The 258,009-nt window shown below is 49.4% G+C and overlaps 3 protein-coding genes, 1 long non-coding RNA gene and 1 other non-coding gene across 16 annotated transcripts; 3 read left to right on the plus strand and 2 right to left on the minus strand.

Moving 5' to 3' along the window:
- Positions 1-652: 652 nt before the first annotated feature.
- Positions 653-145,226, plus strand: Pepd (peptidase D). The gene is made up of 15 exons (NM_001009641.2): positions 653-681; positions 9,402-9,585; positions 11,978-12,105; positions 28,581-28,644; positions 36,929-36,976; positions 39,841-39,902; positions 50,242-50,286; positions 64,226-64,301; positions 66,256-66,302; positions 122,049-122,117; positions 123,291-123,368; positions 132,731-132,879; positions 141,367-141,551; positions 144,218-144,409; positions 144,773-145,226. Exons 1-15 carry the CDS (start codon positions 665-667, stop codon positions 144,905-144,907), a joined length of 1,479 nt encoding a protein of 492 aa, NP_001009641.1. The 5' UTR covers positions 653-664; the 3' UTR covers positions 144,908-145,226.
- On the minus strand, positions 38,261-38,392 carry LOC120100411 (small nucleolar RNA SNORA17). Its single transcript, XR_005500170.1, has one exon. It is a non-coding gene; the product is annotated as a small nucleolar RNA SNORA17 (small nucleolar RNA).
- A 2,783-nt stretch (positions 145,227-148,009) lies between the features above and the next one.
- Cebpg (CCAAT/enhancer binding protein gamma) lies at positions 148,010-156,765 on the minus strand. Of its 2 annotated transcripts, none has more exons than XM_039101538.2 (2): positions 155,874-156,573; positions 148,010-151,283 (listed from the first exon to the last, which is right to left on the minus strand). In XM_039101538.2, the coding sequence occupies exon 2, from the start codon at positions 151,185-151,187 to the stop codon at positions 150,735-150,737; it is 453 nt and encodes a 150-aa protein (XP_038957466.1). In that variant the 5' UTR covers positions 151,188-151,283; positions 155,874-156,573; the 3' UTR covers positions 148,010-150,734. The 2 variants fall into 2 exon arrangements, with proteins under 2 accessions (XP_038957466.1, NP_036963.1); NM_012831.1 differs by lacking the exon at positions 155,874-156,573 and adding an exon at positions 156,607-156,765 and having other exon boundaries at positions 150,013-151,283.
- Positions 156,766-163,853: 7,088 nt separating this feature from the next.
- LOC102555648 (uncharacterized) lies at positions 163,854-199,824 on the plus strand. Of its 8 annotated transcripts, XR_005498996.2 has the most exons (7): positions 163,870-164,392; positions 189,403-189,481; positions 190,177-190,389; positions 190,714-191,065; positions 194,963-195,786; positions 196,084-196,231; positions 196,668-197,611. It is a non-coding gene; the product is annotated as an uncharacterized LOC102555648 (long non-coding RNA). The 8 variants fall into 8 exon arrangements; XR_010062984.1 differs by adding an exon at positions 197,895-199,824 and having other exon boundaries at positions 163,857-164,392; positions 190,177-195,786; positions 196,668-197,794; XR_010062985.1 differs by having other exon boundaries at positions 163,854-164,392; positions 189,577-195,786.
- Positions 199,825-223,612: 23,788 nt separating this feature from the next.
- On the plus strand, positions 223,613-226,285 carry Cebpa (CCAAT/enhancer binding protein alpha). Of its 4 annotated transcripts, none has more exons than NM_001287577.1 (1): positions 223,613-226,285. In NM_001287577.1, the coding sequence occupies exon 1, from the start codon at positions 223,623-223,625 to the stop codon at positions 224,808-224,810; it is 1,188 nt and encodes a 395-aa protein (NP_001274506.1). In that variant the 5' UTR covers positions 223,613-223,622; the 3' UTR covers positions 224,811-226,285. All 4 variants share the same exon structure in this region, with proteins under 4 accessions (NP_001274506.1, NP_036656.1, NP_001274507.1 ...).
- Positions 226,286-258,009: the final 31,724 nt, after the last annotated feature.

The raw sequence follows: 258,009 nt of genomic DNA on the forward strand, positions 1-258,009 counted from the left end.
ATGCTCCTTTCTCTGTAGGACTTTCCCCTATCACCAGGGTTCAGCTCTGCTATTTCCCACCTCATCCTCCCCTTTCCCCTCCGCCTCCACCCCAGCCTTTCTTTCTTCAGTCCTTCCATTCTGCACCTGAGGAGGCTTGGACTAGATTCTATTAGATTTAACTCCCCAGCTTACATACAAAGCCCTAAAGGTCTTGCTTATCTCTCAGCCAGAGACTTTCTCCCCAGATTCCCTTTCCTGAATGCTGGAGGCTTCTATTACTCCAGTTGTCCTAGCTCTCTGTCATCCTTGGCAATCCTCCTCATGGTTTCTTTATTCCTGTATGTTTTTCCGTGGGTGGGCTACTACATACACATAAGGTCAGGGGCTAACCTAGAATCAATTGATCACCTATCTCAGGACACTTCTTCCCGAGAAGTAAAGCCTTCTGGGTTGCTGCTCAGGTTCCTCCTAGCTCCTTGCGGAAACCTGAAATGCCAGCGCAGATCCTAATCTGCTCCAAGGCTACTCCACTTATGGGTGTGTAATCCGGAGCCGGAGTGGGAGGGACCGAAGCCGCTCCGCCCATTTAAAATCCCGCCCCTGGACCGCCCCGTCCGCCTCAGAGGAACCCTGGCAGGTTCAGCTGACGCCGCACTCCACGTGACGCTAGGGCCGAGTGAACATGGCGTCTACCGTGCGGTGAGTCTGAGCTTGTCCCTTGTGCTGCCCGCGCCCCGCGTAGAGGTTGCTTGCTTTGGTGTTCCTGGTTAAATAGTGTGTGACAGCCCCCGAGCTCTGACTGGAGTTGCTGTGTGGCCGCGGGCCGCGCGCTTCTTGTCCGGGGCACCGGAACCGAGAGCCAGGTCGGGCGAGTGGTACTTGCAGAGACCCTGCACGCTCGCGGATGCCCACTGGCCCTGGGGCGACTTCTCAGGAGCCGAGGGTGGGGGGGCCTCACTGTGTGTGAGCCCGGTGGGAGCCTGACAAACCTGTTCACTGCCACGCCCCTCCGGTGAGTTGGCCAGCCTGACCTGGACGCCAGATTTCCAGGCACTTCCCCAAAAGTGAGGGAAAGTATGGGCAGTATTTAGAGTGGCCGTGGAATACCCGTTAATCAAGCCAGTACTTTCTTGATTCTTTCCTGGCCCAAGTGTCAGATCCTTCAAGACACCTTCCCTTAACTATCTGATCAACTCTAATACTGCCTGATTTTCTGTGTGTCAGTTGTCTCCTCTCTAGCTCCAGTGCAGGCTTCATGCAGGGCTTCAGTAGTAGCTCAGTGCATTGCTCAGTTTAGGCTTGTCATAATTCTGTATAATTAAAGGGTCGGTGGTCCTGTTGGGAGGAAGTTTAGATAGATGGACTCTGTTCAGTGTTGCAGAAGGACAGTTGATCAAAGGTTAAGAGATAAAAGACTGAGAGAGTAGGGTATCCCTGAGCTAGTAGGTATGGCGCTCAGTGACCTCTCTAGACTTTGTCCTGGAGGAGCAAGAAGGATTGTTACCTGGAATCTGCTTTTTAGGAATTTTTAGACAGGGTCTCACTATGTAGCACAGACCAGCCTGAACCCTTTTGCTTTGCCCTTCAGAGTGCGGACATTACAGGCATAATAGCACTACACCCTGCTTGGGAATTTGTGCCGCCCCCGGGCCTCCGGACAGGGTTTCTCTATAGCCCTGACTGTCCTGGAACTCACTCTGTAGTCCAGACTGGCCTTAAATTTGGAGATCCACCTACCTCTGCCTACCGAGTGCTGGGATTAAAGGTGTGTGTCACTACTGCTTGGCTTCTTAAGGAGCCCGATAGCATGAGCTCAGTGGGAGAAGGTGTTAGGAAGAATAGGGGTGATGAGAGCAGTTCTCCACATCCTGAGTTAGGAGCTGAGAAAAGTGCGTTGAAATTAATGGAGCAAATGCATCTCTCTATAAAATGAAGGCCGTGGAATCATAGTGCCATCGTAGTTGGCTTCCAAGGTTGGGAGAGTTTTGAGCACAGCAATCCTTTACTGGCTGCCTGCAGTTTTCTAGGAACAACACTTGGCCCTTAAGGCTGATGGACAGGTGGGATTCTGTCATCTAACTCTGTGCCATCTAATTCTGTCATCTTCTAACTCAGATCTTGGTCTGTGCCAACAAGAGGCGTGTGCTCTAGGATCATGGGATGGTCTTTGTCCTGGGAGACCTTTGTGCTTGGGGTGAACTTTAAACATTGAGACACACTTAGGGTGGAGAACTGTGCAGGCAAAGCCTTGGTAGGTCTCCAGGAGGCCAAGACCAGCCTTTGACCCTCTGTTAAGAAGCACAGTAAGCAGTAAGTGTGGGCAGGTATCTGTCTGTAGGGTATCATCTGTCCATCTGGGCTGGCCAGGTGGTCACAGATAGTTCCAGCAGCTGTGTTTGGATTTGAGACTCCAGACTGGCTCAAGGCTTGCTTCTTTCTGGAAGATTTCCAGTCTGGGATAGGAACTAGTCAGATCCTCAAAGGAAGCCTCTTGTAGCCAAACTGATTCTCTGGGGTCAATCACACAAGATAATTGAAAAGTAACACAAATCTTGGGGAGGCATATTTATTAAGAAAGCTGAGTGGAGTCCTCTAAGGCCTTAAGGGGACAAGAGATTGGAGGAAGTTTCATAGAAAGCTTGGCTCCCTGCTGCTGCCTTCATGTGACAGATCAGCATGTCAATTGTCTTCTATATGGGGGAAGTGCTTAGGTTACCAGGACTTGCTTGTGACAAGCCAAGTGTTCTCCCACTGAACTGTATTCCCAGATTTCTTTTTAATCCAGTCTTTTCAGATAAGGATTTGCCCTATGTGGGTCTTGAACTCATGATCCTTCTGCATAAGCCTCCAGGGTAATGGGATTACAGGCCTACACCACCGTGTCCAACTAAGAGTGTCTGGTATAATGAGCCTCAACTCATAGCCATGGGCTTCCAAGGAATCTGAGTTGTTTTCTTACAGAGTCCTAGTAAAACCTGGGAACAGGAGGCTCGTGAGAATCTCAGATGTACCCCATAAGGAATTGGGGAGCAGTAGGAACCCTAAGTAGCATCTCAGACTCACAGTGAGAGACTCCTCTAATTCTGTGTACTGGTGGAAGGTAGTCCCTGCTTTTTCCTTGAGTTTTCTATGTACAGGGGCTGAAGGCTCTTGGCTATAGCTGGACCCGTCTGCCTTTGATGCCCTTTGTTATCCTTGTCCCAGAGCTAGCTCAGCTGATGGCCCTGGGATGCTCTTGTCCTCTAACGTGATTAAAAGATTGTTCACAGATTTGCAGGTCCAGCCCAGATGGCTCCTCCTCCCATAAACAGGCCCCCCATTGAAGGGCTTCTGCTCAAACCCCTAGAGAACCCCAATTAGCGTTAGTAGCACACGTCTTCACCGCTCCCCACCGTGAACAGCTGAGGGCTCGGTTTCTCTCATCCCTTTCCTGGCATCTCTGGAGCCCGGGGAGCTATTTGGTTTGTATCCATGAGGCCACCGACCTGATGTGAAATGGTACCATTCAAATGACGGAGACATTAACCATATGAATTATTCCAGAATCCTGGGCTGCATTCTTGGGAGACAGCAGTGGCCAAAGGAGAGGGGGTTGTGGATGGGAAGGGGCACAGAATTCCAAAGAGTAGGATGAAGGACCGTTCCTCATTCTTCATCTGAGCCACTGCCCACCACCGAGGAGCACCACGCAAGCTGCCCTGGGCGTGCGTCTGACCAGCCACCTGCCGTTGCTGGAATAAGCATTCCGAACACAAAATGCTGTCAGGGTCAAAAGCTGTCACACCCTTATGTGAACCTTGTGCTTCTGGGCCAAGTCCTCATGTTCACCCAGGAAAATGGGTGAGTCTGTGGAAGCCAGGCTGGCCCAGGTGTCCTTAGGGCACTCTGGTTCTTCCCTAGGCTTGGTCCTCTCTCTACTTAGTCTTTGTCCCTAGGTGTGTCCTTGTTCTCCAGTCCTCAGGAGGGAGGGAAGTGGCTATGTGGCACTTTCCCCCTGCCCAAAGCCCCTCCAGTCAGGGATATCTTCCTGTAGTTCAGCTAGTGGCTACTGAACGTCTCAATGCCTGGTCCTTCTTGGCTGGCCTCTTTCTCTGGGAGCTTATCTGTGTGTCTTCCCATGGTAGAGCAGGGATCTCCTGGGCCTTGCAGCTTGTGAGCATTGGTGAAGTCTATATCTTGTCTTAATCTGTTCCCTGATGCTGTACCTGAATACCCAAGGCTGGTACCTTATAAAGGAACTAGTTTTATTTTGTCTCACAGTTCCGGAAGCTACGTTAGCTGACAGCATCTGGTAAGAACCTCACTTGATGTTAGAACTTGGTGGATGACATTGCATGGAAGGAATACATATGAAAGGGACTTGGTCATAAAAGAGAGGTCCCGTGGCAAGATAGCCACCTTGTGACAAATCTCTGCTTCAGTAACTGTAACAAGTCCCATGAGACCTAACTTGTTCCCTTGAGACATTATTAATTCCTAATCATCTCCCAGAAAGCCCCAGACCCTTTAAAGGTCCACCACTAAAGTTACGCTGTAGACTAAGCCTCTTCATGAACCTTAACAACAGACCAAAGCAACATCCTCCTTTAATGCCATTTATTTGTTAGCTTAGTATATGCAAAGGATTGCAATTGTGTAGCCCAGACTGGCCTTTGAATTTTAATCCTCCTGCCTCAACCTCCCCTAGTGCTAGGATGTCGCCACCATGCTGCTGGGTGTAATGGTTTTTAAAACCATTAAATAAATAAGGGATCACAAGGAAAACAAATTGTATGGAAACGAAGCCGGCAAGATGTTAAGTGAATCTGCGACGTGGTCACGCACGCTCTTATTGACACCTTAATTAGATAAGAGGAGCCCGGAGCAGGTCTAACAGGCACCTTGATTTTGAAGTCTTGACAGATAGGAAAGTGTTCCAGCAATGCTGTGAAGTAAAAACACTGGTGAGCGCTGTGGGAGGCAGAGTCCTGGGCGTGGCCGATACTTAGCCTAGTTGTTTGCACCAATAGTGAATCGAATATAAATTTGAATTATAACTTAGAGAAAACAAATTATTTCTCATCAAGAAGATGAGGCGTTAATATTCCATGCACGGCTTTTCATCTGCCTGTAGCCTTCGATCAGAGACCTACAGGTGGCCATTGAGGGTAAAGGAGAGGGTGGTTATGCTGGCTAGTTTTAGGTCAATTTGACAGGAGCTAGAGTCATTTTGGAAGAGGGTGCCTCATTAGAGAAAATGACCGCACCAGATTTGTCTGTAGGCCAGCCTGTGGTGCATTTTCTTGATTGATAATTGATGCGGGAGGGCCCAACTCTCTTTGGATGGTTCCACCCTGGGCTGGTGGTCTTGGGTGGTATAAGAAAGCAGGCTGAGTGATCCATGGAGAACAAGCCAGTAAACGGCACGCCCCCATGGCCTCTGCATCAGCTCCTGCCTCCAGGTTCCTGCCCTGCTTACATTCCTGTCCTGGGTGTTGAACAATGATATGGAAGTGTAAGCCAAATAAACCCTTTCCTCTCCAACTTGCCTTTTGGTCATGGTCTTTATCACAGTAATAGAGACCCTGAGACAATGGCTCAGGGAGTTTGGGGTAGGGGTGGGCTGCAGGAGCTGTGGCATCCATCGCACACTCCCTGGGGTCTGGCTCTGTTATTAGTTTGCTATTGGCCCCGGGCTGCCTTCTGGGTGTTGGTCGTTGGCCTGGGAGGGTCTGTCCTGTGCATGCCTTTAGCCCTGAGCTGGTCTACTGGCCACTTTGTTCTTCTGAAACACATCTATGCCCTGGCTGCGTGCAGTGGATTGTACTTTGTTCCGGGACTCAAGAATGACATGCTTGTGGATTTGGAATTCCAAGGGTCAGTTAACAGCCAACCAACCAAGGAACAAACAAACCCCTTCACCAGAAGTTAGTTGGACAGCCAGGCCTAGAGGAAGCCTCAGGAGTCTGAGCAGGAGGATTGCAAGTTCAAGAACTTCCTGGCTGACAGAGCAAGTTCAAGACCAGTCTGTCTCAAAATAAAATGTTAAAAAGGGGGATGCCTGGGGCTATAGCTCAGGGGTGGGGTGCTTGTCTAGGATGTGCCAGACACTGGGTTCAATTCCCAGAATCACAAAAGAAGTGAGCCAAGGACGTTTCATTGGAACTACATTAGACGGATTTACAGAGAGAAGTCACTTTTTGCTTTGGCCCTGACTATCCCTCGGAGGATTTGGTATCTCTGTAATCTTTGATCCTGAGAGTGTCCTGGAGTACTTAGGGTCTGGGGCCCATGGCCTTGCCTGCTGGCTCAGGCTGAACTGGCTTTCTTTAACCCAGATAAGGCGGGTGGTGATGTGATCGAGCCCAGGGGAGGGGTAAGCAAGTATTTCAGGGGCTTGTCCAAGGAGCCCCCTCAAATACCAACATGCTCAGATGCTCAAGTCTCTTATATGAAATAGGCAGTAGGCCCCAAGTCTGGGTGTCCAAAGGAACTATGTGACAGTTTTGGATAAGAGGCGGAGAACCTTCTAGATGGGATGATCACATGCCAGGGACAGTGTCACTTGTTAGGCTTAAAGAGGTGGGTCACATAGAGGGGAGCTGTAGGAGGCAAGGAAGCTCAGTGGAGCATTTCAGCCAGTGGTACTGTGGGTGGGGGGACTTGGTCCGAGCCCACCCATCACAGGAGTCCTTATGCATTTGCTCACGAGTCCCCCTCCTGTGCTGTGCTCACCCCCTTCCATGGGTGTAACGGAGTGGGTAGGAAGGGGTTGGGAGTTCCCTGAGTGTGGGTTGCTGGAGGGTGCACTTTCGGTTCCTGTCAGCCAGGCCAGCTGGGAGCCACACTTAGAAGCTGTTACTAGGCTACTCCTGCCCTTTCATCCTCACAGCTGAGAACGGCAGATATCAACCGCAGCTTTGTGGAGGCCCTGGCTACTTGTGCCCACCAAACCTCCCACTCAGTCTCCTGGGAGGAAGGAAGGGCGGGTGCTGGGGGGTAGGAGTGGGCACTTAGACCGCCAGTATGTAGAGGGGCTCATTCCTCCACTCTTCCTGCCTCCCAGCTGATGGATGGAGCTGATGTGGCACCTTCCAATCTGCACAGTTGGCGTGTGGCCCCAAAAGCACTTTCGGTGTGTCAGACATTGTGCTAGTCACAGGGCACAGTGACTCAGACAGATCTAGGTCTGTCTCCTGGAGGGCCGGCCAGTTAGGGCCCTGGTTGGTACCAGGAGTTTGCTGCAACAGTGGTTTTACAGAACCACAGGAATGGAAAAAGAACCTGAAGGAGAGGAAGTTTCGGCTCTGCTTTGAGAGACTGACACAGGCCATTTAGTTTAGTGGCTTGCCATGGAAGGGGTAGAGGGAGCTCTATGCTCATGTTTTACTCCTTCCCCTCCCCCACCTCTCACACCTCTCGTAGGCTCAGCCTACCTGGAATCGGAGCCTGGGGGCAGGCCAACAGACCTACGAAACTCACAGTCTTAGGTCCAATGTACTGTGGGTGGGCTGGATCTGGAGGGCAAGTGGGGAGACTGGCTTAGTGCTATGTGGGGTGAATGGTGGTGGTGGTGGTGGTGGTGGTGGTGGTGGTGGTGGTGGTGGTGGTGGTGGTGGTGGTGAAGAAATGAGTCTAGGAATGCTTACTAGGTGGCACTGGGACCGAGGTATATAGGAGGTATGTGTAGGGTGTGAGAGTCACTTCTTCATGGCTCCCCTGCAGTGTGAAGGGAGGCTTATCATGGCCCTCGTTCGGAGCCTATGCTGTTGGGGTAGCTCTGGCTTAAGCCTGCTCCTCTTGAACTCTTGCTACTTCCCCTGACTGGAGACGTCAGGGGCTCCCTGTTGCAAACCCACCCTTGTCTGACTTCTAGCTGCTTTGCTTGGTCTGCCTGCCTTCTAGACATTGGTCCAGTTCTGTCTTTGTCTTGCCACGTCTCATGTTGCCTACAACAAATTAAGTCTGTGCTTTGCACAGAGGAGGAGGCTGCTAAAGGGTGGGGAGTTAAGACCAAGAAAGCGGTGGAGAGTTTCTTAAAGTTGTTGAGATGGAGGTGGATCTGGGTCACTTGGGCTAGTCCCCTGATAGGTATGCGAGGGTGATGGAGCAGAGGTGGAATGAGAAGGCAGGGATGGCTTGAGCGCCATCAGAGTACAGCTCCCTCTAGTGGTAGGAGGAGGCAAGGCTCAGGTCTTTGTCATGCTAAGTCAGAGGGCCAAGGGCCTCTGCATGTAGAGGGACATCATTGGCCTGTAGCAATAGCTGGTACTTAACGCTGAAGCATTGAATCCACTCAGCTGTGCCCAGTGGAAGGAAGAGTATGGACCTAATCCTGGGGTTCCAGTACAAGGCTGGCTTGGAAATGATGGGGAAACAGGATGGAGGAACCATATCAGGTGGAGTTCAGCAGTATTGTGTACCAGTGTCATGGCTACAGAAAGGCCTGGTGAGGACTAGATCAGGACCCAGTGTGCATTTAGGAGCATAGGATCATTGTGGTCAGATGTACTGTGTTTGCTTAGGCGAGCGATGTGTAGGCCTTGGGCTAAACTGCGAGCATGTATTGTCAGGAGTGCCAGAGCCTTGGTTTCTCTTTAGAGTATTAACCGCACAGTGGAGGAAGAAATGGATTGCTGAGAGGACTGAAAGTAGTTTTCCCTTTTTTAGGGTCAGGTTATTATATGTCTGGATATTGAAGGTGCTCCAGCAGGGGAGAAACTTGTTGCAGAAGCAATCTGTGAATGGCCATGGGGTGGGGAGGCTGTGCACAATCTGGCACGGGACTTGGGCTTAAGCTATCTAAGAAACCTAGGGAGGCACATCTCCCAGTGAAGCCAGACCTGGCCCTTCCCAGCTCCAGTAGACTTTCCAGAACACCAGCCTTGCCATCCTTGAAGTCCGTCCGCCCTGTACAGTTGCTGGTCACAGGGGCATGGTGCCGTGGGGCTGCACTGTTGGTGTATACTAAGGGGTTGAGCATTGTTGAGCACGGGAACTACTAATTCAGGCTGTAAGGCTGGGAATGGATGTGAAAGGGGGCGGAATGGCGAGTGCATGGTAGTGCTGGCCAGTGCTGTCGGGTCAGATCTCGCCTTTCCCACCTGTCCTTGAAAATGCAAAGCAGATACAGACCCTGAAGGGTGGCACATGAGGGCTGTCTCCCCTGCAGAGGCTGTCCCACATAAGCCTTGCCTGCCTGCCTGCCAGCCAAGTAGGTACAGTAAGCCACCTAAGCCAGGCACTCAGGATGAGTAGAGAGTATGGTGGACAAGGCTCTATAGCCTTGGTTGGCTCAGTGGAGGACTGTCTCGGGGTCCTAACAGGTTAAGCGTAGGCTGGCTTACTACAAGTTGACCAGAGTCCCTCTGCAGGCCCAGACCACAGGTAACGGACACATGCGGGTAGGTGCTAACCGGCCTGTGCCCATGTCTCTGCAGCCCTTCCTTCTCCCTGGGGAATGAGACCCTGAAGGTGCCGCTGGCACTGTTCGCCCTGAACAGGCAGCGCCTGTGTGAGAGGCTGAGGAAGAATGGAGCTGTGCAGGCCGGCTCAGCTGTCGTGTTGCAGGGCGGGGAAGAGATGCAACGATACTGCACCGATACCTCCATCATCTTCCGCCAGGTGAGCAGCCGCACCTCGCCTTCACAGCCTGCCAGGCGTGGGGCGCAGGGCTGGGCAGGGCTTGGTTCCAAAGGCCCCAGAGGCAGCATGGAGGCAGGGATCCACATCTGGGGTAAGAACCTCCAGCCTCACCTGTTGGGCAGAGAAGTCAGGATACAGAAAGGTATCCTTGTAGGCTCAAGCAGGCTGGGCTTCTTGGAGGAGTTGGTGTTCGGAGTGAGCCTGGGTGAATTTGGACAAGCAAGAAGGCAGTTTGCAGAGGAGAGGGTAGGGTGGTCTGGGCCACTGGCTACAGTTTAGGGGGACAGCAGAAAGTGAAGCTACAGACGAGGGGTTGAGTTCCTGGGAGCAGATGCTGGCAGGGAGGAGAACTGCAAGGGTTGTGTGACCTGCCTGTCCAGAAGTCTCAGCCTTCATTTGGTTTGGCCAGTGCTCACCCTTGGCGCCCTAACTGGGCCTTGGTCATGTCCTCTTCTCCCAGCCCCGTATACATATTAGAAGCTCATTGAGGTTCTAGAGCTCCAGTGTACAGCCTAGACCCTGTACTTAGCTGAGAATTACTGCAACACAAAGTCCTCAGGAGGAACAACACTTGCCCAGGATGCTACAGTGACCCAGAGTTGGGCTTATGCTCATTGATGCATCATACCCACTTTACAGAGGAGGAAACTGAGGCCTGGGGGAACCAGATTGTCAGGAGATAGACCTGGAGTTAGAACCCTGTCTTCTAGCTGGACCTGGTGAAGACCTGTAATCCCAGTACTTGAGAGAGGCTTAATTAGATCACTAGTTCAAAGCCAGCCTGGGAAACTTAAGGAGACCCTACCTTGGAAAGAAAGAAAGAAAGAAAGAAAGAAGGAAGGAAAGAAAGAAAGAAAGAAAGAAAGAAAGAAAGAAAGAAAGAAAGAAAGGAAGGAAGGAAGAAAGAAAGGAAAAGAAAAGAAAAAAAGAACTGAGAATGTTCTGTTCAGTGTTAGAGACCCTGCCTCAAAGCTATCAGTGAGCAGTGGGGGCATGGCTCAATGGTAGAGCCCCTGCCTAGAATCCTCTAGTGAGGGACTGGGGACATAGCTCAGTGGTAGAGCACCTGCCTAGCACATAGTAGGCTCTAGCTTCAATCTCTAGTACAACTATCACAGGTGCACACACACACACGCACACACACATGCACACGCACACATACACATGTACACATACACACACATACACACATATGCACATGCACACACACATACACATGCACACATACACACATGCACACACACGTACACATTCACACATGCACATGCACACATACTCACACATACATATACATACACAAACTCATACACATGCACACACATATATGCACATACACATGCACACACGCACACACGCACACGCACACGAACATGTGCACACCTATGCACTCACACACTCCCAGCTATTTTTCTTTGGGTTGTTTTCTCTCTCCGCCCCCAGACCTAGAACTGTGGCCAGAACCTTTCTTAGAGTGGAAGGTGGGGCACAGAGGAATGTGAAGGGGCAGGTTGTATGGAAAGGAAGAGGCAAGGTCTGGCTGCCAGACCCCAGCCACTGCAGCAGAACACAATTTTCTATGATCCTCTTGCTCATGGCCCCATTGTCCTTAGAGCCTCAGGCTTGCCGTCCCCAGCTGCTAAGTTTCGTGGAGGTCTTCTTTTGCCTCATCTTGAAGCTTCTAGAACTTTATATATTTGTAGCTTAAAAATCACTTTCCTAAATTCAGCTGTGGGCTCCCCGATTGATGTCATTCTGGGGTCGTCTGAGAAGAGCCCCTCCCCCACTTCATACCGTGGTGACACCAGCCCAGTGCTTACTGCTGAGCGTGGGGGTAGGAGGGGGAGAGTCCCCACTTGGGTAAAGGTATTCTGTGTGGGTTTCTGCATTGAGCTTGTGCTCGGTGCTGTTGGCTGCTGGCTGCCATGGTTCTAGGAGGTGACCTGCAGGTGATGAGGCAGGGACATGCAGGAAACCTGAATCGTTAAAAATAGAAGGCACGAGTTAGGCCAGGAAAATAGCTCAACGGCTAAAAGTACTCGCTGTGAGGCTGGACAACCTGAATTCTCCCCGGGAGCCATAAGGTAGAAGGGTTAACCTCTTACATCCATGAGTGCTGTGACACACAGAGACATAGACGGTAATTAGATCAGTGTAATAGAGAGGGGTAGGAGGCAGGGTCGGAGGGGCCCCTGCCTGCTCTGGACAAACAGCAGCATGACAGGATGGACGACTGGCAGCTGGACTGGGAATCAGGCTGTGGCCATTTCCTAAGAGGACGCCTGAGTCTAGGAGGGAGGCCTCAGTCTCTGCCTCCAGAACCTCATGCTTCTGGCTGGTCATTGGGTAATGATGTCCCTTGCTCCCTCCACAGGAGTCCTTCTTTCACTGGGCCTTCGGTGTCATCGAGTCAGGCTGCTATGGTGTCATTGACGTGGACACTGGAAAGTCAACCCTGTTTGTGCCCAGGCTTCCTGCCAGCTATGCCACCTGGATGGGAAAGTAAGGAGTGGTCCCTGCCTTGGTGCCAAGCCTGCTGAGGGAGAGGATGGGCTGGGGACAGGAGGAAGGGCCTTTGCTGGCAAGCTCTGAGTCACGTCCCTGAACCTCAGTTGAGAGGAGGGGTCAGAGCAAACCTATAGGTTGGAGGCATGGTGTATCGGAAAGCCCAGATTCCCTGAATATTAAAAATACCTGTGGGTTGGGGATTTAGCTCAGTGGTAGAGCGCTTGCCTAGGAAGCACAAGGCCCTGGGTTCGGTCCCCAGCTCCGAAAAAAAAGAACCAAAAAAAAAAAAAAAAAAAAAAAAGAAAAAGAAAAGAAAAAAAAAAGAAAAATACCTGTGGCCTTTAGACTTCTGCGTGGGCTTGCTGGAGGAGTGTGTGCTGTCTGGGCCCCCTTTCTGAGGCTTGTTACTTACATTTAGAGGTATTACTAATGCCTACCCCTGGCCACAGATGGTCTGTCCATCCCTGACCTCTCTGTGAGGATTGGGGCTGTCCATGTGAGGAGTTTGGGACCAGAGGCGGGCTGTAAGCTCCCTGGGAGAGACTGGCCCACTTCTGTTCTCCAAGATACCTGGCAGCGCTCCTACCTCCTCACAGCACCGAGGCGTACACTGTATAACCAGGGATGCTTTGAAGTGAAGAGAGAATCTTGTCTTCCAGTCTGTCATTTCTGCCTGGAGAGTGATTATTCCAGACTAATGTGTAAATTACAGCCCTTGCTACTTGGTGCCCCATCGCGCTCATTACCAGGAGGGCTGCTGAGTCTGTGGCTGTTTTGAGTGACGTGGCACCTGGCTGGCACAGGGACTCTGAGCTCTTTGTAGAGGGCCAGGGCCCCTAAAGGGTTGTCCTCCATACTCCCTCTGCTTCATGTGCTGTCCCTCCTGCTCCAACCAGACAGCACAGCATCCGTCGCTGGTCCTGGCATCTCACTCTCCGCTGCCTCGGGAGGTGGAGGTCAGCTCCACAAATTGGCATCAGTTCTGCTTCTGGGTCACTTGCAGCATCCCAGGCTGGCCTTGGGCCATCAGCTGTGCTGTGGAAATGCAGCCCAGGCAGAGTTGGCAGCAGGAGAGACGCAAGCTCTGGTCACCCTGTGAAGTTTTCTTGGCTTGACCCTTGGGAGGGACCAAGGCAGGGTGGGGGAGTTGACATGTCTTGCTTAGCTGCCTTTGGAGTAGAGAGCTGGGCTGCTGGGGAGAGGCCATGCTGGATCCCCCCTCCCTACCTCATATTCCATATGCAGCCAGATCCTTGCCACTCCCCTGCTTTAAAGAGGAAACAGGTTCAGCGTGCTAGGGAGATTACCTGTCCAGCACTCCAGTCTATTCTGTAGGAGCTCTGATTAGAAGTAAGGCTTGTCTGCAGTCTGTCATGGCCTCTACATGATGGCATGGAGCACCAGTGAGGAGTCTAGCCACTGCTCTAATTCCTTCCAGGATCCACAGTGCCATTGCAGTGGTGTGTTGGTGGGTTGGTTACATCGGAGAGGCCAGCATGAGGTGATGATGTTGCTAGGCGTGCTTATATTGTCCCTGAATGGCTGATCTGGAAGTCACTGTGCTGTCCCAGGTTGGCAGTGAGCTTGTAATCTTCTATCTGGCTAGAGTGGTGGAATCTTCTTCAGTCCTGCTTGACCCTGGTCAGTACCACAATACGGGATGTTGATGCGGTTCTCTCTCGTGGGATGCTCTACCCAGGAACACAGCTGCCCTACCATGAGGGAGACACACCCACCTGTGTGGAGAGCCTCTGCTGGTGCAGCACCAGCCATAAGCCCGAATGAGCTTCAGATGACTCAAGGCTTCTGCTGAGGTCGCAGAGTCACGGAGTGGAGGTCAGCAGTGCTGCCTGCCTAAGCTCTGTCTCACTTCCTGACCTTGAGAGTTCACACACTAGTGACCCTTCTCATTTCAACAAAATTCCTGACAGAAGCACCCTAAGGGAGGAAGGACGCATGTTGGCTTAGTGTCTCAGAAGGCATGGCTCATCACGGTAGGGAAGGCATGACGTGACAACAGGCAGGAGTGTGACGTCATGTCATGGCAGCAGTCAGGAAGCAGAGATCGGGACCAAACATGTGGTCAGGCTTTAACTCTCACAGCTTGCCCCCAGTGTACAGTTAATAAAAGTTCTGCCACTTTCCAGAATAGTCCTTAGTTGGGGACTGGTTGGTCAATCACGTGGACCTCTGGGGGACAACTCAGATTCAAACCACAGCAAGGATAAATAGTTTTTAGCTTTTGTTCCACTCAGTTTTAGGGTTGAGTACTACTCAACTGTAGTATATAAGTCATGTTTTCACTGCTATGACAAAGTACCTGAGAGAAACGAGTTAAAAAGAAGAACGGTTTATTTTGGCTCATGATTTTAGACGTTTCACTCTGTGGTTTGCAGGCTTCATCACTGTGGATCTGACAGGAGACAGCATACTCTAGTAGTGGGAGCATGGTGTATAGCTACCCTCATAGTAGCTAGAAAAGAAGGGGTGGGGGAAGACAGATGGACAGATGGATGGATGGATGAACAAGGGCTCTAAAATACTGTTTTAAGGATATATCTCCTAGCGCCTTACTTATCCAGTTAGGCTTGGGCTCCTAAAAGCCCACTGACCTATTAGTCTGTCAATAGTTAATCTGTTGATGAAGCCAATACTATAATAAGTCTGAGCATTGCCTCACAGGGGAGTAAGCCTTCAACATACATGTCTTTGTGGGACCCTTCTTATCAAAACCATAACACCTAGAAACTGAACCAGCCTTGAGGAAGTGTTATATCTCATCTCCATAAGATGCTCCCAGAATGCCTCCTGCACCCCAAGCTGTCCTCGTGAACAGAACTGTGGCCGTTTGAATGAAAATGGCCCTCATAGGCTCCAGGGAGTAGCACTATGGCCTTGTTGGAGTAGCTGTGACCTTATTGGAGGAAGTGTGTCTCTGGGGGGGTGGGCTCAAGCCAGGTCCAGTGTCTCACTCTTTTCCTGCTGTCTGCTGATCTAGCACCACGTCTGCCTGCATGCCGCCATGCTTCCTGCCGCGATGATAACGGGCCAAACCTCTAAAGTTTAAGTCGGCCCCAACTAAATGTTTTTCTTGATAAAAGTTGCTGTGGTCATGATGTTTCTTCACAGTGATGGAAACCCTAACTAAGACAGAGGTTGGTACCAGAGACTCAGTGGGGTATTGTTGTGATAGGCCTGGCCATGCTTCTTCCTGGAGGAATATAGAACACTTTGGGACTTTGGACTAGAAGTGTGATTGGACACTTTAACCAGGGCTTAATGGGCCATCCTAGTAGAAGAGTGAAAGACAGTGATATTGAGGGTGATTTGAACTGTGGGGGCCTGGCTCAAGAGGCTTCAGAGGAGAATATTATTAATACGTGGCCTGGAGATCAAGTCTTGTGATATTTTGGTGAAGAATGTGGCTGTTTTCTTGTCCCTCCGAGTGATGGGCAGAGGAGATTTCAAAAAGCCTAGTGTTGACGAGTGGCCAGTCTCATGGAGATCTATAATGAAAAGGCACAGATTGAGCAAGGAAAAATTCAGAATGTATAGTTGGTGGAGAAAAGGGACACCAGGAGGTGTAAACAGATTAAAGGAAAACCTGCTGCCAACTGGAGTAAAGGGAGAGGTGACCTCAGAGCAAGACCCTACCCAGCAAGACTCGCAGCCTGTGAGAAGGAATTAAAGAAAAACTTAATAGCAAATGCCTTTAATCCCAGCACTCTGGAGGCAGAGGCAGGCGGATCTCTGAGTGTGAGGCCAGTCTGTTCTACAGAGCGAGTTGCAGGACAGCCAGAATTAGGTGGTCAAGGAAACCACGAAAACCAGAAAGCCGGCGAAAGTATTTGAATGAGGGTGCCCTGTTCCAGCCCTAGGGAGCTGAAGAACTTGGCAGCTTCGGCCACATAGTTCTGGCTTTAGAGTCGAGAATAGAAAAGGGGGTTTATGAAATCTCCCTCTGTGACTAAGGAGGGTCTCTGAGGTCAGACCTGTGGCAGGGGTGTCCCTGAAGGGAGGCCCAGAGAGGTCATTGGATGAAGCTGTGAAGGTGAAGCCTGGATTGCTTTGGAGACCCCAAGATGTTAAGAGTTGCCAGAGTCGTGGGATACCTGCCGAGGAGAGCTCAGACGGGTGCGGAACCAGCCCAAAAGAGAGAGAAGTGTGTGTGTTGCAGTCAACAAAGCTGAAAGATGTTGGAGATCCGAAGGGTGTTTAGATATTAGACTTAGGGATGTAGAGCTTGGAGTTTGCCCAGCTGATTTTCAGTCTTGCGTTGGTCCAGTATTTCCCCACCACGTCCCCTTTCCTCCCTTTTGGAATGGTAATGTGTATCCTGCACCATTGCATGTTAGAAGTATGGGATCTGCTTTTTCATTTGATTTTTACATGGGTTACAGTCAGGAGATTGCCCTGAGTCTCAGAAGAGTCTTGAAGTCTAGACTGTATTAGTGTGGAGACAGTGATGGACTATGGATGCAGACTTTCGAAGTTGGACTGAATGCATTTTGCATTATGATATGGCTATATTATGATGTGACCTATGGGGATCCAGGAGTGGAAGGTGGTAGTTTGAATAAAAATGGCCTCCATAGGCCCACAGGGAGTGGCATTGTTAGGAGGTGTGGCTGTGTTGAAGGAAGGGTGACACTGGGGATGGCAGATTCAAATGTTCAAGCCATACCCACTGTTTCACTCTCTTCTTGCTGCCTGCAAATCCAGCACGGTGTTGGCCTGGACACTGCCATGCTTCCTGCCCTGATGATAATGGACTAAACCTCTGAAACTCTAAGCCAGCCCCAATGAAATGCTTTCCTTTATTAAGAGTTGCTGTGGTCCAACAGAAACCAAGACTACATGGCATCATTGGAGCCCAATTCTCCCACCAAAGCAAACACGGAATATCCAAACACACCAGAAAAGCAAGATCTAGTTTCAAAATCATATTTGATCATGATGCTGGAGGACTTCAAGAAAGACGTGAAGAACTCCCTTAGAGAACAAGTAGAAGCCTACAGAGAGGAATCGCAAAAATCCCTGAAAGAATTCCAGGAAAACACAATCAAACAGTTGAAGGAATTAAAAATGGAAATAGAAGCAATCAAGAAAGAACACATGGAAACAACCCTGGATATAGAAAACCAAAAGAAGAGACAAGGAGCTGTAGATACGAGCTTCACCAACAGAATACAAGAGATGGAAGAGAGAATCTCAGGAGCAGAAGATTCCATAGAAATCATTGACTCAACTGTCAAAAGATAATGTAAAGCGGAAAAAGCTACTGGTCCAAAACATACAGGAAATCCAGGACTCAATGAGAAGATCAAACCTAAGGATAATAGGTATAGAAGAGAGTGAAGACTCCCAGCTCAAAGACCAGTAAATATCTTCAACAAAATCATAGAAGAAAACTTCCCTAACCTAAAAAAAGAGATACCCATAGGCATACAAGAAGCCTACAGAACTCCAAATAGATTGGACCAGAAAAGAAACACCTCCTGTCACATAATAGTCAAAACACCAAACACACAAAATAAAGAAAGAATATTAAAAGCAGTAAGGGAAAAAGGTCAAGTAACATATAAAGGCAGACCTATCAGAATCACACCAGACTTTTCGCCAGAAACTATGAAGGCCAGAAGATCCTGGACAGATGTCATACAGACCCTAAGAGAACACAAATGCCAGCCCAGGTTACTGTATCCTGCAAAACTCTCAATTAACATAGATGGAGAAACCAAGATATTCCATGACAAAACCAAATTTACACAATATCTTTCTACAAATCCAGCACTACAAAGGATAATAAATGGTAAAGCCCAACATAAGGAGGCAAGCTATACCCTAGAAGAAGCAAGAAACTAATCGTCTTGGCAACAAAACAAAGAGAAGAAAAGCACACAAACATAACCTCATATCCAAATATGAATATAACAGGAAGCAATAATCACTATTCCTTAATATCTCTCAACATCAATGGCCTCAACTCCCCAATAAAAAGACATAGATTAACAAACTGGATACGCAACGAGGACCCTGCATTCTGCTGCCTACAGGAAACACACCTCAGAGACAAAGACAGACACTACCTCAGAGTGAAAGGCTGGAAAACAACTTTCCAAGCAAATGGTCAGAAGAAGCAAGCTGGAGTAGCCATTCTAATATCAAATAAAATCAATTTTCAACTAAAATTCATCAAAAAAGATAAGGAAGGATACTTCATATTCATCAAAGGAAAAATCCACCAAGATGAACTCTCAATCCTAAATATCTATGCCCCAAATACAAGGGCACCTACATACATAAAAGAAACCTTACTAAAGCTCAAAACACACATTGCACCTCACACAATAATAGTAGGAGATTTCAACACCCCACTCTCATCAATGGACAGATCATGGAAACAGAAATTAAACAAAGACGTAGACAGACTAAGAGAAGTCATGAGCCAAATGGACTTAACAGATATTTATAGAACATTCTATCCTAAAGCAAAAGGATATACCTTCTTCTCAGCTCCTCATGGTACTTTCTCCAAAATTGACCATATAATTGGTCAAACAACGGGCCTCAACAGGTACAGAAAGATAGAAATAATCCCATGCGTGCTATCAGACCACCACGGCCTAAAACTGGTCTTCAATAATAATAAGGGAAGAATGCCCACATATACGTGGAAATTGAACAATGCTCTACTCAATGATAACCTGGTCAAGGAAGAAATAAAGAAAGAAATTAAAGACTTTTTAGAATTTAATGAAAATGAAGGTACAACATACCCAAACTTATGGGACACAATGAAAGCTGTGCTAAGAGGAAAACTCATAGCGCTGAGTGCCTGCAGAAAGAAACAGGAAAGAGCATATGTCAGCAGCTTGACAGCACACCTAAAAGCTCTAGAACAAAAAGAAGCAAATACACCCAGGAGGAGTAGAAGGCAGGAAATAATCAAACTCAGAGCTGAAATCAACCAAGTAGAAACAAAAAGGACCATAGAAAGAATCAACAGAACCAAAAGTTGGTTCTTTGAGAAAATCAACAAGATAGATAAACCCTTAGCCAGACTAACGAGAGGACACAGAGAGTGTGTCCAAACAAAATCAGAAATGAAAAGGGAGACATAACTACAGATTCAGAGGAAATTCAAAAGATCATCAGATCTTACTATAAAAGCCTATATTCAACAAAACTTGAAAATCTTCAGGAAATGGACAATTTCCTAGACAGATACCAGGTACCGAAGTTAAATCAGGAACAGATAAACCAGTTAAACAACCCCATAACTCCTAAGGAAATAGAAGCAGTCATTAAAGGTCTCCCAACCAAAAAGAGCCCAGGTCCAGACGGGTTTAGTGCAGAATTCTATCACACCTTCATAGAAGACCTCATACCAATATTATCCAAACTATTCCACAAAATTGAAACAGATGGAGCACTACCGAATTCCTTCTATGAAGCCACAATTACTCTTATACCTAAACCACACAAAGACCCAACAAAGAAAGAGAACTTCAGACCAATTTCCCTTATGAATATCGACGCAAAAATACTCAATAAAATTCTGGCAAACCGAATCCAAGAGCACATCAAAACAATCATCCACCATGATCAAGTAGGCTTCATCCCAGGCATGCAGGGATGGTTTAATATACGGAAAACCATCAACGTGATCCATTATATAAACAAACTGAAAGAACAAAACCACATGATCATTTCATTAGATGCTGAGAAAGCATTTGACAAAATTCAACACCCCTTCATGATAAAAGTCCTGGAAAGAATAGGAATTCAAGGCCAATACCTAAACATAGTAAAAGCATATACAGCAAACCAGTTGCTAACATTAAACTAAATGGAGAGAAACTTGAAGCAATCCCACTAAAATCAGGGACTAGACAAGGCTGCCCACTCTCTTCCTTCTTATTCAATATAGTGCTTGAAGTTCTAGCCAGAGCAATCAGACAACAAAAGGAGGTCAAGGGGATACAGATCGGAAAAGAAGAGGTCAAAATATCACTATTTGCAGATGATATGATAGTATATTTAAGTGATCCCAAAAGTTCCACCAGAGAACTACTAAAGCTAATAAACAACTTCAGCAAAGTGGCTGGGTATAAAATTAACTCAAATAAATCAGTAGCCTTCCTCTACACAAAAGAGAAACAAGCCGAGAAAGAAATTAGGGAAACGACACCCTTCATAATAGACCCAAATAATATAAAGTACCTCGGTGTGACTTTAACCAAGCAAGTAAAAGATCTGTACAATAAGAATTTCAAGACTCTGAAGAAAGAAATTGAAGACGACCTCAGAAGATGGAAAGATCTCCCATGCTCATGGATTGGCAGGATTAATATAGTAAAAATGGCCATTTTACCAAAAGCGTTCTACAGATTCAATGCAATCCCCATCAAAATACCAATCCAATTCTTCAAAGAGTTAGACAGAACAATTTGCAAATTCATCTGGAATAACAAAAACCCAGGATAGCTAAAACTATCCTCAACAATAAAAGGACTTCAGGGGGAATCACTATCCCTGAACTCAAGCAGTATTACAGAGCAATAGTTATAAAAACTGCATGGTATTGGTACAGAGACAGACAGATAGACCAATGGAACAGAATTGAAGACCCAGAAATGAACCCACACACCTATGGGCACTTGATTTTTGCCAAAGGAGCCAAAACCATCAAATGGAAAAAAGACAGCATTTTCAGCAAATGGTGCTGGTTCAACTGGAGGTCAACATGTAGAAGAATGCAGATCGATCCATGCTTATCACCCTGTACAATGCTTAAGTCCAAGTGAATCAAAGACCTCCACATGAAACCAGATACACTCAAACTAATAGAAGAAAAACTAGGGAAGCATCTGGAACACATGGGCACTGGAAAAAATTTCCTGAACAAAACACCAATGGCTTATGCTCTAAGATCAAGAATCGACAAATGGGATCTCATAAAACTGCAAAGCTTCTGTAAGGCAAAGGACATTGTGGTTAGGACAAAACAGCAACCAACAGATTGGGAAAAGATCTTTACCAATCCTACAACAGATAGAGGCCTTATATCCAAAATATACAAAGAACTCAAGAAGTTAGACCGCAGGGAGACAAATAACCCTATTAAAAAATGGGGTTCAGAGCTAAACAAAGAATTCACAGCTGAGGAATGCCAAATGGCTGAGATACACCTAAAGAAATGTTCAGGGTTGGGGATTTAGCACAGTGGTAGAGCGTTTGCCTAGCAAGCGCGAGGCCCTGGGTTCGGTCCCCAGCTCCGAAAAAAAGAACAAAAAAAAAAAAAAAAAAGAAATGTTCAACATCTTTAGTCATAAGGGAAATGCAAATCAAAATAACCCTGAGATTTCACCTCACACCAGTGAGAATGGCTAAGATCAAAAACTCAAATGACAGCAAATGCTGGCGAGGATGTGGAGAAAGAGGAACACTCCTCCATTGTTGGTGGGATTGCATACTGGTACAACCATTCCGGAAATCAGTCTGGAGGTTCCTCAGAAAATTGGACATTCAACTGCCCGAGGATCCAGCTATACCTCTCTTGGGCATATACCCAAAAGTTGCCCCAACATACAACAAAGAGACATGCTCCACCTTGTTCATAGCAGCCTTATTTATAATAGCCAGAAGCTGGACAGAACCCATATGCCCTTCAACAGAGGAATGGATACAGAAAATGTGGTACATCTACACAATGGAATCTTACTCAGCTATCAAAAACAATGACTTTATGAAATTTGTAGGCAAATGGTTGGAACTGGAAAATATCATCCTGAGTGAGGTAACCCAATCACAGAGAAACACACATGGTATGCATTCATTGATAAGTGGCTATTAGCCCAAATGCTTGAATTACCCTAGATGCCTAGAACAAATGAAACTCAAGACGGATGATCAAAATGTGAATGCTTCACTCTTTCTTTAAAAGGGGAACAAGAGGGGGCTGGAGAGATGGCTCAGTGGTTAAGAGCACCAACTGCTCTTCCTGAGGTCCTGAGTTCAAATCCTAGCAACCACATGGTGGCTCACAACCATCTGTAATGAGATCTGATGCCCTCTTCTGGTGTGTCTGAAGGCAGCTACAGTGTACTCATATACATAAAATAAAATCTTAAAAAAATAAATTTATAAAAGGGGAACAAGAATACCCTTGGCAGGGAATAGAGAGGCAAAGATTAAAACAGACACAGAAGCAACACCCATTCAGAGCCTGCCCCACATGTGGCCCATAGATATACAGCCACCCAATTAGACAAGATGGATGAAGCAAAGAAGTGCAGGCCGACAGGAGCCGGATGTAGATCGCTCCTGAGAGACACAGCCAGAATACAGCAAATACAGAGGCGAATGCCAGCAGCAAACCACTGGACTGAGAATAGGACCCCCGTTGAAGGAATCAGAGAAAGAACTGGAAGAGCTTGAAGGGGCTCGAGACCCCATATGTACAACAATCTCAAGCAACCAGAGCTTCCAGGGACTAAGCCACTACCTAAAGACTATACATGGACTGACCCTGGACTCTGACCTCATAGGTAGCATTGAATATCCTAGTAAGAGCACCAGTGGAAGGGGAAGCCCTGGGTCCTGCTAAGACTGAACCCCCAGTGAACTAGATTGTTGGGGGGAGGGCGGCAATGGGGGGAGGATGGGGAGGGGAACACACATAAAGAAGGGGAGGGGGAGGGACTAGGGGGATGTTTGCCCGGAAACCGGAAAGGGAATAACACTCGAAATGTAAATAAGAAATACTCAAGTTAATAAAAAAAAAAAAAAAAAAGAGTTGCTGTGGTCTTGGTGTCTTTTCACAGCAATAGAAATACGACCTAAGACACTGTTCTTTCAACATCCCCTTGTCCCTGCCTCCTCACTCAGACCGAACTTGCTGAGATGAGAGACAGCTCAGAAGCTGGCAGATGCTTTCAACTGTGAGCTGTAGGGATGGACAGTGGAGGTCCAGGTCCGGGTCAGCTGGCTCCAGCTTGTGCTCACTTCTTCCCTCCTCCCTCTCCCTCTCCCTTTCCCTCTCCCTGTCCCTGTCCCTGTCCCTCTCCTCCTCCCTCTTGAGATAAAATGTCACTATGTAGCCTAGGCTGGCCTCAGACTCATATCTACCTGTCTCCTCCCCAAGTGCTGGGATTGCAGGTGGCCATTACCGTGCCCCGCCAACAGAATTATTTGGGTAATTGTATGTATGCAGAGAGGGGTGTGTGTGTGTGTGTGTGTGTGTGTGTGTGTGTGTATTTTGCTGGGGTTGCATAACCTAGGCAAGCACTCTACCACTGATCTGTTCACCTAGATATTTCCTTATAAAGAACTGGCTCTGGCAAGAAAGGACTGATGCTGTCTGGGAGCTGACAGCAGACATCTGCAGCTGGTCCACTGGAGGACTGTGCTTGGCTAAGGGACTCTACCCCAGTTGCTGAACCCTCAAAAACTCCCCGTGTCTTCTACAGTTACATCCTGGGGATTAATTGCCCTTGACTGAAGGGCTTAGAGCCCAGGACCTTGATTGGTCAGGTATCAGCTGTTAGCAGTCTGCTTTTCTCATGCACTTATAGTCTTCAAGAATACAGGAACTCCACAGCTGGCCTGAGACTATTAAAGCACTCTTTTAGTCTGGCCCTGCTTTGCTGAGGCAGCTCATTGTCTGGTGCAGAAGAGAGCCTCGAGTAACCTTGAGGGTAGATTCGTGTCTGCAGGGTTGGTCCCCCTGGTGTTCGAGGCTGTGTGTGCTGTGCAGGTCAGGCCCAGCAGCTGTGGTCTCAAGGGAGACTGACATCACAGCCGAGACAGTTTCCCCAGCAGACCTTTCCTTTCTGTGCTCTGGGCTGACTCACTGTCTCTCTGCAGCTGAGTGTTTGGGAGGGAAGGCCTGGTTGGAACGGGCAGGTGACAAAGGGGCCAGTTGTCTGGGCTTGAGCTGGGAAGCAGCCAGATCTGATGTGCACGGCTGCTTCCAGACGCTGCGGTAATCAATAGGGCACCGGGAGCAAGGCTGATGGGATTACCTGGCCTTTGCAATCAAAACCCACCAGACTGAACATTTGACCTTAAGCTCCTCAGCTTCCTTTGGAGTCTCTATCTGATGGCTTTTGAAAATCCATCTGGCAGGTTCTACAATCCAAAGTCACTCAGGGAACCTGAGGTCTGTTGTAGGATCCACAGCTGTGGGCACAGACTTGCCGTCAGGGTCACAGATTCTGGGGGAGGAGATGGGAAGCTCAGGGCAGGCCTGTGCCTCACCCTACACTCTTACCGAAGCAGGAGGGTGGGAGCATCTGATGTGTTTGGAGTCTCTCCAGAAGAAAATTAGCTGACCGTGGCCCTGGCCTGGGCATCTGGAAGTTTCTTCTGTGACATACCGTACCAAGTAGCTTCAGGGACATGGAAAGTAGGCAGCTTGGGGTATGGATAGGGGATCCTTTACATTCCTTTCTGTCCCTGACCAAACCGAAAGGACGGATAGTGTGCCTGGCCTAGGTTTGCAGGGAGGTGGTGATTGGCCTCTCTAGGACCTGTCTGGCCCCAGACTACCCAGGAATGTCTGTCTGGTGGAAGAGTGCACATGGGGTGATTTGCGATGTTTGAGACAGGCTCTTGCAATGTAGCTTGCGATGACCGTGTATCCGAGATCCTTCTCTCTCAGCTTCCTGAATACTGGAGTCATGGCGTGTGCCATTGCACTTGGTTTTATGTGGGCTGTTTGTGACATGAGATATGGTATGGGGGAGGTGGTCTCTTGCATGGCACTGCCCCATCCCCCCCTTGAGTCACAAGGAGGGAGGGCTTCCTGAGCGTCTGGGGCAGGACTGTGACTCCTGCTGTCATCAGGAGGAAGGATGGGCTCTTTGAGGGAAGCGGTCTGGAGGAGGAGCTAATGGGTTCTTTATGGCTCCTCCTAAGCGCCTGCACCTGACTCCCAGCTCTAGGGATTAGCCAGAGCCCCTAGCTTTCATGGGTGCATGGGCAGGTTTGTCTCAATCACTGAACCTCGCAGTGTGGCTGTCCTCTGCCTGGCTTTCCTGTGTGGAGATCATCTCAGAGGCTGCACTGTAGCGGCCCCAGCTCACACATAGGAGCGGTCTGCGGGCTCAGACACTACTCTGATTTGCAGAGGGCTACCTCCCTCTTTGACAACTTAATGACATCTTGACATGGTTGCTGACTTGGGCTCTGCACGCACTGTGTTGTGCCAGTAGCAGAATAAAAGGCAGCCACATTGTTTGGAGCTGAAGGCAGGCGCCCGGCGCTGGAAACGGATGGCGGTTGCTGTCATTTGGCCTTTTTTACTTATTCATTAGCCACACACAGGTGGTCAGCTAGCCACTAAGACCTGCCCTTTAAAATTCCATTTTCTGGAGGGTTCCATCATGTCTGCATCATGTGGCATTAATTTAATGGCTCCTTCTCACCCAAGGGCTTACACAGGGCTTTGGGGCCCATGGTACTGTGACCAAGCATCACTCACTCTGACTCTGGGCTTGTGCTTGGGCCCAGCTGCTGGCAGAGCACAAATCCCGGGTACAGGGTGGGTATCCTGTCAAGGGAGACAACCTCTGTCTTCTGCCGGAACCGCACCGTGCACTGGAACGAGGAGTATCCAAGTGAGCTCAGCTCCTCTCCCGATTTGTCCCTTTAGTCTGGTTCTTTCCATCTGGATCTCCCATGTGATGGGGCCAGGCATGAGCTGTGCCTGCTCCTCACCACATGCCAGCAGGATGTAGATCCTCTAAGAAGCCACTGTGTACCCTATCAGCACCCCCGCCACCCCAGTGCATCCAGAGATTCCCAGTGACCCTCCCCGCCAGGAGACATGTTACTCCTTTTCCCATCAGCTCCACTAAGTTGTGGCTGCCAAGAGTTCCATGGCTGGTTTGATCTTGCCGCCTGGCATATACGTCCCTCCAGGTAACGTCTAAATGATTTTACTGTAATTAACTCACAAACACAAAAAAAAAAAAGCAAGTAATGTTCAAACTTAATTATCTCTGCCCTTTCTAAGAATGTAATGTGCAGAGTACCCGACAAAATGCCCACAGCTCTTCGTATTTTATACCTTGGCGGTTATTTCTGGCAAGACGACGCATGGGAGGTGCATTAAGACCCAGTTTGCACTCAGTCTAGACTGTGGCATCTGCCTCTGTGAGGAGAGCAAGTGCTGGGCAAAGGCCTCCCTTTGCTCCACCTTGCCATCCAGAGACAGTTTGAATGTCGGTTGTCCTCCGTAAGGTCATGTATTGAATGCTTGGTTTTCCTACCTGATGGTGCTGTTAGGAAGGAAGACTTCAGAGGAAATGGATCACTGGATGTGTCCTCCGGGGTGCCATCTCGTCTCAGGCCCCTCATCTCCGCTGTCAGCTGCCCATCCACTGCAAATGGAACAGCCTTTGCTGTACATGGCCTCCACCATAGCGCCCTGCCTCCCCCATTCACTCAGGCTTAGTGGAGCCAAGCAACCCTACACTGAGCCTCTGAAACCAAGAACCCCGAGAAGTGAATAGTTCCTTTCTTACGTTGCCCGGCAAGGCATGTCTTCGTACTGATGTAAACGTGAGTTGGATAAGCACCATGTGGGAGTTTGGAGGTGAGCATGCAGGAGGGACACCCAGTGTTCGCAGCTCACTGCTATCACCTCCTTTTTGCTGCCACTTCCCTTGGCTTCATAGGATCAAGCCTGGGGATCACTGCTTCCAGATTTCACCTGTCTTCTCTGGCCTGGCAAGTCTCTGATAAATCCTAACTTGTAAGACTCCAGAAGAGGACAGGCAGATGTTTCCTAGCGGCTTCTTCTAAAGGACACTTTTTTTGGAAAGAGGCTTCAGGTACCCTATGGCAGTGGATATGAAAAGGTTAGGGCCCCCACTTTAGTGGCTGGCCTGACCCCTGTGCAGAGCCCTGGAGGCTGAATCAGATCTTTGTGCTTCTGAATCTGTAGGGAGTTTGCTTTTCATGCCTGTCACAACCCGTGTTGACAAAGTGACTGGGGCTGGAGGTAGGGCGGGGCTGTGCTGGCACAGCTGGAGAGCAAGTGACAGCTAGCAGCTGTCTTGATGGTCTCCCTGCCCCTCGCTTTCCCAGTCTGCACCTGGGACTCCCAGGATCCAGTTGAAGTGACACTTCCTGCCTCAGCTCTTGAGGCCTTTTGCTAAGAGGTGTCAGATCTTGGCCGGTTAACTTTTGAGCCCTGTCTCATGGCGGAAGCTAATGTGACTGAATTGTGCAAATTTAATTTAATGGCAAGACCTTGATGCCCAGTGAGTTTTTCAGAGGTCAAAGGGAGGTGGGTCGGGGGGCAGAGAGCATTCCATGAAACCACAGTGAGATCAGCGTTTCTCAGACTAAAGTGGGGTTTCTACCTGGACTGTGACTCTCTCTCTCTCTCTCTCTCTCTCTCTCTCTCTCTCTCTCTCTCTGCTGGTTCCATTACCCTCCACTATCCCCTGGTTCTCTAGTCTGAACCTCTGATAACAAGCTTTACCTGTTTGGGGAGAAAGAGATTGATACTGGGCCAGAGAGCTGTGGACTGCAGTTCCCAAGCAGTGCTGTGCTATGACACATGGGCCTTGGAGCTCTGAGGACCTCCTGGTTCCATCCCCAGATGAATTCCCACACATCCCTCATGGCCCTGGTAGATATAAAGACCACCTGTTGTCCGGTACTGAGACCTGTGGGATGGTGCACCTGCCGTGAGACAACAGTAGGACGGGAAGGGGTGGGTCTGTCCCCTTACTTTCCAGGTGTGCGGTAAGTAGTGCCCATGGCATGCATATATATATATATATATATATATATATATATGTCACTGGATGTGGCACTTGACAGTGACCTCACCCCCCCCCATGTGGTGACTGTTCTTCCATATGGGAGCCCACTGCCCCCACCAGCGTTGACTCATCTGGGGTGGCACTGCAGCCTGCTGAATCCAGGGAAAGCATCCACAGTCAGGCGAGGGCTGTCTCACCTCATCTACTCCATGCTTTCTCCTTGGCTAATTGTTTTAGAGTTGATGACTAAGCTTAAATTCTTCTCCTCACATTGAGAAATACTGATATTGACTTCTTTAAAGCGTTCACGTATTAACCTTCCTTTAAAGAGGTACAGCTGGGAAGTCACTTACTCCGTGCCCCTAAAGGCGAGGCACACAGGCTGACTGCCTAGAGGGTCAGTGCGGGGGAGGGAACGAATGGAAGCAGGGACCGTATTCTCCCACTGTTTGCTGCCCGCAACCAGGGGCGTAGTGGACTGAATCAGAGGTCCCAGGGTGGCAGGCGTAGTTCAGCGGCTTTGACACCCTTTCATCAACTGCTGGGTGTATATGCTTGGTGCTGGGTCATCACACTGTATCAGGGATGGACCAGAGCTTCATGGCTTGGATTTGGTAGGCAGAAGGTGACCAGGCTGGGGCATTGCCAGGCCCTGACCATGGTTTCGTTGTGCTTTCTTTTCAGGATCCATTCCAAGGAGCATTTCAAGGAGAAGTACGCAGTGGACGATGTCCAGTACGCGGATGAGGTGCGTAGCTGAAGTGGCACTGAGGCATAAGCAACCTGGGTTATGCTGACCCATGAGGTTCCTCCGAAAGGATGTCTCTGAGAAGCGACCTGCCTGCAAATGGTACCCCGCTCCAGTCAAAAGTGCGGTGGGTCCGGCCTGGGCCTTTGTGTGTTGAGGGGTCTATTTGTAAGGAGAGCCCCAGGTTGTGAATGGCTAGTGCGTGTACGTACAGGAATTGGGGAGTGCCCTGACTTAAATCAGCCTTCCAGCCTGGTCACCCAGCCAGTGTTGGGTAGTGTGGGTGGATGTGTCTGTGTCCTCCCGAGGCTGTGAATCCGACCCTTGTCCACGCTGATGAGAGGGGCTCTTTCAACCTCCACTGCCGACAGTGGCTAAGCAGAGTTGGGCGCACATCTCAGAGCTACACGGTCCGAGTGAGCAAAGTCCTCCAATACCGTGGCTACTGCCTGGCACACAAGAGGCCACTCTGTTCCATCCCTGGATGCTGTCACGGCTCCAGGTTCTAATCCCACCCCACTCTTTATCATCCCCATCCATCAAGGCCTTGCCATGCTCTCCAAGTCAGAGCTGGATGGAAGTCAGCATCTGCCACTGGCAATCCAACCTGGGCCTGGCTGGAGCAGCTGGACAGGGCTCCACGACCGCATTGCCCTAGACAGAGCTCGAAAGCGCACACATGCTAAGAGCTGGGGCTGCCAGGCTTTGGAAGCAGCTTAGATGCCTGTCGATGGATGAATGGAGAGAAGAAATGTGCTGTATGTCCGCAGCAGACTGTCAGTCATTCATGAAGTCATTTGCAGGAGAATGGATGGCACTGGGGATCTTCATGTGACTGGAAAGCAGCCAGGTGCCCCGAGTTTGCCCTCATGTGGAGTCTAGATAAACCTGCCCATCTGCCTGTCTGCCTGTGTGCAGGGTGAAAGCAGAGGCACTGTTGGGAAAGTGGGAGGGGAGGAGGAAGGGGAGGAGGGAGAATAAGATCAGAGGCCTTCGAGGTCATACGTGAATACCTCATATGGAAGCACAACCTTGAGCTATGCTTGTACGATACTAATTTCTTTGGAGAGACCTTGAAGCAGAAGACGTAGTGACAGGAGAGGAGAAGAGCCTTGAGGCCCAGGACTGGGATTGCAGGGTAGAGGTGGTTATAAGATCCGTCCAGTGGAGATCAAGCAAAAATCTGTTCCTCTGGACAGGACATAGCTATGCTGGGGTAACAGCACCAGGTGAAGAAGCAGGTTTTGAGGGACTCTGGTCAATTACATTGCACGGTGAGGAGCCTGCCTGTCTCTGCTCAGTGTTCCGTGCCTGGCCTACTGGCTCTGGGATAGACAGTTCTCCTTGACCTTGGGCAGACCAGCTTTGGCCTCATCCTGTACAGGGGCAGAATGGTCCTGCCTTGAGTTCTGTAGCCTGGAGTGCTAAGACCCCTCCTCCCCCACTCTTTATCAACCATGGAGGCCTTGCACTGGTCCACACTGGTGCTCTCCGGATAGCGTGTGAACATCAGCTGGCCTCCGCTCTGCACCCGACGTTGTCCCGTCGCCATCTTGAGAACCTGATTGTTTGCCTTGCCACGTCTCTCCTGCATTCTCCGTTCTAGTCCCAGAGATGTGCAGGATATCAGAGGTGTTCAGATCCACAGCTCCACCTAGCAGCACAGGGTGTGGGCCAGCACAGGAAGTGAATTCATGGGCGAAGTCAGTGAAGCAAAGTAGAACCCTGTCAGGTTCCCAGGAAAACCTCAGTGAAGGCAAATGCTCGCAAACCTGTACCTGAGTCTATGTCTTCTGTATCTTCTGTCCTGTTGGGCCAGGGGGAGGTAGGTAATGTGTTAATTTTTTTCTGAAAGGTTTAAAATAATTATTAGCGTATGTGTTTAAAAGGTATAATTTATAAGTATATGTAGATGTCTGTGTGTATGGGCATGTGCATGCAGTACCTATGGAGGCCAGAAGAGGGCATCGGATTTCCTGGGGTTATGAGTTACAGGGGGTTGTGACTGCCCAATGCGGATACTGGGGACTGTACCCTGGTCCTCTGAAAGAACAGCAAGTGTAATTAACCACAGAACCGTCTCTCCAGCCCCGTAGTGTATGTACATTATAGAGAAGAATAAGCTTCCTTCTTATGTTTTTATGTGCGCACTGTGCACTATGATGGTAAAACCATGTTTGTCCTGCCCAACACTGACCTTCTTCTCCTCATGTAGTTCCCCTTCTACTTCCTACTCTTTATTTTTTTTTCAACTGTAGATTCTGCAGATGAGAGGAAACACACCATGTTTGCCTTTCTGAGTCTGGCTTAGCCAGATGATCTCTGCTGGAGAGGACACACTCTTCATTCCTTGTGTGGCTAGATAACACCCAATTGTGTGTACGTACCACACCTCCATTCTCCATTTGTCTGTTGATGAGCACCAGACTGATTGCACGTCACTGGTGTGAATTGTACCACAGTAAGTGTGGGTCTGAAGCGCGTCTCTGCCCTAAGCTGATTTAGCTGCTTTGGGCCGTATACCTAAGACTGGTGTAGCAGGCTCATACATAATTTTGTGGAGACCTTCATACTGATTTCCATGATGGATGCACACATTTAAAGTCCTACTTGTAGTGTATAGGGTTCCTTTTCTCATACATTGAGAAGCCGCTTTTGATGGATCCTCTTGTCATGTGGCTTCCAGTTTTAAGAGAGACTGAATGTTTACGTGCCCCTAATGAGGCCATTCGCTTGCTACATTGTATCTTTAAGCATTAGAGGAGATCTGTTCATCCTTCTCCCTGACTTTGGTGCTGATGCTGTCCTTTGGCCAATGTATCTCCATTACCCTTGCACACTATATCATGCATCTCAGTGTCATTGCTCTATTGGGCCTTGACCTCGGCACCTCCCATCCTCAAACCGGGAGAGAGAGCTAGCATAGTCTCTGTTTCAGGGTTTTGAGAGTCCTGCATTTGGCTGGGCTTTACCTGCTGCTGAGTATGATCCCTTTCTGGGCTGTAGCCTCAAGAATTGTCATTACTGGAGGGAGGGGAGAATTCAGCTCCCATTTACCCTATGATTTCTTGGGGAAGAAAGCAGCCCTCCAGATGTGGGACATTAGAGGACATATTGGGGCAGGAAGTCCTTAGTGAAGGGTTAGACAGACCAGCTTGCTCTTAACCTTTGAAGGCAGAATGTTAAATGAAGGCATCACTAGAGGTCAAAGGGCAGAGCCCCTTTAGGGTTCTGGAGTCCTCTGTCGGAGCAAGATACTCATTACCATCGTTGATCAGATCTGTTGATCACAGGGCCTTGGACGTGCCAGGCAGTACCACTGAACCACACCCTAGCTTTACTGCTGTCCTAGGTAAAGTAGGTGCTTCACTCTGGGGCTAGTCGCTGTAGGAGGCTACCCTGTCCTCCAGTGAACCACAGGTCCAACCCTATTTATAGACCAGGAGGTCAAGTCTGAGAGGCAGAAGACCTCATCCATGGCCCCACAGCCAGGGCGTGGCAATATTGTGACTCGAAGACTTCCAGGTTCCAGAGGCTGCCTCCGTCTCTACACTTGCCTACCAGTAGCAGAAGGCTGGCTTGTGGGAGGCTTGCGTGTGCAGAGGTGACCCAGGCTTTCGAGTCCCTGTGATCTCCTGAAGCTGGGAATGAATCCCACCAAAAGGAGCAAACTGCTGCTTCAAGCCCCATGGGCTGGAAGCATTTTCTGATGTGGGCAGCACCATGCACAGTCCATCATGGAAAGTGACAGGGAGCTCCTTAGGCAGGTAATCCCAGGCCAGTTCTACAGTGCTCAGCCCTGCCCAGCCTTGGCCATCCTTGCCCATCTTCATGAACTAGACAGCTAGCTGCAGGTGCGAGCTTGCGCTGAAGGAGAGTGGGAGTGGCCTGGGGCACAGCTGATCCCTTGATGTCTTATATGCATTTATATGTAAAATGCGTGTGTGTGTGTGTGTGTGTGTGTGTGTGTGTGTGTGTGTGTGTGTAAAATGCATGTATCAGAGGACGGCATGCAGGAAACCCCGAGTTCAATGCCCAGAACCAAATTAATGAAGCACGCCTGTAATCCTAGCCTGTAGAGGGGGGAGGCAGGAGGCTCGGAAGATCGAGATCATCCTCAGTTATTTAATGCTTTCAAAGGCCTGGGCTACATGAGACCTTGTCTAAAAACCTGCAGATGTCTGAGATGACAGGCCTGGTTTCCCTCCTACTCCTAACAGGAGAGCCAGAGCTTAATTACTGAAAAGGGGTCACTCAGGGGACCCCTGGGAGGGGGCTCCACAACACTGCTGTGTATACGTGGTGTAGAAGCTAGTGTCTAACTAACTGGGAGCTGGCAGGGCAGAGGATGACTTTTGTATTTGCTTTATGGCAGATGTTTCAAGGTTCCAGGGTCAGTTAGCCAGGCAGAATGTAAGAGCTGTCCTGTGTGTGTGTGTGTGTGTGTGTGTGTGTGTGTGTGTGTGTGTGTGTGGCTTCAGGAAGAGGGGTCTTTGATAGGACCTTGCCCTGAAGGGGCTGTGTACTCTGATTGCTCAAGAATAGTCAGACAGCCATATTGTTGGTGCTATTTTGATTTTAAAAGCAGATTCAGGGGTTGGGGATTTAGCTCAGTGGTAGAGCGCTTGCCTAGGAAGCGCAAGGCCCTGGGTTCGGTCCCCAGCTCCGAAAAAAAGAACCAAAAAAAAAAAAAAAAAAAAAAAAAAAAAAAAAAAAAAAGCAGATTCAAAAACTTAAGGGCATTTCAGGCCACTGGTGTGTATGCACCGGTGTCTTGGGAAACTGTCATGGATAATGGCTTGTTTTCTAGAGTTTCAATGCTGGTCGGGCAGAGCCCTGCACACTGGGGCCACATGGGCTTTCCTCAGCAACAGAGTTGAAGCGTGTCTAATTCCTTTGTTAAGAGTGACTCACTGGCTTGGTCAGAGTTCTGGTTAGGAGCCTCTGTAAAGTTCCCTTGGGCAACTCCTGGATTGTCCCCTGGGCAGGATCTGGGCCCACAGGGCTCTGATAATTCTTCTGGCCTGTCCACCTAGTCAAGGCTGCCTGGGAGATGGATGCTGGCTATGGCCTGCAGCAAGACAGGAACATTTAACAGCCCCACTAGGGAGAGCAGATGGGTCCCCTGTGGCTGTGCTCCTGGAAAGTAGGCCCGGGGTTGTTAAAGCTGTGCTGTCTAGTCCTGGGGCTACATTCAGAGCCAGCGACACAAAACCGAATCTTGTTCCCTTAATTTTTGAGGCACAGCCTCCAATCGGTGTGCTGATGAGTGTAGCACTAATGGGTCTCCACGGGGAAGGCAGATGGAGCCGCTGGGCTGGGAGAGGTTCTGCAGCCATAGAGGTAACCAGGGCCCACTCAAGCAGCTGTGATCAATAAAAGATGTTACTCTGCCAGGACTCACGACGCCTGGCCGGCTCTATCGGGCCTCCATGCATCTGAGCGGCAGGCTTACAGCGAGGGGGGTGGGGGGCTTCCCCTCCATTATTCCTAACCAGCATGTCCAGAGAGTCATTGTGGAGAGAAAAACCATCAGCCCACACATTTGTTATCCAGCTCCTCTCTCCTAAGGACAATAGCAGATACAATCCCCAAGTGCCTCCTCGCTCTCTGATTCTGCCGCTGTAATTGACGGCATCGGTGTGTGCTGATGAATGTAGACCCTTCATGTCAACGAAACAACACACCCAGGGCCTGACACACTCTGCTCTGTTGGTTTTAATGAGCCTCTCTCCCCTCCAGGAGGGGCAGGCTGGGCAGGCAGGAGGAGGGGACGATGCATGCCTTCATTTGTGAAACACAGAGGGGCTCAGTCATTCTCCAGTTACTGAGCAGGGAAGGAGAGAGGCTGCTCCTGGAGAGCCAGTGCCTCAGCCCTCTTGGCTAGACCATGGTGTGGAATACTGGCCTTTGACTCCGTATTCAACTAGGTCACTTCATTCATAATTTTTTTCTTTTTATTATTACCCCTTCCCCCTTTGTTCTTTCCTTCCTTTTAAGGACGGGTCCTGGGGACTCTGTGCTGGCCCTGATCCTCCCACTTACGCCTTCCAAGTTCTGGGGAAATAGGCACATACTATGCCCCTGCTCATTTAATTTTCTTTTAAAGTAAACTCCCCCCCCACCTTAGGAAATAGGGTTTCATTGTGTATTCCAGACTAACCTTTCCATTCTTTTTTTTTTCTTTTTTTTTTCTTTTTTTCAGAGCTGAGGACTGAACCCAGGGCCTTGAGCTTACCAGGCAAGCGGTCTACCACTGAGCTAAATCCCCAACCCCCCAAACTAACCTTAAACTCACAATTCTCCTAGCTGAACTTCCCAAATGCTGGAATTATAGGTGTGAGGCACCACACTGTACCAGGAAACAAATCCTTAATATATAAATATATAAAAAACTATGTAACTATGCAGGATGCTCACACAGCATTATTTGTAATAATTCATCATTAGAAATGATTTACATGTCCAGAAAAGGGAAGGATCAAGTAAATGACATGTAGTCCATTAAGACTTTTCTATAACCACGTGTTAAAACTGGGCTTTGCTACTTCTTTTTAAAGGTAGGTGTCTGTGTGTGTGTGTGTGTGTGTGTGTGTGTGTGTGTGTGTGTGTATGCTCATGGAGGCCATGAGAGGGTGTTGAATTATAGGTGGTTGTAAGGCAACAGATATGGGTTTTAGAGACCAACTTGGACCTCCCAGAAGAGCAGTCAGAGCTCTTACGCCTTGTGCTGTCTGCCTCTTCTGTCCTGGCTTTGCTATTCCTTAGCTGTGCTTTTAGGCAGGTTCTGCAACCCTCACGCAAGCTGTTTTATCTGTGAGTTCCGGATGTCTGTGCCTTTATGGGTGGTTAAATGAGGTGATGTGTGTAAGATGACTGACGCAGGCCATAATCAAAGACTTATTGAACGTTTACCCTCCCCAGCAGTAGTGACTGCTAAAAATTACGTGTTTGAAGAATATTTAATGACAGGAAATAAGCGAAGCATGTAATTTCATATGATCCAAATGTCATTACAGTTCTGTTTCTGTCTCTGGGGATGGGATGGCAGGTGTATTTTCTCTTTCATGGCTTCCAGTGTGTTCCAGCTTTTCTCCAGAAACGTTTTAGTATTGAAGAGTGTGTATATGCTACGTCAAAACCTATCAAAATATCCACCTTAAATGCGTACGGCGTGGAGTGTCTCAGCAGTAGCTCAGCCAGCCCGTTGGCACAGCCCACCCTCCTCTCCTGTGTTGAGGGTATCAGAGAGCTTAGGGCGGGGATGGGGAGCATGACAGACAGTCAGCCCAAGGACCAAATTGCTCCTAGCAATGGTCAGCACTCTGGAGTGCAGGTTTCCTAGCTGGTGTATGATGTCAGGGGATGGATGGCAGCCGGCTGGGGGTGGGGGGAGAGAAGGGAGTGACTGAATCTGCTTGCAGGCTGGGGTTCAGACCCAGGTAGGATGTGATAGACTAGTCAAGATGGTGGGAAGATGATCCAGCCGTAGGTGAGAGTGAGCAGAGGTGTGGGCAGGCGAGCCTAAGTCTGCTCACACAAGGTACTGGGGAGGAAGCATTCAGCATGTAGGGACAGGAGACGTAGCCGGCCAGGGTGGAAGCCAGTGAGTGAAGTTGAGTAAAGCTCACTCCTTTCGGTTTAGCCAAGGAGATCGGTGTCAGTAGGGAGAGAGGCATCTGCTCTGAGGATGGGCAGCACTGGGGCTTGTGCCTGACAGAACCAGACCTTTCAGGAAGAGCAGGAAACCACACACACAGATGCTGGCCTTGGAGAGTGGGCAGGTCTGGCTCTTGGGAGCCAGGGATCTTTGAGGCGCCTGGAGGCAGGCCACATGGTGAGGAGGGTGCTGGTTTATGCCCTCTACTGTAGGGCTTCCTGGAGTCCTTCCACCTCCCGGAGCCTGTTTCCTCATCTTAAGGGCAGGGTGGCAGTGGTATCTCCTGTCTTGAGAACCTGCTCCCTCCTGTACCCATGAGGTTGTGATTGTGTATCATCTCCATTCCACTCCTCTGCTGGGTTAGTCACTGGATGAGAAAGGAAACGCTTCAGTCCACAGTGGGTGCAGTTCGAGATGGCAGGAGCTTGTGGTGGAGCAAAAGGGCACCCATCACAGCAGACCAGGATCAAGGCAGAGATCAGGGACTGCCAGGCCCTACCTCCTAAAGGATGTGCAGCCTTCAAAATAGCCACAAACTGGCCACGTCATACCTCAGTCTGTCTGAGACATTTCAAATTCAAACCGTAACTCTGCTCTAAACTGGGTTTCCCTTTTGATTTTCAGATTGCCAGTGTCCTGACTTCACGGAACCCCTCTGTCCTCCTCACTTTGGTAAGTGACCGGTCTCGGGAGCCACGCAGTACTTGGCACCCTGCAGCACAAGAGGGTTGATTAAAAAAGAGGCTGAAAAGAAGTTAGGCATAGAGGAATGCAGACTTGGGATGCTGAGGCAGGAAAATGGCAGTTAGAGGCTAGCCTGAGCTACATAAGTGAATGAAAAAGAGAAACTGAGAACCGGTCACCTGTGGTGAGTAGGGACACCTGTTTTGTGTGCTAATGACTAACCGTGGAATGTGCTGTGTCTGGTCTTGTGGCCACAGTGGGTAAGGTACTACCAGCAGTCTGGGCTTAAAACCAGACTTGGACATAGAACTGTGTCCACCTTAAGCTCGTGGCATTTCACTCTTTATTAGCTCTTTAGATTGTCACTCTCTATTCTCATCTGAATGCCCTATGATAATACAATTTGGAAATCAGACTCTCCAAATCAGACCTTAAGGGGGTGCACAGCCTGGGGTGAGGCAGGGGTGTAGGGACTGGGCTATTGTACTCTTCTGCCTTGCCCACTCTCTCTGTCTCTGTCTCTGTCTCTCACATACACACAGACACACACACACGCACACACACACAGACACACAAACACAGACACACACACAGAGACACACAAACACACACACACACACACACACACACACACACACACACACACACACACCCCACACGGAGCCCTTCATCCTTCCAGAATGTCCCTTCTCTCCTTTGTTACTGACTTACATGGGAATAGCTCTCTTCTCACTGGCCCAGGTTTTTGTTTTGTTTTTTACCTTTTATTGGTTCTTTGTGAATTTCACTTCACGCACCCTAATCCCACTCATCTTCACCTCCCCTCATGCCTGCCCTCCACCCTTGGGGGACAGCCCAGATCAGGGATGTCCACCTTTGGTGGTAACAGACTCCCATTGCTGCAAGGCCACAGACCCACATGTGGCCCCAGTGGCAGCACAGGCCAGGACCCCACCATGGCCCCAGGTGGCATCCCCGGCTACTCACATCAGGCTGTTCCTCACTGCCCTACCGCTCGTCATTGTGCCCACACCCTCTGTTTCTCTTCCCCTTCTATCTTTCCACCACTTCCTTGCTCCTCTTAGTAGCACCAGGGGTCACTCAGTGTCTAGGGTTGTCTCAGACGTGACCTCAGGAGTGGTGCATTATGCCTCAGGGCAGGGGTCATCTCCGACCTGTGCTGCACTAGACTGGTGGTCACCTCAGGCTAGCCCCCTGTCCCGGCCCCCTGGTGCTGGACTGGTGGTCACCTCATGCTCACCTTTTTCAGGGAACGTTAGGCTATTAATCATTCAGATGTCCACAGGTCAGAACACTGAGCATAGCCATAGCCTCTCTCCTCTCTGCCACCTACTGACGCACGTGTGTCACAGCAGCCACCCCTGCCGTGCCTCTAGGGACAGGATGGCCCAGTGTGTCTTAGCTAGGATTAAAGTAGGGATCAGCCTGAGATTCTTGAGGAAGCTGTGGCTGCTGAGAGTGCCTTCCCTCTCTGAGGTGGCTCTCTTTTCTCTGAACCCCTAGTTTAATGTATGACTGAGTTTCCCGTTGGAGAAGGATGGAGACAGATGGAGGCTGAATCTATAGTTGTCCCTGGGTATCCATGGAGGGTTGGTTTCCAGACCCCTGGGGATCCCAAAAGTACAGATTCAGGAGTCCCTTTTATTACATCAACCCATGCACACCTTCCCATACCCAGCAAATCACCTGCAGGTTACCTGTAGCACTACAGTGCTAAGTGCCTGTGCTTAGGGTTTCTGTTGCTGCGATAAACACCATGACCTAAAGTTATGTGGGTAAGAAAGGGTTTATTTTGTCTTATCCCTTGTGGTCCATCATCCAGGGAAGTCAGAGCAGGAACTCAAGCAAGAACAGGGAGCTGATGCAGAGGCTGCGAAGGGGTGCTGTTTGCTAGCTTGCTCCCCAGCTTCCTTATGCCATACAGAAACCCTGCCCTGGGATGGCTCCACCCACAATGGGCTGGACCTTTCCCCCTCAGTCTCATAATCAAGAAGATGCCCTACATCTTTACCTACAAGTTAGTCTGGTGGGAGCATTTTCTCAACCATGGTCCCCTCCTCTCAGACGACTCTAACTTGTGTCAAGTTGACGTGATACTACTTCTCTGTGTGTAATAACACACTGTCTTCGTTAGGAGATGATGATAAGAAAAAAAAAATCTGCAGCTGTAATTGTCTCTTGGTTCAGGGATTTTGTTGTTTTCTTTTTTCAAATGTTTTTGATCCGTGATGGCTGGTTCTGTGGTTACAGAATGGTAGTGTGAAGGGCAGGCTACATTCCTCTGGACCTCACACTAGTGGCAGTGTGTGTGTGTATGTGTAAGATAAAAGATAAGGAGCCTGGAGAGGGCAGGTGGGGGCGGGCAGAGAGTACATCATGTATGTGTGGGTGGAGAAGATATCTCAGGTCCTTGATTTTCTTGCCCAGCCCCTGCCTGGACCTGAGTGTTTGAGCAGTGTGAGCTCTGGTCCATTCATATCCGCCCTTTGCTGTGTACCCAGGATGCTGCAGCAGACCTGCCCCTTGCTGTGTCCCTTGCTCTGACCCAACCAGGCTATTCTTGAACTGGTGATTTCCGCTTCCTCAGTCTTCCCAGTGCTAGAATCACCAGCATGTGCCACTGTAGCTAGATCTCTCTGCTTTTCACATTGCACTAGGGGGGAAAAAAACCTTCTGGGGCCCAGCTTAGAGCCACCTGAGGAAAGGGCATACTGGGCTGTGGCTCCATTGGAGTCCTATCTGGAAGAGGCAGATCCTCCTAGGTAGGCTCTGGGGATGCTTGTGGCCCTTGTGTGACACACCTCTTCTCACACCTCCTCTTCTCTCCACAGCGCGGTGTCAACACAGACAGTGGCAATGTCTGCAGGGAGGCTTCCTTCGAGGGCATTAGCAAGTGAGTCTGCCCTCAACCCACTTCTACCTTTCCCAACTGATCTTTCCCAGGCCGGCCGTACAAGACATGAAATATGGGAGTGTGCTGTGGATAGGTTGAATCAACTGTGTAGTGAAATAATTTGTCGAAAATCACTTCCCCTTTTACTTTAAGGAAGACACCCTTCCGTGTTGGGCTCCCTCTCAGAAGAGCCCTGGGGCCCTGGCCACTGTGGGGCAAGAGTAGCTGTTTTCTTTGTTTGTATTTTGTTGTCTTTTGCATTGGCTGATTGATTTTGTGTGTGTATGTGGAGGGGGGGGTGAGTGTACATGCCATGGTGTGTGTGGAGGTCAGAGGACAACCTTTGGGGGCTGTTCTGTTCTCTCCTTCCACTGGGTAGATCCTGGGAATCGAACTGAGGTTGGCGGGCTTGGTGCAGAGCAAGTTTACATTCTTCACATTGTTCACATAACTAGCCTTGTTTTTCATTTCCGATTTAGCCCAGGCTGTCCTAGGAATGGCCTTTGCATTGACTAGTTTTTCTGAGACCAGTTTTGTTTTTTAAGTCAACACCAACCCCTCCTCCCCGACCCTTCAGACCCCACTAGTCCTGGCCCAGCCCAGTTCTCATGATCTCTCTGTGTCTCCATTAGCCTAGTCTTTTGCTCACTACCTAGTTAAGCTCTGGGTTTGAGTCCCTTAATCCCTACTCAGGAAATTAGTCCCCTCTCTGGGCAGGACGGTAATAGGTCTGTCTCCTTGTCATCCATGCCCCCAGAGAACACTGCCTGCTAGCTGTGGCCAGGCCAGGCTGTGTCCTGGGAGGTCTGCTGGAGTGATTGGACAGCCCTCAACCATGCTCCTGCACCTGGGGCACAGTGACAGATTCCCCACCACAGATTCTCTGTGGGCACTTTGTCCTCTGTTGTCTTTTTGTAGGCCAAGGTGGTACCACTGGAAGAGACTCCTTATAATTATGTATGAGTCGGGCCCCAGGAGGGAGGGAACCCGTGTTTGTGCGGCAGAAGGGTGATTAGAAAGGATTATGAGCTCATGAATATGTATCATTTCCCCAGTGATAAGAGCTGTGGGGCAGGGAGATGGGGTATCTATATCTAGTTTGGTTCTTTCATGGCACAAACTGCTGTATCCTTTTGGAATTTCTCCCTAAGCAGCCTGGTGATGACCAACCCAGCTTGCTGAAATGTCGCCTGCTAAGTTTGTTTTCTTCTCCCAGTTCCCCAGCACTGCCAGGTGCCTGTTCCCCAACACCCTCTTCACCTTTCTCAACCCATACCATCTGCAGCCTCCGCGTGGGTTTCAGCCACGTTGAAGTGGGTGTCTTGGAGGGCACCTCACTGACTGACTCTGTGATGACTTTGGTCACCACCACTAATGTGCAGCACTGCTTGGGTGGTGGGGACCAAAGGAGACGGTCTGTGGCCAGAGCCTGCACAGTAGCTGGCTGCCTGCTACAGATCCTGCTCAAATCTGTTACCCGTGAGCCTTGGTCTCCCCATCTGTGCTGTAGCCAAGTGAAGCCAGCATGGTCAGTGGCCAGATTCATGCATAGGTATAAGCTGTGGCATCTGTTTCTGCCACAGAGGATGCTGAGTTTCTCCTAGAATGGGATCCTGTGGATTATGTGACTGGTGAGGTCCTGGAGTGAAGCTGCTGAGGCCAATCTCTGCTACACTGGGAAAGTTTACTGGGAAAGGCCATCAGTGGCCACTGGGAACCAGAAGTGGAAGCCTTATCCTGCCTCACTAAGAGGACTCTGGGCTGTAAACTCCAACCTTGCTCTCCTCTGAGCAGATCCCAGCCTCTGCCCCTGCTCCTCCCCTGAGTCTTCTCAGGCCTTCTCAGGACCCCAGTGAGCTTGTACCCTGCGGTTCTCCACCGAGTTGACATCTTGGGACTCATCTTTCTGGTTTTGTTTTTAAGACAAGATCTTGCTCTATAGCCTAGGCAGGCCTGGAACTCACAGGTCTCCCATTACAGGTGTGTACCAACATGTCCAGCATGGAACCCTTTTCTTGAGACCGAGGAACTGTCTTCCACAGTTTGTCTCACTCATGGGATGTATATATACGGTAGGGGACTACTATGGTGCTCCCCAGGCCTATGGCAGCTGAGCTGGGCTGGGACCAGCTCTCCATGCTGGGTGTGGGCTGGCTTTGTTTCTGCACGTATGTGATAGCTAGAGTCTGACTCCTCACCTCTGCTTTGGAATATCTGACCTATATGTGGGACCCCTCGTTGGTCCAAGGTCGGTTTGTCCCTCACTCTCCTCCTCTCTGGGCCTCATCTCTCATTCTGTCATCCTTTGTGTAATTTCCTGGTGTTCTATGCTAGGACAAGAGCCATCATCAGGTGTCCTACCATACTATCAGTGAACACTCACTTGGGGTCCCGGCCATCGGCTCAAATGTCCCTAGTTCCTCCCTGTTAAAGCCATGTCTGTGTTCTTGGGCTCTAGGCTGCAAACACCTCAGGACTTGGTGCCAAGCTGGGGAGAAACCTTGTCCTCAAGGGCCACCATGACACAGGACTGCACTTACCTGCCTGCCGAGAGACTCCTGCTGGTTGCTGGTTAATAATAGCCTTTTTCCTAAGCAAGATGAATCTTTCTGTTGTCCTAGTTTCCAGTGTGTAACTGATCTGTCCCCGGTCACCTTTCACTGCCCAGATGAAGCTCCACATTCCTGGGACGTTTGCTTTTGGCCCCTTTAAATGTCTCAGAAATGCCTCAATTTTGGATCTCTGTTCTACCTAGATTGATACATAGATTTAGCCCTGTCTGTCTGTACTGAGGACCTCCCAGGCTGCCTTCTCCCCTTGGCCCACATGAAGAGGGGCTGGCAATGGCCTCAGTAGCCTACCCATTCCAGACCCTCTGAACTGTGGTCCAGCCAGGTCGTTAGTTGGTTTGTGGCTTCATAGAATTACCACTCTGGTGTACTGTCCCATATGTGTGGGGCCTTAGCCTCAGACCAGAGCCACAGCAAGGTGTGCACCAGGTCAGAGAGTGGTGGGGGCAGTAGAGGAGCAGAGAAGAGAGAGGTGGAGGCAAGGGAGCTGATAGACAGATGCCAGAGAGATCTTGCTGGAGCCATAGGCCACTGGGTTTCCGAGAGACTAAGTCTTCTGATTACATTGTGATGTTGTGTTGAGCGAGAGATCTTGCCCAGCCTAAGGTGCCACATTAGGCCTGTTGCATCAGACACACATTCTAAGAACATTTAGAAGAAGGCCTCTCCATAGACTCTGGTAGGCCTATGGTGGATGGGAGCAGGGGTCAGGTTCCCATGGCCAGGCTCTGCTGTGGGTACAAGGGCTGCTCTGTAGGCTGGAGCTGGGAGAAGCAGAGATAGGGAGGGTAGACCTGCAGCAAAGAGGACTTGAAACCTGCCTTCTGGACACCGGTGCCCAGAGCCCCTCTAAGCAAACTTGTCTCCAGTACATGACCAAGCCAGGAGCCATGCATCTTCGTTAGTGCCTGAGGAAGTAGATCTTAGGGCAGAGTGTCCTGAAGTAGGGAAGCTGACCACGAAGGCTCTATGAAATGGGCCTGTGGCCTAAGCTGAGAGCCACCCATCCATCAGAATTGAAAGAGAGGTAGTGGGGATGTGTCCCTGTACCAGACCAGTCCCTTCCAGTCGGGCAGGACCTGTGTGTATGAATTCTGGGTGGAGACAGCCAATTACAGAGTCCACCGTTTCACGCCATCATCTGAGAGAGAAATATGGTCCTTATTCCACATCAGCTGGCTATTGAGAACAAGCATATTTCTTATCTTTTGGCATTTAGTTAAATTGCCTTGCATATTTGAAGACAATTGGTTACAAATTAATTCCATTTAAATAAGCAGTTAAATATGAAATGCTGAATTTGGGACTTGCTAATGCAAGGATATTAATATTCAACGATGTGAATTTTAAAACCTAGGAAGTTAGAGGGACATTATTAAAACTTGACGATTTACAGCAAAATGCCAATTTGTGGTTTGGGGACCATGACTTTTGGGTAACGGTTAACTCGCACATCAAGTTAATATTTAGGATTGAGCTTCAAATTATGGCCCATGGAAATCTCCATGAAGGGACAACCTTCCCCAACGCCCTGTTAGGAAGTGTGTGTGTGTGTGTGTGTGTGTGTGTGTGTGTGTGTGTGTGTGTGTGTGTGCGCACATGCATGTCCTTTAGTGGATTAGAAACTCCAGACCCATGGTGTAGGGTGAGAGAGGCCTGCCTCAGAGGCTAGCCTGCCCTGTTCACTCTTCCAGTTTCTACCTTCCACTCCTAGGGTATCCTCTCACCCCCACAGACATGGTAGCGTTTTGTTGTCTTTGCATAATGAATAGATTCTTATCCTCGAAAGAGCTACTAGTACCCAGGCCACAGTGTGGAGTAGCAGAATGTCATTACTTAAGAGTTGAGCCCATCCAAAGTCCTTCGAACTCTTCTGTGAGTGTCTGAGTTTCTCTGTTTGGAATTCTGTGTGTCTCTGGGCCTATGCCTTGGTCTATGTGTGTCATTTGTGTCTGTGTGTCCTTATTTGTGTCCTGTGGGTCTTTGTGTGTGTGTGTGTGTGTGTGTGTGTGTGTGTGTGTGTGTGTGTGTGTGTGTGCTGGCTGTCTGGATATGTGTACATGTATGGATGACCTTGTACCTTGTAAGCGCATGTGCTACAAATGTCTTTCGGTATCTGGGCAAGTAGAATAATCCCTCCTTTGCAGTTTTGACTTTTACCATCTCACTCACAGTCAACCACAATCTGAAAGCATTACCTGGAAAATTCTAGAAATGTGTAACTCATAAGGAACCCAAGTCAGTACTTAATAGCATTCAAGATAGAACCCCCTTTGAAGGCTCCTGTCCCAGCAGAGGAGCCCCTGAAAACTGTACAGTGAGGCAAGAGAGTGGGAGGTGAGGCCCAGGCAAAGGAGGCTCAGGGGTATAGACACGGGAAGGGATGGGAATGTTAGGCACAGGCCAGGCACTCCAAAGCACATGTCCCACCACTGAACTCTGTTCCCAGCCCTCACTCACACCCTGCAGTTTTGAGATAGGGTCTCACTTTGTAGTCCAGGCTTGCTTGTCCTCTTACTCCAGCCCCCTGCATGGCTGAAGTTGCATGCATTACCATGCATGTCCAGTTCATGAGTTCACGCTGTTCTTCAAAGCATCATCCCAACTTGTATCATTTACTTGAGTCACAAATTATCCGTGGCACACTCACCTATTAGTTTCTCAGTAGCCATCTCTCTTATCAAATCAGCCATGTGGTATCCCAGTACTTGTGTTTAGATAGCCTTTCTTTTACTTAATAATTAATTTTTTTCAAAGCATGAGTCTAGTGATGCAATTTTACTATAGCATGTTGTAATTGTTCTATTTTATTATTACTTATTACTAGCTTCCTACTGTGCCTAATTTATAAATTAAATTTTACCATACTATTCATGCTTGGTGAGAGAACCATGGTATCCCCAATGTTCAGTACTGTGTCCTCAGGCACCCATTGTGGGGGTCTAGGAACGTGTCCTTCCTAGAACATAGGTGACATCTCTGTCCATTTGTGTGTGTCTCTGGTGTCTCTTATGCGCACGTCTGTATGTTTTCTGTCCAGTCTGCTGTCTTTGTATGTGTGTGTTTCTACAGCTGTGTCTGTATGCCATCATATTAACCCCGTTTCTCCTTCTGCATGTGTGTGTGTGTTGCGTATTATGTGAAATGAGATGCAGCCAGCTGTTGAGTAGCTAGGCCAGTGCTTTCTCCAAGGTCATAGTGACAGCTGGCAAGATGGGAGAGTCTTGCTTTATGTGAACTGCTGCTCTGGTCTTTGTTCTGGGCCACATCGGCTGTCTCTAATCTCTTTGATACATCACAGGTAGGACTTTGACTCTTTCGTTCGTAGATTTGTTTATTTTTATTTTATGTCTGTGACTGTTTGTTTGCATGTATGTCTGTGTACCACATGCAAGCAGTGCCCTCGGAGGCCAGAAGAGAGCCCTGGATCCCAAACACAAATGATTGTGTGTTTATAGGTGCTGGGAACTGAACCCAGGCCCTCCGTAAGAGCAGCGAGTGACACTGAGCCATCGCTCCAGCCCCATTCTGACTCTAAAGTATTTAAGTTGATTTAGAACCAAGAAGCTTGTTTGTGTACTTCAGAATCTTCAATGCTTCAGAGATGAAGCCTCTAAGAAAGCTGGTACCTTTTTGTAAAAGTATCTTTTATTTGCCTGATTTAATTTTCTCCTTCAAGGCTCACTGCCTCCATCTGCTGAGCTAGGCCTAGTCCTGGAAGCTTCTAGACTCTGTACAACCTAATCTAGGCCTTCAATGTTTTCAGCCTCTGAGACTCACTGCTGAATAAGCTCACCTTTCCGAGCTCTTTCTGAACTCTGGCTCCCCCCACCCCCCTCTCTGAGTGAATTGTTCTGCTTGGCCTCAAACTTACTCTAGCAACCTGTTCAAATCTTCTGGCTCCTTCTTCTCTGGCCCGTTCTGTCTTCACCTGTGTCTGGCTTGTTTTCTCTTCAACCTGTCTCTGTAAAACTCTCCCAGTCAAACTGACTGAACAGAACTGACTAGCAGTCAGAGATCTGCATGCCCGTCTCCTGAGTGCTGGGATTAAAGGTGTATACGCCCACGCCTGGACCTAAGCTTCTTTTTTTAACCTGAAACTTGCTCTATACCAGGCTGGCTTTGAACTCAGAGATTTGCTTGCCTCTGTTTCCTGGGATTAAAGGCATGTCTGGATTCCAGCCAGATCACATAGACCTAGAAGGTCTTTGGATGTAATCTCTTGCCAGAGCAGCCACGTTCCGAATTAAAATTACTCTACCCCTTTTCCTGACCACCCCGTTCCTTGATTAAAGTAAGTGGCCCTACAACCATGACATTGGATCAGTTCAAACTCCAGGAGATGTGTGACATCAGGAGCTCATAGCTCTACCTGAGTCTCCATGGAGAGATCATAGGATCCAGAGGGTCAAGGGCTTACCCAAGGCTTCTGTTGGTTCTCGTAAACAGGGTTGTTGGTATGCTCACTGAGTTGTATAACCACCCGTCATTATCAGTTTGGGAACATTTTTATCACCGAAAAGAAGGCAGTGCTGTTTCTCTAGGCCCCTCACCCTACACAGTCCCTAACCGCCTCTGTCTTTCTGTTCACCTGATACTTGATGTCAGGTCATTTGTGGGCATTTGCATCTGGCTTCTTTCTCTTGTCAGTGTGTGTGTGTGTGTGTGTGTGTGTGTGTGTGTGTGTGTACACAAGTATGTGTGCATGCACATTCACGTGTGTATGTGTGCATATGTCTGTTGGTAATTTTTCAGGACTTATAAGCAAAAGCTATATTTCCACTGTCTCCATATTTGACCATATGGTCATCTTTACTAGTGCCCACCCCTCTCAAGATTTATTTTTCTTCATATTGATATGTATGTCTGTGTGAGCGTATACATGTGTGTTCAGTGCCTGCAGAGGCCAGAAGAGAGCATTAGATTCCCTGGAACTGGAATTACAGGAAGCTATGAGTCACCCAAAATGGGTACTGGGAATTAAATTCCTTTCTTCTGGAAGAGCAATACACAATCTTAACCCCTAGGCATTTCTGTAGCACCAAACACTGCCTTTGAAAAAACAAACAAACAAACAAACAAACAAACAAAAAACCCTCACTTTTTTACATTTGTGTGTGTGTGTGTGTGTGTGTGTGTGTGTGTGTGTGTGCACACACATTCATGGTGTACATGTTGAGGTCTGAGGACAACTTGCAAGAGTTGGTTCTCTTCCACAATGTGGGTCCCAGGAATCAAGCTTGAGCAGGTCTCAGGTAATCACTCGTACAGCAAATGCCTTTACCCCTGAGCCATCTCCCTAGCCCATCGGTGCCTGTTTCTTCATTTGGCTCACATTTGGAACTGTAGTGCCAGTTCAGTCTGAAGAAATTCTTTGTGGGGTAAGTTTGCTAGCAATGATTCCCTCATATTTTGTTTGTCTGTGGAATTTTAATTTTCCTTCATGTTCTTAGCAATACAAGGAGACTGTCTGTTTTGGAAGGATTTTGCCATATCCATAGTGAGCACACTCCAAGCAGCTGTCTGTTCTTTTTCTGCATCCCTGTCTTTGTAGGAATTGATGCCTACTTCTTTGTGATTTTTCTCTAGGACAACCATATCCTCTGGCCTCAGAGAACTTACCTCTTCCGTGTCCTTACCCTGATACCAATGCATAAAAGTCCCCTTAGCATACATCAAGTCAAACTTGTGGTCCATACAGGCCCAGCCCTCAACAACAGCAGCCATGTTGCTCAGAATACTCATGGCACATTACATGCTGTACCTTGGCCAGATGCCTAAGCACCACACTGGGAGGCAAGTAATTGATAACAACCTGAGGCCCATGGGCTAGACACCAGTCCACAAAGGCTGTTCTTGGTCTTGATGGCAGTGATGGCAGCATTCACATCCCTGTGTGGCACATTTCCACAATACATGGGACAGCAGGACATACACTTGGCTATGCTGGGGATCACACTTTCCATCTAATTGGAAGGCTCAATTGGAGCAGCTTGGTTAATCCCTACCATCAACAGTCCTTATGGCAGGCCTTCTCTGCAGAGATGACTGGGGCATAGGTGGCCAAGGGGAGGGAGACAAAAGGGCAGGCCAGAAAGTTGGTCTAGAACGCTGTCAGGTTCATGCCTGAGGCCCTTTGGAAGAGCAGAATAGCTGTGTTAGAGGAGGCGGTTTGAGGGATGGGGCGACTGAGACTGGTTTCGGTTGAGCGTCGGAGGTCATCTATGGCCTCATTGTCCTCCATGAAGAAGGCACAGTCTGAGTGCTCCAGAGTGGGGCGGGTGATCCACAGCTGTAAGCACTTGGGGCACTGCATAGGTCAAGGACCGCAGTCAGACATCTTGCCACACTCAATAGAGACTGCTCCATCAGCAATGATGTGGAGCCAGAGTCCTCTCCAAAGCTGTGGAAACCCAGGAAGCCCCGAGTCCAAGCTGGCTAGGTGACCTTCTTGGCAGTGACGGAGTTACCACTGACACAGTTGTCAGTGGCACCCTTTGGGTCGGAGAGCTGGCAGTTTGGGTCATTTCAGATCTCACCGATTACTGTGGCTCCAGATCCACAGAGGCTTCCTGTGACTCTGATTTCTGGCACCAGTTTCTATCAGGCTAAATCCTGTGTCTGACAGTCAGACTCACAGCAGTCTTACCCATCCGGACATCTGAACTGAGAGACATTCACACCTGATGAACCCTGGTGGTGCCTTTCCCATCGTCGGGGTCATAGGTCACAGTGGGACCCTTTCCCTTCATTTTTGAAGCTTTGTTGGAACTTTGGGTTCTCAAATTTTTTGTTTGTTTGTTTGTTTCAATCCGGTGTACATTATCCCATCGCCCTCTGGTTGGCGTAGTTTCTGATGCAGAATTGGCCCCTGATGAGAGCTTACCAGGAGCACACCCCGTGTGGGTGCTGAATTGAGTGCTTCTCGATGCTTGCAAGATGTAGAAGCTCCTTCATTGATCGATGTGCTATATCTCAGTCAGCCTTTTGTAAGGTTAGAAAGTGAAGGTTGAACCTCTCAGGTGTGGATCCCCTCATCACACCACAGTCAGAAGACTGAAAAGACCCAAACCCCCCATTGTGAGTTCAGGACCACTGGCCCATGCACTGCTGTCTGGCGGTTTGGCTGTGGCAAGTCTTCAGATTTGTGCTACTTAGAGACTATGGAGCTTTAAGGGGCTGGAGAGATGGCTCAGTGGTTAAGGTCACTGGCTGCTCTTCCAGAGGATCTAGGTTCGACTCCCAGCATCCACATGGTGGCTCACAGCTGTCTGTGATGTAGAGGATCCAGCACTGTCTTCTGACCTCTGCAGACCACTAGGCACGCACGTGGGGCAAAGATAATACATGCAGGCAAAATACCCATGCACATAAGATGGATTTGTTCTCTAAAAAGGATGTGTAGAGTTTTGGTTTTCATCAAATTAGTGAAACATTCACTAGCTTCCTCCAAATATTTTTCTTTCTCCCCGATTTCTGGTACTCCTGTTGTGTGTTAATGCACTAGATAAAGAGTCTGCCTCTTGGGGAAGAAGGAGTGAGCGTTTTACAGTCAGCGTGCTTGCCCTCCAACTGAGGTTAGAGGTGGCATCCCAGGCCTCCAGGCCTGAACGAGGGAGGACACAGTAGCTTTTCCTGGGCCAGGGAGCCAGGAATTTCAAAGGTGGGGGACACTCTTCGTCATGGCATGTTTGTGTTGAACGAGATGCTTCTAGCTGGGACGTGATAGGCCATGCATCTAACGCCATTGGTGTGCCTTCTCTTTCCAGGTTCACTGTCAACAACACGATTCTTCACCCAGAGATCGTGGAATGGTGAGTGCATGGCTTGCGCCTACCTCTTGCTAATTGCACTCAGCTCGTGGAGGAGGAGACAGTTCCTTCCACAGTCCGTGCTCTGAGTGCCTGCAACTCTTCCCTAGACAGCTCTTAAATACAGCACAGCTGCTTTGTCGGTGGCTTTGAGGTGAAACTTCTCAGCCTGGGGTAGGCTTCTGTGTGCCATCACTTTTCTTCCCAGGCCACAGAGCTGCTCTTTGATGGTGGCAGAACAGTTTTTCTTTGTTGAGTGGCTTCACTTACTGTGGAGGTAGGAGAGAGCCTCGGCAGAGCCTATGCTGGCTCAGACTCCATGGGGAGGCAGGCAGAAGGCTTCTCACTTCTGGGCCTGAGTCTGTGTGCAGACACTTTCCAGCCTAGTTGAAAACCATGGGACTACTGTGTCCTAAATACAACAGAGGTGGGGCTGGGCCAAGATGAGGTGGGGTCAAGGAACAAGGGCTAAGGAATCCCTGTTCAAGGACATCAGGGAAAAGGGCGGTGGCCTTGGGTGGCTCTTTGAAGCCAGGGAAGTGGATCCTGGGTGACCTGAGGGGCATCTTTGCTTGTCAGCTTTTTCAGCTTTCTCCTCAGAGGGAAAAAAAAGAAAGACCCAGGAAACTTTTGAAGGACTTAGGAGAGTACAGATCACATTTGTATTCCCAAAACCTATTTTAACCTCTAACTAGAGTCTCAGCTAGAGGCAGGAGTGGGAACCAATGCCGCTCCAAGAGCTTGGTGACCATGGAAACAGCAGGGTGACAGCCAGGGGGCCATGGAGACTGACCAAACCAAGAGCAACAGATCTGAGATTTATCCATGTACTGAGTCAGAGGCAGGCGCCTGTGGGAGACAGGTAGAGATCCAAGAGCTGCTGACAGGCGTTGGTAGTACCACTGCCAGGTACAGCCGCACTCTGGGGATGGAGACTGTGTCCTTCAGGTTCATGGCACCTCTTCTTGTTTGTGTCAAGGAACCAAGGGCCGCCTCTGTAGTTCACTCAGCAGGACAAGCCCCGAGTACTGGGAATTGGCCCGTGTTCACCATCTCCTGCACCGTGACTTTCCCCTGGGGTCATTACAGTGGGGACTGTGTTGGAGACCACAGCTGGCTTGTGAGCTCCAGCATCTCCCTGAGGGACGAGCCATTAGTTCGTCACTTTCGAGCAGGCTCACTTTAATTCCAGTGACATTTGCAAGGCTCCGAGGTGGAGTCTGCGTTCATAAGCATACCTCTCAGCTTTATTAAAGTGAGCAGCAAAAAGGACTTATTTGGCATTTGATGGCAGTAGAACAATTTCAGAAATGTCACATTGTCCTTGCCGCCTCAGGGGTGTGTTTTAATAGCACAGGGCCCAGTCTCTGCAGTGATACAGTTGATCTTGGCAGATCCATCATAGCCACAATTATTGCCCTCCTTGCCGGAGCCCAAGGAGGGGCTCTGGGTGCGACAGCGGCGGACCCTTCATCTCCCAAAGCAGTGGACTTCCTGTGATATTAAATTACCACTTGGTGGTACATCTCTGAGAGTTCCTGGGTTTTGCTTACATGTTTGGTGGCGGTGGCGATTGGTCTCGGTTGGTCTTGGTTGGTCTCAAGCTTGAACTGCTCCTACCTTTTCATCCCAGATGCTGGGGTTGTAGGCACATCGCGCAACTCTCAGCTCCCCCCAGGTCTCGAATGCCCTGGCTGCCAGTTCTCTCCCTCTCCACCCCGTGGAGGGTATCTGCCCAGGGGAGACTGTCCCCTCAGGCATAGACTAGCCCCAGTCTCTGTCTCTTCCAAGACCTCTGACCTTCTGTCACTGTTGCTGTCTGTGAGGCAGCTGTGTTCAGACCCAACGTACGGTGAGAACGGTGAGAACGGAGGGATTTGCCAAGCATGTGACTGGTACAGTGACGGAAGTCAGTTGCTGGATGTCTTAGTAACGCTGGCCCTACCAGGACTCTGCCTGTGAGGCCCGCGCTAATGAGCACTCGCCTGCCTCTCTGCTTAAAGAGCTTGCTGTTGTCATGTATAAGGCAGCTTCTCTAGTTATCCCCATGCTACAGATAAGGAAACTGAGGCACAGAGTTAGCCACTCACCCAAGGAAAAGCCAGGAGGAGTCCAAGCTGTTGGCTCCACAGTCTTCCATAGCCTCTTGTAGCTCAGCAGAGCACTCTGGAGTCAGGAACCTGTCCCTGTGCCAGCCTCCTCAGCTCACTCCTAGCCCTTCTGCAATGCCGGCTGACTGCAGTCCTCGGAGTAGGTCTCGGGTCAGGTACCACAGGGCTCAGAGCAGGGGCTGTGTAAGGTGTCCCCTGGCATCCACACAATACCCCAGGCCCAGATTAGCATCCTGGGGCATGTGGGGCCCTTTTAGGACCAGTCTGATTGGGAGGCAGAGGGCAGCCTCTTTCCACATGGGGAGCTGGCGCTCTCAGGTTTTTTTTTTCTTGGGGTTTGGTTTTGGGTAGCATTCATTTTCTTTGTGTGACTGTTTTATTGTTTTGCACCCTCTCAGGCAGCGCCTTTTGTGATTTCCTGTAAATTCCTCCGTAATTGTACTTTCCCACAAACACAAGATCATAAACTGCACATTTCTGTGCTTGTGCTTCAGTATTGGCGGCTGGAACGCGCAGGTCAGAAGTTGAAACTTACTAAGAGCAGGCAAGTCACTGCCATAATTCAGCCTGGGCCCCGGCTCTGCTGTTTTGTAGAGGATGAAATTGATCTGGAGGTAGGGTAGGAAATAAAAGAAGATGCCTTCATCCCGCCCCACAGCTCCACGCCGGGGCACAGCATCGTGGAAGAGTGAGTGCGTCCGCGGCTGCTGTGCTTCTCCCCGGGTTCTAAGTGAGACTGTTCGCTCCTCTGAGTCAGAGGCCAGTTTTAGAACTGTTAATTACGCGGAGTGAAAGTGGCCTGCATGCATTAAAACGCAGGCTGTGGGTAATGTAGCTACTTCTACTCCCCTGCCAGCAGCCAGCACAGGAGGTAAGGTGCAGAGAGAGGGCTTCAGGACAGAGGTGCACCCGACCCAACATTTTGGGTACCAAATCCCAAATTTAAAAATGTGTCCAGAATTAAAAAAACACAATGACCTAGATTGTTGGCCTACGGGAAGTGCTGCCGCCTGTCGTGCGCTGAGCAGTCCTGGCACGCTTCACGTAGTGACGGGGGATTCCCAAGGCAGAGAGAGAACTTGGTTCCTACACACCAGAAGGCAGGAGACGGGATGGGGGAGTTGTCACTGTTCCCAGAGTCCCGTGCCAGGCACCTGACCCAACGAATGAGGTCTGGTCACCGACCTCAGAAACCAAGTGGAAAGGGGTATAGTCACCATGGCTGTCTGTATTGGGAAGGTGGAGAGCAAGAGGCCAGCCATTGGTGGGCGTTGGCATGAGTTTTAGGGAGGGCAGGGCAGGACAGAGAAATCTACACAGTTGAACAGTCTGGGTCAGCTTGTGGTCTGGCTGGCCCTGTCTCAGCTTGTGGTTCTGGCCGGTGACTCCAGAAAGTCTTACTGTCTGCGCCTCATGAGATGTCTGTTCCTGTTTTGGGGGAGGGGAGACACTTCCTTTCTAAGTTTTGTCAGTCTTTGAGGTACTTTCCCCCATTCTCCAGTCTGAGAGGCTGCTGTTCCCGGAATGCGAAGTGACTGCAGGTTCAGAACAGTAATTGGAGATACTAAATGTCTTTGGAGGGTGTCTTTTTTTTTTGGTTCTTTTTTTCGGAGCTGGGGACCAAACCCAGGGCCTTGCGCTTCCTAGGCAAGCGCTCTACCACTGAGCTAAATCCCCAACCCCTGGAGGGTGTCTTAATTAGGTTTTTACTGCTTTGATAAAACCCCATGACCAAGGTAACCTGGGGAGGCAAGAGTGGACTTGGCCATACTTCCACAGCACAGCCCATCACTGAGGGAAGCCAGGGCAGGAACTGAAGCAGATCATGGAAGAAAGCTGCTTACATGGCTTGCTCCCGTGACTTGCTCCATTTGCTTTGTTATGTAACCCAGGACCACCTGCTTAGGGACTGCATCACCCACAGTGGGCTGGTCCCTTCCTGGGCAGTCATCAGTGAAAGCAATACCCCAAGACTTGTTTACAAACCAACCTTATGGAGACAGTTTCTCCGTTAAAATTTCCTTTACCCAGGTATGTGTAGGTTTATGTCAAGTTGGCAGAAAACAACCAGCACGGGGGGGGGGGGGGGGGGGGGGCGGGGTCAGAGTAGGATGTTGTAAAGCTCACAGGACCTTACCTTAGTTACCTTTAGTTTTGTTTTTGAGACCAAGTGTCACTATGTAGCCCACATTGGAAACTTGAGCTTCCTGCTCCCTTGAATCTAAATATCTTAGTTACTCTTTATGCTCTCAGCCTTGAGGAGTGAATGAAATAGGTCAGGTTTCATTCTAGACAATCAGATTTTAGACGAACATTCCTGCAGTCACTAACAGTGTGTGGCCTTGAATAGGAGTCTGACCCAGAACAAGAGCAGAGACGCCAAGCTTCCTCCTGCTCCAAGTTTGCAGAGACGCCCAAATGAGGAGTCTGCAAAACCCTGAGTACCTGCTCTGTCTGCACCGTGGCATGCACAATCAGGCCCTGTTTCGGTTATAGAGTGGACTTCCCCTGACACCCGCCTGTCCCCATAACCTCTCTAGGGGCCGAGCTTGGCTCTGGTTTATTTATGGACTTCTGGTAGAGCCTCCAAGGATATGTAACTCCATGCAGCCCTTTCTTGCCCCTCCATTACTGTGTGGTTTTCTTCCTACACTCAGTCTCCAGTGTGGAGGGGATGTTGGGGGCAGGGCCTAGGGAGTTCTTTGGTTTTGAACTCTTGCCCACCTGGCTACCGCAGAGACATTGCCTGTGCTCTGGGAGAGCTTTGGGAGAGATGGAGTTCCTGGCCCTTTAAATGGATTTTATTCAACAAGCTGGCACCTTGATGCTTAGAGACTGATCTGGGAAATACTTCATCCTGTCTTGCTACTATTTTAATCAGTGCTGCATTCAGACCTCAGTTAATTGATGTCTTAATCCTGGGTTTAATACCTAGAGGCAGTTTTGTGACCTGTGAATATTTAAGGGGAAGAAAAAGATTGTTGCACAAAGAACTCTCTGCCTAGTGTAGTTTCTGTCATTTCAGGCCTATGGCGGAGACTCTGGTTTCTGGCTCCAGAGTGAGGCCTGCGATCCTCATCTTCTCACACACGTTAGTGCCTCTGTCTGTATGGGAGAAGGGGCACATGTATGTGTGTGCACAGCTACTCTAACTACCAAGCTTCATATCCAGCCATTGGGTTTTTGCTATGCCCAGGCTGGCTTCAGACTCATGATCCTCCTGCCTCTACCTCCTGAGTGCTCAGGTTCCAGCCCTGGTCTGCTCCTGCCTGTCATTGGAGCGGCCCCCTGAGTATAATGATGCTCACGGCCATCACCAAAGGCCAAACAGCACCCACGTCTCCCAGCACACATCACCTGTACCCTGTTGCCCATCTGAGAACTAGAGCTGCCTACCGCCCTTCCCCGGCTTCATAAGGAGCTCATGTTGTTCTACCCTGAGCCCTGCTCCTTGGTTTCTGCCCATAGGAGGTGGCTTTGACCTCCCGTGGTGATACCAAACTGGTGGGTGGATTATATATTTTCAGTAGCCATCTCATGCTTCCTTGGACAGATCAGAATCCTTCCCTTTGGTTCAGTAACCTACAAAGTACAGAGAACCCCCTTTCCTTGCTGAGACATAGTAGAAGTGACCTCATCACCTACAGAGAAGCCGTGCAACCTGCTGAACAGACCAAGTGTTGTCTGTAGTATCTGGGCTTGTGGTTTGGAATTAACAAACCAGGTAGGATAGGCCCTGTCTCCCTGGCATCTAGGAAAACCCACAGACCAAGAGCACCCAGGGGCTACATAATTGGTTACATTGGTCTATGCAGATATCTGCTTTAGCTTAGATTAAGTCGGAGGGGACCAACTAGGCCTCTGAGTACTGCCTTTCAAGGATAATTTGCCTATGTTCTGCTTTTCTTTGTTTGGTTTTGGTTTTGTCTATTTGTTTTTCAAAACTCCAGGTAGCTCAGTCTGCCCTCAGATTCCACTTCCCTGCCCCAGACTCCTGAATGCTGGGGTTATAGGATGGTTCACTACTCCAGCTAGAGATCCAATGGCAGGGCTGAGTCTCCAGCCCCACTGGCTACACATGAGCATAGTTTCTGCCTAGGAGAGCATTCTGTGGGTCTGTTCTTCTTTCTCTCGCCATGGGAATGGTAGGCCACTGTAGGGAGAGCCCAGGGATGAGTGTGGGGAGGGAGTGATGTAGGGAGAGCCCAGGAATGAGTGTGGGGAGGGAGTGAAGGTGACAAGGGCTCTAACCTGGGTCTCCTCCAGGGATGAATAAGGGCTCCAGTGGGGAGTAAGTGCTCTGGGGTTCGGGGTGGTTTCTAGCCTGGGCCTCTTCTCTATGGCCCAGCAGCAGTTCCCAGGAGGCTGTGCTGCTGGACTCCTCCTGTTCTTATTGGGACTGAAGAGGTGCCTGGCTAGAACTAGGAAGGCAGTGACTCTGCCCCACTCCCCCTCCAACCCCTGTGCAGCCCAGGCTAGCTCCAAATTCATGCTCCTCCTGCCCAAGCCTCTTAGATCCTGGGAGTACAGCTGCATGTTTATGCCTGCCACCTCTCTTTTTCCTGAGAGTGAGCTGTCCAGCCCGTGTGCTGCCTGCCTGTCTGTCTGTCTTCTCCAGTGGTCGTGAGCAGCACACTCCTCGGCTCTGCTCCCAGCCACAGATGTCTGTCCCGTGGCTCCCTGCTCTTTCTGATCCATTCAGCCTTTTGAAAGACACTTAGATTTTCAGTGCATTCATTTAGGGACTAAAGGGGGGGGCTCTCCAACCTTGAAAACGCTGTTTTCTGGTATCTGGGGGCCAGTGAGCCAGATGAAAGGGCAGAGAGAGGAGGGAGGAGGCTGTGGGGGAAGCTGCATGCGGGTTGTGGGTGGGAAGCAGAATCATGTATTTTCCCTCATCTAGAGGATACCTAAGGTTACTGGAAGCCAGAAGTCAGAGTGTTGCCCTGCCTTACCATGACCCCAGGTGCTACGAGAAGCAGGCAGAGCTGGAGATAGACAAAGGGAGAGTCTGGGGAAGTTCTGCCTGTGAGGGGCAGCCTGGAGCCATGGGTTGAATGTGGGCTACCAGTGGACCAGAGGGAGAGGTGCCAGGTATTTGCCTTGATCAGCAGGAGGGTTGTAGAGACCAGAACACGGTGGGAATTTTTGCATGCTAGGTCCTAGGTACTGGGGACCTTCAACAGGAGATCAAGTCCAGAGGCCTATGCCAGAGACTGGGGGCGGGTAGAGAGGGCAAAGTGAGGGCCAGGAGGGCAAAAACGGATGGGCCGTGCGCGCATCCACTAGTGAGCCCTAGGTTCCAGGAGCAGGTGAGAGGAAGGTTGGCAGAAGGGTGAGGGTACAGGATAGCCAGAAGGCAGAGGGAGGAGAGGAGGGGAGGTTTGGAGCGAATGAAGAAGCTGCTTTTGAGGAGCTTAGCTGCAAGAGAGTGGAGTGAGTACAGGACGTTTTGCTGCAAGGGAGTCCAGTTACAGTGGCCCTAGAGCTGCAGTGAGAGGCATGTGGGCAGCTGGTGTGGTGCGTGCCCATAGCCCCAAACTCCTGCCAAGTCAGTAAGATCTAGAGTCCAAAGCTAGCCTGGGCTACATGGTAAATTTAAGGTCACCTTGAACTGTAGAGTAAGATCTTGCATCATAAAAAAACAAAAACGAAGAGGATAAAGGAGTTGGCAGGTGGGGTTGGGGATTTAGCTCAGTGGTAGAGCGCTTGCCTAGGAAGTGCAAGGCCCTGGGTTCGGTCCCCAGCTCCGAAAAAAAAGAACCAAAAAAAAAAAAGAAAGAAAGAAAAGAAAAGAAAGGACTTGGCAGGTAGAGAAGTAAGCCATCAACAGGAGAAAGGGGAATACGTGTCTGGAAGCACAAAACTTGGCAACATCGGAAGGAGAGGCAGAGTGGCCCGCCCCCTAGCTTGGTGTTTTGTTGTTCATCTGCTGAAAGGAGCCTGTGCAGAGAGGTAGAGTAGGGAGGAAGAAACTCAGAGTCTACCTCTTCTGAATGCTTCCCCAGAGATGAGGACCAGATAGTAAGCAGGTGAGGCAGGTGGCTGCAGCTTCCCTGCCAACTGCCCCTCCTGGTCCTGTGCTCTGCCCTGAACTCAGCAGCAAACAAGGTGGGGCCCTGTGGATGGGTGGACACAGCCTGAGGGAGTGTGACATACAAGCAGGAACAATGGTGACAGTCTCAGCCCAGTAGAAGGGCCACAAGCCAGAGACACCTATGTCCGATTTAGTTGTGGCTTCACTCATCACTGCATCCAAGAGATGCCTGCAGTCTGTGAAGGGGGGCAGTAAGGAGTGAGATGCAGCAGTCACAAGGTTATCCTGCTTGTAATTGTGGACCTCCAGTTACCTGGGGCTGCTTCTCTGAGTCCCACCTTTTTTCCGGACCTGCTCCTCAGAGGTGGGGGTAGGAGAAATTCCAGCAAGCATTCTGGTCCCTGCTGTGGAATCAGAGGTCCCTCCGACAGGCAGACAGACCCGACAGTGCAGCTGGACTTCAGGAAAGGAAGGGTGTCTATCTGGGAGCAGTCTCCCAAGCTGGGATTGTTCTGCCCACCTCACTCTGAAGGAAGGCTGTAAAGCCTGTGGAAGGCAGTAGCATGCTGCAGGGCCTTCCTCATTTCATGGTAACGAGTGGCTTGCTGACCCAGATGTAGAGGGCATCATGGAGACACAGCTGCTTCAGTGCTGTCCTGAGGGCTGGCTGTCTCTGATGAGTCTGAGAAATGACTGAGTTCACAGCAGCCAGAGTCCTCCTGTTCCTCCCCCTGGCTCTCTCTTGTGGGTAGCAGAGGACAGGTGGGTGACTCATAGGTCTCCCTGGGCAGAGACACAGGCGCTGACTGGAGGGTGCTGACTGGCCTCTCCAACTGGCTGATCTTGAAGGTGCCTGATTGTTGCTTGTTTAGAGGGAACAGTGAGGTGCCCAGCCTTCTGCAAAGGAGCTGAACTGGCCATTAAACAATGTGCAAAGGACCCTCAGCCTGTTCTCCAGTCTCCTCTGCCCAGTCTGCAGGTCTTGCTGTGGGAGGACTCCCCCTGGGTGCATTGGGAGGAGTCTGGATCCTTTCTGTCATCTCCTCCTGCAGAACCCAGACCTTCCCATGATACTATGTTATAATTGCCTTTTCTCTCTCCTGAGTCTCCAGGTTTTGAGAGAGGGACATTTTTAACTTCCTAACTGGGAATGTCAGGTCGGCACATCCTTACTAGCAAGGTGAATGCACATTTACCATGGGCGCCCCCATTAAAGGTTTAAAAGTGTTGTCCGAGCAGTATGTGTACCTTGTCAGAAAACTCGGCTGGCTTTTTTGATAGATAGCCATTCTGGTGGAGTGAGGTGGAATCCTACTGCATTTCCCTGATGGCAGAGGTTGCTGAAGGGTTTTCTCACGTGCTTATGACCATTTTGTGTTACATCCTTTCAGAACATGCATTTGCCCATTTATTGATTGAGCCATTTGTCCTTTCAGTCTTGATTTTATTTATTTATTTTTTTTAAAGAATATTCTGGGTAGTAATCCTTTGCCAGGTGGTTTTTCTGCCCCTCTATAGGCCATCTCCATTGGTGGGAATGTAAACTTGTAAAGCTCCTATGGGAGTCAGTATGGAGGTTCCTCAAAAACTCAAATAGAACTACCATATAATCTAGCTGTACCACCCCCAGTAAATTCTCCCCAAAGAGAATGCTACAGTCGGAATACTACAGACACACTTGTGCACCCGTGTTTATTGCTGTACCTTTCACAACAGCCGTGACATAGAATTAGCCCACCAACAGCTGAGAAAAGAAACCTGGTGTATGCACACTTAGGAGTTTGGGTCACTGCAGTGAAACATTGTCATTTGCAGTAAAATTGATGGAACTAGAGACCATCATGTTACGTGACGTTACGTGCAGTAGGCAAGGCTCAGAAAGGGAAATAACACACCACACGTTCCCCCTCATGTGTAGATTTTAGATTAAAACTCTGTGTGTGTGTGTGTGTGTGTGTGTGTGTGTGTGTGTGTGTGTGTGTGTGTGTGTGTAAGGGAGACTATTTAGGAAGATGAGGTGGTTCAGCATGAGGGCAGGAAAGGAATGTGGAAAAGTCAGCATGTCAAAGCACATTACACACATGCATAAATAAAACGAGGTATGATGAACATGCTTTTGATCTGGTCACCTAGGAGTCTAAGTCAATCAGAGATTCATGAGTTCAAGGCTGGCCTGCACTACTATTAAAAAAAAGTACAAAAAGGTCAAAATGAAACCCATTATTTTGTATAATTAATGTATGCTAATAAATCATATTAAAAAAAGAGAGAGGTTCCCATAATGCAAAATAGTGTAGGGACTGTGATCAAATCCTGCCCCCATCCCTCACAGGACGCTTTAGTGCTGTGGTTCCTTTGCTCTTCCCTGGGTTTCCTTTGCCAGTTGCCACACAAGGGATTGCTGATGGCCTGTTCTGCGCACTTTCTGCACCGTCTTCCTCCCGCTAGCAGGCTGAGGCTGCAGGACCCCACATCACCTCCCACACCGCACACTGCTGTCCCCGCCGCTGTCCTCACTGCCAACTTGCATCACAGTTTTTTGGGTTTTGGGGGTCAGGATTCTTACCATTTCATCTGCTCTTTATTGAGCAGTAAATCTTCCATGTTTTGGGAGTGAGGAGGTAACTGTAAAAGGTAAAAATAAAAATGAAAAAGCTATAAAATTGGGTTTGCATCGACATTGCTATGGTTGTGGTCCATGCCCACGTCAGGAATGTTCCCCGGAGACAGCGCCTTCCTGTCCTAACATCACCATCCAGCCTTCCCCAGGGCAGGCCTCTAGTAGCAAAGCAAAAAGATTTTTTTCCCCTTACATAACCGCCAGCTGCAGACCTCCAGCTTGCATGCGGCTCTGCAGTAGACGCCTAACCCACAGGAGGCCCTTGGGCCCATTCCCAGGACCACAAAGAATTACTCCATATTTTATACCCCTTTGGTATATCTTTTTTGGAAAATAAAAACCCTTTTTTAGGGTAAAAGTAGCATTTGTATACTTTTAAAAGTTAAAAAATATAACCAGAGTGTGGAAGGAATGTGTGGAAAGATGGAGAGAGTGGCTAAGAGGCACAGGGGTGCAGTTGAGTAGATGTGATTGCTACCAATTAGTTGAATAGTTGGAACTAGCTACTGGGGAGGAGTTTTGAATGTTTTTAATATAAAGGAATGATATATAGCTACACATGCTAGTACATACCTGTGACCATAGCACTTTAGGACCAGAGTCAAGGAGATTGCAAGTTCAAAGCTAGCCTGGGATACATAAAGAATTGAAGGCCAGCAGAGTCTACATAGTAAGACTCTGTCTCAAAAGAAAAGAGGAAAAAATTATGCCTGAGGTGATAATACTGTTAGGATCATTAAAAAATGGAAATGCACTGGGCAGTGGTGGCGGCGCATGCCATTAATCCCAGCACTTGGGACGAAGAGGTAGAGGCAGGCATATTTCTATGAGATCAAGGCTAGCCTGATGCACAGACCGAGTTCCAGGACAGCCAGGGCTGAGAGAGAAACCTCCCGTGTGTGTGTGTGTGTGTGTGTGTGTGTGTGTGTGTGTGTGTGTGTGTTCACGTGCACGCACACGCATGTATTTTGCTATACCCATAAAGTCTACATGTCCATGTAAATGATACATTTACACTAATAGGGAGGGGCTGGAGAGATGGCTCAGCCGTAAAGAGCACTTGCTGCTACTCGTGCTGGCTAATTTTATGTCATCTTGACACTAGCCAGAGTCATTTTAGAAGAGGGAAATTCAATTGAGAAAGAAAATCTCTGGCCCTGTGATCAAGCATGTGGTACATTTTTAAAATTGGCGATTCATGTGGGATAGCCCAGGTCACTGTGGGTGGTGCCATCCCTGGGCTGGTGGTCCTGGGTGTTATAAGAAAGCAGGCTGAGCAACCCATGGGGAGCAAGTCAGTAAGCAGCTCACCTTTATGGCCTGTGCATCAACTCCTGCCTCCAGGTTCCTACCTTGAGTTCTCTGGATGCTGGAGTTAAAGCGGTAAGGTGAAATAAACCCTTCCCTCCCCACATTGCTTCTGGTCCCAGTGTTCTATCTCAGCAATACAAACCCCCAAACCTTGTTCTTACCGAAAACCTGGGCTCAGTTCCTAGCACCCATGTCAGGTGTAAGCGCCTGTAACTCCAGATCCAGGAGGTCCAACACCATAGCCAGGGTTCCACAGGCACGTGCACACATGTGAGACACAGACATATGCTCAGGCACATATACACACACACACATAAATACGTCTGTAAAACATGTTAATGAGGAAGTCTATTTTTTTAAGTTAGAAAACAATTATAAACAGGAATCCCCCAGTTGTCCTCAGCACATTCAGTGTGTTCCCTGGATACGGTGACAGTTTCTTACCAATGATCAATGCCCCTGTAACAAAATCCCTGAGACATCCAGCATAGCTGAGGGAAGGCCCCTCTACAGGGACAGCTAAGGTCTGGATGGCAGCCCTGACCTCTGAGAAGGGTGGTAGAGCATTCTAGCTTCTGGATTTGTGTTGGAGCATTTCGTGGGCCCCTTCACATCCATGTCTCCCGCTGACTGTGTGCAGCATATGAGCCATCACAGGTGGCACACGTTGCTTACTGCACTCCATTAGGATGCAAACAGTTCTGATTTGTCCTCCCCTGCTCATGATGCTAAATCCACCATGAGACTCCAGCTCCCCCTTGCACAGGAAGGAGATGTGTGCCCTGGCCTCAATGCCTGGCAAGTCACTGCAGCTCCTATTTAGTCCTGAGATTCATTCGCCTTTTTCCTCTCTTATGGATAGGAGGACTTCACGCCTCATCTACCACATCATTGAGCATTCTTAAGTATCCCGAGTGTCTGTGTGGAAATGAACCCATCCGATTCTTGTGGATGTTCTCAAAGCCACATACTTTGAACACCGGTTTTTACAGTTTATTTCCTTGACTTGCTGGCTGCTTCACCTTCTGCTGCTTTTAATTACTTCCAGACCAATGCCACCTCCTAAAAATATCCCAGGGGAGATGTGGAGAGATGGCTCAGTGGTCAAGGATGTGTCCTATTCTTGCAGAGGACCTGAGTTCCCGGCAGCCACGTGGTGGTTCGCATCTACCCGTGACTCCAACCAGGTGGATCCAGCATCCGTTACTGGTCTCCGTCTGCAGTGACACATGCACAAACTCACACACGGACATTCTGAGGATTTAAAAATAATAAAAATAAATCTTAAAGCTATCCCATTATACCCGTTCATTACCTTTTTTTGGCTGGCCTATGCCTGGAACTATTTCTTTCATCCCTGAGCTTTTGAATGGTTGACTGTGACCCTCTGCTATTGGATTTGATCAGTAGTTTGGGTGTAGAGTTCTGGTTTTGTGTGGAGTGTTAAGGACAGGGGAGCGGTTGAAGCACAGTGGGCCATGCAGCCTGCCTTTGATATTGTTTTGGCTAAGACTCAGTTTGCCTGACTGCAAAATGGGAATGAAGATGCCTTTACAGGCTGTGTTCCCTGAGAAGCAGGCCTAGCTGGGCTGCAGACACACTGTACAGGAGTTGGTCCCACCAGTAACATCCTAATGACGTACGGAGTCAGCCAGACGCCTGGAGAGAACTGGCTGGCTACCAATTGTCTCAGATCTTGAGAAATGAGCGCCTTGGTACCTGAGGAGGTGAGTTAAGGCAAAGCAGCCAATATCTGTTGGGCTTCTCTGGCCTAGTCCCCAGGGGCGGTGATCAGTCTCCCTGGGGAAGTCTTCTCAGCCCTGCCAGATCACTGAGTTGGCCCTGTCTTTCTCTTCTCTGCAGCCGAGTGTTCAAGACAGACATGGAGCTGGAGGTTTTGCGCTACACAAATCGGATCTCCAGTGAGGCCCACCGTGAGGTGAGTTGGGCAGTAGTACATTAGTGACTTTGCAAATTGCTGTGATCTAGCGCCTGACAGGAAGTGACCTCAGAGAGGAGGGATTTGTTTTGGCTTACACTCTGTCATGGCGGAGTGACGGGCGGCTCTTTGGAGGCAGGAGCATGCAGAGATTACTCATACCTCAGCCCACCAAGAAGCAAAGAGACTGGGGTGGAAGTGTGGCTGGCTGGGCTGCAGCCCTCAGTGCCAGCTCCCCAGCACCCGGCTTCCCCCAGCTAGGCCTCCCCTCCTAAAGGTGCTACAGCCTCCACCAAGCAGCACCCCCCACTGGAGCCCAACTGTTCAAACACACTAGTCTGTGGGGACATGGCTTTAGGCAGGGTGAGAGAACTGTAAGGAAGATAAATGCACATGGAAAATGAAGGTGTGAATCCTCTCTCTCTCTCTCTCTCTCTCTCTCTCTCTCTCTGTCTCTCTCTCTCTCTCTCTCTGTACCTGTGGATGCAGGGCACAGATGGAAACTCTCTGCTCCCTCTTTTCATCCTAAGGTACCCACCTTCCCACCTTCATGAGGGCCATGATCCCAGTCCTCTCGAACTGTCCAACTAAATGGCCCCACTTCCAAGAGAGCAGGACTTCCCTGACATCCTGGACTTCCCAGCGCCTGTTAAAGCATCTTCCATCTGTAACTGTAATTCCAGCTCCTGCTGCTGCCTGTCTTGGTGCTCTATAGCTGTGAAGGGACACCATGACCACAGCAACTCTTACAAAAGAAAGCATTTAGTTGGGGCTGGCTTACAGTTTCAGAGGCTCAGTCCGTTGTCTTCATGGCAGGAGCATGACGGCACGCAGGCGGATGTGATTGATGTTGGAGAAGTTGAGAGTTCTGCATCCATATCTGTAGACAGCAGGAAGAGTGAGACCGGGCTTGGCTTGGGCTTCTGTAACCTCAGAGCCTACCCCAGCGGCACAGTTCCTCTGACAAGGCCATATCTCCTAATCCTTTCAAATTGCCACTTCCTGGGGACCAAACATTCAAATCTATGATTATATGAAGCCATTCTGTTTCAAAGCACACCAACCGTCATTTTTCTTTTAATTGAAATTATTGTTTATTTGTGTCTGTGTGCATTTGCATGTGTGTCTGTCTATGTATATGTGAGTACACTACCCCTGGAGGCCAGAAGAGGGCATTGAATCCTTTGGAGCTGGAGTTCCAGACAGTTGTGAGCCCAGTATGAGTGCTGGGACCCAAACTCCAGTCCTCATGAATGAGCCGCAGGCATTCTTTAATCATTCAGCCATTTTTTTCTTTTCTTTCTTTTTGTTCTTAAAGACAACATCTTGCTATATATCCCAGGATGGTCTTGAGCTCATTATAGCCCAGGCTATCTCAAAGCTATGATCCTACCACCTCTACCCCGCAAGTTCCAGCATTGCAGGTGTGCTTTACCAAGTCTGCCCATCCCCCCCCTTCCTAAGACAGCTCCACATGCGAGTAAAGGAGCCAGTATTTTAAAGGCCACTCAAGGTGCCTGCTCAGGGACCGTCACAGTTTAGTGTTACAGATGACACCCATAGTCAAAAGGCCATGTAATCTCTTGTTCCGGCTAATTTCTCTGTTTATATGAAAATTAGGTAAAAGTAAGTAAATAAATAAGACCCTCTCTTAATATTCAGGATCCGCCAAACGTCTCGGTCAGACCTTTTATCTTTAGGTTTCTGGCCACCAGCACGCCATGGTAGCATGGTGTATCAGCCTCTGGACAAGGCAATGGGCCACGGAACCTCTGTGGGTCTCGGAGCTGTCACAGAGGTCTGATCCGTCACTTTCCTGTGCCACTGTGCGCAGATCACCCCCCTCCCTTTTCCCTTTAAAGAGGAGCTTTTGAAAAAGTGTCATACATTATTTATAAGGCCGTGTTACTTATCTGCTTAATACAAATGTCTTTGCTTAATGCCCGTCCTCTAGGTGATGAAGGCTGTAAAAGTGGGGATGAAGGAATACGAGATGGAAAGGTAAGCTGTGCGCCTCGGGGTAAAAATTAAGATGTAAAAAAAGACCCAGCAATTTATGTTCCCCAAGCAAGTAACAGATGAGGGGCTGGTGCAGCACATGCGATCAGGTGGGGATTATACGCGGCCTTGGGATCCCAGGCAGAGATTATGGTCCCTCTGGTGGCCGCCACCTCCCTGGCTCCTGGCAGAGTGTTTGATGGTAATGGGCCTTGATAACTTTCCAGGCTGCTTTAGTGGCCCATCATTCCACTCCCAGACTTTGTTTCTGCAATTTGTGGGGGAAACTTTACCCAACGGCCACTATTGTGCCTCCAGAAGCCACCAGTAAAACAGCTTGCTATTTTTATGTGTAAACATCACCATTATGTCTGCTGTGCTCGGGCGACTGGGTCGAGGGATGGTTAAGTGGCTCCTAACGCTCCCCGGAGAGCCCCATCCGCCTCCAGCTCCAATTAGGCTTGCCGCTGGCTCGCAGGTCCACAGGTCGGCATGCCCAGGTGCTTCCTAAGGAAGCCTAGCTCTGCTCTAGGACCCAGACCAGATACCCCACCCCATCCGGGGTCTCCCATCAGTGACCACACGGTGACCCACAGCACTTGTCGCCATTCCCATCCCAAGTTCCTTTTCCTACCTGGATGTGTATGTGCTTGACAACTGTTACCCCATCTCCCATGCTGACAGCCCCCAGCCCCTCTTGGTGGCCGTCAGACCTGCCCTGTGCCAGGGGAAGCCGATTCTTTTCCGCTGTGTCTTCCAAGGGCTCCTGTCCCTGAAAGGACATTGAAGCTGGCTCCACAATGTGGTGATGTGACTAGAGTTGGGCCTTTGAGATGGGGCTCTATCGAGAGGCCCTCGTGTCACTGGGAGTCCTGTACTCAGAAGTAGTTCTTGTGAAAGGATTGCTGTAAGAAGGGCCAACCCAGCCACACCCAGATCTCTGACTTCTTAAGTGGCCAAACAAGCGAGCCTCATCTTGAACTTTTAGCTTCCAAAATTATAAGCTATACAAAACTCTTTTCTCATAAAATAGCCCATCTTGGATATTTTATTACAATAGCAGAGAAAGGACTATTATGCTGTCCCAACCCTCATGGCCTACATCAGTGTAGATGCACACTGAGGCACACAGGCGGGGCCAGCAGCAGCCAGCATGACACGTGTGTTCACGGTGGAAACAGAGGCCTTTTTCAGAGTTTAACCCTGAACGGCGAGCTGAGTGTCTAGAGTCCTCTTCTTACCCTGAAGGACACAGAATTGTTAAAATGGCTTTCCTCAGCTCCTATGATATCCCAGGAGGGGGCATGTAACCAACTGTCTATCAAAGCCAAGGGAGCCTCTGTCTCACCAAGGACACTGGGGAAGGGCGTGCACAGCCTCTTTGATTACAGTTTGCACAACATCCCCCCCTCCCCCCTAAGGATCTGAGATGAGAGCTATCAGGCTAGCCCAGGGTGGAAGGCGGAGCAGCGAGCCCCTCAGACTGGCACTGGCCCAGAAACCTGTTCCCAATTGAGTTGACTCATAGTGACCCATAACAGATGCCTCAAACAAAAATAACCAAGAAATCAGAGCAAGAATAGCACATCGCAGCATGGGGCCCCCATCACCTCTGCCTGTCAGTCAGCTGTGCCCTGTGTTGTAGGAGGTTGTCCCTTGAAGGGACCCTAAGATACTCTTTCCTCAGCCCTGACCCTAACCCTGCTGCCACTCATAGGCAGAGCTACATGGGCTTTGGGTCTGGAGCAAGGAATGCCTTGGTAGAATGGAGGGGTTTTATTTTTCAGAAATAAAAAGGTGTTCTTATAGCATAATGAACCCCGAGGTCCTCATCCATGGTTGTTTAGTGTTGTGTTTGTGTTTTGGTTTGCTGGCGTATGTGAACAGCCCAGACATCATGCCATTTCTCATGTAAATATTTCAGGAGATGTCTCAGGCAGTGAGACGTTTCCCTTTCTATAACTACCCTGCCATTATCCCATCTAACCATATAAATAAACAATACAGGCAGATTTCTGTACGTGAGCATCCTGCATCACGGATTCAGCCAACCATGGCACTGACTTTTATTTAACTTGAGTCAGTAACTGAACACTCATGAGCCGTTCCTTGTCCTTCTCCTGCAGGCCGCACAGTGCAGCCCCTGTGGACATCGTGTTGGGCCTTATAAGTAACCTCCAGTTGGTTTGAAATGTTAGGGGACGAGGTGTGGGTACGAGCGGCTTGGGTGTCTGGGAAGGCTTCTTGGTATCCACAGGGTCCTTAGAGTCAGTCCCTTCTTCTGCGAGGACTGACTGGGACTTCTCGAAGTTAGTTAGTGTAGTACGTGTGTGTGGGCACACACATACCTAAGCATGCCTATGGAGGTCAGAAGATTATCTCTTCTTGCTCTTGAGTCCCAAGGATCAAACTCAGGTTGTCGGGTTTGGAGGCAAATCATGTTGTCAGCTCTCTCTTATGGATGTTTGTGTGTGTGCATGCGTGTGTGTGTGTGTGTGTGTGTGCGCGCGCGCGCGCGCGCACATGTTAGCTTATGTGTACCATGTGTATGCAGGTGCCTGAGGAGGGCAGTGGATCACTGAAACAGGAGTGACAAGCAGTAACTCCACCTGATGTAGGTGCTGGGAACCAAATCTGGGTCCTCTGGAAGATCACTAAATGCTTTTGACCCCCAAGCCCTCCCTCCAGTGACCCGACTATAATTTCTTAGCATTATCCTTTGTCTACACTGATGTAAGTGTCTTTCCTTTTTGGATTCCTTGGTTTCCTTAAACCAAGATTCAAACAGAGGCCATGTATTACACTGGGCTGCTAGGTATCCTGGGGAGAGCTCGGTGACTGGATCTCTGAGTTATGGGCACAACAGTCTGAAACTTCGCCAGCACGCTAGACATCGTGTTGGGCCTTGGCAGTACAGAGAGTGCCAAGTGCAAAGATCTGGAATGATGACCAGCTAGTTTTCTCATGTATACCATGTATGCCACATCTGCCTATGGCCCATAATAGAAGTTAGATGGCTAGATTCTAGAGCAGTGATTCTCAACCTGTGGGTCTCATCCCCTCTGGGGTTGCATATCAGATGTCCTACATATCAGATACTTATATTACAGTTCATTATAGTAGCACGATTACAGTTATGAATTAGCATCAAGATACCTTTATGATTTGGGGGTCACTACAACATGGGGATCTGTTTTAAGAAGGTTAAGAATCACTGCTGTAGGGGTTAGGGATTTAGCTCAGTGGTAGAGCACTTAAGCCCTGGGTTTGGTCCTCAGCTCGGGGGGTAGGGGGAGAATCACTGCTGTAGAGGATATTGCATCTGGCTATGGGCCTCAGCCAGTGGGAGCACCCGATCACTGGGTCCCTGAGAACTTAGCATAAAGGGGCTGGCGAGAGTGGGCATACAGGGGAGAGTGGAAGAGGTGCTAACAGGAATGGGATGCAAAGTCTGCTCCTGGACGTAGTGGAAAGACAGTGGTCCGTGGATGTCATCACATCTGAAGATGTCTCCACCCAGGTTTCAAGCAGGCACTCCCCTGCCCCTTAGACATCTGTGGCCATGAACTGGGTCGACTCTTAGTCCCAAGCTCTCTTTCCACAGGCAGGCCTGTCTGTCACTGCCTGGGCCACTTTCTGGCACCACTGCAGTCTATGTCCATGAGAACCTGGAGGTGTCGCAGGAATTGTGTCTCATCTTTATTCAGTCACTGGTATGAGGAAAAATATCTGGGTTGGATGGATGGGTAGATGGATGGACAGATGTGTGGAAGAGAGAAAAAAGGGATTTGAGCTATTTTCCTAACATCCTGCATGCCACTGGAGACTTGAGGATTATTCTCAAGTTGAAATCAGAGCCTAGAAGCAGGTGTTGTTGGCGACCCAAGGCATGTGGCCCTTTTAGCACAGACTGGACCGCTGGGTAGACATATCGGTCAAGGTAGCCCTAGTGTGATGTGGGCTGTGGACTCGTGGGGGCAAAAGGAAGCAAGCTTCCTTTTCCAGTGTGCTGATAGTGCTCTGCACTGATGGCAGGCATCCTTCAAACCTGCAGGACAGGGATGGGGCAGGAAGACTCCCAGCCAGGACTGGAAGCTGGGGTGGAAGCCGGGCAGCACCAGACAAACAGCTTTACCCTCTCAGGGATACCAGCTAGGGACCTCAGTCTAAGCCCTGCCTCCCTCCCCCTTTTTTAATTATCAGAGATTTATTATACAATCTTGAGGGCATGTTAAAAAAGCGTAAGCTAGCTGATGTCGTTTATGAAGACACTGCCTTCTCCTCTGTGCTACGCCTGCCAGCAAGGAAATGAAAATCATTTTCCAAAATCGAGGTGTAGTAAATTGTGTTAAACCAATAAGACGTTAATGTTTGAACAAATCGGGCTCGCCCAGCATCTGACTCCGGGCCCAATCAGGCGGTCCGTTTTACCACCTCATATTATTTAATGTTAGTGGCGTAACTGGCTTGTAGCTGGCTGGCATGGGGCTGGCAGCTGAATCAATTACCTGCAAACACTAATTTAGAGCATGCTCAATTGGCTGTGTAAGCAGGTCCCGGTTCACATTTACTACAAGGAGATTAATAACTTGAGGACATTGACAGCCTGGGACCTTAATTGGGATTGCTGTCTCCCTCACTCCCATCTGTGAAGGGGCGATTTGGGTCCCTCATGGCAGCTTGTGAGGGTGGGTACTATGTGGAACTTAAAAGACAGGTTCTGTGGGTGTAACCATGTCCCATGGCCTTACCCCCCACCCCATTCTCCCCAGTGAAGAAATCTGTCTTGACAGTCTTCAACCCTCCTGGAACCGCCCCACTAGGGCTGGGTTTTTCTGGGTTCCTGTCACAGGCAATTGCCCACAGTGGTAGCCTCCTGTTTTCTTTTAGTGTTTCCAGTGTTAATGAAGAACTTGCCCAGCTGCGCGTTTTTAAAATGAAAGGTCTTATTGCTTTTTCCTGCACTTTGGACAAATGGAATGAGTCATGTGTCTGTTGTCTTCAGGGTGCCTGTTATGTCCAGATTGGGGAGGTGGGGGAGGGACACAGCCTGAGGGACTTCCTCTCTGTATTACATGGATGTCACACCTTTACACACTATGCACTGATGCCTGCCACACACATCCCTACACCCCCATGCTCCTGTATACACCGCACACACACGTCTTCTGTGCGCCCACCATGTTGCACACTGTGCACACATCACACTTCACACTCACTAGCACGCTCACACCACACATCTCAGAGATACACATAAACCTCTAGTAACCCCCCTGAACTCACCCCAACCTGGATACTCCATCCGAGTCTCTAGGTGCTGGGACCTCCAGTGTACCAAGCTCTCAGGTTGCAAAACCCTAGCCATGTTTACTTTAAGCAGGCCAGGTTCTTTTTGTCTTTAAGGGATTAAAAACTTTAGCTCCAGTAAGGATGGAGGGAGGCTAAGGAGGTCAGAGCTGCAGGGAAGCAGGCAGTCTGCAGAACATGGGCTCTGTGGGCCCTTGGCTGCACCCCTCACTCTGGGTAGGCGAGCACTGGCTGCTCTGGCAATCTGCTGGAGCTGATTCCAGATCTCTGGAGTCATGATCCTCAGGCTTCCCTTCTCCCTCCTCATCTTCCTCCTTCTCTCCCTTCTTTCCTCTTCCTCCTCCTTTTCCTCCTCTTTTCCCCTTCTCTTCCTTCTCCTCTCCCTCCTCCCTTTCCTTCTTTCCCTCCTCTTCTTCCCCATCTTTTCCCTCTCCTTCTTCTTCCTCATCCTTCCTTCCTTACCTTCCTCCTGTCCTTTTCTCATGGAGATGAAACAGGACTGAGCACACAGACAAAACACTGACATGGCCCTCAAAGTCTGACATGAAATTCAAGAGCTTTGCTTTGTTTGTCTGGTTTTAGACGAGATCCTCCCTTCCTTGTTCACCTGTCCCTCTAGGCACCCTGTCATCTCTGAAGAATGACCTCTGTGCCCACACTGCCCTCCTCTTGTTCTGTGGCTTTCCCAGATGCCTTGTTTACTGGCCATGAGGTCAGACCCAGCCTTGTATGTCCATAGCCAGGGTCGGAACTCCTCCTGAGTCATTCAACAAGATTGGTGGTAGTGTGGTGGTGGTGGTGGTGATGGCCGTCACTCAGGGGTCTGTTTTCTTCCTAAAAGACTCTGGAGATGCCCAGTTTCCAGCTAAGGGACATTCTGACCTGATCTGGCTCCAGCCTGGGCATAGCTGGACATCAGTGAGGCTGTTCCTAGTTTACTTGACTGCCCCTTGTAAAGGATACTTGGGTTTTGTAGAGAAGGAGGTATTGGGGACAGATTTGGAGTGCAGACTGTCTCAGACCTGGTCACCGGGTAAGAGTTGACTAATGTCCCTTCTCTGTGAGCCTGGTTATATTGCCCACAGGTGGTTCCAGTACTTTCCATATCAGACATAGCTGCTGCATTCAGCCAGAGGTGAGGGGTGAGAGCTGTGTGTAGTACAGCTCATTCAAAAGGGATGGTAGTCCACCGGGAGCCCACATCTGGGTTCGGAAAACCCTTTATGGCCTTGGTGGCCTGATGTTGGTTCCTTGCCAGCACTTCCTTGGTAATCCACCAAGACAAAGGTCAGAAACACCCCCACCCTACCTTCACCCCAAGTGCACTCATGAGTGTGCAAGCATGTGCTCTCTGTAAAGGTATAGTCAGGTAATGAACTGGTCCACGCTGTAGAGACGACACCATATAAAGCAGGCATTCTCTCCAATGCCAGAGGTGTCAGAACCACAGGAGGGACCCTGTGGGTGCTTTTGTGGATCTGTGCTGTTTCAACACTAAGGGGGTTCTGTTTATTTCAGATAATAGATAATGTTTATCATAAGTTTAAGGAAGCCGTCTTCCTGGCTTGCTTGGAGATTGTATCAGGAAAGGATGCAGAATGCTATCAGCTGCCTTTTAAGCTTCTTCCTTGGCTGAGGAGGGAGGGAGGGGGTAGGGAGGGAGGGAGGGAGGGAAGGAGAGAGAGAGAGAGAGACAGAGACAGAGACACAGAGACAGACAGAGACAGAGAGACAGAAACAGAGACCAAGACAGAGAGATTGAGAGATTCAGAAAGTTTTCATTTTTTTAAATGTCTTTAACATTTTTTTATAAATTTATTTTTTAAGATTTTATTTTATTGTATAAGTACACTGTCGCTGCCTTCAGACACACCAGAAGAGGGCATCAGATCTCATTACACATGGTTGTGAGCCACCATGTGGTTGCTGGGATTTGAACTCAGGACCTCAGGAAGAGCAGTCGGTGCTCTTAACCGCTGAGCCATCTCTCCAGCCCCCTGTCTTTAACATTTTTATCTTCTCTATTTATGAGTGACTATGTGTGAGTGCATGCCAAGTCTGGAGTGTCCCCTGGAGCTGCACTTAGAGATGGTTGTGAATCACCTGAATCGGGGCCTGGGAACCAAACTTAGGTCTTCTGCAGGAGCAGGAAGGGCTTTCAAGTGTGGGTAGAGAGAGCTGGGAGCATAGGAGAGCGTTGTTGGCACACTGCATCAGCTTCACCTTTGCTGAGATTGCTGTGGAAGGTTTGGTCCCTCAGGAGCAACACTGATAGCTGGTTGCTGTTATCCGATCTGCTCTGGTTTCTCAGCTTTCACCCAGTGTCTTCTCCTGGCTGAGGAGACCCTACGGAATCTAGTTGTTCTGTGTCCCAGTGCTCCCCTGAGCTGCGGCAGTCCCTCGGCCTGCCCCTGTTTGTGATGACCTTGACAGTTGTAATGAGCCAGGCTCAGGTGATGGAAGGGCATCTATCTCCCCATTTCAGCTCCTCAGGCTTACTCTGGGCTTATGTGATACTTGGAGGAAGTACCATTGTCATCAGAAAATAGCGAGGCCGTACGTAGCTGTCGCTTGATGTATGCCTGTCGGTGTGGACCTGGTCACCTGCCAAGGTTTGCTTTGGCTTGTTTGGTTTCTGCTGTGAGGTGACTCCCACCCTTCCCTTCCCATTAGTTCGCTCTGCTAGAGGGCACCGTGCACAGGCTGCACATAGGCATGGGGCGGGGGTAGGGGTCAGTTCCACCTCCTTGAGGGGGACCTGAATGCCTTACTTATGAAGTCTAGGCGCACGGTGCTCTCTTCTCTCCTGGTTATTTACTCAATGTTTTATACTCATTTCTATTTAGACTCTCGGATGCTTAGTTTAGATTTTGGATTGCGATCTGGGCTGAGGCCATTCATCTCAATGCTCCAGTCGTTCTAACTCGGGGAGCCGAAGTCTCTTTCATTTGGCTCTTGTGTCTCTTTGATAAACACCTGTCATTTTGCCTTGCAAGCACTCCCCTGGCTTTCTCTCTGATTGCAAGCTGCTCCAGGCTCATTGTGTATGTTCTTTGTTCAAGCCCCCGAGGGAGACATTTCTCTAAGGCATGCCAGTTGCTGTTACTGGAGAATCATGTCAGAAACCAGGACTGGGGGCTAGAGAGGTGGATCAGCCAGTAAGAACAGCCGCTACCCTTGCAGAGGACCTGGGTTTGGTTCCCAGCACCCACGTGGTGGCTCACAACTGTAATTCCAGTTCTAGGGGATTCAATACCGTCTTCTGGTATCTGTGGGCCCCTGCACACCTGAGGTATACATATGATTACATATAAGTAATGTCTATGTTTTTTTAAGAAAAGAACCAAGGTTTAGAAGTAAGCATGCCTCAGGTGATTGACAGTAAACTTTTGCCACAGAGCCAGAATAGCATCCCAGTACACATTCTGTTCTGCTGGGTACATTGCTGTGTTTAATAAGCTGAAAATGTGTGTGGGGTGTGAGTGCGTGCACATGCGTATGTGCGCGCGCGCGCGTGTGTGTGTGTGTGTGTGTGTGTGTGTGTGTGTGTCTGAGTGTGTGTGTATGTGTGTGTGGTTGTGTGTGTGGGGATGGGGTGGGTTGTGTGTGTGTATATGTGTATGTGAAGTGTGTGTGTGTGTGTCTGAGTGTGTCTGTGGGGGAGTAGGAGGGTTGTCTTGTAGTGTTGTGGTTAGAATTCCTAGAGATGAGTGTTCTGGATTTGGGTCCCAGCTCTGCCACTTAACCAGCTGTGTAACCAGGCAGGCTGATAACATTGTACCTCCGATTCCTCATCTGAGATCTTTGTTACCAACCCTTCATGGCCTGGTTGAGCGGATTCAGTGAGTGTAGACATCGGTACTGTGACTACCACCATTCTGATCCACCATTATGGGGTTGGCTTATTAGCATTCTCCATTCACATTTTATATAGTCTTAGAACTCCAACCCTTAGCCACATTTAAGGTCATAGTATAGTTAGGGCAAGCCCACCTCCACCCCCAATTTTCTCTTCTGGAGAACAATACAGAAAGCATAAAAGGCTGGCATCCTGTGATACTGTCGGACTCTGTGTTGCAGATGGGCTTCCTACAGAGCTGAGCCTCTCACTCTGAGGGACAGCTTAGGATGGCTTCTTGGAAAGGTTTTACTTTCACCAAGGACTTTAAATTACCCGTTTTATGCTCCCCTGTTTTTAAAGTCTCTCCTTCATATCCTCAGGTATATTTCTTTTCACTTTCCTGCTATGAATCCATGTTATTCCTCTATAGATCAGTTTGTAACAGTTGGGTCTGCTTTATTGATCTCTGCGTACAGTCAATCCGTTCCTAAATTTCTTTTCTGGGTCCGTTGTTTGTTTGACTCATAGATTTCCAATTTCATCCTTAACTCCTTTCTTTTCTTTTCTCGATGCTTCCTTTGAATATCCATGTTTAAGCCTGTTTGAATGAATTTTAACTCTCTTCTCAGATAATAAATTGATTTGGGCTAATTTGCTATTGAGCACCCTCAGTCATATTTTAGTAAGTTTTGATTGATTTGGTTTTTGACCAAAATGAACTAATTCGTTCCAGATTGATGTGTTTGGATTTTTCTTGGTTAACTTTTTGTTATTAGTCACTGCGTTAGTCACCATTTGTGTTAAAAGAAAGAAAGAAAGAAAGAAAGAAAGAAAGAAAGAAAGAAAGGAAGAAAGAAATGAAAAGAAAAATCACTTTGAGATTTTTCTTTGTGGCTTATTTTATAGTATTTTTGTCAGTGTTTTGTAGAGTACTAAACTTGTTTAGTTTTTTTTTTTTCTTTTTTCTTTTTTTCGGAGCTGGGGACCGAACCCAGGGCCTTGCGCTCGCTAGGCAAGCGCTCTACTGCTGAGCTAAATCCCCAACCCCTAGTTTTTAATTTAGAGTAAATATTTCAGTGCACACCCATCGGGTTCTGGCCCCATCTCTTCTCCTTCCTCTTCTCTCCTTGCGTTTGCTCTCAGACAGGGAGATGTACTTATGGGCGCCCCTCATGAGTGGCGGGGTTTGTTACATCCGTTCCTGGCTAGTGGTTTGAGGGGTGCAGGCTGCTGGCTGGTAAGTGTTTACCATGGTTGACCTTTTCACATGCTACAAGAAATCTCTGTTAACTATTTGATCAGAGTCCTGAATTTTATTTGTATCTGATTTTGTTAGTGGTATTATGCTTCCCTTGTGTTCTGTTTCCTGCCGTCTTTGTTTCTGTTTGTTTGTTGTTCGTTTTTTGGTTTTTTGCTTTCTCGACTTTTTGAGACAAGATCTTGTTATGTAGCCCTAGTTGGCTCTCCTGCCTCTGTTTTCTGAGGGCTGGGATAGAAGGCAGGCGTCACCACATCTGGGTTGGTTTTTCAGATTTGTTTGTCTGTTTGTTTTTATGTGTGTGCAAGTTTGGCCTGCTTGGAAGTGTACCACATGCATACAGTGCTTGTGGACACCAGACGAAGGCGTTGGCTCTTCTGGAACTAGTTTAGCTAGTTGTGAGCTGCCCTTTTGGTGCTGGAAACTGAACCCAGATCCTCCTCTGTGAGGGCAGCGAGTGATTTATTTTATTTATTTATTTATTTATTTATTTATTTATTTATTTATTTATTATATTTATATGAGTGCACTGTAGCTGTCTTCAGACACACCAGAAGAGGGCATCAGATCCCATCCCAGATGGATGTGAGCCACCATGTGTTTGCTGGGATTTGAACTCAGGACCTCTGGAAGAGCAGTGCTCTTAACCACTGAGCCATACCTCCAGCAGTGAGTGTTTTTAACTGCTAAGCAATCACTCCAGCCCCATGTTTCCTTGCTTGCTTATTAGTTGTCATTTATTTTGTGGTGCTGGGGATAGATCCCAAGAACCTTGTACTACTGAGCCACACCCCTGCCAGACCTTTTTTATTTTATTTTTGAATGATCTTCTCATTGTCCTGCAACTCACTGTAAATGCTAGTTGGCCAGCAAGCCCTGGGTCCACTTGGCTCCTCCTCCCCAGCTCTAGTCGTATAGAAAATGCCACGCCTGGGTGCTTTTGTTTGTTTGTTTAATATAGATGGGTTCTGGGAATTGAACTCAGGCCCTCATGCTTGTAAGGCAAGCACTTACTTCTAAATCAGAGTTTATCCGAAATAGAAGGGTCTTATTGTGTAGCAAAGCCATTCACATTACCGTAATGGGCTGGGGTGTAGGTCTGTGGTAGAAAAGCTTCCCTGTGAGTCAGAAGAATGTGGGGTCAGATACAGAGGTCAAGGCACCAGGCCGTTAGTGATAACCCAGGGTCCTTTTGGCCCTAGGCTTGCTCCATAGTAACTGTGCTTTGCTCTGTCAAGGTCAAACAGGCTGCCAGATCTTTAACACAAATGGGCCTCTTCAGAGACTTTCAGTTTGTGTAAAACCCCGTTCCTACACCGGTGGAGAGTTCCAGGTTCACTTCCTATAACCTTCTTCCCCCTGGTCTACGGCTCCTGAATTGCCGACAGTTTGTAACCGAACCCCTCCCAGTTCGAGCCCCACTGTGACTGTGCTCCCACATGCTAACTGCCCACCTCACACTCACCACCAGTGTGGCACAGAGAAACAGGAGAGTAGAGGCAAGTAACCTGCTAAGGCAAGTTCCCTTCACAAAAGAGACTCATTAGGATCCGAACCTGCGGAGCAAGTACAGGAGGTGTGGAGTTCACTTCCTTTTCCTCCAGCGCAGCCGGGACTCTCAGCCCCACTGGTGGGAGCTGGACCTCAGAGTCTGGCGCAACTGGCTGATTCGTAACAGGCATGAGGGGCAAGGTATGATAGCACATCAGGTCTCAGGAGTGTTCAGGGTCACCACAGAGTTTTACAAGATGGAGGAGGTTACGGGAATATTTGTCCTCAGCAGTCTCTATCTTTGATAGGAAAAAAAATTTCTCACATGCTGAAGGCTGTCTAAACTTCCTCCCACTTCGACTAAAACCCTGAGGACGGCTACACTAGAAACAACTGATCTGGGCTTACAGTTTGGGAGATTTCAGTCTGCGATCCACTGAGCCTTGCTTCCGGGCCATGGTGGAAGTTTGTGGAGGAACACGGCTATCCACGTATGGAAGCCAGGAAGGGGAGCCCAGGGGAAACAAGGGCAGGCTCTCTGCACAGACTTCCTTCCTCCAGCTAGCTCCCACCTCCTCCTCATTGCCCAGCCATGAGCTCACCAGTGACAACGTTAATGTCCTATATCAGCAGGGCCTGCTGGGAGCAGAGCCCACAACACTTGAGTTTTGGGGGAGACGTTTCTTATTTTACCACAACAGACATTGTGGCTCTGGCTCCATCCACTCAGCTGACCGAGAACTGTCAGATGGGCTCAGGATGCCTTCTGGAAGTGCTCAGGTACAGAAGGGGGGTAGGGGTGTGGAAATTTAAGATTGTGGGGAGTGACCCCAAAGAGCTAAGAAGTGGGGTGTGAGCTGCCCGCATACCTCCTCTCCTCAGACATCTTCACCAGCTGGGGTTGGCTTTGCCTGCCTTTTCTTTAGGGCAGCTGTAAAGGTAGTTTGGCTCCTGTGGGCCAACCTCTGAGGGAGGGTGGTTACCTAGGGGTCTTCACACCTTGTTGGTACCCTCCTGCTAAGCCACACCCCTGCTCCTCCTGCTAAGCCACACCCCTGCTCCTCCTGCTAAGCCACACCCCTGCTCCTCTGTTTACTTTTTTGTTTGTTTTCCGGGACAAGATTTCTCTATGTAGCCCTGGCTGTCCTAGAGCTCTCTGTAGACCAGGCCTCTGCCTCCTAGGGTCTCACTAAGCTGTCCAGACCGTTCTCTCTCTTATTCCTTAGCTCAGGTAGGCCTTGAATGTGCTACCCTCCTGCTTCTTCCTCCTCAGTAACTGAAGTGAGTGATAGGCCTTTACCACCACGACAACCCCACGAGGGATCTTTTATCACAGCAAAGGCCAGAGTTTATATTTTGGTAGCCTCTGGGTTCTCCTTAGTAGACATCCTCAGTTTGGTCCATACAATGTCTTTTTTTTAAATAGTAATTTTTAGGGTTTTTTTGAAATTGTAATTATGTCACTTCAGCCGGTCATGGTGGCGAACACCTTTACTCTCAGCACTCAGCAGTGGTGACAGGACATGGCCTTCCCCTACTCTTCCCTCTACCAACCCCCAATCTTTTCCTCCCCAAGTCCCTTCCCACCTTTCTTCCCCCAACCCCTCCACCCCCCACCCCTGGACTTTCTGTCACACTAAGAATGTTGATTCTCTCCTAGGTTAAAAAAAAAAAATTTCATTCCAATGTCTCTATTAAGAAGAACCAAAAAAAAAAAAAAAAAAAAAAAAAGAAGGGGTTGGGGGGGACTAAAGGAGCACACATTTTAAAAAAGAAAAGGGCAGTGCTATGGGCGAAAAATAAAAAGGCTTTGTGTTTTATGCCTAAATGCCTGGTGGGCTCTGCTCCTGCCAGGGCCCTCTGGGCCTCTGAGTGAGCCTGCTCCCACCCCAGGAGCCCACCCTTCCTAACACACTCCCAAAGAAGTCCCCTGGTAGGTCAGAGGGGTGCGGAGATCCCAAGCCCTTCTCAGAGTGGTCCTCCCTCGGTGGTGTCAGGAGCCATTGTGGGACCGTGGGGGGTCTGAGGAGGACTGTCCCAGAGGAGAGGTGATGTCAGCTTGGCTCCTGGCGCAGGCAGACAGTTACGATTAGCCGCCAGTTTCCTTGACGATTTTAGAGAATTCTCATCCAGACCTTGTACACGCCAGTGTAAAACGACGTTCCCTGTGGGAGCAATTATTCTGGGCTGGGAGTTTTTTCCCTCCCAGCTCTGAATTCTGTGGATGTCATGATGGGTTTAACCCTGGAACTTTGAAAGGCGTTTCCATATCCACCAGTAGACACATCTGCTCCTGAAACCTGGAATCGGTTTTTGTGGCACACAGGGCAGGGCGGGAAAAGGATTCCTCCAGCCCACAGTAGCCACTGCCCTGCCCACGGGTCAGGGTGTGTTTGGCTTGGCTCGGTAAAGGGGCATAGGCGGTGAATGTTGGGGGCCCTCTGGGTTCTTACAGCATCTGTCCAAGAGCATGTCATAGTGTGGGACCCAGACTCCCATGGCTACCCTAGAGCAAGTAGATGAAGAATGCCTGTGGCAGCCAGTCAGCATGTCAGACCACCTCCCTTGTTTAGACACAGCTGCTGTGCCTGCAGCTGCCACACAGTGACTCCCCACTCACTGACTCTGACACCCGAGGGAGCCAGCTGCTGATGGTGGTGGATGGTACCCAGTGATGTTCAGACGCCTCCAGCCAGGGACTGCACTATCAGGATCCTGTCCTGCCTGCAGGATAATGTGTTTGTCAGGTATCCTAGGTTGTAGCAACATCAGGAGCCTGGTAGGGGGTTGGGTAGAGAACAGGGCCTGTAGCAGTTACCTGCTGCTTGCAGACCTAGCCAGCTACCTTCACACGAATTCTACAGTCTTTGACAATCTGGTTCTGTGGAGAAAGTCATGACCTCACCTCTGCATCCCTACCTGGTCCTGCATACACACACACACACACACACACACACACACACACACACACACACACACACACTCTCTCTCATTCATACACTCACACTCATTCATATAGACTCACACATACTCATGCACACTTATATACACACTCACTCATACACTTATACACACTCCCACACAATCACACACCCATATACATTTATACACACACTACCTCACACACTCTCATGCATACCTCTTAGCACTCATTCTGTAGACATGGAGTCTCTATAACAGCACTCTAATAGCATTCTGTCTGTCTTTTCGATTTATGAGGGGCAAGGCCTGGCCTTCTGTGTCTGCCCTGGGTTGGAGCGGTTCCTAGGTCACTGTGGCTGTTCAGGGCCTTCTCTGGGCCATCCTATCTAGGAACAGGAGTGTGTGCCCTCCCAGTATGAAGTTCCTGGAGCTGCTTGGGAGAAGGCTCTTCATTTCCTCCCTGCCCCCAGGCATGGCAGGGGCCTGGGTGGCAGAACCTGGCTGTTATTCTCTACCGGTTCATCAGGCAAGAGAAGCAGATTCAGTTCCTTCCTAGACAGCTGATGGCAGTGGAGAAAACTGTGTGGCCTCTAATAGGTGAGGAAGCCCAAGTAGGACTGTGAAGGAAGGAGGCAGAAGTCTGTCTGCAGAGTCTCAACCCCTGGACAGGACGAGCAGCTGAACATGCCCTGTGGTGGGCCGAGGGCTTGCTCTCTAGGCAACTGGGTGCTAGCAGCAGGACTGGAGAGAAGGTTCCTTTTGGATACAGTCTGCAAACGGGTGCCTCCTCCCTCCCTCCCTCTAACCACAGTCAGTTGGCACATGCCCTGAGATTGTCGGTGGCACTGTGCAGGAGGCACAGGGGCTTGGCCACGCAAGGTGCACAGGCCTCATCAGTCTACACCTGAGAACACTGCAGAGAGCGTGTAGCTTCGGCCAGAGCGGCAGTGGCAGGCAGTGTGCTAGCCAGCGCTGGTCTCCCTTATGCTGGCTTATGCAGAAGCAGCCTTTACAGTCTATATATTTCTAGCAACAGCCAGAGTCTTTGAATCATTTATCTCAGCAGCTCGTCTTAAAGCCAGAGAAAGGTGGAAATTCATCTGGGTTCAGAGAAAAGCACCTGGAAGAAAAAAGTGTCTGGTGGCTGCCGTGATGGGTGGCACGCCTGGAGATAGCGCTGGTGGCTGGGAGATCAAACAGCTGAGGAATGGTTTTGTTGGAAGAACCTGGGGAATTCTAAGTAGATAATGAGGAGTGACTCTCTCTTGATTCATGGCGAGGCTTGGCAATCAATCTCAAATGCTTTGAAGAGGAAAGGAGCAAATCCAACAGGCTCAAAACCTGGCTGGGACCAGTAGTCTTTGCAGGGTGGAGTGGTCAGAACCCCCGCTGGGGATGAACAGGTCCTCTCCTCTCTCCTAAAGATCCAGGTCTCCCCTCCACACTATGTCAGGGACTGACCTGGACCAGAGGGCTCCTCTGCCTTTTTTTCCGACTCCTGTTAAATAAGATGTTAACTTTGACCCAGGTATATTTTAAGTTTAGAATTCAAGTGAGGGTGATTCAGGCCCCTGTGGTTTGTGGCCACAGCCTACCTGATGTATCTGGGGACCCTTCTGTCACCCCTCTGGCTTATAGGTACAGACAGGCATTTTTCAGCTCAGAGTTCAATAATAAAATACCATAGACTGGGAGATTTAACAACAAAAATTTATTTCTCATGACTCTGGAAGCTGGCAGTCTAGAATCAAGGTGTCAAGCCATGTCCAGTTTTTTATTGTGGTCCTGAAATCTGAACTCAGGGCCTCATGTTTACAAAAGCAAGTACTCTTACCCACTGATCTATCTCTCTAGCCCCATGTCTGTGCTTCTTCAAATACAGTCATATTCTGGGATCTGGGACTCCCCATGTGTGAATCCAGGAGGATCTCTATTCATTATTCGACAGTGTCTCTGCCACCTGCAGAAACCTGCATGGGAGCATGGTCACTGCTCCACACTGCTGGCTCAGCACCCTCTACCTTCTAAGAGATTTACTTTACAAAAAATCATGTGTATGCATGTATGCATGTGGAGTTAAACTCAGGTCCTCAGCAAGAACAGTAGGCATTCTTAACCACTGAGCCATCTCTCCAGCCCTCAGTATCATCTGCTTTCTTCAAGGCTGGCCTTTGAGGCTGGGCACACAGATGACATCCAGAAGGATGACATAGGGAGAATGTCTTAGTCACTTTTCTCTTGCTGTGAAGAGACACCACAACCAAGGCAACTCTTATTAAAGAAAGCATTTAAATGGGGGCTTGCTTATAGTTTCAGAGGGTTAGTTCGTTATAATCGTCCCAGGGAACGTGGCTCTGGAACAGTAGCTGAGAGCTGTGTCTTGATCTGTAGGGGAAGGGAAGCTTTTGGAACCTCAACCCCCCTCCCCTGCTCCAGTGATACACTTCCTCCAACAAGGCCACACCTCTTGATCCTTCTCAAACAGTGCTATTCTCTAGTGGCTATGCATTCAAATGTATGAGCCCGTGGGGTTCATTCTCTTTCCAACCATCACAGAAGGAGAATGTGCAGAGTGAAAAACATCTCTGTCTGAGGAATCGAGGAGCCGGCTCTGTAGTGCCACAGGATGGGAAGGTGAGCAGCTAAAGGAGTGAGTGAGGCCTTATGGGGAAGGGAGGCAAGGGCAGCAGAGCCAGTTCTCAGTTCCTCCCACAGCGAAGAGGACTGCAATCCCATCAGCTGGGGTTGGGCTCTTGGGTTGCCGGCAAATGGAAGGATGGTGATGAGGGGGCTGGTGAGTGTGTCTGTGCAAGCTGAGCATTCCCCTCAGACATGGCTTGGGTGCTGGGGTGAGAAAAAAGGAAGAATGGTAGTGAGTCCCACTGCCAGGTAGTAACAGTCCAGCTGTCAGGTGGTGGCCTTGCTGGTGAGCATGACCTGTCCCTTACCAGAAAAGGTGACCCAGGAAGTCCTGGGCACCTGCCCTTGTTTGACTTGATCCCCTGCCTCCTATGAAAATCAGAGGCTCTGCCTTCCCACTTTACCTTTATGAGCCTCACGCATGTGGACACACACAGGCGCGCGCGCACACACACACACACACACACACACACACACACACACACGGTGGTGGTGCATATCTATGACAATGCTCATGAAACATACTCTGTGTCTGCCCTACTCTCAAGTCAAACCATGCTGCTTCCAGCCCCACTTATTAGCCTTGCAAACATTTATTGATCACTCCGATGTATGGGATACTGTTCCAAAGTCCAGGGATATGGTCCTGGAGAAAGGGTCTTGCCCAGTAGAGCACGGTTACACCGGTTGCTTTTTCCATCTATATGACAGGTAGAAACCACTTCAAGGAGGAAAGGTTTATTTTGGCACACAGTTTAGATGTGACAAAGATCTGTGGCTGCTTCATATTATGATAAATCAGGAAGCAAAGAGCTTGGGCAGGAAGCAGAGATAGATACCTTTCAAGGACCACCCCCAGTGAGCTAGATACCTTGTTCCAAAGGTCCCAAAACATCCCCCAAACAGTGCCAATGGCTAGGGACTTGGTGTTCAAATACTTGAGCCTAATGGGGGAACATTCCAGACTCCATAGCAGCAGTTCTTGGGACTTCCAGTGGACATTGCCGAAGACCTGCTTACAGGCCAGCTCTGGTCTGGACCCCATATGTGTCTCATTAAATGAGGGTGTGATCCATCAAATCCTCAATCGGCCCTGAGAGCACGGTGGCCGTTTTAAGCTGCTTTAATGGGTGAGGAACAAAGAAGCTGAGTAATTTGTCCACGTTCATGCCAGGGGCAAAGTGGGGAACCAGGATTAGGAGATTGGCTTGTCAGCCCCAGGGCCTACCGCAGGGCCTCTGGTGAGGCCTGCCACCCAGTGGGTAGCCTGTAAGCACTCCTATGAAGAGAAGGAGTGAGGCTGCATGGGGAGTGAGACCCACAGCTCCCCACCAGACACCAGGGCAGGGGCAGGGGTGGCTACTCAGGGGACATCAGATCTGGATCATGATCATCACCTGGGTCTCTGTGCCCTCCAGCAGCCATGCTTCCTGGGGATGTGGTTGTCACAGCCCAGTGGTTATCGAGGAATCAGGTCCACAGTGCTGGGATGGCAGATAAAGGGCATGTTGTTGGTGTTGCAATGAGGTATGTGTGCCAGTTGGTCCCTCTGGGTTAGACAGAGGCCGCAGCCTCACCAGAAAGATGTTAAATGCCTGCATGTGCTTCTGCAGACACTGTCTCAGGAAGTCTCCAGGCTAATGTCTCTGGGCTTCCCAGAAACAAAAGAAGCCACGGGGTTCATTTTTTCTTCAAGAGCAGTGGGGAGAGTCTGTCTGTCTGAGACTGGGTCATGCTCTGTAGTCAGATAGTCCAGGCTAACCTCAGACTCCCAAGCTTCCTGCCTGTGAGTCCTGAGTACTGGGTTTATAAGCGACTACCATACCTGCCCACACTAGGAGTGTTCAGGATTGTTTCCACCGACCCTAGGTGACCCCAAAATTGGCCAGGAATTACATCCAAGGCTGTCTGTTTCAGAAAGCAGCCCGTCTGGTTCCTACTGCCTGTGCTGGTTTGTTAGATCACAGACACTTACTGTGTAATGACAAGTGTCAGGCCCTCTTCTGGGAGCTGGGGGGACAGAAGCAAGGAAACTCTATCTGAAGATAAATCAAGTAAACAAGTCAAATATGGCATGTATTTGGTGTCAAATTAATTCAGTGCCAAAAACTGAAGTTGGGGAAGGCAATGAGGGGAATATTGGGAGACGTTTGCCATTAGTTTTAAGAGGGTGGTTGCCTTAGCGTGCTGTCCCTGGAACAGTCCCGAGGTGACCAGCCTGGAAGGAAGAAGGTTGTTTTGGTTCACGGATAGACTGTTCTAGTCCACAGTCTAGTGGTTACATTGCTTTGGGCCTGTGACAAGGCAACATTATGGTAGGAGCTTGGGGCAGAACAAACATGTCCACCCTGTGGCTAGGAAGCCACAAAGAAAAGAGACAGGTGTCTCACTGTCCCCACTAAGTCCATATGCCCAGCAACCTGAAGGTCTCCAGCCAGGCCTACCTCCAAAAGGTTCCATCACCAAAGGGACCAAACTTTATCTTGTGGGCCTTAAGTGGTGCTAAGGGCCTTCTGTAGGGGTGTGAGTCCAGTGAGACCTGAAGTGGGTAGGAGGCCCCAGGCTATCAGAACAGAAAGGAAGGTTAAGGATAGGAGACCAGGGCAGAGGCACAGGTTACAGAGCAAAGACTTGGTGAGGCTAGAGCAGGGGCAAAAGTCAAAGCATAGAGTTTGTGGAGGGGCCTAGAACCAAGATGGCAGAGATGAGGATGGTTCAGTGTCGGCGCCTGCACCGACACGGTAGCGAGAATCGGGCGAAAGCCTGAGGGATTAAAGAAGCACGCATACACACACACACACACACACACAACACACACACACACACACACAACACACACACACACACACACACACACACACACACACACACACACACACAGGTTATTCGTGTCAAGCCAGAAGAGGAAGGCCTCCCCTAACTTTATTCACCAAACTATATACCCCAAGTACACCAGTTAGCAGGTATCTGTGAAGCACAGTTGGAAACCCTGGGTTCGAGACTTCGGTAACAAAAGACTATGAGACCTGAATAAATTAGGGAAATAACCAGGAAGGCCAGCCTAAATCTGACTCAGGTGTGAAGTACCAGGCCTGACTGCTCCTGGTAAGGAACAAAAGGCTTCCACATGCATCAGCAGGGCTCAGCAGGGGTCAAACCCTGCAGGAGACCCAGAAGAGTCTTGTTCGGGCTGGAAGCATTCTGTGATTGTAATCTTCTTGTGCTGTAAATTCATGGGAGAGGCTTTTTGTCCAACAATCTCAAGACTTATGGCAGTAATCTTAACTGTGGCCATACAGTCACAAAGCGGCCAAGCCCAAATCCAATACGGCTCCCGACAGTTCAGGGGCTGAGGGTAGGTAAGCAACCCTACCCTTTCTCTCAAGGTCTCGAAGACACACCGAAGGAGGATTTCACCCTTACCAGACACACAAGTGCGGGTGAACCGAAAGCTCACCCAGCATAGATGGTCACTTCCCTTAGCCTCACAGAGACAGCCCTCTAACGCCTGTCATCCCCAACATTATACACTCTAGCACTTCCCAGAGACCCAAGGCATGTGCAGGTATGCAAAAATGGGTGGGAGGAATTGCTGGATAGCCAATACTCCAGTGCCCCTCCCCACACCCTGCTTCTCAGAAGGAGTGCTGTGGTTCACAGGCTCAGTCTTGGTGGACGTTCCCAAGCAGGCACAGCCGATCTCACGAAGCTGTCCGTACGTAGTTTGGCTCTCAGCGCCTTGTAACAGCTGTCAGGGTGGAGAGGAGAAATGGGGGTGGGGCCAGCTTTTCGGATGACTGAACAGCTGCACGTGTCCGCAGCTGCTGAAGGAAGGAAGAAGGGGCCCAACACCTCCCTATTGAGGCAGCAAAGGAGAGACCTGGAGAACATACAGTGGAAAGGTTTATTTCCAGCCTAAGGTACCACCCATGCCACACCACATGGGATTTCACTGAGAAGGACTGCATGACCCAGTGCTGGGCCTGAGGGGAAGACAATGGTGAATTTGTATTTCAGAACATTTCTGGGGGCCAGTGAGTGGTTCGGCAGATAAAGGTACCTGCCACCAAGCCTGATGACTCCAGTTCAGTCCCCACATGGTAGAGAGCTGACTCCACAAAGTGTCCTCTGACCTCCACACATGTGCTATAGTGGGCACACACACACACACGCACACACACACACACACACACACACACACACACACTCACACACAAAATAAATAAAATTATTCTTTTAAAAAGGCATTTCTTGGAACTAATGTTTGCCATTCAAACCAGAGGGTTTGTGGGAGGCTCACAGGTAGTAGCACCTTCAAGGTTGTGACTTGACTTAATCACAAGACCCTTTACAAGGCAGGGATAGTCTGGCAAGAACAGCACTGCTTATTGGATCCGTGGTTACTTGAGGATCTGTCTGTGGTGGACTTTGGTTTTTCTAGAGCTTTTCTTAGTTGCGTGTATTGGGAGGAGAAGGGTTCCGTGTGTACATGGTACAGCTAGGTGTCCTTGGAAGCCAGAACAAGGCATTGGATGTCCCCGCGGCTGGAATTACAGACACTTGTGAACTGCCCAGTGTGCCTGCTGGGAACGGAATTCAGAGCTTCCATAAGAGCAGTATTTGATCTTAGCCAGCAAGCCATCTCTGCAGGCCCTGTGGTGGGCTTTTGGCTTGGTTCTTCTTTTTTTTTCCTTTTCTTTTTTTCGGAGCTGGGGACTGAACCCAGGGCCTTGCGCTTGCTAGGCAAGCGCTCTACCACTGAGCTAAATCCCCAACCCCAGGCTTGGTTCTTCTTAATGAGAGATTTCTTTCCCAACAAGCTAAGATGGGGCTGGGCCTAGTGGTACATTTCTGTTATCTCAGCACTTGGAGATATAAGCAGGAGGATTGAGAGTTCAAGATCAGCCTGGGATGTGTATTCAGACCTGGTCTCAAAGAATACTAGTTATCGGTATTTAGTCTTTTTCCATCACGCGAGGGAGGATCCTTTGACTTTCTTCACTGGTCCTACAAACACCATTTTTTAACAACCACAAAGTCCAGGCATGGGCCTAGGAGAGGAAGCAGCCCATTCACTGCGTTGGCCTGTAGCTGAGCAGTATTGTAGATGGGCGAGCTTTCTTCTGCTGAATGGGTACAATGTGATCCCAGTGAAAGTTGGGTCATAGAGGGCAGAGGGCATCTTTACTCACGCCCAGCACAGTGAGCAGAGTCTTCCCTAGTTCTTGACACTCCTCAAGTCTCCTTGTCCGTGTACATTGGTAACATCCTTTAGGCCTGTGTCTGGGCACTGGGTCAGCCTCAGGAGTTTGGGAGTGACCTCCAGTCATCAGGGGGTCACCCACTGCTTCCAGGCCTCCTTCCTCATCCACCTTCACATACTTCACCTTACTGTTCTCCTGCCATTTCTTTTTCTGCCCTTTCCTTGACTCTACTGGGCCTTGGCCATTTCTGGGAACAGGGTAGTGTGGAAGGAAGGCCACGTGATGGGAAGTGGTAACAGTCAGTGAGAAAGCAGACCCTCAAGCACATGTGCCATGTGACGACGCCTCACGCCTGAGAAGCTTCCCATTCACCTGCAGTGGGCAGCTCGGCTGGGTTTATGCCAACAGGCTCCTCGCTCAGCAGTTAAGAAAGATATTTGTCATTTTGCTATAAAACATCAGCCTGCCATGACCTAAACGATTATGACAGCAGAGGGTTCAACTACAGTCTAAAATTTCAGCTTTATTTATGATGCTTGGAGGTCTGGTGCCTACAGTGTCTCCTTAATCCAGTCTACATCCAGAGTACTGTCTCCTGGGCTTGCCCATGTGTCTCCCAGGGCTGTTAATAACCGCTCCTCCAGGCGCCCTGTTTGCCGACGGAAAATCCATCTGAGGTTTTACATGTCACGTGGCTGTTAAAAATTGACATCTCCTTATTGATGTCACCAGTTCCTGCCAGATACTCAGGGACAAATAAAAGTGGCCGGACTCAGAGACAAGCAGAAAACCATTTGTTCATGAAATTGCCAGCCAATTGATGTTGGCAGTTAAACAAGCCATCATTTAAAAGAATCTTGAAAGGAAAAAGTTGACAGTTGTGAGACAAGATTGTTCACAGTTCTGAGCCAGGCCCAGGTGATGATGCCTTTCTGTGGGTCCAGTGAGCCTGGAGGCCTGTTTTCAGGGTGTGTGTGTGTGTGTGTGTGTGTGTGTGTGTGTGTGTGTGTGTGTGTGTGTGTTTTGATACGGTCTTACTGTAGTAAACCAGGCTGGTCTCAAACTCAGAGATCTGCCTACTAAGTGCTAGGATTAAAGGTATGTGCCACCATGCCTGGCCCAGGCTGCATTTTTTTTTCTTTTCTTTCTTTTTTTTTTTTTTTTTTTTTGAGGACCCCTGGTATGATCTCTGCTTCTCTGATACACCTCTGGATTCCCATTTGCTAGTCCTTCTGAAAGTGTCACCAAATCCAGGGGCTTCCCTCAAGGCCCGTCCCGTGGCTGTGTTCTCCCTGCACATAGCTCCTGTCTTGTGATGTTTCCCATCCATGTGGAAGGATTCTCTTCCACAGCCTCAGAACATGGGGTTTCCATGTTGACATCGTATTGTGTGGCTGGCACATCGTAGGTGTACAGCTGGCTTGACTACACACTTGACAGATGAGCCACAGCGTCTCATGCAGAGTGCGGCGTGAGAGCTATCAGCCACAGCTTCCCTCTTGGGATCTGCTGAGATGTCCCTACCCCTGCTCCACTCTGGGAATGCTGGCCAGGTTCAGCCGTCCTCCATAGTGATTGCTGAAGGCAGGCAAGTGTAGGAGGAAGGCACGAGTCTTACAGCCAGTTTTACCACACGGTGTAGCTTGCAGTGGAAGAGCCCTCCTGGTACTACCCCAGCCCTACTCCCCCGTGAGCTCTGGTCGTCTGGAAGAAGACAAAGGATATATTGGGTGAGAGTTGCCTGAGTTGCCCATAGAGTCTGGGCCTGTGGCCCAGGGCCACACATAGTGAGGCAGTTGACTCTTCAGCCTAGCGTGTCTGTAACAATCCTGGACAGGCAGAAGAATCCTGGTCTGGACCGATAGAAGATGCTGATGTGATGTGCTCGGGGCCATTGTTCTTGTTTCCTTTTTCCTTCTTTCTTCCCCATCCCCTCGTCTCTGTTCCCTTTCCCTCCACCCTCGTCCCCCCCACCCCCTATCACCCTATCACACTTCTCATCTCAGTCAGAAGTGGTGAGGTGGCCATTCTGTAGAAGCTCGGGCCCAGTGTTGAGTGTAAGTGGGTGTGGGGCCTTTATCAGGGCGTGGCTTATTCTCCGAGAGTGAGCTCTGACTCCTGTGGGGCACAACTGGTTCATATGGGAAAGGCTGTTATGAAGTGTGTCTGGTATCTCTCTCAGGCTCACTCTTACCCATGTTCCTGCCATGTGATGTCATCTACTATGTTGAAATGCAGCGAGGCCCTCACCAAAAGCAGCCAGTGTCTTCTTCGGCTTCCAGACAATGAAATAAATCTCTTTGCTTTTTGGGACAGTGCAGAAAGGTGGTTAGATGTGTGGCATGGTGTGAGGGCCTGTGTGACACAGTATGCCTGCAGCCTTTAACAGTTCCCACTCAGGATCCTGTGAGACTTCAGGGCCATCCAAGTGGACAGCCTGGAGGCACACAGCCCGTAGTGACAACCCAAGAGCACTAGTGTTCTTACTGACAAGGCAGCTTGTCACTGAAGTCACTAGGACATGCTTGAAGATCTAGGGCCCCACCACCCGAACAGCCATATCCAAAACCAAGGAAGGGAGTGGGTTCCAGGGCAATTGGGAAGTAATTCAGGAGCCCCAGACAAACTGGATCCCCCAAGACTCTTGTTCTTGGCTTTAGCTTACAGAGTGGCTTGTCTCCTGCTGACCCCCTATCCGCTGTGAGGGGCTAAGTGGTGGGAGTGACAGGAGCTCACCCACCAGCTCACTTGTCCTGGGGCTTCCGCTTGGCTCCAAAATTCTGGTTTCCATTATACTAATTACATTTATTCATAAACTGCCGAAACTGGCTTCTGGGGCCCCAGTTTCCCAGGCCCCAGGCTGTCACAGCCCAGGCTCCTCTGTGTCCGCTTGCCAAGGGTCCCTTATGGTTTTGGGTCAGGATCAGACATTTGCATAGCCAAGGGGGCCTTGGAGTTTGGAAATGAAAACAAAGGATGGGCCCCTCTTAGCAGCTTCTGCAGCCACTGCAGAGGGTGCCTGGAAATGCTGGCTGGGTGAGGAGGGCCACCCCTACCCATTCTCACCCAGCCTCATCCTAGTCCACTCCTGCCTTTGATCATCTTTTTCCCCTAAATTTTGGGTTTTAAAAGTTTTGGAGCAGTGATGGAACGCAGGGCCTTGCGCATGCTTGGTAAGCTCTCTCGCTACCCCTACACTGCACCCTCAACCTCTGTGACTTTGATCTTCTGAGTCTTTGGGCCTGGACCCAGTCTCCAGAGCTCTGTGGAAGCTAGCATCCATTTCACATCCTTCCCTCCAGGCTGTCCTCAGATGTTTGTAACTGTCCCACCCCATGGATGCTGTATCTGCTTTTTGTTCTCAAAGCCAAAGGGCTCAGGTCTGGGTAGGCAGGCCTCACAAATGATTTGCTGGGCTTTCTGAAGCTCCTTCTGGCTTCTTTCTAACCCTGTTCCCAAGGTCCTTGGACTACTCACTGGGCATGACCTTGCCCCCTGCTGGCAGCTCTGACTTCCTATTGAACTTTGTGAGAATCTGCTCAACCACAGGGAAACATAAACAACTACTGACTCTTTGCAAGGCCTCAAGACAATACAAGGATAGGTCCCATTGAGGTTCACCCTGGGGAGCCAGTGAGCTTACTGGGCTTAGCACCACACAGAGCTTGGGTGATGGGAGGGACCACGTAGGGGAGAGTGAGGAACCTCCGGAAGTATTTCACTGCAAAGTCTTTCCCCAGGGTGAGAGATGGAGTTTTTCTTCTGTACCTAGTGTCTCACAGGTCTGCAAGGCCAGTTAGACAATCCTGCAGTCAAGGTAGAACTGCATACAAATGACTCAGAGAATCAGCTGGAATCTCAGAGCCCAGTGACCTAACCACCCCTTCCTTTTCTAATGGTCAACAGGCCTGACCTTAGGGGCCTCTTGCAAATGATCCTAGAGTATGTTATGTGTGTGCTCTCCCCCGACCCCCAAGATTCCATTTCTATGAAGCCTCTACTTGTAGAAAAATCCCTGCCAAGAGAGAGTCACCTGCTCCACCATCCTGTTTCCGCCTGGTGTAAGGAAGACAGCAGTAGGAATCCCGTGGAAACGAGCAGTCCCCAAGCATGGTGAACCCCACTGACACCTTGCATTCCAGGGCAGGCCCCAGGTTCATGCAAGTGATGGATATGAAGGTTTAGTTTCTGTCAAGGGAGAAAGCAAACAGGAAATAGAGGTTCTGGAAGTTTTGCTGAGAAACAGCTGTCAGCAGCTACTGAAACTGAGCATCACCCCATGTCTGACGCCCCAACAACCCCAGCGAGCAGACAGCACCTAAAAAGAATGTGTAAGCACACTGGTCGCACAGACCAGGATAGGTCTGAAAGTGGGCAAAGCTCGGGCCTGTTGTTGATGGGTAGAGTAAGCATGCTACAGTCACACCATGGAGACGCAGGCCTGGAGAGCAAACAGATTGCTGCTATGCACAAGAAGGTGGATAGACGACTCTCGGGAGGGTAATATCAAGTGACAGAAGGCTGGACTCAAAACAGGCCTCTGTATAAAACAGGTCTCATGCAGGTAAAACCCTTGTAAATGAGGAGCAGGGATCATAGGGGAGGGGACAGCAGGGCGCCCCCAGGAGACCAGAAATGCCCCTGGTCTGGGCCTCAGAGAAAGGCTGTAGAACTTTCTGTCTGGACACCTGAGATGCTTGGGCACTGAAGGAGTTGGTGAGCATTTCAGCAACTGAACTACAAAGCAGTGCCTTCCTCTGACTCACAGGCTGAAAGGCAGCCACATCCTTCGCCCTGAGTGGTCCTCATAACATCCAGACTCACAGGTGTCCTCCAGAATTACAGGCTGACACAGCGAAACGACCGCTTGACCACTGTCTGAATTAGTCTGCTGACCCACACAGAAGACGTAAAGTTAAATGCAATCGAGGGAAGCAAGCGCTGCCCCTGCTGTCTGCTAAGGCCAGGGCCTGGACACCAAGTCTATTAGAAGCAATTATGAAAGGGACAGCATTTCTTAATGTTTCTCATTTGACACGAGGCTTCTTTAAATATGTGGCATTAGTTAATAAAAAGTCCCCAGAAGCCCAATATAATATATTACCTAATTCCTTACAGCTCATAGCCACTGGAATAGGTAAAAGGGGGATGTAAAATTAATATATAGTTATTATTAAAATTGCCTTATAAATTAGTTAAGACCCCTAGAGGGACAAAGTAGCCATCATTATTCTAGGATCGTCTCAAGGGCTTCTCTATGCCCTGAGTGTTTGCAGAGTGGGACTTCCTCCTGTGCAGGGTGGGGCAGGCTGGGCCCTGTGGCCTAAGGTTGAAATACTTGCTCCCACTGTGGAACCGGCAGCCAGGGTGTAAGCACTCCCTAACAGGAGCTCTTCCTTGGTTATTGAGGTTTCTAGGGGAGCACACACTCTGGCTATCATCCAGCAGATTCTATGCTGGAGGCAAGGGCTGGGCATGGCCAGAGTGTGTTTGTGTAGCTCTTAGGGTCTCGGGGACCCACTGACTTATCTCAGACCTGGTAAGGTGGAAACAGGTTCCTGAAAGGATGCCCCAGTCACAGGTAGTATGGGAAGGAAAGCCTGCATTTAAGCCAGCGCACCTACAAGATGCTATGGCTGAAAAAATTGAGACTGCCCCAAAAAACAAGACAAAGACAAAACCAAAACCAAAACGAGAAGAATCTGTAGGTGAGACTTAGGTCATACCCTGGCCACTGCCTTCAGGCCAATGCCTGAGAGCCTGGCTGGGATCCTGGATCTCCCAAGCTTTGCCATGCAACCATCCATGCATTTAATTGGGGTGTGCGGGGGTGGGAGGGGTGGGGGGGTGTTAGAGGTTGGGACTGGAAATCCTTCCAGATCGGGCTGTTTGCTGAATCTCAGCTTTCTGTCCCAGAGGATTTGACCATGTGATGATACTCTGTACAATTGAGGTGTTTTGCCTAGACTGGTTGAATCTGCCTTGGTAGCAAGCTGGAGTCCACAGAGTGGCCTGGTCCTCCTGGTGGCTGGTGGCCACTTCAAATGTACTCACCAGAAAGCCAAAGAGCAGTGTCATCCCTAGAGACAGGGTAGGGTGCCTGTCTTTGGGCAGAAGTGCTACCAAGTATGTGTAATAAGAGGCTACAAGGAGAGTCTCTGAGGATTCTGTCCATCCTGGGCAATTTCCATGCCCAGGAGACGAAACCTGGTCAAAATGGAGACCATGAAAGAGGCTTTGAGAATATACATTCTGAAGAGTGCCCCTGAGGAAAGTCTCTGTGTAACTCCTGGGATGATGAGCCTGGGACCCCAGTGCTAGCCCCCAGGGGCCTTCAGCATCTCCAGGTTTCCTAATTTGGAGTCACGTCAGATGTAGGCCTGGACTGCATAAGTTTTGTCGGTAAAGCTCGTCTAGAAAGCAGATGGTCCTCACTGTTAACCTACAGGTATTTTCAAGGTGCTCCCAGCTGGAGGCTGATGGTGTGCACGAGCGACCCCTTGTGGCAGCCTCAAAAAGTCATCCCGGCTCTGGGGAGGGACTCACTGCTGGCCAGTTTTCCTCACTCTCTGGAAAGTGTTCAGCAGTGAAAATAGCTTTACTCTGATAGCGAGGTAAAACCTCTGCCTGTCTGTCGGCCGGAACACTGTAAACTAGATTATGGGAAAGCAGCCGCCCCGAAGCTCACCCTCTGAGCAGGATCTCAGTGAGAGGACATGTCCTTCCTTCCTTTCAGACCTGGGCACTCTGAAGGAATCCACGTAGCCCACCGTCCAGTCCTTTGCCCAGACAGTTAGGTAATTGCCAGTGGGACTGAAACTGTAATGTCTTCAGCTTCCGCGATTTCATGAGGGAGCCTAACTGGTGGCTGTTTTGGGGTGGATTCCTACAGTGAAGTTTCGGGGACTATTCCAAAGCACAGAGAACAACTGCCTTTCAGAAAAGCTGCCCTACCCACAGCGGCAGCTGGCAGCAGTGCTGGTGGGCAGCTGCTGGGGCACTGGGATCTTCACTAACCCAGTGAGGGGCGAGCAGCAGCCACTCTGCCTAGTGAGACGCAAACCGCAAACCGGGAGGAGCCAGGTGAGCCTTCTCCAGAGGCACCGTCCCCACCACCAGGTTGGCCATTCTAGGTATGGCCATGTGCCCACGAGACCTGAGGAGTTAGGATGCTGTCCCTATGCTGATTCTTCTTCCCCCTGACTAATAAGTGTTTCCTGCCATCTTAGTGGAACTGCTGGGGAAGTTCATCTCTGCCCCATAGCGCTTTTCTCCCAGCCTTGTCCACTCTCTGCCCTGTTTGCTAGGGGAACTGTACAGGAGACAGGCTGATCTGCAAGAACACCATACAGTAGTAGGGTGGGGGCCTCACGTTTTGCCTATATTTTGAAAATATGTTTCACAGTGTGATATCAAGAAATTTTACATGTCAACTTTGAGACAGATCCTCTCCTGTGTTAATTCACACCTCTGCTTAATCACATTTGCACTGTTACTGTTTGCACTACCGCAGTACAACGTGTGTGTGTGTGTGTGTGTGTGTGTGTGTTCCAGTCCTGACAGTTTTATTTAAAGATTTAAGTTTGTTATTTATATATGAAATTGTATTCAAATACTATGTCATATACTACAGCACATGGACTTACTTTCGTTGTTTAAGACAAGGTCTTGCTATCTAGCATAGACTGACCTTTAATTTCAAGTTTGTGGATTCATTCATTTGACGTGTATGATTGTTTTTGAATATTTTGCTTGTATTATGTATTTGTATTCTGTATGTGGAGGTTAGAGGAAAGGTTTCGCACACTGGAACTAGGGTTTTGAATGGTGGTAAGCTTCCATGTAGGTGCTGGGACCTGAGCATATAACCCCCATAAGAGCAACAAGTGCTTTTAACCACTGGCCGTCTCTCCAGCCCCTGGCCTGGGATTTTTAATCATCCTTCCTCGGCATCCAAAGCACTGGGATCGCAGGTGTGCACTACCATGCCCAGCAGTTTTACATTCTAATATTGAGCTCTCCATCCAAAACCTCACTTAATTACAGGCTGGGGAAATGGCTCACTGAGCAGTGTATTCTCTCTGCAAGCATGAGAGCATGCATTTGGTCTCACAGCCCACATACAGAAGCTGGATGTGTGGTCACAGTTGTACTCCGCGCACACTGGGGGTGGGGGAGGTGGATCCCTGGGCTCGCCGGGCAGCCAGCCTGGCCCACTTGGTGAGCACCAGGCCAGTGAGCGACAGGTGCTTCTGTCCCAGAGCTTCAGAGCTTGGTTCCCAGCACCCCCGCATCAGACGGCTCACAACCACCTATGACTCCTGCTACAGGGGTTCCAGTGCCCTCTTCTAGCCTGCTTGGGTGTCACCTTGTGGCATACATACCCACAGACACAAAAATAAGGACAGATTCTGAGGAATTACACTTGAGGTTGGCCTCTGGCATTCACATGCATGTACACATACATAAACATGCATACCCGCGCATGCGCTCACATCACACACACACACACACACACACACACACACACCATGTGTAAACAAGGGTCTGGCTGTTTTGCCTTAAGAAAATGGCCAACTGGCCCACTGTCGTTTGGATAATGTGTCTGCCCAGTTGGTTTAAAACTCTACCTGTTCTAAATGTGCATCTCCTAGTCAGCAGAGAACAGCCTTTGCTGAGTTAACAACAAAAAACAGCTTTCATATGGCTTAGCACAGTCAAGGCTTATGCCTTGCTCCTGTTGCTGCCTGCAGCTGGCATGTGACTGTTCCCAGCAGAGATTCCAAGCTGCTGCCGTTTCCTACCTGTGCCTACTCTGAGCGCAGGAGGGAGAGCATGGCATACATACCCCTGCTCTTAAAAACCACATGTTCTGGAATTTCTCTTCGTATTTCTGCTGGAAAGAAACACTCACATGATCTCCACTTAACAGCAGAGAGGCTCAGAACCGGGCCCAGAAAGGGAAAGGAGGGCTGGATGGCCCATCACTGCTCGGGTGGAACTTAAAGTGTACAGGGGTGAGCACACACATGATTGTATGCAAAGGTTCTGTGCTGGTCGTTATGCTTGGTAAGGCCAGGTCTTCCTGCCCTCTGCGGTCCTGTCATCACATGCTTTCTGAGGACCTGTTTACTCATCCTTGTGCCAGCCCTGGCTGGGTACAGCTGGTGTGACCCTGCATTTAGGAACCAATCCGGAAAGATACCAGTGCTGTGGTCAGCTTCATGCCAGGTTGAGAGCTCCTTGGAGTAGAAGTGGAGCTGAGCTCAGCCATGCAGGGCTTTCTGTGCGACAGGAGGGAAGGGGTGTCTGAGAGGAGAGAGGCCACATGAGGAAACCCAGGGAAGTCCCTAGAGAGGGTAGTCGGGCCTGGTATATGGAGGGACACAGGGCAGGTGATCTTGGTGATGAATAAGAGGTGAAGGTACTCAGCTCCCAAAGACTTCGAGCCAAGTAGCTTATGCTGAGAAGCCACTGAGACCCTCCACCCACCACCTCCTGGGTGCAGTAGGCCAGAAGGGATATAGTTAAGATTGGGAGATTACCACGATGGGGTGCTGGTGGCAGCTGGGTTTTGAGTTGTTCACTGAGGGAGAGCTCGGGCATGCTGGACAAGTATGCGGATGTGTGTACTTCCCACCCTGACTGAGCACAGCAGATGGGAAAGCGGGCCTTCCATGGTGTGACCTCTGCACCCTCCAAGCCCTCCTTTATGCTTTACAAACTTATCAATTTTGATACCTTGTGTGGCTTGTTCTGCTGAGGGCTTACAGGCCAAGCAGCAGCGAATTCCAGGGATATCTTGCTCTGTGGCTCTAAGGAGGGCTCTAGGGAGGGACATCATGGCTGCTCCCGCCTTAGAGAGCGACTCCGTAGACAGCAGGAGAGCTGACTTCAGTCCCTGTCTGTAAGGAAGGGGTACACTTAGGCACCCCCTACCACTCCACAGGCCACTGAGATGATTTTATGCATGGAAGAAATCCTTCCAGTGTCTACTGGCTTCAGTGAGCAGTGTTATTAACATAAAGAAAGAATGTTTAACTTTGCATCGATAGGCAAAGAATAATTAAAATGTAATTAAAAGCATGAAATCTTCTAATTATTGGCTTTGTATAATGTGTATTTAAAAACAAGACATCTGCAAATGCTTCCTTTTGAATACATCCAGAAACAAGAGAAGGTAGCATTTTAATTAAAAATGGATTATTTCAAAAACAGTTTAATCATCCTGTCATCAAAAGATGTAGGCCTTATTAATTAGCTATTGATATGCAGGCCTAAGTTACCAGAAATTTAAATTCTTGGGGGGTTGTCTCTGATAACCTCTCTTGGAAGAATTTTTTCAGATCTATTCTGTGTCTTTTGGATGTCAGCAGGAGAAAGGTCTGGGTCACATGGTTCTGACTCCCCTTTCTTAACCTTACGGACCCCAGTAGACGTCCCCAGACAGGGAAAGATGGGGAACACCATGTGGCAATCCCACCATCCCCACCTGCCTCTGGTCGGCATGAGTTGGTGCCAAGGTCCTGGAAGGCGGCATCTGCCCACAAAATGTATCCCCCCTACCTGAACCTGGCCTGAGGCCCCTCTGACAGGTACAGAATGTGCTGGAAAACACTAGCCCTGCAAGTCCTAAACCCCACTGAACCGTGGCCAGTAACATCCCCTCTTTCACAGAGCTGATCTTTCTGTAGGGGCAGGGTGAACGCAGCCCCCATCCATCATCCTAAGTGGCTAAAGACTTACAGGATGATAAATACTATTTGTGTTGCTCCCTTGGCCTGCTGTGGCTAATCTAATGCTCAGAAGTCACGCAGAGCCATGAGCAGGGGTGACACAACAGGAAGGCTCAGAACAGCTCTTGCCTGTCCACACTCAGCATGCCAGCACATTGCTACCACACAGCCCCATTCAGGGTGGAAAGAAGCCCCTCCCAGGACTCACCAGGGTCTGGCCCTGTACATCAGCCTCCCTTCCCTGAGGTCCTGGGTCTGTCTTGGGCTTTAGAGGTCCCAGGTACTTTAAGGAATTTCTCAAGGGAGACACACTTTCACAGGTGTGTGGAAGCTGGCCTTCTTGGCCCTGGCTCTTATTTCCTGAAGGTGACAGGGGACTTGACCTGCTCCTTGCAGGTCCCTCCAAGCTGGCACGGCCTCTTTGATACTCCACTAACCACTGGGCTCCCACTGACTCCGGGGTGACTAGATTCTTATTTTCAGTCCTGTACTTAATAGTGTCTCTGGTGACTCGTGTCTCTGCCTGCCTGCAGGTTAACTGAGGCTGCTTCCCCCTGTGACCCCTTCAGTACTCTTTGCAGAGTTGTGTGGGCTTGGAACCCGGGAGGTAGATCAGAGTGTGGGGGGGCTGCAGAGTGAGAGCTTGGGGTGACGTGTGCAAGACCGTGCCTCAGGAAGGCATTCTTCCAAAACGACGTTTCCTCAGAGAAATAACTCACAGGTTTTCACATTTATAAAATATTCTAGATAATAAGGCTGAGAAAGGAATTGACTGTCTAGAAATAAAGTGTCACTGGAGTCTTTTAAAATGAAACGAACGCCCTAGAGGAGTTCACAAGGCAAACGCTTTCTTCCCTAACAGGGGTGATTTGGGTTTGTTGTCCCACCGCCCCAGCTGGAACTCGGTGTTCCGGTATTTCGGAAACATCTGTCTGCCAGAGGATCTCCGGTTTCATTCCCAAAGAGAAAACACAGAGTTGGGGAGCCCTGAAGGATTCCCCCAGTGGAGTAAACAGCCACTGGGCACTAGTGTGCTTTATAGCCTTGGAACCACAGCCTGATAAGCCCGATGATTGATGCTTTGCCCAGGCCCTGTCTAGTGACCCGATCTCGCGGCGTTGAATAAAGCAGATGCAGCATTGCCAGGCGTGACTCCTGCCAGCACTCTGGGCTGAGGGAGGCACCTGTGCCAAGCCTCGTTAGCAGAGCAAGTCATCCTCGTAAGGATTTGGCTCCTGCTTACACAGAGCTCTCAGCCTCCAGGTTTGCTCAGAGATGACTTCAATCCCTGACATCCCTCAGCTCCGCAGGCCCAAGGATGAAGAGGCCTGTTTGGCCTCTGTCCTCTCTGGCCTACTGTCCCATGCCAGCTGAGCCAGGCAAAGGTGCAGGCTCAGACACTGGGGTGAACTTGGAGTTCATCCCACAGCTGCCAGATGGAAACTTGAGAGCACTGGAAAAGGGTCCAGACCCAACCCTCTCCTGTAGAAGCAAAGCCAGGTTTTTCTTCCACGACACCTCAGAGCAGAGCAGCCCGGCCCTGGCCAGTTGCTTGACATTTTCTCCATTTCAGCCAACTTCACATCCCACATCTACTATTTGCTATTTCCTGGTTTTCTTTAAATTGTTTTCCCTGTCAGTGTGCTGTTTAAAGATCTAGTTTTGTTTATACGTATGTGTGTGTCATGGTTTTGTACACCACATACATGCAGCTGCTCCTGGAGGCCAGGAGAGGGCAGCAGATCCCCTGGACCTAGACTTAGAGGCAGCTGTGAGCCTTGATATGAGAACCATCAGCAGGCTGCACGCCCATCTTCCTTCCCAGCTGCTGTCCAAAGCGGGCGCCCTCCTGCTCTGGGCGCCCTCCTGCTCTGGGCGCCCTCCTGCTCTGGGCGCCCTCCTGCTCTGGGCGCCCTCCTGCTCTGGGCGCCCTCCTGCTCTGGGCGCCCTCCTGCTCTGGGCGCCCTCCTGCTCTGGGCGCCCTCCTGCTCTGGGCGCCCTCCTGCTCTGGGCGCCCTCCTGCTCTGGGCGCCTGTCCCCAGATGGATGCTCAGACCTGGAATTTCCCACCTGAGCCGTATACTATGGGCTTGGAGCTTCTGCCTCCTGTGTGTTGTCACCCGATTGCTGTCATATGTGTCCCATCACTCTGAAAATCATCAAAAAGAATACTGGAGAAAGTCAGTGTGTGCTGTGCCAGCTGCATGGGGAGAGGGTGGTACTTACCCTGCAAGTCCCTGTGAGGACAGGAGACCGTCCTTGCACTCAAGCACAGACAGTTGATGGAGGGGCTGAGTGCACACACAGGCACACACACATACACACATGAGTGTGTAAAGAACTCGTCTTTTAACAAGATAATGAACTGGGTCACTATGCGAGGACAATTTGTGAGAGAAAACAACCGGGTACAGTTATGGTTTGGATCTGAAACTTCACGTTTTAGATGTGCTGCCCCTGGGGATACATCGGTGGGTCTGGCTGAGGGCAGTGGGTAAGTCGAGGCATCCTTGGAAGAGTCTTATCTGCCCCTGGCTCCTGCCTGCTCAGTCTGCTTCCTGGTCCACAGCCATGTGAACAAGCCTCGACCTCAACCTGCCCCCGCTACCACCACCATAGCACACCACCTCCCTTCACTCCACAACAGGCCAAAGCTCTCAGCACATTGTCCAGATTAGCCTACCTCCCTCAGCTGTTTTGTCAGATGTGTGGACACAGCAACATTAAGATGGCTCACTGGGCCCTTCCTCAGAACCTTAGTCCAGTAAACTCAAGGCTGGCTGAGAAAGTAAGTAGGGAAACAGAAGCCAGCACACCCCGCGAAAAGGGAGAGTTTATGTAATTGCAGGGAGAAGATAGAACGGTCTTAAATATGATGCCAAAGGAAAAGGCCATAAAGAAAAAGATCAACACCAGACCAATAAAAATGTAAATGATCTGTCCAGAAATACCGTAAAGAAGATTAAAGAGCGGAGGAGAGAATGTTACATGGATGAGAGGCTGCAACCATCGCCTAGAACCCTCCATATATAAATCCCGTAAGGATCAATAAGAAGATGAACGCCCGCATTTTTCAAAAAAGGAGCAAACCATTCACAAGTGAAGAAATACGAGGACTAAGCACTTCAGAGTCACCAGTTTCTTACTAAAGTACCTGGCGTTCTGACGACCAGAAGCCCAGTCCTGTGAGCAGACAAGGCCCCAAGGTGTGCCGCCGTTGATTGGGACCTGGAGAGTCTTTTCTGAGTGTCCAGGGAACTGTTCACAAGACGCCCTCTGAGACTAAACGCCATACATGGGCTCAGTAACTCCACGGCTAGGAACGGAGACTGTGCCAATGAAAAGGCCGGTGTCCAGGAGCGTCCATCATAACCCAGGTGGACGCCCGACAGCATGCGGCTGGCAGTGTAAATCGTACACTGCGCACTGCCAGCTCCACTATTCACATTGTAACTCAGTCACTCTTCAGACATAGAGCCCAGATATCGTATGTGCTATGCACTATGTGAGGTCAGACTGCAGTGAACAAAACATAAACCCCAGCCCATAGCAGGTGAGGGAGGGAGGATGAATGGTGGATGGATGGGCAGACCAGTGGTAAGTGGGTGGATGTATGATGTGAAGATTAAAGCAGAAATGAGATACCCTTTACCCAGACTCAGGACTGGTTTCCTGGGAATGAGTCATTAGAAATGATCCCTAGAGGGGTTGGGGATTTAGCTCTGTGGTAGAGTGCTTGCCTAGCAAGCGCAAGGCCCTGGGTTCCGTCCCCAGCTCCAAAAAAAAGAAAAAAGGAAAAAAAAAAGAAAATAAATGATCCCTAGAGAAGGCAAGAATCCATACCAAGGATTTCTGAAGGCTCTCTGCACAGACCCTGGGCCATACCCAGTGGCCCAGAGGCAGAGGTCACCTGGCAGTATCAGGAACAAGGAGGAAAACTAAGAAAATGAAAGGAACTAGGATGTGGCGTTGTGCTGGCAGGCGCTGCTGCAGTGTCAGGGAGAGCGTGAAGGCAGAGTTGGGCTGCAAATGTTGGATTTAAGCAGAGGAGCCCTGTGGTATCCTCAAGGAAAGGAGCAGAAGGTGACCAGGAAGGTCACCAGTGACAGGCAAGAGGGGAAGGTGCCTGCAGGGGAGGGGCAGTGACAGGTGGAGAAACAGTCGGTCCTAGGCACGTGGCATTCAGAACGGAACTGGACGGCATAGACATAGGACTCCTGACAAGGAGCAGAGGTTTGACATCCTTGGGTGCTCAGCCAGACCAGGCAGGCTGTTTGTCTGGAGACCTGTCTGGATCAGATTGGCTCCCTGCACAGGTGGGAATTGGAAGGAAAATCAGAGGCTCCACGCAGGTGGCTATCTGGAGAACCTCTTACTCTTTCTCTATTAAAGCTGAACCCACACAGGACCCTGTGACATCATACTTCTACTCCCAGATGTCAGCTTAACAGAGGAGCACGTACAAGGTCCCAAAAGACTAGACGGCTCCTACGGTAGCAGCATTCATAATGGCTGTGATGTGGGAGCGGCCGGAAGACCCACAGCTAGAGTGGAAAAATACACTGGGCTCCACTCAGCCAGAGACCTGACCGAGATGGTTGTTTTTAAAGATGTATTTATTTTATCTTATGTGTTTGAGTGTTTTGCCAGCATGTATGTATGTGTGCCACATGTGTGCCTGGTGACCATGGAGGCTGGAAGATCCTCTGGGACAGGAATTCAGGGATGGTTGTGAGCTACCTTGTGTGTAGCTAGGAACGAAAACCAGATCCTGTGCAAGAGCAGTCAGTGCTCTTAACCACTGAGCCATCTCTCTGTCTGGCCCCAGTGATTATTCTTTTAAATGTGTGCCCGTGTGTGTGTGTGTGTGTGTGTGTGTGTGTGTGTGTGTGTGTGTGTTCGTTCATAGAATGTGTAATAGCATGCATGCCTACGTGTGAATATGGCTCTACATATACAATGGCTCAGGTGTTTAGGTCAAACAAAGGACAACCTTGAATATCATTCCTAGCTGTGTTGATACAGAGTCTCTTTGTGGCTTTTGGATGTACACACTAGGCTCCCTGGCCCTTGGGTTTCCTGGGGTTCTTTCTCCACATCGTCTCCCTGAAGGAGTGCAGGGATCATGCATACTTCTGGGTTTTTTTGTTTTTTGTTTTGTTTTGTTTTGTTTTTTTGTGGGTTCTGGGAATTCTAACCCAGGTCTTCACGTATGGATGGCAAGGAATTTTACCTGCTGAGCCATGTCTCCAGCCCTCTAGTGGTTAATCTCAACTGTCAGCTTAGATGAATTAAGAAAGCTGCAGATTAGTGAAGCCCACCTCTCGGTATGTCTGTGATGGCGTGACTAGAAACAGTCAGATCACCAGGGCTCCAGCCTCTTGATGGTGTCATTGTGTTGCTTTTGCTGGGAGGCATTGAGAGATGGGAGTTGGGCCGACATAGAGGAAGTACTCACTGGGGCCAGGTCACTCGGGGTCTGCTTGGGACAGCCTCTTGCCCTGGCCTCTTCCTGTGTGCTCTTTCTCTTTGCTTGTCCACACTTTAAAGGCTCCCGAGCCCTACCTGCCAACCTCCACCATGATGTTCTGCCCGGGTCATGGGACCAAGCAACCAAAATAAACCCTTCAGCACTTACAGTGCTGGTGTCCCGTGGCTAAGTTCCAGTGATTCCAAAGCTACAGTAAAATGCAGGCGTGACAGGACAGACAAGAGCTCCCGCCACCCACACACCTCACGCTCAGGATGCTGGGTGGCAAGAGACGCCAGACGCTGAGGAGAGCGTGCCACCTGAGCCTACTTTCAGCAAGCTCAGAAACCAGCAAACCCAGTCTGCAGTGTCAGGAGTCAGACCGCGCGTGGGCAGGACCGGCCGACGAGGGGAAGGGGCACTTACGTGGTGCTAGTTCATTATGCTGCCTCCGTAGGATCTGAATCCCGCTACGTGGATGTCATATTTCAGTAAAACACTTGACAGCTAATTATATTTTTAAACCTGCGTTTATGCATCTTAAAAATGCCTAGAAGGATGCTCAAAATATTTAATAGAGGTTATCACTGGCTGATAATATTGTGTGTGTGTTGAGTCTCACTATGAAGCTTTTGTGAGCCTGAGCTCTCTGTGTAGACCAGGCTGGCCTCAAACTCACAGAGCTCTGCCTGCCTCAGCCTCCTGAGTGCTGGGAGTAAAGGCGTGTGCTGCCATGCCAAACAATGTATTCAAATTTTTAACAAGGTTTACTTTAGTTTAAGAGTATGGGCATTTTGACTGCATGTATTGCAAGTGGACCACATGCATGAAGGCCAGAAGAAGGCTTCAGGTACCCCTGGAACTGGAGTTACAGATGCGAGTTGACACATGGGTGCTGGGAACTGAACCCACATTTTCTGGAAGAGCAAGTGCTCCTAACCACTGAGCCATCTCTTCAACTCCCACTGTGCATAATTTGTCTAAAAGTTAAGAATGTCTTAAGAAGTTCTAAGATAATGTGTGTGTGTGTGTGTGTGTGTGTGTGTATGAGAGAGAGAGAGAGAGAGAGAGAGAGAGAGAGAGAGAGAGAGAGAGAGAGAGAGGAGAATTTTAGTAGTGTACTGCAGCCAGGGCTTTGACAAATTAAAGCAACCCGTTGAGCTCAGTTTGGCATATTTTTTTTTCTTCTTCCAATAACTGATACGGACAAAGTCAGAAACTCAGCTTAATCAAGCATGTCGAGAATAAAGGGGATGATTTGTTAATTGAATGTCATGTTATGTCCTCGGTTATGCTTAGTAGAAGATAGGCAATTTAGAATTCCCAATTATCCAATTAAAATGCTAATTATCCCGTACCTTGATAAGGCCTTTCCAATTGAGGGGAGTTGCTACACAGTCACCGTTCACCTTCCTGCCTTCCGCCATGACCACTGCAGACTCCGAGACTGCCCTTGCCTCTGGTTAGTGAGTCTGGTCCTCTGGGGTTCCCACATCCCAGCATCCTTTCTCCGAGTACCAGCTGCTACTTTGCACCAGCCACCTGGTGTCTCTTCCCCCCCTAGACTGGGTGGAGCCGTAAGTCCTCGAAGACCCTGAGCACAGATGTAGAGGGTGTCATCATAACACCTTCTGCCACCAGGATTTATGCAACACAAAGTCCTTCCCTGCATGAGCTCATTCAGTCTTCCCAGGAAGGGTCTGCAGAAGGTGCCATCCCAACCCGCACATCTGACAGGTCTGAGGCTTTGAAAGCATTCAAATCTGAAACTCTGCAGACACCAAACCGGAACCCACTGGCCTCTATTCTTCCAGGATAGGACCTTAGATTGCAAGTATCAGGGTTAATCTTCACTAATATCTTGACTGGAGTTAGGATCACACAGGGTGTATCCGTGAGGGTTTCACCAGAAACAGTTATCCAAGGGAAGAAGTCCCATCCTGAGTGCGGACAGCACTGTTCCATGGGCTGGAGTTCTAGATGGAAAGGAGAAAAAGGCCAGCCCAATGCTAAGATTGCCCCATTTGTGAATGAGCTAGCTCTCAGCCCTGCCGCCACCATGATGAACTGCACCCTCACATCTGAGGCAAAATAAGGCCTTCCTTCCTACTGCTGCTGCTTATTGGGTGTTTGGTCACAGTAGCAAGAAAAGTGGCCAATGCCCAGAGCTAGCATACCCATCAGGAGCAGAGAAGTTAGGACAATGGCTGAGGTCTATTCAAGCCCAAGACGGATGCCCTACCCATAGCCTGTGGTAAGATTGGCAGGACCTTTGTGAAGTTGAGCTAGGAAGGCATTTCCATAGTCCTCTTGACAAGTACTGGGGGCTTGGGGGTTGGTGGGAGGAAGGATTATGGAGCTTTGGGGAGCCCCAAGATACAGAAGAGGTTGCTAAAGGCCGAGATACCACCACTGTCATTGCAGCCACATCAGTGCAGCGTGTGCTGTGATGCTGCCAGGCCCTCTCCTAGTTAGTACTGGTTTCACTAATAATGCGTTGCTGACTTTCGCCTAAGGCTTTACACCAGACCCTTCTTGGCAACATACTGTGAATTCCACTTGATCATTAAAACATACACAGAACCTAGGATGCGCAAGGCCCTGGGTTCGGTCCCCAGCTCCGGAAAAAAAAAAAAAAAAAAAACATACACAGAGCCCTGGTGGAGGCCAATCTGTCCCTAGCCTTCTCTGGGTCTGTCCTCATCTGGAGTCTGGAGGCAGAGGAGACCTAGGGCAGTACCCCAGTTCACTTGTCCCAGTGTCTGTCCTACAAAAGACCACAGAAAATGTGTGCTGAGGAGCTGGAACCTGTAGGCAGTGGCCACAAGGAGGTAGAGCCTTCTGATGACCCTTGCTCACCTCAGAAGAAAGGAGCACAGGGCTGCTTCCACTGTCCCACAGGGAAGAGGTTTCCCTTCTGCAGACATACTGTGACCTAATGTCCCATACAAACAACTCAGAAGGAATGTGTTTGGATTCACAGTTCAGTCCACGGTGACAGCAGCATGTGGAAGAGTTTCTTCTTCAATTCTGAGCTGTAGTAGAACCACTGTAAGCTTACAAATATATAAGATTCAGACTATGCTTATTTTATTTGGCTTTGACAACTATTGGGGGTTAACCCCTAATCTACCGTCCTGACTGCTGGCCTGACTTCCTCTCCAGCGGTGTACCCCAGATACTTGCTGGTTCTGGCCGTGTGCTCATTTACCCTCCATCTCCCCTCATGGTGGCTTCCTCCTCTCTTCTTGTTCTTCCTCCTCTCCACCTCATTTCTCCTCTTGCCTTTCTCTTCTCCACCCACAACCAGAAAACCTAAATCCCACCTACCTTTAATCCCTCCAGTAATTGGCTATAGTCAATTTTATTTAACCAGTATTTTTAAATCAAAAAACCAAGGTTTGCACAACAAAAGAGTGAAAATGTAAATATTTACTCCTGAGCCTAGGCTTTCCCTTCATGTATAAAACTTAACATTAGAAATGTAACAACAGACCAAACCTCAACCCTGGTTGCCTGGGACCCACCCATGGGGTAGGCCCAGCCACCGTCAGGAAGGGCTGTTTTTCCCACAGCAGACCCTCCCTGGCACACACCATCCAGTTTCCTAAACGATCCTGAATGAGGTTAACTGACAGTGAAGATTGGCCACACACATTTCAGCTCCTTGAAGCTGCTGCTTACACGTGAGGAAACAGGAAACACTCCGGTGTCTTTTGAGATGCATCTTAAGGCTCTTCTGTGATGGACTGACTGTGTCTCTCAGACTCTGAAAAGGTCTCCCCTTCTTACATGAAAAGGGCTTCATTTAGTATAACACATTTGTATGTAAAGCCTTTCTTACTTTGAACACACCATAGCCAATATATAATATAAATATGAATTAAAAGTTAGTAACTTGGGTTGGGGAGCCAGCTTAGGGCAAAGTGTTTGCCACTCAAACCCGATGAGCTAAGTTTGACCCCTGAAATCCCTTTAAAGGTAGGAAGAGAACCCATAAAGTTGCCCTGACTTCCACATACACACATTAGAGCACTGCCCCGTCATATACACAGTAATAAAAATAAAGTGTGTTAAAGATGAAGCAGCCAAGCCCGGGGGCCTGACGAATATTCCAGGGACCCACAGAAGAGAACCGACTCCTGCAAGCTGTCCACACACAGAGTGAATGAGTAAATGTTTTAAGATGTTAAATAACTTGGTGCTGACACAGACACAACACCATTGTTACACACACACACACACACACACACACACACACACACACACACACAATATAAAACATGACACCTCACATTTCCCTCTCTTCCCTGGGACTCTTGGATCAACCCTACCAGAGGCCATCATGAAGGGTCAGGAAGCCCTTCCGTGAGCATAAGTCCTGGGGCTGTGTGAAGCCACACATTGCCTCCTCCGTGTATGTTGGCCTGTATGGGTGTGGGAGTGGGGGTTGCTGTGGCAACACTGATGCAGGAATGGGTGTGGGTCTGTGCAGGTTTTCTTTGGTTCTTGGGAAATGGCCAAGGCCAAGGGATTTCAGGGGTCAAACTTAGCTCATCGGGTTTGAGTGGCAAACACTTTGCCCTAAGCTGGCTCAGGCATGGTGGTGCATATCTTTAATCCCTGCTCTCCAGAATCGGTGAGTTCAAGGCCAGCCTGATTCACATAGCAAGCAAGTTCCGGGTCAGTCGGGGCTGTATAGCAAGACTGTATGCACATGTCCAGGTCTGTTTCTCAAAGCCCAGTGTTAGATGGCCACAGACTTTCCATTTCTCACAGGAGAGGGATCTACCCTGTGAGCTCCCCCTAATACTTGGGGTGGGAGACTCCTCAGGCCACACACTTTTGCCTCTACCCAGCTTTACAGCCATTGTCCAGAGCATTCACTCTCCTAGCCCTTCTGCGTGGCCTTGTGGCCTGCATCTCCCCTGCTATCTTCCCTCCATGTGCCTGCTCATGCCATTCTCCAAGTCTTGATGTTCATCAAAGACCAGCCTGGGGGATGGTGTAGCCAGAGATATCTCCTTAAGCTGCCTCTGCTGACCTCCAAGGCCCCAGCCTCAAGAGCTGCCAGTCTGGGTTTAAAAACAAGCTCGGCTGACTTTCGCTGTGAAAAGCTCTCAGGGAGAACTTTCCCTCGGGATGGAGACCCTCCAACTTTAAAGACCAGACCGAGACACCACTGGATGCAATCAGCAAGAGGATTTGGTTTATAGTCGGGATACACAGGCACAGGCACCTGCGGGCGCTTCAGTCACTCGGGGGACTGGCGCACCCCACGGAACCAAGGATGGGCTTTTATAGGATTTTGGGGAGCAGAAGCAAGCATACAGAAGCAGATGCATGGTTACAGGGATATAATTGGTGGATTCTAATATGGCAAGGGTTTAGCCCGGGGGCAAGTTTCCTAGCTACCTTCCTGAAACATAACGGGCTGACTCGGCCCCCCAAGGGTTCAGCCCGGGGGCAAGTTTCTTAGCTACCTTCTTGGAACATAACGACTGACTCGGCCCCCCACCAGGGTGTGGGACCTCTCCTGGGGCTTTTTTTCATTGTCAGGTGCTCAACCGAAGTCGTCCTGTTGCCAAGCCTTCAACCAAACATATCTTGCTTGGCAGCCGCTGTGTACTCAGTGTTCTAACCTTTCCCTGAACCAGTCATCTTAAGTACAGCCTTGCAAAATGGCGTTACTGCTGCTAAGCTGGGGTCTTTCATTCCCCCATTTTTTTGCTAACTTTGAGTGAAATCTTTCACTCGACTTGGTCAAGAAATTTCTGTCTGGTGGGGGCTTATTCCCCCACTGACTCTAGGCCACAAAAGGGCTAGGAGGAGCCACGTAGGAGTTTTAACTTTAAGGGGTTTGGAATGCGCTGAACTCTCCATGTCTGGGGTGTAGTGTTGTGATTAGTCAATTCCTCAGACCGGACTGCCTTGACGTGTGGTGTGTGGATCTAAGCCGAGACTCCGTCTACCTTTAGGGCGGTCGGGGTAGTCAGGAGGACGGTGTAGGGTCCTTTTCACCGTGGCTCGAGATTCTTGGTCTGGTGTCTGTGCACCCACACGGTGTCTCCAATCTGGAACGGGTGTGGCACCACCGGATGCTCAAGCTTGTCCTGGTAAGCAGCGGCCAAAGGTCTCCAGACGTCTCTCTGCACAATCTGTAGGGCCTGTAAATGGGCCCTCAGAGAAGGGCTGTCAGCAAAATCAGCAATGTTTGAATCAAAGAAATGGACAAATGTGGTGTTCCATATATTATTTTAAAAGGAGTTAGACCATGGGGGCCCGGGGTATTCCGGGCCCGATATAGAACTAGGGGAAGGAGGGCCACCCAATCCTTTGAGCCAGTTGTAAGCGTTAGTTTGGATAAAGTCTCCTTAATTGTTCTATTTATGTGTTCTACCTGACCTGAACTCTGGGGTCTATAGGCACAATGTAATTTTTAATCAATCCCCAGCAATTTGGCCACCAACTGACTTACTTGGGAGACGAAAGCGGGCCCGTTGTCCGACCCCAACGCTTGAGGCATGTCATACCTGGGAAAGATTTTCTCGAGGAGCTTCTTGGTGACCATTTTTGTAGTCTCGTGTTTCGTGGGGAAGGCTTTGACCCATCCTGAGAAGGTGTCTACAAACACTAGGAGATACTTGTATCCATATATACCTGGTTTAATTTCAGTAAAATCAATTTCTCAATGGATGTCGGGACGGTGTCCCCTAGGACGAACTCCTTGTCTAATCATGGTCCTTTCCGGGTTAACCTGAGCGCACGCTTTGTAACTCTCAGTCACCTTTTGTATCGCTTTGTCCCGATTTAAAAAACACAGATTTATCTCTTCCCGATCTAGTAAGGTTTTCATCTTCTTAAACCCCAAATGGGTTAATTTATGTAAAAAGGAGATCAATTCAAAAGTCCTTTGTAGACCCACTGTTTTAGTTGAGGGTGGTAGATGGCCCCCATTTTTTCTAGGAGCTCTATGTCCTCATGGGCATAAACCCAACTGGTTTGTCCCACTGGTGGGGGCGTGGGTTGGTCTGGACTATTTAAGGGCAAGATTTGTTTGTTCATGGCCGCTTCTCGCGCCGTGGCATCGGCCAGCCGGTTTCTTCGTGCCTCTGGGTTGTGCCCTTTCTGGTGTCCTGGACAATGTATAATACTCAGTCTTTTGGGCAAGAATAGGGCTTCTAAGAGGGCCAGAATTTTAGCCTTATTTTTAATATCTTTACCCTCAGATGTGAGCAGCTCCCGCCTCCGGTAGATCTCCCCGTGGATGTGTGCCGTGGCAAAGGCATAACGGCTGTCTGTATATATATTTAGCCTCTTACCTTTTGTCATCTTGAACGCCTGAGTCAAGGCGATGAGTTCAGCCCGTTGTGCGGAGGTACCAGCAGGCAGGGCTTTCGCCCAAATCACTTTGTCCTCCGTAGTGACCGCAGCTCCAGCCTTTCACTCTCCCTCTGCCAAGAAGCTGTTGTCATCCGTGTACCATGTGTGGTCAGCATTCTGAAGAGGCTGGTCCGATAGGTCCGGCCTGGTTCCATGTACTTCTGCGAGGATTTGTAGGCAGTCATGCTGTTTTGCCTCCTCTGGTAGAGGAAGCAAGGTGGCAGGATTGAGGGCGACTACGGGCCCAAACTGAACCCGTTCTGCATCCAGTAACAAGGCTTGGTGCGAGAATTAGAGAGCCAGCGGTCTGGGGGCTGCTTTACCAAGGCCTCCACTGCGTGGGGTGTTAGGATGGTGAGTGGCTGTCCCAAAGTCAATTTTCCAGTGTCCTTGATCAGGACAGCAATAGCAGCCACCATCCTTAGGCACGGTGGCCAGCCGGAGGCCACAGGGTCCAATTTCTTAGACAGGTAGGCCACAGGGCGTTTCCAGGGTCCCAACCTTTGTTTTAGGACCCCTTTAGCATACCCCTATTTCTCATCGATGAACAGTTCAAAAGGTTTGCAGGAGTATGAGGGTGGGATGTTGAACCCTAAAGTCAGGAGCAAATTGTAAGGGTTTGGAACAGTCAGATGAATATCTTCTATCCTCTTGTTGACCTTTCTCAAGTCTTGTACTGGCCTATAATCTCCAGTGCCAGGTTTCTTACAGGCAGAAGAGGCGTATTCTAAGGCGACCGGCAGGGGATTAGGATGCCTTGATCTAGAAGCCTCGTAATGTGAGGCCTTATACCTTGATAAGCTTCATGTGACAGGGGGTATTGTTTTATGGAGACTGGAGTTGTAATTAAGGGGGGCTGTTGGAGCGCCAACCCCATCCCACCAGTCTCTGTCCAAGCCAGTGTCCTGTCCCGGTTCATAGGGTTAGAACTTGAAGGGGAGTTCCGTGGGGGCCAGTTATTTGGGCCCCTCCTTCCTCAAAATGAATTTGTGCTTTTAGTTTGGTGAGCAGGTCACGGCCCAGCAGAGGGTACGGGCAGTCCGGAACATGTAAGAAGGAATGGGTCACCTTACCGGTAGCCAGCTGAGCCCGGCGGTCCGTAGTCCATCGGTATTGTTTCTCACCAGTAGCTCTTTGTACCCAGGCCGTCCGGTCCTGAAGCTCGGGTGAGGACTGAATGCTGGGCTCCTGTGTCTACCAGGAAAGTAACCGGCTGCCCCCCAACTTTAAGCGTTACCCTGGGCTCAGGGGGGGGGGCTCCTGGCCCTGACCTCCCTAATCTTTATCTAGAGCCAAGAGGGAGGTTCGTGGTCGAGGCTTTCGGGGTCCGCCAGGCTTCTTGGGGCACTCTCTGGCCCAGTGCCCTTTCTCTTTGTAATAGGCACATTGATCTTTATCCAGCTTCAGCCCCTTTCGAGCTCCCCCCTATCTCCCTTCTTTTCTTGGCCCTGAACTACGGCGGCCAAGATTCGACTCAATTCTCTCTCTTATTAAAAATCTTTTCAGCTTCTTTAAGTAAATTCTGTAATGTATAGCCCTGCAAATTTTCTAACCTCTGTAACTTAGTCCTGATATCTGGAGCAGCCTGCCAGATGAAGGACATAGAGACACTCATCATTTGTCCTGGGTCATCTGGGTCATAGGGAGTGTACATACGGTAGGCCTCCTTAAGTCTCTCTAGAAAGGCGGAGGGAGTTTCCCCTGCTTCCTGTAATACCTGTTTTACCTGAGCCAAATTAGTAGGGCGTCGTATAGCCCCTCGGAGACCCGCTAGAAGCAACTGGCGATAAAGGCGTAGGTGTCCCTTACCTTCAGCTGTATTAAAATTCCAGTTTGGTCTCTTAAGTGGGAATGCAGCATCAATTTTTTTTCAGGCAGCTGGGTGGGACGCCCATCATCTCCCAGAACATGCTTTCTGGCCTCTAGGAACACTCTTTGTTTTTTTTCTGAGGTTAAGAGGGCCTGTAAGAGCTGTTGGCAGTCATCCCAAGTAGGCTGGTGGGTAAGTAAAACAGATTCTATTAGGTCGGTGAGTGCCACCGGATCTTTGGAGAAAGAAGGGTTGTGTTGTTTCCAATTGTAAATGTCAGCTGCTGAAAACGGCCAGTATTGGGTCTGGCCACTGGTTCCCTGTCTAAGTGGGAAAGCCTGGGAGGTTGTATCTGGCATCACCTCGCGCTTATTGCGCAATCTCCCTGCGACAGGGGAGAAACCCTTATCAGACTGTGGCCCGGCAACTGATCTGGCCGGCGGCTCTGCCTCCTCCGTTTTAGCCGGGCCTGTCAGAGAGAAGATCTATGAGAGGGGAGTTTGGGTCTGCCGGGAGGACAGGTTTCTTAGAAGGCTCTGATTTCACAAAGGTAGAGAGAGGAAGACGTGGCCGGCAGACCGGGCGGGGCCGAGGGGACAGGCTGGGGGTTGAGGGGAGGCCAATTCGGGTCCACGAAGGGTTCCGCCCAGGAGGGGGGGTTTAAGGCGAGACTCTCTCAAGTGATAATATAAGGAACCTGGTCAGGATGTCCGTGGACGACCCGATCTTTAACCTGTAAAATAATGATCTTATTAAATGTGTCATTCACTGGCCATCCCGCTCCGAAAGTGGGCCACTCGGATGTGTAGAGAGTCTGCCCTTTTCCTTTTTTTTTTTTAACCTCGACGGACTGGTTGTGTGCCCGGTCGTGGACGTCTTTCTAATGATCAAGAGTGAGACTTAGGGGCGTTGTTAGGGACTGTCCCATGTTAGTTCTAAGGAAGATTAGAACACAGAGAAAACAAACAACACCAACAGTCAAACAAACAACAGACAGGCGTGCTGCACGGCTTTGGTACCAAACTGAAAGCAAAAAGTCAGATGGAGGTGGCAAAGGTCCGGGGCCCTCTGAAAGCCAAAAATACAGACAGAGGTGCCGTTAGTCCGGATCTTTCTCCTCTCCCAGATTGGGCCCCGAAAAGTCGGGCCCCTAACACCCTTGGAACGTCTTCCAGGGCTGCGGGGCGAGAAGTCCGAGCTCGTCAGCTCCTTCTTCGTCCCGCCCAAATTCCAAACAACCTGGCTGAGCGCTCACAGAACAGACCTGGCTGAGCGCTCACAGAACAGACAGAATAAGGCAGAACGAGACAGAATCAGACAGACGCCGGCCGGCTTACCTCCCAGTGGGTGGTCGGTGGTCCCTGGGTGGAGGATCTCCTTTCCCGGCCAACGCACCAAATGAAAAGCTCTCAGGGAGAACTTTCCCTCGGGATGGAGACCCTCCAACTTTAAAGACCAGACCGAGACACCACTGGATGCAATCAGCAAGAGGATTTGGTTTATAGTCGGGATACACAGGCACAGGCACCTGCGGGCGCTTCAGTCACTCGGGGGACTGGCGCACCCCACGGAACCAAGGATGGGCTTTTATAGGATTTTGGGGAGCAGAAGCAAGCATACAGAAGCAGATGCATGGTTACAGGGATATAATTGGTGGATTCTAATATGGCAAGGGTTTAGCCCGGGGGCAAGTTTCCTAGCTACCTTCCTGAAACATAACGGGCTGACTCGGCCCCCCAAGGGTTCAGCCCGGGGGCAAGTTTCTTAGCTACCTTCTTGGAACATAACGACTGACTCGGCCCCCCACCAGGGTGTGGGACCTCTCCTGGGGCTTTTTTTCATTGTCAGGTGCTCAACCGAAGTCGTCCTGTTGCCAAGCCTTCAACCAAACATATCTTGCTTGGCAGCCGCTGTGTACTCAGTGTTCTAACCTTTCCCTGAACCAGTCATCTTAAGTAAAACGCCTTGCAAAATGGCGTTACTGCTGCTAAGCTGGGGTCTTTCAGCTGCTAGGCCGCGCCTTCTGCTGTTCTCTTAGTCAACTGGTGCATTTTCCAGGACTGCTTCTCCTCTCCGAGAACCAGAGCAGGACCACAGGCCCAGGCGCACTCCCAAGGCCAGAGAGGCAGGCCCAGAATGCTCTCCCCGGGGACACAGTCTATACAGACACAGGCCTGGGCATTTGCTGGATTTTGCCCCATTAGTCATCTCCAGACACTGACAAATGGCCCTGAGTCCATTCTGTCACCGCAGTGACTCCATCCACCTTGTGATTCACTGCACAGATTCTCCCAGGTTACCTTAGGTTCTCATTTATGCCTGGATACAGTGCAAGTCTTAGCTGAGGCTGGCTTGGGGAAAAATTATGGCAAGGCTATTGGAGGAATGGCCAAGCAGACAAGAGCCTCAGGAGCCCAGGCGGTAGGGGTGGGTGGGCAGTAGGGACGGGTGGGTAGCTGGGACATTGGCAGCCCCTTTGCAGTCAGAAAGCCCTTTGGTCGGCACCCTAGTGCCTAGTCAGGATGCCTGTCTTAGTCACTGTCCTACTGCTCTCCTAAGAGAGAGCATTTGGTTGGGGCTCACTTGCCCTTTTAGTCTGTTAATCGCGGGAAGCATGGTGGTGAAGGCAGGCCCTGGAGCAGTAGCTGAGAGTCCAAACTGATCTGTAGGCAGAGTGAGAGTCTGGGCCTGGCCTGGGCTTTGGAACCTCAAAGTCCCGCTCTCCCACCACCACCAAGAGTGACACACTTCCCCCAACAAGGCCACACTTCCTAATCCTTCTCAAACAGTGCCACTCCCTGTGACGAAGCATTCAAATCTGTGAGCCTGTGGGGGACATTCCCACTCAAACCTGCACGGTGCCCCATTCTTGATGCCTCCAGGAGAGCCAGAGGAAACAGGATTAGCAGCGGAATCCAGCACCATCCCTGTTGTGTGTGCAAATCACAGATTTACAGGTTTCCCCATGACTGTTGTACTGTCTGTCATCCTCTAGTGGGAAGACTGGTCACTTCCAGTTCTTTCCATTCTGTCCATTTGGTTGTTTGTTTTTTTTTTTTCCCAAAGTTTCTCTGTATAACAGTCCTGGCTGTCCTAGAGTTTGCTTGGCCTTGAACTCACAGAAATCCACCTGCCTCTGCCTCCAGTGCTGGGATTAAAGGCATGTGCTCTATGCTGTCCTTTTAGGTGTGACTTATACCCTATGTGTTTAGGTCTCAGGTATTGTTTTTGAAAATCCTTGGGTTGGGGAAGGTCTCAACCTGCTCTTTGTCATATGTGAAAATTTTGTAGCATTGGTCATTTTGGGTGTGTGAGTTCATAGTGCGCACAGGGCGTGGCAAGTGTGTTAATCCACAGTGGTTGTAGGGGTGTATTATGGGTGTGTGAGTTCATGGTAGTGGGGTTGGGATGTGATGGGAATGTGAGTCTAATGTGGGGGAGGGGGCATGATGTGTGCGTGCCGAGTCCATAATGGGTAAGGCATAGTAAGTCTGTGAGCTCATAGTGGTGGGGTTTAATATATATTTATTGTGTATGAGCATCACAGGTGTGTATATGGCCTATGCCGTGTACTCTCCTGGTATCTAGAGTATGCCGTGTGTAGTATGTATGGTGGGTATGTGTGTGTCATGAGCAGGTGACTGTATATGTGTGATATGTGTATGGTGTGCATATGTGAGAACTGAACTGTGGTTTGTCTATGATGTGTGTGATATGTAGGAATGCTGTGTGTGGTACGTATATGATGTGTATAAAAGCCTGTGCTGTGCATGCCTATGTGGTGTATGAGTGTGATGTATGTGATGTGCTGGGTGCCTGAGGGTGACAGATGTATATATAAGGCCTGTGCTGTGACTGGACCTGTAGTCCTTGGCTGGCCCTCTTGAGGCTGTGCAGTTTGGATCCGTGTGCCCTCCTGCTAATGACTCCATCAGAGGCTTGGGTAACCCTGAAGATCATTCCCATTTGAACAGGGAAACGGGGGCAAACGAGCCTGCATTTGAATCCTGAGATACACGTGCCTTGCATAGCCCAGCAGGCATCCAGCTGCTCGCTTTGTTACCTGGTCGCTTCACACCCTGCCTTTGTGTGTGTGTCACCATGCAGGCCCAGCTCAGCGTGTGGACACCCTCACAGATCTAAGCCTCTGCATCTTGTGCACCCACGTTGTACTTCAGCTGAAGCTTCCGTGTGCCCAGGCTGACCGTCTGGCCTGCACACCTTGCTTTCTGCCCCACCTGTTGTGTTTCTTTTTTTTTTTTAAGATTCATTTATTCTATGCATATGAGTACATTGTCCCTGTCTTCAGACACACCAGAAGAGGGCATCAGATCCCATTACAGATGGTTGTGAGCCGCCATGTGGTTGCTGGGAATTGAACTCAGACCTCTGGAAGAGCAGCCAGTGCTCGTAACCACTGAGCCTTTGCTCCAGCCCCATGTGTTGTGTTTCATGCTGCACCTCAGTGTGGGAAGCTGCAAGGTTTCTAGCAGCAGCTCTCCATCAGTTTGCATACTGCACTGCCATAGGGGCAGCTGGCAGCCTATGGCAGATCATGACCATGGGCTTGGACCGTGTGATCAACTGAGCAGTTGCCTTTCCATTACTCAGTGAACTAGACCCTTCCCTGCCTCCCAGTTGACCTCTTTTCCCTGAAGCTTCAGAGAGGCCTTTCTGAAGTGCCCTAGCATATGATATGGGGGTCAGGTTGCTCTGCCCTCTGGCCCATGTTTGCTCATCAGCTCTGTCTGCTGAGCTCAGACCAACCCGCACCGAGCCTTGCATTCTCCATGTGGCAACTATGGCTCGGTTCAAAGCAGTTGCCTCTCAGTACTTACCCCTTACAGACCATGAGCACAGCATATCTCACCAGGCCCCTGCCTCACCCTCGCTTACCTTAGAACTTGGGCACCTTTACCCATCACAGCCCCGGCTAGAAGCCTGCTTCCACCCGTGCGTCCATGTTCTTCTATCAGGAAAAAAAATCCGAATACCAAGTAGTGAAGCCTCAAACGTATAAGGGCTGGATCGTGCATTGGCTGCTTTTCTTATGACTGTGACAGCATAGCTGATTGAAGCAGCCTAATGGAGGAAGGCTAGAGCCCAGTGTGACAGAAAAGATTGCGACAAGAACAGCTCCGGCTGTGGCCTCGGGAGGCATCCTTCTCATCCTGGAGGATCAGCAGGTGGAGAACTGGACTCAGAGTAGGGTGGGCTACCTCAGGCCCACTCCCAGTTAGCCCGTATCCACCAGCAGGCCGTGTTCAAAGGTTCCATGGCCTCCCAAAATACTAGCAGCAGCTAGCAACCAGGTGTCCAGACAGTCATTTAGAACACAGCATGTCGCTGTCCAGTGTGAAGTCCAGCTTTAGGGTGGATGTTCAGCATGGGGTGGGGGGTGATTCTCCTCCCTGGATCTCCTGGTGTGGGACTGTGGTGTCATACATGTGGCTAGAAGATGGCCAATGTTGGGCTGAGGCTTACCGCCGAAAACTGGGTCTTCGTTACCTTTCTGTTAGACACTGCCATAAACCAGGCCTCGCATTGGGTGTTGCTTTTTTTCTTCCACAGAAGCCAAGGATACAAGGAAGGTTGGTTGTCTCTGCTGAGATTAGGCCTCCAGGCTCCACCTGGTAAAATATGTTTGCCGCCTGTTCATGTATGCCAGTGGCATGGCTGTCCCTCTGCCTATCCTTTCTGAAGCCAGACAATCCCAGTAGCACCTGTGGTCATGTCTGGGTCACCTGTCTCCACCCGCCGTGAACATAGCCATGTGACCCCCTGATGTTTGCGGAAGGACCAAGGCTCCGAAAGCTGAGGAGCATTGAAGTTCCATGGGTGCCTTAGAAGCTTGCTGTACAGAGGGGGAGCTATTTTTGAGGCTGCCTGTCAGGGATTTGTAGCGGGAGGCTGACTGCCCAGGGCAGGTAGAGTCCTAGGGGTGAGCTCTCTGGCTAAGGTCCGACTGTTCATGGCTTATATGCTCCCACTGTGACTATGGGACCAGCTAAGGGAAGGAGTGAGTGTCTCCCCACCCTCCCACAGCTCCTCAAATTCTTTGTGTTGGGGAACATTTCACTTGTACGACACCCAATTATCCTAGGAGGTTTTTCAAGGCAAGTCTGAAAGCCGATCGAATCCAGTGGAACCATTTCTGCATAACAACTACTTAATACCCAATCATAACAATTACACATAATTTGTGTTTACGGTGCCTAGAAGATTAAACTCCTCCGCGTAGACACTTTCCAAAAACAGTCTAGAACGTGCAGGGCAGGCAGGGCTGCCTCTGGTACTCTGCAGGTGACAGGAGGCAGGAGAAGTCCTAGGCTTGCTTTTTGGGGCGGGGTTGAGTCAGGAACCAGCAGGGAGAATGTGCTGGGGCCTCTGGGATGGAGTGAAGGCAGCTGCACACCATCATCCCCTTACCAGCTAGGTTCTGCAGAGGCCGGACATGTTGTGTCCTGATGCTGAGGTCCAAGGCCTGAGGTGGGGCATTCTAAAGCTCTGAGCAGTGCAGCCTCCCTAGGATTCAGCTTTCTTTATTTAAAAAAAAAAAAAAAAAGTCAGGCTGGCGGAGCTTGCCTTCAGTCTCAACACTCAGGAGGTAGAGGCAGGGAGATCTCTGTGAGTTCAAGGCCAGCCTGGTTTAGAGTTCCAGACCAGCCAAGACTTCATAGTGAGGAACTGTCAAGGGGAGGGTGATAATTATTTTTATGTATGTATATGAGTGTTTTGCCTGCCTGCCTGCGTGTATGTATGTGTATCACGTGCATGCCTGGCGCCCGTGGAGGTCAGATGAAGGTGTCTGTCTCCTGAAGCGGAAGTTTCAGACAGTTTTGAGCCTTCTAACGTGGATGCTGGATTTACTGTGAAAACAACTTGCTGCCCCATCTGAGCCTTCTCCCCAGCCCTAGCTTTCTTGTGTTTGTTCTTGTTTGGTTGGTTTTGGGTTTTTGAAGACAGGATTTTGACATGTATCCCAAGCTTATTTTGAACTCAAAGCAATCGTCCTGCTTCAGTGTCCCAGGGGCTGGGATTCCAGGTGTCTGCCACTGTGCCCTTCTGATACGACGGGTCTGGTCCATCCTCATGCGGACAGCCTCCTGAGTCTGTCCAGGGGGTCCCAATGTGAGGAGGCAGCTCACCGCCCCTCCCCCAACACACATGTTCTCAGTGCTGAGCCTTCTAGAAGACCGGGCCACTTCTTGGCCTCCTTGTCACTATGCACACTCTAATGATAGCCCACTCTCCCAAAGGCATCCCCCTTGGCACTGGGGTCAGGCCCATCTGTCCTTTCAGCCCTACATGTTAGACCTACATGTTTTAAGGTGTATTTCCTGAAGCCCAGCTCCTCAACTCCCTAGAGATTGCCCTGCCTTGCCCACTCGCACCAGCCCCGCTATCCCATCTGCACAGCCCTCTCTCCGATCACAGATTCACAGGGAGACCCCTGCAGCACCAAGAAGTGCGTCCCTCGTCACAGCTTGTCTCTCAAGGGTCAAGCTCCAATGTGCTTGCCCAGGAGTCCTGACAGTGTAGCTGCCAAGTTCCCCGAGCAAGGGTCTGTGCTCACACTCACTGGAAAGCTCAGCAAATCCATGTAGGGGATCTGCATCCAAAGAGCAAGGCTGTACAGACTCCAGTAACATCCCCGCCATGTCTCTCTCTCTCTCTCTCTCCACAGCCTGTTCCAGCACTATTGTTACTCTAAAGGTGGCATGCGCCACACCTCTTACACCTGTATCTGCTGCAGGTAAGTCTTGGGCCCAGGACTCATGGGAGGACATGCAGTGGGGAGCACTCCTTCCTCTAACCCCTAGCTCAGGGGCACTTGCTCACTCCCATGCCCCAACCAGTGCCTAGAAGTCATCTTGCCCTCTACTCTTGGCACTCTATGCTCCATCACATGTGTGCACCATAGCAAAAGACAAACAGGGTAGCCTACAGGTAGCATGCAGCAAATGGGTGGATTGTAGTAGGGGATAAAACATGAATGGAGCTGTATCAGTAGAGGGACTGTAGTGTTGAGTTCTTTTACAGGAACGCGTGCATGGTGGGAGGCAGATGCTGGGCTCTGCGTAGGTGGGGCACATTGGAGCTGTCACCTGCACATGACAGGATATGCTTTAGTGTGTATATGTTGTAGAACTAACCGTGGCCATAGGGACCGCCATTGGCTCTGACTGCATTGGTGCGGTCTCGGGGCATGCATAGCCGTATGAGCGGCTGGTTGCAAGTGTGATTGTATCTGTACAAACAGATTGCTCGTCTGCCCGAGCCTCTCTCATCACAGGCGTAGGCGGCCTCTGTGTCTGGGCTGGCACAAGCTCTCCTCCCAAGCTCTGCCCTTCCAGCCTGGTCCCTGTGCAGCCTGGACAGAGGCGGGTGCTCTTGCTGATACGAGTGAGCATCCTCGCACATGAATAATACATCCAGGCACCTCAGTCCCTGGAAATGTGCTCCTCTGGTGGATAGCGAGAAAAATCATTATTTCTACTTTTATGATTCCTGAGACTCCCGAATGGAGCCATAAATATTACACCCAGGTGGGTCGGGCCCTCCTCCCCCCCAAGACAGACTTGTAAATTCTTCCTAAAGGGTAGCTCATTAGGGCAGCTACACGGGACAGGGAACAAGGAGCTATTGGCCCCGGATAGGACCAAGATGTTCCAGAGACCGCCAGCACTCTTCCTGTGAAACGTCCCTGCCTTTAGCCCTTCTCCAGGCCCATGGGCCTTTCTCTGATCTTTGCATGTGCTGACTACACCCTCAGCCCAGAAGGCAGCTGTCAGACCCAGGGAGCTGCTCCCAGCTCTCTGTCAGGCAGGGACACCATGTTCCTCTACTCCTGGCTGCGGGCCTGGGCCAGCCTCCGGGGCCTGCTGGGTGACAGTGACCTCCTCACCACCCTCTGTGCTCTTTACAGCGGTGAGAACGCAGCCGTGCTGCACTACGGCCATGCCGGGGCCCCCAATGACCGGACGATCAAGGATGGAGATATTTGGTAAGTGTGGCTGAGCTGCTGTCACCCCACTGTGTGTGTGAATAGCCAGGACAAAGGTAGACGCTCCACACTGGGTCAGCCAGAGGCCTCTGAGCCCCTGTCCCAAGAGGCTTAGCTCCAGCAAAGCCTTGGGCCTGTGTTCAGCCCAGGCTTCTCTACTGTAGCTGTCAGCCTGAAGGCTGACTTCTTCAGGCCTAATACCTGCACCCTGTAAGTAAACAGTTGCCTGTAGAGTGGGAGTGGGAAGGGGAGCTTTTTTTTTTAAAAAACTATCTCCCAGCTTCTTCTAGGCTGTCCTTTCCAACCATTAAGTTTCCCGTGTTTGGTGCTCCCCATCCTAACGCCTATTATCCTTGACCCCCGTCTCCTCATCACACACAGCCATTGCTTCGGCTGCCGTACCCTCAGTTCCTCACAAGGCCACATAGGGCAGACGTGAGCAGAGCATCCTTGGGCTTGGAGGGCTCTGTGCTCACTGATACAGCTGTTCCTACCTGTCTCTCCATGATCCCCACCAGACATTGACCAGGGCTAGCTCAGGCCACACCGGGCTGCAGAGGGCTACCTTGTCGTCTGCAGCTTGATCACGAGCCATACAGCCTTCCTGCCTTAGCCATCAGAGGTGATGTGAGCACCAACTGACCAGAAGGGCTCCTGTCCTGCTGGTTCTTAAACGTCTGTCTGTGTTTGTTTTGTTTTGTTGATAGACGGTCTAGCTAGAGCTGGCCAAGAACTTAGCAGTCCTCCTGCCTCTACCTCCCATGTGCTGGGATTACAGGCATAAACCCTGCCTGGCTGGTTCCTAGGCGTCCTTTGGGCTCCTTGGCAGTAGCATAGTCTACTCTTGGGTTGGCTGGGGGTGCCCGGCTGGACCATCAGTTTCCTTCTCAGCCATTTGCCATACTCATCCCCTGGCCTTGGGTTCCTGTGATAGCCGCTCACTGTGTACCCTGCTGCAGGTCTGTGGGAGCCCATGTCTACCTAGGGGGAGCACACATGCATGGACAGACAGATAACTAGCTATAGAGAAAGACTCCATGCTTTGAGTAGTGACCACCAAATATGAGACAAGCACCCAATCCCAGGGTCCATGCTGGCACATGACTGGCCGGTCTGCCCACAAGGCTCAGCAAAGCAACTAAGACTTCTCTCTCTGCCTCGGTTTACCTATCTGTGATAACATACACATGCCAGGACTCCCATGATGATGGCAGAAAGGGACTATGAGGAGCAGGGTGTCTGATAGAGACCTCTGCCTGGGGCCCAAGCCAATAAGCCAAGTGGGAGCCATGAAGAGAGGAGACAAGAGGTGTAGGACCTCAGTCAGTGTGGGTCTCCCTGTCTTGTCTCTTGTAACACAAGCCCACAAAACAGATGTCTGCACAGAGCCTTGGAACAGTGGCCTGTGTGTAGGCCTGTGAGCTGGGAGAGCTGCCTGGAGGAAGCAGGCTCGATTGGGTGCTGGCTGGGGCTGGAGTGGCTGAGATACAGCAGGGCGCTGGGCTCATGTATGGTGCCGTAGGGATTGGGGATAGGATTGGCTGCCTCAGGTTTGGCTCAGTGTTGACGAGGAAGAGACAAATAGGCCCTCCCTTGTAGGCCATGGTGGAGCCAAAGGCAGCTAGAGAGGTTACTTGGTCTCTTCAGGCTCTGTGATTGCCCCAAGCTTCCCCTTCTCTGACTTCCTCTACCCCTCACCCTGGCCTCACGGCACTCCCTAGTACCTGGAGCCTTAAGCATGTTTGGCAAGTACTCTAGTGTTGAGCCGTACCTATGCCAGCCCTCTTCTCGCTTGTTATTTTGGGACAGTCTTACTAAGTCTTCCAGACTCAATCCTCCTGCCTCAGCCTCCAAGGAGCTGACACCTTGGCCATACCACAAATTCCCACTGCTTTTCCAAGAGCTTTTCCAATGCTCTCTGGGTTTGGCCTATGCTGGCTAAGACTAGAGGACAGGGCGCTAGAATTCAGTCCTGGGGGAGCTCCAGTTGGAGCCCACCTTGGCCCTGGATTTGACTCTTCCTGAGCTGAGCACACCCCAGGGGAAGCAGCTACTTCCCCTTCTACTTTACCTGTCCAAAAGGGGGTTCTTGCCCTGTAAGGCAGCCAGCCCTACTGCATTTCTGGGAATCCCAGAGATGGACAGGAGCCAGCCAGGGCCTACATACCTTGGGCCTCTACGTGGTCTAACGGCTGTGGCCTCAGCTCTCATGGGCAGCAGGTGGCACCTGCATCTCCTGATACAGCTGTGGACAGGAGTGATGTGAGGAAACCCAGGGACTCCATGCCAAACTCAAATTGGCGATTTTGTTTCTCTAGTGCTAACTTTGAAATGCAGCCAGTGGAATCATTATGAGTTTATTATAGTCAATTTATTATGCAGCATTTAGAACATGTTTTGTTGATTACTGCTACCGCCAGATTGCTGGCGGCATTTATAATCCATTGTTTTATTGAAATTGATCTGCCAAGCACCTAGCGTGTTTGGTAAATAATAAATCACACTGTTATCCTAACACAAAGCCGTGATACTTCATTGTGAGGTAGGAGACCAGAATATGTGTATAAACTGGAGGCCGTCCCAAGGCCCCTGGGACAGGGCATGTGGTCCAGGCACCGGGCACAGGGACGGGCTCTGCGTTCTACCTAGCTTTCTGACAAGAAAGATGTTAACAGTAATGGGGCTCTTGTGGGGAGTCAGAGCTGGTTCAGAGCCATGAGGGGGGAGGTGCTGAGTGACAGCCCCTTCAGTCTCTCACTCAGGACTGAGTGCATGCACAGCACTCAGCACATACCCACACCAGAAGCCAGAGGCTCCTCCCTCCCTCCTCAGGTTTTCTGTCTGTCTGTGGGGTCCCGGCTCCAAGGGGTCAGAGTTCATAAAAGCAGAGGCAGAACGGCAAAGCTTCTGCTTTCTGTGTCTCTCAAGTGTATTTTCCAGCCCCAGGCTAGGGTAGGACACAAATCAGGCCTACTTTATTTGGACATTTTTTTTTTTTAACAGTTTAACTAGGGTCTCACACTGTAGCCCAGGCTGGCCTTAATTTATAGCAGCACCCGCCCCACCCCCAGCACCCCGTGGCCTCCCAAGTGCTCGGATTACAGGCACGCACCACTGTGCCTGCTCATGTAAACCTTACGTGGAGCCGGGAGTCAGCTAAGGCCACTTAGCTGTGGGCCACATCCGTCATGCGTGAGGTCTAGATGCTGCTCAGGCTGGTCTGTGCTGCAGATCAAGTTTGTCAGCCAAGAGCTTCAGGCCATCCCACATCCCAGCCAGTGGCTCCCCGGTCCCTTCCTGTTTCTCTAGGCCAGATCCCATACCCAGCTGCTCTGTGTGGGTCCCAGGGAAGGCATGGAGATACGCGTGGCTTCAGAGTCTGGGCCTCTTGTCAGCTCAGCTCAGTGCCATGAGGCCTGTGCATGGCCTGTGGCTGCTGTTTAAGCCTCTCAGAGTTTTCCTGTTGGCTCCCAGAGTCCCTTCCAGCTGTGTCCCTGGAGTTCCCCCTGAACCCGCTGGTCGGGTCACTGTCCCGCAGGAAGCATTGGCTGCATCTTGTTTTCTTTTTCAAGGCGGGCAGGCAGGGCCGCGATGACCTGGCTTGCCAAGTGTGGCAGTCGGTCTTGTTGGTTGGGGCTTCCAGCTTGTTCAAATGAAGGATGGTGCTGACAAGGTCACAGGAGGCCCTTCCGACACGGGAGGCCACAGAAGATGCTCCACATTGCATCTAGCTCCAGGCAAGTGGGTGCGAACACATCTGGCCTAGAGAAGCAGGGAAGGAGACATGGCCCACTGGCTCTGGGTAAGGAGTGGTCCTCAGATACTCCTCTGAGCCCTCCACAGCCAGCACCTAAGCCCACAGACAAAAGCTGCATCTTGGCCAACAGGACAAGTACCGTCTGTGCCTAAACCCACCAGGAAGCAGGGCATCCCAGGTTGAGTCACTCTTGTGCAAGACTCTCCCACCTCCTTCTCCTGACTCCTATGCAAATTCACCCCCAATGGCAGACGATGTCTCCTCAGTGGAGGCTCTAATTTGGGAAGCAGGCGGGTATGTCCCCTCAGCTGCCTGCCTGCCACCCTATAGAATAAGAGGTTCCATGACCCATCCCTAAACCTATTAAATAAAGCACACATGCTCTGGCTGGTGGTGTACAGGGCTTTCCGGCACTGGCCAGAAGAGGGCAGTGTAGCCTCAGGACTTGGCCAGGTCTTCTGGGTTGTGGTTTGTTGTGCTGACCTGGGTGTGGGAGGTGGGCCTGCAGTCCACCTAGGGACAGGCCTTTCCTAGCCCTGCACTTAGCAGTTTGCCAGTGCCCCCTCCCTATTCATCCCTGCCGCGGCCTCCGGTCTCATCTGTCTCCCTGCTCTGGTAATGGCCATGTATCAGAGGTCACCACAACCCAGGGAAATGAGGGTAGTTTCATCCCAGAACAGTTAAGGGCACCCAGAACTATGCCACTGTCACTCCGTCTGGGTCACAGCTGGAGCCAGGGTGTCATCCAGGCTGTCTTGCAGAACTGTTGCCATCACAGGCATGCCGACTCTCAGCCCTGGGCTGCATGCAGATCCAAGGGCTTCAGCAAAACCCTGCAACTCATGAGCCCTGCACTGGGTAAGATGATTGTGCCTGTTCCAGTTCTGTGTCTTGCTGCCAATTGTGGCCCCAGGCAGAGTGAGCCTGTGCCCCAGACTCTTCCCCTGCTGCAGAAGGCCTGAAAGGGGCGTGGGGTGGTAGGGATCCAAGGTCATCTTCTCTGTGCCTTGTATTCCAGTAGACTTTAGAGAATGGCATGCCGGGCTAGCTGCCTGCTGCTGCCAGGCTCAACTCCTACCGTCCAATGCCCTCCCCACCCCACCCCCGCCCCCCAGCCTGGTTATTTATAAAAGGATGTTTGGTGACCACTAGGGGGCCCCTCCCAGAGCTTTTCCTAGGGAGAAGATAAGTGGGTGAGAGAATTCTCCTACAAACACAAGGACCTGTCTGGATGAGTTGGCTGAGGCCTCCAGCGTCCTATCCCAGAAGACTGTTAGCCTTCACACTAGGGCTCATATTTGCAAATATGCCTTCTGGCCATAAGCAGAGGCCCTTCTCAAGTGCTCTCTGTCCCTTCTGTTTACTTTTGTCACTGTTTTGTGGCCTTGCCCACTCCATTGACGTCACAACCCCTGGTTTAAAAAGCGCTAGTCTAGACAGTGCTCACAGACATCACAAGACACTGGTCACCCAAAAAGTGAACCGAAGCATGTGAAGCATGTGCTGTCTGCGTGATGATGACTGCTAGCCTCCTCCTTCCCCTCCCCCCCACTTACTACAGCCACAGCCCTGGTGCCCAACCCTGGGCCCACAGGGCTGAGGCAGGCAGCAGCTGATCTGGGCCACAGTATGGTGCTCTCCTTGGACTTGACCTGGCCCCAGTGCAGGTTCTCTGCAGACATAGGTGGACCCGCCATGGTACTGTTCTCATTAGATTCTACACTGGGGAGTTGGGGGTAGGGATGCGCTGCTGGCATGGAGGACCATCCCTGCCTACCTAGTCCCTGAGGAGCTCTGTAGGAAGAGGTTCCCTCCACGGGTCTACCTGTAACCAAGGGGAGTACTCGAGGGATGGCTCTGCTGCTGGTGGTGGCCATCCCTGAGGGCTGGCATGTGCAGAGGCCTGGAAGGGAGCTCGGGGTGGGCAGCTGACCTGTGAACTGGAGAAGCAGGTGCCACTGTGGCCAGCCTGGGGCGCATGCACTGCTGCAGAGACAAAGTGACCAGCTGAGGACTGAGCATTTTCCCGCTGTTCAGAACCCCACCTCTCTCCCTCCTCCAGCCTGGGCTGCAGGCTGGGAGTCTGCACAAAGCAAGCATGCTTAACACACGTGCATGTAAGATGTCAGTCTTGGGTGAGAAGCAACCGAGTGTGTGCTGCATACTAAGATTAAAATGAAGCTACAAACTGAGTACAAAGTGGCCCTTGTCTAAACACTGCCGAGTTTCCCTTGGAGCCCTCCTGCCTGTGGGCTGGCTGGCCCATGCACAGGGCCTAAGGGAGTTAAGCAGGACCTGAACAGGGTCTGGGTGGGCCAGTGGTGGCAGGTAGCCCAGGCTTGGAGCTGCCCCCTGAAGAGCCAGCAGAAGACAGGATCATCCGTCCCAGCCAGAACCACAGCCATAGGAACACATGTGGGGAAAGAGACGCCAGCACATTGCTTGAAGACATGTCATCTCCCAGATGTCTCAGATTATCACACAGACCCACTCGGCTAGTGATGGAGGTGTCCCTGGTGGGTGTCCCTACACAGCCAGGAAGGGGAGATCTCGCATTCTCGATGGAGCCAAGAGTGACTGAATTCCCTATCATAGTTGTGCCTGGAAAGGGCAGGCACAAGAGACAGAAGACTGGAGGGAGGTGATTTATAAAAGTGACGGCTTTCTTCTCTGGATTCCAAATGGCTTGAATTGGAATCACTTATGCATGGAAAAGCACTGAGGGAGGATTTAAAAACAATAAACAACAACAGAAAAAAAGGCAGAAAATATGGGGAACTGAGAACACAAAAATAGACTCAAGCCCGTGCCCAAGCGTCGCCGGGCAGGATGGAGCTAGCTGGCTGGGTGTGCACTTCCTTCTCCAGAAAGTGGATGAATTTAACAAAATACAAACAAACAAACAAAAAGAGGTGAAGTCTCTAGAAGCTTGAGAAGAAAGCCTGGTTGGCTGAAGGACCAGCTCTACCTCTGTCCTAGGGAAGGTTTGGAGAGCTTGGTTCAGTCTGCTGTGCCCCAGAGAATCTTGTTTGTCCCATTCTAGATGACTCTAGCATTTCGTGTCATCTTGTGAGCTTCCTGGTTTTTAAAAATAGCTCATTTCTGTTTTCCCTTTAGGCCAGCACCAGTAGACTCTTCTTCCCCAGGGGCGATTGCAGGTCACCCTTTATGTGGCACCTCCCAGGATTGAGTGTCCCCACGTGCCTGGCCCTGGCCTGTCTGAATCCATCAAACCATGAAGCACTGTCTCCCTTACTGACTCCAGAAAGCCCACATAAAAGTGTTGTTTCCCTTCAGCAGCAGGAGACTGGGACACCATGTATCTCACTGCAGCCTGCTCTGCCTTACACACCTGCAGCCTGCAAGAGACAAGTTCCCACTTCAAAGATGGGAAAATGAGGTCAACACAATGTAACTGAGATGTTTACCCTCCTCAGCTGAGGGCTTTGCTAGGTCTATTCACAGACCTCCCCCTGAGGCTTCACTGCCCAGTCTGAGGATGAGTGTACCCGCACAGACGTAATCCTGCAGGCAGTTTCCAGCCCTAAGGGCCACAGTGCGCCCCAGGGAGCAGACCCTGGGTGTGTCTCCAGTGCCTGGTGTTCCGAGGCCCTCTTGTAACTAAGTTGGGTGGGTCCTCCTGAAGTGAGGCCCAGGTCCCTTGAATCTACACTACACAGGGTCCTCCCCAGAGACTTTGACCCAAGCCAATGTTCCCAGTCATGCTGGGGTGAGGGGAGTGGAGGGCGGCTCCCCAGGAGTCACCTGAGATATTATCTGCGCTTTGCCTTCCGTACTGTTGACCCCGTTTATGGTGTTTTGCAACCAGAAGAGTCAGGAGATTAAAAAGCGCCTCATTGAGGACTTTGGATTCCAGTATGGTGTCCAAGCACATTGAGCACTTTAAAATCAGCAGCTGCCATGCAATGGCCAGTGCTGTCTGGCAAGCCATGTGGGTGCAGTCCATGCTCTACTGCAGGGCAAGGGGCCCACCCTGCTCCCTTGCTCTGTCTCTCAATACAAGCACACAGGCAGCTTCTGGAATGTTTGTGGTTACCGTTAGAGTGGAATTTGGGTGAGAGGCTCTCTCATAAAGGAAGCCAGATATGCCCTGGGCTCAGGCTAGACAGCATGTGTGTGGCTACAGATGGATAGAGCCGTCACAACCACCACACTGCGCAGAGCTCCACTGATGCAGAAAGACTGGGGCGTGGTCCCTCAGCCAGTTTCATTGGGATTGTCTGGACCCTCCTGTGAGTGCTAAAGGGGAAGGGGTCGGGAAAGGGTGCCCTATGTTTATACCCTTTTGCCTTAGTCACACCAGCCTTCTGAGGTGACCCTTACCATGGGAGACTGATCCATGTCCTGAAAGCCAGGCCTGGACCCCCAAGCCTTCTTTTGCCCCATCCCAGATATTGCACAGGGCAGGGTTCTCTGCCCACAGTGTTGAGCCCCATGGTCTGATAGGTGGGCTCTGCTGTACAGTGATGTCTCCATTCTCCTGACCCAGCAGGCCTGGCTGTTTTCCACCATTATCCAACTCCACTGGCTCTCAGGGCCTCTGGGCCTCTGCTTCCTCTCCTGCAAGACCTCTCTGTCATCTCAGCCTGCACGGCCACCCACATGGGGATCGTGTGGCAGCACCCTCTGTCCAGGCCCCAGGAAAGCACTGCTAACTAGGGGGCCACTCTGATGACTCCTCTGTGGCCCTCTTGGGTGTTGCTGAGACCTGTGTCCTACCTACCTGAGCAGGGAAGGATGACAGCAGGCAGTGGAGCAGAGCCAGAGGCACCAACCACTTGCTGCTTCCTCCTGAACTTGGTGGGCCTAACAGAAAGGCTTGGTGCAGCTCACCCCACTGACGAATATGGCAAACATATCCTGGGCACAAGCAGGGTCCCCACCTTGAGAGACTCTCTAGACAAGCTCATATGGAAGGCGTGACATATGGGGATCTGGAGACCTAGCTATCCTGCGAGTCCTCCCCTATCCTGAATCGGTCCCCACAGCTAAGGCCATGCTTCTTCCTTGGCTTTCCCTGGACTGGCTGGGCCAGCTCTTGCTCTTTCCCTCCCTCTCCTCTTCCCGTCTCTCTTTCCTTCTGTGGTTCTGGAGGCTGAGCCTAGGATTTCATATTGCTAGGCTAGCACCATCTACTAAGGAACATCCCCCGTGCTCTTTCTACTTTTTTCCTGAAATGAGGGTCTCACAAAATTTCCAGACTGGCTTCAAACTTGCTCTGTAGCCCAGGCAGATCTTGAAATTGTTTCCCCCACCCCCTGCCTTGCTCTGTAGACTAGGTTGGCCCTGAACTCAGGGATCTGCCTGTTTCTGCTTCCTGGGTGCTGGAATTAAAGTCATGGGCCACTATACCCAGCTCAGTTTTAAAAGTTTCAATCCTCCTGCCTCCACCTCTCAAGTCACTGAGGTGATGGACCAGCACCACTGGGTCTAGCTCCCTACACTGGTCCCTTCTGGTAAGGAACATCTGATGTGACCTCAGCTCCCTGCTGCAGCCAGCCCCCAGCTGAAAGAATGAAGGGGGCTTGGGAGCTGGCACCTCTGAACAGCTGCCCACCCGCCTCACAATGCCCTGTCCCCACAGCCTGTTCGACATGGGTGGAGAGTACTACTGCTTCGCTTCTGACATCACCTGCTCCTTCCCTGCCAATGGCAAGTTCACAGACGACCAGAAGGCCATCTACGAAGCAGTGCTCAGAAGCTGCAGAACGGTCATGAGCACTATGAAGCCAGGTGAGGGGTAGGAGGGTCAGCTGAGGACCTGGCTGGTAGATGTGGGGAGCATGGGACACAGACCCTGACTGAGGGGCACCCACAGGAAGCAGATCCTGAAGTCTGCTTGGCCAGTTAGATTCCAGGTGATGTGACATCCCCAGAGCACCCTAAGGACACAGCGTTGACCAGGGGGCTGGATCTGGAAGTTCAACCCCTGGTGACCCCGTGTCCTATCCAGTCACATCTCCGTACACATCCCTCCACCCACACTGGTCATTGGAACATCAAAATGTCCCCTGCCTTATCCCAAAACAGAGTTCACCTGAGGACAGGACAGGACAGCTTTGGATACTGGCATCTGGTTGAACTCCAGAGGAAGCTCTAACCCCACTCAGAGGCCACGACCTTGAGTCATGAAGCAGCTCCTTGGGCTCGGTTTCTGCCTGCATGTGGGGAGACAGCACTCCATAAAATCTAAGCTGAATGTTAGGAAGTACTTGAGACTTCCAAGCCAGAGTTAGCCTCTGTTATGGTCACTGTCCCTGGTGTCCTCTCATCATCCAACTAGCTTCTCCCCACTTCATTGTATGGCTGCCATGTATGGTCTTTCCTGTGCACCTTCATACAGCTCTACCCCATGACATCTCACTGCGTGACAGTTCTCTGTGGGGAAGCAGTGACACCAACTTTATAGCCTTCCTTCTGGTCCTAGTTCAACAACTGGTGGACCACGGGAGGCCTGATGAGTCTACCTTCCTCCCCAGTGTTGAGATGTGGGATCAGGCACCCACAGCATCGAGTTACAACTCTGGCATTGGCTGTTTCAGCCTGCCTCAACTAGGAGCATCAGGGAGTCTGCCTTTTATAAGTACCTCAGAGGAAAGGGGAGCATTTAGGGCTGTGTAGGGCTCTACTGGATTCTCACTTTGAGCCCACCCTGTGTACATCCTAAATACAGCTTTTTTTTTTAAGATTTATTTAATTATTTATTTTATATATATGAGTACACTGTTGCTGTCTTCAGACATTCCAGAAGAGGGCATCAGATCCCATTACAGATGGTTGTGAGCCACCATGTGGTTGCTGGGAATTGAACTCAGGACCTCTGGAAGAGCAGTCAGTTCTCTTGACCACTGAGCCATCTCTCCAACCCCTAAATACAGCTTTTAAGCGCCAGTCACCCCCAGGCCAGGCCCTCTAGGGACACATGGCTACTAGACACTACCTAAAAGTCTGTTTGCTGCAGCCAGGCTTTCTCTGGCCATGGGGCAGCTTGCCCTGTCTGTCTCCTACCTGGTGATTCACCCACACCACCCCTGGCATAGATGTCCCACTGAAGCATTGGCCTCTGCTGCCTTTGCCTGTAAGCAGCAGGGTTAGGTCATTGGGTGGTCACAGGCCCAAAGAGGTAATAGCCTGCCCAGGCCATCCTTAACCCAGCTTCCTTCTACATGAGGCCCCCGTGAGGGCTGAAGGTGGAAACTTGTGGTGCTAGCTCAAGGTATTGTGCTACCCAAAGCCTGCTTCCCTGCCCCCATCTCATCTCAGAGAAGCAGCTGGCCCTATGACAGTCCAAACTTCCCTGGAGGGGGTATCCCAGACATCTCACCAACACATTGGGGTCCAAGGCACCCAGAATGCAAGCCCCAGCCCCAGCCCAGTGGCATGCTTGTTGCAAGCTGGGCTTTAGCCCTGTGGTTTCCTTGTACCCCAACCAGCAGGGTAGTTCCTGTCCTACTGCAGAGTCCACTCTAGGGCAGACTCTGCCAGCTCTGGTCCTAAGCATCCACACTCTTCTGAAGGGCCAGGGAGCTGGCTGCAGCCATCCAACTCTTCTGTGATCTGGAGGTGCTTTGCGTCTGTGGTGGACCAGGGGAGGCCTGAAAGCTGGATTTTCACAGTATCTCTAAGGACTTAGTGGCCAGACTTGCACATCCCATGGTGCCCTGATTTAAAAAAAAAAAAAAAAAAAAAAAAAAAAAAAAAGGAAAGAAAGAAAGAAAGAAAAGCAAAAATGACTGTAAAAGCCCCAGGATGTGGTGTGACATCCACAGCTTGCACCAGAACTTGGTGGTTCAGCATTTGGCTAAATAGTCCCCTGTGGCCTCATTTCCCATTGTTGGGATGATTTACATTGTGATCTCGGGGCCCTGTTCAGTAGTGGTGGGACCTCAATATCAGCCATTTTCAGAGCACCCATTTTGAGAACAGCCCTTCAGTGTGGACTAGCATTCAGGGCTCCCATCAGAGGCCAGGAGCTGCAGGCATCTGTGGTGGCAGGAGGACACCGGAGCCAGGAGTCAACCCTACAGCTCCGCACCCTCACTCAGCATGCAGAACCAGAGCTCGACAGATGGACGAGTCCAGGACAGAAGGTCAATATGCCCTAAAAGGAAGACAAGGAAGATCTGAGAGCAGAGCCTTATGAGGGCATCAGGACTGACTGGCTCACCTGGGCTTTGCAGGGCGTGGCAGCTCAAAAGCAGCCATGTCTCTCTGGATTAGATAGAGCAGTGCTGGGGCACAGAAGTGTGGCCCTCGCAGCCCCTTGACTCAGGACAGTCCGAGAACGTGGGTTCTTATTTGTGGTAAGGAGCCCTGGAGGGACTTGGAGCTGGAGACTTTCTTTCCTATGTCCCTTTTAAAACTGAAGTCAGGGGACGGTTACCTAAGGGGCACAGAGTCTTCTGTCTTTACACCACAGGCAAGCATTTTTGCTCGTTCTGCTCATTATTTAAGTGATTGGTATTTCAGAGGATATAGTTTTGGCTGAGAAGTGGGGTAGAAGGTTGTCTGCCGTGATGTGTAACTACGGCCACTCTACCAAGGACTGGGCAGTCTCCCCACTGAGGGCTCTCCACTGGGCAGAGCCCCTAGGATGAGCGCTGGGGCCTCTGCCAGCCAGTGTCTGACACTAAGCTCAAGCCACTCTGCAGACAGCTATGTCGTGACGGGCCTGAGCTGGCAGTGGCCCTGTCGTGTCAGGTGCCATCTTCAAACCCCTGCAGGCAGCAGTGAAGTGTGGGTGTTGGGCCAGGAAAAGCTGCTCCCGCTAGTCAGAGCAGAGCCTGCTGCTGCTTAACAGCCCCAAGGCAAACCTGAGCCCAGCCAGCCTCACGTCATGATGAAGCAGTGGTCATCGTGGGAGCATGGAGCAGGTTCTTCAGACCTCCACACAGGAAGGAAGGGCACAGAATTGTCTTCCATATGCCACAGTGGAGGCTGGAGGAGAGGCTAGACCTCAGGAGCATGGACACAAGCAGGGGCAAATTAAGAGAGGAGTCCCACTTGTGAGCGCAGCAGTGTGTCTCCATCTGCTCACCCAGGAGCACCAAGGTTCCGCCCCTCTAAGCTACTGAGTCTTCGCCACAGCAAAGCCTGCTGGCACTACCAGCTCAGCCTACCCCAGTTGTCCACAAAGTGGCCAGGCTTACAAAGCCAAGCCCCACTTGCACTCAGGGAAGCTTTTGGCTGGATACCCACACCCACCTGGCCACCTTTCCTCCTTATAGACGACTTGGGGCAGTCACTAGGCTAGATCATCCAGACTCAGCTCCTGTGGGGACCACATGAGGCAGAGCTGCCCTACAGACCTACTCTTGTCGATGCTGGGCTATTGTAGGCACAGAGTTGGCCTAGGAGAGCTCACACTGGGGGGCTTGAAGCTTCCCTGTGGGAAGGTAGAACAGAGCCCCCAGCTGTTCCATAGATATGACACTCCGAGGGTCTGCAAGGGCAAAGCTGGACTTGTCTGGTCACACAGTGTAGCCCTGGCCTGCAGGGCTCAATGTCCTGTGTTTACAGAGAGCTGCTCAGCAGATGGGGACAGACCACCTCACCATAATAGTGAATTGGCAGTGGCTAAGTCAGCCCCCTGCCCATCTCAGTGGAATTGCCCCTGGTTTGTGGGTTCAGCTCCTGAGCCAAGACAAACGCCCTGCTGAGACTGCCCGGCTGCTTCCTGAGACCTTCCAAAGAAGAATAAATAAAGACAGGCAGGAAATCACACAACGACGCCCAGGGGAAAGGCAGGAACGAGAATGATCAGAACACACTTGGACCAGCAGCTGCAGCCCCGGGGGATTGAAGAATGCAGGCCTTGGCTCCTTGTCCCGAGCCAGGAGGAGGAGCAGGGAGCAGGCTCTGTCACTCAGAGCAAGGGTAGGGTGAGCTTCACCAGGAGGTCACCGGAGAGTCTGCAGGAGTGTGGGCAGGGTGGGCAGGCCACTCCAACACCTGGGAGAATACTGTTCCGAGTGACTCTGGTGTCTTCAGGGCCAGCAGCCCATACTGCTGCCGTGCAGACTGCCCACCTTGAGATTAGCGGCGTGAGCCACCATACCCAGCTGGCTCCTGAAGTTTCGGTCCTCCTATCAGGCACTGGTGTAGGCACTTCCCAGGAGCCGGCCTTTCTCCTTATCCTGTGCAGTCCCGCTTGAGCTGCTGTTGGTGAGAGCTGCTGTGGTCCTAAATGTGTGTGTGTGTGTGTGTGTGTACACAGAGGGTAACATGAAGCTGAGAGGACTGTAGGTGATGAGCAGGTAGGGTAGAGAAGAACACAGGGCAGTGTCCACAACAGCTGACTCCATATGTCAGAAGTGTTGACCGTTGTATGGGAAGAGAGACAGACTCCCTCCTACCTGGACAGGTAGGGCGAAACAAAGTGGCTAGATTTCCTATTGTTCCTTGTCCTTAGAGATGGCGAGGAATATGGAGATTGTGCCATTAGTGGTACAGGGACCTCGTGTTACCCTGGGGTGCCCTTTGCAGGAGCCAGACCTGGAAGGGCCTCCTGGGGCCCACTGTCCACCGCTCACACACTGGTTGCAGGATGGAGAGCAAGCCCCCTGCTCTCTGCCTATCTCCCAGCACTTGCATGTGCTCTCAGACTGCACAGGCAAGAGCTTCAGGAAGTATGCGTACAAGGGCCCCGCCTCCGTCTCAGCAGCAGCATCGAGGCGCCTGCCGCCTGGACACATGCTGCTTCCTGCCCCTCTAAGGGGTAAATGAGTCCCCAAGGTCCTGAAGCAGACCCTGCAGGGTGGGCTGGGCTAGAGGCCCTGGGCCTGATGCCAGCTTGGCTTGACATGCAGCTAGCTCACTGCAGCTCCCGGGGCTGCCCTGAGACCTGGGCTGTATGCCTTTGCTCCCACACCCCACAGGCCTGGCTCTCACATCAACCATCCCGTGAGGGCCATTGTCCACATATGAAGTGAACTCTTTGTCTGACCAACTCGCCTGGGGGCAGGAGAGGGAGATCTGCTGCCTTCCTAGCTTGGCTTGGGAGCCCCCCCAGGGCTGTCACACTCCGGGCAGGAAGCCTGTGGCTGTGATGGATGCTGCTGAAGCTCTTAGAGGCTTCCCTGGCTCCAGCAGCAGCAGGCGCCAGGCCCACTGGAGTGCTAGTAAGGAAGCCAGGTGGGGCAGGGAGCCAGCAGAAACCATCCTGGAGCCTGGGCACAGGACCCATCACCTCTGGGATCTTGTCATTATTAGGTGGTGTGGTGCTAACCTCCAGGATAGGCTTCCCACCCTGCGCTCTCATCTCAGGAGGGAGTACAGGTCACTTACGTATTTCTGGTCGGTGAAAAGCCATTGGGCAAGGCTAGTGCTTTGCTTACTCTCCACACATAGTGTCAGACACAGAGCAAGGCTCAAACCAACCCCACCCTCTCAGGACCAGGCTTTGCTGCTGGGCTGTCAAAGATTGGCTTTGGTAGGCCAGGAAGGACTTCCTGGAGAAAGCCTCAACTAGAAGCTCAAGATGAGGAATAGGAGCTTGAAGAGGCATCTCAACCATGGGGCCTCCAGGTGGGAAGATAGGTGAGACCACAGGAGGGATACAAGTTTGTCTGTTGGCCCACCAGTCTCCGCATGCCTCTGAGCAGTACCCAGGGATGTAAACAGTACTGCTGTTTCTAGAAAGCCAGGGTGAGATTTAGTAGCACTAATGGGATGAGGTAGGAGAGCAAGTTAGCACCCCCAATTCATAAAGGGTACTATAATGTCTAGAATGGGCCTGTTGGAACCCAGGGATGCCCCCCAGCTCAGGACCTGGGCCTTCAAGGTGCCTAAAGGCTGTAAAGGTGGAGGGAGAGCAGGAGTGGTTTGTGCCCAGCCACAGTCTTGCCTGAGGAAGGCAACCTTCACATACTTCAGGGGCCCCGCCCCAGCCATGGGTGTCATAACTACCACCCATGTCAAACGCTGAGGCCAAGTTGCTGGAGGTTTAATCACTGTCACAACCTAACTACACAGGCACAAAGAAAGCCCCCACTTACAGCCAAGAGAGTTATGCTCTGCATCTGAGGATGTGCAAGCAAGGAAGATGGAACCCAGTGGCCCAGGCCCTATGTCTGGCAAGTGCCAACACCCACTCCCCCTTAGGAGCCACCATGAAGCATGGGTCTACCTGATGCCCCTTCTCACTTGAGGCTCAGCCAGGCATAAGCCAGGCTCCGAGGCAGACTATTTCCTGGGGCTCTCCTTTGGTTCTTCCCACTCGGGGAAACCGTTCTCTAGGATCCCTGTGTGGGGCTGCCTTGGGGCTGAGTAAGCACAGCTCTTTAGATACTTGTAGGACCTGAACTCAGAGCATATGGACCTGAGGAGCACATGCTCTGCCAAGCCAAGTCCTGGAGCATCACAGGGAACACCACCATTCTGGTGAGAACACCTGAGAAGCAGCTTAGCAGATGTTATCAGGGAGTGTACAGCAGCACTGGGGATGAGGGCTGCCTTCAGAGAGGCAACTTGGATGCTGGGACATCACCACCCCACAAGGATAGCTTAACCAAGGCCACGGCCCCCTGTAACATGTGCTTCTAGAGCAAACGTCAACCTGGTCTCTGAAGAATCCTCCACGAGTGGGGCCAGTGGGGAGGGCAGAACTATCCAGGCCTGGCCACTTGGGTCCTAGGAAAGAGCAGCACCCAGAGGTAGTGGCGAGTGCCCTGGAAACGAGACTGGAGCCGGCTCTCTGGGGCCAGTTTTGTGGCTCTTGGACAGAGGCAGCACCTGTGAGTCAAGGAATCAGGAAAGCATCCTAGGTCACAGCACAAACAGCAGCTAGGTTCCAGTTACCTAGCCTCCACTCATGAGTTCCAGCCACTGGAGAAAGACCTTGTCCACAAGGGTACAGACTGGGTCAGCCAAGAAGCTATGTATGTCCAGGAGGCCCCAGATGTGAGAAACAGCTCAGGGCTGCCTGGTAGCAGCCTATCTAGACCTAGGAAGGCTAGTCCAGCCTAGAGACAAGGAACTCCCGCCTCTCAACACATACAACCTGGGCCATTCGTCACATAGCACTGTGAAGTAGCCCTGCAGCCACACCACCTGCTCAAGACCCCATACTGTCAGCCTTGCGGGGGGACCATCTCTGGCCCTCTGGACAGTGTACTGCTGTGACCTAAGCTCAGCCTTTGAGTTTAAGACTTCCCTAGCCTAGGGTCTTGTCTGGTCTCCCCTAGAGCAGAGTAGCTGAAGCCGCTCTCCACAGCAGGCAGGCAGGGCAGCCCTATACTGCCTGAAGCCCTACAGGGACCTCCCTATTAGTGCAAGCCGTGATTTCTGTTCTTAAGCCTTAGACCCACAGAGCCCATCTGTGTCTGGAAGGTGTCTTAGTTAGGGTTTCTCTGGCTGTGATGAAGCACTATGGCCAACTTGGGAAGAAAGGGGTTTATTTGGTTTATAGAGAAGTTTGTTGAGAGAAGCCAAGGCAGGAACCCAGAGGCAAGAACTGATGCAGAGCCCATGGAGGAGTTCTGCTTACTGGCTTGTTTCTTTTTTTTTTTTTTTTTTCTGGCGCTGAGGACCGAACCCAGGGCCTGCTCTACCACTGAGCTAAATCCTCAACCCCTACTGGTTTGTTTCTTACAGCCTGCTTTCTTATGGAACCCAGGACCATAGGCCCAGAGGTGGCCCCACCCACAGTGGTCTGGGCCCTCCCCCATCAATCACTAAGAAAATGTCCTATAGGCATGCCTACAGCCTGATCTTATGGAGACATTTTGTTGATTAACTGCAGCCTGTGCTAAGTTGGCATACAGCTGGCCGGCACAGGAGACTCCACAGTGACCTTTGCCCCAGAAACATGGGGTAGGGATGAATTTGATTAGTAGCCTGGGCTTAGACATCCAGGCCCACCAGAGGGTGAGGCCATGCCAGCTGTACCTTCACCCAGAAACCTTTGCCCACAGCAGCTTCCAGACTGAGTCAGCCATTCCCGAGTGTGCAGGGTGCCTTCTCCCGGGCCCCAGCCCTTTCCTGCCCCACCTCCAACAGCAAAGCCTCAGATGAATCTCTGAAGCTTCCTTTGAGCCTGAGCCACTCATATCTGCTTTTGAGTGGACAGAACCAGACCCCCTGGCTTTGAGGGGAAGAAACTTGGTCCCCACAGTGTGATGATGCAGTCTCAGGACCCTGAGCTTCAAAGGCAGCCTGGGCTACAGCACTCACCCCTTTGTCTCTGGAGCCCTGGCTTACCATAGCCTCCTTAAACCGCAGGTGTCTGGTGGCCTGATATGCACCGGCTGGCTGACCGCATCCACCTGGAGGAACTGACACGCATTGGCCTCCTGAGTGGCAGCGTGGATGCAATGCTCCAGGTCCACCTGGGAGCAGTATTCATGCCACATGGACTCGGCCACTTTCTGGGCCTAGATGTGCATGATGTGGGAGGCTACCCTGAGGTAGGTGTGCACGGTGGCCTCACTAAGCCTGGCTGGCCCTCACTGGAGTAAAGAGGATTTGTTTGGAGGATTTAGGAGGGGGAAGGTTGCTGGGGATATAATTTCCCTATACACACAATTGGGGTTCTGGACACCACAGGGTGGATCAATGAGTGAAGTTCCCCAGTAGCTGCACAGGCCTCAGGCTTGGAGGCGGATGCCTCTCCCTACAAGGTCCCAAGACATGTTTTGTGGTAAGTTCTGTGCACGGGTTCCCCAGTTAAACCAAACCGTGTACGTCCTTCCCTTAAACTTACCTCAGTCTGCAGAAGCTCAGTAGCAGACCCCTTTCCTGCTCCCTTCCAGGCCACTGGAAGAAGGTTTAAAGGGCATCTTTCGACAGGGCTTCCTCTCCCTCTCTTACCACCAGCTCTCAAAGGACCACCCAGTGGGTGCCTGAGGGCTCCTGAGAAGCCCTACTGGGCAGGTGGCTTTAGCCCCTCAGGGCCTGTCCCTGCTGCCCAGCCTGGCCCAGTGCCTACAGTGTAGGGGGCTGATTGTGCAACTGGTGCACGCCCTGGGGCCCACCAGCCAGTTAGCCAAGACTAGACCCAGCCTCTTGGCTGTGGGGTATTTTGAAAGCACTGAGAATGACTTGGGGGGAGGGGGAGATTGCTCAAGAGAAGCATTATTATTCAATTATTTTTTCTCAAGTGTAAACAGTTAAATTTGGAGAAACAAAATCAGTTTTAATTTCCTAATTTCTGTCCATCCTATTGTGTGCAGGGAGCCAAGAGCAGGCCCTTCCAGACATTGTTAGTTGAGGTTCCTTATTCATTAGTCGCCAAAGTCCTTTTTTTCCACCAAAGAAAATTGGCAGCAAACTGTTTTCATCTTTTCCAGTAAGCAGCCTTTGTGCTCGGTCTATTCTTCTGACAGATAAACACTGTGGAAAAAATATGGCTTTTCCTATAAAAGTCATTTGTTTTATTTCAGGCCTACAGACAGACACATCTGGGTCTCTTCTCAAGAGTCCAGTACAAGTTGAGGCCGCAATGAGCTCTCTGCCCAGGCAGAGAAGCAGGCATGGCCACCCCTAGCAGAGCTGGTATCCCTGACCAAGAGGAGAGAACCCACACTGTCCCCGTCCTGGGCATGTAGTCACTTGAACTGGCTCACCATCGTCTTCTGCTGTCTGTTGAAGGCTAGTCTGTAACCCCCAACCTAGCAGACCCTTTAGTCCTCACTGCAAACTCTTTACATCATCCCCATCCCAACTGGAATAATTGGTCCTAAACTTTCCTGGGTGGCAGGAAGCTGTGCCCTACACACCCATGGAACAGGGTGGAATGGGCCCACTGGGTTTAAGGTCAGTGGCAAAGCACTTAAGTAGCATGCTCAAAACCCTAGTTCCAGCACCAAAACAAACCAAACTAAAAACCCAAGCCTGACCATGACCTGGGTCAGGCCTTGCAGGCTTGCACAGCCGTGGCTTACAAAGAGGAACGAACACTTAAGGTGTAACATGAAGGAAAGGGACAGGAATGAGGTGCCTAGGAAGGTACAGGCTCTCGGGGCAACTGGAAAAGTCTGGAGCAAAAGCCTAGTACAGCACAGACAGGAAGCAGGCTCCTGCCTTTGATAGGAGCACCTCTCTCACCTGAGCACAAGCCTGGGGCCTTCTGAAGAGCATCCACCTCCCCCAGAGCCTTCAAGCTTGCTGGCCCAGAAGTGTTACAAGGCACCAGCCAGGGTTCTTTCCAGAGCATGACCCACAAGAAGCATGGTGCTTTGTGTCCTATCACTACCTCCACACCAGGCCATAGTGGCCATCCCTGCCCTCATGAAATCCCAGCCAGCCTTCCTTACTGTGCGCAGCCTTGGAGGCTGAGCCAGCCTGTTGCTGGTCACCTTACATGAACCCACTAATTGAAGTCTGATGTTCTTGGCCCCCAAACAGTCATAAATGACAGCTCCGTTTCCAGCAGCTGGGGGAGAAGCAGAGCCTCAGCAGAAAGCAATGACCACTGTTCCTTCAATGGCCATAGAGCTGTTGCTCAGGGCCCAGGTGTAGGCTAAACACAAGCAGGTACTTACAGGCCAGTACTGGTGGTAACAGGCCAGTCCTGATGTCAGCACCTGTCCCTTTCTCTATGGAAAAGGTTGACTTCACTAGGACCAGCCATTTCCACTTGAGTTGACTTGAAGAAAAAAGAAGGAAGTTCCTGCAGGCCCTGCAGCCTCCTAAGAGCTTTCCTGGCTTCTGTGGTTTGGCTTCCTACCTGCAGAAGGGCTGGAGCAGCCAGACACCCAGCCAGTCGTTGGCCTCCCGGGGCAGCTTGCCCTGCATGTGTGCATTATCAATGTCCTTAGGCAGATCTGAGGGTAGCCAGGTTCAAAACGCCGAATACAGAGGTGTCTGCAGAAGGCAGAGGGTTTGGGTGGCCCACACCAACAGCATTAGACTGGGCTGGAGCCAATCCTGTCCGGCTGCCTCTCAATAAGGCAGTGACCCTGGTAGCCACCCCTGGGACTATCAGTTAAGTTCCCCCACCTTGGGGCTGGGGATTTAGCTCAGTGGTAGAGCGCTTGCCTAGGAAGCGCAAGGCCCTGGGTTCGGTCCCCAGCTCCAAAAAAAGAACCAAAAAAAAAAAAAAAAAGTTCCCCCACCTTTCTTCTCTCCACAGGGTGTAGAGCGCATCGATGAACCTGGCTTGCGAAGCCTGCGTACAGCAAGGCACCTGGAGCCAGGCATGGTGCTGACTGTGGAGCCAGGCATCTACTTCATTGACCACCTCCTGGACCAGGCCCTGGCAGACCCGGCCCAAGCCTGCTTCTTTAACCAAGAGGTCCTACAGCGTTTTCGCAACTTTGGTGGGGTGAGTACCTGGGTGCCCCACATTCTTATTTCCAGAATGTCCAGCACCGCACAGCTTGTCACCTTTGCCACAGGAAAAGGTGAACAGACAGCACTGTGTGCTTAAGGCCTGGCCAGCCCCTGTATGTGGGCTGTCACCAAACAGGTGCTTGCCTGTCAATAGGCAGAGATTCTAAGCTTGTACTACAAGCAACAGTCCTTGTCTTCCCCAGAGGCCCCGAGACCAGTCTGTGTTGTCACAAAAGACTAGTCCTATCCCTCGGAAAGCTTCTCCAGGTGGCATGGTCAGGCTGGAGCAGGTTGGCATCACTAATGTGGCAAATTAAGCCAGTGCTGATAATGGCATCCTGTCTGTCTGGCCCAGGTCCGTATTGAGGAAGACGTTGTCGTGACCGACAGTGGCATGGAGCTGCTGACATGTGTACCCCGGACTGTGGAAGAAATTGAAGCATGCATGGCAGGCTGTGACAAGGCCCTTGCACCCTCTGGCCCAAAATAGAGTCAGCTGGGACACTGGGCCCTGACCTTGTAAGCTTCCTGTAATGTTAGCCTGCCCATGGCACCCCAACAGCAAGATCCTGAAGCTCAAGTTTGATCCTAACAAAACCACCGCTGCTGCGGTTTCTGGGAGAAGCAAGCATTTATTCACCTGCAAGATCACATCCCTAACCTTGACTTTGCTTAAGAGTGCTGAATGAAGATCCTGTCCCTAAATCATAACTCAATTCTTTTGCTCAAGGAAAATGCACTTGTCTTCTTCCAAAAAAAAAAAATCAATATGCAAAATGGAATTTGAAATAAAAGCTTTTCTAAAAATGGCCCTTTGTACCCAGCCTCCTCTTTACTCCCTCATAGAAGAGAGCATAGCGCTGTGGCCCAAGATGGCGGCTCACCAAGTGTCAGCCTTGAGTCTGTGCCCAGGAACAGCATGTTAGCACAGGCCCTGTGCCTTCTGTTTCTTCCTTAGACTGGCCTGGGAGAGCCAGGGGAGTCCTCTACCACAAGCTCTCACTGAGCTCCAGGAATTCCCCAAAGTTAGTGCAATACTGTTACCTGCTGTCAGGATTCCCATACAGACAGGAACCAGAACCACTGGAGCATTCGGTAAGAGGTTCTGGGACCTTCATCTTATTTTTATACTAGCAAAAATAGCTAGCACGTGTCAGCAGCACAGCCTAAAGCAACAGCGTGGCAAAGAAGGGCCTACTTCACAATCTGTCAGTCCCCCATCCTATACAGCCCAGAAGTCTATTGCCCCAATTCCATTAGCTATGCCCATGTGAGCCACCTGTCCTCCTCTCTGCTTAACAGCGTGTCTGATGCTCCTAGATACTTCCTAGCCCCAGAGCTGGCTTATAAACATCTGACAAAGTTCCAGGTTTCTTTACTGGGAGATGAAGAGCAAGTGAGAAAGGTTCCACCAGCATGTGACTCAATAGGGTTCCTTCCTAGCACAGACATGCCTGTTATCCCAGGACTTGGGAGGCTTGAGGAGGAGGATCAGGAATCCAACATCATCCTTGGCTATACAGTGAATTTACCAGCCTGGGACATGAGACCCTATCTCAGAGGCAGGCCCAAGCAAGTTCCAGGCCAGCTAGGGCTACAAAGAGATACTGTTAGGAAGGAAGGAAGGAAGGAAGGAAGGAAGGAAGGAAGGAAGGAAGGAAGGAAGGAAGGAAGGAAGGACAGACGGATGGACGGACGGACGGACGGGGAGGGGAAGGGAGGGGAGGGGAGGAAGGGAGGGAGGACGAACCGTAATAAGAGAAAAAAACCTGGTCCAAGCTAGAGACTTCAAGCAACCACTGAAGGGTTTATTTACTACAAATTGGCTTCTTCCTATGCTATGGCAATGACAAAAAGTGCTTATGATGTGGCCACATGAAAATAAAAGCCACCAAAAAACAAATGCCAAAACAAAAAGTCCCAAAACACCATTTATCTCATTTACTTCTTAGGTTTACAACACCCATTCTTAGGGTTCTTGCTGGTACAGATGAGCCCATCCCCTCAGCTACCCACCAGAGACACAGCAGTCTGAGTAAACACAGGCTCACTCTAGCCCATGTTCCCGAACCTGTATCCATTTCCTCCAACCTCCACAGAAGTTTGTATAGCTTCAAAGATGGATTAGAGACTTTTCCAGAAAGTTCTACAGTGCTAAAGCCTTCCCCACACCCTAGAAAGGCCGGTATTGAGTATCTACTTCATGAGATATGAGCACAATCTGACAGGAATGACCTTGTACTAGACTTGTTTAGACCAAGACTAAACCAAGAACGGTCTGAAGTGAAAAGCAAGACGTTGCACTCCAAGCAGAAAGACTGCCAAAGGGAGCAGGGAGAAGGGAGCAGGAGGGTCTAGAGAGCATGGAACACACTGACCCAGGAAGAACCACAGGCACCAAGTGCATGCAGGAGAGGAGGGGGGCTCTGAGGGAGGCAGGACTGGCTGCTAGGTCCACTGAGGTAAAACTTGAACTTGGTGCTGTAGAAAAGCACCTGACAGCTACTTCAAAGGGAGAGGCTATGAGGGACTGGCTGGGGCAAGGACAGTCTAGGGGTGAGGGTTTTCTTTTTTTTTTTAATGCACAAAATAGTTACAAACTCTTCAGACATGTGCAAGCACTTCAAAGAACTAGTCATTCTAAAATATTTTTTATTAAGACCTGATTTTGTCACAAAGTATAAAATTTTCTAATACAAGTTATTAGGAATAAACTAACTAGAGCAGGAGATAGAGCTCTGTTGATAGCATGCTCACCTAGCACACACAAAGCCCCAGATTCGAGCCCCCGTGTCATATAAAAGCAGATGTAGGGTACATACCTGTAATCCTTTCACTTGAGAGGTAGAGGCAGGAAGGCCAGAAGTTCAAAGTCATAAACTGCATCTCAAGTTGAAGGCTAGCGCTGGCTACAAGACCATCTAACTCAAACTGAAAAACAGACAGTTACAACTAACGCAAAGGAGCAGGGCAGAACATACACAGAAATCATTACTTTTTTTTTCCCTCCATTTTTAAGACAGGGTCTCAATGGTACTCAAACTACCCTCAAACTCAACCTTCATCTCTGTAATGCTGAGGTTACACACATGCACCACCATACTCAGCCACACAAATTCACAACCACGTAACAAATTCAGAAACTAAAAGGACCAGAGAAAAGCACCTAAATGGCCTTTCTCCCCAGAAACACACAATTCAGACTGGTTTCTTAGACTCCCAGTATTTCTGAAATCAGCCAATGTACTTCCAGACCCAGGCATATACCCTATATAAGTAAAGATGGTGTTCATACTCTAATAGGATACGCCTCAAGTGGAAACCACAGGCTAGGAACCAGGACACGGGCAGCCCCTTCCATCGTGCCCCCGACACCAGGATGCAGCTTTAAGCTAGACCAAACTGCAACCAACCTAAGCTGCATCCCAAGTTTCCCCGTCCACTCAGGGAAATCCAAACCGGCACAAAGCACCCTGCTGTCTACACTCCAGCCTAGACAGCAGCAAGAGGCACCTTGCAGGCTCTTTGGGGCCAACTACAAGTGAACTTCTTGCTCATGTCCAAGATAAAGAAACCCACAAAGAAAAAGTCATTGTTCCAAAGGTGTTTTTTATTTTTAAATTTGTTGAAAGAAATAAAATTATATTTTAAAAAAATAGAGTAATCTCGCAAACTGAAGGCCAGGAACAAATAGAACAAGTTAGTATTTTTCCTGAGGCAGATCTGATTAGCTGTGGAATGGAATCTTCCCCAGCCTGTTACACAAACAGGCTCTTTCTGATTTCTAAGGCATCAGGAACACTCTAAGCGTTCCATGGGTTGTCCAGGCACGAAACTTCCCTGGAAAGGAGCGGGAGGGGTTAAGAAACATCAAAAGCAGCTGTATCCCTTTCTTATCAAACTGTACATGTTTCTACTTCCATAAATTGAGAACTGTAAAAAAACTAAATGGGCTCATGACCTGGATTTCAAACACCCAGTCATATTTTAGTTAAATCCTTTCTGAGATTCCAAAGTCACCTGTGACTAAGGCCAGACACAGAGGGCAGCTCCGATCCCTCCTCTGTGCTCAGAACTAGTCAAAGGGCAGCCATCCCAGGAGACACACATGGCTAATCCACACTACAGTTTGACTCCTAAGCCACCAACCTGTCTGTCCACAAGGCAGATCAAACTCTAAAGTTCCCCAGTAACAAGACTTTCAAAAGTCACTCTACAATTCCCAAAGCCTTTAGTTTACCCATTTCCCAAACCTAGTTCCCCAACTTTACAGAGAATCTATGGAGCTAAACACCATTCTCACATGAGTAATAAACTCCAAACACCAATTAACATCTGCGCTCAATGTGGAACAACTGGGGCTAACAAGCTCATTTACAAAGGTAAGAGCAAAGCTGGAATTCACTTATACATTCTGATTTCGAACATTGAGCACTGACTTCCCCACAGCTTTTTAAAGTCCTAGCACTAGAAACCACAAATTCCACAAGAACATCCATTTGTGAAAGCTGGGGTTCAGAAGTAGGAGTTTCCAAAGTCTGCCTAACCTCAGGTACATACACATTCAAGTGGGACCTAACTGCATCACCAATTAAATTCATTACATAATTATCAATTGGCTGGTGAAGATTAGATGTATGGGCGTGCCCTTGTTAGCCAAACCATCTCTCAATCTTTATGAGCAGATGGCTATTCCAACCAAGGCAAACTGGTGCTGAGCCCTAATTTCTAAAACCCCACTCATTTCTTGGCTCCTCAAGAACAATTTTGGCTCCTGTCTTCAGCTCTGCTGAGCTCCAGGACCCTGACAGCTTCTGCCCAGAACAGTCAGCAACTTCCTGCCTTGCTAAGTAGCAATCTGAGTGACACTGGGGTTACCAAGTCCTAGTTGGAAACAGGGCCAGAAATGACCATATTCAAACAAGATTCCCAGAAACCCAACCTTTGATCACACAAGACCCGTGTTTAGTGACCATCTCAGGAACCAACAGACTGGCTCTGGAACTGTGCGCAAACCATGAGTTACCAGATGCACTAAGAACAACAGTGATAAGTGCAGACCCTACTAACACCCAGCTCTCCCGTTTCACAACAAAGAGTCACTATCCTGAGTTTTACCAGCATTCCCTCTCTAAAATAATTTACACAGAACAGAAAAGCAAACTAATGGAAGCAACAGCACATGAAGGCCAGGAGAACAGCCCACTATGCTAGAGAAAATTCCCCAAAGAAAGAAAATAGATTGAGGAAATAAATTAAAGATTCAAATCTCATACTTTCAAGTTTTCTTTGACTAGTCTTTTGAGAGATGGCATGATGTTAAATCATTTTTCTAATAATCGTTTAGTTGAGATCAAACACCAAAAGGTGCCTCTTCACACAAGCACACACACAAAAACTTTACCTTTAAAAATCATGGCCCCCGTTGAAAGTTATTCTGAACAAACACGAGAAGCCAAACGAATCTGCAGTACTGTGACTCATGGTCTGTGCCATCAAGCCAAGGCATCTGTCTTACTACCTTGGCGGACAAAAAATGCTTTCTCCCCCAAACCAAACGCTGCCTTTACTTGCATCCACAGGAACTAAAATGTCAGTACACGGTGGCTACTGTCTTTTAGGATACAGATAATGCTCATCCAATAAGCAGAAGGCCCCCCAAAGTTCAATCACACTCTATGCCCTTTAAAACAAACAAGGGGGAAAAGCACAAAACCACCTCTTTCCTTCCTAAACACAACTTGTATTTTTAACCACCTCTCGACGTGACCTGATGGGATTTCTTTACTTCACCTAAGGTCATTTTTTAAAATGTGTATGTGTTGGAAAAAACGATGCTGATTATGCTAACACAGGTTTATACATCTATAAAATTGGGCCAAATTATTATGGCTGGTTTCTATAGCCCTAGAATTTATCATACACAATTTAGAATAAAATCACAAATTGAAGAACACAGATGGAATTCAGCTTTTCCTAGTCCAAGGTATTATCTCATTAGAACCCAGAACCTTCAATATGACCTTCCATTTTCCCCTTCCTACAAAAGAAGCATTTCTGGGGAAGTGAGGATTTATTAAGAATATTAAAGGCCAGGAATTTTATTTTAACCATAAACCCTAAGTTTTCTTTTAGTGCTTCAAAAATCCATTATCATTTAAGACCAGATAAATTACATGGCTAACCAGCTGTCCAGTGCTGAGCCTAAAAAATAACCTCCAATGGAACAAGACCGAGCTCAGCCACTGAACCAAGGGGTGCAGGGTGGTCACACCTCTCATGTTCAAGTCACAAGGCTGTGGCGCCTGGAAGGAGATCTACTGCCCTGTGTTATCAGAATTTGCCACCGTAGTTTCCGTGCTGATGGGCTGCACATTGTCTGCGAGGTTGTGCGCATGCTCAAGAAACAAGTCTTTCAGTACACTTAATTCCTTTGTCAGCAACTTAATTTTGGCTTCCAGCCGCTCGTTCTCCTCCTTGAGCTGGTTTACTCTCTGCAGTGTATCTTGAGCTTTCTGCTTGCTTTTTAACCGGCTCTTTTTCACAGCCATATTGTTCCGCTCTCTGCGCTGGCGGTACTCATCGCTATTTCGATCCATGGGTGAGCTCTTCTTGCTTTGCTTGCTTGGAGGCACAGCTTTGCCTCCTCCCCCAGGCCCAGCGGGCACCAGCTGAGGAACCTGCTGTAAGCCGCTGGCATGTGCCTGAGTGTGAATGACACTGATCCCGTTCACTCCTGCAGTCGAGGCTGGCTGCGACAGCTTGCTCATTTGGGCCCGTTCCTCCACCAACACAGAACACGTAGAAATCAGAGCAGTGTGATCCGAGAAGGCCACACTCAACTGCCAAAAAATCTTCACATGTACCTAGTTAGAAAATAAGTTGCATTAAAATATTTGAAATGATAGGATCAAGTCAGATTAAACCTGCATGGACTTAACACAGTAGGCAACCTACTGGTTTGCTGACAAGAGCAACTGCAAATTGTACCAAAGTTTCCAAACTTGAAAAGGTAACCTGGTTCAGAAGCATCATAAGCCGACCAGTCCACCTGTAACTATCAAAAAGGGAAGGGAAAACCCAAAGCATAGCAGGAAATACTAGGTAGCACGTGTGAGCTAATATCGCTGGACAATCTGCCAGGGAGAAATCTGAGCTGTTTAGGGTAAGCATGGAAAACAAGTTCAATTATTGCAGAATAGACACTTGCATTTGGGGTGTGGGAAGAGCATTTCAAGTCAGGTTAGACTGCTGGATCAGAACGCTCAGTCTGCAGAATCCATGAGGGGTCTAGATGTGCCTAAGATCCTGGCAAGTTCCTTATTTAATATCCAAGAAGAATTAGCAATGCCTTCACCTATTATGTTTTTTTGTTTTTGTTTTTTTTTTAAAGATGGGGTTTCTCTGCTTAGCTCTGCCTATCCTAGAACTCACTCTGTAGAGCAAGCCTCCAACTCAAACAGATCCTCCTGGATGCTGGGATTAAAAGCGTGGGCCGCCACCACCACCTGGTCTGTGGGTTATTTTGCATTGATTAGTTGATTGGCATTTTTACATTCTAGTGACCTACGACAAACTAAACAGCTGAACCAACTGTCTCCTTAGGAGACTCAGCACCCTTAGAAATGTAGAAAGTGGGGCTGGGGATTTAGCTCAGTGGTAGAGCGCTTACCTAGGAAGCGCAAGGCCCTGGGTTCGGTCCCCAGCTCCGAAAAAAAGAACCAAAAAAAAAAAAAAAGAAATGTAGAAAGTATTGTTACAAACCACAAAACTATCCTGTTCTCTTTTCCCAGAACTGCTAAAATGCCCTTAGTGGACAAAGTTAGGGAAGTTAGTTAGAGTTAGGAAAATGCCCCCGATGAGCACACCCTTGGTTATTAAGAGAAGTTCAGTCAGTAAACATCAACAACTTTGGCCAACCCAAACTTTGGCCAAGTCTTTCTTCAAGCATGCTTATTAAGTTGGCTTTTTTATTATTTATTACTATTAATCTTTGCTTTTAAATATCCATATATCATTACTTTGGTTTTAAAAGCCACTCGGCCAGCCCTGAGCAAGTGGGACATCTGTTCTTGCTCCAGCACTAAGGGAAGACAGAAAGCTTCCTCCCAAGCCATGATGGATATGGACGCTGAGTTACGCTCACAATGGATATTTCACAACTTCCCTTGAAAATGATTATGTGGCCTAATTTTTCTCCCACTTAAAAGGTGGTTGTTCAAAATAACGAAAGTGAACAAATTAATTAAAAAATAAGAGTTGGCCATTCAATATTAATTTAAGCCATCCGGACTGGCATTTAACACTGGAGCTTATCAAGTTGGTATAGTGTATGTAACCCAATTTTAAGAACTTGTATAATTCAATACCTCTCCTGGGATTGCCTCAAAAATCATGTTCATCTTAGTTGCCTATTTCCTTGTATTCTTACTCTTCAAAACTAATCTCTACAGTCAATTTAGCCAAGCTCAAAGATGGCAATGATCCAAAGAAGTACAGGCTAGAAGCAAGATCAAATTTTTCCTTGGCATTGGCTCCCTCAGTTTTATAAAACCTAGACACATCCCTTCCCTCCTGTGAGCTTCGGCTTCATCTGTACAGAAGGGATGTGGAAATGATATGATACACCAACTCACAAACTACCAGGAGCTCTAGTCACTAACAACCCCCAACTCACAAACTACCAGGAGCTCTAGTCACTAACAACCTAACAGGCTCCAGATTCAGGATATTCTGCCTGTTTCTGAACCCAAAGATAACAGGAGTGGGGTAAGGTTCTAACTAACTCTGCTAAGTCAGTAACCAGAACAAAGGATAGGTTTTGGGTGAGCCTTTTGGCTAGAAAAACAAGACCATTTTTTACTGAACCTACAAACTTGCAAGAAAAAAAGGAGAGTAAAAAATAATTATTTTTTTAAAAGTAGGTTGGTCAATAGTGGTGCATGCATTTAAAGCCAGCCTTGGGAGGTGGAGTCAGGTGGATCTCTGTGAGCTTGAGGCTAGCCTGGTCTACATATCGAGTTCTAAGATAACCAGGGCTATGTAGAGACCCTGTCTAAAAAAGAAAGATTGAGAGACAGAGGAGAGGGAGGATCAAGGAGTTAACAAGCTTCAAACAGAACAATTTTGGTTTTGCACTGAACAAAGAAAGACGCTTGTCATCTATGCTTTTGTTCCTTTCCACAAACATTTGCTGAGTTCTACAACAAAGCAATCTTGATTTAACTCTAAATCAAGGTCTGGTTCCTGGATGGACTAATATACTCCAAAGTTCAATCTACAGGAAGCAGGGTGGTGCCTTTTTCCTCCTGCTTGTCAATCACCCAAGAAGAGGAAAGCTGAGGGCAGCTATTCCCAAAGTAGTTCCTGGACCAACACCAGCAATTTTTACAAGTCCCAACTCTCTGGCTGCCAGTCTGAGGAACAAGTTTTGGATGTGGGCTTTCAGTCTTGTTTTAGGGGAGCCCCCAAAAAGATTTGGACGACTCAATGGAGAACCTTGGCTGCATATAAACAATGGATTTTAGGAATATGAGGCTATGTTTAAAGAGTAAAACTTTCTTCAAATGCAAATTTATTAACTAAAGTAATAATGTTCATTCAAAAGAATAAAACAATGAAACTCTGGAATGTTAGAATAGTAAAATAGAACTTGTCTAAATTTTTACTTGGAACAATAAACCTGTACAGAACTTCCCTAGCTTGTCACTTTTTTCCATAAACCTAGATAGAACCATGTATCCCTCCATTAGCCCCCCAAAATCAAATCTTCACTCAATTTCCTTAATGAAGGTTGAGTCTTCAGGTTTACAAACAAAAATATCCCACATCTCTTGTCGTTCCTAATGCCACAGAAATTACCTCAGGTTGACATCATCTCCCAGGAGCCCTAGCCTCTGGTGTAGCAGCCTGAGCTCCCTCCAAGCACCCACTATCTAGATTATCTAGAGCAATAGTTAACCTTCTTGATGTTTTGACCCTTTAATACAGGTTCTTCATGCTGTGGCAACCCCCAGCCATAGTTATTTTCGTTGCTACTACATAGCTGTAATTTTGCTATGGTTATGAATCATGATATAAATATCTGTTTTCGGATGGTCTTAGGTGACCCCTATAAAAGGATCAGTCATTTGACCTCAAAGAGTTTGGTACCTGCAAGTCAAGCAGTCTTCCATTCAAACCTAACAATGTCACATCTTGCTACTAAAAATCAATGTCTGTGACTACAGGATCAAAGCCAAGATCCTAACCCTCTCTACAAGTTCTGCTCCCTAAAGCATTCTAAATGGTCTCTGTTTTCTCTTTGTGCCTTTTGTTCAATCTGCTCCCCCAGTCTCTTTGGCAATCCCAGCTCCCTGGAGACTGTAGGAGGCAGAGTCCATGAAGGAGAGGAGACTCCTTCAAGGAGTTCAGTGTAAGTGGTCCACTGGAGTTGTGAAGAAAACATAAGCTTGTTTGGATGTTATCCTTTACATCTATTTATAGTACTATTTAGCACATTCAAAAATACATTGTTTATAACTATATTTATTAGGAGTTCCTGTTCACTTTTTTCCCTCTCTTTAATGGCAGGGCACAGCAATGGACTAGAGAGAGGACCAATAAACTTGCTAGTGTAAGAACCTATGCAACCACCCCTCTGAGGGAAACCTAAAATTGCTACAGTACTCATTATTGTGACTGTGGCAACTGTCAACCAGGTCCTGTGTGTCTTCCCATGATCTCAGAAGGGAATGCTCCCAGGGACTTTCCTAGGGAGCATTTAATTCGCTAGGGATGAAAGGACCTCTCCAAGATCACAGAGCTGGCTGGCAATCATGACGTGGTGTGAGAATTTAAAGGATATTGGGGGAGGGGGAGGGAAGTCTGCTCCCACCTATTTGTTTCTGATAGGTCATAAAAATAACTGAGTCAGTCGGGCATGCCCATCGGACTCAGGAAACAGACTCAAGTATTTCTTCAGCTCAGTAGCGTCCTGCCATTATCTACAGTTTTTCAGGAACAGGTAAGAACCGCAGGGATAGCTTATTAATACTACTCAAATGACAACAGCTGAACGGACCTTAGAGCGCTCTGAAGGCTAGGGATGCGGCTCAGAGGTAGAGTGGCTTGCCTACCATGCTCTGAATTCTTCTATGTTGAATTTCTCAGTAAAGACGGGGTGCTTTATTTCAAAATTTCCTCTGTGAGACAGGTATGCATTCAATGATAATATATTCAAGTAAGGATTCAAGCGGGTGGAAACTCCAGAGACACAGGCCCCAGCTGTTGTGCAACTCACAAAGGTTAAAACCTTTCTAAATTTGATACATCTTATGAGGCGGCTTACAAAGAAACAAACAAAATACAACAAAGAGCAGAGCAAATCTAAGCATGCCAGCCTTCTTAAGACCAGAAATACACAAGCGCACTTAGAAAGAGAAACAATCCTCACGCACGCCGCCCAACTTCTCCACCTGTATTCGTCTGCTGGCTCTTTTCCCGAGTTCCCTCCAGGCGAGCTAAGGAAAGGCTTCATGGCTTGACCTTCTGCGTCTAGTGAACCGGTGCGCTATCTAGGATGTCCTTCCCCTCCCAATGAACTACAAGACACGCGGCCGCGTCCCAAAAAACAAACGAAATCTCCCTCTTGCAGCGCTAAGTGTTTAAAAAATCAAGTGCCTTCCCTAGATGACCACTAGGTTATTAACTCCAAATAGGACCCGGGCCCTCCTCCCCCAGACCGAGCCGTTTGGGAAGCGACAGAAGAGTCCTAGGTGGCTCCAAAGTAAGATTCGGTCCATCTTCTATTCTAGAAACACTCTCCATTCCCAGGGGCCAATGCGCGCCAGGCTTGTCACGCTGCACGTCGCCGGGGAGCAGGTTCTGGAGGGGCCACCTGGTACTCCATCCCTTCCCCGACTGTGGTGAGGGGGCGCCTGGGGGAGCGCGGGGGTCGGCGCCCTGCGCGGCGGCGCTGGGCCGCGGCCAGGGATGAGCTCAGCCCCGCCGGGTGTTGCCCGCAGGTTGCATCAGACGCCGCTCCCGGTCCCCGCCCGCGCCGCCAAGCCGCCGGGGGCCTTCCGGGCCAACCTGCTGAATCCGGCAGGGCCGGGTCTCCTCGAGCCCGGCCGGTGCCTACGCGAGCGGCGGGCTCCGCTGCGGCCTCCTCCCCCAACCCCTCCGAGCTAGAACCCGCGGCCTCCTTACCTGCGCCTCCGGCCGGCCCGCCCGCCCCCAGACGGCCTCCACTCCGAGCGGCCCCGCGCGGCGCGGTCCGACCCTACCCAGGCCTCGCAGCCTGCGAGTCGGCGAGGAGGAGCGACGGTTACGAAACCGGCAGCCTCCGCCCGTTCCGCCACCGCGGCCACCGGCTTTCCCCTCCTCTTCGGGTCCGCGCGCTGCCGCCGCAGCCGTGACCAATAGAAGCGCTGCTCGGAGAACGACGCGCTCGCTTCTCAAGACCGGCAGCTCCACCAGCCAATCACAGCCAGGGTGGCAGCAAGAGGCGGACTTACGGCGGAGCGGGCGTGGTGGGCGTGGTAGCACCGGCGCTGGCTGGAGGCGCGCTCCGCGGTTTCCCCCTTAGGCTGTCCGTGGTGGCGGGCGGCGGCCCTGAGCGATGGGAGTGACCGGTAGCGAGAAAAGTTCTGTCATAGTAATGAGAGTCTCACCTGCCTTAGGGAAATGGCATTTCCTCGGGTGGATTTTTGAGTTAGTGATTTTGATTTTTTTTGTTTTGTTTAGGCCTCGCGGCCCTAGGGCGTCTGCAAACTTCATTTTGACAAAAGCACGTTAAGGAAAAACTGTCCAGTGCTAGGGTTAGCACTTGTCACACTCTTGAGAACAGTAGACTGTGGCTCTCAGACAAATCACGATTTCCAAAGTGTGCTCGTCTCTGTGAGAGCGGATGATGGACCTGAGGTGCTGTCTTAAAAGTGACAAGCAGTCCAGCCTGGTTCTCCCAAACAGTTCACAAAAGAATCAAAAAGCTGGTTTTGTTGGGTTTTGTTTGTTTGTTTGTTTGTTTTTGTTTTTTGAAGTACAGGAAGCAGCGTGCTGGGTGGAGGGCAGAGCCTGAGAGATAGGTTTGATTGCTTCCTCTTTAGCAATGCTTATCATTCAAAACTCACTGGCTTTCAAAAAGAAATGTTTCTTCATCCGCGCCAAGGCCAGGAGAGCAGCTCTCCACTTAAGACTTCCAGGAATCCCTGAGAGATGAGAATACCTACAAAAAAAGAAAAAAACAAAAAAAACAAAAAAACAAAAAACAAAAAACAAAAAACAGGCAAACACAGAGAATGACTCCTGATAACCCTATGCACATTTGGGGAGCTGTCTCAAAACCAGTATGTTTCTTTAGGTTTGGATCGCTGTGTTAAGAGCCATTTTTTTTTTCATGACTCTTAGCACTATCAAAGATGAACTGTGCTTTGTTTCTCACAAAATAATCATGATCTTATCCCTAATATTTTCTAATCATATAAAAACTATAGAAAATAAAAATATCCTTGTATGTCATATGTACATTGAGGTAGACTCTCTTTTTGCCAGCTACCCTCCCTGACAGCTGCATTCTGTGTTGGTTCTTGGCAAGCCTCCCACAGCCAGCAGTCAATGCCCAGGGGTCTTGAGATTTCCTCTTTAATTGATAGCCTGTGATTCTTTTGCTGTTTACAAACATGGACCAGCTATGTGGTGTGGACTAGGAGTCAGCAATGAAGAAGACGAACTTGCTGTCCCTGCCCACAGGGAGCTTACTCTGAGAACCAAAGAGACATGATTCAAGCCCCATTTTCACAGACGCTTAGGGAAAGAAGTCCAAGATGCTAGGAGAGATTGTAAGAAGGCGACCAGACCTGATCATCAGAGAAGGCGTCTGAGAAGGCTTAAAAGACGAGGAGGGTTTGGCTTTGCCTAGAGGCCCTGCGATGGCTGGAACATAAGGTCACTGGCTGAGGCAAGAAGCTCCAGTGGGGTAGTGAGCCCAACAATGATTCTGATGGGGGGCAGGCCATTGAGCACAGGGGATAGGCACACGCAGGATAACACTCCTCTACCACTGAGTCAAAACCCAGCCCTAGAGGACCTTTTTTTTTTTTTTTTTTTTTTTTTTTTAACCATCAGCAATTGGAAACATTCAGCATAAGGACATGAGAACCCGGTGAAGACTCTGCCTCTAGGTTGAGGAAATCTAGGTTGTTTTTTGCAAGTCACAAAGACTCAAGCCATCCCTATAAAGGGGAGTGTCCTGTGTATATCTGTGCCCTGCTAATGTCCAAATATATTCTAGAAACCCAAAGAAGTCGTAATCCAGCAGTATAATAAAACCTTCCTCAAGGGACTAGAGAAGGAGGAGATCCTGTTGGCTGAATAATTTAGCCACTTGACAGCTGCTGTGACTAACCACACGGATTGCCAAAGTGCTGTGGTCCCAATCCTTACATCAGTGGTTCTCAACCTTCCGCCACTGTGACCCTTTTAACGGTTCCTCGTGTTCTGGTGACCCCCGACAAGAAAATCACATTGCCACTACTTCATAACTGTAATTTTGCTGTTATGAGTCAAAATGTAAATATCTATGTTTCCCAATAGTCCTAGGTCACGCTGGTGAAAGGGTCCCTCAACTCCCCGAAAGGGATGGGGAACCCCAGATTGAGAACCACTGTCCTGCATAGACGTGTGACCTTATGCAAATCCCTTAACCTCTGTGTCATCTGGAGTGGGGAAGACAACAACAGTGTTACTGTAAGGTCTGAAAGAATATGTTGGGTCCCTGCCTCATACATGGCGAGAGCTGTTCATTTGAAGTATTGGATAGCATTCACACGATGCGAGCATGTAAAAGAACACACTAGGGGCTGGAGAGGTGGCTCAGCGGTTAAGAGCACCGACTGCTCTTCCCGAGGTCCTGAGTTCAAATCCCAGCACCCACATGGTGGCTCACGACCATCTGTAATGAGATCCGATGCCCTCTTCTGGTGTGTCTGAGGACAGAGACAGTGCACTCATATAAATAAAATAAATACATCTTAAAAAAAAAAAAGAACACACTAACAGAAGTTGAGCGGACTGCAAACAGCTCAAAGTTAGGTCACACTCGCCTTGCTCTGATGACTCAGTCGCTCAAATACATACAATATTGAAGAGGTTGATACGTGCCCCATCAGGGTTTTTTTTAACAGTAAGTTTAATTATCATATCTTCATTTGTTTCCATAAAATAAGAACAGGGATGGGGGGCTTTTTTTTTTAATGTATTTTCCTTTTAAGATACATTTTTCACTTAGATGTTTACGTCTGCATGTTGGCACACAGTACCAACCGAGTACAGTAACTGGGGAGTCCAGAAGAGGTCATTAAATTCACCTGGAGCTGAAGTTACAAAAACTGTGATCCACACAACCTGGATGCTGGGAATCGAACTCCCAGACCCCTGCAAACACAGTAAAGCATTCTTAACCACTGAGCCATCTCAACAGCCACTATTTGCTTGTTTTTAAATTGTACTTTTATCTATCAATTCATGTATCACATATATGAGTGTTTTGCCTGCATGCAGGTGTACAATGTGTGCCCAGTGCCTGCAGAGGCCAGAAGAGGGCGTCAGATCTCTTGGAACTGGAGTAACAGTTGAGACCAGCTATGTGGGTGCTAAGAACTGAAACCTGGTCTGCTGACAGAGCAGTAATTTTTCTGGGTCACTGATTTTCTCTCAAGCCCATTTTTTTGTTTTAGATATGACCTCACATTATAGCTCAGGCTGATCTAAAACTATGTATTTCAAGCTAGCATTGAACTCACCAGAATCACCTTTCATTCCCCTACGCACTGGTTTTACAAGCATGCACCCCCAAACCCTGCTTGAAACCTCTGAAATCCAGATGACGACCACCAAGAACAGCTGCAGTATGGTCAACCAGAGCCTAGAGTGCTACAGAGGGCAGAGCTGGAGATGTGATCCAAACCCTTTGGAGGAGCCTGGAAAGTCATGTGTAGATCCCAGACATTGGAACAAGAAGCTGTAAGGCTGACGTTTCCTTGGATACCCCACTCCCACTCCTGGTACAAACTTCTATCTTAGTTAGGGTTTCCATTGGTTTCCATTGCTGTGGAGAGACACCATGACCAAAGCAACTCTTACAAAGGACAACATTTAACTGGGGCTGGCTTACGGGTTCTGAGGTTCAGTTCTTTATCATCATGGAGGGAAGCATGGCAGTATCCAAGCAGGCATAGTGCTGGAGGAGCTGAGAGTTCTACATCTTATTCTGAAGACTGGCTTCCAGGCAACTAAGATGAAGGTTATTTATTTATTTTATGTATGTGAGTACATTGTCTCTCTCTTCAGACAGACCAGAAGAGGGCATCAGATCCCATTACAGATGATTGTGAGCCACCATGTGGCTGCTGGGAATTGAACTCAGAACCTCTGGAAGAGCAGACTTAGCACTGAGCCATCCCTCCAGCCCCTAGGATGAAGGCCTTAAAGCCCATCCCCACAGTGACACACTTCCTCCAACAAGGCCACACCCCCTAATAGTGCCACTCCCTGGGCCAAGCATATTCAAACCACCACATACCACTCCCTGGCTCCCCATAGGCTTGTTCACACACATGAGTCTATAGAGGCCACACCTAGCAACAGCATAATGAAAAATACATTTAGTCCAACTTCAAAAGTCTCATAGTCTGTAACAGTTTTAACAATGTTAAAAGTCCAAAGTTCAAAGTCTCTTCTGAGATTGGTGTAATCTCTTAACTGTAATCCCTCATAAAATCAAAAGCAAAAGGTAGATCGATTACCTCCAATATCACAAGATATACATCATTCCCAAATACCATAGTGAGGAAATACTGGACCAAAGTTGCTTAGAAATTAATACAACAAGCCATCTCAGCTGGTGGACTGTCTGTCATACACTGAGAACTGAGGGGCCTCGAGTCTTGGCACATCTTATCTGTACTTTATTACCACAATTTGAGATATTAATTGGGCATTGAATAGGGATCTTTTGATTAGAAATAAATTGGTTAGTTGGGTTTTTTTAAAAATTTGGTTTCTGTTTGAGGGTTTTGTTTTTTTGTTTGGATTTTAAATTTTGTTTTGTTTTGCTTTTTTAGGATCAATCTATACAACCTGGACCTGGAGCTTACTCTGTAGACCAGGCTGACCTCAAACTCAGAGATTCACCTGCCTTTCCCTCCTATGCCCTGAGTTTTTTGCTTTGTTTTTATACTGACTTTCTATTAGAGCTCTGTGGCATCAAAGTTTCAATCTTCCTCCATTCACCTACATAGTACTAGGGGTAGAGACTTTACCACCCATGCCCAGAACCTGGCCTCTTAAACAAACAAAGAAACAAAAAAGCATTTGAGCAGTGGTGGCTCATGCTTTTAATCCCAACACTTGAGAAACAAAGGCAGGTGGTCTACAGAATGAGTACCAGGACAGCCAGGGCTATACAGAGAATTGTCTCGGGAACAAACAAACAAAAACCACCTGCAGTGGGGCTTGATGTTGCTCATCTCTAATCTTAGCATTCAGAAGACAGGTGTAGGCCTTTGTAAGTTGGAAGCCAAGGGGGTATACAAAGAGAGTCCCAAGTCAGGTAAGGCTACACAGTGAGACCCTGTCTAAGTGTGTGCATATGGGGGTCAGTTAATCAAAAATCGTGCTCTTCATTAAATACCCAGATCATGTCAGAACCAAAACCAATCTCTCTCTCTCTCTCTCTCTCTCTCTCTCTCTCTCTCTCTCTCTCTCTCTCTCTCTCTCTCCCTCCCTCTCTCTCCCTCTCTCTCCCTCTCTCTCTCCCTCTTTGCACAACCCCCCCACTCCCGACCCCTTTCTCTTCTTTCTTCTCTCCTCCCTCTCTTCCTCTCCCTCTCCCCCTCCTCCCTTTCTCTCCCCCTTTTATTTTTCTGCTTGCACTTATGCTGGCTACTGGCAACTTTGATGTTAACAGCCCCAGTAGTAAAGAAACATTTTAGAGTTCTTGTTCTATGAATTCCAGGCAAGGTCTCTGAGATTGGCCCAGCTGGGTTAAGTGCTCCTCCATTCATAATTGAATGGCCAAGAACTAACATGGCAGCTCTGGAGAAGATGGAGTAACTGTTCTCAGTGGAAACAAGGGGGCACTGAGCCAACAAACCCATAAATACCATTTGAAATGGCAGGTCTTTCTGTTGGATGCTTTAGTCAATCTCACTGACTGGTAGGTATGTTCTTTCTCCTGACACATGGTCCCCATCTCTTTAAGTTACAATTTTATTGCTGTGAACAGATACCACGGCCAAGGCAACTCTTATAAAGAAAAACATTTAATTGGAGACTAGCTTACAGTTTCAGAGGTTTAGTCCATTGTCATCGTAGTGGGGAGCAAAGCAGTGTGAAGGCAGACATGGTGTTGGAGCTGCCGAGAGTTCTGCATCTCCATCTAGGAGCAGCAAGGAGGAGACAGGCTTCTGTTGGCAGCCATGAGGAAGGTCTCTTCCACACAGAGTGGAGCTTGAGCACTAGGAGATCTCAAAGCCCTCCAGCACACTTCCTCTAACAAGGCCACACCTCCTCCACTAAGGCTAAACATCCTAATAGTGCCACTTCCAACGGGTTAAGCATTCAAACACATGAACCTATGGGGCCAAACCTTTTCAAACCACCACATCATCTTTGAGGTTTCATCCCTGGGGTAAAATCTCTAGAGTTCTAAAAGCTATTATTGCTTAGGTCAGCCTCAACTTCATACATGAATGCCATGCAGAACATAGAAAAAGCCAGCAATGCAAGCTCCAGCAACTGGCAAGCATTATCAACATGTATGAAAAATCACTTTCCCACATGCCAAATATCATCTTATGCAGTAGGATGTCATCTGCACACAGAGGGCCGACGCGTGCCATGTGAGCGCATCTGAGCCTGTTGTCTTTGCACATGAGGATAAATGCTTGCCACCTGTGCACATAAGGGAAGAGGTAATGACATCTCTGTCCATTAGGACTGATACCCCACTCCTGATACCAACTTCTAAAATACCATGACCAAAGTGACTTATGGAAGAAAATGTTTATTTTGGCTTACGGTCCCAAAGGGATTGTCCCTCATAATGGGGGAGGGGGTGGGGCACATGGCAGCAGGCTGCCAGAGCAGAAAACTGAACAACCATATTTACACCCACAGGGATGGATCAGAGAGGGAACTGGAAGTGAAGTGGGGCTCTAAATTCTTAAAGTCAGTGTCATACTTCTCCAGCAAAGCTATATTTCCTAAAGATCCCATGACCTTCCCAAATAGCACCACCAACTGGAGGACAAATCACCAAATACCTAAGCCTATGGGGGACATTTTCCAGGCAAAACACCACAATCCATTCCAAGGCCCCCCTAACCTCATGGTCATATCATAATGCAAAATGCATTCAGTTCAGACTTTAAAAACCCTCAAAAAATGTATTCCTTATGGATCTGAGAGGCTCTCATTTTGTGTCTTCCCTTCACAGAATAAGCACAATCCTCTGTCCCATAATGATTATGAGGTAAATTACCACAGCATCCGTGACGTGTATTAGCAGTAAAACGGAAGATAAGCAGAATTTTGTCGGTCTGTGCTGTATGAGATACCAGTGTCCATCATAGAGGTGGGATGGGTTTGGAGACAGAACTGGGCAGTGCTGGCCATCATTTAACCCAGCCAAACCTCTCTGCCTATCTGTAGAGTGGACAGTCACCCTGAGGGTTAGGACAACAGACACGGAAGGAGCTAGTGACTGCCCGCAGAAGGCCCAGAATAACTACCTATTTGCTGGAAAGTGTCAGTTCCCAATTACCACTCTCCAGTAAAAGGAACCATGTTCGTCAGAGAAGTTCCTGATGCTAGGAGTAGGGTAAGAAACGTAAGTGTGTAGCTTGTACAGACAGACGGGAAGAGCTCAAAAACAAATCAGTGAGGATGTGTCTCTGGGTGCGTGCAAAAACAACAACGCAAGCTGCTGGCTTAAGTAAGACAAGTTAATTTCTCAATATCTGATTGCTGGGAGGCCCCTGAGACTAAAGTGTTGACCTTTTGCTGTTTGGCTTTATTATGTTGTAGGTTATTAGGGGTTTTGATGTTGTGTTTATTTTTATTTTTAGGTTTGTTATTTGTGTATGTGCGTGAGTGTGGATGTACTTGTGACATCCATGGGCATGACATTAATGTGAAGGTCAGAAAACTTTCAGGAACCAGTCTCCTCCTTGCACCATTTGGCTCCTGGGGATTTAAACTCCGGTCATCAGACTTGAGGACACGCACTTTTACTAGCAGGGCCATCTCTCCAGTCGGATTTCTATTTTAATGTGTATGAGTGCTTTATATGCATGTATGTATGTGCACCACGTACATGCCTAAGTCTCATAGAGATCAGTAGATATCAGATGCCCTGGAACTTGAGTTAGGGGTGGTAATGAGCCACTATGTGGAACCCAGGATCCAAACTTGGGTTCTCTGCACGATCCAACTCTCCAGTCCCTGGTTTGTTTAATTTTTTGTTTTTGTTGTTGTTGTTTTGTTTTTGTTGTTGTTGTTGTTTTGGGTTTTTTTTTGTTTGTTTTTGAGACTATCTTTCTCTATAGCCAAGGCAGAGACCCCCTTGCCTCAGCCTCAGAGTTCTGGGGTTGGCAGGCATGTGGTCCCACTGTGGTAGACATAATCTTGAGACATGTTTCTCTTCGTTTCTCAGTGGCTACCAATTCCTCGTGAGGCTATATGACCTCTGTATACAGGTTGGGGAGAAGTTACAGGACATCAGAGGGCAAATTCCTCCACATCTCTCCTCATAGGGGCACTAACCTATCAAGCAGGCACAGCGTCATGGTGCCGTCAGATCCTCCTTAGCTACCAGCATATTGCAGGTTAGACTGTCGGCTTGCATGCAGGTAGGGACCAGCATTCCCACAGTGTGTCAAAGGGTCACAGGACCCAGGGAAAGAGCTTTCTCTGTCCAAGGCTGAGATGGCTTGAGGCAAAATAAAGAAGGTAGTACTGGATTGTAAACTGGAATATAAAACTAATAGCCATGAGTCTGTACAATTAGCAAACGATTGCATAAATGGCAAAGAGGAACTAAATCTGCTATGTGAAATTCCTTATAATCTACTTAACTCTGGATTCTCAGGAGCCAGACTAACTCCTCTGTGCATGCATACATGGGAACATGTGTGGGAGCGTGCATGTGTGCATGCATGTGCTTGTGTGTGCATGCATGTGCTTGTGTGTGTGAGGGTGCATGCGTGTGTGTGTGTGTGTGTGTGTGTGTGTGTGTGTGTGTGTGTGTTAAGTATGTGGGGCTCTGATGACAACTTGTGAGAGTCCACTCTTTCCTACCACAATATGGGCCCCAGATGACTAGTCAGATTACATCAGGTCCTCAGTCTTGGCAGCAGGAACTCACACCCCATGAGCTCTCTCTCCAGCCCTGCCCCCCAATTAAAATAAATAAAGAGAGAAAACAAGACAGGTGGCAGAGTGTGGTAGCACACACCTTTAATCGGAGCACTTGGGGAGCAGAGGCAGGCTGGTCTGTGTAAGTTTGAGGTCAGCCTGGTCTGCATTGTAATTGCCAGGCCAACTAGAGCTAGGGAGTGAAATCCTGTCTCAAAAAACAAACAAACGAAAAAAAAAAAAAAACAACCCACCTACCCACCCCTAAAAAACAAAGATAAAAAATGAGGTAGGGTGGGAGGGAAGGAAGGAAGGAAGGAAGGAGAGAGAGAGAGAGAGAGAGAGAGAGAGAGAGAGAGAGAGAGAGAGAGAGAGAGTTGTTTTGCAAAATTAAAAACCCGCACCTGGAAAGAACACGGTTTAGAAAATGAAAACACCGGGGTGTTAGGAGAAGCCCCGGACAAAAGTAGCCCTACGGTGGCAAAGCCTGGCAAGCACAGGAGCCAGGGTGTCAGAGTCAACAGCAAAACTCATAAATCACGGTGGTACCCATGAACTTGACAGGATCCGATAAGAAACCCTCAGCTTCCTTGTTGTCCAAGCCGTGGCAACCTCAGTGTTACCTTGGTAAAAGCTGGCTGAACTTCGGAGGGAAGCATTCCACAAGGCTCCCAAGCACCCCTCACAACCATCAAGACCACCATGGGGAAAGCCAGGAGTGCCCCAGTTCCTGGCGTCCGCAGATGTGACCTGGATCAGAAAACAAGCAAGCAAACCGGAGGACACCATGCAAAAATTCAGGAAGGACAAATAGAGTAGGGACGTGGGTGAATTATAAGGCATCGAGCCGAGTGTCCTGCACTAACCAGGAAGGTTGACCGGACTAAGTTGGATGTGAGTGAGCAAGTGCAAACTGCTCATAACCTTCTTGATCTGTCAATTGGAAATCATTTGGTGTGGTCTAAGGGTTATTCATTTTTCTGTTATTTTGTGTTTTTGTCTGCATGTGTGCATATGCAGCAGGTCTGTACTTGGTGCTCTAAGGCCAGAAGAGGGTGTCGAAGCCTCTGCAACTGGAGTTACCAGTGTTTGTGAGTTGTTTTATAGGTACTGGGATTTGAACTCGGTCTTCTGAAAGAGCAAGTGCTCTTAACCACTGAACCATCCCTTCGGACCTCTAAAGTGGTGGATTTTTAAAACTATTGGAACGTCCTGCAGTTTGTTTGTTTTGTTCTGTTGTTTGTTTATCTTTTTCATTTGTCTCAAACTTGAGCTCCCCCTGACTATTCCCTCCCCTAACCCCAGTGCTGGATAACAGCCATGTACACGACCACCCCACCCCTCACCCCTTGCACTCCACTTCACCCACCTAACACAAAGAGAATCATGCCCAACCCTACTGCAGTTTTAGCATTAACTGAATCACTTTAAAAAAAAAACATTAATGAGTCTCAGGACTAGAGATGACTCAGTGGTTAAGAGTGCTGCTTCCTGCTTCCCCAGACAACTAGAGTTCCATTCTCAACACCCACATCATATGGCTCGCAATAGCCTGTAACTCCAGCTCTAAGAGATCCAGTGCAAAAGTTAATGGATCTGACCTGAAGCCCAGAATTTCACCAGTAAAGTTGAACTCAGCCAATGAGCTAAGGCTGAGTCCCATTTCCTTGCATGAGCCACTAGTAGTGGCTGTGTTGACAAGGAAAAGAATGGAGAGAGCAGAAGGGTAAAACAGGACAGGAGGAAAAGAAAGTGGAGAGGAGGAAGAAGCTGAAGAAGCTGTGGGATGAGGCCACAGTGGAGCTGCAGGATGAGGGGGAGCACAGGCAGCCATCTTTGTGCTGGGGAAGCCAGTCCTTACCCAAAGCTTCAAGGCTGAAGTGGAAGGACTGAACTGGAGGCTAGCTTGGGCTATGTGGTGAGACACAGTCTGGTGAAAAGGGGTCCTACTTCCTAGGCAGAGGAAGATGGGTGGAAGCTGTCCCGTTTCTCATTCTGCCCACCACCGCAGAAGCTGCCTCCCCCACCCCCGTCATCATTTAAATCTGCCTCAATCGATAGATGTTTGTTGAATTTCCACCTCACCACACACTGTCCCAAGTGCTGAGGATCATAAAGGAACAAGGTCTGGACTCTGAAGTTGGGGAGCTGTTACTCAATGCATATAAATAAGGTCACGGAAGCTGCCAAGTTTAATGGGCTTGTGGGGCAGAAGTCCTGGGCATGGAGCCAGCTAGGACTTTGCGTTCCCTTCTATGCTTTTGTCATTGCTTCTTCCCCTTTCCGGTTTATTTTTTCTTCTTCTTTTGAGATTCTACAGTAACCATGGGTTCCTACGTGAGCCTGAACTGAGGGCTGGATGTGCTTGGGCTTGGAGAGTGGGGCCATGAGCATTTATTAGGGTAAATGTTGGTTGGGATGAAGGCTACAATAGCGGGGGTGGGAGGACTGACATTTTCTTTTTCTCAGAAAAGTGTTCTTGGGAGAAGTCTGAGTTGGGCTGGAATTGGGGGGCGGGATGATGAGGGCTGCTTGCAGTCATTACAGGGAGTGACGTTTCCCTCATTTCTATGACCCCAATGGGAAGAAAGATGAATACAGAGTCCCTTCAGTGTCTTCAGGACCCGGTGTTTGTAAAACCCAGGAACCCACGCCTTAGCATCTGCTCTGTGAAGTTAAGTAGGAAGTTGATGGGGGCTGTCCTAAGAGACTTAGAGAGCCAAAGATGTTAATGGTACCTTGTCAGTACCTAGAAATAGACAAAGCACCATTCAAGGCTACACTCTGAGATATTGGGAGGCTGGAGCATTGTCCTGTGACTGGTAGACCAGTCGTCCCGGTAATGAAGAGTCAGGCCCACAGTTGTGGTTTGAATAAGAAAGGTTTCCTACAGACTCACATGGACATCGGAAGTGGATCATGGAGGACGGAGGTTATAAAGGCATGTCTTTGGCTCCCCCTTACCCCATTACAGGCCTACCCCTGCCAAACACACCTCTTCTGCAACCTCCCTCCTCAGCCCATTCATCAGTTAAGTTCTGCCCCTCCCCACTGCACAGGCAGTCTATCTCCTGGTGATCTCAGTCTGGGTTCTGTGAGCCACTGTGGAGACATTTCCCTTCTCACTTCCTCCTCTGGGGTCTCACTTCCTAGTGCTACCAGATTGTCTGGCTTCTCCGGGATCTCCCATCTCCAACCCCCAGGGCTCCTCCTTCCCACCATGCAAGTTGCCAGTTCCTTTAGGAACTTGACACCTCATTTCTCAGTGCTCTCAGGGATGCGCTCTCCTGCCTGACCCCATGGGCTTCCCTCCCGGCTACACACCCAGCTCCCTAGCCCTCCTGTCCCTCACCTCCTGAGCTCAAACAAGGTCGAAAAGCAGACTCTATAGCTCTATAGCAAGGCAGCTCTATGGTCTTGGCAGAGGAGAGGGCCAGCGAGGCTGTGCTGAGCCAAGAGTAATGTCTGTTCCTGAAGACCACAGTGTACTGTCAAAGGAAGACCAGAGCTACAACCTGTAACCTCGATATCAGTTCCACCAAAAGAGACATCCTAGCCCTCTTACAACCCAAGGCCCTCCAGAACCTCGGTACACACCTATACTGAAAGGAGAAAGGCGATTTTAGCAAAGAGAAAGATGCAACTGGCAGGAAGGTATTTTTCCTATGCCCCCTTCCTGTCTTCCTCCCTACTTCCTCGCTAATTTTAGATGAGCAACTTGGCTCTAGGACAGCCTCCTGTCTCTGTGATGTTCGGTTTCCTCACAGGCCCATAGCAACAGAGCCAGCTGACCGTGAACTGAAACTTTTAGCCCAGACAAACTCCCCTCCGTTAGGTTGTTTCTTTGAGACGTTTGTCATAGCAACCCAAGGGCCAGAATGGAAGTCAATGTCTTGGCTTCGCAATGGATGAAAGCAATTGTGACTGCATCCAGAATGGCTTCTGAGATGGGACTGTGTCTAGGTCAGAAAGGAATGGGGGACAGGTGGGGAGAAGAAAAGCTATAAGGGTCCACCAACAGGCTGGAGGGACGGCTCTGTGGTTAAGAGTACTTGCTGCTCTTGCAGAGGACCAAGTGTGGTTCCAAACACACCCACAGGGCCGCTCACAGCCAGCTATAGCTCTAGTTCCACGGAGTCTGATCGCCCTCTTCCCAGCTCCATGGCTACCAGGCACATATGTAGAACATGTGCATGAATGCAGGAAACACTCCCAAATGTTAAATGAAAATCAATAAACTGAAACAAAAATAGAAATATCTACTGAATTTTAATGGACGGGCTGGTGGGCCGTTCCCGCCCAGTTCCCACGTGTCCAGACTCTTTCCTATTCCTTGGTCCTCTGCCTTCATCTAAGAGGAAGCCACACCTCTGCACTGTGCCCATGGAAGACGAAGGGCACATGTGTGCCAGCTAGGGTTTCTTTTATTTTTTTAAAGATTTATTTATTTATTATATTTAACTACACTGTCACCGTCTTCAGACACACCAGAAGAGGGCATCGGATCTCATTACAGATGGTTGTGAGCCACCATGTGGTTGCTGGGATTTGAACTCAGGACCTCTGGAAATGCAGTCGGTGTTCTTAACCACTGAGCCATCTCTCCAGCCCCCAGCTAGGGTTTCTATTGCTGGTGGCCAGAAGCAGCTTGAGGAGGAAAGGGTTTGTTATGCTTATACCTCTCCATCACTGTCTGTTATCTATGGAAGTCAGGGCAGAAACTCAAGGCAGGAATTTGAAGGCAGGAACTGAGGCAGAGGCCACGGAGGAGCACTGCTTACTGACTTGCTCAGCCTGCTTTCTTATAGGACCCAGGACGACCAGCCCAAGGGTGGCCCCACCCACAATGGGCTTGGCCCTCCTGCATCAGTTACTAATTAAGAAAATGCACACAGGTTCACAGGCCAGTTCCAGGAAGACATTTCTCAACCAAGGTTCCCTTTTCTTGGACAACTCCAGCTTGCGTCAAGTTGATAAAACAACAACAGCAAACAAACAAACAAAACAAGACAATATGACCCAGGGAATGAATGAATGTCCCCACCCTGACTGGGGGCCTGGAGGATCCATCCACCATGACATCTTCAGCAGCCTAGCTTTGCCTTGCCCTGCTTGGAAAGTTAGCTACTCTGTGAATAGCTTCTCTGGGTTTCAAGATGGCCTCCTGTGTGCATTAGAAAGACTTCATGTCACTGTGACAAAACAAACAACGGACCAAAAAAAAAAAATGATCTTGGGAGGGACATTTTTATTTTAGCTCACAGTTCTAAAAGTGCCAGTCCATCAGGGGATGGGAGGCAGAGCAGAGAGGAGCAGCTTACATCATGGCAGCCAGGAAACAGAGAGAGATGTGTGCATTTGTTCTATCTATCTATCTATCTATCTATCTATCTATCTATCTATCTATCTATCTCTTTTGAGAAAGAGTCTCACTATGTCACCCTACCTGGCCTGGAACTCATTTTGTGGACCAGGCTGGCCCATAATCTACAGAGATCCACTTGCCTCTGTGTCTGTAGTGCTGGGACTAAAGATGTGTGCCACTGTGCTGGGCCATGCCTACATCAGTCCGCCCCTGCCTGCAGCTCATTGGATGGTGCCAAGCACATGCATTAATGAACCCTCTTTGAAAACACCCTCGGTCATGACCCCTGGAAGGATGCTTTGCTCTCCTCCTGAGCGTCTCTCAACCCAACCAAGCTATTGATCCATGCATCATCACATGTCCCTTCTAGAGAAACGTGGGAGACGAAAGCCAAGGGGTGAACTGCAGTCCAAATGGAACAGTGGCCCCTGTCACCATCTGCATCTATACAGTCTACAGCCCCTCCGCCCTGGCCAGCTTTCTAGTCTAAGTTGTTCACCAAGTTGGGTGAAACACTCCAGAAAGCCTGGAAGATGTCTCTGTTTCCTTACTGTGTCCTTTTGGGCCTTGGCTGTTGCATATACCTCAGTGTTGAGAAGGGCATTGTGAAGGCAAGAGAAACGCAGCTCCTCAGCCACAAGGAAAACATGCATCGAAACTACACTGAGGGCTGAAAAGGTGGCTCATCAGGCAAAGGCACTTACCACCACACCTAGCAATTTGAGTCTGATTCCCCAGGCCTGCGTGGTGAAATGGGAGAACTGACATCTGAAAGCTGTCCTCTGACCTCCATGTTCTGAGTTACATGAAATCTTACACACACACACACACACACACACACACACACACACACACACAGCAAATAAAAAAACTAAATCTAAATAATTTAAGGCTTTAAATCTAATTAAAGCCTGCCAAAGTTGTCATCTAAAAGTGAGAAAAGTGGATGGTTGTGCTTCCTCAAACAGGATGGGTGTGTGCTCAGAGTTTTGATGTGTTATTATGATTTAGTAATGGCACCAAAACTTAGAAAGCCAGAAAGTATAGACATAAGGGTGCGTGTGGTGTTACATGTTTGCAATCCCAGCACTAGGGAAGTGGAGGCAAGAAGATCAGGAGTTTAAGGTTAACCTCAATGATACAGTATGTTTGAGGCTAACCTGGGCTACATAAATCTCTGTCTGGCCAGATATAATAGTTCATGCCTTTAATCCCAGTAGTCAGGAGGCAGAGGCAGGCTGATCTCTGAGTTCAAGGCCAGCCTGGTCTGTAATTTCAGCACCACACACACTCACACAGACATACCTCAGGCAAAACACCAATCACTGCTGATAAAATAAAAATATATTATTTCTAAAAAAAAGCCCAGGGGAGGGTGGTTTGCTCCTTCAACCCAGTGCTGGAGAGACAGACACAGCTGCTTGGTGGGGCTTGCTGGCCACCAGCCTAACCTGTTTGGTGAGCTCCAGGCTCCTGTCTCAAATACTTAGAAGAGATGATTCACTGGTTACTGTACTTGCTGCCCCTGTTCAGGACCCTGGTTCAGTTCCCAGCACTTACATTGGGTGACTCACAACCATCTATAATTCTAATTCCAGGGGATCCAAAGTCCCCTCCTGGCCTCCACCGGCACTTGCATGCACACATGCACATACATAGACCGAGGCACACACACGTAGACTAAACTAAGTGCAACCAAATAAAACTTTTAAAAGCAAATAAAATAAGATTTTAACTTTAAAATAAACCATACGCATATGTCTATTAGCATAGTAAATACTTTAAAAATGTAGTGGTTTGGGGTTGGGGATTTAGCTCAGTGGTAGAGCGCTTGCCTAGCAAGCGCAAGGCCCTGGGTTCGGTCCCCAGCTCCAAAAAAAAAAAAAAAAAAAAAAAAAAATGTGGTGGTTTGAAGGAAACTGTTCCCCACAAGTTCACAGGGACTGGCACTATTGGGGGGTGTGGCCTTGTTGGAGGAAATGTGTCACTGGGGTGGGGAGGGAGCTTTGAAGTCTCAGAAGCTCCACCCAGGCCTAGAGGCTCACTCTCTCTGCCTGCTGCTTGCCAATCTGAGTGTAGAACACACAGCTCCTCCTGTACCATACCTGCCTGGATGCTGCCGTGCTTCCTGCCATGATGATAATGGACTGAACCTCCGAAACTGTGAGCCAGCCCCAGTTAAATGTTGTCCTTAAAAGAGTTGCCTTGGTCACGGTGTCTGTTCGTAGCAATGGAAGCCTCAGCTGGGACAAGCAAGTTGTATTCAAATAGTAAATGTTCTGCCAGCCAAGGAACGTACATTCTTTTCCAACATTCATGAAACATTCAGTTAAACTGATTTCATGTTGGGCAGCAAGAGAAATGCAAATCTATTCCAAAAGAATTCAAATCCCAACGATCTACAATAAAACCAGATGTAAAAGAAAAAGGGTCAGAAAACAATCAAGTAACTGACCAACCAAAAGAAAAATAATCTTTTTTTTTTTTTTTGGTGTGGTGCCATTGAAGGAAAAACAGTATTTTAAAATAGGTGCATATGTTTTATGGATGTGTTTTTAAAAAGGCAAGTTTAGTTGTAATTAGAAAATAAGAATGAGAAGAAAATGAATTAACTTTTGGAGCCGTGGGCCAGGCAAGACAGCACACGCCTTTAATCCCAGTCTTTGATCAGGAGTCAGAGACAGAGTAGGCTGCTCGAAACCTAAGGCCAGCCTGGTCAACATAGTGAGTTCCAGGCTAGCCAGGACAACACAATGAAAAACTATCTTTTAAAAAAGAAAAAGAAAAAGAAAAAGAAATTGGGGGGCCTAGAGTCAAAGTTTAGTTGACTGCTGACCCACAGGGGAGCCATTTTGTATGACATTCAACCACTTTAAAGGGTCACTCTCTCGGGCCATGGGGTGAGTCACAGGACACACTCAAAGCTACAAGGCTTGGATACAACAGTGTGTGACAGTCATACTGACAGCTCGAGTCACAAGCACAGCCAATGACTTAGGTGGATGAGACAACCCTCACACAAACTACAGCTGTAGACAGGAAACCAATGGATGCAGGGGGCTTGGCAGCAAATGGAGATGCTGAGAAGACTGATGACAAAGCCAGGCGTCACATCTCAACTGCCTGTCAAGCAGCTGCCATCTGTTTCTTAAAGTGTGAGATCAATCTGACACTTTTGTTAGACTCTTCTAAGCCCTCCAGGTAGAGACCTGATTGTATCTTTTCTCACCCATTTACTTAAATTGGTTTCTTCTCCTTGTTTGCTGTTGTTCTGTTTTGTTTTTAAAATCAGAGTCTCACTGTATAGCCCTTGGCCACACCCAGCATTTTATGTGGGCCAGGACTCTGGGCTCAGGCTGGTGTGCTAGTGGAGCAAATCCTCAGCCTTGGCTACAGTCATCTGGGAAGAGGGGTTCTCAGTCCTGACAATGCCTCCAATAAGATTGGCCTGTAGTCAAAGTCTATCAAGCATTTTCCTGATGAATGATTGATGTGTGAGGGCCCAGCACACTGTGGGTGGGGCCAACCCTGGGGAGGTGGTTTTATAAGAAAGCAGGCCGAGCAAGCCATGGGGAGCAAGCCAGTAAGGAGGCCTCCTAAGCGCATACTGGTGATATTCTTCATCCTGAAATAAAGTTATATGTCACTTAGTCTTTTAGTGATCTCTCTCTCTCTCTCTCTCTCTCTCTCTCTCTCTCTCTCTCTCTCAATTAAGGCAGGGCTTTACTATATGGCCCTGGGTAGCCTGGAACAAATCACTTTTTAGCCCAGGCTGGCCTCAAATCCAGTCTTCCTGCCTCTGCCTCCCAAATGCTGGGATTCTAGGTACACACCACCACAAACTATAGCAATGAGTCCTTTAATGTGACTTCCCTTTTCTGGTGGCAAAGATAGGGAGCAAAGGAGATGAAGGCCTTTGGGATTGGTGAGCTGACTCGTAAATGGAGTTAGTACCGTTCCCTCCGGTAAGGGTCCCCATTAGAAGGGCCAGGTGCTCCTCAGAGGAGGGGCCATGATGTGGAAAGGGCAGCCTTGCCAGGTCACAGGCCTTCCTGCTGCGCCTATCCTCAAACCTCATATCTAAACACTGATCTCTCCTGAGTCACCAAGGAAAACCATGTCAGTCTATGCTATACCAAAACAATACAGGCCAGGTAGTTTAGAAAGAAGAGTTTATATAGCTCATGGTTCTGGGAAGCCCAAGCATGCAGCGGTGGCATCTGCCCAGGTGTTGCTGAGGGCCTCTGGGTGGGTCATAGCACCGTGAGAGAAAGGGAGGTGAGGTGGGCAAGGGGGGTGTGAGCCGACTTGCTTTCTAACACCCTGTTCAGTTACCAACCCGTCCAGTCAAGAACCCACTCGCCCTGGCAAGAACAGCATTACTCACTCAAGCATAGAATCCCTAAGACCTAAATACCTCTTCCAGTTCCTCTTAGGGGGAACTTGAGGGGAACTGGGGACCACATCCCAATGCAAAGTTTGCTGGGGTTCTCTGTATTACTGTATTTAGTGTGTATGTGTGTATATGTGTGTATGTATGTGTGTATGTATGTATGTGTATGTGTGTGTATGTGTGTATGTATGTGTGTGTATGTGTGTATGTGTGTATGTATGTGTGTGTATGTGTGTATGTGTGTATGTGTGTGTATGTGTGTATGTGTGTATGTGTGTATGTATGTGTGTATGTGTGTATGTATGTGTATATGTTTGTATGTGTGTCTATATGTGTATGTGTGTGTATGTATGTGTGTATGTATGTGTGTATATGTATGTGTGTATGTATGTGTGTGCATATGTATGTGTGTATGTATGTGTGTATGTGTGTGTATGTATGTGTGTATGTATGTGTGTGCATATGTATGTGTGTATGTATGTGTGTATGTGTGTATGTATGTGTATGTATGTGTGTATGTATGTGTGTATATATGTGTGTATGTGTGTATGTATGTGTGTGTATGTGTGTGTGTGTGTGTGTGTGTGTGTGTGGTGTGTGTGCATACTCGTGTATGCACAACTTGTGGAAGTTCGTTTTCTCTTCTACTATGAGACCCAGGGATTGAACTCAGACTAGATTGAAGACTCAGGTCCTCACACTGGGCAGCAAGTTCCTCTCCCCCACTAAGCCATGTCACTGGCTCTAATGTAAGGTTGTTTTGTTTTGTTTTTTGGGCTTTTTATTTTGTTGTTGCTGCTGCTGTCATTGGTTGGTTGGTTGGTTGGTTGGGTTATTTTGCTTGTTTGTTTGTTCGTTGAGTTTTTTGCTTGTTTTTTTTTTTTTCAAGACAGGGTTTCTCTGTGTAGCCCTGGATGTCCTAGAACTTGCTTTGTAGATCAGGCTGGCCTTAAGCTCGGAGATCCACCTGTCTCTACCTCCCAAGTGCTGGGGTTAAAGGCATTCGCCACCACTGCTCAGTTTACATTTAAGCTTTAAGAGGTGCAAACTATAGGAATAATTAAGTGGAAATCAATCATTTGTTTGATTTATTGTTTTGGTTTGATTTGCTTTTTGTTTGACTGGGTTTTTTGTTGTTCGTTTGTTTGTTTCGATTTTTTTTTAGACAAGGTCAGCTCTGTAGCCCAGGCTGAAACATACAATTCCTCTGTCTGTGTCTCTAGATTTACCGGCAAGCGCCATCACACCCAGGCTGTGGAAATCAACATTTTGGCCTGTTCCGTCCAACTTTTCTGTTCAGATCCCTCCTTCAGCTGCTCAGTTCTCTTTTCTGAGAGTCAGAGACTTCCAGTCCTGTGGGAAAGGGGCCTGGGAGGTGCAACATGGGTGACGGTACCCATGCCTCCCAGCGCTGGCTCTCCTGCCTTTTAGGAACCATGTGAGTCACATGATGAACGCCTCCGAGCTGCTGGCTGCCAGTATCGGTGTCCCGGGTCGGGATTGACAGGCATTTGTTTCCTTGGAGCTGCACATTCCAACTCCGGTGCCAAAGAAAAGACCTGTTTGATGCACACACAGCGTGCCCAGGCCCGCTCCAAGCTTATTTTTGTTTTTGTGTTCCAGAACTACGTACCACTTCTCAGCGCGGCTCCGATAAGGCACGTGGTATTTTCTCTCTTCCTTTCTTTTCTCATTTTTAAAAATGGTTGGTTGGTTTTTGGCTTGGTTTGGTTTGGTTTGAGACAGAGAGGGTCTCACCACATAGCGCCGGCTAGCCTATGGAGACCAGGCTGGCCTCAGACTCACCAAGATCCACTGGCTCTGGCTCTTGACTACCAAGACTAATCGTGTGTCCCACCATGCTTGGCCTTATATGTGACATTTTCTAAAAGTGGCCACAGCGTGTTATGGACAGCGAATAAGGGGCGGGGGGGTGCCTATACTGACAGAAGTGTGATTGCTGTAGTACCTTTTGCCTTCCTGCAGGCGATCTAAGGGTCTTTACTGAGAAAGAATGGGAGATCAAGTAATGGTCTCTCTTATCCTATTTTTCAAGTTTACCCGTATGTGGGCAGAAAGTGTGTGTGTGTGTGTGTGTGTGTGTGTGTGTGTGTCTGTGTGTGTGTGTGTATAATGTACATATAGACTATATACATATATAGACTGTGCACATATATAGACTATATATAAACATATATACAGAGACTATATATAGTCTCTATATATTCCCTGTTATATTCCCTCTAGGGGCTGGAGAGATGACTCAGTGGTTAAGAGCATTGACTGCCCTTCCAAAGGTCCTGAGTTCAATTCCCAGCAACCACTTGGTGGCTCACAACCATCTGTAATGGAATCGATGCCCTCTTCTGATGTGTCTTAACACAGGGACAATGTACTCATATATTCCTCTCTATATAGAAAAATATTTTTGTTTTATGGGTATTTGCTTGCATTTTGTAAACACACATATTTATGTAAAGACACATAGAGAGAGAATATCATGTATCCCAGGCTGGCCTCGAACTCCTGATCCCCTTGCTTCAGTTTATCATATGCTGGGATTACCACACCTGGCTCAGAAAGTAAATTCTATTTAGTGAATTTCATGTTTAAGTCAGACATTATGCTTGTTATTCTAGCTTATTTATTCTGTTCCATGTTTTAGACAAGGCTTTACCTTGTAGCTCAACTGACCTAGAACTCTTTAAAATATTTTTTTTAAACCTTTTTTTTTTTTTCCCGGAGCTAGGGACCGAACCCAGGGCCTTGCGTTTGCTAGGCAAGCGCTCTACCACTGAGCTAAATCCCCAACCCCCTAAGATATTTTTAAAATTGTGTATATGTATGTGTGTACACACGCTTGTGTGTCTGTGTGTGCACATCTCACATACATGTACATGCATGAGCATGTGAGGGTGGGTACCACCCAAAGGCCAGAAGAGGGCATCCTGTTCCCCAGAGCTGGATACAGGCAGTTGGGAGCCACCTCACATGGTTGCTGGGAACTGAAGTTGTATCCACTGAAAAAGCACCAAGTGCTCTTAACCCCATCCAGCATGTCTCCAGCCCCTGACCTTGAACTCTTGATCTTCCAGCTTTAGCCTCTGGAATGTTGAGATTACAAATGTGTACCATGGTCACTGGCTTTCTGTGTCCATCTTGTGCTTGTGTAGGTGTTCATGTGTACATGTCTGTGTGTCTGCCCACGTGTGTGAACGAGTGTGTGGAGGCCAGAGGTTCTGTCTGGTATCTTTCTCTCCACCTTGTGTTTTTTAGACAGGGTCTCTCCCTGAACCGGATGCTCACTGACTGGTGAGACTGGCTGATCAGGAAGCTTCAGGCATCCTCCTGTAGCTGCTGCCCCAGCTCTGAGATTACAGGTGTGCACAGCAAGCACTTTACCCTCCGGGCCACCTCCTCTGGGCCTTAGGTGCTCATTTTCTCATGCGCACACACCAATGAGGTACACCCAGCCCATGTGAGAGTCTCTCAACACAAGAAGCACTCTCCACTTCTTGCTGGCCTCTGGCCTTCAGCTTTCCCACTGTTCAGCATCTCTGGGCTTGAGCATTGATGGGGTCATCTGACCTCTACCATTCCTGGGATCGTTCTACCACTGTTTATTCCCAGATGTAGGATTTCTAACCTCATGTATAGTCAAAGATAATAACAGCAGCCCGGGAGACGGCTCAGCAGGTAAGAGTACTTGCTATTGAGGGCTGGAGAAACAAACGGCTCAGTACTTAAGGGCACCCATTGCTCTTGCAGAAGATCTATGTTCAGTTCCCAGAGCCCATCTGGTAGCTCACAACAGCCTTGTAACTCCAGTTTCAGAGGATCCAATGATCTCTTATGATCCTTTTGGGCACAGGAACACACGTGATACACACGCGTGCGTGCAAGCAAAACACTCACAAACATAAAATGTGATAAATGAATATTTAAAAGCACAATGCTTGCTATGCAATTATGAAGAGCTGAGTTCAAATTCCCAAAACCCATGTAAAGGTTTGGCATGGATGTGTGTGCCTGTAACTTCAGAGAGAACAGGCACAGAGGCAGGTGGATCCCAGGCACTCAAGGATTAGTCAGGCTTAGCCAGGATGGTGAGCCTTAAATCCCTGTCACCATGGGACTGGAGAGATAGGCTAGTATACCTAATGTCCTCCTCTGGCCTCTGCACACACAAATACACAAATACCATTCACACACCTTCATCATCATCATCACCACCATCATCATCACCATCACCATCTTCATCATAAATTATTTTTAAAGTGTCAATGTCTTTGGTCAACTTGACCTATGTGGTTTTATTCTTAGGTACCCCCTTTGGGTTTCCAGAAGCCTTCTATCAACTTGTGACTATTTCATGCATGACCAGAGGGTTTACTCACACCTAAACAAACAGAACTTGATTTCCCTCTTTGGTTGTTAGAATTCATCCCGAACATATATCTGTCATGGCCCCGAAGGGCGTGTGCAATTATTCCAGTGTGGGAGAATCTCAGATAATTAAGGCCAACCTCAATGTTTTGAAGGTGTGACTGTTGTGGGAAGAGGCAGATAATTAATTAGATTTGAACAATCTGTGTGCCCGGTGTCTGTCCTTGAAAGTAATTGAAGCCCTTCCAAAACAGAAAAAGGGAGAAAAAAACAGTACTTGTGTCCTTCAGAACATTCATCAAAAAAACTTTAAAATGTTTCAATAATTCTTAAAATGTCCATAATTGCCCTAGTTCCTTGCGCTTAAAGGGATTTATTAAGAGTTATTTTCCCATGACAACTTAAAATGAAAAACTCCAAGCTGAAAAAATGAACTGCAGTAATTGGCTTTGATGAATTCAAGGCGCTATCCCACACTGTAACTGTGGGTGCGGAGAACTTAAAGGCACAGACGTGCCCCGAAAATAAAGTGGCGGATGAACCCAGGCACTATGGAAGGGAACCGGGGTTATGGTCGGTATTTACCCCGTAACTGTGTCATCCTGAGCTTAATTCTTTCATGGTTTCAGGATCAGGCGCAGCACAACTTTACAGATAATATCTCAGTTCTTGAGCCAAACTACAGGAAAGCCTCTCCCTGCTTCAGTCACACAGAACCAACCCGTCGGGATGCCCGAAGCACTGACACAGCCCTCCTAGATGCCTGGGCCGGAGCTCAAGCCCAGTCTGGCTTGCTGTCTCCTGTGGCAAACAGAGGGGCTTTCAGCTCCGGTCCTGTGGCTTCCTGTGCAATTAGCAATCTTCGAGTAGATCCCTGGAACTAAAGGAAAGAAACTGCCATTTTCCAGCTTGGTTGAGAAAGAATCAGGCAGCCTTTGGCCCGTGGAGGGAGGGTCAGAACTAGTAACCAGTTTCCTTTTTGTTTTTCTGGTGGAATCAAAAGCCTCGCACATGGCCGGCTCACACTCTCCCACTGACTTCCTCCCCACTCCCTCACCAGCCCAAACCACAGTTTTCCTTCCAAAGAGCGGGTTTCACTTTCTGTCTCCCTAATGATTGCTACACAGGCTTCCTGAACTGTAATCATCCACGCTGAAGACGGAAAAGATAGTCTTGACCAAAGAAGACAGGCTAATAGACTAAAGAGCAAACCAAACACACGGGGTTCTGGAAGCTTCCATGAGCTCACAGGTTTAATGGGAGCCGATAGGCAAATCTTCTTTCAACCGGCTTGGCCATTGGCACCTAGGAACGGATGTGTTCTCAGGTTTGGCCTCTGCCTGATATAGTCACTGCTCTCTGGTGATGGCTCATGCTCTGTGTCACTGGGCTTCAGATCCAAGATCTAACAGCGGGTCTGGGAGATGGTTTGAGTGATTTGTGCTCCAATGTATAAGTTGAAAAACTGGTTCTCACGATGATGGTATTGAGGGCTGGTGGGACCTTTAGGAGATTATCATGTCACGGGAGCTCCACCTTCTTGAAGGGATTAATGTATTTAATTCCTTGGGGGTGGGGTGGAGGAGTTAGTTATCTCTAGAGCAGGTTGTCATGAATAGAACCTGGTGTCTCCACTCACTCTTTCACATACGTCCACCAATCTCCAGGTACACTGTTGCTGGAAGATGTCACATGTGGTGCTGTGTGTGCTGTGCTATGAAACAGCTTGCAGACCTGGAAAGACTTGGCTACTGGGTTGGGGATATGGCTCAGCAGACAGCACCTGCATAGAATCTCCCAGTGAGGTGCTGGGGTATGGCTCAGTGGTAGAGCCCCTGCCTAGAATCCCCCAGTGAGGGGCTGGGGGCGTGGCTCAGTGATAGAGCCCCTGCCTAGAATCCCCCAGTGAGGGGCTGGGGGTGTGGCTCAGTGGTAGAGCCCCTGCCTAGAATCCCCCAGTGAGGGGCTGGGGGCGTGGCTCAGTGGTAGAGCCCCTGCCTAGAATCCCCCAGTGAGGGGCTGGGGGCGTGGCTCAGTGGTAGAGCCCCTGCCTAGAATCCCCCAGTGAGGGGCTGGGGGCGTGGCTCAGTGGTAGAGCCCCTGCCTAGAATCCCCCAGTGAGGGGCTGGGGGCGTGGCTCAGCAGACAGCCCTACCTATAATTCCCCAGTGAGGGGTTAGGGTGTGGCTCAGTGGTAGAGCGCTTGCTTGGCACTTACAAAGCCCTGGATTCCAACACCAACGCTGCAGAACAACAACAACAACATTAACTGTTTGGGGCTCGGTGTTGTAGCACATGCCTATATTACCAACATTCAGAGAGCTGAAGCAGGAGAATATGGGCCAGCCTGGGCTACAAGGCCAGCTTTGTCACAAAACAAAATAAAAGATATAGCTGCCCAATTTCAAACCTCTCAGCCTCTAGAACCACAAGCTGAGATAAACCTCTTGCCTGAATAAACTACGCAGCCTCAGGTGTTTTTGCTTTAGCAAGAGAAAATGGACCAAACCCGCATCTGACAGAATTTGGATCTCATGTTTCCCCCTACCCCCAGCATCCAAGAAAATAAGGGTTTGCCTCTGTACTTCAGATGAGGGAAGGGACAGTTGAAATAAAAGACGAGGGCCTAGCGGTACCCCCATGCAGAGATAATACAGCAGGTGACGGGTCAGTCCTAGTGAGGATAGAGATTCCACCATGAGGGGAGACAAGATGAACATCAAAGTCCTCTTCCTCCTCCTTCTCTTCTTTCCTCCTCCTCCTCCTCTTCCTCCTCTTCCTCCTCTTCTTCCTCCTCCTCCTCCTCCTCTTCCTCCTCTTCTTCCTCTTCCTCCTCCTCCTCCTCCTCCTCTTCCTCCTCCTCCTCCTTTTTCAGAACTCCCTAGGCATCTACAATGGACCCCAGTCAGTTGTCACATCCTATCCTGAACCCAGGGCTAACATGCACCTCCCAGTGAGGCGTTGGGCTTCCTACAGTGATCTCCGAGGAAGCCTGCACACTGCCAGGGACACGACAATTACTAAAAACATATGTGTTGACCGGGAACATGAAACCATGTGTGCGGTGTCATGCTGTGCTGTGTTCTGGAAAGTGAGAAGACCGTCTGGAGAGAGGCTCGAAGGAGGAGCATCTAAGGCTCCCACTCAGCTGGGGTCCGTGTGACCTTGGGCTGGTTATCTCTCCTCTCTGGGCCTCCGTGTCTCCCTCTGTAGACTTGCTGCATGCTAACATTCGCTCTCAGAGAAAGGCAGAGGCAGACAGACAGGGTGTCTGGCAGGAGTTTGGCATCCAGTTCCTGACTTGGTCCTTCTAATCGCCTGTCAGCCTTTTTCACGTGACGCCTTAGACGCTTCACGCCATGATTAAAGACAAATGTATGTGTTGTCTTTCAATTATCCTTCAGAGACTCTCCAGTTAACCCCCAAATCACTTTGTGTTGCAGAATAAAATTTTTCCAGGATTTTATATCTTGCTATTAGGAGGTTAATATTTACTGATAATTATTTTTTAAGATTTACTTTTAGTATTGTGTGTGCATGTGTGCGAGCATGTGTGTGAGTGTGTGTATGTGTGAGTGTGTGTGTGTGTACCTGTAGACATGAATGCAGGTACCTGCAAAGGCCAAAGGACTCAGATCCCCTGGAGCTAGAGTTGCAGGTCATTGTGAGTCACCTGACATGGGGTGGTGGGAATGAAAGGCAGGTCCTCTGGATGAGCAGTTACCTCATGCTTTTAACTTCCTAGCCATTATTCTAGCCCTCATAATTCATTTCTAAATGGAACCAGAATCAGAAACAACACAACCTGATCCAGTATCTTTAAAGTCTATTAACGATATACTTTGGGGTAACACTAAAGACTTTTTGTCCCTATTTTACAGAGATGGGAGGAACCCAGAGCCTTGTGCTTGCTAGGCAAATGCTCTATCACTGGGTTTGAGGCCCAAGCCCTTTGCAACAGCTTTCTTAAAGTTTTTAATTAATTAATGCAGACATGAACATGCCACCTTGAGTGTGAAGGTCAGAGGACAGCCTGTGGGACTCAGTTCTCTTCTTCCACCATAAATAGTTTCCTGGGATCAAGCTTAGGTCGTCAGGCTTGGCAACAAGTGTCTCTACCCACTGAGCCATCTCCCCTGCCCACTGTGAAGACATTCTGATCAAATGTCCCAGTTTGAGTGGAGGCAAAAGAAAAAAAATAATTAAATTTAAAAGGCTTGGTATTTTATTAGTTAAAGTCCTGGCTTTTCAGTTGCCTGTGAGTATTTATTGAGTGACTACTGTATGTGAGGAATAGTGTTAAGCACTTGCTATACACCAGGGAATAAAGCAAGTAGGTCCAGCTGGCCTCCCCTGGGTTTATTTTAGGGGAGGGAGACAGATACAAACAATAGATAAAATAGGCGAAGTGAACATTGTATCCAAGTCCCATGCTGGGGAAATCCCAGGAGGCAGAGGAGTTTCTCGGACTGGGGACACAACCCAGGGGCAGCGAATTGACCCTGCTTGGTGTTTGAAGTTGTGGGTTTTAGCTCCAGTAGTGTAATGCAAGAGTCAGGCAGGCCACTGTGAAAGAGGTGGGAGCAAAGCAAACACATAGGACACAGGATAAACCCCCAAGGCCACACACACACACACACACACACACACACACACACACACACAGCTTCAAAATACCCCAAATAGGTTTTCTGTGGATGTCACATCACCTAACAATCACCATGCTTTTTCTTCCAGGTCCCTGCTACTGTTGACCTAACCACAAGTTCTTTTGAGAACGGTCCCCTTCTTGCCCTCCTTCCTGCTTTCTGAGGACTGCATATAGGATAGGTACTCAGAGAGGCAGGGAGCTGCTCCTTAGAAAAAAACTAAGGTCCTTGGTCTAAAGATGTTTGTTCCTGGGCTAGGGAGATGACTCAGTAGGGAAAGAACGTGCTGTGCAAACATGGGGAACTGAGTTAGGATCCCCAGGGCCAGTGTGGAAAGCCAGGCATGGTACAACTTGTGTGAAAACATGGCACTGGGAGACAGAAGGCTCCCTCGTGCTTACTGGTCAGCCAGCCTGGCCAAACTGGTAAAAGACCCTGTCTAAAAACGTCAAGTGGAGAGCAGGACACCTCTGGCTTTCCACACACATGTCACATTCATGAACACATACACATACGTGCTCACATTTCCAACGAAATAATTCTGCTCCCGTGGGATTTTTTTTGGGAAGATAGTTTTTGTTCTGTTTTGTTTTACAATTCCATGTGGATTTTGTCTGCGTGTGTATCTTTGGGCACACCTGCCACAGTGCATGTGTAGAGGCCAGAGGCCAGACTGTGGAAATGGTTGTATCACTCCACTGTGTGGGTCTTTTTTTTTTCTTTTTTTTCCGGAGCTGGGGACCGAACCCAGGGCCTTGCCCTTTCTAGGCAAGCGCTCTGCCACTGAGCTAAATCCCCAACCCCCCACTGTGTGGGTCTTAATGGATTGAATTCAGGTCCGGTCAGGTTGGGTGTAGCAGGTTGTCCTTAGCTGCTGAGCCACCTCAACGCCTTCGGAAAGTGTTTGTTTGTTTGTTTGTTTGTTTGTTTTAAGGTTAAAATTTTTAATTACATAAATGTATTTATTTAGTAGTGGCAGCTGGGTTCGTGTGCCACAAAGTGAGAGTGGAGGTCATAGGACAATTTTCAAGTCAGTTCTCTCCTGCCACTCAGTGCGTCTCTGTTCAAACTCTGGTAGTCATGCTTAGCAGCAAGCTCCTTTATCCCTATGCCATCCCATCAGCCCTTTTTATGGTTTTGTTTTGTTTTGTTTTAAAAAAAACAGGATCTCAACTAACTAATGATCCTCTTGAAATTCTGATCTCCCTGCCTCCACCTCCCAGATGAGCCTCTCTGTATACCAGTATACCAGTATGCAGGGATAGGGAGAGGGGTAGGGAGGGGAGGGAGGAGGGAGAGGGAGGAGCAAAGAGGGAGAGAGGGAGAGGGGGAGAGAGAGGAGGGGGGAGAGGGAGGGAGGGGGGAGAGGGAGGGAGGGGGGAGAGGGAGGGAGGGGAGAGGGAGGGAGGGGAGAGGGAGGGAGGGAAGGGAGAGGGAGGGAGGGGGGAGGAAAAGGAGAGACGGAGGGAGGGAGGGGCACCTGGGTGTTTTTACTTAGGATTAGAATTTTAAATAAGAGCCACCCAAGCTAAGCACTTAGCAAATCATCACTACTACTTAGGGCACCTGAAAATGGATGCTGGGATCCCAGCGGACTCACATCCTGTGCCAGAGCAGCGAGTTCTTTAACCACGGTGCCATCACTCCAGCCCGAATTATTATTACTTTTTAAAGGGCCCATCGATCTAAAACTTGTCCGAACAAGAGCTCTCAGGAAGCACCCGGGAATCGAGCGTGTTCTCTTGCTCACGGACGGGTTTAGTAGCTGCTACGCCTACTTCCAAAAACTCCCGTGAGACCTGCCAGGATGCCCTCCTCCTACGGGGAGGATGGAAGGACCGGGCCTTGAGCCAAGGAAGCGCCAGCTGGGTAGGAAATCCCCACCTGTGATTACTGGGGTACTCATTAATCCAGGATTGTTGGGAGAAAAAGAAGAAACCGAAGCTGGTTTGACACAGAATTCTGCTTAGAATCACATGAGGTCCGCAGATGCCAAATCCTGTTAAAGAGTCTAGGGTAAATCTGCAGCGTGCTCAGTTCCACCCACCCCCACGCCCACTCCCACACACCCACCCCCGCATCGGATGTAGCCAAAGCCGCAGCTTGGAGAGCTCAGCTCTGCCCCCCTGGGATAAGGAAGAAGAGGGTAAGGGTTGTTTTTGATTACAGGTTTCTATGGTAACTGGGACTAGCAACAGAGGGGTTTGGGCATAGCAACTGCAGACTCAGCTAGCTTTGGGACACTCAAAGCCTGAGTTCGCCTAAATAATCCGCGGGGGATAAGGAAACGCTGTCCTTAAGGGGAATCCATGATGAAAATTAGTTTTGGATTCCTCGGGGATAAGAACTACATCTGGGTAGCTACGTTCGGTCTATTCTTGTCTTGTTTTTCCCCAGGTTGCTTTTCTTCTTCTGAAACCTTTCTTCTCAATCCCATAATAAAAGAAAATACAGCTGACACTCGAGAAACCCAGGTTTGAATGGTGTGGACCTACTAAGTGTGGATTTAGGTAGTGGTTATTGGAGATTTTTGTCAACTTCAAAACATTAAGAAAAAAAAGATAGGCTATAGATAAATAAAATATTTGCTGGGGACATGATGTTTTATCATTTACTACCGTAAAATATATGCAGAGGCTATAATAAGCTACAGTTGATCAAAATGGACTCTTGCAGATGCTATGCATGACTGCACAACGCCATTTGCAACCTCGAGAAATGTAAACAACCACACAGATGCGGCATTAAATCATAATTGCATAAATTAACTGTAGTACATAGTACATACTGTACTGCTTTAATAATGTCCTAGCCTGTTGCTGTGGGAAATTTTTCGTGCAGCTTTTTTTTTTTTAATGAGCGAGGGGCTAGCGCCTAGAACTCCCAGGTAATCCCTTAGCTAAGAACGTCAGCTGTTGATGTTTCTTTAGCCATAAAAACTGGCTTTATTGTCACTGCTGTTGAGATGGAGTCTCAGGGGCCCAGGCTGGCTTTGAACTCTCAGTATAGCTGTGGATGACCTTAAATTTCCAATCCTCCTGTCTCTGCCCAGCGCTTTGACTCCACGTGAGTGCTGCCACACTCAGCTTTATGTGATGCTGGGCATCAATCGAACCTGGGGTTTCATGGATTCTGGGTAAGCCCTTTGCCAATTAAGCTGTATCTCCAGCCCAGACAGTGTGGTCTTTGAGGAGGGATTTTGCAAGCTGCTAACAGTAGTGTTAATTAGAAGTGCTCTCGGTGGGGTTGGGGATTTAGCTCAGTGGTAGAGCGCTTGCCTAGCAAGCGCAAGGCCCTGGGTTCGGTCCCCAGCTCCGAAAAAAAAAGAAAAGAAAAAAAGAAAAGAAATGCTCTTGGTAGCTTGAATCTGTGTTCCTGACAACAGGGACATTTGTATTGTCCTGACTATGGTCTTTCGTTTGCTTTTTAATCGGATGTAGACCCTCAATAGACTGATTTGAAGCTATTTATTTATTTTTGAATTTTTTTTCCCGGAGCTGAGGACCGAACTCAGGGCCTTGCACTTGCTAGGCAAGCACTCTACCACTGAGCTAAATCCCCAACCCCTCTATTTATTTATTTTTAATTAATTTGTTTTAATTAACTCATTTGGAGAGGAAAATTGCACCACTCCCGAAAGTCACATGCTAAGTACAGGATCAAGGAACATCTTTTTCTCCTTCTTTTGAGACAGGGTCTGTGGACTGGCCTGGAACCCACTCTGTAGACCAGGTTAGCCTCAAACTCACAGAGCCTGCCTCTGCCTCTGAGTGCTGGGCTTGTGCCACTACAGCCTTGCTCTCCTACTATCAAATTGTTTAACATAATTATCATATGCATGAGGGGCGTGGTCAGAGATCAGCGCTCAACTGGGTTCTCTCCTCCCACCTTCATGTGGGCTCCAGGATTGAGTTCAAGACTGCAGACCTGCTGGAAAGTGTGCTTTTACCTGCTGAACCAAACTGTCACTAAACCCTCCTGCCTGCTTCCCCTGAGTGCTGGGATTACAGGCATGCACCACCACGCCTCCCTCAACACTGTGTTCATAAATTCTGCCTCTGTGGGGATGGGGTGGGGGTTGTGTAAGTGGCGAAAGAGCTCATTGTCATTACTCCGTGGAAACCCACTGTATCAGTATGCTCAAATCATCACCCCACTCCCCTGCTGTGGGCATTTGGTTTGCCTTCATCTTAGGTTACTATGACAACCTCAGTGCACATCCCTGTACATGTCTCTGGATGTGCACCTCTCTATGGCATTTTATACCTAGGAATGGGATACCTGGACCAAAGGGTGTGCGTGTCTATTCGGTGGGCAGTATTGCCCAGCCGTTTCCCACAGAGTGACTCCATCAGGCCCTGCAGATCTGTGGGGTGGTATTTGCAGGTCTGTGAGGTGGTATTTGCAGGTCTGTGAGGTGGTAGTTGATCACGTTCTGCAGGAAATCATGCTCCCCCTTCACACCTCCAGTCTTGAAGGTCCAGCCCAGGTACCAAGAAATGTGACTACGGGACCAGGACTAGTGCTTCAGACCTGTAATTGCAGAGCTGCAGCAGGAGGTGGAAAGTTTATGGCCTGCCTGGGCTGCAGAGAGAGTTCAAGGCCCTTCTGGCTGACTCAGTGAGACAGTCTGGAAATCAAAAGGAGAAGACAAGTGGGGTCATATCTGAGCGGTACCTAGCATTTGTGACACCCCTAGTCCAATCCCTTAAACAAAACAGAGCAGAGCGATCAGCAAAGTCAGTGGGACTGGTGTGAAGATAGGGTTTAAAGTGCGTTTTACATTTTTTTTTCAGGGGCAGGGACACCTATGTCAGAGCATGCAGGTGGGAGTCAGAGGACAACTCGAAGGGGTCCATTCTCTCCTTCTGCCATGTGAGTCCCAGGGATGGAACACAGGTCACCCGGCCTGGCAGCAATTGCCTTTGTCACATCATTGATAAACAATAGCAGTTTTATTTCTTTTTCAGTCCTTACACCTTGAGTGCATGCATGCATGTGTATATATGTATGTTCACGTGTATGCAGGTACCTGTGTGTGTGCATGCATCTGTATATATGCATGTTCATGTAAATGCTGGTACCTGTGTGTGTGCATGCATGTTCACGTGTATGCAGGTACCTGTGTGTGCATGCATGTTCACGTGTATGCAGGTACCTGTGTGTGCATGCATGTTCATGTGTATGCAGGTACCTGTGTGTGCATGCATGTTCATGTGTATGCAGGTACTTGTGTATGTGCATGCATGTTCATGTGTATGCAGGTACTTGTGTGTGTGCATGCATGTTCATGTGTATGCAGGTACTTGTGTGTGTGCATGCATGTTCATGTGTATGCATGTTCGTGTATATGCAGGTACTTGTGTGTGTGCATGCATACATGTTTGTATGCATGTTCATATGTATGCAGGTACCTGTGTTGTGTATGTGCATGAATGTCTGTGTATGTGTGTTCATGTGTATGCAGGTACCTGTGTGTGTGTGCATGTGGAGGGCAAAAGTTGATCATGGGTAGTAGTCCTCAGGTGTCATCTACCGAGGGGTTTTGTTTTGTTTTGTTTTCCTGACAGAGACTCTCATTGGCCTGGAACTTACCAGAAAGCTTCAGGAGGCCACCTGCCGCCACCTCTGCAGCCTGTGGTTGCAAGCATGAGCAACCACGTGTTTTTGTTTTAAATACCAGTTTCGGAGATTGAATTGAAGACCTAAGGCTTGCCCACAAGCATTTACCAACTGAACTGTCACCTACGACACCCTGCCTTTTAGAGACAAGGTCTTGCCAGGTAGCTCAGGTTGGCCTTTGACTTGCAGTAACCCTCCTGCCTCAGCTTCCTCCAGGTCAGAACCACAGGCTTGCACTACCCTTTTCTTTCTTTCCTTGCCATTGCCTAGATCCACTGGTGCAACTGTTAATCAGTATATTTTTCTTACACATTTTCTCCAGGTTGCCAATGCAAGTCCCACCCCTCCTCTCATTTGTAGGTATTTTAGGCATCCTACAAGCTTGCATTCAGTTTTAGTTTGGGAGAAAAATTTTTCCTGCTTGCTTCTCACTTGTGTTGAGAAAACACTGACTGAAAGGAACTTGAATTTTATTTGGCTTCCAGGTCACAGTTCATCATCGGGGGACACCAAGGCAAGAACTCAAGGCAAGAAGCTGCAGGCAGAGCCTGAAGCAGAAGCCATGGAGGAACACTGCTTACTGACTTGGTTTCCATGGCTCACCTATGTTATGTAGGCCAGACTCACCTGCCCACGGAGGGTTGAACCCTCCTCCTTTAATTAGCAGTCAAGAAAAATCACCCGAGATTACCTATAGTCCATGCTGACGGAACCACTTCCTCAACTGAAGTTCCCTCTTCCCAGGTCTGTCTAGCTGATGTCTGAAGCTGACAGAAAGCTTACCACAAATGAGTGCTGTGTTTTTTTATTGTACACGCTTCTGCTGCATCCACTGAGGTAACCATATGATTTTCCCTTTATTACGTTATTCTGGGAACTGATCATTTGTTTAAAATACCAGTGGTGGCACATGCCTTTAATCTCAACACTTAGGAAGCTGGGGCAGGAAGACTGATGAAAGTTCAAGGCCAGCCTAGGACACATCATGTGACCCTGACTCAAAATAAAACAAACAAACAAAAAAGACTATCCAACTGAGGTAACCCTTTTAGGGGATAAAGGTCATTCTGTCTTCCTATACCAGTCGGGAAGTGTTCCCCCTGTTAGCAGTTCCTGGAAAAACAAATATTTACTGTCCTTGACTGTTCAGTGGTATCCACTGCTAGGACTTGGCGTATCATTTCTAGGAAGAGATGCAGAGGTGACATTATTTAGGTTTTGCTTGCTTTTAATAGATTGTAGGGTTTTTTATTTTACTAGATTGTATTTTAACCTTCCAATTTATAAGCATAAAAATATTCATAGGCTCCTTGTTTATGATGCCTTCCGTGTGTGTGTGTGTGTGTGTGTGTGTGTGTGTGAATGTGTGCATGTGAATGTGTGTGAGTATGTGTAAGAGAGGGTGTGTGAATGTGTGCCTATGAGTGTGTAGTTTTCTATTTTTCAGACAGGACCTTACTAGTCCTAGCTGGTTTGGAGCTCACTATGTAGAACAGGCTGGCCTAGAATTCACTGAGATCCGCGTGCCTCTCTGCCTCTCAAGTACTGGGATCAAAGACCTGAGCCTCCCTGGCTGGCTCATACGTTTTTCATCCACTCATTGAATTGCTCTTGCTGAATACCCAGGTTCAGTTCTTAGCACCCGCGTGGTGGCAGGATCACAATTGCCAGTAACTCCAGTTCCGGGAGGCAGTGGGATCCAAAACCCTCTTCTGGCTTCCAGGAGTTCCTGTGGTGCACATAAACAAATGCCCTCTCTCTTCCTCTCTCTCGGTTGCGCACACACACACACACACACACACACACACACACACACACACACAAATAAATGAATAAACAAACCTCAAGTGTGTCTTAGAATTTTAAGGTCATAATATGAGTCATTTATAATTAATTGAGTGAGCTCTTGCAAGATGATTTAAAGTAGATTTAAGTAGATTTGAGTATTTTATCCTAATTCCACACTCCGCTAAGGCCCCTGGCACTACCCACTCCCTTCTAAGTTGGCTCAATTTACGGCTCCCTCGGTCTCTGACTCAATTGCTCCTGGGGGCTTTGGATACCGAGCCAGGAGCACTGAGTGGATGGACTAAGAGCTGGGAAATTAAAAACTTCCCAGAGTTGCGCCCCATCAATTAATTAGTGGCCATAGTTGTCAGATGCATATCACAGTTTCTGTTCTCTTCCTGTGGGGTTAACTCTCAGCCGCACGCTCTACGCTGGCTCCGAGTTTCTGAGCAGGGAGAAGCTCTGCTGACTCTCGGTGAAACTTTTTTGAAGCCTGCACTCTGGTTTTGCAGACTCAGCACTGACTCTCCCACTCCCTTCCCTTCCTCGCTCCCTCAGAATGAACCATCAGGGTTAGCTTCAAGAATACACAGCTTCAGCTCTGGGTTCGCTTCTTGGTAAAGTTCTTCAGCCCACTTTGTGAAAATCTATCTTAGTTTTATACAGTCAGCGTTTGCTTAGAGACTCTGTAGACCAGGCTGTCCTCGAGTTCACAGAGATCCATTTGCCTCAGCCTCCTGAGTGCAGGGACTAAAGGCATGCACCACCATGCCCAGTTGTTTATTCCTTAACTCTGGGATCATTTTTCTCTTACTTGAATTAACTGCTTTAAACACTGCTTTTGCCTTCTGTGGGCGGTGCACGAGTAGCTAACACCTCCAGTTATAGGCTGTCTAAACATTGTCTAAACACTCCACCCTCCTCCTCCTCTTCCTCCTCCTCTTCCTCCTCTCCCTCTTCTTCCTTCTCCTCCTCCTCCTCTTCCTCCTCTTCTTCTTCCTTCTCCTCCTCCTCCTCTTCCTCCTCTTCCTCTTTCTCCTCCTCCTCCTTCCCTTCCTCCTCCTCTTTCTCCTCCTCCTCCTCTTCTTCCTCCTCTTCTTCCTCCTCTTCCTCCTTCTCCTCCTCCTCCTCTTCCTCCTCCTCTTCTTCCTCCTCCTCCTTCTCCTCCTCCACTTCCTTTCCTCCTTCCTTCCTCCTCCTCCTTCCCTTTCTCTTCCCCCTCCTTCCTCCTCCTCTTCTTCTTCCTCCTCCTCTTCCTCCTCCTCCTTCTCTTCCTCCTTTTTTGTAGACCTGGCGGGTCTCCAGTCCCCTGCCTCTGCCTCCTGAGTGCTGGGATTACAGGTGTATGCCACTATCCCCATCTTTCTTCACCCTTATCTCTGAAGCTTCCTTTCACTGGATGTGGAGCTCTAGGTTGGTAACTAGTTTTTTTTTTTTTTTTTTTTTTTTTTTTAGCTGATTGAGGATATTGTCTTCCTGATGTGGTGAGACACACCAATTCAAGGCTCCCCTGGTTTATGTAGGGAAACCCTGTCCTGGCCCCAGGACAAAGAAGACACAGGAGGGCCTTGGATATGAACTTCAAGGGGACAGCAGGGATAAGGAGTTTATTAGAGCAGTTATTAATGTCACAGACAGATGGACAGACAGATGGATGGACAGACAGACAGACAAAAAAGCATGGCAGGAATTCTCAACAGAGTTCAGGCTCCAGTACCAGATAATAGATAACATGGTGGGGAGTTCAGACCCCAGCAATACAGAGAAAGTTTGGAAGAGAAGAATCAGGCCCACAGAGCAGAGCCCTTCTGGCCCTCTGAGGAAGGGGGTTTCAGAGTACATGTCTGTAGCTGTGCTCTCTGATTCCATGGCAGATGGCTGGGAAGGGGTAGGGAGCAGGATCACTGTCCAGCCGTGCTCTGACGTGAACTCACTTCCCAGCTGAGAGACGCCAGCACCAGAAGTCTGTGAACTACAGAGTCAGTGTCTTAGCAAGGTGCCAGCTAGTGTGTGAGAAGGGCGGGGCTGCCTCAGGTACAGCGTTCTGAGGTCTGCTCTTGCAGTGTCCTGTGTTCTCTCTTCCTAGTTTCTGTTCGCTCCAGGACAAACTCAGCTGTTAATCTTATTACAGCTTTTGAAGACTGTGTGCTTTTCCCCCTAGGTCTTTTGAGATCTCTCCCTGTTTACTGGTGAAATTATCCTTCCAGCTATTTTTTGGACAGCTAATCAATTTAACAATTGTTTATTAAACCAGGTTTGGTGGCACAAGCCTTTAATGCCAGCACTTGGGAGGCAGAGGCAGGAGGCTCTGTGAGTTCAAGGACAGCCTGGTCTACATCGTGAGTCCTAGGCCAGTCAGGGCTACACAGTGAGAACTTGTCTCCAACAAAACCAAACTTTTAAATCTCTGTCATATTGTACTAGAGTCCTTAAAAAATGTGTGTGCACACATGTGTGTATAAACAGATTAATTATAAGGAAACAGGTCACGTGACAACGGGTGCCTAAGAGACCCAAATTTAGAAGGGTTTATGATATAAGGTTCAGTTTGGGGCAGGAAAGATGGCTCCGTGGTTAAGCACACTGACTGTTCTAGATCCAGAGGTCCTGAGTTCAATTCCCAGCAACCACATGGTGGCTCAAAACCATCTGTAATGGGATCCAATGCCCACTTCTGGAGTGTCTTAGAAAAGCAACTGTGTACTTACATACATAAATAAATCTTTTTAAAAAAGTTTCAGTTTGGGGTTGGGGATTTAGCTCAGTGGTAGAGCACTTGCCTAGCTCCGAAAAAAAAGAAAAAAGAAAAAAAAAAGTTTCAGTTTGGGTTCCAAAGACAGGAGGCCAGTGCCTTTCATAGAGATAACCACTTCCCTACAATTTGCAACATCATTATTTAACATGGTTTAAAATTTATCTTTATGTTTAAATTGTGTGTGTGTGTAGTGTGTGTGTGTGTATGTGTGTGTATGTGTGTGTGAGTGTGTGTGAGTGAGTATGTGTATGTGTGGGGGGGAGTGTGTGTATGTGTGTGTATGTGTGTGTATGAGTGCATGTGAGTGTGTGTGTATGTGTGTGAGAGTGTGTGTGTGTGAGTGTATGTGTATGTGTGTATGTATATCTGTGTATGTCTGTGCGTGTGTATGTGTGTGTATGTGTGTGTATGTGTGTGTGAGTGTGTATTTGTGAGTGTGTATGTGTGTGTGTAGTGTGTGTGGTATGTGTATGTGTGTGCATGTGCGTGTGTGCATGTGCGTGTGTGTATATGTGTGTGTATGTGTGTGTGAGTGTGTGTGGGAGTGTGTGTATGTGAGTGCGTGTGTATGTGTGTGTATGTGTGTATATGTGTGAGAGTGTGTGAGTGTGAGTGTGTGTGAGTGTATGTGTATATGTGTATGTATATCTGTGTATGTCTGTGTGTGTATGTGTGTGTATGTGCGTGTGAGTGTGTGAGTGTTTGTGAGTGTGTATGTGTGTGTGAGTGTGTGTGAGTGTATGTGTATGTGTGTGCATGTGCGTGTGTATGTGTGTGTGAGTGTGTGAGTGTTTGTGAGTGTGTATGTGTGTGAGTATTTGTGAGTGTGTATGTGTGTGTGCGTGTATGTGTGTGTGTGTGTGTGTGTGTGTGTGTGTGTAGGTGCCCATGAGTGCAGTGCCTGCCAAGGCCAGAAGAAGATGCTACTCTCCTGCAGCTGGAGTTACAGGCAGCCCACATGGGTGCTGGAAATTGAACTTGGGTCCCCTGGAAGAGCAACAAGCCCTCTTAACTGGTGAGCAGTCTCTCTATCCCCAATAATTTCATCCTTCGTGGCTGAATAAAGCTGTCTTGCTTTGTCTGGCTTTGTCTCTCCGTCCATCTCTCGATGGAGTGTCTCTGCTTCCATGTTGCTGAGGGTGGTAAATGGTGCCTCAGTAAACACGCTCTGCCCTGACACCACATACAGCTTTGCTTCTGTTAGTGTTTGTCGGTCAAACAGAATCGTGTGCGACATATTTGGTTTTTACTTCTGCATAATAAATTCACCCAAACTTCACAGTTTACATGAAAATATTTATTATTTTCACAGCGTCTGTGGCTCGGGATTCCACATGTGGTTGGAAACATCCCTTAAGGCTTCAGGCATGGCAGCTGAAGTCATCCTGAGTTTGTTCAACATCTGCTAAGCTCACCATTAGGAGGATGGTAAAGAGTTCACCTCACTTTGGAAGTTACCTGTGAGTACAGGAGAAAAGGTGCTGAAGAGCAAGAAGGGGTGGGGAGAGAGGAGGGGAGAGGAGAGGGTGGTACAGAGAGAGGCAGGGAGGGGAGAGGGGTTTACAGAAAGAGGGGAGAGGAGAGGAGAGAGGGGTACATAGAGGGGAGGGGAGGGGACAGAGAGAGGGAAAATGTGTAGAGATTCTGAGAACAGATTCTCCCAACAACCTGGAGTTGCTGAGACTACCCTACTTTAAATTGGCTAGAGAAATGCATATTTATCATAATTGATAGTGCATAGTTAACGCAGTCTGTTAATGATTGACTTTAAGACTGTTGTAAAACATGAAAAAGTAGGATCAAGTATAGTTACGAGAGAAGAAAGGGCAATGTTTTACAAGTTATTCTATAATTCAGCTTTCTCTGTCTTCTTTCTCTAAAAATGTGTGAGGCCAGACATAGAAAAAAAAATCCTGAAATTACCTTGGAAATACGAAAGACCCCCAAATGGCCAAAGTGATCTTAAGCATACGTCACAGTGCCAGATTTCACATCGCGCTGCAGGGCCACAGTGACACAAGCAACCCGATGCTGGCACGTGCACAGACATGTGGACCAATGGAGCAGAACAGCAGGCAGAGATAAAGCACATGGCTGTGTGCACCGGAAGCTCAGCGACGATGCCCAAAGCATGCCTCGGAGAAAGGACAGCTTCTGCTCAGATGGTGCTGGAAAAGTCAGACCCCCAGCTCTTGCTCAGCAGAAAAGCCAGCCCAGGATCCGTCAAAGGCAGCGGTGTCAAACTTAACGGTTTCAAAAAACCATCACGGGGAACATACCTCAAGACACAGGCATAGGCTTTCAGACTAGGACTTGGGTGGCCCAGGAGATAATAGCCAGCATTGACAGTCACACGAGATAAAAACCCACATAGCAAAGGGAACGATTTCTCGATCACTGCACTCCACAAGGCTGCTCAGGACTTCCTTGGAGTCTGCGAGTTTCTTCAGATTTACTTTCCTATACTCTTTTTTTTTTTTTTTTCAGAGCTGGGGACCGAACCCAGGGCCTTGCGCTTGCAAGGCAAGTGCTCTACCACTGAGCTAAATCCTCAACCCCTCTTCAGATTTACTTTAACTACACACACTTTCTGTTTCTTGTGAGTCAGTAAGGTCAGCAAGTAAGATACCGATGAGCACCAATTAGCTAAGTTGTTCCTTGACAGGATGAGACGGAAGGGACCTCAGGAAGGCCATCTGGACAGGCCTTGTGCAAATGGTGTATGCTACAATGTCACCTATTAAGGCACTGAATGGGAGGCCTGGAGTGAATGTTCGGTGATTGAGAGCACTGTTTGCTCTTTCAGAAACTGGGGTTCAATTCCTAGCACCCACCCAGCAGTTCATGACCCAGGCCCTAGGGGTTAAGCACCAGGTATTCATGTGGTACATAGGCTTTGTCTTAGAGTTACTGTGGCTGAAACTCTTGACCAAAAGCAGCTTAGGGAGGAAATGACTTACTTGCCTTATACTTCTATGTCCATATTCATCACTGAAGGAAGTCAGGACAGGAACTCAAGAAAGGTAGGAACCTGGAGGCAGGAGCTGATGCAGAAACCATGGCGGGGAGGGGTGCTGCTTACTGACTTGCTCCTCATGGCTTGCTTGGTCTGTTTTCTTATAGAACCCAGGACCACCAGCCCAGTGATGGTACCACCCACAACGAGCAGAGTCCTTCTCTCTCCCGTAAATCAAGAAAATGCCCTACAGGCTTCCCTATGGTCTGAACTTATGGAGGCATTTTTTTTTTCTTTCAAATGAGGCTCCCTCCTCTCTAATGACTCTAGCTTGTGTCAAGTTCACATAAAACTAGCCACCATGACATATATGGTGGCTTAACGACCATACACATACAATAAAATAAAAAGAATTTAAAAAAAAAAAGAAAGAAATTGAATGCATGACCAGGCATGGTGGCACACACTTGTAATCCAAGTATCTGGCAGGAGGATCATGAGTTCAAGGCTTGTCTGGGCTATGTAGTACCACGTGTTTCAAAACCATAACAAAGAAGAAGGGAGGAGGAGGAGAAGGAGGGGTAAAGAGGAGGGATGAGGAGTGGGGGGAAGAGAGGAGGAAGGATAGGACTTGGATCCATGCTCTACTCTTTAAAAAAAACAAGAGGAGGCTGGAGTGATGGCTCAGCTGTTAAGAGGATCTTCAACTTTTGCAAAGGGTCCTAGTTTGGTTCCCAGTACCCATGTCTAACGGTTCTCAACTGTGTGGAACTCCACCTCCAGATTTGGTGCCCTCTTGTGGCTTGCTGGGATGTGCACATGCACACACACACACAGGTATACCTAATTAAATAAGTCTTTACAACAAAACTTTAAAGGCAGATACATTTTTTTTCTTTTCTTTTTTTCAGAGCTGGGGACTGAACCCAGGGCCTTGCGTTTGCTAGGCAAGTGCTCTACCACTGAGCCAAATCCCCAACCCCAGGCAGATACATTTATTATGATCCTATAGATACCATCAAAACCCCCTTTAAGCACCCTGTTCAACATGTTAAGCACATTCATGACATTCAATGTACAGGATGACTTTGTAGCTTTTCCCCCTGTTTTAAAATGGAAACTGGGCCCAGTGAACACCAGCTCTCCCTCCTCCTAACCCAGCATGCATCTCTCTAGTCGCTGATTCTATGAAAGTGACCCTTTTAGGAAACTCCCAGGTACAGGCATGGCCTTGTCGAAGCTTGTTCATTTCACTAGCTCAATGTCCTCAGATTTCCTCCACATGACAGCAACACCAGACTTTTCTTCCCACTGGGTGGTAGTACATGCCTGTGACTTCAACACTCGGGAGGCTGAGGCAGGAGGATTGAAGGTTGGAGGCCAGCCTTGGGTGAAACCAAATCACAGACAAATAAGTAGAAAGTATTCCCTTTTCGAAGCTTACTAGTGTGATGTAGTAGGCAACTCCTTCGTTTTTAGTTTATCCACTGTCAGCGAACACTTGAGTTGCTTATGATGTCTGGCTTCTGTAAGTAAGGTTGCTTTGAACAAGCATGTAGAAAATTGTCTTTGAGACCTTGCTTCCAATTCTCTTGGATATATGCCCTGAATTACAGTTACCAGATCATATGAAAATGAGGAATCTAATGTTGATGGTGCCATAGAAGCCAGAGACCTCGAACTAGACTCATTGTAATGGACATTTGCAAGTGAAGTTGTGTAGACAGAGGAGTGCGCTGTGGGACACACTGAGACATGTTACGGCACCCACAACGAGATGTTTTTCTATGGTTTGTTTTGCTTGGTTTGTTTTATCTGTTCATGTGGTTTTTATGTGTTGGGGGAGGGTTGCAAGGGCAGATATGAGGGGACAGGGGGATGAGTGGGACTGGAGTACATGTTGTGAAACTAGCAAAGAATCTACAAAAAAGGGCTGGAGAGATGGCTCAGCGGTTAAGAGCACTGACTGCTCTTGCAATAGGCCCTGAGTTCAATTCCCAGCAACCACATGGTGGCTCACAACCATCTGTAAAGAGATCTGATGCCCTCTTCTGGTGTGTCTGAAGACAGCTGCAGTGTATTAATATACATTAAATAAATAGACTTAAACAAAGAATCAACAAAAAAAATTAAAAAATTATTTCATTTATGTACGTGCACACCCGTGTGTGTGTGTGTGTGTGTGTGTGTGTGTGTGTGTGTGTGTGTGTGAATACATGCGTGTATGTGCATGCCTGTGGAGATCACAAAGAGGTATTGATCTCCTGGAGGTATAGTTGCAATCAGTTGTGAGTCGTCCAACATAGTTGCCTGAAACCAGACCTGGGTCCTTGGAAATGTGTGTGTGTGTGTGTGTGTGTGTGTGTGTGTGTGTGTGTGTGTGTACGCATGCACGCACGCACTCTTACTCACTAAGCTATCTCCCCAGCCCCTGGGAATTCTATTTTTAACTTTTGAGGAACTATTGTAGCTTTTCCCAGGCTGGGGGCATCATTTTACATTCTCACCAATACTGTGTGAATGCCCCCAATTCTCTACACCCTTGCCAACACTTCCTTCTCTACAAAAAAAGAAACCATTGTATGGCTACCTTGGTTATGCAGACCAGGACAGTTCAAGGCTTGCCGGTGATTTGCAAAGTGTAAATTCATAAAAAGCAGCAGAAGCCAGGTTTGGTGGCACATACCTAAAACCTCCAAGCATTTGGAAGACACGGGGGGGGGGGGGGGACAAGTTCAAGCTCAGTTTGGTTGAGCAGAGTGAGTTCTGGGCTAGTCTGGGGCTACATAAGGAGTCCCTGTCTTTTTTTTTTTTTTTTTTTTTTTTTTGGTTCTTTTTTTTTCCCCGGAGCTGGGGACCGAACCCAGGGCCTTGCGCTTCCTAGGTAAGCGCTCTACCACTGAGCTAAATCCCCAGCCCCAGGAGTCCCTGTCTTAAAGGGGAAATGCATAGTGCGGAGAGTGAAGCACAACCACATTGCAAAGGCCCTTGCAGGAGAAGGTCACATGCCAGTTAGCAGCCGCTAACCCAACAGAGCCAGCAGCAAGCTATGGCCACTGAGATGAGGGAAGTATGGTAGGACACCCTCCCAGCCCCCCTAAAGAAAGCCAACTGCGCCTTGCCACTGTTCTTTACCACAGGAATGCAGAGAAAAGGCTGGCAGAGCGCAAAGAGGAACCAGCGCTATTAAAAGAATGGAGGAATTAGCTCGGAGTCAAGTTCCGAGGGATGGCTAGGGTCATCTGTTTCCCTCTCTCTACGGATGCCCACAAGGGAATGTGATGGTGTCTCAAGCAAAATATACTAGGCACGGAGCAAAGCCTCTTTGGAAGGGGAGTCTGAGTTCAATACTAGACCCAAACCATCAATACTAAGCTATATATGATATGGGCTAGCTAGACCTGAACCCCAGGAAGTGTTACTTTTGGACCCCTCTGTGCTGAAAGTAGTTTGTCTTATTGGAGGGAAAGGTCATTCTCTCTACAGATCCATTGAGTAGCAACAAGAAACTCAGGCTCTGCCTTCTTAAGTGTGTGTGTGTGTGTGTGTGTGTGTGTGGTTAGTTTTTGTTGTAAAAATATAAAAAATAAAAAAGTATGGTTGTCTTTTATCCCCACTAGGTCCAGCACCACAGTGCCCCAAACTATCTGACATTCCAACTCCATGGCAGCCCAGACCAGCCGCCCCACACTCCACTTCTCTTAAATCTACACATGAAAGAGCACACAACACTATAACCTTTGACCCAATTGATAAGATATAATTGCCCACCTAAACATACAAAGCCCAGTACCATCCATCCCTTAAGAACTTTAACAACCTGTAAATACACAGAGCGGAATCTTAACGTCACCTGCCTGGCTTCTCTCCCTCTCCCTCCTGTCTCTTCTTTTTCGTTCCAGTCTCCTCCTCTTCCTTCAAACTTTTCTCCCGCCCATCCTTCCTTCTCGTCCAATGACAGGCCTCCTTCTATCTTGTACCTGCCTCACCTGCGACATCATCCCACAGTTAGGTGTAATGGTGTGGGCCTGTTGTTTCAGCTTCTTGGGAGGTAAGGCAGGAGGATCACAAGTTTGAGATCTACCTGAGCAACAGCGTAAGTTCTAGGTCAGCTTAAGAAACTTAGTGTGTCAAAATGAAAATAAAAACTATAGGGTTAAGCACTTATCCCCAATACTGAATATGTATATGTATGTGCATGTATATGCTGTATATGTATGTGTATGTGATATATATGATATATGTATACATACATGTACATATACACGTATATGTATATATGTTCAGGTAGGCCAAATATTTTCTAGTTCCCCATTTATTTCAGTGAAGGATCAAACTGAAACAAGGTCATCCCCTCCCCTTTCTAAGGTGGTTTAAATGTGAAGTGTCCTCCACAGGCATTGAGGGCTTAGTTGGCACTGACTGGCCCATCTGAGGACTCTGACTTAATAAATGGATGCATTGAGCAATGGATCAATTCACAATTTAATGACCTCGTTTGGAGGTTATGGGACCTGCCTAAAGTCGGCCAGTTGTGGAGAATGGAGAAATAGAACATGGGCCACCCAGGGAGGAGCAGATGTAGAGGCTGGTTTTATTAGCTAATTGGAAAGGAGCAGATTGGAAAGGAGCAGATTGGAATGCAGACACGCTCCAGGCTCATAGGTGTCACTGTGAGAAACCACCTGGGGGACGAACAGCTGGCAAGGTTGCCTGCTGAAGAACAGTGTTCCACGAGGCACCGTGCACCGGGGCACAAGATACAAGTTTAGAATTGATCAGCCAAGGGATTACTATTTGAAGTCCTGGGGAGAGAGTGGGAGCCCATACCTTTATCCCCAGTACTCAGGATCCAGGGACAAGTGGATCTCTGTGAATTCAAGGTCCAGCCTGGTCTACCTAATAGTGAAGTCTAGGCCAGGGCTACACAGAAAGAGAGGGGTGGGGGAAGCAAAAGCCATGGAAAGATGCTGCGATTTGGATACTGTTTGAGCACACGCCCTCCACCCCACCCCCCAAAGCTCAGGCCCAGGAGCTTGCTTCGTGTATGGAGATGTTGGGAGATGGTATCTTGTGGAAGGTGGTTAACTCACTCTTAAGAGGGTGTCAACCAGGGTGAGATTAATGAAGTTTTCAAAGAGGATCTGTTCCCCCAAAGCTTAAGTTGTTAAGAAACAAATATATGCACAACAAGCCACCACCACCGCCACCATTACCACTACCAACAAATTACCCCACCACCATCAAAATCATCAACTCCACCACCACTGCCACCACCATCGTCCTCACCATCACCACCATAAACACCACCATTACTACTACCAACAAATAACCCCACCACCATCACTGTCACCAACAAACCACCATCACCACAACCACCACCATCACCATCATCACCACCACCACTGCCACCTTTGTTATATTATTCTACATGAAGTCTTCACCACAGGCCAAATAGATGGGATTGTCAAGATTTGAACTTCCAGTCTACAAAACTCTGTGTGTGTGGGGGTGGGGGAAACCCAAACACCTCTTTTCTTTATAAACTACCCAGCCTCAGGTATTTTGTCACAGGAACAGAAAACAGACAAATGAAATAGAGAGGTTAACTAAGATGAGAATCTAAGAGAGGAGGGTCTGATAAAGGGGCTGAGAAGCAATAGGTTGAAGGAAAGAGAAGAAAGTCCACAAGGAAGAGTCTCAGTGTTGCCTGTAGGGAAAGGAGGTGGGGCCTGGGAGGAGGCTATTGGATTTGTAAACACAATGATCCTCTCACCAAGAGCTGTTGTTGGACTAAGATGCAAATATCCGTGGTGGGAGCAAGATGCTAGGCTTCCGTCACAAACCTGGTCCTGAGGGAGTAGTCGGGAAGGTGAGCCTGGTGTGGAGGCTCACACTGATAACCCTAATCCTTAGGAAGCTGATGCAGGAGCATTGCTGTGAGCTGGAGGCCAGCCTGGCCGTCACAGTGAGTTCTGGGCCAGTCTGCTCTAGGGATGGGATCCTGTCTCAAACAAAGAAATGAACAAAACCTCGAGTTAAGTAGAACGTGTGTGAGAGAGAGATTGCAGATGTGTTTTCGTTTGTTTGTTTTGTTTTGTTTTGTTTAAACCGAGAGACCTTTCCACAGGGGTCAGTGCTGATGGGTGGTGCATGGAGAGGCTGAGAGAAAGTGGAGAGATCGTGAAGAAGCGGCCTGGCCTCAGGGAGGGTGGGTCACTATCCTTGCCCCAACAGTGGAGAGAAAAGAGAGCACTGGGGATGTTGCTCCCTGGTGGAACTCTTGTCTAGTGTGAGCGCCTTCCATTTCATCCCTAGAATGACAAGGAAAATGAGCATTGAAGGAAAGGTGTGTGGGTGATGATGAGAGGAGAGAGAGAGAGAGAGAGAGAGAGAGAGAGAGAGAGAGAGAGGTATTACCCACAAGGCAGTGAGATTCCCATTAGCATCAGATCTCTCCTTGGACATAGACTGATATTAGAAGTTGGAGTGCTGTACAGTTAGTCCTGCAAGTTACTCCCTATGTGAACCCTGAGGCTTCTGCCAAATCCATCCAGCCCTCAGCTAGAAAGCACACAACAAAGACATTTCCAGTTATCCAAAGACATAAAACTGAGGTCAGATGGGACCCCAGTCAAAAAATGACTCTTCGAGAAAGATGACTGACATTGAGACAGTACAGGAAACTGAGTGTGCGTGCACATGCATGTGTGCTTACAATTGAGCCTAGATTATTGATGGCTTTTTGACTTAAAAATAAAGTTTTGATTTGGAGGCTGGGGAGATGGATTGGTGATTGTGGTGGTTTGAATAGGCTTGGCCCACAGGGAATGGCACTACTAGGAGGTGTGGCCTTATTCGAGTAGGTGTGGCCTTTTTAGGAAGTATGTTACTGTCGGGGTGGACTTTGAAGTCTCCCATGCCTAAGCCCTGTCCAATGTGGAATCAGAGCTGCCTCCTTCAGATCAAGATAGAACTCTTAGCTCCTTCTCCAGCACCATGACTGGCCCATATGCTGCCATGGATTCAAACTCTGAAACTGTAATCCAGACCCAATTAAATATTTTCCTTCATAAGAGTTGCCTTGGCCATGTGTCTCTTCAGAGCGGTGAATCCCTAGCTAAGACAGTGATTAAGCTGAGTTCCCAATATCCATCTCAGTCAGCGCACAGCCTCCTGTGACTCCAACATCATATCCGAGGACATCTAGATTCATGTGCTAGCACATACATACGTGTAGCTAAAAAATAAATCTCTACTTTTTAATTGTAATATAATATTTGTACATGTTTACGGGGTACAGGCTGGCTATTTTTTTTTAAATACAGTTTGAAAGCCAAGTTTAAATGATGTAAGCACCAGAGATGGGAAAAAGTCAGGGAAGCGAACACCACTAAGTTCTTTATCTTGTTCAAGGGAGGACATAGAGGTCAAACGCCTCTTAGGGCTGACAGACAATTGTCTTAAAATTGTGACTATAAGAGGAGGGCATGGAAAATTTGTAAGTCTGTGCATTCATTTTTTAAAAGCATCTCAGAAATATTTGAGGTTTTTTTCTCAGTGTGTGTGTGTGTGTGTGTGTGTGTGTGTATACACATGCATGCATGTGGGTGTGGTTATGCGTGCGCATGGATGCGTGCATGTGTGTGTTACCTACATCTATGTATGTGCACCACATGCATGCCTGCTGCCTGAGCTCAGAAGACAGCATCGGTTTCCCTGAAAATGGGGTTATGGATGGCTGTGAGTTTCCATGTGTGGTACTGGGAACCAAACCTAAGTCCTCTGGAAACATAACAAATGTTCCTAATCCCACCAGCCCCAAATTCTATATATTCTAATTCCTACAGGAAGTCAATGAAGAAAGCTGTCCTTGATGGTTTTATATCAACTTGACACAGCTAGAGCCAACTGAGGAGGGAACCTCAATTGAGAAAAACGCCTCCAGAAGATCAGGCTGGAGGCAAACCTGCAGGGCATTTACTTAATTAGTGATTGATGGGAGAGGGCTCCGCCCATTATAGCTGGTGCCACCCCTGGGCTGGCGGCCCTGGGGTCTATAAGAAAGCAGACTGAGCAATCCAGGAAGCAGCACCCTCTATGGCCTCTGCATCAGCTCCTGCCTCCAGGTTCCTGTCCTGTTTGAGTTCCTGTCTGACTTCCTTTAGTGATGAACAGTGATATGGAGGTCAGTCCCTCCTCCTCAGCTTGCTTTTTTGGTCATGGCGTTTCATTGCAGCAATGGTAATGCTAAGACAAAAAGTCTCACTCTTTTAAAGCAGGTAAAAGTGTTTTAAGTGTAAAAAGATGTATGGGAGGCTGGTCTAGGAAGGTTGCAGGTTCAAGGACAGCCTGGGCTACCTTGTCTCAGACATTCAAAATAAGTTAATAAATAAACAAACATATTTCTAGCTAGAAATAAAAATAGAAACATCATAAGATAGCATAAATAAACTCAGACATACCTCACTGAGAAGAATAGAAGGGTGAGTTAGTAATAAAATGTAATAAATGATTTGGCCAGGCAGTGTTCTTTTCTTTTCCTACCTATTAACTGGAAGGTATTTTTGTTGTTCTTGCTAAATATTTGTTTTTATTTTATACGTGTGAGTGAGTCCTGAATGAATTTATACATACCATGTATATACCTGGTGCCCCCAAGACCAGAAGAAGGTGGCTGATCACCCGAAGCTGGAGTTGCAGGCAGCTGTGAGTCTTGTGTAAGGTGAATGCTGGGTCCTCTGCAAGAGCAGCCAGTGCTCTTAACCTCTACACCTTCTCTCTAGCCCATAATACCCTGAATGTACCGGGTCTTGTCTGATCTCAAAGCCAAGCAGGCCTAGTTAGTGCTTGGATGGGAGTCTCATTCATGTCAAGGAAGACTGATGCTGGGTCTCTGCATATCACCTGGGCTTCCTTGCAACATGGCGGCTGTGTTCCTCGGGCACGCGTTCCAGAAGAAGAGCCATGTGGCAGCTGTCAGTCACACAGCCTCAAACATAGATTCATGAAGTGGTATGCAAAACAATGATCGTCTACAGAGTCATAGTTGAGGTTTTATTGCTGTGAAGAGAGTCCATGACCAAGGCAACCTTTATAAAAAGAAAATAAAAACTTCATGGGGGCTGGCTTACAGTTCAGAGGTTCAGTCCCGTTACTGTCGTGTTAGGAAGCACGGCAGCCTGCAAGCAGACATGGTGCTGGAGAAGGTGAGTTCTGCATCTGGATCAGCAGGCAGCAAGAAATGAAGTGACACAGTTCTTCCAACAATGCTACACCAATTCCAACAAAGGCCACACCTCCTAATTTGCCATTGCCTGAGCCTATGGGGGCTCTATTTTCTTTCAAACCACCATCTACAGCAATAGGATTTTTGTTTTTCATACTCTGGGGACTAAGCCTAGGACCTTACAATGCTAAGCCTGTATTTTCTTCCAGCCCTTGGTGGCATTTTTTTTTCCCTTTCCCCAGACAGAGCATTGCTACTCCTGCTTCTCTCAAGAGCTGAGATCCATGTACTTGGCACTTGCACCCAGCCAACTGGCTTGAAAGCATCACCAAGCATGATACGTCATTAATAATCCTCTAATAAGTTTCACAACTTTCTTCCATTCCATCTCTATTAGAAACACAACCAAGAAGGTCAGCTTCTTGCTATTTCCAAAAAGTAGAGGGCTGGAGAGATGGCTGGGTGGTTAAGAGCACTGTCTGTGCTTCCAGAGGACCCTGGTTTGATTCCCAGCACTCACATGACAGCTCGCAGCTGTCTGTCACTCCAGTTCCAGGGGATTGGACGCCCCCTTCTGGCCTCCTCAAGCCCTGCACCGTGCTGCACTTAAACCAGGAAAAACACTCAAATACAGATAAGACCTTTGAAATAAAAGGATACAAAAATATACTGGACACTGTGAGAAGGATGATGCAGGGTGAAAACATTAGGTAATCTCCTATTTATTAATCTTATAGGTAACTAGAAAAAAAGGAGGTTTAAGGCAATAAAAAATAGATACTTGAAGAACCTTGACTGTGATGTTGTTTGCACAGGAGACAGGGAAGGCTAGGTCTTCACCACAGGTGGCGCGTGCACGCCATATCACTTGGCAGGTGTGTGGCAATATATTGCCTTATGGAGGATAATTGCAGTCTCCATTAAATTTTAACCCCCCTACCCTTTGACCCAACAACTTCACCAGTAACTAGTCAAGTGACAGACTGCAATTCAATACTGTCCAGGGTCTGGAAGAAAAGGGATTTGGATTCTCTTCCTTTCTTTCTTTTTTTTTTTTTAATTTCCTCTGTTGCTGCTGCTGCTATCATTACTGTTTTTTTTGGGGGGGGGGGTTCAGACTTAGAACTGGAACCCAGAATTGCACATGCACACACTCCTGAACCACACTTCCCATCTTCTGTGCACTGTGTGTTTGCTTGCTTGAGGCCCAGGCTGCCCTTGAACGCACTATGTAGCTGAGGGACATCTTGGACGTCCGATTTTCTTGCCTCTACCTTCCAAGTGCTGGGGTTAGAGGCCTACAGAACCTTGTCTGGTTTCTATACTACTTTATTATTTTTTTTAATTGATGAGTCAGAGGAAGGGATAGAGACCGGGGAGGGGAGAGGTGGCATGGAGGATGAGTTAGAACAAAGTAGGAGATGAGTGTGTTGAAATGCCACAATGAAACCCTTTACTTTGCATACTAGCTTGATAAATGAGTAAAAAAAAAAGTAACCAAGGATGGTCAAAACACAAAGTAACACTGAAAAATGCAAGCAGAGACCAATACATGTGGCAGGAGCTCCTTTGCTTCTTTAAGCTACAAAGTTACACCATGTGTCTACATTTTGTTTACACACACACACACATGATATGTTCAGCTACACTTATGATAGTGGCTGCCTCTTAGTACTCCCGTAGGATAGAAGTTTGGGGTAAAGAAATAAATAGATATACCATTTTTATAACATTTATATGATAGTTTGTCTTCTACATGCTAGTACACTTTGAATGCCTTTCGTCAAAAGTATGTATTTAGTTAGTTGTTTATTTATTAATTTACAGGCTTGTGTGTGTGCCTTGTGCATGCAGGGGTCGTCAGAGGCCAGAAGAGGATGCTGGATTCCCTAGAACTGGAGTTCCAGGGCAGCTGGGAGTCACGTGGGCTCTGTGAATGCAACCTCAGGTCCTCTGCCACAGCATTACATCTTCTTAACTGCTGAAATATCTCTTCAGGCTTCACTCTGAGTTTATTTAAAATAAAATACATATGTGAGCTATAAACTTTAAAAATTAAAAAGGCTGGGCTTGTAGCTCTGGTAGAGCACAGGACTAGCATGCCTGAGGCCCTGGGAGCAATCAACACACAACACACACAATAAAGAATGAATCAAAATAAGATGAGCTTTATTGTTTATTTTAGTTTGGGGGAAATTTTTTGTTTTTTTGCTTTTTGCATTCTGGAGATTGAACACAGAGTTTGTACATGCTACACAGGTCCTCTACCACTGAACCACACCCCCCGCCCCTCACTGGGGGATTCTAGGCAGGGGCTTTACCACTGAGCCACGCCCCCAGCCCCTCACTGGGGGATTCTAGGCAGGGACTCTACCACTGAGCCACACCCCCAGCCCCTCACTGGGGGATTCTAGGCAGGGGCTCCACCAGTGAGCCACGCCCCCAGCCCCTCACTGGGGGATTCTAGGCGGGGCTCTACCATTGAGGCACACTCTGAGCCTTTCTTTTCTATTTTTAAGGCCCTCTAGTGATTTTATTTTTTTTTCTTATTTTTATCTGTAGAAATTCTTCTTGATCTTTTTAAAATTTATTTTCTCTGACTATTTTCTGTTCTTTTATTTTAGCCAACCATCTCATCACACTCTCAACCCTAGCTGTGTCAGTCACATTGGAGTTAGTCTCTGTTCATTTGCCTTCCCTATGAATGGCTAGTGTTTCATGGTTTTTAGTGTGGTGATGCCGCATCCCAGATATTATGGATGAGACACCATTGAAGTTACTATGTTCTCCTGAAAAACACTCGTTTCCCTTTTTAGCGTACACTTAATTTGACTGAGTTCAAAGTGTCACAGGTTTCAGACTATTCCTTCCGACTTGGCTGGCTGCAAGGTATCTGCTTTAGGACTGTGGACTTCACAGGAGTGAACTAGCCAGCAGAGTGGCTGGTTCATTCCTACACAGAGCTGACTTCTTGGCCCATTTGCATCCACTTTTAGGATCTCCTTCCTTGCTTTATTTGATAACTAGGATCACTGTTAACTAATCTTTTTCATCAAGCAAATAGCACAGCACATTCTTCTATCACACTTTTAGCTTCCTCATCTGGTGCAGGCGGGGCTCATCTCCAGGCAAAGCACATTTAAAAAGAAAGAAACTTACATTGCTATGTGTCCTTCTTCCAGAGGTCAGCTTCCCTTCTGCAGCTGCCTGCTCTTATAAACTCTCCATAGTCTTCGGGTAGTTGATTTGTAGTTACTGGTCCAGAGTTTGGATTTTTGGTAACTGGTTCTAAAGGGGTCTGTGCCCAATGCATGTGTGTGTGCACAAGTGTTTATGGTGTGCCTGAGTGTGTGTGGGTGGGCATGCATGTGCGTATGTGTGTGTGCATGTGTGTGTGTGTTTTTCAGTGTGTGTGTGCGCACATGAGTGAATGTCTGTATGTATGCATATGTGTATATGTGTTGCAGTGCGTGTGCACATGTGCTTGTGCGAATGTGTGTATGCATGCATGTGTGTGTGTGTGTCTTTTTTTTCTGGTTCTTTTTTTTCGGAGCTGGGGACCGAACCCAGGGCCTTGCGCTTCCTAGGCAAGCGCTCTACCACTGAGCTAAATCCCCAACCCCGTGTGTGTGTGTGTGTGTGTCTTAGTGTAGGTGAGCATGCATGTTTGTATTTATGTGTTTCAGTGTGTGTGTATGTGTGTGCATGTGTGTGCACATGTGTGTATGTGTGTGACTGAGTGTGTGTGGGTGGGTATGCATGTGCATATGTATGTGTGTATGTGTTTTTCAGTGTGTGTGTGCACATGTGCAAGTGTCTGTATATGTGCATGTGTGTATATGTGCTTCAGTGTGTGTGCACATGTGCTTGTGCAAATGTGTGTATGTGTGTATGTGTATGTCTTAGTGTAGGTGAGCATGCATTTGTGTATTTATGTGTGTTTCAGTGTGTGTGTGTCTGTGTGTCTGTGTGACAAGATATCCTGCTGTAGCTGGTCAGAGGATTTTGATTCCGTTTGACACTCATCTAGGAGTAAGACACAAGTGTTACTACGTAGTTCAAGCTGCTCTTGAACTCACAGTCACACTGGCTCGTCTTACCTTCTAAGCACTGGGATTCCAGGCATATGCCATCACAGCGTGCTTTAAGAGAGAATTTAGAACTTCCCACACTTGCCGTTTTATTTTCCTTGCTGACACAGCTAATCTTCAGTGTTTATGTAAGAGCTATGAATGGCTTATTTATTTAATCCTTGCAGCTCTCTGCAGAAGAAGGTGCATTATCCCCATTTGAAAGACGAGGAAACGAAGCAAGAGAGGCAGACGGCCTGCCAAACTCCCTGTGTACAAGTGGCATTTAAGCCGGCCAGCCGCTGTCTGCACTGCTCTCTTCTTCCTAAACCTGGTTCTGAGAAGTGGCTCATAAAAAGGGCCAGGTGTCAGGATCAAGGTGGTAGCTCAGAGCAGGAAGTGCAGGAGTCATCTGTGACTTTGAACTTGGCCAGGTCCTCATTAGTCATCCAAACCGGAGGTTTACCCCTGGAATATGAACAGAACGCTGGCTGGCCGGGCTTGGGGGTGGGGTAGGGAAGAAAGGGGAGAGGAATTATTCAGCCAAAACCAGAACCAACAGCATCCATATCACCTACAGAAGAGACAAGTATTATGGGATGCTAGGTATTGACCATAGCTTTAGGAAGAAAGATAATTACAATAGCCACGGCGTGGGAGACCAGCTGAGTGTCATGGCTCTCACTAGATGAGAGGTTGTCAATCTTACATTCCATGCCTCCTTTGAAGGACACTATCCATGTTCGGAGATGAGACTCAGGAGATGAAAATGTTCCCAGACTTTGGAAGTGTGGAAGCTCATGTTGTCAGGAGGTCCAAGAATGCGGTCAGCATCCACTCAGGGGAAGGTCCCTGTCGCTAAGCCACTAGGCAGATTCCAGTGACCTATTTACCTTCTAGTAATTTCTCCCAGATAAACAAGAAGACCAGAACAATCTCATCCTACGAGGTTCACCTGCAAGCGTCTTTCATTCAAGAAAACACTGAACTCCAGAAGCACGCCACTGTTTTTTTTTTTTTAATTTTTTTTAATTTTTTTTATTATTTATTTATTTATCATAGTACACTATGGCTGTCTTCAGACACACCAGAAGAGGGCGTCAGATCTCATTACAGATGGTTGTGAGCCACCATGTGGTTGCTGGGATTTGAACTCAGGACCTCTGGAAGGGCAGTCAGTGCTCTTAACCGCTGAGCCATGTCTCCAGCCCCACGCCACTGTTTAATGGGGAATATGACACACTCTGGTTTCCCCTTAACCGTTACTGCACCTCGGGTGAGATTAAAAACTAATGTTTTTCAGCAAGATTGCATTTGGAATGAATGCAAGGTGTATCTTCTAACCAGATATATCTTTAACTGGATGCTAAAATATGCTTGGTGAAACTCAGTTTCCCAGTGTCACCGCTACCTGTTGATGACATCGACTGGGAGTTCCGACTGAGTTTGCTCGGTTCCCGTGATGGTGCACGGGGATTCAGTTAGGCCTTGGAAGTTATCTGGCCAACAGGGAGTGTCACAAGAGTGGGTTATGGGCTTTTCAGTTGACCTTGGGGTTTTTGACGGAAAGCGCTCAAATGGAGACCAAAGGGACAAGTGGGCTGGGCCAGTGTGCCCTGCCCATGCTCCCTAAGCTGCTAACCAGTACAGATGGGAAAATCCAGCTCCGCGTTGGGAACAGGTTTGCGTTCGTTCAGTAAAAGGACTCTATTGAAGGTGACAGCTTTATGGATTTGCTCGGGGCCACCGAAGAAGATAAAAGTTCCCGTGGAGGTCCATTTGTATTTTGCTCATTTGGCTCCTCAGTTCTAGTAAAATGGAAGCATATCTTTTTCATGACCAAAGGGTGGTGTGTTTCAAGGAGCTGGAAATACGCTTCGGAATTGAGGGACAGTTCATTATTGCCTATGTATTGTTTAATTCTTCCAAATATCGTTAACATACAGTGAAGAAATGTCCACCCACTTGCAAGCCCTTCTCCTTGTACATGACAGTTCCCAGACATAAACGTACACATGGGACAACCTTCCCTACTACCTCTTTGCATACATGGAATATATAACAAGTGTTTTCTGTAGTGCCTTTCCTCATATGCATGCACACACACACACACAGACACACACAGACAGACACACACACACACACACACACACACACACACACACACACACACTGTGCACCTATGTATTCTATTTCCTTTTAAATGGCAATTCCTTTGTAGTGATCTGTGAAGGTTCACTGCTTTCTTACAAGTTTTCTCTTTGTAGTCCAAAATGATCTGGAATTTGCTGTGTAGCACAGTTTGGCCTCAAATTTACAATCCCTCTCCTCCTTCCACGGCTTCCTAAGTTCCCTTTTTCCCAGATTGAAACATTCTATCCCCCCAGGCGAGCTCCTTAAGCAGGAAGGTAAACAAGTCAAAAAAAAAACGTCTTCAGGAAGTCCCTGAGACTGACCAGATTCACTAGGCCCCTCCCTACCAGAGTAAGCAAATGAGAGCGGAGAGTCTCAGGCTAAGCGAAGTCGAGTTGCACAAAAGACTCTCAGACAAACTGAGCTTCAAAGTTGCAAAGAAGACAGACCAGACCAGCTGGCTGGAAGAAGCAGAACCAGTGGAGCTGCCTGGAAGGAGTTTAGAACAACTGAGGTGCCTAGAGAGGACAGTCTCCAGGCTGTTGAGCTGCCCGCAGGCTGCACAGTGTGCTGAGGTTTCTCAGCTTTGTGAGCTGTGACCCATGCTGGATGGACTTTGGGGATGCAGCTGTCTCTGAGTCACTTCTGCTCCTGTAAAGGGACCCCTCACCCATAATCTCAATAAAACTCATTGGTTCACAAAATTGGACTTCAGTGGTATCTGTACTTTGTTCTCTTATGTGTTCTCTAACTGGGGTAAGTAGGTGTGTATGCCACATCTCACTAGGAAAAGTTTTGTCATACCACATAAGTACGTGCCACCCTGCCCTGCTAGACGTTCATATACACACAAAAAAGCCCCTTCCCCTTCAGTAAAAATGACTCATATTGCGCGTCAAGCTGAATGTGGCTTGGTGGTTGAAAACTGTGCAGGACTTTCATATTGCGCCCAAATCAATAAACAATCTGCTATTACAACATGTTTCCTAATCCATGCATACACATAAAGGTCTAATAAATATATATGGATAGGTCAGAAATCTTCCATATTTCTCTATCATCTTTAAAAAGGGATGTGTGTGTGTGTGTGTGTGTGTGTGTGTGTGTGTGTGTGTGTGTGAGTGAGTGATGGCAAATGTGAGTAGGTCAGATGACATCTTTGTGACCTCTGTGTGGGTTTCTGGGATTGAACTCAGGCTTCCTGGCTTGCAAAACAAAAGCCTTTATCCACTGAGCCATCTCACCAGCTCTCCTCTAGTTTTTTTAATAGAGGTATAGGTTATTATTAACCAGCTACTCCATGGCTGTTCAGCCGGTCATTGTTTCTGGCGTTTTGTTTTTTGTTTTGGCTTGATTGGATTTTTTGAAACAGGGTTTCTCTGTGTAACCCTGGCTGTCCTGGAACTGACTTTATAAACCAAGCTGTCCTCGAACTCACAGAGCTCTGCCTGCCTCTACCTCCCAAGTACTGGAATTAAAGGTGTGTGCTACCACCACTGGGGCAACGTTAGCTGTTTTTAAAATAAAGTCTCTGTGTTCTCATTTTTCCTTAGACTTGATTCCCATTCATTCTGGTTTGGAGGATTTTATATATGCATAAGTGAGTTTTTGCTCTTTAGCTTAAGAATGTCCCATCAGCCCAGCCCGGTGGAGGTGGACTACATCTTTATTTTTTTATTTTTTATTTTTTTCCGGAGCTGGGGACCGAACCCAGGGCCTTGCGGTTGCTAGGCAAGCGCTCTACCACTGAGCCAAATCCCCAACCCGGACTACATCTTTAATTCCAGCACGGAGGAGGCAGAGGCAGCCAGATCTCTGTGAGTTAGAGGCTAGCCTGCTCTACGGAGCTAGTTCCAGGACATCTAGGGCTACCGAGAGAAACCTTGTGTCTCAAAATGAGAAAGGAATGTCATGTCACCAGCAGGAATGAACATGACTGCTACCCACAGCCATGTTCAGCGAGCGCCTCATCTGGGAAAGCTCGAGGAGCAGAGGGGATGAACAACATTCGGAAGGCGTGGCTTAGCTAGTGGCTTAGCTATTCTCGCTGGAAGCACGGTCCCTGGGAAGCAATCCACATGCCTTGCAAAGCCAGGCAGCCTTCGCTGCAGCCTTTTATATCTGTAGAGTAAATTAAGACGACTTAAAATATTTTATAGTATGTAAAAACTATAAAAATAATAAAAACTATTAAAGTGACTTAGAGGTGTTTTTATAGTTTATAAAACCATAAACGTAATAGATACATACTTGTCCAAAACGGCCAATAGAGCAGAGCACTTAAAATTACAGGCTTCATACTTCAAGCTCAGCTCTTTCCCACATCGTCAGAAACTCTAACAGGTGTGTGGCTCTCACTTCTTCTTTTACACATATGTTTATGAACTTAGTAGGGTTTTTTTTTTTTTCCTACAGGTTTTTGGTGGTGGTGGTATGTTGGCACACAGTTTCTCTACGTAGTCCTGGCTGTCCTGGGACTCATTATGTAGTCGGGGATCTCCTTGAGCTCATAGAGAAACCCCTGCTCTTGTTTCCCAAGTACTGGGATTAAAGGTGTGTGCCGCCACGCCTGGCTTGACTGTTTTTTCTTTTCCTGCTACATGAATGATTGAATTTTGGCCTTATGCATACATGCTAGACAAATACTTTACCACTGAGCTAAATAAACCCCCAAGCCTTCACTGGTGATTCTAGGCAGATGTTCTACCACTGAGCCACACCCCCCGCCCCTCACTGGGGGATTCTAGGCAGGGGTTCTACCACTGAGCCCTGCTCCAGCTCTACAGTTCTGCTCCATTCACAGCCCTGTGTTTACCTTTTCTTCTGAGACAAAGTTTCACTCAGTTGTGCCAGCAAGCCTTAGGTTTGTAATCCTCCTCCCTCTTAACCTCTCCAGTAGCTGGGATGACAGGTCTATGCCACTAGGCTTAGCTGAAAAATACCCACCCCATTTATGTTTTCTTAGCTAAGTGGAGGCAGCAGGCAGTCCCACAATGAGCTGAAGGATTCCTTCCATCACCATTTCAAGCATGGAGACCTTTAAAGTCTGCCCCTTCGAGTTTGTAAAGTGACCGTGCATTGCCACAGACCCTAGACCTGTGACGCTGGCTTCCTCTAGGGGAGAATGAGTATGAGGCAACATGTGTGACACCAAGTAGCGCATGGTGTACAATCTCCTTTCCTCACAGCCTCAATGCCACGTGTGGAGGACATTTACTCAGTGTTGAGGGGCTTAGTCTTGAAGGAGTAGGGTCTACTCATAAGATCAAATGCTTACATTGGGGCTATCACCTTCCAGCTCTTGATTCTGTACCAAGTTTGGCCTCTTGCCTTGCTCAGATTTGTTGAATGTACCAAGGGTACACGCCCTTGGAATCAGCAGGAAGATAGGATAGGGTTGGGATAGTGAGGTCAGAGGAGCGAGGCCATGCTCAGCAGGCTGGCCTGGCCAATCTGCAGGCTGCAGCAACCCCTTCCTACCACATGAACCTGCAGGGAAGCAGACCTGTGCCCCCAGGGAGCTAAGACCCAGCCATGCCCAGGTTCTATGTCTGGCCCAGTGTCCTTACAGATCAGACACACAATAGAGCCAGGGTAGCTTCAGGGCCCAGCTCTAGGGACCTTCACTGGCAAAGACTCTTGTCCTGCCTGGATTTCCCCCAAGAACATAGGCTCTTTCTCCTCCTTCCAAGACACTTTTTTGTTCAGCCAAGCCTCTGGGGATCACATATGCTTGGGGGTGGGGGATGGGGTGGGCTCTCTTTCCAGTTAGCCATAGGCACTGCTTCGTGCAGTCTGGCATTTTGGGAAGTGCTTCAAGGGGTTCTGAATTGGGTCTGCTTTGGGGAACAGAGGTTAGCCCATGGGTGACAGTCCTCTCAGGCTGGGTTCTAGGAGGGAGTCTGGGTAGCTGCTTTCTTCCACATAGTTCATTCTGTGTTCATTTAACAAGTATTTGAGGTGCTCCTCTCAGCCAAGGCCTGTTCTAGTCGGGGGGTGGGGGGTACGCAGAACAGGACAGAAAAGGTCCCTGCCTTTTGTGGAGCTGGGACATGTAAAATGAGTAAACAAGACCATTCTCTGAGTGAGCTACGAGGAAAATAAAACGGTGTGGTGGCCCAAGAGCCATAGGGGGAGGGTATGGCTTACACCTTTCTGAGAAGGTGGCACTCAGGGTGACCAGAAGGAAGGAGCTGTGCCAACCTAGGAAGAACACTTCAGGGAACCAGAAGAACCAAGCGCAGCCCCCCAGAGGCCAGGCACGCTTGTGTGAGGGGAGGCAATGGGGAATTAGTGCTGCATTCATCCAGAACCTTCCTTCCTCATATACAAGGTGTTAAAGAGGGTTTATGTCGCCGAAGTGTGCTGTTTTGAAGATGCTGGGCCTCTCTTGTTGGAGAGAGGAGAAGACAAGCAGGCCAAGAGGAACAAAACTGTTAGTGGCTGCGTAGAGGCTCAGTAAGGGGGAGGGGTGGCCTGCAAGCATGTAATATGTGAAGGAGGGATTAACTGGGGGTGCATGTGCTACGTTGCAGGGATGAACGTAGGGTCTCTCACGTGCTCGGCATGGTGCTGCCACCGAGCTGTACCCGAGGCTCTGGTTTTACTTCTCACTTTGAGACAGGGTCGTACTAAGTCACCCAGTCTGACCTTGAACGTACATCCACTCTAAGCAGCTGGAATTCAAGGCCTGCACTACCTGGCTCTCACATATGGGTTTCCTGCCCACTGCTCTGCCTCCCAACTGGATCCGGGATATCCACATAGATGGGGTCATTGCTCCTCTGCTTGTGCTGACTAGCTGCTGGCCAGCCCAGGGCATGGTGACTGTGCCTGGCATATGTCTGGCCACACACACGCAGCCTCAAGCACAAGGGTTTCCACAGTAGCTGGCCCATCATGCTCTCTGGTGGGGATCCCCTTATGCTCCTCTTGGACTTGGGAGTTACTTGCCCCAAAGCTTAGAGCCAGTTATCTAGACTCCCATGGGCCTCTTTACCAGGCGGTAGCCTGTGTGTACATCCCCAGGACCAAGCAGACAAAACACAGGCAGCATTTCGACCCTGTGCTGCAAAGCAATGGCCTGACCTAGGACCTAAAGACCGGCATCGAGGGCTCTAAGACAGGGGAGAGAAGGGCTTCCCTGGCATATATCTATATATCTTTATATCTATATGTGTGTGCACATATATGTGGGTATATGTGTGTGTTAGTGTGTGTGTGTGTGTGTGTGTGTGTGTGTGTGTGTGTGTGTGTGAAGAGAAAAAGGGGAGGATGGAGGAAAAGAGAGTGAGAGGGGAAGAAGGAGAGGGAGACAAGGTCTCACTGTGTGGCCCTGACTGGTGTGAAATTCTCTTTGTAGACCAGGCTTGCTCAAACTCACAGAAATCCACCTGTCTCTGCCTATCAAATGGATTAAACATGTGTCCCATACATCCCCATCACTTTTTCTAAAGCTAAATTCTAAGTCAAAATCTGGTCTTCCAGAGTATTCTGAAATTTGTCTTCTGCTTGTTTTGCTGTACTGGGGATGGAAATACTGTACAAGACTCTACTGCAGAGCCATGCCCTCAACCTTTTATGAATGAAGTCAAGGCAGGAGCTCTACCACAGAGCCACACACCTAACACCTCACTGAGAGTTTCTAGGTAGGGGCTCTACCACTGAGCCATGCCCCCAGTCCCTCACTGGGATTCTAGGCAGGGGCTCTACCACTGAGCCACACCCCAGCACCTCACTGGGGGATTCTAGGCAGGGGCTCTACCACTGAGCCATACCCCAGCACCTCACTGGGGGATTCTAGGCAGGGGCTCTATCACTGAGCCACACCCCAGCACCTCACTGGGGGATTCTAGGCAGGGGCTCTACCACTGAGTCACACCCCAGCACCTCACTGGGGGATTCTGGTTGAGCACTACCACTTAAACTATATCCCCAGCTTTGAAGTAAATATTATTTAAGACAGGAAATCTAGAATATATTTTATCTGTTTCTTGATTTTGCACATTTTTGAAGGACGGTGTTTGGGTTTGGTTGATCTCTCTTTTGTCTGGTCTATCTTTCTTTCTCTCTCTCTCTTTCTTTCTTCTCTTTCTTTCTTTCTCTCTTTCTTTCATCTTTCTTCTTTCTTCCTAGCTGGCCTGAAACTCACTACGAAGCCTCAACTGCTCTTGAACTCTCAGTGAGATTACAGAACCTGTGATTCTCCTGCCTTAGCCTTCCAGTGTTTAGACTATGGCCATGCATTCATTTAATACCAAATTAATTATTTAGTGTTATTTATTAAATACAAAATTGCTGGCTCAGTGGTAATTTGGTGTTTAATAAAACATGAAGTGGGGAGTTGCAATTTGTATCATTGTTCTCGGCCCCTTAGGCATATGGAGAAGACACGCCCATGTTCAGGTTTTGCTTTAGTGGGTGCCTCTTTGCTGGATGGCGGTTCTGGGGTTCGCCAAGCAGTTTTTATACCAAAAATGCCATAAAGGACATCTCCCAATTTGCTAAATAAAACTAAGTGCAGTTTGGTTTGATTTTTTCTTCTAGAATCTCTGCTTTTGCTTATCTGCGAATAGCATCCAGCAAGTGGGAAACAATACAAACAACAAAGGAATCACACATGAGTCACACTCGGTGAATAGGAGAAAACTGGGGGAGCTGATTCTTAGGAACTCAGGATATATACATACATACATATACACACACACACATATATACATATATATCACATACTTTTGGTTATGATCATACTGGCATCCACAGCTACATTTCCCAACAGGCAAGTCACTTCTGGAGTGTGTTCGGTAGAGAACGATGCCACACAACGTTGCCTAAACCAGACTGAGAACCCCAGCGTGAGTACCACACCAGGCATCCTATAATTGCACTGAAGTGAGTTTCCGGCAAAAACGGAACCCCAACAGTGTACACGACTAGATAGTGCAAGAACAGTTCGAGACGGTCTTATTTACCAGTATTGACAACTGGCCCAGATCTGAGCTCAGCATATACGTTCCCTAATCCTTCCACCAGCCCTACAATGGATTACTGAGGAACTCAGAACTTGTCTAAGGTCATCTGGCTAGTAAATGATGAGGCAGGTATTTTAATGGGCCTTTGGCATCCCTCACTTGCTCAGGGCCTCCTGATAAGATGTGTAATCTACTGGGTGATCCAGGAGCTTCTCCAATAACTAATAAACTGAAAAGAAACACTCTACCCATCAGGCCAGTGAGTCCCCTATGCTCCTTGCTTCAGGGGCTTGGAGGAAGACATATATGTCACAAGATGTCATCTCCAGCCAGGAGTCTCGCATCTTGTTTAGATAGGTCCTAGGTTGCCTCTGTAGCCTCTCCTGGCAGAGGGAGTGGGTTGAAACAAGTCCTTTCAGTGTGGCCTAGACTGTCACTGAACCTGTAGTCTTCCTGTTGAGGCTCCAGGTATGTACCACCACACCCCTTTGTGGACCCCATGTTTCTCACCTAGCCAAAAGCTCCTCTCCTTTCTACCTGGAGTAGGCTCTCAGAAACCCGGACAGGGAAAAAAAAAAAAAAAAACCTCCCAGACCAGCCACAAGAGGATAAATGCTCTGAGAGATAAAGCCGGTTTGCTTACCTGGGATGGCCTTGGCCATCAACCCAACCCTGTCTGTGGATCCAGCCTTATCTAGGCCCCTCCCTAACTCTCCCCACACTCCAGCCTGTCAAACACCCTTGTCCTTTGTTACCAGAACAGGCCATGCTCCCGGCAGCCTCTCCACCTTTGCACCTGCTGTTCCCTCCTCCAAGGGGGTGGGGGTGGGGGGACGCTTTTCTTCCTTATCCTTCCAGAGAGTTCCTGCCTACTTCAGGAAATAGCTCAAAGTCTCACGCCTGCATGAAACCCTCTCCCATGGCCTGTTTCAGTCGGCCGCAGTGGGATTTCACTGAGTTGTGTAAAGGTACATATTTGACCCTCACTCAGGAGACTGGAAATCAGAGTCAGTGAATCCGGCAATCAGAGGCTGCCTTCTCCAGAGCCCAGGGTTCCTTGGGGCTGGGTGTGAATACAGCCTTAATGACGTTCCCACCTCTAATTCAAGAGACCATTTCATGGGCGATGGCTCCCCCCCTCCTTTGGTGTCCCCCTCTCTATGATGACAGTTTTCCTACCCTCTGACTGTATATGACATATCTGTCCCTCTACCTGTGTCACATACAGGGACACTTCTCATGCTCCCCTGGGTTTTTGGAGCAGTAAAAAGGACTCTGTCAGCTACTCCGGACCTGCAGGCTTTGGGGCAGGAGTCCCAGTCCCCGCCCCTCACCTCACACACTTATCCCACCCTTTTTCGTTTGGCGACTATATTGTGCTCTGGCTTCCCGCAACCCTAAGTCCCTGTGCTTGCATAAGCGAGGACAACTAAAGCCATCAGACTTCCACTAATGTCTCTCTTAGCTAGGAACTTTCTCACAGTGTTCCCTTTCCCCTCAGGGGAAAAACAAACAAACAAACAAACAAACAAGCATTATATTTAGCTCAGTAGAAAGACTGAAGATCCTTCTCGGCTTTTAAGGATTTCTCTCCAGGGGACACTCCAGGTGCATGGTGTATTAATGGGTCGCGTGCATCTGGCCCAGAGAGCGATCCCCCGCTCATACCAGGTTGTTTATTTAGTGTATCTGCTTTCTATTCGCTCTGTTCAAAAGCATCAAGCTAAAAATATCTTGTTTATGCGCTCTGGACCGAAAATGAAGCAGTCGGGCCATTAATCACTGAGAATATGTTGAATGAGAATTTGATTAAAGTACAGGATGCGTCCTCCAGACGAAGTCGGTTCTTTATACTGTAAACCACAGTGGAAGCACAGCAGACCTCCCCAACAGTTTTTAGCCGCTCCTCTTTGAGCCTCCTGGGCGGATCGTAGCGCCTTTCCTGACCTAAAATGGCCATTGCACTGGGGGGTCTTGACCTTGCGCACCCTAGTGTCGCAGGAAGACCCCCAGCAGCTTGGAACGAGGACAAATGGAGTTCGAGAGGACGTAAGGCCTCAATTCAAGAAGCCGCCAAAGGGTCTTCGGGGTGCAAAAACGAGAGACGTGGGTGCTCACCAGGCCCCTTCTGTCCCGGACCTCCGCGGCCGAGATCCAGGTGGAGAATGAACTGGACGCCACGTGGCTGGGGAGCCGATGCTCGCAAACTCCTACCCTCAGCCGCGAGCCTGTAGGCGGCGCGGTGCGGAGGATCCCAAGGACTGGACAGGGGGCTCCCAGTGGGTGCTCGAAAGGCTCGGTAGCCAAGAGCTGGACACCCGAGCTACCGAGATTAGTTCCCCTCTGAATGACAGTAGGGAAAGAAAACTGTGACTTCAGGCCCCTGACTATGGGCCCCGCCTGGGGATCACGATCCCCGATTCAAATTCACTTCTCTCACTCCAACACCCTGCCCTCTCCCCGCCCCTGCGCGGTCTCCTTAGTGTCTTGTTCCGCGAGTCCCGGAGGACCCACCCGCTGGTCCCGGCGTGTGTGTGTGTGTGTGTGTGTGTGTGTGTGTGTGTGTGTGTGTGTGTGTGTGTGTGTGGTGGGGGGGGGGTCCGGAACATTTGACTAGAAGCTCCACGCAGGGTAGCAGCGTCCGCCTCATAAGCCTAGCAATCCTATCGCGCTGGCCTGGAGACATAATTAAAAAGAAAGTTTTCCAGCCTAGGCGGGTGGACCAGCCAGGTCCACTAGGCTCCGGGTTTAGCGGCCGCCTCCGCTCCCCGCCGGGTCCTAGCGCCCTACTACTCTGAAGAACCCGTGGGACCCTGGAGTTCTAAAGAGGCTGGGCGAAAGAGAGGTGCTCTGCTTGGAAGTAGTGGGGTCGCCTGGAGTTCAGAGATAAAGACGCACAATCTCAGCACTCTGGGCCTCGCCTTTCGGCAGTGCGCGCTAGGTTGCTGGTCCAAAGCAGTCCCTAACGTCCTTGCGCCGCGGCTCTCCGCCACAGCTTTTTAAAAATCCGGGTGGGAGACAGGCCTAGTCCCAGCTTTTAAGACAAGTCTGCACCACGGTAGCTCAAGACTAACATCCTCTCTCCAAACGCCCCCCAACCTTCACCTCCCCTTGCTCGGCCTCTGGATGCTCCCCGGCTCCCTAGGGTTGGCTGGAAGTGGGTGACTTAGAGGCTTAAAGGAGGGGCGCCTAACCACGGACCACGTGTGTGCGGGGGCGACAGCGCCGCCGGGGTGGGGCTGAGCGCCGCAAGCCGGGTTCGCCTAGCAGCGCAGGAGTCAGTGGGCGTTGCGCCACGATCTCTCTCCACTAGCACTGTGCTCCCGCCCCACTCACCGCCTTGGAAAGTCACAAGAGAAGGCAGGCTCTAAGACCCAGCAGGCACCATCCGGCAGGCGCCCTCCGCCCAAGACCCGCTTGGACACCAGGGGGCGATGCCCGACCCTCTATAAAAGCGGTCCCCGCGCGGGCCTGGCCATTCGCGACCCAAAGCTGCGCGGGCGCGGGCGAGTTGGGGTACTGGGTGGGCGGCGGCGACAGCGGCGCCACGCGCAGGCTGGAGGCCGCCGAGGCTCGCCATGCCGGGAGAACTCTAACTCCCCCATGGAGTCGGCCGACTTCTACGAGGCGGAGCCGCGGCCCCCGATGAGCAGCCACCTCCAGAGCCCCCCGCACGCGCCCAGCAACGCCGCCTTTGGCTTTCCCCGGGGCGCGGGCCCCGCGCCGCCCCCAGCCCCACCTGCCGCCCCGGAGCCGCTGGGCGGCATCTGCGAGCACGAGACGTCTATAGACATCAGCGCCTACATCGACCCGGCCGCCTTCAACGACGAGTTCCTGGCCGACCTCTTCCAGCACAGCCGGCAGCAGGAGAAGGCCAAGGCGGCGGCGGGCCCCGCGGGTGGCGGCGGTGACTTTGACTACCCGGGCGCCCCGGCGGGCCCCGGCGGTGCGGTCATGTCCGCGGGGGCGCACGGACCCCCTCCCGGCTACGGCTGTGCGGCGGCCGGCTACCTGGACGGCAGGCTGGAGCCCCTGTACGAGCGCGTCGGGGCGCCCGCGCTGCGGCCGCTGGTGATCAAGCAGGAGCCCCGCGAGGAGGACGAGGCGAAGCAGCTGGCGCTGGCCGGCCTCTTCCCCTATCAGCCCCCGCCGCCGCCGCCGCCACCGCACCCGCACGCGTCTCCCGCGCACTTGGCCGCCCCTCACTTGCAGTTCCAGATCGCACACTGCGGCCAGACCACCATGCACCTGCAGCCTGGCCACCCTACGCCGCCGCCGACGCCCGTGCCCAGCCCTCATCCCGCGCCTGCAATGGGTGCTGCGGGCCTGCCGGGCCCCGGGGGCTCGCTCAAGGGCTTGGCTGGTCCGCACCCCGACCTCCGCACCGGCGGCGGCGGCGGCGGCGGGGCCGGCGCGGGCAAGGCCAAGAAGTCGGTGGATAAGAACAGCAACGAGTACCGGGTACGGCGGGAACGCAACAACATCGCGGTGCGCAAGAGCCGAGATAAAGCCAAACAGCGCAACGTGGAGACGCAGCAGAAGGTGTTGGAGTTGACCAGTGACAATGACCGCCTGCGCAAGCGGGTGGAACAGCTGAGCCGTGAACTGGACACGCTGCGGGGTATCTTCCGCCAGCTGCCTGAGAGCTCCTTGGTCAAGGCCATGGGCAACTGCGCGTGAGGCGCGCGGCTGCGGGACCGCCTTGAGCCGGCCCCCTGGCTGGGGACCCGGAGGATGGTTTAGGGTCGCTGGATCTCTAGGCTGCCCGGACCGTGCAAGCCAGGACTAGGAGATTCTGGTGTCGCCTGAAAGCCTGGCCTGCTCCGCGTGTCCCCTCCCTTCCTCTGAGCCGGACTCGGTGCGTCTAAGATGAGAGGGAGTCAGGCCGTGGTGGTTTCTCCTTTAGACCGAGAGACTTCTCCGCGGAGCTGAGCTGGGAGCCCGGCAGTTTTAGTATTAAGGAAGTAACCTTGTGCCTTGGATACTCAAAACTCGCTCCTTTTCCTACCGAGTAGGGGGAGCAAACATGTGCCTTGATATTTTATTTGGAGGATTCCTGCTTCCTCCAGAGCTGCAGCAGGCCCCCATGAGAAAAATGAAGGGTGCAGGCCCAGGGCAGGAGGAAGATTCAGGAAGCTGAGGTCCCAGCAGTCCCTGAGCTGCCCCTCCGTCCCTGTCCTTAGAGGGGAGGGACTTAGGGAGTTGGGGATTTGAGTCTTAAAAGTGTCCCCACCCCTAGTTACATGGAGATGGAGGGTTCTTAGCCCCTTGCTTTTCGCTCCTCCATCTACATTCCTCCCCCCACCCCCAGCTTACAACAGGCCAGGTTTCCTTGGTGAGTTCGTGGAGAAGGGGGCAACACCCCCAGTCAGACCAGAAGGCTGAGTTGTGAACTGGCCATGTGGTTAAGCAAGTGGTAGAAGACAGGGACCTTAGTTTCTGGTCTTGGGGTGGAGGATGAAGACACTGGGACCATCCGCCTTGTGTGTACTGTATGTCGCCAGCCGCTGTTGCTGAAGGAACTTGAAGCATAATCGATCCATCCCAGAGGGACTGGAGTTATGACAAGCTTCCCAAATATTTTGCTTTATCATCTGATATCAACACTTGTATCTGGTCTCTGTGTCCCAGCGGTGCCTTGTGCAATGTCAGTGTGCGCGTCTATGCTAAACCACCATTTTATTTGGTCTTTTGTTTTGTTTTGGTTTTGCTCTGATTCTTGCCAAAATGAGACTCTTCACGAACGGCCAGGGGAAGGGGCTGAGTGAGGCTCTCATTCTTTTTGGTTTAGGGATGTTTGGTTTTTTTGTTTTGTTTTGTTTTGTTTTGTTTTCTTTCGCCTCCCAGAGGACCAATGAAATGAAGTGGGCTTCTCCCTCTCCCCTAGTTTTCCAAGGGTGTATGTAGTTGTGGGTCTTAGCTTCCTTCCTCCGGCTGAGACTTATACTGGCTTCCCCACCCACCCACCCCCATCCCCAAAGGCCCTGGCTCTGGGTCTGGAAAGAAGGCCACCTCCAGCCAATTTGTACACAACCCTGCCACTGGAAGCAGGGGTGGACTGCTTCCTTCTCTTCTTTTTTTGGGGGGAGGGGACACAAAGTTTCATGCTAGATGTCCTATGTATTATATCTATAATATAAACATATCAAACTCAATTTTGGTGTCTTTTTAAAACCAGAGAGAAGCCACTTGTAAGGTTTGCTCTGGGCTGGGTTCCACTTGAAAACAGCATTTTCTGTGTCTGAGGTCCTCCGTTTGCATATGTGGAGTCTCTCTTTACCTGGGTGATGTGCCACGGCAGTCAAGGGATAAGGACTCTAGGCTGAGAACACCGGGAGCCTAAAGACCAAGTCCTCTGGAACTCGGGGGTGGAGGGGTAGTGTTGTCTTAGGGTTGTGGTCTCTCTCTCTCTGCATCCTAGAACAAGAGGGAGCTGGAAGAACACCTCTGCTTGACAGGAGCCCTCTTAGAACCTCTCAGCTGCGGGGACCCTTTGGCTTCATTCCCAAATCACTCAGCTGCAGCCCTAGAGAGCAAGAACCACACCACCTTTGCCCAGCCTTCCAGTGGAGCCCTGCAAAACAGGACTCTTCACCCCTTACTGCCCACTTCCCAGGCTCCAGTGCCACCCAGGGCAGCAGCTTGGGTGCTGAGCCCCCTTTGCACCTGCCTTACCTTAGCCTACCTAGATTCATCTGCCCCACTTTCTCCATCCTGGCAAATGGGATTGGCTTCTAATGATTCCATGTCCACTGCTACAACTGCCCCATGAGATGCAGACATGGAGTTGGCTGTGGTAACAAGCCGGTAAGGAAAGGGTGGCCGTCCTCGCCATCCTTGTGGAGCCCAGAGGCCACTGGGCTCTTCACCTGGACTGTGATAGCTGAGCAGCTTACAGTATATATACTGGTGAGAAATGACAAGTTCTTTTAAATTCCGCAAACTTTAGTGTGACCAGCCTTTGTGGTTAAGTTGTCCCACCAACCCCTTACCCCTCCTCCCTCTCTGCCCTGTGCCTTGCCACCTCCTCACCCATAGCTGCCCTTGGCAGAGGAAAGGCCAAAGCCCAGTGAGGAGGCGGTGGCCTGCCCCGTCAGCCTGGGAACTAGGGAGGCAGAGCCCCACCGCCTGCCTAGAGGCTGGGGCAGGCCGTGGCTTGCAGGCCCCAGCAAACCCTCTGAGTTCAGTGTGGATTCCAGTTTTTCTTGTTTACAGGGAATGATCCTTGAATTCCCCCTTTGCTCTGAGAACAGGTCCTTGGCTGATCGGGGGAGGGGGCCCTCCTGCTCTCCTTTTCCTAGCACCTGACATGGGGGTGATCTTCTCTCCAGGGGCTCATGGAAGGGGCACCCTTCCTGCACACCCAACCCAAGTTTCCTCATAGGCCGAATTGGGAACAAGAAGGGCCCAATCAGGGACGCCTCCGGTGTGGTCTGTGTTGGGGGTGTGGGTGCAGTTTAGGGTGGCCCTGTCCAGTTTGTGCTCTATCTCTAGTTGGGAGTGGCCTTCCAGGGAATTCATGCTTCGTGAGTAACTGAACGTACTCCTCAATATTCATTGAATGCCTTCTTATCCAGGGCCTGTGCCCAGGATTAAGGCACCACTGAGAACAGACTAAGGTCTTGCATTTGAGGAGCTGACAACCCTTTGGTCCCCAAGCCATGTCATCGTGTCAGGGTAACAAATGCACTAAGGGGCTTTTCCTGATGTGGAAACAGCAGCCTAAGAAAGCCCGGTGTCTAGTGAGGCCAGCACACCCCCCCCCCCCCCATGGACTCCGTCCTCAAATGCCTGCAAACTTCCGCCAGGCATGAGCCCTTCCCAGGACACGGCCTGGCTGGGGAGACCACTTCTTTCTTTGGAATACTCCTGAGCCCTGTGTCCCCTGGCAGCCTCAGGAGAGAAACAAGGGCGGGAGTGAGAGAGGGAGGTGACTCTTTTGCCACCAGATAGCTTAATGCTGTCAAGGATGTCACCCTTATCTCTTGGATCTCCTGGTAATCTGTGAACATGGGGTTTGGCCCTGACACCTGCCATGAGCCACTGGGAAGGGTGAGGAGTGTCCACCCCTCCCAGGCTTCCCGCCCCCTCCTTCCCAGCCCAGGTGGAACCTGCCTGGCCTCCACAAGCTGCAGATTTCACAAGAGGGGAGGGGGCCCCTCATCTTGAAGGTCAGGGGGAATAGAAACTCTGATCTTCCTTAACCAAGGGGCAACTTCTTCCAGGGCGCCCACCAGCTTTCTGCAGGCATGAAGTATTGTTCTTGCCTGGATGGCACTAATGCTTTAGTTGCTGCTTTGCTGTGCTGGTAGATAAAGGAAGCCCTTTTCTCTCTCTTTTTTTTTTCTCCCATCGCATGCCCTTTTCTTCCTCCCCCTTCCCCTCCCCCTCCTTCCCCTAACCCGCAGTCTCTTCCTTGCTTCTATAATGCCACCTTTTCTTTCTCAACCCCACCCCTCCCCACTCTTATCTCCCCCACCCCCACCCCCACCCCCCACCTCGCTCCCCGTGGATGGAACCCTTAACGAAAGCTGTAACCTAGGGAAGAAACCAATTCACTATCAAAGCATCCTAGCCCCATCCCAGAACAATTAAACAGCCAGATGGAATCTCTGGGAAAACGCATTAATAACGCGAACAATCTGTGTAGACCAGGCAGGAGCCCAGGAGCCTGGAGCAGGGGTGGGGTTTGGGGGTGGTAGTGGGCAGAGGAAGGCGGGGGACGCTGGGATGTATGCTTCCAACCCCATTTTGCCCATGTGGTGCCCAGAGAGGCACAGGACCATCCCAAGGGTATGCTAAGTCTGCCAGCAGCTGCGCCGTCCCCTCTGGCCCTCGCAAGGCCCACTGTACGCCCTGGATCCTGGTGGCTGCAAACAGAGCCAGACAAATGTGGAACCCATTACTCAGCCAGCCACAGCCACCGCCAGCCCCTTTCTGGCACCCGAACCCTTCTCTTCTCTTCACTTTTGTCTTTATTTATTATTTTTCTAGCTTTCTGGCCCCACCCATTAAGAGCAGGCCTCCCCGGGTGTACGGAGGCCTTCTTCTCTTCCTTTGCTGTGCCCACATCCACTCCCCGTGTGGACACGGAAGAGCTGAAACTGGAGCTCCCCACGGAAATGAAAAGTCCAGGGTCCACATTGTTCAGCTGCCTTGGGAAAGGGGCTGGGCGTGAACCACAGGACCCGCTTCTGTCGTTTCCGAGTCTGGTCTAGGTAGAGCTATGAAGTTCAACTCTTCCTTAGCAGTTCCTCTTTTGGTGACTACTGTTGGCAGCGACCCACGAAGTACACCGAGAAAGAAAAAAGCTCCCCCTCTCCCCGCACCCCTCTCCTCTCTGTGCTGGGAATTAAACGTAGAGCCGCTTGCAAACTACGCAAGTGCTGTGCTACTGAGCTACAACCCGGCCTCAGTCATCATCCATCCTGTAAGTCTGAACCAGGGTCTCCTTAGGTAGTAGCTCAAGCTGGGCTGGAACTTGTAATCTCCCTGCCTCTTAGCCTTTTCTGTGCCCAGGATGGCCAAGCAAGCTGCACCTTACCTGGAAAAGGTGGTGTTTTCTTTTAGCTATCAGGTTGGGTAGAAATTTACTTTTTAACAAGTGCTTGCCTGGCATGAGGACCTGAGTTTGGTTGGTCAGAACCAACATTTTCAAAAGAAAAAAAAAAAAAAAAAAAAAAGGAAAGAAAGGCAGAAAGGGGGAGGGGACAGGCTGTGGAAGCAGAGAGAGGTGGATTGGCTAGCTCACCTCGACTGTTTTTTTTTTAATTTTTTAAATTTATTTTATGTATATGAGTATATTGTCTGTCTTCAGACACACCAGAAGAAGGCATCGGATCCCATTACAGATGGTTGTGAGCCACCATGTGGCTGCTGGGAATTGAACTCAGGACCTCTGGAAGAGCAGTCAGGGCTCTTAGCCACGGAGCCACCTCTCCAGCCCCCTCACTTAGACTGTTTTGAGAGTTCCAAGCCAGTAGAAGACATGCACTCCCCCCCCTCGCTTCTTCCTCCTCCCACCTCTTTCTGCACCTGAGGAGCAATGCCAGAGGTTACATACTGCCCTCTCCCTCCATGCATCCTGCACACATGCACCTGAGTACACACGCACACATAGTCATACAGAGAGAGAGTGCAAAAGAGAGGCAGGGAGAGGAGAGGCAACACAGCATTGTTTGATTCCTACAGACGAAGAGAGCTCTTTTCTGACCTTTGTCTTCACTGTCTCTTGGTCTCCATCCTCCACCCTTACCCTCCCTCAAGGTCACCACTAGTTCTTAGAACTCCTCTGGGTCCTTGCTTGGCGTCTTGCTGACCTTGTCTCCAGCAGACATCCAGTATCTAGCTCAGGGCAGGTCATTGCCTGTGTGTCTGAATGCTAGTATCTCCTTCAGCTTATCTCTCTCCTTTTTGGAACACCCTTGCTCTCTTCTTTCCAGTCAACAGTCTACAGGGTCGGGTAAAGGTCCACTGAGTATGGGCAGAGGGAGCCATTGTCAGGAGCAGCCCAAAGGACAGATCATAGACGTCCACCTTGTCGCCTCCAGTAGATGAGTTCTTGCTTCTAGAAAATGACTTTTACAGAACAAGACTCTAGTGAGGCAATGTGCCCAGCCCTCGATAGTACTGGATAGCAATGTGGTATCAGTTTATCATCAGACTCAGAGAGTGGCCAGGCCTCCGTGGAGGGTCATGTTTTACAGGGCCACTGGGTAGGGAAGACCTGGTATGCTAAAGAAGAGAGCGGGGAGGAAGGACAAGCTATCTGAAGTCTGCTGTGAACTGCTGACACTGAGGAGGTGAAGGCCCACTATTCGCCCTGGAACACTGGACACAACAGTTGAGAGTTAAATGTATTTCAGACCTCCATGCCTTCCCTCTTCTCTCCTCTCTAGGATGCCTGGAAAGGTCTTCATAAAGGAGTAGTAGCCTGAAAGCCCGGATGCTAGCCATCAAATGTTAACAGTCCAGTTTCAAGACGCATCAGCGAGTGACCCAGACAGGGTCTGAAGAGAACCACCACAGCCTGTCCCAAGCCTTCCTTGACCTGAAGCTATTTCTACTCCCTGGCAAGGGGCATCCCCACACATTTCACTCGAAATAAAGCCTCTCCTTCCTAAGGAACCCCTGTCCCCATTCAAAGTCATAGAGAGAGCCTCACACTGCTCTGTTTCCCGTGAAGCCCACCAAGAGCCCTCTCCCAGAGCTGACCCCTACTTCCACCGCCCTGCCACAAGTACTGGGTCCCTCTTGCCGATAAGGAAATGTGACCAACTTCTAGTGGCTTTCCTGTGCCCGTGTTGGGCAATAGAGTCTCAGCTGGACATAGTTGCTAAGCTCAGACAACAGGTGGAAGGGGGGTGTCAGGGACTGGGTACCAGCTCTTCGGGGAGCTGCCATGACCTTCACTGTCAGGTTAGGACCCGTCAGAAGTGGCCTCCTTGAGTGATTTACAATTTGCAAACATGTTTTATTTGATTCCCGAGTTCTGCCGGGGCAATTACAGTGACTAAGCATGACAAATCGCTCTCAGCACAGTGTCTGCTCGCTGTTAAGAAATGTGTTTGCCTCACTGTTTTTGCCTGGTGCGGCAACGTTTTAAAAATAGACTCGCTCACTGTACTCGAAGGCAATTTGCTCCAAATTTTCCCACTAATTTGATTTTAATCTGATATTTAAAATCCGTGTGACCACATTCCCACTGATTTATAGGGAATAAGCCCTACCTGGCGGCACTGTAATTGGCTTTGGCCCAGGAGTCCACGGGACAGAGCATTTATCCCAGAACAATTTGAAGGCACTCGTGTCTTAATGTTTTTTAAATATAGCCCAATTTAGCCTTGCGAGTTCTGAATCCCTGGGGGGCAGGACGAGGAGTGTTCAGGTTGCTCAGTACTCTGGTAGAGAGGGCCCTGGCACTTACTGGGTCTTCTTGGTGGTGCACACAGAGCTGTACACATCCAGCCTGGACATCCTGACTTGGTGCACACTGATGTGCGTTCATTCAGGAGTCCACAGGGGCAGAAGCAATTTGTTCCCCTGATTAAGTCGGAGTTTCCCATCCCTCCCGTACCATTGTGGGGATGACCCGTGAAGTGGGACCGTACGGTCCTGGCTTCAAACTGCATCCTGGCTTTTGCCTTGGCTGACTGGGTGGCACTCACCAAGCCTCTTCAGGCCTCTGTGGCTCGGGTTTCCTTTTATGCAAATTGTATGCAAAACCAGCACCTCATGTAGGCAGAGTTGTGAAAAGTAAACAGGCTAAGCTTGAGAGACACTTGGCCCAAGTGAGCCATCCCTGTGTGGGAGGAGTAAGACACACCTCTGTCCCTGAAAACCTGTGAATAATTTAGGGCAAAAAACCTTGTCCCCAGATATCCGAGGATATGCAGTCGCATTAACGTTGCTTAAAAAATAAAACAAAAACAAAACAAAACAACAACAAAAAAAATACCCTCCCCTTCCCAAAAAGCATGCTTCTTATTTCCTTCGAAGGCATTTCCCAAGCTTCTGGGCGCATGGCTGCTGTGTCTCTTCAAACACAAATAAGAGTCTAGTGACTGGTGATCAACAAAGACAAGCATCCTTGCTGGGTGACACCCCCAATCTTCATAGGACATTTAGCCCCTTGGGGTTCCCTTTGGACCCTTTCTTCTTTCCCTTCCTCCTGCCTCTTTTTCTCTTCCCCCTTCTCTTTCTTAGTGCTTTTTTTTTTTTAAACCTTTTAGGACAGTTTCACTATCGGCCTCTAACTTGTAGATACATACCCAGGCTCCACGAACGTTCTTATTCGAAAAACTGTACCCTGAACAGGTTGCGAGGCTTTGAATTCCCTTTGCTGCTGGGAGGAGAGTGGGAGCCATACATACACTGTGTGTGAGGGTTGTGGGGACTATTCCAACTGTCTGCCTCCCTCTGTTCTCCCCTAAATCTTCCTGCGATAGCTTGAGTCCAGGAAAAGTGACAGAGACTCTTACTCATAGAACTCTTAGAAGAGTTGGCCAGGCCAGGCCTCAGACAACTAGGGAAGCTCTTGGGGTCCTGGGGAATGGGCTCATAAACAGATAAAAGGAGGTCTTAGCCAAACTTCCCTAGAAGTGAGGGAGCTAACAAGAAAGAACTTTGGAAATCTACTCTTCCCTTTCCCGGTCACTGCCAGGAATGTCACCATGAGAGCAGTTCCAGTTAATGAGCAAACTCCTCAGACAAGGCAGGAAGGCAGCTCTTGGGCCTCACTGTCAAGCACAGGAAGCAACTGGAATCCACTTGCCCAGAGTAGGGACCACAGCAGGTATTGAGTGGGACTGCAGGCTTGACACCTTTAGCTTCTCCACACCCAGGTCAGCCGGGCTGTCAGCACAGGGCAGCAAGAGAGGACAGGGGACAGGCTCCAGGCGTGAGCAGGTCCCAGGGCAGCCCAGGGAGAGTGGCACCCTATGGGTGTTGGCGTGGGGACAGGAGCACACCACATGCAGATGCACGTGGGGTTGAATCTGAGGCTTTGGGAGAAGCATCCAAGTCCGAGGTGTGTGTGAGGGGGTCCCCTCACATCAGCAATTCTCCGGGTGCAGAAATGGCTGATTTCCTCTGCTCAAGGAGAAATCTCCTGTGAGGAAGGTGGAGGCAGGTGAGTCACAGGCCAGGCCCCTGTGCCGAGGGGAGGTGGGGACGATGGCTCTAAGCCAGAAATGTGTCAGAGGCCAGATGAGCATCTTGAGGGACGCGAAGTTTATGTAATTATGTGGGGCAGCACACTGCCCGGGTGTGTGAGAGCCATGCTAAGAAAGAGAACAGCCTGCTCCATGTCCTCTGCCTCCCTGGGCTCTCCTGTCCAAATAGCCTAGCCTCTCTCCAGCCAGCTGCCACAGTCACAGAGCCCCAGTGGACCAGGGTCAGGTCTTTGCAGGAGCAATGGTCTAGGACTGGGGTCAGGAGCAGCAGTAACTCCTGGGCTTCTACTCTGCCCACATGATAGAGTAGTTTAATCACAACACCCCCAGATCCACCCCGAGGAAGGAAGACATTCTTTTTTTTTCTTAACACTTGAGAAATTGGCTCCATGTCACATCACCTCCACTGGCGAGCCTCCCTCTCCCTTGCTCAACTCAGTTCGCCTTAGTTCTTTTCTGTGTGTGTGTGCATGAGTGGATCAAGCTCAGGTAGGTCAGACTGAGTAGCAGGTGCTGTACCATCTCACTGGCTCTGGTTTTTTCATTAAAAAAAAAATTAAATCAACAGAAGATAGTTCAGAGCACCTTGGAGAATTCTTAGGTTGGAACAGCATATCTAAGACACCATTCCGACCAGGTTTGGGTGATCTAGGTGACATCTCCATCTTCGGTCACCATGGGCTGCCAACTGGCCATGTCTTTTCTGACTGCCTATGAACTGGCGTAGTGACAACAGGGCATCTGTGAGACTCCACGAGATGTTGCTCATAGTGCCCCGGCCGTGGTGCTGGTTACACAAGAGCTGAACCTGCCTTCCCACCCATTGGGAGCGTGAGACCGTGTATGCCCTGCCCCCCCCCCCCCACACACACACCTGCTGTGTGACCATCCGCAGGTTTGGCAGCCTCTCTGTTCGAGCATGTCTAAAAGGTGTGCCGGGATTCCCAGAGGCAAGATGATGAGTGGTGTGTTCTTCTAAAACACAACCACAGAGAGCCTGATCCCAGGACAAGTCACAGTGAGAACAGGGAATGGAACGGGCCACCTGGCCACCTAAGGGGGAGGGGGTGTGAGTCAGAAACAAACAAGCCACCTGCCAGCCAGATTGTTCACCAAGAGAGTGAAGGGTTGGGAGTGAGAGGGCTGCAGGACCTGGGTTGAGTAACTCCCTGCCTGCCTCTGGAGCCTAGATCCCGGCTCCTTGCCAGCCAGGTCCTAGGTGATGCTTTTGTGCCGGATTAATAAAAGGCATTACTGGTTTCAGCCAGTGCTGAGGTTGGGTCCAGAACTCCCCAGACGGCATGCTCATGTCTCCTTGGGCTGTAGGAAGTGGGTACATCAGCACCGCTTCTCCCAGATACCCTCCTCAAGCTACAGCCAGTCCATAGCAGTTGGCCAGTCACTGTCTACCAGGCACCCCCCAACACCCCACCCCACAGCCCAGAACTGGGAGGCTAAAGAACAACGGAAGGGGAGCAGGATCCAGGATGAGGATCCTCAGGGCCGGGTGGGAACTGAACCTTCATCACCCCAGACCCAGAGCACTAGACTCCCAGTCTCTGTCGTCCCCAGAGCCCACGGGAGGGAGGCAAGGAGGAACGGGACAGGACATTGAGGTCAGGCTGCCCACATAGCTGGATGGAAGGCAAGCAGGTTAATTCTCCCATCTTTGATGTTGTTTTCCTGTGTCCTTTGCTACGTTTATTTCTCTTGCCGTTGTACAACACAGTGGCTGTTGGCCAAGAGCAGACGTCTTCCAGGATCTCCCAGTGGTATTTTTTTTTTAAAGCTCTGGGTCCTGTGAAACAAGGACATAGATAGATTCACAAAAGGCATTGCTAACCAGTGCTTCCCTTCAGGTTCAAAGTTCTTATCTATCACGCCTTTAAAAACAGAGAGGGAGTTGGTCCAGCAGTTCAGAGCACTGGCTGCTCTTTCAAAGGACCCAGGTTCAGTTCCTGCACCCACGTGGCAGCTCACAGCCATCGGAAGCTCAGGTCTCAGGGGCTCCCATACTCTCTTCTGACCTCCATAGGCACCGGACATGCACACGGTGCACTTACATACATGCGAGCAAAGCACTCATATGCATAACCTGACAAATCGTAAACATAAAAGGACCTTGCTGTGTTTTCTCCCTCGTCTCCTTAACAGGTGCTGTTAAAAGCATATTCTCGGGGTTGGGGATTTGGCTCAGTGGTAGAGTGCTTGCCTAGCAAGCACAAGGCCCTGGGTTCAGTCCCCAGCTCCGAAAAAAAGAAAAAAGAAAAAAAAAAAGCATATTCTCCCTTAGTTCACAGTGCGTCTTCTGAGCTTCCCTTTTGTTGGTATCCAATGCCTTCTTGGTGCGATCCTTCCGGCAGCTTCTCTACTTCGCTGTCTCTTCTTCTCAGCGTGGTTTTTATTTTATCTTATTTATTCTTTTTTTGGGTATGTGAGTGTTTGCCTGCGCGTGTGTCTGCGCACCATGTGCATGCAGTACCCACAGAAGCCAGAAGGGGTGTCAGGACTCCCTCCGACTAGCGCTTCACATGGTTGTGAGCAGATTGGTGGATTCTGGGAATACAGTCTGGGTCCTCTGGGTGAGTAGTTAGTGCCCTTGGCCATTGAACCCTCTCTCTACCCCCTAGAAAGATTTTTAATCAGCATGACCATTGAAAGTTTTTGACTTGGTTTACTGTCATTTCATTTTTTAGAGACGAAATTTCTTCATTCCTTTCCAAATCTATTTCAGTTGTTGTTGTTGTTGTTGTTGTTGTTGTTGTTTTCTGAGACAGATCTCTCAAAGTTGGCCACACTAGTGTAGAGTTTGAAATCCTCCTGCTTCAGCCTCCAGCATCCTGGAACCCCAGGTATACATCAATCGCCATACCTTACATTTCTACTTTTCTCAGACTTCTGCCGCTACAGTTGTTTTAAAGCAAAACGTGTATAGTTAAAGTCAACAGTTTGAATCCCTGAAGGTCTATTTCTGCTTCGTGTTTGTTCTCCGGTGTTAGGCCACAGTGCCTTGCTTTCTTATGTGTCTGGCTAGGTTTGACTAGCCGCTAGTCATTGCTCATAAGAAAACCTTGAGATTTAGGGGAGCATTTTCTAGGCCATCTTTTATGCATTCTTTGACAATGTCACACATGTATATACTATTCCTTGATCTTATCTACCCGACAACTCCACCCTCCCACTTCCCTCGGACACCCCAACTTCTCCCCTCCCACCTGCTTGTGGGGACCCATGCTCATTGACTCTAGCCAAGCCTCTAGGAATATCGCCAGTTCAGGGTTCCCTTGATCCAACTTGAAGGCCCTGAGATCTACTCAGGAGATAGAAGACAGAGAGCAAGCTCATGCGAGGGCTGGTTTCCTTCTGGTTCACCCTTAAACTGAGGGTGTAGCCCTTGGGAGTCCCACGGCAATGTGGGATGGGTATTTATTATTTGCCCCACCTTGTGTCAGCCCTAAGGTTTGATCACTGTCTCTCATTCCACAGGGTTAACAAAATAAAATTCAGATTTGTCAAGATCAGAAGTGCTTCGCAGATGACAACAGCCTCTCCTCAAATTTACCACCAGGATTCCTTTCCTCCTCGGTTTCTGCCCAGCAATCCCCTTTCTTGCTTTTACTATATTATAAAAATCTTATCCAACCCTTTCAGCCATTTTCAGTGAGTTGGACCCAAGTAGGCTAGTGTGGTGTACCAGGAACTTTCTTCATTCATTCATCAACAAGTATTTTCTGAGCATCTACTATGTTCCAGGTACTGTACTGTGGCCCCAACAGTACATCTGACCCACACAGCAAGCTCTTATGAGTGTACACAGTCTTCCCTGTAGAGACAGAAAATAAACAGTGTTACACAATCGGTTAGTTAATTGCAGCGGTGACACATAATGAAGGAAGGAAACTCAAGGGTGGTGAGAGTCACTGACTGGGAGTCCTCCCTGCTTTGTGAAAGTCATCTTTAGCGATGGGATTTCAAGCTGAGATCTAAAGAAGAGGGCGCATGGGCAAGCCACCAGAGATTGGGATGTGAGAGTGAACAGCACATACAAACCTCAGACATGGCAAAGGACTGAAAAAGAACGTGTGTATATGTGTGTGTGCGTGTGTGTGTGTGCGAGCGTGTGTGTATGTGTCTGTAGTGCAGGCTGGAAATAAGAAGTGAGTCAGACATCCAGCTGGCTTAGACTACCATGCTCGCACACACTAGAGTTTAAGATTCGGTCGGCAGCCCATCGAGGTCACAGTTGCTTATAAAAGTGATGGCTGTGCCAGGCATGGCTGTGCACACCTTTAATCCCAGTCCTTGGGAGGCTGAGGCAGGAAGATTATGAGTCTGAGGCTAGGCTGGACTGCTTAGTGAGATAATTCCCAGCGACAACAAGCTCTGTCTGTGTGGAGGATGGGTCATGGTGGGCAATGTGGTGTCAGGCAGGCAAGGGCTAACGTGGCTCTATGGCTCAGAGGTGAGTGGGTTGAAGAGATTCTTAGGGGATAGGATCAGAAGACACAGAACTATCTCACAAAATCTCACTCACTCACGCCCACGCTTCCTTGGTGACTCCTGGACCCTGTACACACCCTGTTCCTGGCATTGAGCATCTCCATGCCCTATAGACTCCTTCTGGGCTTTGCCTGTATCAAGCAGCAGCAAGAGACCTGTGAGGTCAAGAGGAAAGGGGTGGGGATGTCTATTTACTGTTTCAGGGTCTCATGTCACCCTAATATAACATCTGTCCACAGGGGCTCTCCCTGTCCTCCACAACTCCAGTTTTTACTGGGCCCCTGAGCACTGGCTCCTTCCCTTACTGTTTCAGTCAAACAGGGAGCCACGGTGGTTGCCATAGCTAGTTTCTGAGAGTTCTTTCTCAACCCCTCTCATGCCTCTCTCATGAATCCCATTGTTAACAGCTCTTTCCTGGAGGAGATGAGGTGACTTTGATTTTTATCCAGGATCCGGAGTGATCAGTGTCCAATACTCAGAGGTGTTGTTGTTGTTGTTATGATTATTGTTCTTTCATTGGCTGATTGGGTTTCTGTTTGTTTGCTTTAAAGACTCCCATGGCTTGAAATGTAGCTCAGTGGCAGAGCCCCTGCCTAGAATCCCCCAGTGAGGGGCTGGGGGCGTGGCTCAGTGGTAGAGCCTTTGTCTAGAATCCCCCAGTGAGGGGGCTGAGGGCGTGGCTCAGTGGTAGAGCTCCTGCCTGGAATCCCCAGTGAGGGGCTGGGGGCGTGGCTCAGTGGTAGAGCCTTTGCCTAGAATCCTCCAGTGAGAGGCTGGGGGTGTGGCTTAGAGTTAGAGTGCTGGTCTAGCTTGTTCAAGGTCTTGGGCTCCATCCCCAGTGCTGAGGGGGTTGGGGGGGTAGGAAGGGAGAATTTGAGAGCAGTAATCTGTCTGGGAGTCCTGGCAGGAGGCCAGTCCCCTGGGGCAGTCAAATGGGTGTTGTCAGCCCACATGAAGGCTCTGCTGCTGGCCACATTCTGTAAACAAACATCCACATGTGTGTGCAAGGCAAGCCAGTGCCAAACGACAAACAGGACTGTGACAAGTTTATGGAGCTGTAGTATCGGGGAGGACAGAGATAATTAGGCAAATCCTAAGTGCATGTAGTGATGTCTTCTGTCTGTGCGAACCCTGTGTTTGCCTGTGTCTGCCGGGAATCCCTGGAGGTGGGTGGGGAAGGTGGTTTATTATCTTCATGCAGGCTCAGCCCCCAGAGTCCTTTCAGATGAAACAACTGGGGGACGGAGGAGAAAGTAATTCTGATTTCTGGCTGGCCTCATAGGTGCAGTCCATCACCTTTCCTTCCTTGAGTCTGTTTACCCTCAGAAATACCTCCCCAGAAGTTACCAGGTGCCTGGGGGAATTCAATACATCCTTCCTACTCACCTCAATGAGGGGGTCTTAGTGCAGGGAGTGAGTGTGTCGGGGGTGGGGGGTCAGGCTCAAGTCACGAGTTTGTGATAGAGGTGGTTTGAGTGGGGATGTGTGGTCAAGGAAGGGATCTTGGGGAGGTAGTAGTCAACGAAGGCTACAATAACAAGATAGCTCCAGGTACTCAAGGGGCTTCTTTGGGTTGAAGGGTGAAACTGCAGATGGCTCAGTGAGGGAGTAGGTAGGAGAAGGAAGCCAGAAAGAAAGATGGACACAGTTCCCCGTGGGCCAGGCAAGTGTGGCAGCCGTGCCTCCCTGTTTACCTGGGTAGTCTGTTGTGCTGTTGTTGTTCTAAGATACCTGTTTGCAGCATCCCCTTTGACCTGCAAAATGTGTCCCTGCTTGTTCCATGAGTGACACGTAGTCACTCCCCTTCCAGGGCAGAGCAAGAAGCCTCGGTTTAATACCCTAACTACAGCCGGGAGACACTGACAATCACAGAGCAAAACAGTGGTGGCATCCAGTTATTTGCCTCATTCACAGGATGACAGCGGCACTCCTGAGCCCTTCGGACACAGCCGTAAACCACATTTGATCAAATCTCTGTCCTCACGCACTTTAGGCTCTGTGGTCAGGCTGGTGTCTTGACGTTTTAACCAGTTCTGCTCCCTCCCTTGGCATGTCAACAGCCTCTTTGGACAGATGGGAAGATAAAGAAGCAAGAATGTTGCACTGGACCTTTTGTTTAAATGTAACAATCCAGACATCATAAAGCCTACACCCAAATTCACCTCCAAGGGAGGTCTTTCTAGGGACCACGTGCAGTATGAGTTGTCCCGGAGCTTCCTCAGTTACCGACTCAGTAACTGTCTTACAAATGCTCAATGAAGTGACGCACACCTGTAATCCCAGCTGCTTAGGAAGTGGAAGCAGAGGGAGCCACGAGTTAGATGCCAACTACACCAGGAGACTGTCTCAAAATAACAACCAAGGAAATAATAAGGTTCCTGAAATCCCAGCTTGAGTGGCGGGAAGCGGAAATGAACACATGGACGCAGGGGCTGTGGAGAGGCATGCCTTGAATCCTAGCAGCACTCAGGGAGGCAGAGTCTAGGGCATCTCTGAGTTGGAGATCAGCCTGGGCTACAGAGTGAGTTCTGTCCTTGGATGTCCTGTCCAAGGCTACACAAAGAAACCCTGTCTCAAAAAACAAAAACAAAAACAAACAAACAAAAAAAACCCCAAAAAACCAAAAAAAAAAACCCCAAAAAACCAAAAACACAAAAACCAAAAACCAAATAAACAACAACAACCCAAACAAACCAACAACACCAATAACAACAACAACAACAACAACAACAAAAAAGAGGGGGTTGGGGGATTTAGCTCAGTGGTAGAGCGCTTGCCTAGGAAGCGGAAGGCCCTGGGTTCGGTCCCCAGCTCCGAAAAAAAAAAAAAAGAAAAAAAAAGAGAGAAGAGAGAAGGAAAGGAAGGAAGGGAGGAAGGAAGGGAGGAAGGAAGGGAGGAAGGAAGGAAGGAAAGAAGGAAGGAAGAAGAATGGATACAAGGCATTGATACTCCCAGCAATACCTCTCTCATTGAGCTGAGCTGGGGACTGAGACATAGAAGCTGGTACAACAAGGAAAATGACACACAGTAGGGTGTGTCTTCGTGTACCATGTCGTCCAGAGTTCCCTTTCATTCCCTCTTTTTTCCAGCCCTCCTATTGGCTTCAGTCTCCATCCGGTTTGGAGTTACAATAACTCAGGATCTCAAAACAGACACAGCGGAGTAATTAACTTCTGAACAATTCCACCTGAAATCCTGGGATTGTGTGTTGTGACTCATATATGTGATGCCAGCACCCAGGAAGCTGGGACAGGAGGATTGCTTTGAATTAGAGCTATATCATGAGTTCCAGTGGAGACCTGGTCTCAAAGAAAGAAAGACCTCTTGGAACTGAGCTCTACTGGGCCTTAGATCCATCACTGAACAAGCAAGGCCCTGTAGCTGGGAGAAAGGAAGATGTTGATTGGCCAACCCTTAGTTATATCCTCATCCCCCTCCTTCATTTGGATAGGTCAGCTCTACTCAAACTGCCCAGAATGGGTGAGAGTTGAGGTCAGGTAGATCTTCAAGGAAAATGAATATGAAGCTCAAAGGATTGAACAGATTCCTGAGGCAGGAGAACAAGTGGTGCCCATTGCGCCTGCCCACATTCTGGGAGGAAAACACTTGAGCCAGTAGAGAGTGACCTGACTCAGTGTGACTCCCTAACCATCGAGAAAGTAAATCCATGACCGCCCGCTGTGTTTCTGGAACCAGCCATTGTGCTGTGAGTCCTAGATAAGTTCCTGTCTTCTGACTTGCCTCAATCTCTTCCCACGGGTAATGCAGCCCGCCATGAGGCTCCAGTTATGAGTGGGATGCAGGGAAGACACGTGACAGTGATCAGCAGGTCTAAGAGAGCACTGGGTAAGAGGGGGCAATTCAAGGTAAGGACATGGGCTGTGATGAGCATTAGAAAGACCTTGTGGTCTGGCCATGGGAAATGCTTCCCAAGAAACAGGTTGTTGGGAAGGGTCTTGGTCCCTTACTTGGTCACCAGCACTTAAGAATACTCCTTGGTAGCAAGGAAGGTATCCTGGTTAGTTTTATTGTCAACTGGAGTTAACCTAGAGCCATGCGGTGGGAGGCAACCTCAACTGAAGAATTGGCCTCCTTTGACTTGACCTGTGGGTCTTGAATGCTAATTGATGTTGGAGGGCCTAGCCCACTGTGGGCGATGCCATTCCTTGGCAAGTGGTCCTGGCTTGTACAAGAAACTAGCCAGGAGAAAGCCAGAGATACCACAGTAAATGCTGTCCCTCTATGGTTTCTGTATCAGTTCCTGCTCTGACTTCCTTCAGTGACAGACCGTGACCTGGAAGTAGAAGCCAAATAAACCCCTTTCCTCTCGTAAGTTGCGTTTGGTTAGAGTGTTTTATCACAGCAACAGAAAGCCAAACTGGAAAGAAAAAAAAAATCCATTTTTTTTTGAGCACCAATGGCATACACAAACATTCTCAAACCTCTTATTTCCTTTTTAAATCATTCTCGAAAATCAGCTGCGAAGCAGGAGGCTCCATCACAGTGACCAAGTCTCTTCCTTCAAGCTGTCGGCCATGTCAAAAGTTGATCTTACCATTAGCCGATACGGATACTATATCCAGGAGAATGGAAGGTCTTGATTGGCCAATGTAGAGTTCATGCCCTTACCTTGCCTATGTTAGGGTTGGGGGGTCAGTTCCACACAAACTGCACACGATGAGTATCAGGAGGTAAGGAATCCCCAGAGTATCCCTGGAGCGTACTCCAGTTGTCAGACTACAAGTGTTAACGTCACAAGCCCTTTACAGCCTCGCTTTGGCTTGGAAGTATAAGGAGTGAGTTTGGGGAGGCAGAGGGGAGAGGCACAGGGAGGTGACAGCAAGCCAGGAACTCATCTGTTCTGGGACAAGAGTCTCTGGCTCAGGAAGAGAGGCAAAGCTGAGTTCCAGCCCAGCAGAGTGTGCAGCCCCACCAGGGACCTGGAGAGTGGCTTCCTCTTGGTGTCTTCATGCCACAAGATGTAAAATAATCCCCTAGGCTCAGAAAAACACATTTTATGGTTGTCTGACTCATTTCCCACAAAGCTAGGTTCAGTCGTTCCCCCCCCAACCGTTTACAGCTTTTGTTTTGAAAAATAAAAAAAGTATGTTGAAGTTTTTAGGATGACTTTTAGACATAAATGGTTCCCTTCACCCTCGTCCCAGGCCCCCCTCACCTAATTTCTCAAAGGCTGGCTGCCAGTGGCTGTGGAGGACGTAGTCCAAGTGGGTGTGGGATGACTTGGGGAGCGCTGGGCCTCATAGCCCTGGGCAAGCTGATGCCTGCTGGGCATTGAGACAGGCCAGAGCTCCAGGGTGGGGGAGGGAGTGTCCCTGAGTCCGCTGATGGGGGTCTTAGGCAGTGATGTCACTAGCTGCTAGTTTAGCATTCTCCTTGAGGGATGTGAGGGGAAAAGGTCAGATCAAACTGGTTGCTTTTTGGGGGGCAACCCCTAAGCCTCAGAGAGTGCCCCAGGGCAGTCTCATTCATTGAACAGGGAAATGTCCCCAGCCCTAGACGGCAGCAAAGGCTCAGCATCCTCAAGTCCAGCAGAGTGAACGTGGGTGTTTCTCAGATCTCAGTCCCCTGCACCATGTTCACTTGCCCCTGGTTCCCAGAAACTCATCTGTTGCCGTCATTTTCTCAGCCGTCCTGGGCCGTGGGCACCGGCATCCACCATTCTCATCAGGAAGCAGCACCCCAGAGCACGCGTCCTACAGACTGCTGAAAGAGAGCTCAGCCGAGGGAGGCAGCCGCCTCACAACTCCTGTCGATCCCCAGATGGCTGAGGAGCAGAGCTCAGGGGGGAGTCGAGGGATGCAGCAAGCAAGCTCATCAGTTGGTTTTAGGTTTCAGGTACCTGTGAGGCGCCCACTCCCCACCGAGCCTCCCTAACCTTCAGCTTGCCACATTCAAGACCCTCCACATATCATCTCTGTTCGTGCCTAAGGGTTTCCCAGGATGAGGAGGTGCAGGAGCCCCACCCAGAAATGCCATCCTCTATCCAACTGAGGGTCAGCTAAACAGGTACCTGTCACACTTGGGCTAAGTGCCTCAGCCCATAGACTTGGTCTTCTGAGGCACAAGATGAGCCTGAAGACCGCTTTCTGGCTTCTGGAAACCAACTCGAGACCTACTCTTTGGGAGTCCGCCTACGCAACTAGCCCCTTCTGAGGCCTCTAGGACCCTGAGCACTGCAGGGTTGAGGTCATAGTCCCTGGCATGTTCCAGATGCTTTACAAGCTGGTGACACAGTGTGAAGGGCCACTGTGTCAATCCAGAGGCCCAGGAGGAGATCATGGACCCATGGGAACTGTGAGGTATGCACAGGTCTCTCTCCTTCCCCCTCTACTCTGCCCATGATCATCTCTAGAGATGCCCCTGGTCTGTCTGTGCAGAACATTGGATTGCCCCCTGGAAGCAGGAAGCAATTATAAGAGGCTGCCTGAGCCATGGGGAGTCTCAGAGTCAAGGGCTGGATCTAGGACAGGCGTGGCTCCTGCAGGAGGGGGATTTGGACTGGGGGTCTCCTAGCTGGGCTAACCCAGAGGCATCAGGGGACAGGCAAGAGGTGACCAGGACTTCCCTAACCACCAGAAAGTGATTCAGCTAAATTGAGGAAGACTTCCGTTTCAGCAGAATGCATTTTCCACTATGCTAAGAGCTTTCTCACCCACCGGTTCTAGAAGATCAGAGTCCTCCAAAGAGGGTTTGGAGAGTTTCGGTTTGAATAGTCAACGCTGATTCTTAATCATTATTTTGAAGAGGCAGCTTTTGGTTTTCCAGCAGGTGGCTGGGCCTTGGGGCTGTCAAGTCAGGTGTGTATGTGGTATGTGAATACCATGTGAGCATTTGTGAGCTTGGAGGCCAGGAAGGAAGGCAGCCATGATCATTCCTTTGGTCAGTGGTAAGCCCCTATCCAGGTCTGCAGAATGACCTATATTCTCCACCCTCACAACCCTGTCATGAGAGCCAACAGCTACACGGAGGGTTCAGTGTATGTCAGGCAGCAGGCTGGGCACATACTCACAGCCTTGGGAACCTACCTATCAGCTAAGGCTCCGAGAGAGGAAAATACCAGTCAACATTCAGCCAGACACACACCCAGGTAGCCTAGCAGCGTCATAGCCCTCCCGACAGCCACCGTATCTTCTGGTTCTCCTGTTCCCGGCATCTCTGACACCACCCAGGGCTGACAACATTGGAGCCAGATGTGGTGACCCACACCTGCATAATCCCAGCAGCCAGAGAGGTGGAGTCAGGGCTGCCGTTGAGCTGAGTGAGATCCTGTCTCGAAGTAAAATTGTAACAGAGAGGGCTGAGGATAGGGCTCGGTGACAGAGTGGCTTGTCTAGTACGCTTGAGATCCTGAGTTCAATCCCCAGTACTTAAAAAAAAAAGGCTGAGTTTTCCCTGGTTTAGGGGATGTACGGACGTATACAGTTGGGGCATCTTTAATGTAGTGCTGGGCCCCAGGCGGGCTGGGGGGGAGGTAGGGTCTTCCAAGAGGTTGAGGCAGGGAGGGCCTTACACTTCTAGCCGAACGAGTATGGTGAGGACAAACCCTGTTGTAGATACCTGATGGAGCAGAAGGCTGGCTGCTCCAGCCCCTCCCTTTCCTGGACCAGCCCAGGTGGGACCCTGGAGGCTCAGGGGCAGGTTCTGGCCTGGGCAGTGGGATCAAGGTGTGGGAAGCCCTGGCCTCAGGCAGAGGCTCCCTGAGCCGGAAGGTGCTCCTCCCCCACCCTCATCTACTGCCACCAGGCAAGATCCCCAGCTGTCAACAGGTCCCCTGCTTCTTAGGCCGGCCTGTCTCTGAGGCGGAGGGGAAGTGACAAGGTGCAGGACCCTCTTCCTGCCCCGTTACTGGTGAGCCTTAGATTCTCCTGGGACCTGCACCTCCATCTCACCTGCCTCCAAAGAACATTTTGGCCTCCGGGCATTTCAGAGGCCATCTCAGGCCTGGCCCGGGGTGGGGGGGATCTGCTGGCAGAGGCTGAGGTGAGGATTCTACTTAGAACTTAAGACACATTTCTTGGTTGGATGCTCTCCCCAAGGCCCAACTTGGTGGCCAGACTCCAGGGAAGAGCAGAAGGGGTTTTTGAAAGCCCAGGAAGGAGGCCAAGCCAGCAAGCAGCCCCCTGGGGTGCTTGCTGGCAGCTCCAGAGCAAAGGGCAGGTTGGCTCCAGCCAGAGGAAGCAGGGCAGGGGCCAGGATGAAGACAGAGGTTGGGCTCAATGGCTAATCAAGTAGCAGGCCTGAGTCCACCAGGGAGGCAGAAAATGGAATCAACAAGGATGAGGGGAATGTGTCAGAAGAGGGGCATGGCTACAAGTGGTCTTGGCAAAAGGCCAGGTGGGGAGAGAAGAGGGCTCGCAGAGAGGATGGGGGAGACACAGTAGGAATTCAGAGAAGTCTCCAAGTAACCCAGCCTGGGCCAGAGCCTCAGGAGTCTGGCAGCAGCCAGGCTGGGCCTGGAAAGTGACACATTCCTAGGAGGGCCAAGGGCTGCCTTTGACCTTCCCTGTTTATTACCCTTGACCTCTGCCTACAGGGAAACTCCCACCTTCCTCCTCCTCTGGTCTCACAAGAAAGTTGTTGCTGCATTCTAAGTGACTGAGCTCCTGTGTCTGAAGCCTTGTGTGTCAGGACCCTCTATAGCCCAGGGTACCCATTTGAACAGAGATTCTCTCTACGTCCATTCTTGTGAGGCCAGCCCTGTACGGAAGCTGCAATTGCTGAGACTGATTCTCTGCTCTTGCACAGACCCAAGAGATCCTCCTAGCCCGTGCTGGAAGAGAAGGCCATTCCCTCTGCGAATCACATGGTGCTGGGTGGAGAGAGAAACTACTGGTCCCATGCCTTGCAGAAAACAGCATCCAGCCTGTATCCAAAGTGCTCCTGGAGCCATAGAATGTTTCATGCCTCTAACTCTGCCCCTCTCTTTCTGTCTCTGACTCTCTGTCTCTCTGACTCTTTGTCTTTGACTCTGTCTCTGTCTGTCTGTCTGTCTGTCTGTCTGTCTGTCTCTCTCTCTCTCTCTCTCTGTGTGTTACATACAAGTGTAACACTCAACATTCACACTCATGCCCTGGCCCATGAGCTTTATCGGTGTGCTCAGCACCCTTCCATCCAGAAATCTCAAAGGCTCCCAATTACACAGGCGGCCAGCCTGAGTTCTCTGATGGCCACTCTTGGGCTCCACCCAGCCCCCCCCCCCCCCCCCCCCCCCGTCCCCTACACACCACCCAGTCCAGCCAGGCAGGTCTCCCCTAGGGCAATATTTTCGAGCAGACTTTCTCTACAGATGTTCAGCCATTCGCCCCTGGGGCTACTCTGCATTTGTGCATCAGCCTCAGTGTGGGTGTCGGAATTGGGTGAGAAGGAGTGTCGAGGAAGAAACCTGACTTTCACGACTTTGAGCAGAAAATGAGCAGAAAGAGTTCTTGCCATGGAAAAATCCAGATGGTGCTGGCCCAGGCACAGCTCTAGGTCAAAGTTTTAAGAACCCCCACTCATCTCTTTCGGCTGCCTTCACCTTCCTTAACCTCCGGACTGACTATCTCCCATCAAGAAAGCCTCTAGGGTCTCCTCCTGATTTGCCACCCAAGGAAAATAAAGTCTCAGCCTGTGCAACAGATGCCTCATGGTGACACCCATTGGTCATGACACCCATTGGTATGATCTGTTGCCCAGGGTTTGGGCAAGCAGCATGGGTTGAAATGGGGGAGTGGGGAGGAAGCTGGTTTTCCAAAGCCAAGCTAGAGGCTGCCTCTGAAGAAGGAAGTCAACGCTTGGTAGCCAGAACCTTGGTGGTGTCTGTGTGTGTGTGTGTGTGTGTGTGTGTGTGTGTGTGTGTGTGTAGGGGAGGGGGTGTCCATACTGGTAACCCTATGTAGGACACCAGTCCTTGGTTTTATTCTCGATCAGAATTGGAGTCTAGAATTCTGGAACCCTCTCCTCCTACAGTACAGATGGTAAACTGAGGCCCAGAGAATCAGGTTTCCAGCTGGAGTTTGCACAGCCAATTTAACCAGAACTAGAAGTGACCTCGAACCCTGTTGTCCACCCAAGGTGGGAATAATGCAGTCATGGCTGTGTGTCACAGCTCCACCTGGCCAGCCCCAGAGTCTGACTTGCAAATCCCACGTGTTACCGTGTCCACAGAACCTGCTGTCGGGAATCACAGGGGCCAGCCGGGGCTTCAGGTTTCCCTAACTGGAAAACCCAAGTTCAGGGGTATGGCAGACTATGGCTAGGGTTCGAGTTGGAACATGGGGAAGGCCAACCGGGTGCAAAGGAAGAGGAACCCCAGTGTTCAGACCATAGGACCACCTGCTTCTGCTAAATAGTTGAGGAGGGGGAGTGAAGCCGGAGCCATGAGAGAGCACAAGGGAGGTCAAGGGGCAGAAAGGGGGCCAGCGGGCTCTAGCAGCCTGTGGACACTTGGCCAGAAAGGCCTGTTTACTGAGAGGCCTGGGAGGTCAAGGCCCAGGCCTGGAGTTAATCATTAATGGCTCACCCAGCTTGTGGCTGCCTGGTGTGGTCTGGACCAGGCCCCAGTACACAGGTACTGCCCCACTGCCACGCTGTGTATGGGGGGCAGGGGAGGTACTGGCATGCTTTTGGAGACACTGGCTTTCTGAAGCACCCTAGGCTTAGGAGAGGCCTGTAGCAAGGTTCTGGGGCACAGAGGCAAACATCATTTGCTCTCCACAGATCTCTCTCTGGAACTTCACCCCTTAGACCTTGGTCAGGAGAGGGTTATACCAAGACCAGGGATCAGACAGAAGTCTGTTTTACTAAAACATGCTTAATGGTAGGCTGTGGAGCTAAGAGTGGGTGGGTATCAGGATTCTAGGCCTACCTTACCAGGATCTGGGCTGGCCATGGGGCTGTTACTTGTGCAGACCCTGTCAGGAAGAAGGGACTGCTCTCTCCAGGGAGCAGGTGCTGACAGAAGGGCCATAGGCATTAGCAGCAGTGTCAAGACAAAACCATGCTCTCTCCTGGCCAGGGAAAGAAAGGGCTGGGAGTCTGTCCCTGTCCCAGGTTCCCAGCTTGAGGGGCAGCCTCCTTCTAATCTGACCTGGGGCCACACCAGAGGGAGCGGGGTGGTATAGGGAGGCTCAGCCTTAGCACCGTGGGTGGCTGCTCCCTGAAAGCCTGTGTCCACCCCAAACCCCTCACTGGACAACAGGGGTACCTGGAGTGAACCTGGTTATGACTCTAATGCTGATTAAGCAGGTGTCCACAGCCTGAAACTCTGCATTTCCCATAAGTTTCCCCACAGAGTGAGGCAGAACTTCCAAATGATCCTCATTCCCCAGTATGGTAGAGTCCTCTAAGAAGCTTTCGCTCCCTTCTGGATGCATAGATGATCACTCTTCTCAGAGTTTTGTGTTTGTGTATGACAGCTTCCGGGAATGGGAGCAATGACGGGTATAGCTGCCTAGTGGGTAGGGGTCTGGGCATGTGCATAACTCCTCTTTGCTTCTGTGAAGCTGCTCCTGCCTTGGTGAATTAAGGGGAGGTACTGAGTTTGCACCCCTGTACATCCAGAGAACACTAAGAAAAGGTTTTAGGACGTGTCCCATGATCCTTGTTTGGGGACAAGGGCCTCTTACGGCTGCCTGTGATGACCCAGTCCAGGCTCGGAATTTGTACAAGTTTTGGCTTGGGTCCCAAAGAGCACTGCCTAGTCCAGACCCTCAGGGACCACTTAGGACATAATTGTTCCGTTTTCATGTACCACTTCTGCCTGACCAGGAAATCCTGAAGCAAGACTGCCCAGCCCTGAGTCAACACTTGTCAGGAAGGAGGATAGGGGACAGACATGCAGCCTATAGGACCCAGTGCAGCCATACCAGACCCGAAGGTGGTCCGAGACCAGTAAGGGCTGTGGATCTAGACATTCATATGCATGTGCACGGATGCTCGCCGTACATGCCGTGTGCACACAGATTCCCTTTATCCATAAGCACAAGCACACTGGTATGTGGACCTATCTGCATACTTGTGCGGGAACACTCAGGCTGCACAGGCACGTACACACACCACAAAGAGGTGCATGCACACAGAAACAGGCACATGCATACATAAATGCATTCATGCATACATGATGGCTTCTTCTGGCAGCCATCATAAAACCCAGGCTGGCACGGGCCATGCTCACCCACACAGAAGCTCTCACGCAGTTCAGCTTGCTCTCCCCAGGGACCGTCACAATATTCACTGGTCTTCTATGCAGAGAACAGCCGCCCAGCACTCAAGAACCCAGTTCTCTGACCACTCGGGGAGTCTGTCTCTTAAACTTCATCATACTACTCTCTGTCTTTTTGGTCAAGAGCTATCCAGAATGCCCAGGTGTCACCAAAACAAACAAACAAACAAACAAACAAAACAAAAAAAAAAACAAAATGTAGGGACTGCAGAGAGAGGTGCAGCCTCTGACAAGCCTTGGAGAGGGGGCCGCAGGTGATGCTGGCTTTGCTGTGGGAGAGGCCCCTATTTCAAGGTTTATTTTAGGACCAGACACAGTTGCTCGTACCCTGTTAGTCTTCCTGCCAGTGTGGTGGTGTGTGAGGATTCTGCTTGGCACACAGTAGGCCTCTGATTACAGATTGGTATGGTAAATGAACAAAATCCTAGCTGGAGAGGGTTCTGTCCCTTGGGCTTGCTTCAGGGCCCCAGGAGGTCTTTGCTCCCCTGCTGCCTTCCTCGTCTTCTGGCATACTTCTACCATGTGAGAGCAGGACCCAGGTGAGCCAGTCTGCCCGGAGCTCCTGTGTCTGGGGGTGGCAGGCAGGCAGCCCCAGGACGTGCCCACACACAGCTCCCCCGCGGCCTCACGCCAAGCCCACGCCAGAAGCAGGCCAAGAGTCGCAGTCTCGGGGCCTGCCCACCACCCACGTCCTGCCCAACCTAACGCGCCTGCTCCTCTGTCTGAGGGGAAAACCTGGCAGGATACAGACTCTTGGCCACATACCAGCCACCAGGAAAGACAGGCCTCTCACCCTGCCAATCCTGCCGAGGCCTCTGCTCACAGGTAGTCAGGACCTTTGCAAAGGTCAATCAGATCAAGTTCCAGGCCCAGCCCACAGAGGCTCTCCAGAGCCTTAGCTGGGTGTTAAGCATTTCACATCCTGTAGGCCTGGCTACCCAGCCCCTTGCTGCTGGATTCTGGGAAAGAACTCTGCCACTGGTATCTCCAGACTTCTTCCGGCTTGCTGAGTTGCCCAGGCTGATAGAACTTAAAATCTATCTCGGCCCTCAGGTTGCTGGAAATAACAGATTTTCACCAGCAAGCTCAGCTCCTCTTGAGGCTTTGGTTTATGCCACCACACTTGGGCACTCCCCAAGTGTTCCCTGGGCACCACCAGGTCCCATGCAATTACCCGTTCCTCTTGATTTCAGAAACGGCTGGGCAGTCGGCCTCACACGCGTGGCTGCCACCTCTCTTCAGTACAGGGTTGTCAGTCCCGTGAGGGCAAGGGTCATGCCTGTCCCAAGTCTTGATCCGAAAAGGGACTCTCTGACAGACTGTTGACTCCTCTCTAGGTTTTGCTTTTACTTTTCCGTTGTGTTGTATTTCAGTGCTGGAGACCAGACTCAAACCCAGGGCCTTGACAATGAGGGACAAGCACTGTATGTAAGACACAGCCAAATCCCTGGCTCTCACACATTTGTTAAATGAATAAATGAATGCATGAATGATCAACTGAACAAGAGGGGACAAAGCTAAGGGTAAAATATAAAAAGCCATGTCAGGGTGTGCAGACCTCCATGGAGGTTGATGGAGCCCAGATACTCGACATTCAGGCAGGATTTGCTAGAACGAGAATAGGACCCCCACTCTTCGACTCCTACCAGGACCATGCGTCTCTCTGGCTGCCCCTTGCCCTACCTAGTGAAAACTTTCTCGTAGCCACTCTCCTGAATTCACGGGGGCCTTGCCTTCTGCCAGCTCCTGCTTCCACACTTATGTCTTGGTCATAGGTTTCCCACCTGAAATATCTCCTCCATCTACCTGGTCAAGTCCTTCCCCCACCGTGGTGCACAGTCAGAGCCCTCTCTTTGCTCCAAAGTCCCTCCCTACCATACCCAGCCCGGAAGGTCCATCCACCTCCTCTCTCTGCTTGCCCGGCTGAAGGCAGGGCTGTACTGAGGAGCCTATCCAGATGCGGTGGGGGAAGTTAAGGAGGTGAGTTCTAGCTTATTTACTTCCTCGGCTTCTCTTATGGTCCCTACAGCCTTAGGCAGGTGGTGGGAGGAGGTGGGGAGGCCCCTGCCTACAGATCTGTGAGGTAGACTGGAAGAAAAGAGATCAGTCAGGCCTAAGGAAGCTCAAAGATGGGGGCTGCTAACTTCAAACCCAGGGGCTAAGGGCCTCATCCCCGGTTGGTCATTCAAAGTGGATTAGCTGGTTCATTCACATGTCAGTTCCTTTCAGTTGTGGCCTGTGTGCTGTGTCTGGGTCCCTCTCTGTGCAGTAGCGTCTGGGTCCTTACAGGAAAATGAGCAAGCCTGGTCTCCAACAAGGCTGGTGGAAATTTATTTGGTTCTCATCCTGGATCAGGGATCATCCAGCTGAAGCTTCAGTCAAACTCTGCCACTTTGCTTGGGGAAAAAACAAAACAAAACAAAACAAAACAAAACAAAAAAAAACGATCAAGGGGCTGACTAGATGGTTCAGTGGTTAGGACGAGCCAGGTTTGTTCTCCAGCATCCACAGCAGCTCTCAACCATCAGTAACTCCAGGTCCAGGCCTCTGGAGCCCTCTTCATGCTTTCTGAGGGTGTCACACATGCACGCGACATGCATGAAATAGAGCAATCGCACGCACAAAATAAAATACAATCTTTTTTGAAGAAAAAAAATCAAAAGAATATTTTTACCTATACAGGAAAATGATAGAAACTCACATCTCACTGTTTACCAATAAAGTTTTATTGACACTCAACAATGGTCCATTCATTTGTGGACTGTTAATGGCTGCCTTTGCCCTGAAAAGAGAGTCAAACAGCTGCCATAGTGACAAACAAACAAACAAACAAAACAAAACAAAACAAAACATTGACCATCTTGATATTTATAGAAAAGGTTTCCTTCCCCTCTGCCCTGGGTCCTGCACCTACCACCCAACTGGTCATAACAAGTTATCTCTGTTCCCGGACTCAACCTTCCTTTGCATGATACTGCTGATTGACGGGTACTAGGAAGCCTGGCATCTCTTAACTATGCCCCAGTCCCTTTTGTACTTATTATTTTGAGACAGGGTCTCCCTAAGTTGCCCAGGCTGGCCTTGAACTTACTCTGTTGTCCAGGCAGGGGTTGGACTAGTTGTTGATGATCTTCAGTCTCCTGAGTAGCAAGGTCCAGCTTAGTTTCCTCTTCAGAGACTGTTAAAACGGAGTGACCCTTGAGGGTATGGCAAGGTGTGTGTATGTGTGTGTGTGGGGGGGCGTTGCTGAGCCACAGGCTGTGCTCTACTGTTCCTTCGTTCTAATACCTAAGAAGCACTTATTCCGTGCCAGGCAGAAGTTGACCTGATACCCAAGGGTCAAACATCTAAGGACATGGTGAGCATTTAACTAGAAGGACACAGACTAGGGCCAGGGACTTTCACTAGCCCCCCAAAGTAGTGATACACAAGCTCAGTTTTGAAATAGGCATGGTGGGGCTGGAGAGATGGCTTTGGGTTAAGGGCAACAGTACTCTTGCAGAGGACCTGCATTTGGTTCCCAGCGCTCACAGGGCAGCTCAGAACCACCTGTAACTCCAGGTCTAGGGAATTCGAGCCCTTTTCTGACCTCTCCTGTGGCCCTGCATGCCCACAGTACACATGCATATAAGCAGGTACACACACACACACACACACACAATCTTTAAAAATAAAAATGAGTTCTGCATAGTAGTTTGCTAGGTGAAAGATCAGGCATTAGTGTGCTTGGCGGTGGGAAACAACCATTTTAATGAACAAGAAAACAGAGGCAGAGGGAGCAAGCAGACCTGGGTCTGATGGTAGTAGTAGAGCCAGGTCGTGAGGGACTCTGGGTAATCGGAGGTCAGCACCCACTCCTGGCCTCTCACGTAGAATGCTAGGTAGGCTGTAGTGTCTGCCGAGCACAGATGTCAGACTCTGGTTGGGGAAGGAGTACAGTCCCCCTCCCTGGGCCTCTGCACCCAGCTGGTGGTGCTCTTGGAGTTGGAGGAACTGGCTGCTGGTGGGAGGGACTTAATGGGGGGCTGCTGCCAGGACTTGGGCCGCCTGGTCCTGCCCCTGGCCCCGGGCAGTTGATGGAGTCCAGAGTGGAGGCAGGCTGCCACAGGTGAGGTGGGGGAAAACTGGCAACAAAGGCCTATTCTTCAGGGTTTAAAGAGTCTCAGAGCCTGTCCAACTTTCCTTCATTAGATGCTCCAAAATGTTTCCCCTTCCAGGCCGCTCCAGATACGCGGCCGATAAGGGCTCGATTTGAAGAGACTTAATTATGGCCCGAGACCATGATGTAAACATCTGCGGAGTGTTTGCTTTACCCTCCCTGTTCTGTGTGAATAGGGAACGCAACCCAGGTGCCAGGGCAGAGGACCCGGTGACCCCTAGGGAAGGAGGAAACCTGGACCGGTGTGTTTCTGTGGTGCTGGCCATGGGTTTGGGTCCTGCCACAACAGTCTCCTGACCATTCAGTCACAAAGAAACTTATCTGTGATAGCTGCAACCGTCTCTCATGAAGGCACCAGGCTTTGTAAATGCTGCTTAGCAACATGGAGGGGATAGGGAGTTTCCAGGCTGACCTGACCTCCACATAGTCCTCAGCTGTCTAGGAGGAAGCTTCTGGTCCCATACCTTTTCTGGCCAGCTGGACGACAGCGAGGAGGACAGGCTTTGACCAGTCAATAGCCCTACCATGCTTACCCGCAACTACCACCAAGCCATGTGATGGTCTAGGGCCACCCAGGCCTCTGCGGCTGTACCTTCTTGGGGAAGGGGAAATGACCCCAGTGGATCAAGGTTCCACTGAGGAGGCAGGTTGAGAGACGCACAGTGTTTTCTGGTTTGGTTCATGCTCAGTTCTGGGTACCTTACACTAAGTAGTCACCCATACAAAGTCTCCAGTATAAAAGTTCAGCTTATCCCTGTGCTGCCCCAGTCCTGCAGGACACAGCTAAGTTTCATTTGTGAAGAAGCTCTGTTCAGAGTTAGAAGTGGGAGGAAATGGTGCCCTCGTTCCAGTCCGACACAGATGCATGCTATGCCTAGATACACATACATACATCATGCATATAGACTGCAAACTCCTCAAACCAGGCCCTCCACTGCCTTTAGGAGGATAGTGCTCGTGTGTGTGTGTGAGTGTGTGTGTGTGAGTATGTGTTGTGTGAGTGTGTGTGTATGAATGTGAGTGTGTATGTGTGTGTAAGTATGTGTTGTGTATGCGTGTGTGAGTGTGTGTGTTTGTGTGTGAGTATGCGTGTGTGTGAGAGTGTGTGTGTTTGTATGTGTTGTGTGAGTGTGTGTGAGTGTGTGCGTGTGTGAGTATGTGTTGTGTGAGTGTGTGTGAGTGTGTGTGTGTTTGTGTGTGTGAGTGTATGTGTGTTGAGTGTGTGAGTTTGTGTGTGTGTGAGTGTGTGTGTTTGTGTGTGTGAGTGTATGTGTGTTGAGTGTGTGTGTTTGTGTGTGTGAGTGCATGTGTGTGTGAATGTGTGTGTGAGTGTATATGTGTGAGTATGTGTATGAGTGTATGTGTGTGTGAATGTGTATGTGAGTGTGTGTGTAAGTGTGTGTGAATGTGTGTGTGGTGTGTGTGTGAGTGTGTGTGAGTGTATGAGTGTGAGTATGTGTGAATGTGTGTGTGAGTGTGTGTGTGAGAGTGTGTGTGAGTGTGAGTGTGTGAGTGTGTGTGTGAGTGTGTGAGTGTATGTGTGTTGAGTGTGTGTGTGTGTGTGTGTGTGTGTGTACAATAACCAGTGAAGTGCTGCTTAGGAATAGCCCGCATCTCTGGTGGGGTAGGGAGGAAAAATGAGAGACCCTGTGTATATAGCAACAAGGAAGGAGGTGACCATCTACAGTCACTTGGGCAGGGCACCCTATGACATTAGGCAGGTGTTTTCACTGAAGGTCCCATTGGAGGGGCTTCAGGGACCTACCTCGCTGGTAAGGAACGTGGCTCAGCTCTCAGTGATGGCCCCCACAGAGGTGCAGATCCTGCTTCTTTCTGCAGATGTCCCTTGGTTGGGTCACTTGTCCCAGCACCCCCACCACCACCACCATGCCTCTACTTGAGACCAGGAAGCCATTTTGATCCGTGATGAGAAGAGGAAGTCCTGTGGCCCCAAAACAGAAACAGGAACCTGGGAGGGGGATATGGATAGGGAACGGGAAGGGGGCACACACCCAGCAGATGCAGCCAGAGCACCCCGGGCCTCCCCTGGCCCCACACCAGCAGGCAGGAGTGAGCATCTCTGCCAAATCCTGATGCTGTGGTCCTCTGTGCATCTGGATGTGCAGTGTGAGAGCCAGGCTTACTAAGGCTCCATCCGAGGCTGGATGATTGGCTGTTGTGCTGGTTGTGTTCAATGACCCAGGCTGATCGGTCTCATGGAGAGTTTGGTGGAACTCTGCTGTCTGCCCACATGTCTACGCCTCTGACTGTCATGCTCCCTGCTCCTCAGTATTGCCTTGTGGGATCCCACACAGGGTTTTCCTGCCTTACCTCAGCCCACCACGTTAATGTTATCACCCAGCCCATCTCCTGAGAAATGCTAACTCCCCAGTCTTGGTTGTTCCTTTTGGGATCTTCCATCGACTAGTGAATGGCTCCTCTCAGCTGCCCTGTATGATGTGGCAGGTCCCTAGGGTAAGCCTTTACCCTTACTGGGCAGCTATACTCAGGATTGCTGTGGGCCGGTCACTGCAGGCCACAACTGGGAATCTGTCCCATGGGTACCACAGCCTCACAATATCCTAGGCCAGGCCCATCCTGGGTCAGTACCTTCTTTCCAGGCTGGGTTGCAGGGGAGGCAGCAGGACAGCTCTCATTCAGGGAAGCCATTTGCTGCTTCTCCTCCTTGGGTTTGGAGGTTCCTGCGGGAAGACTCTAGAGGCGGGTGGGCGGGGGCCAGAGCCTCGAGGACAGAGACATATGTCACCAATTTCAGTTCTGCCCCGGCTGGCCTGAGGCAGTTTGGGACTTCCCAGGGTGGAAGGACAGGCTGGGGGGCCAGGCCACCTGGTGGCAGGATACACTCTTGAGCCCCCCTCTATATCCTAACTTTCAATAGGGGAGGCATGGAAAGTTCTGGGCTGCCTCCATGGGGGTACCTGTTTGCCTCTTCTCTTCTTGAGCCCCTAGAACAACCTTCCAGGATTTCCTGTTAGTCAACCCAAGACTATGGCCATAAGATACTTTTTTGGCCCTCTGAGCTCCCAGAATGAAGCCTTTAAGAGTTTTGGATGCCCCAAGGGCCTCTGGGAAAGATTTTCAGTATGAGAGTGAGGTGGGCTGGATAGATGATCCAGGCAGACCACTCTCCCTCCCCAGATTGAAGGATAAGGAAGAAGCCATTGGACATCCACCCTAAAGGGCTCCACCCTCCCAATCCCTCAATTGTTCCCTAGAGGAAGAACATAGGGAATGGAGTGGGCAGGTGAGAAAAGCCCCCACCTCTCTTAGCCTAGGGCGGTCACCCCCAAAGTCAGCTGGGAA

This window comes from Rattus norvegicus, chromosome 1 (assembly GCF_036323735.1).
Source record: "Rattus norvegicus strain BN/NHsdMcwi chromosome 1, GRCr8, whole genome shotgun sequence".
Lineage (NCBI taxonomy): Eukaryota > Metazoa > Chordata > Mammalia > Rodentia > Muridae > Rattus > Rattus norvegicus.

What these genes read in the sequence shown, in the direction of transcription:
- Pepd (NM_001009641.2), top strand. An exon ending in CCTCTGTCCTCCTCACTTTG is followed by an intron (nt 36,977 to 39,840) that starts GTAAGTGACCGG and finishes TTCTCTCCACAG; the next exon opens with CGCGGTGTCAACACAGACAG. An exon ending in TCCTTCGAGGGCATTAGCAA is followed by an intron (nt 39,903 to 50,241) that starts GTGAGTCTGCCC and finishes TTCTCTTTCCAG; the next exon opens with GTTCACTGTCAACAACACGA.
- Cebpg (XM_039101538.2), bottom strand. Translation starts at nt 151,187, where the DNA reads ATGAGCAAGCTGTCGCAGCCAGCCTCGACTGCAGGAGTGAACGGGATC.